The sequence below is a fragment of the Eumetopias jubatus genome, unplaced genomic scaffold, assembly GCF_037043125.1.
Source record: "Eumetopias jubatus isolate StellerSeaLion01/CBP00866 unplaced genomic scaffold, mEumJub1_p1.0 scaffold_1, whole genome shotgun sequence".
NCBI classification, from domain to species: domain Eukaryota; kingdom Metazoa; phylum Chordata; class Mammalia; order Carnivora; family Otariidae; genus Eumetopias; species Eumetopias jubatus.
Genome location: NW_028274807.1, coordinates 153,882,029 through 154,163,420, shown reverse-complemented (window position 1 = coordinate 154,163,420; position 281,392 = coordinate 153,882,029). Strand labels below are relative to the sequence as shown.

The window sequence follows — 281,392 nt, the reverse complement described above, 5'->3', positions numbered from 1 at the left end:
ATAGTCACAACACATGACCTAAGCTGTACAGTCACAAGGTGCTCAAGAGGTTACTTATGATTTCTTTCTCACTTCTGGACATAGACTATCAACATTAGAGTCTGCCTTTCTAGAATTTAACCCTAATTTAATAGAAAGAAATGCTTACAGGGTGTATAAGAGGTAAGGGTGGAGATTTTGGCTTCATATACAATTGTGTTCAAATCCCACTTTTGCCAAGCTAGCTGTGTGACCTGGGGCAATTTGCATAACCTATATAGAAAAAAGTTCCATTTTCTCATCTGCAACCTGACTATGGAGTTGTTGCAAGGATTAGAGGTAACACATGTATTAAAATGCCTGGTTATCATAGATGATCAATAAAAGGCAATTACTTCTTAGTGCACATTTAACATAGAGAATGGAATCTCCAGTACCAAAGTGATACGTTAAGTTTATTTAGGACAATCATTATTCATTACTTCACTGTTAAGAAAACTACAATCAGGGGCACCTGGGTGGCTCAGTCATTAAGCGTCTGCCTTCAGCTCAGGTCATGATCCCATCGTCCTTGGATCGAGTCCGGCATCGGGCTCCCTGCTTGGCGGGAAGCCTGCTTCTCCCTCTCCCACTCCCCCTGCTTGTGTTCCCTCTCTCGCTGTGTCTCTCTCTGTCAAATAAATAAATAAAACCTTAAAAAAAAATAAAACTACGATCAATATTTGGCCTTCTGACTCTATGCACCCAGGAGAAATCTGGACATAACAAGATAAATAAGGCCAGGTAAGCTAATTAAATTTTAAAATCTTTAGTGGTTATTCCAAGAGATCCTACTTAATGATCCAGGCCATTAGAGTCCTGGGTCAGATTTTTAGACAGAAAAACAACTTGCCCTACAACCAAGATAACAAGTTAGACAGTATAGACTAGTATATGGATTATCTAGGGCTTTGAGCATAGGCAGACATCTTTTTGAATGCATGAGCTCTGAAATATCATAACCGAAGCAAAATATTTTGAATATAAACAATGGGACTCTCGGGGGGGTTCTAAGCTCACTCCATTTCTCATATACAAATTTAATTACCACGGAATGTTTATGAGTGGTGTGTTTATATGTGATGATGGGAAACTAGGGGAGGCAGGGGATCTGAAAAGGGTATGGATTTGGGGGTAGAAGAGAGAGGAGGAGATGAGGGGTCGGGGAGACAACAAAAGAAGGTGGCCACAGAAAATGGCAGAGTGACCAATAGGACTGTTAAGAATAGGGAAGTCTAATACTCTGTTTTATGTTGTTTGCATTTATGCAAAAATATCCTTTCACTTTTCTAAATCCTTTAATAAAAGACTATTTCATAGGTAAAGCCTTAAGTAAATAGTTTTGGTAAAAATAAAGAAAAAGGTACTCCAACATGAATTCCACATTTGAATGGACACAAGGGTGAAAATCAAGGTGCAGCCACTTTCTATAGAACCAGAAGTGGGGGCAGGAATTCAAAACCCATGTCTCAGAAATTTTCAGAAACCTTTGGGTGGACTTTGGACTTTTCACAGAAACTTGTGACTTTGTTAAATTAACATGTGTTAAGTAAAGCCATAAAGAAGTTTATTACTTACAGTTCCTGGAATAGGTACTTGGCATGCCTCAAGGGACCATGTGGAAAGATCACAGCAGTGCAGGCGAAGGGAATTCTGGGTGTTACTTTTTCTTCCATATTTGCTATCTCTATCTTTCCGCTATACTTAACTGGAAGATTTCTCAACTTTATCTTCAAACCCATCTATGGAGTTTTCCATACTTTTTCCTAAGAAATCTTTTTTTTTCTCTAAATATTCCTTTTGTTGGGGGTGGAAGGGGTTGTTAAAAAGAAAATCTAGCTGAGTAAATGCATAAAGATCTAATTGGCTTTATTAAATGATTCATGAATGATTCATGAACTAGATGGGTAGCATCCCATCTAGTTGAGGAACTCTCAGGAGTTGTACAAAATGGAAGGTTTTTATAGGAAGGAGGGTGGAGCAAGAAGTTATTAGCAAAAGAAGAGAAAGGATTGTTTCAGGCAAGGTCACCTTTCCTTAGGGGAAAGGACAGCAGGTCTTATTAGGTGGATTACCTCATCTTCTTTTGGGGGGATGGAGAGAGTGCCTGTGATAGATTCCTCATAGATCCTGATCAGAAAATTCCTGACTGACGAATTAAGACTACATTTTGGGGGAGGTTAAAACTGCAATTAGGTATTAAGTGCAGATTGGGTGACTTGACTTAAGTGACACCATTTTGGGCCTGTGATTTTCTTTTTAACAGAGTACAACACTCTGTTCTACATTTTTGAATGCAGCATCTTATCTCTATGAGAGCACTAAGGTTATTGTGTTGAAGATTTCTTTTCCCTGCATTGTCTCTCTCTTTTTTTTTTCCACTACTCATTTTTTTAGTTAGGTCTCTATCTATCATCTTACAGGTTTTCCTCAGATACCTAGTGACCCTGCATTGTCCACCTTTCAGCAGATGAGGTCATCAAGGGATGTGTGCTGTAACAACACCTACATATAAGGAGCCATCTAAGTCACAATACAACTCCACTTTCTATGTAGATGGTTACATAACATACATGATATCTCCAGGCACCCAGGCCCCAGGAATCCATACATTACAGGTTTGTTTACCATAAGCAATCCTAGAAAACCAGGTACATCCTTCTAAAAGCATTCCAAGGATAAGACTCTCCCACTAGCAATACCATTAGTTTGTTTGCTAGGAGGTCTGCATTAAATGTTTATAAAAATATTTGACTGGCTTGCCCTTTTTCTTTCCTGGTGTGTCTCCCAAGTAATGAAGAGAATGAATTACAGACCTATTGCTTAGCCAATTACTTTGCTGCATTTACAGTGTGCTGGGATATCTTATTTAATCACAGCAAAAACTATAAGGCGTTGGTATTACTATCCCCATTTAACAAATAAGGATGTGATACCCAGCACCTAAATTGTTTCCCCAAGGTCATGATATCTGGTAAAATCAGGAGGCCCTCACAGGGCTAACCTCAAGTTCTTCTCCCCATTGTGATCCCAAGGATAAAGTCCCCTAGCCAAACAATCCTCCTTATCATGGGGACCAGGCATAGTTTCTGCTTTTCTCTGAGTAGCAGGTTCCAGTTTTTCACCAGCCTGAGGAAATTATTCAAAAGGACAGTCACAGCCTCCTAGAGGAACCAGAGGTCACCTGACCTTCTTGTTACTTCAAAGCCTATATCCCTTAGTCCCTCCTTGTTCACTCTGTTCCCAAGTGCCAACCCCTACGTGGCCCTGCATGGCATGCAGTGTCCTCTTCTCCTATGCTATAACTATTAAACTGTTGTCAATCTCATAAATAACTAAAGAGTTGTAGATTTACACCATACGATAAATGATCATTCTAAGTAGTAAGAGCATTCAAACTACACACTAAGTGCTCCAGGTCCAAATTCCTTAGTCCCTATTTGCTGCACATATTTCACATAAACCTAACCTATAATATCCCACTTTTCCTACTGACCTGCTGACTGGTGGCCTCATACATCTTTCAGGCCACTGCAAACTGCCTAATAAACTAAGTGGCTGGCAGGAGCTTTGAATACTTTTCCCACGATGACCATAGACTGTAAGGAGTGAGCTGTCCCTAGTTACTTGGGACTGAGCACACTTGATTATATAATTGATTAGTCTGCATACTGTCCTTGAAAGGGAGAAGTTGGTTACATGGCATCAGAAAAAGAACAGGGAAAATGAGATGGGTCACTGGTTAGCTTCCATGTTTAATCATGTTTCAAGTGAGAACTACACATGCATCTCACACACTATTAGATGAGAACATTCACAAACTAGAAATACAAGATGGAGGATTCCATTCTGGCTTATGTTAATCCTCCTAGTAATATTTCTTCAGAAAATGAAAAATCTGGGTCAAATATGAAATCAGATGGGATACTGGGACAATAGGTGTAAACAGGAGGTATGAACCAGGATGTTTGGTCATTCAGATTCCTGTTTGCCAGAGCAAAAAACAGAAGAGTCTGGAAAATATTAGTGGCTTATCTTCAAATATCAGGTGTTGATACCTGTTCTTCCCAGAATATCGTCATTACTAGAATAAATCAATATGGGCTTTGGTGCCTGTAGATAGTTATTAACCGAGCAAATGGTTTATTTTTAATTCCATCAGCAAATATAATCATGGGTGGAAACCCGTAAGGCTTACAATGTTGAAAGCAGTTCATAGCAATAGGGAACTCTGTAGCAACCAGGCTTCAGTACAAACTGCCTTGCCACTTTGGCCTCATGTCACAAAAGACACAATACTTGAAGTGTGTGTGGCAGATAGAGATGCCTTATGAAGCTTGGGCAGACCAGACAATAGAATAGCAATGCAAACCCCTAGAGTTTAAAAGTTGAATCCATTTGATAAGCAGTTTATGCCTTGGTGGAGATTGGCTGCTTGACCACGGATACCATGAAAGTATGAGACCTTAGCTGATCTTATAAAGGGGCTATTTTGAATTGTATAGCAGAATTCCACTCTTAAACGGAAATGGTTATATACATCAATATGTCTGGAAGGAACAAATTGATGAGCAGGTGGCTGTTTCCCATGGCACTTGGTTCTATTGCTTTGCTGCCTCTTCCTCAACCCACACCTAAGGACCATTGAGGAGTTCCACTTAACAGAAGAGGAAAAACCTTGGGCCTTCCCTGCATTTGAGTGTCCACAACATGGCATTAGCCATCTCCACTGTGGTACAGCACTGAAAAAACAGTGGGTACCTGGATGGCTCAGTGGTTAAGCGTCTGACTTCAGCTTAGGTCATGATCTCAGGGTCCTGGGATCGAGCCCTGCAACAGCTCCCCACTCAATAGGGAGTCTATTTGTCCCTCTGTGCTCCCCGACCCCACTTGTGTGAGCTCTTGCTCTCTCTTTAATAAATAAATAAAATATTTAAAAAATAGTAGCGACTCAAAAGGACAAACATTATACGATTCCATTCACGTGAGGTACCTAGAACAGTCAAATTTGGAGAGACTGAAAGTAGAACAGTGGTTACCAGGGCCTGGGAGGCTGAGGAAATGAGATTTATTGTTTAATGGGTACAAAGTTTCAGTTAGGGATGCTGAAAAATTTCTGGAGACAGATGGAGGGTGATGCTTGCACAACAATGTGGATGTACTTAATGTCACAGATTACCCTTAACAATGATTAAAGTGGTAGATTTTGTGTTAACCATATTTTTACCACAATGAAAAAAAAAAACAATAGCAGAAGAAAATTCTCCCAATGGGCAGAACTTTGGTTAATATGACCAATGGCCTTACTCATGAATCTGCACTGATCTATGGATAATGCCTAAAATAGTTGGTCAGAGACCTGAAAAATTTAAGACTAGAAGACTGATAATGAGGCTATCAGTATGGACCTCTTAGGATTAGAAGCCTGTGAATATATGTAGCCTATGCTCCCCAGAGGCATTCAGTGCAGAGGATGCCCTTAATAATCAGGTGGACACCTTGGAGAATTGGACCCATTCTCTAGTCATCAGGTGCCTCTTTCTACAGCCACATCTATGCTTCTATAATGGAACCATATATGTAGAGATGATGGTAGCAGAGATGGAGGCCATGCAGGAGTGGAAGAATACAAACATCTCTTCTCTTCTTAGATTTGATCTGATTACCACCACTGCTGATTGTCCTATGTGCCAAGAGCAGAGGACAGTCCCTAGCTGGTCCCTCCTATTGGCTACGTGGGGAAAAGTTGTTTGTATTGGATCCTTTTTTCCCAGTCACAGTTATTTGTTCTCATTGGAACAGATCCTTATTCTAGATATGATATTGTCTTCCTTGCCTACTTTGCTTCTACTACCATGACTACCATGGACTCCTAGAATGCCTCATCCTTTGCCATAGAATCATGCATTACATTATCTAGAACCAAGAAACTGATTTTGCAGCAAAGGCAGTAGGACAGTGTAGTTGTGCCCATGAGTTTTACTATATGCCTCTTTATCCAGAAGCAGGTGGCTTGATAAAAACGTGAGGTCACTAGCTGGTGACAACACCTTGAGAGGTTAGGGCATTTACCCAGGATACAGATGTGTCTTAAACCATCAGCCAATATATGGTGTCATTTCTCTTATAGACAGAATACACTGTCTAAAAACCAAGGAGTGGAAGTGGGAATGACCTCCTTTCCATTACACATAATAACCCACCTACCAAAGTTCTGCATACCATCCCCTCAACCTTTAGATCGGTGAACTGAGAGGTTTGGGTGGGCAAAGGACATACCTTGTCCAGTAAACACACAGGCATGTGCTAGTAACTTGGAAGAAAAGATTGCTCTCTAACAGACAGAGGAGAAGGTCACTGTACTGGCTGGTGATTGGTCCTGATTACCAAGGGAAAATTGGGTTGCTGCTACATAATAAGGCATGAATGATTATGTCCAGATCCCAGAGAACTCCCATGTCCAATGACAATAGTCAGTGAGAAACCTGGCAAACTAATTAAGATAGATCCTCAGTATGCATGAAAGTTTGGGCCCCTCCCACCAGTTAAAAAAAAAAAAGTCATCCAGGGCAAGATGCTCAGAGAATGGAAGGGGGGAGCACTGCCATGATTATCAAATAAGGCCTCATGACCAGTTATGGAAATGTGTCTCTAGCATCCATATTTTCTAATTACTTACTTCTCCCCTTTTCCTTTTATGTGAAACAGCACGTATGTGAAAATAACCATTGACGGTGGTTAATATTACAGTTTAGCTCCAAATGAGAATACCATTGAATCGACATACAAAAACTGATAGGACTTTGTGTTTCCCCTGTTTTGTTTTGAATTCTCTTCCTCCAAATGAAAGAAAAGAATAGATGGACTGTGTGGTCGTTTTCCACCTGTCTCTCCAGCTCCATTTTCTGCCCTTCTCTGACCAACTCTGTACCATGACAGGATGACCTCTAAGGACTCTGGCACCTGTTCTCCTTTGCCCTGCAGCTATCAAATGGTTCAGCCAATAGGAGGCATAATGAGGAATCTGAAGGGCCAAAGGAGAGATTTTGGGGTATTTCTTCCCCACTCCCTTCCTACCAGATAAGTGGCAGCGATTTTGTTCTTCTATGTATGGATGATGCTCCTTTCAGGCAACCTCTTTCATGGCCATGGCGCTTGCTGAGTTTTGGTAACACCTCAACCTCCACTCCTACCTTCAGTCCTCAGAGTTGTGATGGCTTCCTACTGTTGACAGTCCCAAGACTTCTACCATTTCTTATTGGTTCTCTCAACCCTACCCACATCTCTATACGTGGTCCTTTTATTAAACTTTCTTCAATTAAACCTACTTATTCTTTAGGGCAAATTTTGAAGTATTTGCTATTAAGCAAGAAAATGCACAGATTTTAAGTGTACAGTTTAGTGAGATTTAACAAATGTATACACTCATGTGACCACCATCCTCATCAAGATATAGACCATTCCCATTAGGTCAGAAGTTCCTTTGTGTTCCTGCCCTGTCAAACGCAACCACAGTATTTACTGTCACCACAGATTAGTTTTGCCCCTCTTAAGCTTCATATGAATGGAATCATAAACTCTTTTATGTAAGGCTTCTTTGACTCAGCAACCACATTATTGAGTATATCAGTATTTCATTCTTTTGATTGCTAAATAGCATTCCATTGTGTGACTACGACACAGTTTGTTTTTCTATTCATCTGTTGATGATGTTTGGGTTGCTTCCAACTTTATTGTGACTAAAGCTGCTGTGAAATTTGTGTACAAATCTTTTTGTGGATATAAATTTTATTTCTTTTGGATATACATCTAGAGGTGGAATTCTTTGTCACAGGAGAGCTATATATTTAACTGTATAGGAAAGTGCCAAACAGTTTCTAAATCAGGGGTACCAAAACTTTAGAGCATGCCATCTCCCCAAATTAGGATAGGCCAAGACAGATCTGAAAAAAGACAAATTTTAAAATTTGTCAGGATTAGACAGTAATGGTCAACTGACTATTCTAAACACATTAGTGGCACAGCTCCTGAGGGAGTCTGTCAGTAGCTCCTGCAGGTGCCTCCTGGCCCCTCCCCTCCATTCTCAGCAATAATCAGGCTTTAAAAGGTCCCCTCCAGCTCAGACATGTGAAGTCTCACTCCTTAGGTTACCAGCTAGCTGTTAGAAGAGAAGTAGCTAAGTAAATTGATTTACACTTACATGTGAATGATTGTCAGGCCTTACCGCATATAACGCCCCAGAGCATTTTTATTTTGAAAGCATAGTTTTGTGTTTTTTTTTTAAGGGAGAGGGTGGGGCAGGGGCAGAGAGAGACAGAGAGAGAGAGAGAGAGAGAGTATCTTAAGAAGGCTCCATGCTCAGCACAGAGCCCAAGGCAGGGCTCAATCTCACAACCCTAAGATCATAACCTGAACTGAAATGAGAAGTCTGACACTTAACAGATTGAGTCACCCAGGAGCCCCTAAAAGCAAAGTTTTATTTCACAAAGGAATTAATCACTAATAATAGCTTTGTTGTTGACATTTAGAACGAGAGGAGATATCTTTTCAGTACACTTCAAAAATTATATGAGCTGAAAAATGACACCTGTAGTAAATCAGATGTGGGTTCAAATTCCAGTTTTTACCTTAAAAAAGAAAGTAGGTAGTCTTTTGATGTCTGTGTCCTAGTTCGTTGTCTTGGGGACAAGCATCTGTTCCTTTTAGCACCAATTACTTGTTCATCTTCCTTAAATATCTGTCTTATTTAAGTTTGAGCTTTTTTTTGGACGGATTGGAGCCTCCCACAGGGTCAGGAACACTGTGGGCACTCCCTACATATCTGTTGACCAGTACATGAAGATGTAAGGGACTTGCACACTCTACAGTGTCACGGGTGCCCCAATTACAATACTGATCTTTATTACTCCACGGGCGAAAAATGCAAATCCTCCTTCCCTCACTGAATGATGCTAATGCTATGAAGAGGACAGGGGGTGAGCGGGGGAAAAAGGAACCAATCCAGAGGTGGCCACTTTATTTTTATTTTTTTTTTTAAAGATTTTGTTTATTTGACAGAGAGAGACACAGTGAGACCAGGAACACAAGCAGGGGGAGTGGGAGAGGGAGAAGCAGGCTCTCCGCTGAGCAGGGAGCCCGATGTAGGGCTCGATCCCAGGACCCTGGGATCATGACCTGAGCCGAAGGCAGACGCCCAACGTCTGAGCCACCCAGGCGCCCCAGACGTGGCCACTTTAGAATGTGGATTCCCAGCCCAGATCAACAGAATCCGAATTTTAGGCCCTCTCCTGGTCAAGGAAGCCTTGATTTGGAAGGTGTGAAAATGGTGACAACCACGCCCTCACTGTCGGTGCTGAGAAATGTTAGGGCGTACATTGAAAAGTCGTGAAGGAAGCGTCTCGAAGATGCTCCTTTCTGAGGGACTTTCAAGCTCCGCTTTTAGGAGTCGTCTCGCTGTTCCGTGGGTTTCACTCCTTAGAGTGAGGTTGGCAAGTTAGATTCTTCTTTTTCATAAACATGTTCTTGCTCTGTGGCAGGACGCCAACTGCAAAGTCAAGAGGCAGAGGACAGAATTAGGCATTCGGTTTTGAATGGTCCTCCCGGAGGGCCCGGCCTCTCAGACTGCGTCACCCTTTCGCCGAGGGCCCCCCAAGCAGGCGGGGGTTCCCTGCAGCCGGCTCTCCCCGCCTCCCCGCGCCCTCACCCTCCGCCCCGGCGGCGCCCCGGGAGCTCGGCGTCCGGCGCAGCCTCTTTTGGTACCGAGGCCTCCAGGTGCCCGGCGCGAAGGCGGAGCTGGGTCCAGCCGCCTCCCCGGCGCCTCGGACGAGACCCCCGGGAGCTCGGGGGCCCCAGCGCGGCGGCTCCGAGCGCCCGGCCTCCCAGAGCTGCGCGCGCTCCTCCCTGCGGCGCCGCGGGGCGCGAAGCCCACGGAGCAGAGCGCAGCGCGCACAACCGAGTGGCGCACGAGGGGCAGTGGCCGCGCAGCCGGGCCCGCCACCGGAGCCCGCACTCAAGCCCGCCGCGCGGGGACGCCTGGACCATGGCTGCCGAGGGACGCGGCCCCTGCGCCCAGCTCTGGGCGGCGGCGCTGTTCCTGCTCGGTCTGCCGTGCCTCTCCGTGCGGGCGGATGGTGAGTGTGCGCGGGGTGCCGGGGGTGGCGCGTGGGGTCCAGGTGGGGAAAGCGAGGCTCGCTGGGGTGCTCCCTCCCGCAAGCCTGAAGGGGAACGACGCGAGCGGCGCCCGGGCGACTCTGTGTCCCTCGCCTGACCCACCGGGTCTCCGCTCGCCCCAGCGCCCCCCACCCCAACCCCGGCCTGTGAACCCTTCCTCCAAGCACCGCAGAAAGCCTGTGCGATGGTCCGGGAGCCGGCCGCTAGCTTTCCGATCTTCATGAGAGGTCTTTACAATGAAGTCACGTCTAGGGTGCCCTAGAACCTCTTCTGCCGAGATACTCCACGTGTATTAAACGTACTCCTGGTGGCAAGGCGGAGAAGACTCCCTCGGTAGTTTGGCTTGGTCCAAGAATATTTGAAAGATGAGTGGAAATCAACTAGATAAAGGGGAGAGGAGAGTGTCTTGTGGGGGAGGAAATAGCATGTGTAAAGGCCCTGTGAGTGGCAGGGAAATTGGGATAAATGATAAACTGGCTGGAGCCGAGATTGCAAGGTGAGGATGTCGTTTGTCACAAAGCTGGAGAAGTAGATGAGGAAGAGATTATTGCAGGTTATAAGAATCGATCTGCTTTGTTTGTTTGTTTCTTGTTTCTCGAACCTCAATTCAGCTTTCAATACTTCTCTTAAATTGGCAGGATCAGAGCCTTATACCGGCTAAGTTTCGAAAAGCTAATACAGCTGTATTTTGATTTTGGAACAAAACCCCGTTGACTTGGTGAAGGAGGATCTGAAAGAAAAGAAGCCAGCAGTTCTCACATCCATGAGCAGTTTCTAGAAAATCCAAGCTTGGGACAAATTAAATTGATGAAGGAGAAAAACCCTTGCCTGATTTGGGATGCTTTGTGTATTTTTAAATGTCATTGATATTTAGTAAGCAATATTGGGTGAAATGAGAAGACCCCACAAAAAGAAGCATGGTGGTTAAGGAAAGGAGTAAAGTAAGAAAAAACTTCCAGATATTATCTTAGAATTTTTGGTACTTTTTGTCCTAAGTGCCAGTTTGAAAAACTCTTTGCTCCTAATTAAGGATGAATGCCTTATTTCTTCATATCCTCAGAGTGTTAGAGAGGAAAACAGTTTTAACTTTGAAGGTTCCTCATGATAACTGTTCATGTTTTAAAAATTGAGATGTAATTCACATAAAATTTACCATTTAAAAATTTACGATTCAGTGGTTTTTAGTATATTCACTATGTTGTTCAGCCATCACCATGATCTAATTCCTGAAAATGTCTGTCCCCTGAAACGAAATCCCATACCTATTAGCAGTCAATCCGCTGTTCATTTTTTACTGTAGCATTTTTTTTGCCTGACACTGAGTCATGAAAATTAGCTGATTTTAAGGAATGCAAGTAGAATAAATTGGAGCTAGTATTAACTTTTGGAACAATGTATACTATTGTACCACCTTAATTCCTTTTAAAGAAATATCTCTGCAAACCATGAGACTTTAGAGTTTCACCCTATTGTTACTGCTTAAATGGAATGCCAAGTGGATATGGATCAATATTTTGCGCTATCTGGCTTGAGGTGGGTCATAGAAAAATGGAGGCAGAAATATCACTGGAGAAGGAGAGAGTAACCGCAGCATGAGAGCTTATTTTCTTGTTGCCCCTTGCCAGAAATGCTTCCGTTTCTCCCTTCTCCTTTCTTTCCTTCTCCCCCCTTCCCCAATTATGGGTACACTTGCTTTCAAGAAACTCCATTTGCTGAGTTCCAACTTTTATAATAGAACCATTGAAGAATTAGAACCTATATTATGAAAGGATTCTTTTCTTTACCAAATATATGTTTAACTACTACCACTTTCCACATTTAGTTATTTGTGTTCTACAGTGATGGAAGGAAGAAGAAGAAATGTTCAGCTAAACTGTGATGTGTTATAGACATTTGAAGAGAGACTTGGAGTTCTTAACTCTATGGACCTATTAAAAATAAGCCAATGAGATAAAATAAAGAGCATTTAGTTTACATTTGACTAATAAGATATGCATCTCATATATAAAAGATATCTGTATTTTTCCCCTTTTTCTACTGTACTTTTAAAATACTTTTGAAATTGAAAAATTTTCACATTAACTGAACGCAAATTAACTGCATTACAGGAAAAGATTCGTTAATTCAACAGATAATTTATTGAGCATCTACTGTAGGCTAGGTACAGGCCTTGCTGTTGGGGATAGAATGGTGAGGAGAAATAGGTCCTTGCTATCAGGTAGCTTAAAATCCAATGGGTTAGAGAGTCAGTAGATAAATCATTACATGAATGAAATGTGAAGTTGTAATTTTGATAGATGATGAAATTAAAGGATAGAGGTACTATGAAAGCATATACTAGGAAGTTTGGATTTGGTGTGCGAGGGTCTGAGGGGGAAGAATGAGTGTCTGGGTAGAGAATAGCATGTACCAAAAAAACTGTGAGCCAGGAAAATGGGCCATGTGATAAGAGACAAAATGACTGGAGCCAAGAGTCCAAAGTGGAAGTGGTTTGAAATGATGCTAAGGAAATTGGAGTGGGTACAGTGAGGTGGGTCCTCATAGAAAAAGTTTTGTTTTAATCCAAAAAAGGGAAAGAAGCCACTGGATGATTTCCAGTAGTAGAGTGACTGATAAGATTTGCGTTTTGAAAAGATCACCCTGATTGTGATGTAGCAAGAATGGACGGGACCAGGGCAAGACTAGATATAGAGAGGCCATTTTATTTGTGCAGGTGAGAGAGGGTGGAGGTATAGAGGTGGATGGGGTGATTGGAAAGGGTCTGGACTGAAGAGAAAAATGTGAGTGATCTGTTTTAAGTATAGTCTTTGAAACCATGTGTGTGGATAGAATCCTAGGGAAAGGTTTCACAGTGAGAAGAGATGACCTACAACTGAGCCTGGAGCGAAGGAAACAGATTTAGGGTTATTGACTCTGTGTACATGAGATATATTGGCCTATAATTTTCATTTCTTAAAATATTCTTGTCAGGTATTGACATCAGGATTGTGATGATTTTCTTTTAAGATTTATTTATTTATTTTAGAGAGAGAGAGCATGGGAGAGGGGTACAGGGAGAGAGAGAGAGAGTGTGTCAAGTAGACTCCGCGCTGAGAGCAGAGTCCAATGTGGGGCTTGATCTCACGACCCTGAGATCATGACCTAAGCCAAAACCAAGAGTCGGATACTTAACCAACAGAGCCACCCAGGTGCCCCTAGGATTATGATGATTTCTAAAATAAGTTGGGAAGTTGTTCCCTCTTCTGTTCTTTGAAAAGATTGCCACAAGGTGAGCTGTTGTTTTGCTTTATTTAGTGTTTGGTAGTGAGGTCATATGTGTTTGAAGTTTTTCTCATGGGAAGAATTTATTATTTTTTAAAGATTTTGTTTATTTATTTGAGAGAGAGAGCAGAGTGGGAGAGAGACAGAGAGAGAGAAGGAGGGAGAGCACAAGCAGGGGTGAAGGGGCAGAGGGAGAAGGAGAAGCAGGCTCCCCACTGAGCAAGGAGCCTGACTCAGGGCTTGATTCCAGGACTCTGGGATAATGACCTGAGCTGAAGGCAGACGCCCAACCAACTGAGCCACCCAGGGGCCCCTAAATGATGAATTTAATTTCTTTAAGTAGATAAAGAGATATTCAGATTTTCTTATTCATTTTGGGTCAGTTTTGTTAAATCTGTTTTTTTTATGAAATTTGTCCATTCCATCTAAATTGTCATCCAGATGTACTGGCATATATAACATCATAATCTCCTTATCTTTTCACTGTCCATGGGATCTGTAGTGATGTCCCCTTTCATTCTTGATATTGCTAATTTGTATTTTCTCTCTTTTTGTCTTGATCAATTTTGCTAGGGATTTATCAATTTTGTCATTCTTTAGAAAGAAGCAGCTTTTGACTTTATTTTCTCTATTGTATGTCTGCTTTTCATTTCATTGATTTCTGTTCTGTCTTTGTTATTTCCTTCTACTTCTTTAGAAACTTTAATTTTATGTTCTTCTGTGTTTTTCAGATAGAAAACTAGATCATTGATTATCAACCATTCTACTTTTGTTTTGTTTTGTTTTGTTTTCAAGATTTTATTTATTTATTTGACAAGAGAGACACAATGAGAGAGGGAGCACAAGCAGGGCGAGTGGGAGAGGGAGAAGCAGGCTTCCCACAGAGCAGGGAGCCTGATGCAGGGCTCAATCCCAGGACCCTGGGATCATGACCTGAGCGGAAGGCAGACGCTTAACGACTGAGCCACCCAGGCACCCCAACCATCCTACTTTTGTAATATGAGCATTTGAGGCTATAAATGTCCCTTAAATACTACTTTAGTTTCTCTACCAGTTTTTGTCACTTACATAAAAATGTTTTATTTCAGTTGTGGTTTCTTCTTTGAACCATGGTTTATTTAAAAATATATTTTGTGATTTCCTTGCACAAGGGGATTTTCCTAGTTATTACTTTGCTATTGAGAGGCAGTATAATTCAGTGGTTAGGATCACTGATATAGAGCCTGGTTTTGTATCCCAGCTGTGTGATCTTGGACAAATCATTAATACTAAATCTTAACTATAAGATAGGGATTAATAGGGGTGCCTGGGTAGCTCAGTCAGTTAAGTGTCTGCCTTCAGCTCAGGTCATTATCCCAGGATCCTGGGATTGAGCCCTGCATAGGGCTCCCTGCTCAGTGGAGAGCCTACTTCTCCCTCTCTCTCTGCTGCTCCCTTTGCTTGTGTGCTCGCGTGCTATCAGATAAATAAATAAAATCTTTAAAAAAATAGGGATGGTGATAATAACACCTACATCATAGAGTTGTTATAAGAATTAATTTAATGAACATTTGTAAAGCAATTTGAATAACACCTGGACCATAGTAAACACTGTATAAGTGTTTGATAAGTAAAACAAATGATTTTAGGTTGTTTGTATTGTGGTTTAAAAATATGCTTTGTATGATTTGAGTGTTGAAAAGTTTTTCAATTTGTCTTGTAGCTCAGTATTTGATCAATTTTATAAATGTCCTGTGTGTGTCTAAAATGAATGTGTATTTTGTAGTATGCAGTATTGTGCATTGATCTTTACATCAAGTGTGTTAATTTTGTTGCTTAAATCTTCTATATCCGTTCCAATTTTTTCCTGTTTTATCAATTATTGAGGAGGATTGTGTTTAAAATTATAAATACTGTGAGGGACGCCTGGGTGGCTCAGTCATTAAGCATCTGCCTTCGGCTCAGGACATGATCCCAGGATCCTGGGATCGAACCCCGCATCGGGCTCCCTGCTCAGCAGGAAGCCTGCTTCTCCCTCTCCCACTCACCCTGCTCTTGTTCCCTCTCTCACTGTCTCTCTTTCTGTCAAATAAATATATAAAATCTTTTTAAAAAATTATAAGCACTGTGGATTTTTCCAAATCTCTGTGTAGTTTTGTTAATATTGCCTTCTTCCAGTCTAGAGTTGTTATTTATTTAAGTGTTTAAAATTATTTTATATTACTCATGAAATAACTATCATCATAACAGAACCTGTTCTTCTCTAGTGATGCCTTTTTCAATAACAGCTTTATTGAAATATGATTCATATGCCGTACAATTCACCCATTTAAAGTGTGTGATTCACTGGTCTTTAGTATACTCACAGAGTTATGAATCACTACACACAATTTTAGAACATTTTTTGGCCCCCAAATAAACCCTATACCCATTAGCATTTACTTCTTGTTTCTCCTCAACCTCCCAAGTCCTCAGCAACTACTTTCTGTCTCTGTGAATTTGCCTGTTTTGGACATTTCATGTAAATGGAATCATAAAATATGTGGGTTTTTGTGACTGGCTTCTTTCACTTAGCATAATGTTTTTATCCATTTGCAGCATGTATCAGCACTTCATTTCATTTTACTGCCAAATAACATTCCATTGTATGGATATTCATACCGTACTTTGTTGATCCATTCATCAGTTGATGGTCATTGGATGGATTCTACTTTTTGGCTATTAGACACAATTTTACAATTATGAACTTAATTTATTATTTACTACACATAATGCTGCTATGAACATTCATATAGAAGTTTTTATGTAAACATGTGTTTTTAGTTCTCTTGGGTATTCACCCAAGAGTGTGATCCCTGGGTCATATGGTAACTCTATGAGGAACTACTATTAACTGAGAAACTGCTAGGCTATCTTCCAAGGCAGCTACATTCTTTTACATTTCCACCAGCAGTGTTTGAAGGTTCTACTTTTTCCACATCCTCATCATCACTTATGTCAAAACATGTCTTTTTGATGATAGCCATCCTAGTGGATATGAAGCAATATCTCGTAGTTTTGATTTGCATTTTTCTGTTGGCTAACCATGTTGACCATCTTTTCATGTGCTGATTGACCATTTCTTTAAAAATGTCTATTCAGGGGCGCCTGGGTGGCTCAGTCGGTTGGGCATCTGCCTTCAGCTGAGGTCATGATCCCCAGGTCCTGGGATTGAGCCACATGCTTGGCAGGGAGTCTGGTCTCCCTCTCCCTTTGCTCCCTGCTGCTCGTGCTCTCTCTCTCGCTCTCTCTCTCAAACAAATAAAATCTTAAAAAAAAAGATGTCTATTCAGACCCTTTACCCATTTGTTAAATACCATTTTAGCCCTTCTTAAGTATACAATTCTGTGGCATTAAGTATATTCACATTGTTGGGCAACCATCACCAACCACTGTTCATCTCCAGAACTTTTTCGTCTTTGCCAGCTGAAACTCTGTCCCCATTAAGCATTAGTTCTCTTTCCTCCCCACCCCAGCCCTTGGTAACCCCCATTCTATTTTCTGTCTCTGTAATTTGACTGACTTATTTCACTTAATGTCTTCAAGATTTATCCATGTTGTAGCATGTGTCCAATTTTTCTTCTTTTTGAGGCTGATTATATATATACATACCACATTTTGTTTATCCATTCATCTGTTGATGGATGCTTTTGTTGCTTCCACCCTTGGGTGTTGTGAATAATACTGATATGAATTTGTACAAATATCATTCAAGTCCCTGCTTTTATTTCTTTGGGCATATACCCAGAATTAGAATTGCTGGATCACATGGTAATTTCATGTTTAGTTTTTTGAGAATCACTGTATTATTTTCCACAGCAGCTGCACTACTTTATAATCCCACCGGCAATGCATAAGGGTTCCAATTTTTCTCTACATTTCTGCCAACACTTGTTATTTTCTGTTGTTTCTTTTTTTATTAATAGCCATCGTAATGGGTATGAAGTGGTATTTAATTGTAGTTTTAATTTGCATTTCCCTAATGGTTAATGCTGTTGAGCATCTTTTCATGTTCTATTGGCCATTTGTAAAACTTCTTCAGAGAAACATGTTTTCAAGTCCTTTGCCCACTTCCAGTCAAGTTATTTGGTTTCTTTAATTGTTGTTGAGTTTTTGGAGTTCCTTACCCATTCTATATACAAGTTTCTTATTAGATGTGTATTTGCAGAAATTTTCTTTCATTCTATGGGTTGTCTTTTTGCTTTATTGATTTTGTCCCCTGAAGCAAAAAGTTTTTAATTTTGATGAAGTTCAATTTATGTATTTTCTCTTTGTTTGGGCTTTTGTTGTTATATCTAAGAAACCACTGCATAATCCAAGATGACAGAGATTTCCTATGTTTTCTTCGAGGTGTTACAGTTTTAGCTTTTCCTTTTAAGTCTGATTCACTTTGAGTTAATTATCGTGTAAGGGGTGAGGCAGGAGTCCAACTTCACTCTTTTACAGGTGCCCATACAATTGTCCCAGCATCATTTCTTGAAAAGACTCTTCTTTTCCCATTGGATAGTCTCGACACCCTTGTTGAAAATCAGTTGGCTGTAAATGTGAAGGTTTATTTCTGGAATCTTATTCTTTCCTCCATATCTCTTTATTATCTTATTATTTTCCAACTTTTTTGTCTCTTTACTAGATTTTGGATGCTTTCTTCTGATTTCTGTTTCAAGAATAAGTTCTTTGTTCAATCGTGTCTGATATGCAGCCAAAAATATCCATTGCATTTTTAATTTATCATTGTATCTAATTTCTAGAAATCCTATCTGGCTCTTTTTCTTATCAGCTAAGCCACTTTTTATAGTTTTCTATTCTTTGTAGGTATTTTCAGATGTGCCTTTTATTCCCTTATATGTAGTAATCATCACTGCTTTATAATCTATGCCGATTAATACCAGTATCAGATTTCTCTGTAAGTCAGTGTCTGCTGAATGTTTTATATGTTGCTTCTCACTAGTGGTGTCTTGTTTCCTACACACTTAGTTGTATTTTACTGTCATTGTCATTGCCTTTGAAAAAAATATTTGCATGGGATTTCCTGAAGCATAAGATGAAAATATTTTTTCTCCAGACAAGATTTATGTTTGTTCTTATCAGGTGTCTGGATAAATGTCGATCTCAAGCCACTTTAAGCTAAATTCATGGCTTAAAGTATCTCAGAGGCCAGTTTTTGCAATTCCCAATGAGGATCAGTGCGTGGGTTCCTAGCACCAAGACAACTCTTCCAACTGTGCCTTGAGAATGAGGGGAGGGAATATTGTTTATCCTTGTTCACTCTTATCCTGAGAGTTTAACCCTTCAGGGTCCAAGCTTTGTGTATTAATATGTGCATGAGATGGTGGTAGAGGTGGGTGGAGAGGTCTATCACATTACCTACCTTGTGAGCCCTGGGCTTTCACTTTTATCTCCCTTGCTCGGGGGCTTGGCCATCAACACTTTAGTTAAATTTCATAATATTTTTTTCCAGATAGGCAAATGCCATTAATACAAAAGTGTCTTGGGGCACACGCTTCTCCAGACCAAACCATCAAGTATAGCTGTTCAGGCTGTGTATTGCATACTGGTACCAAGTCTAAGGGAGGACCAGTCACCTATAGATATGTTTCTTGTGAAACATTTTTGCATTTTTCTCATAACTTTGGTTCCAAAGCTGAGGGATAGTTATATTTATTATAGTTATTTTGCAGTTGATAACAGTTAAAGTGTCTCATTCTAATAAAATCAGTATATTATGATAATTTTGCTAATAGACAGAAGTGAAGTGTCTCATTCTAACTGGGTGTTTTTCTCCCCTGCCTTTATCTTAAACTTGGTCAGGTTATCTAAGGCATTGCTTCATCTCTACAGGAAGCTCCTAGGGACTGCAGTGCTCCCCTCCTCCTCCATGGGTTTCTTGCCTAAAGCTCTCTTTTGCTTTCAGCCTCAGCTTCCACCTCTGCCTGAATTCATGTTTCCATTCCACTCATCTGCCACATGTTTTTTGAGGCCCTCTACATGCCCATGTGCTGCAGCGAGCCAAGGTGCACCAGATATGGCTTCTGCTATTTCGTCCAGTCTGGGAGAAATGGCAGCAAGCACAAGTGAACTCATTGCGGGAAGGGCCTGACAGTGTCCTGAGACAATAGGACAGAGAGAAGGGAGTGGGGAGAACTGTGTATGGGGTCACCCTAGGGCTGGGGCAGAAGGCAGAGCTGAGACCTAAATCAGTGCCCTGGACACCAGCTGACCCAACTCAGGGGAATGGAGAACACTGAGCCTTACCCCGTGGTGTTTGTAAAATAGCTTGTAGAAAGGAAGATTTGAAGGGTTTATCCAGATAAACATACCAGAGCAGATGGTTAAATTTTTTTTTTTTTTTTAAAGAAGACAGGAGCAAAAAACAGATGAAAACCCCAAAGTAATTGTCATCACCTAGTCCCGGGGATGAGTGCAATGGGGTAGTTGCTGCCCTCGGGTCTTCAGGTAAGCGGGAAACTCCAGTTTTGACAGGTGTCTGCCAGAGAGTAAGTTTGCTGAGGTTAAATTCCCATGGATCCTGGAGTAAGCCTGTGTTCGTGCTTGTCCCCACACAGGGAAGCTTTTTGTGCTGGAGTCTCAGAATGGCTCTCGGGGCCTAGAACTGGAGGTGGCTCGGCTTTCCTGCAAGAGCAGGGGTGCTCACCTGGTGTCTGCGGAAGAGCTGCGGAGGGTGGTCCAGGATTGTGCCTTTGCAGTGTGCACCACCGGCTGGTTGGCGGATGGCACCCTCGGGTAAGTCAGGTGTGCTGGGGAAAGCTCTCCTTCCCATTCACCCCCGCTACCCTACCAGGGCTTGTATGGGAGCTCAGTAATTGTTTTATTGAGGTGCCAGGATAGGCAACATGCAATGTGCAGTAGCTTCCAGCACATTCTTGTTTTGAGTTCTCAATAAGAACATTTTTGTGGCGTTCTGTCACAGTTTTTCCCCCCTTTGTTATTTTGAATTTCCTTTTTAAGTTACAAAAATAATACGTGCTTGTAAAGAATTTCAAATAATACAGATACATGTAAAAGTACCAAGTTTTTTCTCTTTTTTCTTTTTCCCCACCTCGCTTGTAGTGACTCTTAACTGGTATATATTCTTTATCTCTTTTTCTCTGTGAATATTCATCTACATACATATGAATAGGAGGATGGTAGGGCCACAAATTCTTTCACGTTACTCCCATTGATAAGTGGGGTCTGTGTCCTCTCCCTTTGAATCAGGAACGGTATAGGATTGCCTTGACCGATAGAATACAGCAGGAGTGATACCATGTGACTTCTGAGGTTAGGTCGGAAAAATCCATGCCCAGATTTCTGGGACAGTCACTTTTGAGATGTCAAGTAAGACGTCTGCCTATCCTGAGCAGGCCCTGATGTGAGGAAGCCCAGGCCACGGGGAGATGCCCCACATAGGTGCCTCCACCGACAGCCCCCATTGCTGTCCCAGCCCATAGCCAGCATTAATTGCCAGAAATGTGAGTGAAGGTGCCTCAGTGTGAGTCTCACCCCCAGCTGTTGAGTTCTTGCCAGGCTATGAGTCTTCCCACCTCAGGCCCTAGACTAGAGACTAGAGAGCAGAGACAAGCCATTTGCATCGTGCCCTCTCTGAGTTCCTGACCCAAGGGATCCTTGTGGAGAAATAATTCTTGTGGCTAGCTAGGAGAAAACTGCCCATTCGTTCTGCTAACTGCTTCTTTAGTCATACTCAGAAAAGGCAGGAGCCCTTCCACTGTCTCCTTCATGCCACAGGAATGTGAAAGAGCAAAGTGGGCTCCAGCAACTACTTTGGCTGATAATAACCTTGAAGATGGGCTGGCAGATGGCCATAGAAAACACACACAACCAGGCTGACTTACGTCTCTGGTTGTGTCATGTATGAAGAAGCAGTTGATTAAAGAGGACAGCTAGGCTACATCCAGAGCCTTCCAGTGACTCTGGACCCATGGCCCTCTCTGCCTGACATTTTACGTCCAGATTCCTGAACAGACAAAACAGGTCCTATACATGCATGTTTCCACAGTGTAGTCAAATGTGGATATTTTTCATAACTCTGTTATTATCATTGCATCAGATAACCAGGGTATTCAGGAATTCTGAAGAGCCAGCTTGGAACCAGACTTCCGTCTCCCAGGCATCGCAAATCAGGACTGGGTCTTTAGAAAGGTCCATCCTCTCTAGGTTTGCTCTAAAATGTTAGGACATATTAGTAGATCTCTACCTTGCTGAGATAATATTTCTTTGTAGCAAACATACTTACTTGATATATTTACTACATAACATATTAATTCTAAAAATAAAACTATTTTAATGTTTCTGGAACCAAGAAGCATCTGATCATCAGTATATGCATTTCACTGTGGGTCTTTCCTATACAGCCATCCCCCCTCCACACTGAAAACCAACTATTAAATGCACGGTGCATCTTGCAATTGATGGCATAGTAAATATATAGTAGATCTGATCTGTATGTCCGTGAATTTGTGTTGAGTGTACACATAAATCCAGAGGAGGATGGAGGCCTAGAGTGGTGAATACAGAATGGGGAACCACTTGCCTCCTGGAAGCTTTTGCAGATTCCATAAAGGATGGCTGAAAAACAGTAGCAATTTAGATGGCCCCATAGCACTAGGACAGAGATTTGAAGTCAGGTTTTTGTGTAGTCAGCGCCTGCAGAGTCTTTTGCTTTGGGCTGGGACTTTACAGGACCGTACCCCAGGAGTAAGAGTAAGTTGGAAGAAGCTTACAGGCCCTCATAGTAGCCACAGCATAGCTCAAAATCCTCTGGAGCCACGAATGTGGGTTGAGATGATACTGGAGTTCCAGTGTTCCCAATAGCTAGCAGAACTGATTTTAAAAATCCTCTCTAGAAGGAGATAACCTTATCCTAGGCAATTTATTTCCACAATTTTTAGAAAATATAGGATTTGTCCCACAATATAAAATAAACAGTCACATAGGAGATAAGGCAACCAGAATAAAGACAATGAATAGAAACTCTAAATATTTGCATTGGTAGATACAGACTTTAAATAACTTTCTCAAATGTTCAAAGATACAGAAGACAAGAAGGAGAATTTTGGCAAAAGACTGAAACTATGAAAATAACCAAATGGAAACTCTAGAAATGAAACATACAATAACTGAAATTAAGAGCATAATGGATGGATCTAACAGCTGATTTTAAAGGAGCCAAAGAAAAAATTAGTGAACTAGAAGATATTTCAGAGGACGTATCCAGAATAAAGAACAGAAGGGAAAAAAAGGATGAAAAATACAGAAGAAAGGGTCAAAGGAAGAGATGCATGTAATTGGAATTCTGAAAGAAGGAGCAAAAGCAATATGAGACTTATCTACGACTGAAGAAAAACACCCAGGAACAGATTTAAGAAGCCCTACAAAACCTGAGTAGGACAAATAAATTCAAACTTAGTACATCATGGTGAAACTGGTAAGAATCAAATATAAAGGAAAAATATTAAAAGTAATAACAAGTACCTTCCAAGGAGCAACAATAAATGGACAATAAAAGCCCCCAAAAAACTGAGTGGTACTTCAAAGAGCTGCAAGAAAATTATTGCCAACCTAGAATTTTATACCCAGAGAAAATATCTTCCAGGAATAAAAGTAAAATAAAGACATTTTCAGACAGACAGAAGGTGAGAAAATCCATTATATCGGACTTGCACTAAAAGAAACACTAAAGGCTAATCTTCGGGCGGGAGAAAAATAATTACAGGTGGAAGGCTGGAGATGCAAAAAAGAAATGAATGTCAAGAGTGAATACAGGGTAAATTGAAATTATGTAATTATATAAAGCAGTAATAATAATACCAAACACTAAAAAATGGCACATAGATCAGGTAGTGTTTTAAGTATGCTAATACATATTATTCTAAGTATTTTTAAGTTATATTGTTGGAGAAGAGAATAAAAGTATATTAAATATTAATAAGTCATAACCACTAAAAGGATAGTAAAAGGATATATAACTTCCAGACCAATATGAAAAAGAGAATGCCAAAAAAAGATTCAAACAATCAAAATAGGGGAAAGAAAAGAGAGAATGTGCAGAACTAATAGAAAGATGGCAGATTTCAATTCAAAGAGATCTGTGATTAAATTAGGTGATTAAAATAGATGAGATGCTCCATTTAGAAAACAAAGTTTTTTTAAAATTCTACTATTTGCTGTTTGCCAAAGATACTCCTAAATAAATCATGGGAGAAGAATAAATTATGGTTTGTTAATAGGTAGCATGTATGTAGAACAGAATGATACTAAAACCATAACGTACTCAAACTTATAAGATGCTACTAAAGCTATATCTAGAGGGAAATGTAAAACATTTAGATGCTTGTATAAGAACAGAGAAAAGGCTAAAGGTTTATGAGCTAAGTAATGATCCATTTTAAGAAATCTGAAAAAGAATAGAAACAAACCCCCTCAAAAAGAAAGAAACTGATAAGAAGAGCAGCATTTTAAAACACACATACACTAGAAAAGATCAACAACGTACTGGCATTGAAACTTGAACTGATACATGTGAGCTTCAACGGAGGCATCACCTGTGTCTTCCTGATTGCAGGGCTTTGTCTAGGAAGAGTACTTCCCTACTGATGCTTTCAGCCAAAGATTCTAACTCAGAAAAATCTCTGCTGATTGGGAACTGATGGCAGAAAAGAATTGTTCTTTCCTATTCTTAGTTAGTCCTCCTAACACAGTGTCTTCTTTGTCTATTTCAGGACAACCGTGTGTAGCAAAGGGAGCGATGAACAGCAAATCACGAGAGCTGTTGATGTGAGAATTGAAAGCAACCCAGTTCCTGGTGGCACGTACAGTGCCCTTTGTATTAAGGATGAAGGTCAGTGCCGGAGCCTTTGTCAAGTTTCTGGAGGGTGCGCATGGTGGTCGCCATCTTAGGTTGCATTCTCCAGAGGCAGACTTTGAGATGAGGAAGTCTTCCAAAGAAAAGCCAATAGGGCAATGGGGGCAGTGGGAAGAGAAAGGAAGTAGACCAAGCAGTGTGGCAATACTGAGCAAAGTCCACAGTGGCAGTGAGGTGGGGGTGACCTTGGCTCAGTCCTACAGGAGATCTCTGGAGACAGTGTAGGTCACCAGTTTTTCTGATCAGAGGTGAGAGCAGGGGTATTTATACCATTGTGCCTGTCAGTCGTTGGCTGCTTCAGAGGATGTAAACTTCCAAGCACTTGTGGTTTATGCTGTGTGCTGGCAAAGGGTTCCAGGAGCCTGGGAGCCACCTTCCAACAAAGATGCAGAGATGCCCACCAGGAACCCCTGTGCATGGAACTGGTAAAGGTATCTAGGCAATACGGGGCAGACCCCTGACAGCATCTGCTACAGTTGTTGATGTAGCTTGCCCTCCAGTCTCTCTTCAATGGTGGACAGCACACGAACAAGGAAAAAATCATTTTTCTCCAAAGGAAATTTCCTTCAGGCTGCATCCTAGAGGCACCAAATCCTAATCTCCAGGGAAGGGGTCGGAGGAGTTGGGAAATCAGAGAGCCAGGTGAACCCCAAGGCCCTGGTTGTTGCTTGTTAGATACTTATCAGTGACAAGCTTCCCTGCTCCTATGGGGTCTTCCTCCAGAAAGTCTTCATTTGCTCATTGCTATGGAAGAGTGTGTTGGGAGAGTCTTCTGATATCTGCCCAGTTGAGCTACTGAATGTTGTGGCCTTGCTCTGTAAAGCTTGGTGAGAACAATATCCCTGGTTTGTTTTTCAAAACCACGTAAATAAATTAAGATGATCCTTTGAATCCCAGACATAGGCAAAAGTTCAGATCCCTGAGAGAGACAGCACAGAGCCAGAAGAAAAAGAGCATGATCTTCTTTCTTCAGTGATCTCAATGAATATGTGGGGCTTCTGAATCTTCTCTTTCCCTGCTGAACAAGGGGTATCAGTTAAGCTTTTGCTATGTAACATACCACCCCAAAATGTAGTAGCTTAAAACAACTATTTATTTAGTTCACTAGTTTTTTGGATCAGCAGTTTGTGTCTTTCTGCTGGTCTTAGCTGGGCTCATTCCTGAGTCTACAGTCAGCTGATGGCTAGGTGGCCTTGCTTCTGGGAGTTGGTGGCTGTTGGCTAGGGTGCTGGGGGCCACTGAGCCATATGTTCATCATCATCCAACAGGATAATCTGGGCTTTCCACCTCACCGGCCTTCAGACAGGTTGTGTCTGTGCAAGTATGTGCTCCTTTTTGCCCACAATTGTAGTGCATGAAACCAGAGGTTGGAAACATCCATTCACATCCTGTAGGGCACCAAGCTCAAGCCATGACAGTGACTCCAGAACTGATTTTTTGCCAAACTGATATAATGTGCCTTCCGATACACAGCAATCAGAGGAACATTACTTCAATTCAGTGGCATTCCTGCCAAAAATGCATAACTTGGATCTACTCAGGAGGAAACATGAGCCAAACTCAAATTGAGAAACATTCCACAAAATGACTTTAAAAAATGTCTGGGATGAGAAAGGCGAAGCGACACTTCCACATTAAAACAGACTAAAAAGGCTTGACAATAAAATGCAAAATGTAATTTGTGATCGGGGATTGTATCCTGGACCAGAAAAAATAGCTATAATTGATAAAATCTGAGTATGGATTATGATTTAGGGACAGTTTAATAACTGTACTGCAGTCCTGTAAGAGAATATCTTTGTTCTTGGAAATGTGTGCCAAGGTTTTAGGAACAAGGAGACATCATATCTACAGCTTATTCTCGAATGGCTCAGAAAAGAATTACAGGTATAGATATACATATGTATTCATATATGTGTATATACGCATGCATATATTTGTTTCTGTATAAATAGATATCTATATCATCCATCTAGAGAGAGAGAGAAATGATAAAGCAAATGGGCAAAATAAAAACACATTGGTGAATCTGGATAAACGGTTTTATAGGAAATCCTTATTCATACAATTTTTCTGAAATTTTGAAATTATATAAGAATGAAAATTTCTGACCAAAAAATGGTCTACATACTTCCAAAAACAACAATAACAACAGGAAAAACAAACACAAAAACACTGAATTATGAGAACCAACAAGGGAAGACAATTCATGACAGCTGTCAACCTATGTGAGGAGCGATGCCCCTGTGTGTGGCTCATTAGCGTCAGGGTGCTCCAGAGCCCTGCCTCCCAGAGCAGTTTGCCGGAGCCTCGCCTGGCCTCCTCGCACCTCCAGGGCAATCCGGATGAGCTCATATGGGGAAGACTGGAGTCTTGGTCCTATGGGCCTGATTTAGGAGGAGGCTTCAGGTGGGCCACAAAGGGGACTCAGGAATGCATGCTGAGGGGAGATTAGTGTTGGAGGGCTGCTCCCTCTTGAGCATTCTAGAAAAGCAGGATGGATTCCCCAAAGTCACTCACAGAGAGCACTGTCCCTGTTGAGCGCTGCCTTTCCTCCTTTGGGAAGAGCCTGTAGAGCACTCCCTCCCGGCCTCCGCCCTACTCGGTGAGCCGTCACTTTTCCTCAGTAGAGCCTTTGTTGGCAGCACAGGCAACAAGGGAAATCTGTGTGCTGAAGGAAGGTGTAGAGCCTCAGCAGAAGCCGAGAACAGGCAGTTCCTTGAGGTTCTGCAGCAGGGGAGGGGCGGTCTGGTTCAGCGTTCGCGCGAGTGCCGTGTCATCTCCTAAGGTTGCCTTTTTCCTGATGATGCTCCACGGCACTTAGCTCCATGCTGCTGCTTCTCTCTGGCAAGATGGGAGGAATGAAGCGTGCTGACTCCCAGATTGGTAGACGAGTGCCTCATGAAAAGCCCAGAAGGAAAACAGAGCCTGTGGAATATCCAGGCAGCTTCCTTCCTGTGTTTCTTTTTTGAAATAAAGCTCATCATGAATGTAGACTTTTCTCATTTTCCTTCCAGTATTTTTGTTTCATTGACAGTGAATTTCCAACCCTGTGGTGATCTCACTTAAACTAATAAGTGAAGTTATTTTTAACCAGCTGGATGCTGATGAAATAAGCTGCCTCCACTTGGGTTCTCTGGCTTTGCTTCTCTTGGCGTCTTGTCTGTGGGGTCAACGGCATGGGGTCTGGAGGCTTCACGTGTCCTCTTGCCTTCTCCCTGTTGCACCCCCCCAAGGCTCCATGTCGGGTATGCTTTTGTTCCCCTGCATACTTTACTGTTGCCTGTATTTCCCTAAAAACAGAAAAAGAATTATTCCCTTCCTTTATGTCATCAAGTAGAGCTGGATGCTCACCTTTTTGAGAGCAATCAGGAATTTGTGAGAGTAGCCAGTTCCCAAGTCTGCCTAGAGGAGGCCCTGTGCCTCAGGATTGACTTTGGGGAAATTCTCCCACTGCTTTGAAGAGACTGGAATCCATTAATTGAAGGTTTTGAACAGCTGATAAAACTGATATAGTTTAGGTTCTCCCAAGGGAGTGTGGAAGACTCTGAGCTTATTAGCAATTAACCTGGTATTGGCCATTTGTTTATTTGTCCAGGGTAATGTGAAGTCTAGTGCCCAGACTTATGGGAGAGAGAGAGAGAAAGAGAGACAGGACTCATCCTCACCCTCAAGGAGTTGACAGTGTATAAAGATGGGTAAGAAATGAATGTGTCTAGGAGGGTAATTAGGGAGGTTCCTGTGGTGGTGGCCGTTGAGGTGGAGTTGGAAGGAGTTGGTTTCGTAGGGATAATGGTTAGGGAAGGGCACAGAGGACACTGCAGACAGAGCAGGTGGAGCAAAGCCTGGAAGCATAGATCCCAGGGGTTCGGCGGAGACTCACTCTGGGAGAGCCATTGTACCATTGCTTCAGGGAGTGAACTGGGGTCAGAACATCCCTGTGGGCCTGAGAAGCAGCTGGGCAGGACTGAGGTGTTTGCAGAAGGCAGCCCAGATAATCCCCACTGCAGGAAGCAGGGATGCCCCCTCCTCTGCCACCCCCACCCCCAGGCCTAGACAGCATCAGGTCTTGCTTTCCCAAGACTGAGGTCTTCCATTCCAAAAACTTGGGCTAGAATAGTCCTGATGCACAAACAGCCAGTTCCCAGAGATGCTAGATGTCTGGGCAGCTAGAGAAAAAGTGCCAGTGGGTCCTTAGCCCATGGGGCAGATAACGGTGATGTCTCTGTGACCTGGGGCTACAGGCACCAACAATCTGGGCGGACTTCTCCACTTCCCTGCTACTCAGAAGAACTGCGGCTGCCCTCTGAACCTGTTGGTGCATTTAGGGAGCCTGTGCTTGGCTTTCTTGTATGCGCTGGGAGGAGGAGCCCAAGGTCCTGCCTCACAGACACACATGTGAGCCCCCAGAGATGAGCACTCCAGTGGCAACTTTGTTCTCAAAGTTCTCGGAGGTCCTTGACGATGTACAGTCCCACAAGAGCCTCTGGATCAGTACGTCACCTCATGACCATCTGTCATTAGCTTTCCTAGAGAGTGTCCTCATGGGGCTCAGAGTTCTGCGGAAAGAGAACCTAGAGCCAGGTGTTCTCCAGGTAGAGCGGAGGCCACACAAACATTTAGAGGATATCATTAGAAGGGTTTATAACACCTCCCTGAATCCCGCAGCAGCTCATACAGGCTCAGAGAGTTAGAAGCTGCCCAGCCCATCGTCAGCAGTGATTAGAGTGTGGATCTTTCTTTACTCTAAAGCCCAGGTTTTCTGCTCCGTCACACAGTATGCCTCAGGAACTATTAGCTTCCTTGACCGTCCATGGGGGCAGATGCCACCCAGGCAGCCGGCACAGTGTCACAGAGTGGAGGGCAGCCCTCCTCCCAGAACCACACCCCTGTCTAGTGTCTGCCTGGGGCCTCCAGGCTTCAGTTGCACTTCTGTTTATGCTTTAAAAGGATTAATAATGTAGATTCCCTGCCCTTCATGTCTCATCTTTCATTGGTAAAAATGAGCTAAGAGAAACTTGGAGGTGTGGAGAGGATCGGAGTGCCAGAGGGCAGGTGGGCCGGAGCCACCCCTCAGTGAAGCCAGAATCCCATTGACCGTGATGGAGAGTTTTCGCTCACGCACACTCCCTCCTTGGGAGGCCGTAATCAAAGCCACCAGGATTTCTGACTCATATGCAATTCGGTTCCAGACCTGCTTCCTTCTTTCTCCTGGGCACCTCCCTATATCCATCAAGGCCTGACCTGCCTCAGTTTATTCAACAGTAAGATCGTTTAAAAGCCTGTCTTCCCAGATGTGGGGACTCAGATCCACACAGCTAGCTCTCCTATTGTGACTTTTGGGCAACTCATCAACTTACAGCAACATTTGGACTCTTAACATTTCCCTGCAGTAAACCACACATGAGCATTCCTCTCTGTTTGTAGGGGCCAAGAGTTTCAGGTATACTTTACAGATAAAAATGTTGTAGTTTTTAAATTTTTTTTAATAATCTCTATACCTAACGTGGGGCTTGAACTTACAGCCCCGAGATCAAGAGTTGCACACTCCACTGACAGAGCCAGCCAGATGCCCCTAGAGAAAAAAAGCATTTAACGGAAAGACCTGCACTCATGCATGATTTCACACCTCGGAGGGCCTGGTTTGATGCAGCTGTGGCGAGGGATGGGGTGGGTAGCTGGGGGCCATGCAGGCCTTGGGGCAGAGTCAGAACTGCCTGAACTACCTTTTACCCTCAAACTGTGAATGGGGTCACCTTGGGGCAGTGGAAAGGGCTGATCTAGGGGAAGAGATGTTTCCACTTTCTACTTTTAACACAACTCTACTGAGTGATCATAAAAGAGAGAGAGGAGGAAGGAAGGGAAAAAGTAGACGAGGTGGGCAGAAGGGAAGGAAGAAATAGCAAGTAGAATGAAGTGAGAGCTATGACATGGAAAATCTTCCACTACATATTATGCGGATCTCAGAATATGTATAGCATGACCTAATTTATGTCGTTAAAAAAATGTGCTTTGTACAGGAAAGCGCTTAGTGTGTTTGAGGAACAGTGTACCTGGATTGTTTAAGTGACAAAGGAGTAGCCCAAGATAGGGCTGGAGAGGTAGGGAAAAGAGCTAGCTATGCAGAGATGAGAACATTCGGCTGAGTTTTAAGGGGAAATGGGAAACCATTGCAAGGTTTTTAGCTGGCAGCTGATTTTTGAAAAATTTCTGAAGATCATTTTGGCTGCTAGTGTGCAGTCCGATAGATTGGAAACCTCCAAACTTTGTGCAAAGTGCTCTGAGCCCTCTGTTTATGACAAGAAGGTTAATCGGAACTAAACCATGTTGTGTTCAAGGGAAATAACACCTCAAACACAGTAGTGCACAGTGGGCTCTGTACCCAGAATCCCTGGGTTCAAATCTTGGCTCTATCACTTACCTTTTTTTTTAAAAAAGATTTTATTTATTTATTTGAGAGAGAGAGAATGAGAGATAGAAAGCACGAGAGGGAAGAGGGTCAGAGGGAGAAGCAGACTCCCTGCTGAGCAGGAAGCCCAATGTGGGACTCGATCCCAGGACTCCAGGATCATGACCTGAGCCGAAGGCAGTCGCTTAACCAACTGAGCCACCCAGGCGCCCTTATCACTTACCTTTATTAGTATTCATGATGTAGAGATGTTGAGAGGACAGAATAGGACAATGCAAGTAAATCACTTAGCCCAGTGCCTGGCACAGAGTAAGACCTAGCAAATACAAGCGGTGACTGATTAGTATCTAGCTGCATACAAACGCTAACAATACAGGGTGATAGTGGCATGGTTTCTTCACCTTGATTTCTAACTCTATTTCTAATAAAGCAACCCATAATTTCTTTTGAAAACATTGAGCAAAATTTAATATGCATATGCCATACAACCAAGCAATTCCATGCCAAGGTATTGACCCAAGAGAAACATAATGACCACACAAAAATGGGTGCACAAATGTTTGTAGCAACTTTATCCTAAAAGCCAAAAACCGGAAGCAACCCAAATGTCCATCAGCTGGTGAATGGATCATAAAATTACGGTACATCCATATCATGGGTTATTTGGCAATGAAAAGAATGAACTAGGGTACCTGGGTGGCTCAGTCAGTTAAGCATCTGCCTTCGGCTCAGGTCATGATCTCAGAGTCCTGAGATCAAGCTGCATTGGCCTCCCTGCTCAGCGGAGAGTCTGCTTCTCCCTCTCCCTCTGCCCTTCCCTGCCATTCATGCTCTCTCTCTCTTGCTTGTGCTCCCTCTCTCTCAAATAAATAAAATCTAAAAGAAAGAAATGAATGAACTATTAGTACATGTAAAACATGGATGAATAACATTATGCTAACCTAAAAAGTCAAACATAAAAGGTTACATACTATATTATTCCATTTGAATGAAATTCCAGAAAAGGCAAAACTACCTGTGACAGACAGTAAGAACAGTGGTTGCTTGGGTTGAGGTTTGGGAGGGCATCCAAGGCCAGGAGCAAGGAGGAGAGCTGTTCTATACCTCCATTGTGGTGGTGGTTATACAATTGTATATATTGACCAAAAACTATTAAGCTGTACACTTAAAATTGGTGAGTTTTATTAATATAAATAATATTTAATAAAACAAAAAAAACAAGAAAAAAATTTGAGCAGCTTTAGAATTCCAAAATTCTTTCCCTCCAGAGCTTTCTTGCATATATACTACCTCATTTAATTCTCAAAGCCACATTGCAGAAAGGGTATTATCATTCTTTCTATTCAGGTGATGCAACTGAAGAACAGAGAGGTTTGGGGCACTGTCTTTGGTCACACAGCTCCTGGAAGGTGCATATGGGAACTCTTACCCAAACACATTCCTGTCCCTGCTCTTCCAAGTTCTGTGCAGCAGGGCCTGAGAGCCAGTCAAGCCTGATGCATCTATCTCCACGACTCCTGTTGACCCTGAGACTGCAGCTCGAATAATCTGGACTTGGCACATGCTTCAAATTTTTTACTTCAGGAAGAGAATATGAAGAGCTAACACCTGCTGTAGCACCCACTGTGTTACCTGTGTTCACTTGTTTAGCACAGCAACCCCGCAGAAAGTTACTATTGTTATTTTACAGATGAGGAAACTGAGGCACAGCAAGGTTAAGTAACTTGCCAAAGTCACACAGTTAGCAGGTAGGGGAGCAAGGCGTCAAACCCAGACACTAAAGGATTTTGTTCTCTGAGGCATTCTTCTTTTTACCCTGGAACAGCTCATCTTCCCTGGGGACTGCTGTTCCAACGAGGAGGTTCGGTACTCATACTCGGGGGCCCTGCCTCCCAGTTTGCCTGGGACAGTTTGTGTTTGTTTATACTCGTCCCACTGTAATTATTAACAGGATTCCCTCTCATTTTTAATAAGTGCCTTAATATGGATAACAAATTATATGGTCACCCTAGCTATTATCAGTACAGGCTTGAATTAGAAGAAAATTCTCCCTGGGAACTCTCTTTACCAAAAGGGGAGTGTGTGTGAATGGCAGAGTAGCTCTGCATGGATCTGGGCTTTACCCTGCTCACCACAGAGGCTCATTGTTGTTGGAGCCCAGATAACCTGACAGAGCCAGAAATGCAGCCCATGCCTAGGGCCGGGCAGGGGATCCTTCGAACACATCCTCTGGTGTAACCATCTGAACTTAAACTGGTCATTTGCTACTCTCAACAGCCAAAGCCTGACCCCAAGAGTTTGAATCCCTCAGCAGTCCTTCTGTGCTTTTTCTCGCCTTGAACCTAGCCTCTGTCACTGACCACTGCTGCCGTATCAACAGTGGGAAACATGGGCCCATATCTGTTCTGATCTCCTTATGAACCATTTTGTTTTGCCCTTCTTGTGGCCATAGAGGGCATTCAGTTCCTGTTCAGCCATCGTGTGCTTGGCTATATTTGGCTAGAGGGAACTGGGCGTTCAATTACCATCGTGACTTGACAAATGATTCCAAAGACCATCAGTCTCTAACTGTTTGCTTGGGAAATGGAACTCATTTTTATTTATGTCCCCATTAAGTTCCAGGCATGTAGTGGGCATTTAATTCTGGTAAAAATTGTATGAAATTGGTGTCATTAGCTCCATGTTACATTTTTAATATATTTTTAAATTATAAACATGAATAGGTGGTCACTGTAGTAGAAAGTCTAAAAAAAATTAAAATCATTTATAATCAGTCTGCCTTGAGATAAGTACTTAAGCATCAGTCCTGTTTACCCTGCATTTCTAGTTCACCAAACTGGGATTTTATGGATAATATATAGGTCTGATTCTGTTTTTTTCACTCAGTAATATATATCTTCCCATGACACTGAATATGCTCCAAAGGATGATTTTTTTTTAAGATTTTATTTATTTATTTGACAGAGAGAGACACAGCGAGAGAGGGAACACAGGCAGGGGGAGTGGGAGAGAGAGAAGCAAGCTTCCCGCTGAGCAGGGAGCCCAATGCGGGGCTCGATCCCAGAACTCTGGGATCATGACCTAAACCGAAGGCAGGTGCTTAATGACGGAGCCAACCAGGCATCCCAAAGGATGATTTTTTAATGGCTATTGTGACAATCCATCACATGAATATATGTAAATTAGACATTCTTCTGTCATTAGACATTTTGGTAGTTCTGTGGTTTTCATTATAATAAATAATACCATGATTGAACATTCTCACACATGTATCTTTCTGCCCATCTTTAATTTTCAGGCTCTTTTCATAGTTACAATTTATTGAGAACTATGTGTCGGGAGTTGCACTAAGACCTCGTCGACTGTGTGCTGCATCAGACATGCTTAACTACCTACACAATGACAGTCCCCACCCCCTTCGTTCAACAGTACCATCCCTCAACCAAGAGCCTGTTGTTAGCATTCACCAGCATGCCACTTGTCAGTTGGGGGAATAAGCAAGCAGGGAAGAATTACAAGAAAAGCAAAAGGTGTCAACATTTCAAAAGAGAGGGAATCCCTTTAAGGAGTCAGAGCAAAGAAACTGTTTGAAACTGTTTAGAAAATAATTCATATTCTCACTGAGCAGCTACTCCATGTCCTTTTAGGTACCATCCCATCTCTCTCCTCCCCTTCATGGCCCTAAACCTCCTCTACATTCATGGCCTCCATGATCTCACTTCCTATTGCTCCTTCATCTCTCTGTCCACTGCTTTCTGGCTCCTGTCCTATCACAGAAGTGAAACTGTCCTCCGCAAGGTTTCTGGTAGCTTCCCTACTGTAGAGAACTGTAGAGGCCGCTTCTCAGCCTGCATTTTGCTTGCTGTTTGTGCAGCCTTAAGTACTTGACCATGCCTTCGTCCTTGAAACATGTTTTCCCTTGACTTCCTTTGGCTTTTCTTCGTATCTGTCTGGCTGTAGGGGTGACCTGTGTGAACTCTTCATTCTCTGCTCACCTCCTGGGGCTCTCACCTGGACCCTCCTCTCCCCTAACTCAGCACTTCAGTGGTTTCAGTTTTCATCTAAACGCTCATTAATCTGGGGCACCTGGGAGGCTCAGGTGGTTGGGCGTCTGCCTTTGGCTCAGGTCATGATCTCAGGGTCCTGGGATTGAATCCCATGTCAGGTTCCCTGCTCAGTGGGGAGCCTGCTTCTCCTTCTCCCTCTGCTGCTGCCCCTGCTTGTGCTCTCTCTCTCTCTCTGTGTCAAATAAATAAAATCTTAAAAAAAATAAATGCTCATTAATCTCAAATCATTTTCTTTTTTTTTTCTTTAAAGATTTTGTTTATTTATTTGACAGAGAGACAGCACAAGCAGGGGGAGTGGCAGACAGAGGCAGAGAGAGAAGCAGGCTCCCTGCAGAGCAAGGGAAGCCCGATGTGGGACGCCATCCCAGGACCTGGACCACGACCCGAGCCAAAGGCAGTCGCCCAACCAACTGAGCCACCCATGCGCTCCTAATCTCAAATCATTTTCTTAAGCCTTGGTTCCCCTACTAAGCCCCAGATGCCATACACACAGCTACTTATGGATGCTTCTTTTAGAACCTCAAACTCCACCAGTCCTGCACTATGCTCGTATCCCTTAACCGGCTTACCCCTTTTCTTGCCCCATCCTCTCATTTACTCCCACAACTTTTCAATTATAAGTTCTGCAAGAACCTTCCTTCTTAGTATCTCCCATATCCACCTGGTTCTTGGCATCTGCACCTCACTTCAGCCCCTGTCCTGCTCTCCTGGACATCTCAAATGGCCTCCTAACTGGTCCTTCAGTTTCCAGGGTGTTTCCTCAATCCGTTCTCTACCCTGCAATAGTGTTCTGTCTAAGGTGCCAAGGGGACTGTGTTATTTCCTGTTTTTAATTGTCCCCCCTTCTCCACCGGACAAATTCCAGATTTCCTCCCTGGCTTACAAGGGCCTTCCATAAACTCATGGCTGCCTACCTCCCTTGTACTTTATGCTTCAGTTTTACTAACTTCTTGCCATTCCTCAAATAATGAGAAAGGCTCAGATATCAAAACACATTTTTTAAAGGTTTTATTTATTTATTTGACAGAGAGAGAGCAGGAGAGCACAAGCAGTGGCAGAGGCAGAGGGAGAGGGAGAAGCAGGCCCCCCGCTGAGCAGGGATCCTGATGCGGGGCTTGATCCCAGAACCCTGGGATCATGACCTGAGCCAAAGGCAGTCACGTAACTGACTGAGCCACCCAGGTGCCCCTCAAAATACTATTTAAAGCTATAGTAAACAAAATCATTTGGCACGTGGAGAAACACAAGTAGATAAAAACTTTAATGCAAAAGTCTGGAAGCACCAAAACAGACCCAATGTGCCTAAGTATAAGTTTATTTTTTAAAAATATTTTATTTATTTACTTGACAGAGAGAAAGCACAGCAGGGGGAGTGGTAGGCAGAGGGAGAGGGAGAAGCAGGCTCCTGGCTGAGCAGGGAGCCCGATGCGGGGCTTGATCCCAGGGTCTCAGGACCATGACCCAAGCCAAAGGTAGCCACTCAACTGACTGAGCCACCCAGGTGCCCCTAAGTATAAGTTTATAGTGAAGTGGTTGGTGAGACTTCCAGGCAGTGGGAGAAGGATGGGTGGATTGATAGTACTAAGTTGATTGGTTAAGAATTTGGAAAGATAAGACAATGCATTATTGTACTGATACATGGAGATCTCTTAAAGATTGACAAGGTGAAGACCATAATAGAGAAATACTTTTAAGAAATACAACTGGTTAATAAATATTCAACTACTTTTTACCAATTCAAAGATATGCATGTTAGTATAAGAAATCACCTTTTTTGGCTCATGAAGTTGTCAAAGTTTACAAAGATGGTAGTCCCTAGTGTGCTGAGGAGAAAGAGGCAAGTTTATATACCACTGAGGGGTATAGACTCTTAAACACTCATATTCAACTTGGCACAAACTATCAGAAGCTTTAAAAATACATATGCCCTTTCACCCATCAATTTTACTTTAGGTATTTTATTCTAACTAGATTAATATGGATAAGTACAAAAGTATGTTACAAACATGTTCATTACTTAATAGGGAAAATTGGAAACAAAGTTAGTATCTAACAATAGGGGAGTCCTTTATGGTAAATCCCTAAAAATGGAATAATATATAGTCATTTACAAGTAAATTCAAATAATACAAGTATTTGGAGTGCCTGGCTGGCTCAGTCGTTTAAACATCTGACTCCTGATCTTGGCTCAGCTCATGATCTCAGGGTTGTGAGTTGGAGCTCCCGCATCAGGCTCTGTGCTGGGCATGGAGCCTGCTTAAGGTTCTCTCTTTCAACCACAGGGGAAGGGAGGGAAAACTGAATGGGAAGAAATCAGAGAGGGAGACAAACCATGAGAGTCTCTGGACTCCGGGAAACAAACTGAGGGTTACAGAAGGGATGGGGGTGGGGAAATGGGGTAACTGGGTGATGGGTGTTAAGGAGAGCATGTGTTGGGATGAGCACTGGATGTTATATGCAACTAATGAATTGTTGAACACTACAGCAAAAACTAATGATGTACTTACTATATGTTGGCTAACTGAAAATAATAAAAATAAATAAAAATTAAAAAATAAAAAATTTCTCTCTCTCCCTCTTCCTCTGCCCATCACCACCCACCCCTCTCTCCCTCTCTAAAAAATAACAGGGACACCTGGGTGGTTCAGTCAGTTAAGAGTCTGCCTTCGGCTCAGGTCATGATCCCAGAGTTCTGGGATTGAGTACCGCATCAGGCTCCTTGCTCAGTGAGAAGCCTGCTTCTCCCTCTGCCTGCTTCTCTCTCTCTCTCTCTTTTTCTCTCTCTCTCTGACAAATAAATAAAATCACTAAAAAACAAGAACAACAAATAATACAAATATTTGTTGATGGGGGAAAATATCACAACATAATGTTAAATTAAGCTACAAAACAAAGCAGTTACATCATCGTGTGGCAAAATATCGTATACGTGTGTGTGTGTGTGTGTGTGTGTGTAAAACTGAAAACAAAACCCACATTAACAATGGTTATCATTGTTGAAACTCAAGAAGAATTTTTATTTTTCCTGTGGTATTCTTTTCCCTGTGAGTTTTTTGAGTTTTCTGGCTTGTGTAAGAAATACCTATGTGGATAAATTTAAAGCTTTTTATCATGAAATTTTTCAAACAAACACAAAAATAGCAAGAATAGTTTCACAAATCCCCATGTGCCCTCACCCAGCTTCAGTAGTCAATATTTTGCCAATTTGATTTCATCTATTTTCCCCAGTGTTTTTCTCCCATTGAGATATATTTTTTCTCCTATTGAGATATTTTAAAGCAAATGCTGGGCATTATGTCATTTTTTTCTAGAACGTTTAAAAATTATTTTCTACGAGGGGAAACTCAGGAACTAGTCTCATGTGGGTTCCATGTGACAGTAATTGATTTCAATTTATTGATGGACACAGAATTTAACTGTGTATGAACTTGCCCACACACTTATCGTACGTCCAGGATAGAAAGTCTGCAAGTTGGAAACCACTGCCTTAAAGCATGGATCCTTGTCAAATGCAGTTTCCCTTGAGAGAGAGTATGAATAATTTTTGCCCATTTATACCTCATGCTGAATAAATTGCAGGTAAATTAACTTATTTCTTGGAGGTATAATTTATATCAGCAAAATGCACAGATCTTAAGTTTGATGAGTTTTGACAAACATATATACCAGTGTAACCAACACCCAGTCAAGATACAGAACATTTCCTTTATCCCAGAAAGTTCCCTGGAGCTCTTTTCCAAAGATCCTCTGCCCCTCCTCATCCCAGCAGAGCCAAGGCAATTTCTGTTCTGATTCCCACCACTGTATTTTAGTTTTGCCTCTTTTTGAGGGTAGGTTTTTATCTAGAGCACTAGTTCTCCAAGAATGGTCCCTGAACCAGTAGTATTAACATCACCTGGGAACTTGTTATAAATGCAAATTCTTGTACCCTAACTATGACCCATTTTTGAGTTAGAAACTCAAAAACGCAACAGTCTCTGAGAGGGTGTGTGTGTGTTACAAGACTTTGGGTAATTCTGATCATGTTCAAGTTTGAGGAGCACTGATACAGAGAGCTTGGGAACTCACAATAAAATTGGACAGAACAGGGAGAGCAGTGCCGGTTGTGTATGGGGTGAGTAGGGTGGGAGGGAGCTGGGCAGGTGGGCACAAAAGACAGCTTCTTCACATAGCTTAGATAACACCAAAAGGAAGGAGGAGAGGCCAAGCATTTGTGTCAGAATGTCTGCATCTTGGTTTTGCAAAGGAGTTATGAGGGTCTGTAGGCTTAAAATTTCTCAAAAGAAAAGCATCAACTTTCATATGAGTTCTAAGTTCTGTGGAAACTGACTATCAGAAGCTGTGATTGGCAAATGAGTTGTTTATTAATACTATTTTATAGACAAGATCTTTCATAAAATCTCTTTTCTTGGAAGGGAAAATAACAGAAATTGCTCTTTACGTTGAAATTGCTGAAACCCAGCTTTAGGGTCTGAGAAATTCACAAACCACCATCCCTAGCTGCAGAATAATTGAGAAGTAGTAGGGAAGGCTAAGGGAATAGGATCTAGGTCTATAGCCAGATGTTTTTCAGAGCTCCCTTGAGGTTTAGGATGGGAAGGTTAATGAAAGGAACTAATTCAAGTTGCGCCTGGGCATGAGTGGTGTTTTTGGCATGCTCTTGGTTGTGTTAACACATGGAACTGTTGTCCTGAAGTTTTTGAAATCACACCACCTAAGAAGCAGTGTGTTTCCTGTCTTGAACATTTGTGGGAAATTCAGAAATAATACGGTATGTGTATGTAGACTCTCAGGAGTATGATTGTGGTTTTCCCAAGCCAGATTCTAGCCTGTGCTGTTCTGGAAATTAACTGTGAGGGAGAAGATCCCGTGAGTCTGGTAGGGTGTGAATTTGGCCTGAAGTTCCCCCTTTATCTACTCTCAGAACAGTTACTCTGCTTCCGAATTTTCCTTCCAAGGAGTTGGTGTTGTGTCCCACAGATAGAGCTGCGTGAGACTGATCGTATTTACTGGTCCTTTGATAGTGTTTGACAAAGAGCCTCCAGTTTCCCAGAATGAGGTCCTGGTAAGAGGAGAGAAAATTGGGATGTCCAGCATGAGTCCTAACCCACTGAGGATGGTGGAGAGAGAGAGATGGAGGCTGTTGGCCTAGCTGGAATTCAGGCCAGCCTTGCATGACTGAGGCTTTGGTCCATTCCTCCCAGGATGCCCTCCCCAGACCGAGTGATGACGCCTCTCTGCCCAGTGCGGGCAGCCCTGGATTTGTGGCAACTCTCAGATGGCTGCCTGTCCCTACTTGCTCCATAGATGAAGAAAACACTTGATCTCCTGGGCTACACAGTCAGGATGGTTGGGGTTACCATCTTGACACGGCTGGCACTCTGTGCCAGCTTCCCTGAAAGGCAACCACACGATCTTTTCATTCAGAAACTCTTGTGTTAAAGAACATGCATAGCAATGACTCTCTTTGAAAAAGTGCTACCAAAATTACAAGCTGACAGGCCAATCAGGGTGGCTTAAGGCACAAGTTCTGTTTTCTATTTTCGTCTTTTCTTAGCATATTTTCTTTTTTTAAGCAGTGTGCTTCTTAGGTGATTTGACTGCATATGGACTAAAGGTTCTCCTTTCTAACATAAAACTAGAAGAAGAAATTCAAATTAAAAATTATTTCCTTTTTTTGAAAAAAAAATCACCACATCACTTGGATGCAGCAATTCCACTTCTAGAAGGTTATCCTAATAAAGTATGTACCAAAATGTACCTATGAGCCTGTTCATTTTGTAACACTATTTATAACAGTGAAAACTTGAAATCAACAAAATGTCTATGTAATGACTAAATAATGTGCTATAGTATAGCCTTTCAAAAGATTGAGGTAATTTATGGTACTTATGTAGAAACAGCTCTAGAACATTAGGGGAAAAAACAGACTTCTAGTTTCTAGCTCAGCATGTAAGGAAAGAAATTAAATCAATAATCAATAACCTTGCCAAACAGAGAACACCAGACCCAGATGAGTTCACTAGAGATTCTACCAAACATTTAAGGAAGAAATTATACCAATTGTTAAGACAATCTCTTCCAGAAGTTAGAAGCAGAGGGAATACTTCCTAACACATTCTGTGAGGCAGACATTTACCCCTCATACCAAAGTGAGACAAAGTCATCACAAGAAAGTAAAATACAGACCAATAACTAATGAACATAAATGTAAAAATCCTCAACAAAACATTAGGAATTTGAACCTAGCAATATATAAAAAAGAATTATACACAAGAACCAAGTGGGATTTATCCCAGGTGTGCAAGCCTGGGGCAACATTCAAAAATCAGTTAATACAACCCATGATATCAACAGGCTAAAGAAAAAGCATGGGATCATATTGATAGATACAGAAAAACATTTGAAAACACCAATACCCATTCATGATAAAACTTAGCAAACTAGGAATAGAGGAGAACTTCTTCAACTGTGTAAAGAGCATCTACGAAAACCCTACCTCTAACATCAAACTTAATGGTGGGAAATTTGAAGCTTTGCCACTAAGCTATTTCTGCTTTGAATGGAATTTATTCTTCTGTCACTACTTGAGAGGATGCAGTAGGGAGGCGCTTCCGACCACAGCAGGAGCACCCACTGCGCACCTTGAGACTCGAAGTCTGACCTTTGGTCCAGGCCCCAGTTCAGTGACCGTTAGCTAGTAGTGAAAGCGTTACTCCACATGACAGCTCTGTGTTTGGGTCTGCCCCACAGACCTCTGAATCCACGGGTCTCATGTGAGCTAGACCCCAGGGCTCCCACCGATGTGGAAACAGGAAAGCTTGATTCTCCCCTCCTCACCTTAGGGGCTCCCTTGCTGGCTGAAGTCTTGGGTTTTTCATAAGCAATTTGCAAGTTTTAACACAAGCCAGTCTACATTCATTCTTTTTTTTTAAGATTTTATTTATTTATTTGAGAGAGAGAGAATGAGAGATAGAGAGCATGAGAGGGAAGAGGGTCAGAGGGAGAAGCAGACTCCCCGCTGAGCAGGGAGCCCGATGTGGGTGGGACTCGATCCCGGGACTCCAGGATCATGACCTGCGCCGAAGGCAGTCGCTTAACCAACTGAGCCACCCAGGCGCCCCAAAAAACAGGTTTTTTAAAAAGCAGTTATCAATAATACATATGATATAACCTTTTTTATGTTAAAAGCCACACACACACACACACACACACACACACACACACACACACAACTACACCTACCTAGGGGCCCCTGGGTGGCTCAGTCGGTTAAGCATCTGCCTTCAGCTCAGGTCATGATCTCAGGGTCGTGGGATCGAGCCCTGTGTCAGGCTCCCTGCTCAGCGAGGAGCCTGCTTCTCCCTCTCCCTCTGCCTCTGTGCTTTCCCTCCCTCCCTCTCTCTCTCTCTCAAATAAATAAACTCTTTTAAAAAAAGAACACTACAGATCTGTACTTCTGAAACAAATAACGCAACATATTTTAAGAAAAAAGAAAAAGAAGAAGATAGCAGGAGAGGAAGAATGAAGGGGAGTAAGTCAGAGGGGGAGACGAACCAGGAGAGATGATGGACTCTGAAAAACAAACTGAGGGTTCTAGAGGGGAGGAGGGTAGGGGGATGGGTTAGCCTGGTGATGGGTATAAAAGAGGGCACGTTCTGCATGGAGCACTGGGTGTTATGAACAAACAATGAATCATGGAACACTACACCAAAACAAATGATGTAATATATGGTGATTAACATAACAATAAAAAATTTAAAAAAAGAACACTACATCATGATGTAATGTATGGTGATTAACATAACATAATAAAATTAAATTAAAAAAAAAAAAAACAACTTACAGCAGGTAGGACTGACCGAGGGATAGGGAGGGTGTGGATGAAGTCACAACAAACTCTGTGGCATAATTTTCTAACTTGTTTGGAATTTGGCTCACCTGGATGTCTCACTAGTTTTTGTAGAATACCATAAACTTGTGATATATTAAATTTTAATTTCAAATAAATAAATAAGAAATATACCTATCTATACCTACCTAAGTCTGTCTGTATGTTGGTGTATATTTATACCTCTGTCTGTATTTATTTGTATAGACCTAATGGGTAACAGTGACAGCATCAGAGTTGAGGCTGGGGGAAGCAAGAGGACCCTTCCGCTGCACTTGATAGTCTGTAGCCTCTTAGCTTTTTGACAGAAAGTACCTGCTCACTTATGTAAGACAAAAAGGAGCTTGCTGTCAGGCATATGTTTCTGAATCTTCCTTTCAAGGAGACGTGAGAAGGTAATGTTGCTTGGCAATTTCGAAATACAAAGTTGCAACAAGTATTTTGTTGAGTACCTCATTTGGGCGCCGGCATTTGTCCAGGCTCTGGGGATGCCGAGGGCGAAGGAGTTACTAGCCCCTGTGATCCCAGCTCCGGGTGCAGGCAGCACCCAGGGAGGGGGAGAGTTGTATTTAACCTGGTTTTCTCCCCGGCTGCACAAGGGCTGCGTACTTTGGGAAAGCTGACTGTGACTCCTTGTCCTCAGAGAAGCCGTGTGGAGACCCGCCTTCGTTCCCACACACCATCCTGCAGGGCCGCACGGGCCTGGAGATGGGGGACGAGCTGCTGTATATGTGCGCCCCGGGCCACATCACGGGCCACCGCGAAACCGCCTTCACCCTACTGTGTAACGGCTGTGGGGAGTGGTACGGCCTGGTGCAGGTCTGCGGGAAAGGTAAGCCGCCCCCACGGGGCAGAGCCACTCCACTTGTGCTGGATGGGCTCTTCTCCACAAGGGTCCCTTTCAGACCTTTCCCCTGGGTTCTGGAGCTGACAACATCTCCACTCTAACTTATTTAGAAAGTTTACCTGGAAATCTGATCAAGATGCGGTACCAGGAAAGAGCACTTGTGGGGAAAGGGACCCGGGATTGGTAAACTGGGCCGGGAGGGCTGTCATGAATGCAGGCTGCAAGCTGGGCTTCCCTGAGTGGTGACTCTTGTGCCCGGGCATAACCCTTGTGGGGACCTTGCGGGCTTTGCTGTGGCTTGTGACAGGAGCTTCTGGCTCTTTGGGGCACGGGGCTTGGAACCCAGGGTGGGTCCACAGCCGCACATGGAAGTCCTGCTCCCTTACCCAGGAGCAGTCCTGGGGAGGTTGAAGCAGGGAGGATACTCTAAGACAGCTGTGTGGCCTGGCCCCACTGACGAGAGCCACCTGTCGCTGCCCTGCAGCCTTGCTCTATTCCCTGGCCTGTAGCCTATGGCAGTCACGTGAGCCAACATATTTAGTTGAGACTGAAAAGATTCCTGGTGGGCCTCGACAGAAACCTGATGTGGTTCCCCTAGATGTCCTCACTCCATTATTGTCATATACCTGGGGGTCACAGGCTTCTGCATCCCACCTCTGCGCAGCCCCTTGGGGATTCTCCCAGCAGCAGAAATTACTGTCCCCAGCCACAACCTGACCTGGCCTCCCCACTCTTGACCTTATGGCTTCATGCCCAACTGAATTGTTCCCTGACCTCACAAGGCTCCTCTTACCCCAAGACTCCTTCAGGGACTGCTTCTTGACCCCCATGATATCTGGGTACCAAACGGAGGCTACCTCCATGGAGGGGAAATGACTCCAGCACCACAATGTGGATGAATTTATCAGACAGTCTGTCCTTAGAATGTCCTGCAGATCCCATGGGACCATGCTGAGACTAGGGCGCTGTCTCGTTGTCGAGATTCATCCACGTTGTTGCCTAAGCTGTGGTTTGTTGTCTTCACTGCTGTTTACTAAGTATGAATACAGCACTGTTTATTTCTCCAGTGTGCTGGAGGACATTTGGCTTGTTTTCATTTGGTGGCCATCACAAGCTATCTTGCGTGGTTGTGCTCATCCAGGTCATGTGGTTCACATGTGAACATATTTCTGCTGGTTCCTGGAGTGGAATTGCTGCCCATGGGGTAGGTGTGTCTTCGGCATTAGTGGATGCTGCCAGAGAGTTTGCTAAACTATACCTACCACTTTACTTTCTTGTTATTCAGCATCCTCACCAGCCTTCAGAATTGGGAGACTTTTACCTTTTTGCCAATCTGGTGACTACCCTGGGGTGACCCAGTTGTGGTATTCATTTGTCTGGTTGAGTACTTACTACATTTTAAACAGGCACTAGCATTTCCTCTGTAAAATGTCTACCCAAGTTTCTTGCCCATTTTTCTAATTGATTCGAATTATTTACATAATGTAGGATTTCTTTTTCACATAAAACTTTAATAATAAGTTGCAAACATTTTCTCTCATTCTGTGGCTTATCTTTCTCCTCTTGGAGGATCTTTTAATGAATAGGATTTTTTCCTTTTATTGTTTATTTCACTACTTCTCAAACTCTCTGTGGACCATTAAAATTGTTTTCTAGTATTGGCAGACTGATACCTTAGCGAAATACAGTAAAAATCAATTAATATAAAGCTAAAATAGGGACACCTGGGTGGCTCAGTCAGTTAAGTGTCTGCCTTCGGCTCTGGTCGTGATCTCGGGGTTCTGGGATTCAGCCCCACATCGGGCTCCCTGCTCAGCGGGGGGTCTGCTTCTCCCTCTCCTTGCTGCTCCCCCTGCTCATGCTTGCACGCACACTCTCTCTCTCTCTCTGACAAGTAAATAAAATCTTAAAAAAATATATGAAGCTAAAATAAAGATATTCCAAATACAAACACGATTTTTTGTTAAATTAAATGGACATAAAATTCCCCTGCCAAATTGTTATGAAAGCTTCTCAGAACATCTTCTCAGGTATCTATGTGCCTCGTTGCAGGCTAGCAACCAAAGTTACAGACTGGGACAAGCACTAGAAGCACTGTTTGAGCAATCTTCCGGCACTTCCCTCATCATTATAACATTGCTGTTGTTTTGTGGCAGGCAGGAGCTCCCTGCCAATCCTGATCATTCATCTGCCGCAGATGATCAGGCATAAGGCCCAAGCTTGCCACTTGTGGAGTGTGTCACTTCAAAGTAGACCCATACCCACCCTGAGATTGATAACGAGCTGGCTTTATTTCTGGTGAGGCTCAAGCCTGGCCATCTCAGGAGCCACACCCACCAGCCAAATGGGCTGTTTACAGGCCCCGGCCGAATGAGTACTAAATGCAGGTTTTGTGTGTCTGCAATGATGTTTATTTTCTCATGGCAAGGCAGAGTTTTTGGAGCTTTCAGCTGGTGGACAGGAATTCTGCTTTTTGTACTTGGCTGGGTATACAGACTGTTAAGAGTTTTTGTCGCCCTGTAGGTTTAACATTTAAACTAGCTGTGTCATTATAAGGTGTGTGTGTGTGTGTGTGTGTGTGTGTGTGTGTGTGTGTGTGTGTGTGTGTTACAAGACTGTCTTCACCAGGGATTTCACTCCCTCTTGCACATTTATTTTTATAGTGACATCCACTTTTTTGATGAGGGAACTGCTTCAAATTGGAGAACAGTCATCTTGGAAGAGTGGGCCACACAAGGGTTGGACCCAGGCAGGTTTGGATGAGAGCTCTTCCTTGTAGGGGCTGATTGGCCACTCACTGCACATCCCTTCCTATGGCAGGGCCCAGGTGCTGTGTGTACAAACTGAAGCAAAGCTGTCCCATCACTAAAGGCAACTCTATAAACCAGGCGCCTCAAAGGAGACAGAAGCAGTAGATGATGCAATGGAAGGGAGAGCTGGAAAGCAAGGTGAATTTTAAAGGAAGTGTGTTTCCAGATGGTGGAAGTGCTCAATGATGCGAAAGGCTGCAGACATCAAGTAAATGAAAGCTACAAATGTGTGCCTTGGCTTCACAGCATGAGAAGGTTCTGGTGGTCTTGTATTTTCAGTGTGAATGTGGGGAGTGGGATGCTGCTGGGCCACACTGCAGTGAGTGCAGGAATGAATTGAGATAAGAAGAAGGTGGGGGGCAGACAATTCATTCTTGAATCTCTGGGGCTCGAGAAGAGCACTTAGGCAGAGTGCTGAAAGAGGATCAGGGGACCAAAGAGATTGTGGGGGTTTGCATCGTTTGCTTGCTTCTGTTATTTTTATGTTGGAGAGATGGCAGTTAATGTAAATGACAGTGGAAAGGCTTGGAAGAGAAGGGAAAACTGAATTATTTTCTTGACTTCCCTGAGCCTTAATTTGCTCATATGAGAACATGGATACTAGTTTTCACATAGATTCCCCCATGGGCTTCTTGCAGGTGCCTCACTTAGAACAGGACCTGCGAGGTGAATGGGCTCAAGGAGTGTTCTTCTTTCCCTTTCACCTTCATGCTGATCCAGGAGAGCATTCAGGCCCCCTCACTTACGGGATCTAAGGGGCTCTGTGCATGACTCTGGCTCCCTCCCCACTTCCTTGTGGGTTATTGACTCTAGCCCCTATTACCACAAGTCACCAAAGGCATCCTCTGACTTAGAACTGTCTGCTCCTTGAGTGAGTCGTTAGCCTTTGCCAGCAGGTGTCTCAGGTCCTGGAGACCAGAAATTGGGGCCACAGCTGCCTCACTCCTCCCAGGAGTGCTTGTCCTCTCTGTACTGGGGCCTGGCTCCTCACCCTCCTCCCCTCAGGCCCTCCGGACACGGGACATCCCCCTACTCTTACCCCAGAGTATTTCCTTTTATTTCCTTGTGAGCTGCTGGTGCCCACTCCAAACCCTCTGGTAGAAGCTGCCTGTAGATGCTGCCTCAGGAGCAGCTCGTCCCTTGCTTCCGCTCTCGACCTCTCCAGGCCCAGAGAGCCTTCAGGCGTGGGTACCCTGGACACCAAGACTTAAAGAACTTGAGGGCTCCGATGAGTTTGGTATTGGAGATTCTGGAGGCTTAGGGGGTCAAGCTACCATGAAGACTACTCCATTCAAAGTTGGCATTGTGTAGACATTTGAAGACTGACTGGACGCTTGGGCCAGATTCTCTAAAAGCAGAGCCTGTTCAGAGGCATGTGGTTTACTGAGGGAGGGAAGCAGGATGGGGGAGGAGAGGAGAGGATGTGACCCCAGCGGCCTTCTCCCTTTGCCCGAGCTCATGAACTGTGCCACAGGGTTGGTCCCACTTGGAAGCACGGAGGCCAGCCCTGAGTTCCTCCATCTCCATCTGTCATTGGTTGCTGGGGCTAGGTGGCATGGTGCACGTGTGACACCCGAGCAGGGCTCCCATTCCCCCGAAGGCAGCTCTCCAGAGATGGGGAACAGCTGTGAACCATTAGCTGCCCGCACTCATAGTGGCGGGGGTGGGTACACTGGCCCGGGAAGGGGCCATGGATGGGGCATCAACAGCGCCCCCTCCTACAGTGCAGACCATCAGTCCTGGAGAGCAGCAGTTTGTTTGTTTGTTTGTTTGTTCTTCAGTCCATTAGTAAGGTGGGGACTTGCTGAATGAGCTTGCTGAAATTTAAAATTTGTAATGATGAGCATGAATGAACCCATAGGGGCATGCACACCTGGGTTGGTGGGGGGGGACTTGGGGGGGTACAGGAGGATACCTTGCTCACACACTGCCTAGGCTGTGTGTTCACTGCAGTTAAGATCCAGCCTCAAGTGGTGGTAGTGATGTCTCTCACCTAAGCATGGTGACTTTGTCCTTGACCATGAACTTAAATGGGTGAGGACTTACTTGACCACCATTTTTTCCTTCTGTGTGTTGGTATTTGTCTAGCTTTGGTTTCTAGAGACCAGGTCTGGATCTGGCCCTTTAGCTTTCCATTCTCCTGTCCAAATACACAAATCTTCTTGGTTTCTGTTCCCAGCTGGGCAGCAGGAAATGTCTGTCATAGATACCTCTCTAATGTTCTCAATATCTAACTATAATTGGTTGTTGCCCGAATTACAGAAACATCCTGATGTTTTGCTCCCTCCGTGTGTATGCAGTAGACATCCATGCTAGGTTTGCTTTCCTTTGAGCTTCTTATTATGCCAAGTCCCATGTCCATCTTCAAGACTCTGTTTTCTCTCTGGTCACCTGTACCCTAAAAAGAGTCTCGACCTCCCAGCCCTCCAAGAAGCCTCTCCTGGCCACATGACCCCAGTGATGGTGCCCATGCAGTCTCAACTGTGGCTTTCCCAAAGAGCCTCTGGTTCCCTGGCATGCTCACTGTCCTGGCTTCACGTTGCCTTCAACACCTCTGTTCTGTGCTGACTTCGACACTCAGTGGTCCTGTGGCGTCTGCCCCAGTTCCAGGTGAAGCTGTTTATCCTGTCTTTGTGGTTGGCTTGGGAGACAGCAGCTGCTGCAAAGTAGCATAGGGCCGATGACCCAGGAAGTGAAAGAACTCGTAGACTCCTGCTCTGTGATTTGCCCCTTGTTTCTCCTTTAAAACTTGCCCTTACAAAGGGCATCTGCCAAGTTAAGACAGGCTCAGAAAAGCCTTTAAGACTTTCCACCCCAAGCTCCATGGGTTCTGTTGATCCTTTCTGGTCTGTAATATCAGGAACGTGAGAGACACCCAGTTTGACCTCACCCTACCAGCCCCACCACCTCCGAGTCCAAAAACAAACAGACAGCTTCTCTCTTTCCCTTCCCTGGCCTGTCAGAGCTGTGGAAACAAGTTAGGCACAGAGACAGAGCTGTCATAAAACCAGACACTTGCTCCATGCCATCTCTGTCCTGAGAGTGACTTTTTTGTTTTGCTTCCCCTTTTAAAAAAAAAAAAGATTTTATTTATTTATTTGTCAGAGAGAGAGAGAGCAGGCACACAAGCAGGGGGAGGGGCAGTCAGAGGGAGAAGCGGCCTCCCTGCTGAGCAGGGAGCCCGATGCAGGACTCGATCCCAGGACCCCAGGATCATGACTTGAGCTGAAGACAGATGGTTAACCTATTGAGCCACCCAGGTGTCCCATGTTTTTGTTCCCTTTTTTCAACAACTTGATTGAGGATTAATTTGCCTACAATAAACTGTGCCCATTGCAACTACAAAAGTCTCTGAGTTGTCACAGGTTTAAACAACCACAAAACCACCACCACAACCAAAATAGAGAACATTTCAATGAGAGGTGTCTTACACATTTTATCTCATTTAATCTGCACAAATCTGAGGACAGAAATGGCTAGCTCCAATTTATAGATGGGAAAACTGAGGTACAGAAAAGTTCAGTGACTTACCTGCGTCACACAGCCAGAAAGCATTAGAGCCAGGATATAAAAGTAGGCAGGTCTCGTTCCAACATCTGTCTCATCTCTGTGCTTCCTCCAGGGGCCTATGATGCTCAAGGAGAGCAAAGCCCCAGGGCAGTGCAAGGCCCCACAAACTAGTTGTTCCCTCAGAATGTTCCTTTGCTCTTTTATCTCATTTCTAAAGCCTTCCTTTTGTTTTCTTAAATTAACTTCAATTTCTGTTTGTCTTCATTTTTTGGATTTAACTTCCTTCATAGAATAAAGCATGAGACTGCAACCAAATTTAGAATTTCCTTGTCAATATTGCCATATTTGTTCAGAGGTTCATTGAACCAGTGGTTATTTCTGGCTTGCCTGGTTGTCTTTTTAAGAATTACTATTTTTAAAGACTGTAGCCAAGACCAGAGGAAAAAGAAGGTATGTGTGGACTTCTGGAAATGCAATAGCATGACACCCTGGGACAGAGCCTCAGGGTTCTGGACTGTGACCTTGTGTCCTTCAGCCCTGTCACACCTGGATAGATGCGCGCAGGACACAAGCAAGGCTTCTGCTTTTACTCCCGAGTTCTCTCGATCTGTGCTCTTCTGTTTCCCTAAAATAACAATGAAATAGAAACACCTGGATGGCCTGGTTTTTCCCATGGAGTTTACATCTCCTGGACTTGTTGGTCTAATCAGAAGGCTCCATGCTGTGTTAGCACAGGTTTCAGGGAGAGAGGAGAGGGCAAGAAGGATGGCTGGATGATTACGGGGAGTGTAGACACATTCGAGGGGAGCTGAGAGAACTAGCGCCTCAGTAGGCACACAGCTGGGCTTTTCCCGCTTGTGGGCAGAATTTAATTTGGGGTTGTGATTCAGTGAATAACAAGCTTGACTCTTACTCATGAAGAGAAAAACAGGCTTGGGATACGTTGCCAGGGGTAGACTACTGGTAAACAGTTGGTGTCCTTATCTTCATTTGAGGTTTGGGAAAACTGTGACATGGTGAAAACCTGTTTCTAAGCCAGGACCTTGGCCTGAGAACCTGGGGAGACAGGAAGCAGCCTCAGGCTGCCATGCAGGAATGCTCTAGGCTCAGGGGGCTCTGGGGGTAGAGCCTTCACACACACGCACGCATGCGCGCGCACACACACACACACACACACACACACACACAGAACTCACACTATCACACTGACCGTTAAGGGTCCAGTCAAGGAAGGCACCCCCCCGCAGCCACAGTGCACTGATCTTTCCCAAACCCGTAGCTCTAACTCTGCATGAGGCCAGTTTCCTGCAAGACGGGGGGATGGGGGGGAAGAAAACATGGCTCGTGGACTACCCACATTCCAGGTGCTTTTGACTTCATGACATATTTAATGAAGCTCATGGGGTAGATTATACAGGAAAAGGGACTTAGCAGACATTGATTATGCCCAGTACTGGAACTAAGAGCTCCTTCACTCTTCTTTGCTACTGTCACAAATCAAATAATGCCCTGCTTGATGGACATCCAGACTGAATCAAGTTTTATCAAAACGGGCTTCTACCGCTCACTACTTCACCTCTTCACTCACTCGTTTGTTCCCTCAACAAACGTTTCTGGAGTGTCTACTGTGTGTCAAGCACTGCGCTGTGTGCAGGGTATGCAAAGGCAGAGTTCCTGTTCTTGGCGTTCCTGGGCTGGGAAGGGCTGGGCATGCTTTGCAGTGAGCAGGGTGGTTGTACCCTGTGCACAGATGGATGCTGCGCCCATCGTCCCCGTGTGTAACACGTGATTCCCGAATGAGACCATGTAAGGTTTAAGTCTCAAGCATCATCGAGGTCTATACTGGAGTTACCCTGTCCATATAAGGATGAGAAGTGTCTCCAAAATATCCTTAGCCAATCCCCGTTCATAAGTACCTTACATCTTACCAATGAGAGCCCATTTCTGATATGTATCGTCATAGTTCAGAGGCCACTGATTTCGCCAATAGCCATTTCAGATATTCAGGGCACTAATTAGCATAGCAGTGGTTTTGAGCAAGGTACAGATAATAGAAGTACTTGTATTAGGCACATCTAGAGGGTGAGTTTCCTGATGAGAAGGCTAACTGTCCACCCCTGGACTGTGAATTTTTAATTGGAATGTCAGCAGCACCTGGTTTACAGCTTAACGTAAGTGACGTATGCATAACATCAAACAATACTTTCTTGAAATATTTCAAAGTACAACCATCCTAGGAAGAATGAATGCCTACTGTATTTATGGTTTAGTGACAACTTAATGTGTAATATTGTTGAATTATATGGAAAACACTCCTAGTGTCACCTTCCCATCCTTGCCTTCCTAAGAATATCCAGACTTCCAAGACCATGAACTCTGTTTTCCCTGCTTAAATTTTATTTCAGTGGAAGCATAAAGGATGTACTCTTGGATATGGCTTCCTTTGTCCAACATCATGTCTGTGAGGCACATCCATGTTGTTCCATGAAGGTGCAGTTCATTCTTCTTCCTTGCTGTGGAATATTCCATTCCACTGTTGATGAATATTTTTGTTGTTTCAAGTTTGGGGCTATTATGACATTGTTGTGCAGGTCTTTTGGTGTCTGTGTGGCATGTGCTCCTCACAGGAGTTAAATTGCTGAGTCATAGGGTATGGATAGGTTCAACTTTAGTAGATAATGCCTAACCGGTTGTCAAAATGGTTGTAACAAGTTATGCTCCCAGCAGCAGTATATGAGGGCTCCAGGAGCCCCATATCCTCACCAATAGTTGGTATTGTTGTTCTTCTTGACTTTAAGCATTCCCATGTATAGGTCATAATACCACTTAATTTTAATTTCCCCTATTATGATGTTGAGTACCTTATCAATATGGTTATTGGCTATTTGAATATCTCATTTCTGAAGTGTCTATTCATTTCTCTCACTCATTTTTCTACCGGTTGTCCATTTATTTCATATTGATTTGTAGGAGTTCTTTATATGATTCTGGATACCAGAACTTTTGAGGTTATATATGTTGCAAATATTTTCTGCTAGGTAAGTTGTGTTTTCACTTTCTCCATAGTATCTTTGATGAAAAGAATTTTAACATAGTCCAATTTATTAATCCTTTCCTTTAAAAAAGTTGTGGTGAAAAATACATAACACAAAATTTACCATCTTAGCCACTTTTAAGTATACAGTTCAATAGCGTTAAATATATTCATCTTGTTGTGAAACAGACCTCCAGAACATTTTCCTCTTGCAAAACTGAAACTCTGTACCCATTAAATAAAAACCACCAGCTCCCAACCCCTGCAACCACCCTTTTCCTTTCCATTTCTGTGAATTTGACTACTCTAGGTCCCTCATATAAGTGCAGTCAGACAGTATTTGTCTTTTTGTGATGGGCTTATTTCACTTAGCACAATGTCCTCAAGGTTCATCCATGTTATAGGCTGTGATAGTCATCCTTTCCACATCAGTTTTAAAAATCAAGTTAAGGAAATTTCCTTATATGCCTAATTCCTAAGGGTTTTTACCTTGTTGACTTCTGTCAGATGCTTTTCTGAAACTCCTTTTTCCTTTTTTTCTTTTAGAGAACGAGAGAGAAAACATGTGAGCATGGTGGGGACAGGGAAGGGATGGGGGAAAGCAGAGGGAGAGGGAGAGAGAATCTTAAGCAGGCTCCACGCCCAGTGGGGAGCCCAACATGGGGCTCAATCTCACAACCCTAAGATCATGACCTGAGCCAAATTCAAGAGTCGGATGCTTAACCAACTGAGCACCTAGGTGCCCCTGAAACTCCTTTTTTCAAATAAACCAATCATGAGTTCCTAGGATAAACCTAGCTTGGTATAATAGATTATCTTTTTAAATGTAATGCTTAATTATTCAGCCTATCAATACTAATATATTACTGGTTTCCATTTGTCAATATTTTATTTATGATTTTTGTATCTATTTTTAGTGAGAATGGTCTGCAAATCTACTTTCTTATCATGTCCTTGCCAGGTTTTGGTACCAAGGTTACACTAGATGTATAAAATAAGTTGGGAAGTATTTCCTCTTTTTCTGTTCTCTGGAAGAATTTGTGTAACGTTGGAATTACACTCCTAAACATTTGATAGAATTCATTGACAAAGCCACCTGTGCTTAGTTTTCTCAACACCTGTGTAGTGAGATTCAATTTCATTAATACTTAATGGCATATAAAATTTTTGTATTTCTTCTTGTGGCACTTTTGATGAGGTTCTTCTAGGATTTTGTCTATTTCATCAGAATATTTTGCGGGGGGCGCGTCTGACTGGCTCAGTCAGAGGAGCCTACGACTCTTGATCGCAGAGTCGTGAGTACAAACCCCATGTTGGGTGTAGAGATTAGTAAAAAAAAATTAATAAACTTAAAAAAATAAAATAAGCTTAAAAAAAGAATTTTGGGGGGCATAAATTTATCATAATCTTGTTACTGTCTTTTCTGACAATATCTGAAAGATCTGTGGTGATGCTTCTTTCTATTCCTGATATTTTCATTTGTGTTCTCTCTAAATGTTTCTGAGGTAGTCTTTCTAGGGACTTATCAATATTTTGAGCTATAAATCAGTAATTCTTTTCCAAGAACGAACTTTTGGCTACATTGATCCTTTATTGTATGTTTGGTTTTTATTTTATTAATTTCTGCTCTTTTTTATCTCCTTCATTTCCTTTCTTTCTTTCTTTCTTTTTTTTTAAGTAGGCTCCACACCCAGTATAGAGCCCAACACAGGGCTTGAACTCACAACCCTGAGATCAAGACCTGAAGTGAGATCAAGAGTTGGGGCTTAACTGACTGAGCCATCTAGGCGCCCCTCCTTCCTTTACTTTCTTTGTGTTTAACTTACTCTTCCTTTCCCAGCTTCCTGAAATCAATGTGATTTTCAGCCTTTCTTCTTTTCTAACATAGGTATTTAAAGCTATAACTTCCTGTTACCACAGTGTTTGCTGCTTCCCACAACTTTTGATATGTCATTTTTCATTATAATTCAGTTAAAATATTTTCTAATTTCCATTGTAATTTCTCCTTTGACCCATGAGTTATTTAGAAATATTTTGTTTAGCTGGAGCCACCTCTGCCAGCAGCATGTTCAAGGTAATTCAGAGGTCTGTGGGGCCAGCCAGCCTGAGTCTGCTCACCTTCAGAGTCTATGCATCACCTAAAAAGGACTCACCTCACAAAACTTCTGTGAAGGTTAATGAGCTTTCACTCTACTCCGTCCCTGAGGGTCAATCTAAATATTTGGAGGAGCCAAGGACCCCACTTGAAGAAAGCATTTCACATCTCCGACGTTACTGCGAGCCATATACAAGTTGGTGTCAGGAAATGTACTCACAAACTAAGCCCAGGATGCAGAGCCTGGTTCAATGGGGGTTAGGCAGCTATGAATATCTCCAAAATGCACCTCCTGGATTTTTTCCAAGACTTCGTGTTATTGGTTTTGCTGGCATTGTTGGACTTCTTTTGGCTAGAGGTTCAAAAATAAAGAAGCTGGTGTATCCACCTGGATTCATGGGACTTGCTGCCTCTCTTTATTATCCACAACAAGCCATCGTATTTGTCCAGGTCAGTGGGGAGAAATTATATGACTGGGGTTTACGAGGATACATAGTCGTAGAAGATTTGTGGAAGAACTTTCAAAAGCCAGGAAATGTGAAGAATTCACCTGGAAATAAATAGAATGCTCCATGCTCTGCCCATTTTAATCAGTTATAGGTAAACATTGGAAACTCCATGCAGTAAACCAGTATTTCTACAGAAAAATGGCAGAGAAGCCAGTACTGAATATAGTAAATTGGCTTTCTTCTTCAGGACAAACTATACTAGGCTTCTTTGTTATCTTGGGTGATGCCATACTGCAAGTGGACTAATCGGAAATCCTTTTACCTAGAGATAATGTCTAGCCTTAGAACTCCTCATTCTCAAGTTGCTATTTATGCACATAATTAAAATTCCAAATAAAAAAAAAGAAATATTTTGTTTAATTTCTGTACAACACAGGAATTTCCTAGTAATCTTTTGCCTAGTTTCACTATGGCTGGAGAACTTAATCCTTTAAAGTTTGTTGACATTCCATTTATGGTCTACTTTGTAAAAGTATTCTATGCGTATTTGAAAAGAATGCTTATTCTATAGTTGTTGGATGTGATCTACATGTCAAGTAGATCGAATTTATTAGTTAAGCATGTTTTTCAGATACATATTCTTAGCTCTTTGTCTGCTTGCTCTGTTTGTTTTTTTTTTTAAAGATTTTATTTATTTATTTGACAGAGAGAGAGCCCAGATAGGCAGAGTGGTAGGCAGAGGGAGAAACAGGCTCTCCAGAGAGCCCAATGCGGGGCTCGATCCCAGGGCCCCGGGATCATGACCTGAGCCGAAGGCAGACGCTTAACTGACTGAGCCACTCAGGTGCCCCTGCTTGCTCTAACTGTTGATGATAAAGGTATTTAAAACACCTCTCTAGGATCATGGTTTTATGTGTTTCTTTTTTTTTAGTTCCCATATTTTAGATTCATATATTTTGAAGCTCTGTTAAGTACATACACATTTAAAAGTTAATATCTTCCTGGTAAATTGAAACATTTATCTTTATAAAATGACCTTCCTTATCTCTAGTATTATGTTTTTTTTGATGCAGCGTTCCATGATTCACTGTTTGCATATAACACCCAGTGCTCCATTCAATATGTGCCCTCTTTAATACCCATCACGAGGTTAACCCATCCCCCACTCCCCCCCCCAGAACCCTCAGTTTGTTTCTAAGAGTCCACAGATTCTCATGGTTCATCTCCACTTCCAATTTTCCTCCTTCATTTTTCCCTTCCTACTATATTTTTTTAACATATAATGTATTATTTGTTTCAGAGGTACAGGTCTGTGATTCAACAGTCTTACACAATTCACAGTGCCCACCATAGCCCATACCCTCCCCAATGTCCATCACCCAGCCACCCCATCCTTCCCACCCCCCACCACTCCAGCAACCCTCAGTTTGTTTCCTGAGATTAAGAATTCCTCATATCGGTGAGATCATATGATACATGTCTTTCTCTGATTGACTTATTTCACCCTCCAGTTCCAACCACGTCATTGCAAATGGCAAGATTTCATTCCTTTTGATGGCTGCGTAATATTCCATTGTATATATATATATATATATATATATATATATATATATATATATATACCACATCCTCTTTATCCATTCATCTGTCGATGGACATCTTGGCTCTTTCCATAGTTTGGCTATTGTGGATATTGCTGCTATAAATATTTGGGTGCACATACCCCTTTGGATCCCTACATTTGTATCCTTGGGGTAAATACCCAGTAGTGCAATTGCTGGGTTGTAGGGGAACTCTATTTTCAACTTTCTGAGGAACCTCCATACTGTTTTCCAGAGTGGCTGCACCAGCTTGCAGTCCCAACCAACAGTGTAGGAGAGTTCTCCTTTCTTCACATCCTTGCCAACATCTGGCATTTCCTGACTTGTTAACTTTAGCCATCCTGACTGGTGTGAGGTGGTATCTCATTGAGGTTTTGATTTGGATTTCCCTGATGCCAAGTGATGTTGAGCACTTTTTCATGTGTCTGTTGGCCATTTGGATGTCTTCTTTGGAAAACTGTCTGTTCATGTCTTCTGCCCATTTCTTGATTGGATTATTTGTTCTTGGGTGTTGAGTTTGATAAGTTCTTTATAGATTTTGGATACTAGCCCTTTATCTGATATGTCATTTGCAAATATCTTCTCCCATTCTCTCAGTCGTCTTTTGGTTTTGTTGACTGTTTTTTTTTTTTTTTTTTTGCTGTGCAAAAGTTCTTTATCCTGATGAAGTCCCAATAGTTCATTTTTGCCCTTGCTTCCCTTGCCTTTGGTGATGTTTCTAGGAAGAAGTTGTTGCCACCGAGGTGGAAGAGGTTGCTGCCTGTGTTCTCCTCTAGGATTTTGATGGACTCCTGTCTCACATTTAGGTCTTTCAACCATTTGGAGTCTATTTTTGTGTGTGGTGTAAGGAAATGGTCCAGTTTCATTCTTCTGCATGTGGCTGTCCAATTTTCCCAACACCATTTGTTGAAGAGACTGTCTTTTTTTCCATTGGACATTCTTTCCTGCTTTGTCAAAGATTAGTTGACCATAGAGTTGAGGGTCCATTTCTGGGCTCTCTATTCTGTTCCATTGATCTCAGTGTCTGTTTTTGTGCCAGTACCATACTGTCTTGATGATTACAGCTTTGTAATAGAGCTTGAAGTCTGGAATTGTGATGCCACCAGCTTTTCTTTTCTTTTTCAACATTCCTCTGGCTATTCGGGGTCTTTTCTGATTCCATACAAATTTTGGGATTATTTGTTCCATTTCTTTGAAAAAAGTGGATGGTATTTTGATAGGGATTGATTTAAATGTGTAGATTGCTCTATGTAGCATTGACATTTTCACAATATTTGTTCTTTCAGTCCATGAGCATGGAACATTTTTCCATTTCTTTGTGTCTTCCTCAATTTCTTTCATGAGTATTTTGTAGTTTTCTGAGTAAAGATTCTTTGCCTCTTTGGATAGATTTATTCCTAGGTATCTTACGGTATTCGATGCAACTGTAAATGGGATCAACTCCTTAATTTCTCTCTCTTCTGTCTTGTTGTTTGTGTATAGGAATGCCACTGATTTCTGTGCATAGATTTTATATCCTGCCACTTTACTGAATTCCTGTATGAGTTCTAGCAGTTTTGAGGTGGAGTCTTTTGGGTTTTCCACATAAAGTATCATATCATCTGCAGAGAGTGAGAGTTTGACTTCTTCTTTGCCGATTTCTTTTTGTTGTCTGATTGCTGTGGCTAGGACTTCTAGTACTATGTGGAATAGCAGTGGTGATAGTGGACATCCCTGCCATGTTCCTGACCTTAGGCGAAAAGCTCTCAGTTTTTCCCCATTGAGAATGATATTCGCCATGGGTTTTTCATAGATGGCTTTTATGATGTTGAAGTATGTACCCTCTATCCCTACACTCTGAAGAGTTTTAATCAAGAAAGGATGCTGTACTTTGTCAAATGCTTTTTCTGCATCTATTGAGAGGATCATATGGTTCTTGTTCTTTCTTTATTAATGTATTGTATCACACTGATTAATTTGCGGATGTTGAACCAACCTTGCAGCCCAGGAATAAATTGCACTTGGTCGTGATGAATAATCCTTTTAATGTACTGTTGGATCCTACTGGCTAGTATTTTGGTGAGAATTTTTGCACCCATGTTCATCAGGGATATTGGTCTGTAGTTCTCCTTTTTGATGGGGTCTTTGGTTTTGGGATCAAGGTAATGCTGACCTCATAAAATGAGTTTGGAAGTTTTCCTTCCATTTCTATTTTTTTTGGAACAGTTTCAGAAGCATAGGTGTTAATTCTTCTTTAAAGGTTTGGTAGAATTCCCCTGGGAAGCCATCTGGCCCTGGGCTCTTGTTTGTTGGGAGATTTTGGATGACTGCTTCCATTTCCTTAGTGGTTATGGGTCTGTTCAGGTTTTCTATTTCTTCCTGGTTCAGTTTTGGTAGTTTATAGTCTCTAGGAATGCATCCATTTCTTCCAGATTGTCTAATTTGTTGGTATATAGTTGCTCATGATATGTTCTTATAGTTGTTTATATTTCTTTGGTGTTGGTTGTGATCTCTCCTCTTTCATTCATGATTTTATTTATTTGGGTCGTTTCTCTTTTCTTTTTGGTAAGTCTGGCCAGGGGTTTATCAATATTATTAATTCTTTCAAAGAACCAACTCCTAGTTTCGTTGATCTGTTCTACTGTTCTTTTGGTATCTATTTCATTGATTTCTGCTCTGATCTTTATTATTTCTCTTCTCCTGCTGGGCTTAAGATTTATTTGCTGTTCTTTCTCCAGCTCCTTTAGGTGTAGGGTTAGGTTGTGTATTTGAGACCTTTCTTGGTTCTTAAGAAAGGCTTGTATTGCTATATACTTTCCGCTTAGGACCGCCTTTATTGCATCTCAAAGATTTTGAACAGTTGTGTTTTCATTTTCATTTGTTTCCATGAATTTTTTTAATTCTTCTTTAATTTCCTGGTTGACCCATTCATTCTTCAGTAGGATGCTCTTTAGCCTCCATGTATTTGCGTTCTTTCCGACTTTCCTCTTGTGATTGAGTTCTAGTTTCAAAGCATTGTGATCCAAAAATATGCAAGGAATGATCCCAATCTTGTGGTACCAGTTGAGACCTGATTTGTGACCTAGGATGTGATCTATATTGGAGAATGTTCCATGGGCACTAGAGAAGAATGTGTATTCTGTTGCTTTGGGATGGAATGTTCTGAATATGTCTGTAAAGTCCATTTGGTCCAGTGTGTCATTTAAAGTCTTTATTTCCTTATTGATCTTTTGCTTAGATGATCTGTCCATTTCAGTGGGGGTGGTGTTAAAATCCCCTACTATTATTGTATTGTTGTTGATTTGTTTCTTTGGTTTTGTTATTAATTGGCTTATATAATTGGCTGCTCCCATATTAGGGGCATAGTATTTACAATTGTTAGATCTTCTTGTTGGATAGACCCTTTAAGTAGGATATAGTGTCCTTCCTCATCTCTTATTACAGTCTTTGGTTTAAAATCTAATTTGTCTGATAGAAGGATTGCCACCCCAGCTTTTTTTTTGGTGTCCATTAGCATGGTAAATGGTTTTCCACCCCTCACTTTCAATCGAGGTATCTTTGGGTCTAAAATGAGTCTCTAGCAGACAGCATATTGATGGTCTTGTTTTTTATCCAATCTGATACCCCGTGTCTTTTGATTGGGGCATTTAGCCCATTTACATTCAGGGTCACTATTGAAAGATATGAATTTAGTGCCATTGTATTGCCTGTAAGGCAACTGTTACTGTATGTTATCTGTGTTCCTTTCTGGTCTATGTTACTTTTAGGCTCTCTCTTTGCTTAGAGGACCCCTTTCAATATTTCCTGTAGGGCTGGTTTTGTGTTTGCAAATTGCTTTAGTTTTTGTTTGTCCTGGAAGCTTTTTATCTCTCCTTCTATTTTCAATGACAGCTTAGCTGGATATAGTATTCTTGGCTGCATATTTTTCTCATTTAGTGCTCTGAATATATCATGCCAGTCCTTTCTGGCCTGCCAGGTCTCTGTGGATAGGTCTGTTGCCAATCTAATGTTTCTACCATTGTAGGTAGGTTACAGACTTCTTGTCCCAAGGTGCTTTCAGGATTTTCTCTTTGTCTCTGAGACTCGTAAGTTTTACTATTAGATGTCGGGGTGTTGACCTATTTTTAATGATTTTGAGAGGGGTTCTCTGTGCCTCCTGGATTTTGATGCCTGTTTACTTCCCCAAATTAGGGGAGTTCTCTGCTATAATTTGCTCCAATATACCTTCTGCCCCTCTCTCTCTTTCTTCTTCTTCTGGGATCCCAGTTATTCTAATATTGTTTCATCTTATGGTATCACTTATCTCTCAGATTCGGCCCTCGTGATCCAGTAGTTGTTTATCTCTCTTTTTCTCAGCTTCTTGATTTTCCATCATTTGGTCTTCTATATTACTAATTCTCTTTTCTGCCTCATTTATCCTAGCAGTTAGAGCCTCCATTTTTTATTGCACCTCATTAATAGCCTTTTTTATTTTGACTTGGTTAGATTTTAGTTCTTTTATTTCTCCAGAAAGGGATTCTCTAATATCTTCCATGCTTTTTTCAATCCCAGCTAGTATCTTTATAATCATCATTCTGGACTCTAGTTCCGACATCTTACTAATGTCCGTATTGATTAGGTCCCTGGCAGTCAGTACTGCCTCTTGTTCTTTTTTTTGAGGTGATTTTTTCCATCTTGTCATTTTGTCCAGAGGAGAATAGATGAATGAGAGAACAAAATGCTAAGAGGGTAACAACGACCCCAGAAAAATATACACTAAACAAATCAAAAGAGACCTGAAACCAGGGGAAAAGAAAGGGAGAGAGAGGAAAAAGAAAAAGGTTAAAAAAAAAGAAAAAGAATATGATCAAATATGATCAGGCTGGTGAATAGATCAGTGCCACACACTAGATTTTGGGCATATTTTGGCCTGTTAGAAGAAACTGCCTCCCAAAATTTTAAAGAAATAAAAGCTTATATATGTACAAAAATTAGGGTAAATACAATGAAGGGATGGAATATGACTATAAAGATGAAAATTATAAAAGATTTTATAAAAGGAATTGATAAGAATTTGGTTAAAAAAAGAAAAAAGATTTAAAAAAAAAAGAATGTGATCAGGCTGGAGACTAGAACAAAGCCATACACTAGAGATTTAGAGTATATTTTGGTCTGTTAGAAGAAACTGTATCCCAAAATTTTAAAGAGAGAACAACTTTATATATATATATGTATATATATATATATACACATATACATATATACCAAAAATAAGGTTAATTACTATGAAGGGATAGAATATGACTCTAAAAATGAAAAATAAAAAAAGATTTTTAAAAAGGGATTGATAAGATGTTGGTTGAAAAAGGGAAAAAGAAAAATTCAAAAAAAAGAAAATTAAAAAAATTAACTTTGAAAGACTAAAGAATCATGGGAAAAAAGCCATGAATTCTATGTGCAGTATTCCCCTAGTGCTGGAGTTCTGCTGTTCTCATTGATTGGTAAACTTGGTCTTGGCCGGAGGTTCTTGCTGATCTTCTGGGGGAGGGGCCTGTTGCCGTGGTTCCCAAATGTCTTTGCTGGAGGCGGAATTGCTCCACCCTTGCCAGGTCCAAGGCTAAGTAATCTGCTCGGGTTTGCTCTCAGGAGCTTTTGTTCCCTGCAAGCTTTCCCTACAGCGTTGGGAGGACGAGAGTGAAAATGGCGGCCTCCCAGTCTCCACCCCAGAGGAGCCGAGAACTTGGGGCCCCGCTCCTCAGTGCGCCCCCAGAGAAAAGCAGTCAATCACTCCCGTCTCCCTGGTGTCCGGCCGCATTCCGTGCTCACCCGGCCTGTGACGGAGCATTTCTATCTCTGGCACCCGACCCCATGTGGAGTCTCCAAACCCAGCAGATCCCTGCGGTGCGCTCCTGCGCCGCTTCTCCCAGGGGAGAAAGGGGAGTCTCCCGGGATCTAACACTTGTTGGGTCCCTGCTGGAGGAGCAGTGGCCCGAGTGGGCCACGGATCACAGTTTATGGCAACCCCGAGCTGAGAGCCCGCGCCTCGGCTCCATCTCTGCAGCTGGCTTCCCCACTCCGATACCTGGGAGCTCTGCCACACTCAGGCACCCCTGGTCTTTCTGTGACCCTGAGGGTCCTGAGACCACACTGTCCCGTGAGGGTTCCACCCCCCGCTTATCCACTGGAGCGACGTCCCTCAGCGCAGCTGACTTCTCAAAGTTCCGATTTTGTGCTCTGCTTCTCTAACACTTGCCAGAAGCGGTGGACAGGACAGAGGCCCCCTCCCCCGCCGTCTATCCTCCCAAATATCGCCTCGGATTCACTTCTCCGCAGGTCCTACCTTCCAGTAAGTGGTTGCTTCTCTGTTCAGAGAGTTGTTGCTACTCTCTTCTTCGATCTCCTGTTGAGTTCGTAGGTGTTCAGAATGGTTTGATCCCTATCTAGCTGAATTCCTGGGACCAGATGAAATTTAGGTTTCCTATTCCTCCCCCATCTTGCTCCTCCTCTAGTATTATTTTTTGACTGATAGTCTTCTCTGCTGGTTAGTCTTTCCATAGTATATATTTTTTTTCATTCTTCTACTTTCAACTTCTCTGTACAGTTCTATTTAAAGTATATCTTTTTCTTTTTATTAACATATAATGTATTATTTGTTTCAGGGGTACAGGTCTAAAGTATATCTCTTATAAGCAACATATAACCAATTGGAGCATTAATTCATATTTACATTTAATCATCAATAGGTTTAGCTTTAAAATTACTTTTTGTTTTCTCTTAGTCCTAGCTGTTCTTTGTTTTTTGTTCTTTTTTATTGCATTCTTTTGGAGTGATTAAGCATTTTAAAAATTATTATATTTACCCTCTCTATTACATTCTAACACATTCTCTCTCTCTTTTTTTTTTTTAAGTAAACTCTACCCCCAGCATGGGGTTTGAACTCACAACGCCAAGATCAGAGTGGCATGCTCTACAGACTGAGCCAGCTAGGTGCCCCTCTAATATATTCTTTTACTCTTCTTTCAGTTACTCTAGAAATTATAACAGACATCCTTGACTTATTGAAGGATGATACCTACCATTTTCTGGACAATTTAAATATCTTCAACTATTTTGACTCCAATTACCCCTTCCCAATTTCTATGCTGTTGTCATGTGTTTCAAATAATAATAGTGTGCATGCACGTGTGTGTGTGTGTGTGTGTGTGTACTTGTTTTATGCAGGCAGTATTATTCACTTAGATTTGTACCACACCCCATATTTACCTGCTTCATTGTTCTTTCCTTCCTACATCTTGGGGCTTTCAGCAAGGATGCTTTCAGCAAGGATATTTTCACAGAGTAACAATTCTAGGTTGGCAGTTCTTCTAACACTTTTTTGTCTTAAAGATTTATTTATTTGAGAGAGAGAGAGAGCACGCATGAGCAGGATGGGCAGAGGAAGGAGAGAATCCCAAGCAGACTCTGTGCTGAGTGCAGAACCCCATGCAGGGTTTGATCTCACAACCCTGAGGTCATGACCCTGAGATCATGACCTGAGCCGAAACCAAGAGTCAGTCACTCATCCCAACTGCGACACCCAGGTGCCCCTCTTCTAATATGTTAAAGGTATCACACAGTGTCTTCTGGCTTTCTTTCTTTTTTTTTTTTTAAGTTGCTCTCAGTCTATCTTGCTTTTTTGAAGGCTATATGACTGCTTTCACTGGTTACTTTTTTTTCTCTTTGGTTTTAAGCAGTTTTAATTTGATGTGCCTACATGTAATTTTCTATGAGTTTATTCTGCCTGAGGTTTGCATTGACTCTTGAATATGAGTCTTCATGTCTTTTTCTCAGTTTTGTAAAATTCTTAGTCTATTCTATTCCTTACAGTTTCTGTTTATTTTTTAGTTCTGTCATGATGTTACATCAGTCCTCAGTTTGATTCCTGAAGTTTAAAATCACCCTTTTCATGACATTCTGTTATCACCCCCACTTTGAACTTTTGTTCTATTGCACTCACTTTCTTCTTAAGTTCTGTAGTGTGAAACTGTTGTGAGGAATTCATTCTGTTCTGCAAATTCTTTCTTCTGAATTAGGTTCTTTGCCTTTTACATGCATCTTCCTTTCATCCAAGAGAGGGAATCGTAGCTAGAAGGGGACGACTCAGCAGAAGGGGTATGTAATTTTACTTTTGCTTGTTTATCTGTTTGCTTTAAAATATCTGGGCTCTGTTCTCTCTTCAGAAAGGTTAAGTGTCCTATGCCGAGATTTACTTCACCTTCACAAGGTGAAGTCCTGGCGTTTTGGATTCCATCAAGAACAGTCAGCCCTGCTGATTACCGGTCTGGTTCTCTCCACCTGCTTGGTTTCTGTCTGGGATTTGTTGACTCCTCGGTACAATTTTTGAAGGGTGAGGGTGGGTTAGGAGTGGAGCCATGCTGCCTTTCTCTACTCTGCTCCAGAATCTTCTGTTTCTCCTCTGATAACTATTTTTTGAAATTTGTTACAAAATATTATGTCCTTTTCCATGCATGGTGGTTGTTTGTAAAAACTTTTTCCTGATGCTTAATATAGTTTCTGCATTTTAAAAAATTCATATTCAACAAGCCTAGTTGTGTGTGCACATACACACATACTTTAAAAAAGGTGTTGTTTCCTCATTTTGAAAGGTATAGGGTAGAGAAAATATGTGATGCCGTTTTAGCTGCACCATTTGGATATTTTCAAACCTGGCATACAGCCCACCCTAATGATAAGGTCATCTGTGCTTCTGCCCCTGGTGATATACTCAAGGAGTCTGGAGTGTGAGCAGTGAAGTAGAAGAAGGAGAAGGCAGAGCAGAGGGAGGGGCCATCAGGAGAACAAGAAACACATGGAACTGCAGCTGAGGGAATGGAATCGGCGTTTGGGCAGAAGAGAAAGGAAGAAGTCCGAGCAGAGGTTACAAGGACGTGTCAAGGCAACAAATACTCTGAAGTACTGGAAGATCCTGAGTATCCCTCACTCACACTTTTTAGCTGTTGCCTGTTTGGGTAGAGTTCTATATACCCATGGACCACATCAGGGTTGGCACCTGCTGGGGTTATAAGGAGGTGGCTGCGAGGACCACAAGAGAACATGCCCACCCCATTACCTGCCTTTACGCGGGCCCCTGCCAGCTTTCACAATGGCAGAACTCTGCAAATATGGGCTCCTTTAGCCCTTATACCCAACGGTCGGTGAGCTCCTGTGGATGACCTGATAGAGAATAAATGCAGTGTCAGAATTTAACCAGAAATGACAGAATTTCCATGGAATGAAACAACCATTTGTGGGCTCTCGACGGGTTGGTGTCTTGGGGCTGCAATGAGGCAACCAAGAAATACTCCCTAGTAAAATAACGTGTGGTAGGAGGCCCTCCATTGCAGATCGTACATGAGGTAATAGCCTGCGATTTTAAGTGGGGGAAAACTTCTTGAGGAAAAATGGTCTTGGAGAGACCTGCTTCCTGCCTTTCCCTATCGTGAAAGGGGGCTGTGTTCTAGCTGAGAACACAGGCGTATTCATCCTCAACAGCAGAACCTCTGGGAGACAACTGGTATATGTATATTGTTTTGCAAACATTATTTTTTTCCACAATGCCCTAAAATACATTCTGTTTTTTTATTTATTTTTTTAAAGATTTTATTTATTTATTTGACAGAGACACAGTGAGAGAGGGAACACAAGCAGGGGAAGTGGGAAAGGGAGAAACAGGCTTCCCGCCGAGCAGGAAGCCCGATGCGGGGCTCAATCCCAGGATCCTGGGATCATGACCTGAGCCGAAGGCAGCTGCTTAACGACTGAGCCACCCAGGTGCTCCACATTCTGTTTTTTTAAAACAAAAAACAGGTTGGATACAGCAGATCTGAGGCAAAAATGACCTGTCAGATGTGTGAAATGCCAAGTTTCTTTGCATTAGGACTAAACTTGGGTTGATATGGCTCACTTCCCTGCCTCACGAAGATGAATCTGCTAGCAGTGGGGAGGGAGTTCTCCTGGGGCGTCCTTTTATGATGGTAGGTACAGGAGCACCAAGGAAAGGCTGGGAGGAGACTAGGTGTTCTCATGGGCCAGGCTGTGCACTGATTTGCTCACCTGTGTGTGAAAGGTGAGTGTGTATGTGTGTGTTGCACTCCCATGTATATGTCTGTATTCAAGTAGTACTTCAGTGGTGATATCTTTCAGAGGTGTTATAAGATACTATGGTTATATGTCATTAATTCCTCAGAGATAGGAAACAAGCCCAAAGTCGTCTTGTGTTCCTGGCACTAGATCTTAGCTTTGAGCCGTTATGAGGCAGGTATCAGGAGAAACTGGGGAGCTGAGTAGATATTCCTTCCTGTTTCTCCCAGTGCCAGTTATTTTTCACTCATTCAAGAATACCTATAAGAACACCTATAACAGGTTGGGCACCATTCTGCTCTAGGGATACAGTGACTTGGTCTCTGTCCTTGAGCCAACTCATGGCCAGTATGTCAGTTTTTTCTACATAATAAACCACCCCCCAAAATGTAATGGCTTGGGGCGTCTGGGTGACTCAGTCAGTTAAGCGTCTGCCTTTGGCTCAGGTCATGATCCCAGGGTCCTGGGATCGAGCCCCACATCAGGCTCCCTGCTCAACGGGAAGCCTACTTCTCCCTCTCCCACTCCCCCTGCTTGTGTTCCCACTCTCGCTGTGTCTCTGTCAAATAAATAAATAAAATTTTTTAAAAAAAAGGTAGTGGCTTAAAGAACACTCATTTATTTGGGTGCAATTTTCTGTGTAAGCAGTTTGGACTGGGCTTACCCAGCTCATTCTTCTTCTTCTGGGCTTGGCTGGGTCAGTCAGGTGAATGTGGTCAGCTCGCAGGTTGATGGAGCTGACTGGTTTAAGATGGCTTCAGCTGGAACAGTTGGCCTCTCCTCCACCTGGCCTCTCACCCCTCAGTAGGCTCTCTGAGGCTTGTTCTCAAGGCAGCTGGGGGTGCAGAGAGAGAGAGAGAGAGAGCATGCAAGGCTTTCACTGAATTCTGTGGGTCAGAGCAAGCAACAGGCCAGTCCCAATTTGAGAGCTGGAAAAAGAGACACCACTTCCTGAAGGGAAGAGTTACACAATCACATTGCAGGGAAGAGTGGAGAATCGTGGACATTTTTGTTATCACCCTACCGCAGTCAGTCAGGACACACACGTTCAAGCAAACAGTGTAACCGCATTAAGGTAAGAGATTTAAGTCATGGCCTTCTTAAAAGGCCAGCTGGATTCAGTATGACTTGTTTGGGTAAATTTTAGAGAAAAGTTGTGTCGTAGTGGCTTTTGTTTCATTTTGTTGTGTTTTTAAGAAAAGATGGTACTTGAATGCAAAACCTAGTCTTTATTCAGCAGGATGGGTGAGAATTTGTGCATACAAAAGCTTTGCGATTCAACCTGGTAGGTCTCAGGACCATGGAATTCCATCCCCTATGCTCCATGAGGGCTGGGACTGCTTGTCCTGTTCACCAGTGACCCAGAGCCTTCGCAGCGTCAGACAGTGGGCACTTGGAGAAGTTTGTTGAATGTCGGCGCAGGTGACTGCAATACTTGGAATGGAGGTACAGCGGAGCGTGAGGCATTATGACAGCAAAGAGCATGTAGGGGGCCAGCCTGCCCTGTGTTGGAATTCTGGGATGCTCCTAAGCATGGTCCCGCCATTGATGTGGCTTTTGTCTGGGGATTGTGAACAGGACATCATGGGGTAGAAGGGTCTCCTGAAATAATTACTAGACTGTCTTTTTCTTTCTTTCTTTTCTTTTCTTTTCTTTTCTTTACTTTTCCCTTCCTTCCTTCCTTCCTTCCTTCCTTCCTATTTTTAAGTAATCTCTATACCCAAAGTGGGGTTCGAACTCACAACCCTGAGATCAAGAGTCACGTGCTCTACCAACTGAGCCACCCAGGCGCCCCTTTGCATTTTTGGCTGAAGACACAAATGAAGTGAATGCACTTAAATTTTAGGAGCAGATCAGAAAGGACGTTTAAATTTATTTATAACTCGCATTAAGGAAGCAAAATAAGGAGTCTTGTAAGAAATAAGCCAAATGCCCTCTAATCCAGTTTCAGAGCCCAGGAATGCACCACATGACAGCTCAGCGCTCTCTCTATCTAGAACTTGGTTCTGGAGCTCTTTGCATTTATGCTTTCCGAGTTGCAAACTGAAGTGGGGGAACACTACTAAGATCTATTTCTTCCCACAGAACACTTCTCACACCAACAACCAATCACGCCAATCCTCCGTCCTGAGCCTCCTGTATTTCTGACCAACTAGCTATAAATTGGGGATTCTCATGATCATCCTCTCAGGCTCAGTAATTTGCTAGAAAGGCTCACAGAACTCAGGAAAGCTTACATTTACTTACATTTACTTACATTTACCATTTTAGAGGATATTTTAAAGAATACAGATGAACAACCAGATGTAGAGATATAAAAGGCAAGGTCTGGAAGGATCCTGAGTACAGGAGCTTCTGTCCCTGTGAAATTGGGGTGAGCTACCCTCCTAGCACGTGGATGCAATCACCAACCTAGAAGCTCTTTGCACCCTGTAGTTCAGGGGTTTTATGGAGGTTTCATTATTTAGGCATGATTGATTCAATCATGGCCATTGATGATGGACTCCATCTGCAGCCCCCTTCCCCCTCCTCACAGGTCAGGGGCTGGGGCTGCAAGTTCCAACCCTCTGATCACTTGACCAGAAGCCATCTAGGGGTCACCTCATTAGCATAAATTCAGGTAAGGCTGAAAGGAGCTTGTTATGAATAACAAAAGATGTTCTTATCACCCCCAGTGCTTAGGTAATTCCAAGAGTTTTAGGAGCTCTGTGCCAGGAACCAGGGGCAAAGACTAAACATATACTTCTTATTATATTGCAATGTCATAGGGAGCCTTTCTGTTTTAATAACTAAGTGTGACTTCCAGTGGGACTTGACTTCAAAGACCACTGAGAATGGGGAAAGCCCAGTAGGCTTCTGTCTTCTGAGGACGCAGCTCCTTGAGCCTTCCTGACCTGCTGTCCTTACATTCTGGTCTCCTAACTGTGGGGCCCTTTGTTCATTCTTACTTGGCTGGATTTAGAATATTTCACAGCATGGCCTCAAGCAGTCTTACAAAGAGCAAATCAGGATTTTAAAAGATACGTTTTTACTTAACATACATACACATTATAAGGGGACAGATCAATTAATTATCAGAAAAGAAACAAAGAAATTAGCCACCACACAGGCCAAGTAGAATGTTGTCAGGATCCCCAAAGCCATGCTTGTCCCCAGACTTAGTCATCACCCCTTCTCTCCAGCCACCCACCTGACTTTTAACATCATAGATTAGCTTTGCCTATTTTTGCACTTTATGTAAATAGAATCACACAAAGTGTGTTCTTTTGTGTCTGGCTTCTTTTCCTCAACATTATGGCTGTGAGATTCATCTATGTCCCTCAGAAGTAATAGTTGGCTCCTTTTCATTGATGTACAGATTTTCCTTGTACAAATATGCTGTGGTTTATATCAGCTCTGTGGTTTAGGGACATTTGAATCGTTTCCAGGTTTTGGCTGTTAAATGAACATTCATGTGCATGTCCTTTGGTGCCCAAACACTAGATATCATCGGTTTACACTAGATAATTGTCAGTCTGCTTACTTTTAGCCATTGTGGTGCTATGGAATGGCATATTTTTATGGCTGTAATTAGCATATCTCTATTACGAGTGAGGTTGAGCATCTGTACACATGTTTAATGACTACTTAGATGTCTTTTTTGTGATGTGCCAATTCAAGTATCTTTGCCAACTTTTCTATGGCTTGTCTGCCTATTTAGTATTGATTTGTAGGAGTTCCTTATGAATTCTGGATAGGACTCCTTTGGAGATTGTATGTGTCACAAATATCTTCAAGTCTGTGGCTTGCATTTTAACTCCCTTCATGGTGGCTTTTGATAAACACAAGTTCCTATAGTTAATGTAATCCAGTTATCTGTCCTTGTGCTAATACCACAGTCTTTTTTTTTTTTTTAAGATTTTATTTATTTATTTGACAGAGAGGGACACAGTGAGAGAGGGAACGCAAGCAGGGGGAGTGGGAGAGGGAGAAGCAGGCTTCCTGCCGAGCAGGGAGCCCGATGCGGGGCTCGATCCCAGGACCCTGGGATCATGACCTGAGCCGAAGGCAGACGCTTAACGACTGAGCCACCCAGGCGCCCCACCAATACCACAGTCTTAAAATGTACTCCAGTTTTAGAGTAAATCTTGAAATTTTGTAGATTTCAAGAAATCTTGGTTCTTTGCATTTCCATAAATTTTTGCATCAGCTTGTCAATGCCTGAGATTTTTATTAGGGTTGTATTAAATCTGTGTAGATCAATTTGGACAGAGTTGACAGCCTAACAATTCTGAGCCTTCCATTACATGATCATGGTATATCCCTTCATTTACTGAGGTCTTTAATTTTGCTTGGCAATATTCTGTACCACTCCATGTTCAAATCTTGCACACCTCTTGTAAGCTTTATTCCTAGGTGTTTGATTTTTTTTAATGCTATGGCAAATGGTGTCTTTTAAAATTTTTTTTCTGTGTATTGCTGGTATATAGAAATATAGTTGATATTTTACATTGATGTAGACCCAGTGTCCTTGATAAACCCATATATTAATTGTAACAGTTTATATGTACATTCTTTGAATTTGTCTGTGATGCGCAGTCATGTCATCTGTGAATGACAGCTTTACTTCGTCTGCTCCAGTCCTTATGCTTCTTACTTCCTTTTCTTGTGTTCTACGCTGCTGGCTCTGTGACTTTGGACCTAATGGGGTTTTTCTTTTTCCCCTTCCAGATGCAGCTGAGGCACATATTGACTATGAGGATAATTTCCCAGATGACAGATCCGTGTCATTCAGAGAGCTCATGGAGGACTCGCGGACAGGGGCAGAGGAGGACAGAGGTCCGGGAGAGGCCTCTGAGGAGGCTCCGAGACAGGACCATCTGGTCTCCATTTCTGCGGGGAGAGAAAACATAGCCCAGGATACAGCCTTTGTGCCAACTACAGGCTTGTCCATCACGGGAAGCAGTGTCCCCACAGACCTGCCAGGATCCCAGCTAAACCAGAAGTACTTGTTCTGGTTTCCTGCTGAGAACTTCCACAAGCCTGAGCTGGAGAAGGAGATGAATGATGGCACCAAAAAGCAGTTTCCGGCTAGAGACAACCATAGTAGCCCAACACCAGCTCCAGGTGAACCTGAAGCCGAGGTGATCTATAGCAGCACTCATGGTCCTTTGGGGCCATTCTTGGGCAGGACTGACAGCAAGACAGGGGACCCAATGGTGAGCAGCAGTGATGAGTCCTGGTTAGATGGCTACCCTGTGACTGATGGGGCTTGGAGGAAGACAGAGGCAGAAGAGGAGGAAGATGGGGACAAGGGAGATGGGTCAGTAGGGCTGGAAGAGAGGGTTCCCATTAGTCCTAATCAGCCCATTCCTGTAGAAGTTAAGCTCAGGAGTACCACCCTCACACCAAGTGACGACATGACCCGTAGTTCAGTTCTTCCCTCTCAAACACCAGACGTAGAAGCTTTGGCTCTCAGACCAGTGAATGTGTCTGAAACTGAGAGTCCCAGCAAGGGAGATGGTGACTCGACCAGGTACCAGTCAACTGTTCCCTGGAGCTTTGCCACAGAGTCATCTCCCATGGCCACCCTACCCTATGAACTCACCAGCTCTACCCTGGGGACAGTGACAACTGCTGTCCAGCAGATGCCGAATCGCATTCCCTCAACTATCATGGCGGCCAGCCAGACTCCAGGGGAAACCATTGCTACTGAGGTCCAGGATAGTTTCCCATACCTGCTGTCTGAGGAATTCTTGGGACGGGAAAGCCCTGGCCCAGGTGCAGGTAAAGAGCTTCTTCCAAGTGTGGAGCCGTGTATAGGGGATGGGTGTCCCGGCCTCAGCGGAGGCCCTATCATTGCCACCACTGTCACTGTCCTGTGTCTGCTGGTGCTCCTGGCAGGCGTGGGGGCAGTGTGGGGCCACCGCAAGTGCCAGCACAAGAGCTCCGTGTACAAGCTAAATGCTGGGCAGCGGCAGGCGCGGCACTACCACCAGCAGATTGAGATGGAGAAGGTCTAGCCACCCTCAGAGCTGGCTCTCCCGAAGCCACTTAGGAGGAGAAGAAACTGCCATGTCTCATTGATAAACACTGATAATTCACTAGAGCATGAAACAGGTGGAGTAGGGCTTGTCTCTTTTTCTCGGGTCTTTGTTCTATAGGCCGAGAAGTGGCTCTGGAGGCACCTGGTAGGACAAAAAGGCTTTGGTGGCATCATCACATGCATCAATATCTCCTTAACCAACTGCCCTAGAATGTACTGCGCTGATCCCAGACCTGTGCTCAGGCCCTAATTCCAGTATGAGGTCAAAACTCACCTCTCACTTCATCATGCTCTTGTCTCCATTCCCTTGTTTTAAGAAAAAAAAAATGAGTAACTCCATGACCTGAAATTTTTAGAAAAAGTATGATAAACTGAGCACTTGAGAGCAGTGTTATTTAGGATAGAGATATTTAATTGTTGGGGGTGGGACATAGAAAAGTAATGGGTTATTTCCTTTTAATGTAGTGACATTGTGAAGGCAAATGAGCCAAGAACCAGGACATAGTCTAGAAGCTTTTGGTTTCTTTTTAATTGTTGAAATTGGAGGGAGAAAAAAAAAAAAAGAAATCCGAGAGAGTTTAGGACTGATGCTTTGTTGGGTTGGGGAGGGAGGTGAGGAGTAGTAAGACACATCCACCTTTGTTCCCTCCATTTTGTAGGACAGACCATTGTTTTTTTAAAAAACATGCGATTAGTTTTGGGGACATCTGGGTGGCTCTGTCAGTTAAGCATCTGACTCTTGATTTCGGCTCAGGTCATGATCTCTAGATCCTGGGATCAAGCCCTACATCAGGTTCCATGCTCAGCAGGGGGTTTGCTTGATGATTTTTCTCTCTCTCCCTCTCACATGAATAAATAAACACATGCTCTCTCTATCTCCCAAATGAATAAATAAATGTTTAAAAAAGAAAAGAAAAAAATTAAAAAACGGTTAGTTTTGTACCAGCAAGCGTCATTTCTTCTTGGAAGCAGTGGCCTTGTTGTCCTTGACCAGCCTGTGCCTAGGAATGTCCTATAATTTTTCACTGAACTAACAAAACTCAGTTCTTGGTTTCCTCTCTCAGGATTAACCATTTCTCTGAACCCAAGTAAAAGGGAATGACATGGGAGGAAAACAATGTTTTAAGAGGACTAGGATATCAAGTATGGGTACCTATTCAATGGGAAAGCAGAGGAATTAAAAAGGAATACGAAATGCTCTGGGCTGACCTCCTCTGTACTCTTTTGTGGCAATTGGGAGCTCCGTGGAAACATCATGAGCCCAGGATGGACTCCTCCTGGCTACTGAGCAACCCATTTTCTAGTATCTGGATCATCTTAGGATGGCTCAGCACGTTTACAACAGTGGTTCTCAGAGCATGGTCCCCAGACGAGCTGTTTCAACTCGGCACGAAGCCGAAGCCTTGGGGGCGGGGCTGAGCCATCTGTGCTGTGAGGAGCCCTCCAGGTGATTCTGAAGCACACTCAAGTTTGAGAACCATTGCTCTGTCGTATGAATTGTGAGCTTTGAGCCGCGGAGGCTCTAGCGGCCCAGAAGGTGACACCCACGGCTTGCCTTGCCTGGAAGCCAGGCATTACCACGTGCCCCGGGGGCAGCATTTGACCCTGCCATCTCCGGTGGGCTCCTGCGCATCTGCACAGAAATGAAACACATTATATTTTTACAGTGTGAGTCACCTTCTTAGAAATAGTCTTCAGTGGTAAAAAGTGATGAGGCCTGGACATTGATTCTGGGACACTAAGTGTCTATGTGCTTTTATGGGGCATGAGAGAAATCCTGATCTTTACAATTGAAAAGTTGGTGGTGGTCCTTGACCTAAGGAAAAAGGAATTTGCATAACATGTTTTCCACCCTGCCATCTCTTTCCGGTGCAAGCTTTGGAAAAATAATCGGCTACGTAGCTCTAAAGGCAATGCAGCAAAATCAAAGACCCTAGTCCCCATTACTGGGTGAAATGAAGGCCTGAAGCTATGGGATGGAACACCTCTGTGTCAGATGAAATCTAGAATAGGACTGAAAGACTTTCTGCATGTAGCCAAAGCAAAACACGACAGAATAGACATCAGAGACTGTATATATTTATAAATTAGATTCTTTTCTAATCTATGACAAGATTACTTTTCTATTGTTAACTATATAAGATAACCCCCATCTCAACATTGGGATTGTGTTATTCGACTATTATTATGTAATAACCCAAGAACACTGACTTAATACCAACACAAAAATAGGTAATGGTAATATGAATATAGTAATAAATTCATTACAGATACATTAATACATGCAAATGTATTATTTTATAGATAATGAACTACATGAAAACAAACCCAACACATCAGTTTTTAAGTTTTTATTGATTTGCTGTCATCTAAATTAATGTTAGAGGGGCACCTGGGTGGCTTAGTCATTAGGCGTCTGCCTTTGGCTCAGATCATGGTCCTGGGATCTAGCCCCACGTCAGTCTCCTTGCTCCGCAGGGAGCCTGCTTCTCTCTCTCCCACTCCCCCTGCTTGTGTTCCTGCTCTCGCTATCTCTCTGTCAAATAAATAAAATCTTTAAAAAAAATAAATTAATGTTACAGGATCTAAAGATGCATATGGAAAGGGAATGATGAAAACATTTGTAAACCTAAATTATATGTCATCATGCATGTCTTGAGACATGTTCATGAAAATTGAGGGTCGGATGGTCCATCAACACAAAGCTTCTGAGATCTTTAAATATTTCCCCTAAATGGTTGCCAAATGTATTTTATATCTGGGTTACATCATGATGGTTTAAAACTTGAAAATTGTGTCTTCATATTTGCTCTAAGACCACCCTCTTGGAGTCTCCGCCTTGTTACCTCTTGCAGCAGGATTTCAGGGACATCTGCACAGCCCTGCCCCTCCTCCTGCCTCCCTTCCTCCTCCTCACCTCACCCAGAGACCCGGCCCTTCACTAGGATGAAGCCCAGGATCCGTGCTCAGTGTGGTTCCCGGGCCAGCAGCACAAGCACCACTTGGAAGCTTGCTAGAAATACAGAATCCCAGGCCCACCCCAGACGCGCTGATTCGGACTGTGCATTTAACAGGGTGCGTAGCTGATGGGTGTGCAGGAGTGTGCAGGGCTGAGAGCCCAGAGCTGATTGCCCTCCTTCTCCTGACTGGACACTCGGAGGGACGATTCAAGAGAGTTAGATGTAGAGACCAGTCATAAAAGCGTGGGCAGGGTTAAGAGAAACATCCAGGGGTGCTGGAGGCCTCTCAGGGGACCGGAGGAGAGCTCGGTGACAGGAATGGCTCTTCGGGACAAAACCTCTAGCCTCAAGGAGAGCACAGCCCCACTGTCCAACGGTGGCCTGAAGGAAGCAAGGTTCACCCTGCAAAATTTTGGCAGCGTGTCCCAGTGGCAACCCGAAGTCAGAGGGTGAGGGAGCCCAGGCAATGTCAACCATAAGGGTCAGGACCCTGGGGCACAGGGCAGGCTGAGAAAGAGATCTGGAGAGACAAATGGAGAGATGCAGCTCAGAGAACATCAGCACCAATCCCATCTGCCTTACGTCCCCTTTTACTTCTGCAACCTCCAGGAGGCCAGGCATGCCTCCCAGGTTCCTCAGTGTCACGGACACTGTTGTGCCTCGCCCAGATTCCCTTCACTCTCCAGGTGAACCCATCCTCCAGCTGCCCTGAATGTTGGCTGCTAAAATGCTCAAAAACGCCTTCTCCTCCAGAGGACTGCCTTCGGCCTGATGGGTGTTCCTCCCCAGGAGTCAGACCCACCGCATCACCCCCAGGGCAGCCTGCAGCTCGGACGGGCACGGGCATACCTGAGGCCTGCCTCCCTGCTTGCAGCAGGGCCAACCCTTGGTATCACTCGTGTTCCTGACCTCCCATGTGATCACCTAAGGCTGGTTTCCCTCACACCCCACTTCAGAGCCTTCCATCCCACACAAGGCTTCCCAAGCTCTGGTTCCCTGCATCTCTCCTCCTCCTCAATCCATACTTCTCCCCTGTATCTTGTGGATTCTTGGGCCAACTCCCAACAAAACGCCCATGTCCCCCCCAGCCGCCTTCACACGGCTACTGTTTGAACACTCCATGCCCTGTCTCCGCTACTGTCCCGGCTGGTCCCTCACTCTTTGCACCTGCTTCCTCCGCTCTTCGTCTCCTTTCTTGCCCTTTACTGACATGCACGGAGCGTGGAAGCTGTTAGCGGTCATACCTGAAGGTGTTTTGGTCCTTGTTTGAAATGGTACATATTGTATCACTTCTCCGATACTGACAGCAAGGGAGCAGCTCTTTAGATCAAAAGCAAGCCCTGGATCCCAAATGTTTAGATTTCCTCTAAAAGAGAACCTTTCTGGGAAGAGGAATGAGCCCCTGTCTCCTGAAAAGGCCCTCGGCCCGCGAGGCTAGCATGGATCCCCTCCGCTGAGTAAGATCCTAGAGTCCTTGGGGTAAGTGTTCTGCTTTGCTAGACGACCGTCAGAAATCTCAGGGACCAAAAAAAAAAAAAAAAAGAAAGAAAGAAAGGAAGAAATCTCAGGGACCTGAGGAAACAGAGCTCGTTACAACACGCATCCTCGAATGACGGGGTGTGGCTCAATCCCACCCAGTAGATAGACAGTAGAACATAAGCAAAATAAAACATTTAATGTGATTTTCCTAAAAAAAAAAAAATCTTTGTTTTCAATGACTTTCCAAGTCCTAATTTCCTGTAAGAATGGGATTGCAAGGAAGGCCCTGGCTAAGGGGAGGGAAGGGAGAGAGACACTGGCAACAATGTTTATAGTCTGGCCTCCTGATTGCCACCTTCAAGTAGGCCTGAAAACCCGTCCATCTTGTATCTGTTGGCCAAATTGCTTACTTCCTTCTTATTTTCTTATAAAATGAGATACCAGTATCTTACCCTGTCAGCTCCGAGAGAATAGTGAGCCAACCTGTTCATTCAACAAGCCACCAAAGCCAGGTATTTGGGGGGAGGCACCAGAGTAGGCAGTGAGAGGGGCTGGGGGTCAGGCTGCTCCCACGCTTGCCCCAGAGGGAGAAGGGCCCTACTGTGGGGCACAAACCACAGCGCTCCTGACTGGCTTCAGGGACAGGAGTGGGTCAGTCAAGGCGAAGCTGGGCTGTCCCGGTGTCTTCCCTGTCGGGGACACGCTATGGGGACTGACGGGGTGGGGAACGGCCCTAACCCTGGCTGCAGGCACAGGAAGTCCTATGCACAAAACCTTTGGCTGAGGCTTATTTGAGGTTCCTTTCCCTTTTTCCCCCCTTGTATATAGTTTAAACTCTCCACACTAGGTCATTCAAGCCTGCAGTCACCAGAAAAAAGAAGTCGCTGTTTGGGGGATGGCAGATGATCAAGAGCGCAGACAGCTGTGATGAAGGATTAGTTGTGGGTTTTTCTCAGGGCCTCGCTACAAACTGGGTTGCAGTTCCATGTGCAAACACTATTAAATGAGAATGTTTTCTCTGGCACCAACCCACCTTTCCCCCCCCAGTTTCAGTATTGAATTAAAAAAAAAAAAAAACTGAAGTAGCTTAGGTTTACAGCTCACATTCAAAACTTAAAAACATTATTTCCATAAATGTTGGCAGGAACCGGTGGCTGTTTATCCCACCAGCAGTCATAATAAACCCTTCCCCATTGACAATCTAACAGATCATTTTCTGTTTGCCACCGAGTTTGGTTCAATAAAATGTTTGTGCTCTTAAAATTCCCTTAGTAAGAACTCCTAACAGCAGCATTTCCCAAGGTGGCCTTCGTGGCCAACGGACCTCGTGGCTCTCCCAGGCCCCAGAGGTGTGCACAACAGGTTAGTGGCCGTCATTAGAAAGGCTCCAAATTCAGGGGTCCCGGCACACTGAACATGTTGGTATGTGAGACATTTCAATTAGTCCCTTTTAAGCCCGCGTCCACACAAGCTTCTCCTCGGCTCTCCACCGCTAGTGTAGAGACTGAACATTAACGGGGCCACAGTGGGTGCCCCCTCCCTGGGCTGCCCGGGGGACAAGGTGGCTGGACAGATCACCCCGTGCCCGTGCCTCCCAGCTGGGTTCCATGCAGATGGGTCAGAGGATAAGCAAGCCTGGGTCTGGGAACTCCCACAAAGCTTACAAATGTGTTTGTTTTTTCAAAAGACAGGCCCGACTCATGCTGAACCCATGCAGTCTCAATCCAGGAATCTCCCAGGCTCTTCCAAGAAACACGCTCAGCAAGGTGTTGGGTTGAGGTCGCTGAGTGCAGCCTGCGTACTGGGTTTCATAGTAGGTGTGGAGGAATCGGCCCACCTCTTTTTTTTTTTTTTTTTTTTTTTTAAAGATTGGCTTGGTTTCCTTTGGAATAAAAAGATCAGGAACCGGGTTCCACAGCCTTCAATCAAAGCAAAGTGCTGACAATGCCGACCAGCCTTCTCCCAGCGCTTCGTCCTCAGGGGTATCGCTAGGATGGGGGTGGAGGTGCTTTTCAACCCCCCATAAAGAGGCGCCAAGTTCAGAGAGTGAACGAGGACCCCTGTCACCACCACCACCACTCAACCCTGTGTGGAACAACATCGTCCACAAAGAGCTCAGCTCAGCCCAGGCTCAAGGAAGAGGGCAAAATGGAAGCCCTGCAGGGCACACAGAGGTGGAGTGGGTGAGACCACCCCACCCAGCTGGTCCCCGTGGTGGTGTCCTCGGCTGTTCTCGCACAACTGGGAAGGACAGCTGCAGCCACGAGCTCCCCGGGGAGTTGCCAGGTACAACCGGCTGCCAGGCATCCTGGGGTCCCCTCTACTTTGGAGTCCTGCCCCTATGACTCTCCTCCCCACTGGCTTCAAAAGGAAGTTTCTCTGGTGGAGTGGGGGGCAGGGTGAGGGAGGAAGGAGGACCCAGTGTTGCAGAAGGGGCGGAAGGCAGTAGCATCCAACTCGTTGCTGAGCTGGAGGGTGCCCTGACTGGGGGCCACTGGGGACACCAGCATGGCCATCACAATGGCAGTCACACGGACTCCTTGGCCACACAGCCCCGGGAGTGTAGGCTCTGTAGGCAGGCCAAGTCCAGCCAAAGAGAGTAAGCAGCAGCTTATTGTCTTGAGTTGAGTGCCCCAGGAGGAGGACCTGGCAGGAGGATTCTTGTGCAGGTAGAGGAGGAAGTGCTCTCAGGAGAAAGGGAGGAGGGAAGCAGAATAGTGCAGGAGGAACAGAAGGGCCCATCTGTGTTCCCAGAGCGTGGAGTAGCGAGATGGGGGGTGGGGGAAAACATAGGAGTTTCCCACCTCCAGTTATTCACCATTACATTAAAGACCCCAACTTCTAGCTCCCTTCACTCCACGCCACTGTAAGAAAAGTCCTGTCTCCCAAATGCTGAGCCAGCCTCCTCCAGCCTCCATCCCCAGAGTCCCAACTCGACTGAGCGGCTTATTGGAGGAGGGAATACGGTTGAAAAAAGAAAACTCAGATTCCAAAACACCACTTTCCTGGGTTTCTCCAACCTCAAAGGTGGCTCCTTCTCAGTCTCTTTGGCAGGTTTCTCATTTCCCAGAGAGCCTCAGAGCTCTGTCCTCGGCCCTTTTCTCGTTTTTCAATACATGCATGCAGTCTAGGCGACCCCATCCAGGCTCCTGGGTTTATATACCATGTACGTGCTGATGATCCAGCGGGGGGGAGGGTTGACGTTCCTCCCAGACACCCTTCACAGAGCCAAGACCCACATCCGCACCCCCGGCCCCCATCCACTCCCTGTGGTCACAGTCCTTCTTCCAGACAACAGCCCTCCGCTGACCGAGCTACTTGCCTTCAAAGGGACACCCCTGCCCCCTACAGGACAGTCAATAACTAACGGATTGATGGAGGCCTTCACAAGTTTCTTCTGAATGTACCCCCACAAGAAACCACATGCATCTGGATCCCTGTTTCAGGCTCTGTTGAAGGCCTGATCTGAGAACGCTCTCAAATTTTACTTGCAGCCTGAACCTCCCATCCCAGCCTGCTTTGCACCAAATTCCTTACTTACCACGCACAACCAACTTCCTGATATTCAGTAAATGGCAACTCCATCCTTCCTGCTACTCTGGCCAAAAACCTTTGAGGTCACCATTAACCCCTCTTTCTCTTATGCTCCACATCCAATCTGTCACCAAATCCTACGGGCCCTGATTTCAAAATAAGCCCACAGTCTGACCATTTCTTACCATCTCCATTGCGACGGCTCAGGTTCAAGCCAGCACTCCCTTTGCCTGGTATCCCTGCATCCACCGTTGCTCACAATATGGCAGCTGGAGGGCTCCAGACAGCCAAGGCACTCCTCTGCCCAAACCTTCCAATGGCTCCCATCCCACTCCGAGTAGGAGCCAAAGGCCTTACACTGGCCTAAGCCGTCTGTCCTCTCTCCCACCTCCCTCACTTTATCTCCTTCCTTTCTTACCCTTGCCCACTCTTCTTGGCCTCTTTGCTATTCGCTCACCACAGCGAGCATGTTCTCACTGTAAAGCATGGCATATGCTGTTCCCTCTGCCTGGAATGCTTTACCCTGAGACCTGCTTCTGATGTCACCTTCTCAGTGAAGTCTTTCTTCCCTGACCATCCTATTTAAAACTGTAGCCTCATCTCCAGACTTCCGTACCCACTTCGCTGCTTTATTTTTCTCCATAGCAATTATCACTATTGATAGTCTGTATATATTTATTCTTATTTATTTGCTGTCTGTCTCTCCTTATAGAATGTAGGCTCCAGAAGGCAGGGTTTTGTTTTTTGTTTTTTTTCTGTCATTCTGTGCAGTAGTTCCAGTGCCCAGGTCAATGTCTAGTATGTAGCAGGTTCTCAATAAATATTTATTGAAAGAATGAAATGAAACTAGACTCTCTCTGCTTTCTTCCATTCCCAACTTTGAGACTTATAACTGACTATTGTCCCCAAGGGGGGCCGACCAACCACTGTAAGACTTTGGAGATGCAGAAGTGTTGGGCAAAAGCCGTATTTCTGTAGCCTGCACTATCTACCCAACTTGTCTTTCAGTGGGTGCCGGAAATGGTTCAGGTCAGACCATGTGTAGGCTGTCGGGGGCATGGAGAAGTTTGGCCTTTGTCTTCCACTATCTTTCCTGGATCAGGGCATGGGGATAAAGGAGTCTAAAATCTGGAAGAGTGAAAACCCAAAGTAGGTTTTCACAATTACTTAATTTTAGGCGTATTTTTCTTATTTAAAAAATACTAGTGATTCTCTGGGGGGAAAAAAATGGAAGACTGTCCTTCCAACCAAAATGGTGAGAAAGGCAGGCGTGAACATGGAGAAGGCAGGTGTGAAGATGGGGAGGGAGACAGGTGTGAGCCTGGGCCGACCCTGGGAGGCAGGTGTGGTCACGGGGAAGGCAGGCTCACCCCTTATTGTATGTAGTGAGAGCTGAGGCTTCCCTTTCACGTCACAGAGTAAAGAGAAGGCTTTGAGGTATCAACAACGTGGGCTACTGGGGAAAGGAAGATGAAGAATCTTTGTCTCCTGAACATCGAGGGGCATCTCTCTGCTGCAGACTAGCCAGTCTCCTCCAGCTCCAAGAGGTCATCCACATATTCCAGAACCTCTCCCTGTAAGAGAAAAGAGGACACCTGCATTAGGTGGGCTACCTGACTTTAAAAGTGCCGGTAAGCAGAGACGGTCTCTAAGATGCCACTGCCGGTGGCCTGCGTCAGCTGGAGCAGCCCTTCCTCACTGCCCTTGGGCCCAGAGGACCTGACTTCCCTTCAGAGGGACCTGGCTTCCATGGGAATGTGGAGTCACGTGCTCTGGAATCCCCGCAGACGGCCCGTGGGAAGGGGGCAATCCAGCCACCCTCTGAAAGACCTGTTTAGTGCCCCCTTTTCTGGGCATCCCCCCCTACCCCTTAGCGCTTATTCCACAGAAACACTCTCTATCTGTCCTCCTTTTGCCCTGATCAGCAGACCAGGAGCTTTTCAAGGACCAGGACCTGGGTTGCTTTTCTTCCCCAGAACATGGCACGCAGAAGGTGGGAAACCTGCTAAAGGAAGAATGATTGAGAGTGTGCATGCATAGTGCTGGTGTGGCTCAAGCAGTCACTCCCTTTACGAGACAGTCTCCTGGGTACAGTGGGACCCACTTGCCCATTGTCAGGGCCAGGAGCCTACCTGCCCCCTCCTTCTACAATCGGCCTTAAGCCTCAACCTGAAATAGCCCGGCACACTTTCTGATTTCCTTCTCTGCATTGATTTCTCTCCCACAACACACCTGGGCCCAGCTGATGACAACATTCTCTTTACTGCCAAGAATGAGTGAATCGCCAAGGAGGCCAAGTCCTGCTCCCACAAGAGCATCAGCCCTACTGAGGCTAACCACCCCTACTAAAGCTTGGCCTCCTTCACACAGGCCAAGAGCCTATCTGCTCTTTTTGATATTTTAACACACTTCCTGTTATAAAATCTCAGCATCTGAGAATAGTTGGGAAATCTCCCAAGTACATGAGACACAGCAGGGGGTCTTACTATTTTCATCAAATACTTCTACCTTGTCATGCCTGAGATCAGAAACTAAAGTTACGGAAGTGGAAGACTACTGATTGAAAAAATGATATTCTGGGGCACCTGGGTGGCTCAGTCAGTTAAGTGTCTGCCTTCGGCTCAGGTCATGATCCCAGGGTCCTGGGATTGAGCCCTGCATCAGGTTTCCTGCTCGGCGGGGAGCCTGCTTCTCCTTCTCCCTCTGCCTGCCGCTCTCTCTTTCTCTTTCTCTCTCGCCCTATTCTCTCTCTCAAATAAATAAATAAAATCTTAAAAAAAGAAAAAACGATGTTCTTTGGTTGCTTTCTGGAAGCAACCCAAAAGGAAAACACCATAGAGGGACTCCATGTACAGCCGTGACAGCTCTTCCCAGAGTTACTGTTCCCTGCTGTGCGGCGGCTGCGACCTGGGATGATGGTACTGCCTGCTCTGAGCTCACTAATAAGCACCCAGGGCAATACAGATGAAAGAAAGACAACCCCCTCTGTGGCCTGTTATAGTGGAGGCACCAACAGCCTAGCTCAGATCTACTTTGGGAATGCACCCATGCCCCAGCTGCTGGGAGGGCCGATTGCTGATGGGCCGATAGCTGCCCCTTCTCTGGACAACTGATCTTGACTAAAAGGGGAGCCCCAACAGGGAGTTTACACACCAGCCCCTCTGGGCTGCCAACAACCAAGGAGAGAAGGATAAGCTGCCTAGAAATTGCAGGAAGACTCTGTGGTACAATTCATGCTCCAGAGCTCCCGTGGGATCAGGCTAAGCTTGACACCAGCTAAGACCATATCTTTTCATGGCTCCTTCCCTTGCCTCTCACCTCTTTCCTACCTGAGAGCACTCCCTCAATAAATCACTCCTGCAAATTATAATCTATTTCTTTTAGACCTTCCCAAAGCAAACAACCATCAGAACCCGAAACTTGAAGCATCTATTTCAGCCTGCTTTATAAAGTTTCTGAAACCATAATAAGCATCTGCAAAATTTTTAACCAGTGTGCAAACTTTCAGGAGCTCTTACAACACATTTCAACCCCAGAAAGATAATAAAGGAGAATGCCCCTAACTTCAATAGCTAAATCATATTGATGTTTTGTTCCAATATAGTATTTTGTCCTTTGGAAATTTTAAAGGTTAAACTAAGAATTTTATTGTATTGATTATACTTTGTTTCAAATAATTACTTGTCATACTTTGATATATAGAAAAGAAAATAGCTTGTTCTTTAGAGATGGATTAATTCTTTCAAAATTCTAAAGCTTTGATTAATAAGCTAATTACTTCCAGGACCTTCAACAGACTCCTTTTTTTTTTTATCTTGACAGTGTCAGGTCCAAGAACACTAGGAATTTTAAAGCCTAGAATAAGCCTGGTGTTCAATGGATGATTACAAACCAGCTGTGTAACTTTGAGCAAGTCACTCTACCTTTCTGAATTTTTCTCCTCATCTGTGACATGACAGAGCCTTACTGAATATCATAAAAGTTCTCTTGTTCTAATATCTATGATTTCTTCTAAACATATTGTCTTTGTACATCAAAAGCCCTCAAAATGTTCATAGCCCTGGACCCAGGAATTCCACCTATAGGAATTTATCCTAAGGAAATGACTAGAAAAAAAGTAACCAATTTAGTCTCAGCTATGTTATTTGTGAAAGCAAAAAGTTAGAAGCAACCTAAATGCCTAAAAAACCAAAAAGCTTTACTTTAAAAAATCCATACCATGGAATATTAGTCATCAAAAAGTCATGTTTATAACAAACATTAACTAACAAGGTTAACAAAAACCACATCATCTTCTCAATAGATGCAGAAAGCAAATGACAAAATTCAACACCACTTCATGATAAAAACATTAGACAAACTAGGAATAGAAGGGGAACTTTCTCAACCTGACAAAGGGCACCTACAAAAAAAAAAAAAAAAAACCGGGGCACATGGGTGGCTCAGTCGTTAATCGTCTGCCTTCGGCTCAGGTCATGATCCCAGGGTGCTGGGATCAAGCCCCGCATCAGGCTCCCTGCTCAGTGGGAAGCCTGCTTCTCCCTCTCCCACTCCCCCTGCTTGTGTTCCCTCTCTGGCTATCTCTCTCTCTGTGTCAAATAAATAAATAAAATCTTTAAAAAAAAACAAAAAACAAAAAACCTCACAGCTAGCAACTTTCTTAATGCTAACACAGAATGTTTTTCTTCGAAGACTGGGAACAAAACAAGGATGTTCACTCTCTCCATTTCTATTTGACATTTTACTGGAGATTTTAGTCAGGGCAATTAGCAAGGAAAAGTAAACAAAAGTCATCCAGAGTGGAAGAGAAGTAAAATCACCTCTATTCATAGATAACATGATCTTGCATATAAAAACTCCTAAGCAATAGACACACGCACACACACACACACACACACACACACAACTATTAGAATAAACAAGTTCAACAAATTTGCAGAATTGCAATATCATTATACAAAAATCAGTTGTATTTCTATATACTAGTAATGAACAATTGAAAATAAAAATGAGAAAAAATTCCACTTGCAAAAGCATCAAGAATAACAAAATTTAAGAAAACATTATTGAAGGAAATTAAAGAAGACCTCCAGAAGTGGAAAGATATCCCATGTTAATGGATCAGAAGACTTAATACTGTTAAGATGTCAATACTATCTAAAGGATCTTCAGATTTAGCACAATTCCTATCAAAAATCCCAACTGCCTTTTGCAGAAATTGGCAAGCTGAGGCGCCTGGGTGGCTCAGTCGGTTAAGCGTATGCCTTTGGCTCAGGTCATGATCCCAGGGTCCTGGGATCGACCCCCACATCGGGCTCCCTGCTCTACGGGGAGCCTGCTTCTCGCTCTCCCTTTGCCTGCCGCTCCCCCTGCTTGTGCGTGCTCTCTCTCTCTGTCAAATAAATAAATAAAATCTTTAAAAAAAAAACAAAGAAAAGAAATTGGCAAGCCGATCCTATAATTCATATGGAAATACAAGGGACCCAGAGTAGCCAAAACAACCTGGAAGAAGAATGAAGTTGGAAGACTCATACTTTCAATTTCAAGATGATGTAGTTTGAACCGGACACATTGGATCTCATCAAAATTTAAAACGTTTATGCTTCAAGTCACCATTAAGAAAATGAAAAGATAACCCACAGATTGCAAGAAAATATTTGCAATTCATGTATCTGATGGAGGACTTATAACCAGAATATATAAAGAACACTCACAACTCAACAATAAAAAGACAAGTAACCCAATTAAAAAATGGACAAAGAATTTGAATAGACTAGACATCTCTCTAAAGAAGATATACAAATGACTTAACAAGCATATGAAAAAAGGCTCAACATCATTAGTCATTAGGGAAATTAAAATCAAAACCGCAATGAAATACTATATCACACCCACTAGAATGACTGTAATAAAAAAGACAAACACCAGGAAGTGCTGACAAAGATGTGGCAAGTTGGAAACTTCATACATTGCTGGTGGGAATGTAAAATGGTGCAGCCACTTTGGAAAACAGTCTGGGAATTCCTCAAGTTAACCAGAGCTACCATCTGACCCAGCAATTCCACTTCTACATATATACTCCTGGTACATAAGAGAATTAAAAACTTTGGTCCAAACAAAAACATGTACACAAATGTTCATAGCATCATTATTCAAAATAGTCAAAAAGCAGAAACAACCCAGTTCAAATGTCCATCAACAGAGGAACAGGTGAACAAAATATGGTATATCCATGCAGTGCAATATTACTTAGCAATAAGAAGGAATTTTACATTGTAACATAATATATATGACAACATGGCTGAACCTTGAAAACATTATGCTCAGTGAAAGAAGCCAATCACAAAAGACCACCTACCATAAGATTCCATTTATATGAAATGTCCAAAACAAGTAAATCCATAGAGACAGAAAGTAGATTGATTAGTGGTTGCCAGGGGCTGGGGACAGAGGTGGGGGAGGGGTGGGCAGAGGAGAAGGAATGGGGAATGGCTACTAACAGGTTTGGGATTTCTTTTTGGGGTGATGAAAACACCCTAAAATTCTTAGGGATGGATGTACAACTTTGCACATATACTAAAAACCACTAGATTATGTACTTTAAAAAGGAGAATTTATGGTGTGTGAGTAATATTTCAATAAAGCTGTTCTAGGAAAACATCACAAGGGGAACTTCTCATATTACAATGCTAAATGAAAAGCCATGATACCTATTACAGTTGGGTTTATTATGAATATATATTAGAAATGTATAGAAAACATTGGAAGTATCTATATCAAAATATCAAGAGTGGCTTGCTCTGGACCATTAGGAACGCAACTCTTCCTTTTTCTAAATATATTCTTCTCCACTTTCCCAACTAGGGCAGCCAGCCTTGCTTGTATTCTAGCCAGCACTCCTTCCTTTGCAGCATCCTTGTGACCTTATGTCAGGCTCTGCTTCTTAACCCAACCTAAGACTCACAACACAGTGATCACTTCCTAGTCTATAAAGCATTTCCACGTGCAGCATAGTACTTCGTTTTCCCAACCCTGTGAAGTCACCATTATTAGTCCCATTTTATAGATGGAAAACCGGAGCTCTGGGGAATTCAGTGCCTGCTAGTGATGGGTCTACCCCCATTCAGTACCTGCTAGTGGGGGTCTACCCCCAAATTCCATGATCATATCTTATTTAGAAGTGCTTCACCAAAAACGAGGGCAGTGGAAAGAGAAGACCTGGAAGCTTGGGGCCTCTGGGTCTGGCATAGCAGCTCATCGAATTTTCCTGTCCTCCAGGCTCTTCATCAATGAAGTGAGGGGTCAGGCCAGAGCAAGCTCCAAAAGCTGACAAGTCCCCAGAGGCCATAGAAGCATGTTCTGGTTTGTTTCAAACACATCTCTCTAAATACCCCCATAATGAGGGCTTTTCTGTGACTAGGCTGCCCCACCCCAAAATGACTCATCCATCACCAGTAGAGTCTTTGTCAAAAAAAGGAGTCAGCTGAGGGGCACCCGGCTGGCTCGGTCAGAGGAGCATGTGACCCTTGATCTCGAGGGTCATGAGTTTAAACCCCACGCTGGGGGTAGAGATTACTTCAATAAAAACTTAAAAAAAAAAGAGACAGCTGAGTGAGAATCAGGAATTTCAAGCAATCTCAGAGAATGATAAAATGACTCACAGCAAGAACCGAATTTACAAAAAGAAAAAGAAGAAAAGAGATAATAATTATATCCCAGAAAAACTGGGATGAGGCTTTCCAAGTGTGTTCGGAGCGCTGAGTCATTGAAAATGCACTGCGTTTTTCTAAAGTTAAAAAATGATCACTGGATGGCTTCTATGGTGGGTTCCTCCATAGTCACTGTCAGGAAATGTGGTGCTATGACCTGGGTTTCCTAGAAAGCTGTGTTCCCCCCTCCAGTGCTCTTTCATTAAAACGCCCACAGAAACCATATTTCTCAAGGTTCCCTTCTGTTTCAGGGATGGCTTGGCCTTCCAGTGATTTCTGCAAAGATGTAATATTTTCTCTTAGCCAGACGTGTGCTTAACATGAAAACTTACCTCATCATCATCCATTATATTTTCCTTCGCAAAGTCATACAGCTCTTTCTGGAGTGTAGTCACGTTAAAGAACTGAACTGCTTCCTGTTCAGACACAAACACAGAACAGTTTCTATGACCAACCTTTGATGTCAGAACTGGGAGGAGGGGGAGACAGGGTATGATTTCTTTTGGGGGTGATGAAAATGTTTAAAATTGGACAGTGGTCATGGTTGTACAACTCTGTGAGTCTACTGGAAACCACTAAACTGTACATCTTAAAAGCATGAATTTTACTGTATATGAAACATACCTCAGTTAAAAAAGAGTGGCCAACCCCAAGTGAGTGAGAGAGACAGAGAGAGATTGTGTGTGTGTGTTTCTGTGAGTTGGCAGGGGAGTGAGGTGTGTATGGTAAATTGGGACAGCATAAAAAAATCTCAATGAAAATACAAGTTAAGGGCAAAGACCAACTAGAAAAGATCTTTTTAAAAGTAATATATAATCCCGGGCACCTGGGTGGCTCAGTCGGTTGGGCATCTGCCTTCGGCTCAGGTCATGATCCCGGAATCCCAGGATCGAGTCCCACATCGGGCTCCCTGCTCAGTGGGGAGTCTGCTTCTCCCTCTGCCCCTCACCCCACTCTTGTGCTCTCTCTCACTCTCTCTCTCTCAAATAAATAAATAAAATCTTTAAAAAAATAATAATATATAATCCCTAGAGTTCCCTGAAAACAAACACATGCAAAGCTGAGCTTGTCCATCAAGTGAATTAAATGATGGTCCATCCATAAACGAATCTATCTTGGAGGTGTTAAAAAATAAGTAGCTGTATGAGTGTGACATGGAAAACGTTCATGATGAATTGTTGGAAAGACAAAGCAAGTTGCACAACAGCAGGTAAAGTGTGACCCTGTTTCTGTAAAAATAAATACATGCTGTATATATGATATATATATATATGCAAATGCATAACTATAAGGCAGGGAGTAAAGAAAAGGTATGGGATTTTGAGGGAATTTCACTCTCTAAGTAAAACATTTTTGTAATGTTTGGTAGTTTTTACTGATTTAGGAATCAGAATAGAGCAGTAAAATGTTAAAAGACAAAAAAAAAAAAACACGGAAAAAGAGGAGTTCCCCTTCATTTCTGTAATAACTTTTTCCTGTAAGGCGCAAAGCAGTCCCCTAAAGTGAGAAGAGGAGGCCCGCAAACGTGATGTCCCGTGCCCCGCCACCTACTGGTCTGGGCTGGAAATGCTCGTCCGAGAGGCCCCACTTGTCCCTGTGGTACTGGTAATACACCAGGTTCTGCTGCATGACCTTGTCGTCGTGGTCAAAGAGCAGGTAGCTGACTGCGCACGGGGCTGCGTTCTTCAGGTCGTTCACTGAGGCCGGGGAGAAAAGAGGCACAGGAAATTGGCAAACCGTGCCCTGAAATCCCCCTCAGCAGCAACGGCTTCCTAAAGAAAATATCCACGGGCAAGCCCCTTCTCCACAGCCCCTCCTTGGCAAAGCCTGTGACCAGCCAGAATTATCCCTGGGTGGGCAGATCACAGACTGGGTCTCCACGGCAGCCTGGGGAGCGGTTTTGGAACATGCAAGTTCCTCATTAGGCAGAATCTGCCTTTCCAGAAATGTCTACTATATTCCACTTCAGGCTCCACAGACCTGAGCTGGGAAAGCTGGGTCCCCTGGACTGTCCTGGGGCTGAGGGAGGTAGGGAGGATGTGCCTGCGTCCCATCTGGATGGCACCACAACCCCCACATCCAGGCAGCCCTCCTACAGCTACCCGAAACCTAGAAGACCCAAAGGATGGTGGGCCTTCTGGCCTGGAAGGGATCTGAAGTCAGCTGGTGTTGACATCTCCTGGAAACTGGGGTTCCCACCTCTAGCATCCCTCCTCAGAGTTGCCCCGCCTATGACAGCCCCTTCAGCACAGGAGATCGGCAGGGGTTGGGATTTATTTGCGGGCTGGGGGGCGGGGTAAGGGGAAAGAGGTGATAAGCCACAAGCCCCTCGGTATTTATCCTGGCACACTATGCTCCAATTTTCAACCCACTGCCTTTGCTAAAGCGCTGGTGGGCGGAGTAACCAAAACGTGGGTATGAATAAATTGTGCCACCCAGTGGCTGTCTCCTGTAACAACAACCTTAAAAACCGAGTGCTTCAGGGCACAGATTATTCACAAAGTCTACAAGGTGGGGAAAGGTACTTATTTCAAGGCCTACGGGGCTGGGGTTCAAGCATAAATAACACCTTCCCTCAAAAAATTCAGTGTGGTAGATAATCTCAAAAAAGTTCGCAACAGGGCTGACTTTCAAGAAGCTAATTTCAAGAAGTACGTCTTATTCATACTGTTTACCTATAAACCCAGAAAGCAAAGATTCCCGTGAAGCAACCAGCAGAGCTAGAGGTTCTGGTCTACTGGTGTCTGTAAGTCACTGCCACAGTCTCTGATACGCACGGCGACTTTCAGAGCATGTGAGGATTCCAAGGACCAGTGCGCTGCCTGAGGAGCCTGCATGGATCATGAACACTTCTAAACTCCTAGTGTTCTGACTTTGTGCAAGCAGAGCCGAGCCCCGCTCAGAGGGCCGGAACACCTGATGGATTCTTCCCCGTGTTTCAGAGTCCAACTCGGGGCCTAGCTCAGGAAGGTGCCAACGCAGGTTTTTGTGAAAATGAAATAAAAAGAGTAGCTTATCAAAAAACAACAACAGCTTATGTTTTCATCCACAGAAAACTTTTATTTCCTTTTTTAAAAGATTCTGTTTATTTATTTGAGAGAAAGAGAGAGAATGAGCAGGGGGAGGGACAGTGGGAGAGGGAGAAGCAGGCTCCCCATTGAGCAAAGGGAGCCTGATGCGGGGCTCGATCCTAGGACCCTGGGATCATGACCTGAGCTGAAGGCAGTCGCTTAACCGACTGAGCCACTCAGGCGCCCCAGCAGAAAACTTTTAAACTGTGAATCCAAGATTGGCAAAGTGTTGATCAAAATTCAAGTGGGGTGATGGGCATACTACAGTTCATTATACCATCCTCTCTAATGTACACTTTTAAATTTCCAGAATAAGGTTGCTTTTTTTTCCAGAATAAGTTTTTTAAATGTACATAACTTGGGGCACCTGGGTGGCTCAGTTGATTAAGCATCTGCCTTCGGCTCAGGTCATGGTCCCGGAGTCCCAGGATCCAGCCCCACGTCAGGCTCCCTGCTCAGCAGGGAGTCTGCTTCTCCCTCTGACCCTCATCCTGCTCGTGCTCTCTCTCTCTCTCAAATAAATAAAATCTTAAAAAAAATAAAATGTACATAAGTTTCCATAATTCTCATTAAAACAGGGCTCTTCCAAGTGTGGATGAATACAAGCGAAGAGTTAACAGAGGGATTTGGGGGAGGAGGGGAGATGGGAATGGGTGGTTTGCTTTAGGTGTTTCTCTGTACATCTCTGAGATGTTTGGTTTGCTGTAAAAGCCTATACTACAAGTCTTTTTGTAACACAGCACTAACCAATCACTTACACTAAAAAAGAGGGCTCTTCATAAGCAAAAACACTGCCTAGTAGAATAACTGTCCCCCCGGCATTAGAACGCAGCCAAATAAATATTTGCTGGGGACCCACTGTGAGCTTGGTGGGTCTTATGTGAAAGCGTGTTCCTAGATTCTACAGAATAAGACTTGGGGCGCCTGGGTGGCTCAGTCAGTTGGGCATCTGACTCTTGATTTCAGCTCAGGTCATGATCTCGGGGTAGAAGAATTGAGCCCCATGTCAGGCTGCGTGCTGAGCATGGAGCCTGCTTGGGATTCTCTCTCCCTCTGCCCCACCCCCAGCTCACTCTCAATCTCTCTCTAGAAGAAAAAGAAAAAAAGAATAAGACTCCTGTCCTCTACACTAAATAATCCTTTACAAACAGCTAGTGCCAGGATTATAGTGGCAAATAAAATTTCATCCCTGCCCTCTGTGCACGGGGAAGGACACCTGTTGAAGACACACCTCACCCTCCTGTTGATCTCAGAAATGACCCAACCAAGGGACATTTCAGGATATCTCATCACATCCTTAGGTGAGATTCAGGCTGTCATAATAGCTGGTTCTCTGCTGAAAGAGGCAAGTTCCCTTACTCACAAAGCTCTGGTGTAAATGACTGCTCCAGAGCCTTCTCAGGAATAATCCTGATTAGCAAAATTAAAAATTTATGTATATACATATAGAAGAAAATTTTCTTCTTTTTTTCCCTTTTTTCTTTTTTCTTTTTTTGTCCCTTTTTCAACTTTCAGCAGACATCCTGCAGAGGACAGGAGGTGGTTGTTGCAAGCAGAGAGAACTCAACAAAGAACAAAACAGCCACAGTGGGGAAGGGGGGCTGTGGGAGCCAAGGTCACCGGTCACTCCAGACAGCAAGCACGTCCCTGATCGGGAAGGATCCTCCTGTGCGCGTCACCACCACAGTATCCCCACTCAGATGACATCAGTTACGGGGAGAGGAGGAAAAGGCAAAGAGACAGACTCTGAATCCTGAACTCCGAATCACTTTCTCTTTGTTTTCCTTCGACTCCTTGGAATGTTCTGATCGATTAACTCGAATTTCAGGCCCAAGGAGGACCAAGTGGGATAAAACTCAGTCTGGAAGGGAAGGTGGATGATAGGGAGGAGATAATGCCACATGCTAGTGTACGACTACCCTAAGCAGTCCACACGTAGCAACTGATGAGGTTAGTACAAATTATCTCCAATTTACAGATGAGGAAACTGAGGCACAGAGAAGTTAGGAAGTGATGAAGCTGAAATGTAAACCCAGGCAGTCCAGCTCCAGGTGCCGTGCCCGGAATCACCAGGCCTTGCTGCCTTTTCGTGCAAAGCACGCACCAGGGCTGTCAATGCGACCTTGACGGATTCTCTCAACAACCAGAGGTCAGGGTTATTACCCCGATTTTTTTACAGATGGGGAAGCTGAGTCTTAGGAGGATTAAGGACCTTGCCCAAGATCTGGTAGAAGATAATTACTTACATTTGTAATAAGCAAACTGCAAATAATGATACATGGTGGCCACAAATTTCTCCACCGGATAGCCTCCTATAACGGGGGTGAGGTTCTTTTCACATTGTAGTTTGCATTCCAACACCTCTACGTAATGATCTGAAAGAAGACAGACAAATTCTCAGAGCAGTGCATCCATCAGCTTCTCAGTACCGCTTCTGCCCCCCTCAACAATCCAGGTAAAATGTAAAGATGATAAAGGTAAAATACTTGCAACACTTACGATAAAAGGGCTAAAACCCTTAATATACAAAGTTCTTTAAAATCCGTAAGAAAGGGCGCCTGGGTGGCTCAATCATTAAGTGTCTGCCTTCGGCTCAGGTCATGATCCCAGGGTCCTGGGATCGAGCTCTGTATCGGGCTCCCTGCTCGCCAGGAAGCCTGCTTCTCCCTCTCCCACTTCCCCTGCTTGTGTTCCCTCTCTCGCTGTGTCTGTCTGTGTCAAATAAATAAATAAAATCTTAAAAAAAAATCCGTAAGAAAAAAACAAATACCCAATATAAAATGGCCAAAGGATGTTCACGGAAAAGAAACTGTAAAAATGGCTAATAAACACTGTGAAAAGATGTTAAGCCTCGGGCGCCTGGGTGGCTCAGTTGGTTAAGCGACTGCCTTCGGCTCAGGTCATGATCCTGGAGTCCCGGGATCGAGTCCCGCATCGGGCTTCCTGCTCAGCAGGGAGTCTGCTTCTCCCTCTGATCCTCTTCCCTCTCGTGCTTTCTATCTCTCATTCTCTCTCTCTCTCAAATAAATAAATAAAATCTTTAAAAAAAAAAAAGATGTTAAGCCTCATTTGTAATGAAGGAATGCAATCCCACCTAAAATATTTTAAACTGCTAGGGCGCCTGGGTGGCTCAGTTGGTTAAGTGACTGCCTTCGGCTCAGGTCATGATCCTGGAGTCCCGGGATCGAGTCCCACATCGGGCTCCCTGCTCGGCGGGGAGTCTGATTCTCCCTCTGACCCTCTTCCCTCTCGTGCTCTCTATCTCTCATTCTCTCTCTCTCAAATAAATAAATAAAATCTTTAAAAAAAAAAAAACTGCTAAATTGGCAAAAAAAAAAACTACAAAAAAAAAGTTTTGTTGAAGTAGGGTTGACACACACGTTACGTTAGTTTCAGGTGTACAACACAGTGATTCAACAAGTCTATACATTATGCTGTGCTCACTACAAGTGTAGCTCCCATCTGTCATTTAAATTGGGAAAATTAAAAAAATTTGCTAACAGGGGCACCTGGGTGGCTCAGTCGTTAAGCGTCTGCCTTCGGCTCAGGTCATGATCCCCACGCCCTGGGATCGAGCCCCGCATCGGGCTCCCTGCTCCGCGGGAAGCCTGCTTCTCCCTCTCCCGCTCCCCCTGCTTGTGTTCCCTCTTTCGCTGTGTCTCTCTCTGTCAGATAAATAAATAAAATCTTTAAAAAAAAAATTTGCTAACATCCACTGTTAGGGAGAAAATGGTGAAACTTACACTCTCATAGTCTGTTGGTAGAAGCAAAACAGGAACACATTTTTTGGAGAGCCATTTGGCAAAATGCATCAAAGGTTAAAATGCACATATCCTCTGGCCCAGCAGTCTACTTCTAGGAAATTTTCTTTAGACATGGGCACACATAAGCATTGTTTGCAACAACAAATAGACTTGGAAAGAACCTGAATGCCAATCAATAGGATAGTGATTAATCAATTATGGTATATACAAACAACAGAATCTATACCGCCTTTATTTATTTTTTTTAAAGATTTTATTTATTTATTCATGAGAGATGCGGGGGGCAGAGGGAGAAGCAGGCTCCCCAAGGAGCAGGGAGCCCAATGCGGAACTCGATCCCAGGACTCTGGGATCATGACCTGAGCCAAAGGCAGACACTTAACCGACTGAGCCACCCAGGTGCCCCTCTATACAGCCTTTAAAAGAGAATAGGTAGACCTAAATATGATAACAGAGAAAGACATCAAAGACTACATTTCTCAGCCTCCCTTGCAGTTGGGTTGGGGCCACATGACTGGTTGTGCCATTGAAATGTGGACCGCAACAACTAATGAATGCTACTTCTACCGCTTTAAGGACTGGTCCCTAAAATCCTCCACATGATCCTTGGCCCCCTCCCTTTTCTCCCTTCAGGTAGCTAGCGGCAAAAGACTCCATGATGATGGTACACGTTTTGTTGGCAAGACTGGGGAGGACAGGCACTCTCACACATTTTTGCTAGGAATACAAAATGGTAACTTAAAATATGAAATAATTTGCAGAAATATTTACTCTTTGAACTATTAATCCCACTTATGTTGATTCTGAAAACATACCTCCACACTTAACAAAAAGGAAAGAAAAGAAAAGAAAATGCCTAAAGTTCCCCATTGCAGTATTACATGTAATAGCAAAAGATTGGCACAAACCAAATGTCCATCAGATAGTTGAATAAACTGTGGTGCATCGTTCCCTGCACCCCTCAGTGGAGTAGTCAGCAACAACAAAAAAGAATGACTCTCTCTATGTGCTAGTTAGGGTATACTGCTAAGTGGAAAAAGCAAAGAACAGAACAGTGTATAAAATATGGTACCTATTCAGTGTGAAAAAAGCAAACAAAAAAATACAGGAAAACAAACGTACATATATATATATATGACCTTTATAGAAAACAAAGAATCAGGCAAGAATCTTCAATACACACTAAATTGGTATGTGTTTGGTAGTAGGGGAGAAGGTAGAGACAGTCTGATGAAGACCAAATTGTCCTCGTCTTGAAGTATCTTTTCCCAAATTATTTATTAATATCAAAAGGAAAAATAGTATTGCTGAGAAGCTGGAAACTGGAAATTACCTTAACCGAATGCTTAAAAGTGAACATCGCCAGTAAGGGGCAAACAGACACCACAAGCATCTGGATGGGATACCCTGAGAAGCATACTTCCATAGTGTTCCAGCCAAAAGTGCACAACCTGAATGTAATAGGAACCCAAATTGAGGAATATTCTATAAAGTGACTGGCCTGTATTCTTATATATTTTTTAAAGATTTTATTTATTTATTTATTTATTTGACAGAGATAGAGAGAGCAAGTGAGTGCAAGCATAAGCAGGGAGAGTGGCAGGCAGAGGGACAGGGAGAAGTAGACTCCCCGCTGAGCAGGAAGCCTGATGCAGGGCTCGATCCCAGGACCCTGGGATCACGACCTGAGCCAAAGGCAGACACTTAACGGACAGAGCCACCCAGGCGCCCCTAGCCTATATTCTTAAAAAAATATCAATAGCATAAAAAAAAAAAAACAATGGCATAAAAAGAAAGGCCAAGGAACTGTTCCAGATTAAAGAACACTGAAGAAAAATGACAAATAAATAGGAAACATGATATTGGACTGCACTTCACCAGGAAAGAAAAAGCTCCTAGAGGACATTATTGGAATAATGGAGAAAATTGGAATATAAACTATAGATTGTATAAAAGTACTGTCTCAATATTAAATTGCCTGAATTCAGTAACTGTATTGTGGAGTCTTGCAGAATATTGTTATTCTTAGGAAATATACTGAAGTATTATGGGGTAAAGGGTCATGATGTATGCAACGTACTCTCAAGTGGTTCTGAAATAAAAATAATTATACACACACATCCAGAGAGAATGATGAAGTAAATGTGACATAATCAGTGTGAAAAACTGGTGAATTTGGCTAAAGAGTTTATGAGAGTTCTTTGTACTACTCTTGCTACTTCTCTACAGGTTTGGAATTACTTAAAAATAAAAAATTAAAATAAAAACTAAAACTAAAAAATTATTTTAAAATAAAAATTTAAAACAAAAAAATTTTCTCAATTATCTATCTACATATAAAGATAGAGTTATAGAGATATATCTTAGGTAGATCAAAGAAAAAGTGATCTTTGCTTATTTTTGTAGGAAAAAAAAACCTTTTAGAGGTATAAGCCAGAAGCTAATAAAAATGGTTACCTTTGGGGCGCCTGGGTGGCTCAGTCGGTTAAGCGACTGCCTTTGGCTCAGGTCATGATCCCAGAGTCCCGGGATCGAGTCCCACACCGGGCTCCCTGCTCAGCGGGGAGCCTGCTTCTCCAATCTCTGACCTCCCCCCTCTCATGCTCTCCCTCACTCTCATTCTCTCTCTCAAATAAATAAATAAAATCTTTTAAAAAAATGGTTACCTTTGGGGTGAGTGGAATGGGTAGAAGAGATGTGGATAGAAGCAAGACTTCCTTCCAACTGCCTGTAACTCCTTCCTCCCCTTCAGCCTAGGAAATAATAACTCAGCTACTAGTAGCTCCAGGGTATCAGTTTGCCCCCCTGGGGTTCACCTTCACCCACACTTCTATAAATAAATCCATCTTGAGGTATCCTCATATATGTCTGCCATCTATCTCCAGTCAAGACCCTGACTATACAGAAGACTTATTTTCTACAGTATATCCTTTTGTGTCTTTCACAATTTATACTATGTGCATATATGTTACCTATTCAAAAATGAAATAAAGTTCAAGATTAAGTACAATGTAGGTGAGGTGAGACTATTTCACTGGGGTTAAGAGGTAAGACTCCAGTCAAAACTGCCTGGGTTCAAATCCCAGCCCTTCCCCTGAGGACAACAAGCAGAGTACTTAACCTCTCTAGGCCTCAGCTTTCCCAGCTGTAAAATGGGGAGAATGCTAGTACCTTTCTCATAGGGTTGCAAACTCGAGATAATACCCATAAAGAGCATAGAACAGGGCCTGGCATCTAGTTAGAGCATAGTAAATGTTACTTTTTCTAGTAACTGTCTTTTATCTATAGTCAAAACACTGCAGCTCCAAGTAAGCACCCTTTTTGTCCCCCTCCTTCAGTTTGAGTGTAAGGAATACTTCCTGACATTACAGGCCGGAAGGGATGCTGGAAGGAATGACCTCTCACCAGCAGAGGTACACTGGTTAACAGGTACTACATGAGGTCCAGCATGAGCACCAGCAGCTGCCAACATTACAGAGAAAGAGACACCCAGACATCCGGTGCCTCCTGACACAAGAACTGAGCACCAACTAGGAAGCCGTCTTGTGCCCCAACTTCCACAAAAAAAGAAAATCAAACCTGAGCCCGATCAAGCCTCTACATCCAGCTACAAAGTTATAAGAAATAAAGAGAACAGCGGACCAAGGGGATACAATTAGCAAAATCCAGACTATGGGAATCTCTACAGGGCGAATGATCTGGTTTTTTTCAATAGCCACGGGGGCAAAATAGACATAGAGGAAGAACCTACCAGTTAAAAGAGATTTAAAAGACAACCAATTTGCTACATTATTTCTGAGGCTGGAAGACGTTTTGCTGAGTGAAATAAGCCAGTCACAAAAGGACAAATGCTACAGGATTCTACGTATCCAAGGTACATGGGGTAGTCCAATTCACAGAGACAGAAAGCAGAGTGGTGGTTGTCAGGGGCTATGGGCAGAAGGATGGGGAGATGGTGTTTAGTGGGTGCAGAACATCCGTTTGGGAAGATGAAATGATGGGTGGTGGAGATGGACAGCAGAGGTGGCCGCACATCAATGCGCATGTATTATATGCCACTGGACTGCACTCTTAAGGGTGGCTAAACTAGTAACGTTTTATATAACGTGAGTCATGAGTTGCTCTTGGGCCCATTTTTATTTTTCCAAAAGCCTGTGGGGGATCTGTAACCAGGCAGGGCTGATCTGCTGGACCCCCTTTCCAGACCTGTGCTTGATTAAACACCATACTCAGGTGTTTTTCCAGAAACCCCTACTAAATCAAAGGCTGGACGTGTGGGTTACATATTACCTCCCCAGCCACCATTCACACTGAAGCTCAAAAGTTTCTTGGAGGGGCGCCTGGGTGGTTCAGTCCGTTGACCATCTGCCTTTGGCTCAGGTCATGATCCCAGGGTCCTGGGATTGAGCCCCCCATCGGGCTCCCCGCTCAGCGGGGAGTCTGCCTCTCCCTCTCCCTCTATCTACCACTCTGCCTACTTGTGCTCGCTCCCTTGCTCTCTCTGTGTGTCAAATATAGAAATAAAATCTTAAAAAAAAAAGTTCCTTGGAGTCACTCAAGCCACCAGGAAGGCATGCGGATGCCACAGGGCAGCTGTCCCATTCACATGTGTAATACTGCCCGCCACCAACCTGCGATGGAAAGATAGAAATCCTTGAAGTCCTTGATCTCCCTGGAGCCCTCGCAGGCTGCGAGACACTCGTAAAAGGCTTTGAAGAAATCGGGAAGGGCCAGCTCCATGTCCGTGACGGCCGTCCTCCAGTTCTCGCCGTTGTAGGCCCGCACCGCCCGGATGAACAGGCTCTGGAAAGCAAGAAGAGGTGGGTGAAGCTCCCAGACAGGAAGAAGGCAGGCCGTCCAACTGAAAGGAGTCAGACCACCGTGGAATTCCACTCTCATTGGTCCCAAGGAAACCACGCTGACCCTTACTTAAAGATGAGGCCAGCCAGGAACTGACTTATATCTAGCTTTTTCTATCCTATGTACAATGGCACACTTCTTATTTAATTTAATTCAAAAAGTAGGAGGTGCTTGATAATAAAATCAAATTCAAATCAAGAAAAAAAGAAAAGCTAGAGTGACAGAAATCAGGGCAGTGGCCTCCGAAGGTGAGGGGTTGGGACAAATGCTTGACTGGGAAGGGGAGATGAAAATATTCTATGTTGTGACTATGGTGGTGGTTACATACTCGCATACCTTTACCAAAACTCATTGAGTTATATACTTAAAACTGGTAAATAAATTTTAAATAAGTTCTACTTCAATAAAGCTGATCTTCAAAACTGAAGCAGAGAAAAGATATAAGCTTTAGAGCGGGTGCCAGATACACTTCCCCCAACAGTTAAGTATAAAATAGGAATGCCAAGCATTAGTACTAGTTACTAGGGGGGCGGCCATGGGCTGGATGGTGGAACTTCAAGAAATTTCTGCTACCTGTTGACTGGACCAGATAAAAGAGAGGTAACGAAGGCTGAGGAAGCTGCTTGGTCTCACAAGAAATAAGTAGAGATCTTGGGCACATGCACGACCCTGCTCACGTGGAGGGTCCAGAACAGACCTGGAAATAAGCGTGGCACACTCCATTTAGAGCTCCTTTTCAGCTGCTCCAGAATGGGGGTGTCTAAGGACCACCCCTCAGACCGGAACTCTTCACCAAGCTTAAGGTGTCAGGGAGAGAGGGTGATCTCCCCTAGACCTCCTGGGCAGGCAGCATCCCCTGGAAATCAGGCAGGCAGAGAACTGAACCACTTGCCTAGAGGCTGGGAAAACGAGCAGCAACGTCAGGCAGCTGGCTCTGCAGGGGCGGCAGGGTGGCGGCAGCAAGAAGAAAGCCATGCATGGCAGGGGGAGCCCTGGGCACACAGCCGGGCAGCCCCACCACACCTGGCAGGACTCCAAAGAGGGAAGGAGTTAGGCACAGTGCACTGACCATGAGCACTCAGCTCTGCTCCCCAGGCCCAGTGAAAACCACAGGCAGAAATCCTTTTCACGGGAGAATGGAAAAAGAGCCAGCAGCAGGCAAGACATTTCAACTTTTGGAAGGACAGAAAGCCAAATAATCACAGAGGAGGGTCTGGGGGGAAGCGACCTCCCCTCCCCCACTATGCACTCCACTACATCACACACCTGTCGGCATTTGCAGGCACTAGCGACCACAGAGACTGGTGCTAGGCCCAGAACAGAAGGCAGGGCTGAAAGTCTGAACAGGGCTGTTGGAGCCCCACCCATCTGTGCACCCAAGGGATCCCACCTCCCAAAGCTGCTCCTCACCAGAGACTGGTGATTTATTCTAGAGACTCTCTATCTAAAAAGGCTGTAGGGTCAGGGATCAGGCAGAGCAGAGCAAGAGTTGAGGCATGAGGCTAAGAACCAAGAAGCAGGTAAAGTCTCTGACTCAGCTATGAGGGCCCCACCCCTCTCCCCAGACTGGCTCTCGGACACAGGCAGACAAGCATGACACTTCACTAGTCCTGCAAAAGGCTGGAGAATTCTTCCCTGGAAAACTGAAGGGCCACCAGAATAGAGACCCTGCATCCTATATTTGAGGGTCACCACCAATGACAAAGTAAGTTTGCAGTCTGGTCACACGACTGGTAACCCTAAAGTCAGTCCTTGGATACTTTCAACACATCCCACTGTTTTCAACCCTGCCCTAACCCTTCCTTGGTACCCATGCCCCTGGCATCCAAACTCGATCGATCTGGACAACAGTAAGTGCTCAAAGGAGTTAGTCTTCCTCATTCAATCCCATCAGACTCCCCTTCACAGATGCTTAGATTTCAGTAGTAGCCTCTAATCTGTCAAGTCAGTCCTCCAAGATCCTCGATTCCCTTTCCACCTCAATACATACGGTGTGTGTGTGTGTGTGTGTGTGTGTGTGTGTGTGTAAAAAGATGTGTCTTCTAGTTTCATCAGAAATGGAAACTTATGCTCCTGTTTCTTGTATTCTTGGTCATTTTTGGATGATCTCCAAGACATGTATTTATTCCTCTATCTTAAAACTAAATGATCAAATGACCTTATTTCTTTAAAAAAAAGGTTTATTTATTTATTTTATAGAGGGAGGGAGAGCAGGAGTGGAGGGGGACAGAGGGAGAGAAAGAGAGAGCATCCCAAGCAGACTCCCCACTGAGCGAGGAGCCTGACATGGGGCTTGCTCTCACGACCCTGAGATCATGACCTGAGCAGAAATCAAGAGTCAGACACTTAACTGACTGAGCCACCCAGGCACCCCAAAATGACCTTATTTCTAAAATACAGCATTTAAAGGAAACGTGGCTTTAAGTGCATCATGGAACATAAAACCTCATTCTCAAATGGGTCAACTTTGTGCTAAAAAGTCAATCATTTCCATTGTCATAATATTCATCAATGCCATCAAAAACCATTAGAGGTCCTTAGATGTCAATAGCTATTCATCAAGATCCACTTCTTTAGCCACTCACACTGCAGCTACCTTGCTGTGTAAAAACCCAAATATACCTCGAATGACTTGGTTTCCAAGTCCTTAATGTAGTCCTCGGCATCAGGCAAGCTCTTGTAATACGCCATGTTTCTCTTCATCATTTCATCATCAGGATGCTTCAGTAGAAAGGTGTGAGCAGCAGCAATGGCTTTTGGAAGATTATTCGCCTGAGTACAACAAAGTAAGAGGAGCTCTACTCAATGGAGGACGAGCAGTGATTTTTGCAAAACAAGAAATGTTCAGTCCTTCATGTAACTCTGTGTTTCAACACAATGCTTCCAGTTGAGGGTTCAGTGACTTCCATGGCCCATCAAGCCTTGCACTCTCTTGCTCTCCAGCTTCCAATGGGGTTCACCAGTGAGGAGCCCCAGTGGGAGCCCGAAGGAAGGCAAGGGGGTAAGTTGGGTTACTTAATCTCCTGGCTCCCTCCTTTCAGTCACCTTGGGCCGCTATTGGCCCTTAACTGAAGGTCACAGCTCCTCTCGAGGTGGCCCTCTCTGGATAGTCTCGCTCCTTCCTGCTTCCTGGAACTTTCCTCTCCAGTGCCCTTTTTGGCCCAGGGGGAGTCACATCCACCATTACTAGCCTTTGTAAATAATCACCTTTCAACATCCCTCTAATTACCCAGTGGGACTACACCACACCTTTTCTGCTGGAAAAATATATTAATATTTTCCAATATATATATAGTGGAAATATATATATATGATATATCTCCAAATATATAACTATTTTCCCAAGTCTCTCACAGAACCTCCTGCTTTACCATTCTTGATGACCCCCACCACCATGCACTCATCTGTTCACTCAGCACACATTTGTCGAGAGCCTCCTACATGCCAGGTGCTATCCTAGAAAGTGGGTCTGTAACAATGAGCAAAAACAGGGGAAGAAAACCCTGCCTCCATGTGTGATACACTCCAGTATGCTTCCATGTATCTCTGAGCAACCTCGATTAAGGTCTCTGGCCCTGGAGCTTCAGGTCTGGCCCCCTTGTGGACAGTGCCCAGAGGGCAGAGGTCCTCTGGGGGGAACCGTGTGTTGGGGGGTATGGGCTAGAGCGATACGGACACCTCCCTGTGTGGACACTTGGCCAACAAGCAGTGGGCCCCCGCGCTAATGTGCTGTCTCTGGCTATCCCCTGGAATCATGGCATGACATGCTGTGGGAGAAGGGAAGGCACCCTACATGTGCACAGAGACTCCTCCAGCCAATCCAGAGCAACGCTCAGAGGTGGGAATTAGGGAATTAGAGAGAAAATAAAGGAATATCTGGTACATTCTGGATTTCTGAGAATCAGATGGTAGCAGATTATCTGTATGAAACAGGACTGGTGCTGAGTCACGTGGAGACAAGGCAGCGGCTGCACTGGAGAAGGGCTGGGTAGTGATGAGGGCAAACTCCCAGGTGTCAGTGCTGATGTTCTGGAAGTGCCAGTCAGTGGCCTATGTGGGAATGCCTTTCAAAGAGTTCTACAGAACGCCTTACACCCCTGGCCAGAAAAAGGCTAGTCTGCCAGCTACAAGGAGGGGAGGACGTACGAATGCAGCCCTCTAAAGCATTTGCCAATGAACTGCGATTGTCTAATTCTCAGAAGAGCACTTAGAAAAGGGGCACAGAAAGGGATTTTTAAGGCCTCTAACTTAGGACCTGAGTTTTAACAAAACAGAACCCCTTCCTGGAGAGGAAAGGGTGATTTATTCACTTCCGCTTGGGCCCTGCCAGCTGGAACATGGAGTCACATCTTGGCAGCTAACCTGCTGACAGAAAGCCAGGTAGGTTCTGGAGAAGCTGGTGGGAGCACTACCCTCCCAGGTACTCTGGAGAGACAGCCACCTGCATGAGAGGACCCCAGCTACCTACCAAACAAGCTACTCCTAAATCGACCTCAATGTGGTGGCAGGCCCTGTGGCTAGGGGTAGGGGTGGGGGTGGGGAGACAGAGTCCTTGTCCAGGCAAGGTGGGGGGTAGGAGTGCCTGGGAGGGGGCCAGCTCTACCCGCTCAGAGTTTAACAGTCATTAAAGATTTGATCAAGCGTGGGGGCACACTTTTTGCTCGGCCTACGGGGAAGATGGGCATTTCACAGAGATGCAGCCCCGGAGGGAACCCACAGCTGATGGTGTGGACCTAAGATGGGCTGATGACATAAACCCCTATGGTGGGCTTCAGGGCTACCCACCAGGAGCACCTTCTCTGCAAGACCACACATCCGTGCGTCTTTACCTCCCTCTGACAGGCCAAACCCACCATCCCCACCCGTGTGTTCAACTGAGACATCTGTCCTTAATCAGTGAAACGGAGGCCTGCAAACCAGGGCAGCACAAGAACACTGCTCAGCCCTGCCACAGCAGACAGCTTTGTCTCCGGCACCAGCCTCCAGCCTTCGGGTGCCCGGCACAGTGTATGTGCCTGCCACCAATCATGTCCTCATACCCACACACCGAGTTGGACAACAGAAACATCATTAAGGAAAAAAATAAACCATACAGTAACACAACCTCAAATCATTTCTTCAGTGACTTTCAGCTGAAGCAACTAACTGAAGATCCTGGCTTACTAACAAAATCCTAAACCTTTCCTGTCCTTTAAGAGATCTCAAAATACCAAGACAGATGGCATTTCACCTACTTTAAGTAAGTGATTGTTACAAGACCGGTGAGAGGTTTTGAAGAATAGCTGTGACCATCCTGACCTTTGAGGACACCATCATGAAGGAGAAAACCTTTGCCTTCTGGTCACATTAAGTAAAATACTCTTCCCCTCCTCCCTATATCACTTGTTTCAAATTCATCTGTAGATAAATCAGCTTCTACTATCCTCCAGTTTTAAAAAATAAAACATTTCCCCCTTGATTATAAAACAAATTTGGTTCAGACAGTATCTGGCAAAAGCTACACAAAAAAGAATTAAATGAGCCATTTTTAGCTTAAAACACAGTCCCTTAAGAGCCAACCATTTTTCAATGTCCTGGAGCTTTATTAATCTTATCTCCTGGTTCTATTTTAAAACCATTTTTTTTTATTGCCAGGACATTCACAAAACCGATACTTTATAAAATGTAAGCACAGAAATAACTCAGCTTTTCACCTATTTAGGGTTTTGTGCTTTTTTACTGCTCTTATGAATGCAACAACATAAGGTGGCTCTGTTTCAGAAATATGAAAAACAGACTTGCAGTCCAAAGACTCAAAGCAAAGTTTCAAAACAAAACAACTTCTACCTCCAGAGTCTGGAATATGCCATGAATCTATTTTTGTAGTCATTAAAATAAATGCAATATATTCCTTTAAAAATCGCTTTTAATTAGATAAAGTAGAAACTGGACTTTGAGAGGGCTTTCTTGGCAAAACCTGGTAAGGATCCGCCAAGATAAAGTCGCTTTATCCAGGAACAGGGCATTCAGCCCATTCTTAAAATTTGCGGGTCCCCAGAGAAAGGACTCCAAGGATCAAGAACTGCAATTTGTGGCTATTTTTAGCCAGCAATCACAGAATTTTTTTTAAAGATATTATTTATTTATTTGAGAGAGAGAGAATGAGAGATAGACAGCACGAGAGGGAAGAGGGTCAGAGGGAGAAGAAGACTCCCTGCTGAGCACGGAGCCCGACGTGGGACGCGATCCTCGGACTCCAGGATCATGACCTGAGCGGAAGGCAGTCGCTTAACCAACTGAGCCACCCAGGCACCCTAGCAATCACAGAATTTAAGCAGCCACAAAGAAGGAGGAAGACAACTGTGTTAAATCCTAGATGAAAGAGAGCCGGGACCAATCCTGATGAATCACAATGCACAGTTCTGCTCCTCTAGGCAGGGTGTGTGCTCCCGAAAAGCCCCTGCCCTGTCCTGGCCTCAACTTCCTCCTCTTTAAAGGGAACTAGCCGGCAACTCAGGTCCTCTTCCCCTCCATTACTGAAAGTCACCGCTTACTTGAGAAAAAGGGGTTTTAATGATATGTACAGAAAAGACGAGTCTGTCTTCAAATAACAGGTAACATTTATCAGGCACTGTTGGATGGCTAGACGCTCTGTGTACGTATTCTCTGCTCCAGAATAACCCTTCCAGAAAAGTATTTTCATCCCTATTTAAGATGAAGGGAGGGACAGAATTTGGAAGCTTCCTTGGGCAACGCCAGGTGGGAGTAGGCTGAATCGGGAAAGGCGGTGCGGGGCTGCCCCAGAGGGAGGGGCGGAGCCCGGGCCTGGGGGCGGAGCCCGGGCCTGGGGGCGGAGCGGGCCGACTTGCCTTGAAGTAGGCGAACTGCAGGAACTTGTAGGGCTCCCGGCGTTGGAAGTCGGCCAGCACTTCGCGGCTGGGCTGCGACTGGCGGAAGGCTGGCAGGCCCTGCTTGCAGCGCTTGAGGCAGTGCGCGCGGCGCAGCAGGCCCCCGAAGAGGCGCAGCTCGGGGTAGTGGGCGAGGCCGGCGGCGGGCTCGGGCTGGGGCACCGCGCTGCAGTTGCGGTGGCAGAAGGCCTCGCTGTCGCGTAGCAGGCGGTGCAGCCGCAGGCTGATCTCCAGGTAGCCCACGCTCTCCGCCCAGTGCTCGCCGCTGTATTGGTCCAGCGCGTGCCGGTAGGCCGACTCGAGCGGCATCAGCTCGTCCCGCGGGAAGCTGCGGAAGCTGTAGCGCTCGTACTGGGCGCGCCCGCAGCGCAGCACACAGCCCGCGCACAGCAGCGCCAGCAGCGCCGCGGCAGCCCCGCGCCCCGGCTCCATCGCGCCCGGCGGAAGGAAGGAAGGAAAGAAGGAAGGAGGGGGACGAGAAGTCAAGGAAGGCGGAGGACTGCGCAACGCGGCGAGCCCAAGGCTTGGGAGGCGGGGACAGCAGCCTCCGGCCCGCCCCGTCCTGCAGCCCTTCCCCACCCAGCCGGGGGGTCCGGGACAAGCTGCCGGCGCGGGGACGGTGCCCTGGGGATGGCGCGCTGCCCTCTGGTTCTGCGTCGTCTAACCCGGGCCCCCGGGCTCCCGGGCTCCACTGTTCATCTGTTTGGAGCTGGCGGCCTGCAAGCCAGGCGCGGCCCTAACGGATCACAGCGCGACTTAAACTTTCTCATCACTTAGAAGACTTGTGAAAACGCAGATTTCTAGGCCGTGCTCTCAGCGTTTTTGACTCAGCAAGTCTGGAGTGAGGGTCTGAGGATTTGCAGTTCTAACCAGCACCCTGGTGAGGCTGATGCTGAGGGCCCAAGACCTACACTTTGATAACACTGCCAACGACCTTACATTTCAGTGAGAGGAAGAATAAATAAAATTAATAAGGATGTCAGTGGCACTTTGTAAGCTATTTAGCTGATCAAGTTGAAGACGCACACACCTTGAGCCCGCGATTCCACTCTTCAGAATATTGATCGAGAAATGTGTGTGCATCAAAAGATATGGATGGAATGTTAAAGGCAGAACTATTATTTTTCTAATTCTTTAAACTTTTTATTTTTTAAGTAATTTGCAGAAAAGTTGCAAGGATAGTACAAACAACTCTTATGTATCCATGATCCACATTCCAAATTGCTAATATTATGCCACATTTCCTTTCTTTAAATTTATCTATATATTTTTTTCCTGAATCATTTGCAAGCAGGTTGCATACATTAAGCCTACCTGACCCTTAATCTTTCAGTTTGTAGGTCCTAAAAACAAAATTAGACAATAGTCAAATCCAGGAAATTTCATATTAATAGAATAATTTAATCTACATTCCCTATTCCAGTCTTGTCAATTGTCCTAATAATGTCTTTTATGTTTTTCCCCTCCATGAACAGAGTGTAGTCCAGAATTATGTATTGTATCTATTTGTCTCCACAATGTAGTGGTCTCTAATCTTTTAGCTTTTCTTTTCTTCAGCTTTTCTCATTATGCCATTGACATTTTTCAAGAATACAGGCCAAAACAACAATGCGAGCCGCAAACAACTATTAGAATGGCCAAAATCCAAAATACTGACAACACCAAATGCTGACAAGGATGTGGAGCAGCAGGAACTCTTGTCCATTGCTGTGAGAATGCAAAATGGCACAGCCACTTTGGAAGACAGTTTGGCAATTTCTTACCAAACTGAACATACTCTTACCACACCATCCAGCAATCAATTGCTCTTGTTAGTATTTACTGACATGAGTGAAAAATTTATGTGCACACAAAGACCTGTACACAAATGTTGACAGCAGTTTTATTCATAACCACCAAGACTTGGAAGCAAACAAGATGTCCTTCAATAAGTGAATGGATAAAGAAACTGTATAATTTATCCAGACAATGGAACATTATTCAGCATTAACAAGAAATGAGCTATCCTGCCACAGACAGACATGGAGGAAATGTAAACGCATTTTACTAAGTGAAAGAAGCCAATATGAAAAGGCTACATACTATATGATTACAACTGTATGACCTTCTGGAAAAGGCAAAACTATGAAGGCAGGCAGTGAAAGGATCAGTGGTTGCCAGGCATTGGGGGGACACGGATCAATGGGCACAGAACAATGTTTAGGGCAGCAAAACTATAATGGTGGATAAGTGTCATCATACAATTGTCAAAACATGCAATGTACGACACCAAGAGTGAGCCCTAATGTAAGCTGTGGACTTTGGGTGATGATGTGTTAATGTAGCTTCACTGATTGTAACAAATGTGCCACTCTGGTGCAGAATTTTGATATTGGAGAAGGCTGTGCATATGTGGAGGCAGGGGTGTTGGGGGAGGTCATCAAAAAGACATGACTGCCTATCAACCTGTGAGTTGAACATGGAAGGTGACTCACCCACTCCCTTCTTTGGAATGTGGGTTCCCCATGCCTTTCCTGCTCCCACAAGCTACTCCAAGGACACAGCCTTGGGATAGTGATGTGGTGTTGAGAACACCTGCACACTATACTTGACTAAGCCCATGTAAGTCCTCTTTATAAACTTCAGATGTGGTGGGCAGGTGCGGGGATCCAATGTTGATGCTGATGCTGCCGCCCAAGACAAGCCTTTGTGTGTAAGTTCCTTTTGCCATTAAAACTGCTATCCACCCACCTGGAGTGGCCCGCCTTTTTCTTCCATCTTTCCCTGCCCCCTCCCCTCGCATTCAGTGTCAGATTTCACCCAGGAAGCTCCCCAGCGGGTTGTGAACCACGGGGGGGCTGGGCAGTATATGGAAAATCTCTGTACCTTGTACTCAATCTTGCTGCAAATCTAAAATTGCTCTAACAAATAAAGTCTATTTTTAGAAGTCTATTTATTCATTGGTGTTTCTCTGGTATTTCCTCATGATTAGATACATATTAAGTGCTTTTGACTTGAACACCACAGAAGTGATATTGCATCCTTCTCAGGTGTCACATGGGAGGAACACAATGTCTGCCTTTATCAGCGATGTTCATTTTGATTACTTTGCTGGGGTTGTGTCCATTTTCTCCATTTCATTCTTTTTTATAAGTAATACGTGTTTTTGGCAAGATACAACAGCTGGCAGGAAGCAGAAATAACCTATCCAATAAGCAGAAGAGTGATTTTTTTTGAGTATGTGTGCATAGAAGAACATTTTACAGCAGGGAAAAAAATGAAAGAAACCCAGCCACACATAACAACAGTTCAATCTAAACAATCTCAAACAAACAAATGCAGAGTGATTGCATTTGTCTAGAATTTAAAAATATGCTGAAGTACACAAAATATTCTTTAGGAATGCAAACAATATGGTCTGGTTCATACAAACACACAGGGTAAAACCATAACGAGAAAGGAACTGTAAACCAAGACTTTGGAAAGTGGCTTCCTGTAAGGTAGAAGGAAGGGCATGGAATTGGGAGAGAGTCCATGGGGATGAGGGGGTGGGAATGACCACAAGGATGCCCACTGCAACATTTTTTTATGCTGTATATTTTTTCAAGATATTATTTTATAGTTACTTGTTATTTGAAAAAAAAAACTTTTTGAACTATCCCTTCTGAATGGAGGGAAGGAGGCTGTGGAGAGAGCTGAGTTGGGAGTGGAGTGTGCCCAGTCCGCTGGGGCCTCCCACTCCCATTAAGTCCAATGGAAGCTGTGACCTCTGCTGAAATCGTTTGGTCCTGGTTGGTCACCATGGAGGAGTCATTTCTCATTACCCTTGGCCAAGCCCTTCCAGGTCTGGCAGCTCTATGCCACTTCCAGGCCACTCTGCTTTGACAGTGGGGTTTGGGAAATCTTTGGGAGCTGCCTGGATCCCAGGCAACCTCCACATATTGCAGCCAACCTGCCAACCCCGCAGAAGGTAACCCTAGGGGATGAGACATGAAGGATACGAAAGACTGAAAGAAGGACACCGGGGCTTGAGTATGAAGAGTGGGGGGGTGGAGTATGGGACAGCAAAGATGCGATGTGTTGCCTTTGAGGAGTGAGGTTGTGGGTGGGCAGGTGGAGGTGGGGAGAACAATTGCTTCCCATTTTAATTCAACACAACTTGTAGAAGGAAGTGAAACCAAGCACTGTCTTGTGCGGCTGACCCCTGCTTATGGGGCTGTTCAGCCCCAACAGAGCTAGGTCTACCAGTGTCTCCTCATTATAGGAGCCAGTGTTCCCCCATGTGACTTTAATGACAAATTCTCTTTTGTATCACCAATTTATTCATTCTTTCAAAGCTCTGTTCAGCATCTACCTTATAGCAGGTCCTGCACTTGGTGCTGGAATGCAAAGTTGAATCAAACATACGTCCTTGACCATGAGGGACTGCAAGTTGAGTAGAGATAAGACATCATTGTTTTTTATTCGTTATGTAAACCTATAGTGAACTATTGTGTGCCAGGTACGTATTAGAGAAAAGATTATCAAATTTTCCCTCAGAGAACTCAAAGTCTGGAGAAGACAGAGAAGTAAGCCTTCAATGACCCTCCCATTAGAGCTGGATTGGAGACATGGACAGAGTCCTGTGTGGGCCCCAAAGAGGGCTGGGTAACCATCTTAAACTGCTCCGGCTGCCACAGAGTGGGTGGCTTCTAAAGGCAGGAATCGACTTCTCACAGTTCTAGGGGCTGAGAAGTCCAAGATTAAGGTGCTACCAGATTTGGTTCTGTGAGAGCCCACTTTCTGATTCATGGATAGCCGTCTTATCACTGCGTCCTCACATGGTGCAAGGGGCCAGGGAGCTTCCTGAAGTCTCTTCTATAAGGGCGTGAATCACATTCATGAGAGTCCTGTTCTCATGACCTAATCATGCAAATAACCCCCAAAGACTCCACCTTCCAATACCCTCACGTGGCGGATTAGCTTCCAACACAGGACTTTGGGGGTGGGGACACCAACATTCAGTTGACGGCACTAATCTAGTCTGGCGCAGGCAGCCTAAGGCTCGAGGGACAGGTGATTAGTGAATCTGTGATGTCACTGAGATGGGTTTGATACAGCAATTATATAGACTGTGATCACATTACCACTGATACTCTCTGACCTAGGAGTCACAAAATGAAATATCTCACGGGGATGTTCAGTTATGTCAAAAGTGAAGTGAACCAGATGGATAGAGAATGTTGCCTACTAGAGGGGCCAGCCCTGCCTAAAGAATGTCCCAGTGCAGATCTCTGACCACTGTTACCCTGAAGGGGCCAAGGATCTGGTGTCATGAGACCTTCTGATCTTTGAAGAGAAACTGGAAATCCATATTATATAAATCCCCCTGATTAAATGTTGACAACTCTAGCAATTGCACAGAATGTGAGACACTGATGGACCAACATGGTCGTTGTCAGAACAAATAGGCATTCTGGCCACAGCTGGTTGCAACCTCCAATGGAGCTAGCAAATGACTCTGATCTTTCAGAGAAGTGAGCCACAGCCACAGATGTGGCTGTGAAGACAGAGACGGTGGGCCAACTCCACAGGCCCCTGAAGAAGAAACAACACGCCTAGACCAAACATGAGAGGGAAAGAAACACTCCCAAAAAGTGCAGCTGAGATATCCTGGGGAAGCAGATGCTGTTGACAATAAGGTGACAGAATGAAGATAGGAGAACAAAGTGTCTAAAACAAAGTCATCAATTTTTCTCCCCAAAGTCAGGTCTCACTTGGGGCATTTTGTTTCTAGACATCTCAAACTCCTCAAAGGGAGACAAAGGACATGGGGACAAGGGACAAGAACACCCCAAACCTGAGGACATGGGGACAAGGGACAAGAACACCCCAAACCTGAGGACATGGGGACAGGGGACAAGAACACCCCAAACCTTATGACTGCCGTACGGCGTCATCCAGTGCCTGATACACAGTTGCGACTTTTATTGGAACTGTGGACAAACCATTGGCCAATTATCTCACAATTTTACCTTTTTATCATTTCATAACCATACCCATCAGTGGGCTGCACAACCTAACCCCAGGATACAAGTCTCAGGACTTTCTATGTCAGAAAACTTAAAGACAGGAGAAAGACAACGATTTGCTCCACAGCAGAGCTATCCACATCTGTAGGCTAGAGACTTTGTTTTTCTATTTTTAAATAGCTTTGTATTTTGACATAAGAATTCCTGGATGCCCTATTCCTAATTTATCAATAGTTAATATTTTGCCTTATTTGTTCCATAATTTGCTGTCTCATCATAGATGTAATCTATGTGTATACTATGTGTAATATATAATTATATATATAGATACATACTATTATTACCATTTGAGAGTAAATTATACCCCTTTACGCCTAAATGTTTCAGTGTATTTCCTAAGAACATAGCCACAGTATCATTATCAAAATTAGGAATTTTATTATTGATACAATATTATTTTTTAATCCATAGTCTATATTCAACTTTCGTTAATTATCCCAATAATGTCTTGTTTAGCTCTTTTCCCTCTCTGGTCTGAGATCGTGCACTGTATTTAGGTGTCATGTCTTTTTAGCGGAGGCTTTGTTTTTTTCCTTGCCTTTAACATATATCATTTAATACTCCTAAAAGCTATTCCAAATTACAAGTATTTTAATAGAATTTTCTAAATACTAGAAAAGTAAAGTTTGTTAACTTTTTATGCTGAAATACAGGTCAGAACTGACATAAGGACTTGAAATTTACTGAATAGCAAAGCTTTGTTAAGACCGTCAGGGGAACTAGATTGGTCAAAGGGGTTGAGATGCATTCTCCTGTGCACAAAGCCCTGTTAGCATAGAAAAATAGGATTTTCATCTGTTTTATTGGGCCACACATCTCTCTCTCCTTCATTGTTCTTAGGCTACAGATCTGGGCTCTGTGCTTCTCAAACTACCTTTGGTGAAGGATAAGTTTTGTTTCTGTGGTTTATCAGTGCTTTTCCCCATGTTTCAAGGACTGATCCTGCTGTAAAAATACAATAAAAGTCAATAACCAGGAAAGGAAATAAAAACAGACTTACAAAATTCACATCTTCTTTTTGCATTATTTGATTCACCTGACAAACTTTCTCAAATTGCTACAAGTTTCTAAAGACCTACTCTGAATTTCTGAACCTATTTCACGCCACTGGTACTCGGACCACACTGAGTATCACTGGTCTATATTAGAGCATGCACCATATTTGTTTTTTAAACATTTTATTTATTTATTTGTGACAGAGAGCGAGCACAAGCAGGGGGGCCGAGGGAGAAGCAGGCTCTCTGCTGAGTGAGGAGCCCAATGCAGGACTCGATCCCAGGACCCTGAGATCATGACCTGAGCCAAAGGCAGACACTTAACTGACTGAGCCACTCAGACGTCCCTATAGGTTTTTTTTTTTAAGATTTTATTTATTTATTTGAGAGAGAGTGAGAGAAAGAGAGACAGAGACAGAAAGAGATGAGCATGAGCGGGGGGGAGGGGCAGAGGGACAGAGAGAAGCAGACTCCCCGCTGAGCAGGGAGCTGGATAAGGGACTCAATCCCAGGACCCTGGGATCATGACCTGAGCCTAAGACAGACGCTTAACTGACTGAGCCACCCAGGCGTCCCTAGCATGCACCATATTTAATTGTGTATGTGAACATCTTTCTTGCAGGATATGAGTCCCTATCCCTACAGGGCAACAGACTTCTCGTGGTCATTTCATATCCCTCACAACCCAGAGCAGGAGGCTTTATATCCCAGGAAACTCTATGTGCACACTTGAACAGGAACTAAAAAATATAGCCAGAAGCCCAGCTTTGTAAAAATAACTCATGTTCTAAAGTCAGGCAATATGACTTTAGAGCCTCCATTACCTTCTAGCTCTGTGGCGAGTCATTTAACTCCTCTCTGTCTCAGTTTTCTCTTCCATGAAATGTGGATAACAACATGCAACTTGGATTGTGAGGCAGAAGTGACACACTGCTGATAAAGCAGTCAGCTCGGCTACAACACAAAAGCAAGTACTCAAATCTCAGAAACAAACTACAATCTATACTCCCTGGGCAAGCTTTTACTGTAAAGTGCCAGATAAAAAGCCTTGTAGGTTTCATGGGCCTTAAGGTCTCTGCTTTGATGACTCCCCTCTGCCAGTAGGCAAAAGCAGTTATACATAAAACGTGGAGGATGGGAAGTGGCTGTGTTCGAATACAATTTTATTTGTGGACACTGACACTGGAATCTCATATTGTTTTTGAATGTCACAAAATATCATTCTTCTTTTGATTTTTTTTCCCCCCAACCATTTAAAAATATAAACATAATTCTTAACAAACAGGCCATACAAAAATAGGCAGCAGGCCAGATCTGGGCAGCTGGCCTTTGTCAACCCCTGTGCCTCAATTCAGTTAAGAATGCCTGCTGTATATTATCACCTTGCGCCTATAAGCTGGGAGAGTGGGAAAAACTGAATCTGCCATGTGCTAAGGATTAAAAAAAATTTTTTTAACTTCATTTTGCAATAACTCAGACTTAGAAAAAAGTTGAAAAAACAGTACAAAGAATTCCTTGTTTGAGTCCCCAAATGTCAACGTTTTATATTTGCTTTACTCTTCCACATGTGGGTATACACTCATTTTTCCTGAACTGTTTGAAAGTTGCAAAGGTGATGCCCTTTTGTTTCCTAAAAACAAAGACATCCTCTTATATAACCACAGTGTGAGTATCCAAATCAATAAATTAATACAAAACTATTATTTAATCTTCAGACTTTGTACCCTTATCGAACTCAAGAAATTAACTTACAGGCCTAATTCTGACTTCATCAACTGTCCTACTAACACTCTGTATGTGCCAAATGTCTTGTAGTCATCACCTCTGCTCACTTCCCCAACTACCCTGTGAGTTTGATATTATTTTACCAATGAAGAAAATGATTTACCAATTTACCAATGAAGAATGATACTATTTTACCAATGAAGGAACTGAAGCTCAGAGAAGTTAAGTAACTTGCCCACAGTCACATAGATATTAAGTGGCATACTTGGAATTTTAATCCAGGTGTGTCAGCTTCCAAAGACCTTGCTTTTCAGTACTGGACCCAGGTTGCAGGGTTTGAAAAGGACTTCACCATACAAGGAGAAGCAGTCGGTGTTTCAGGCATGAGAAGAACCTGAGAAGGGAGAGCCAGTGACTATTTCTCAGTTTCTCAAGGAAATGCCCAGTGGGAAAAGAGAAAGGCATGAACAAATGGAATTTTAGCTATTTTGTTACATAATACAAAAGGTTTTTGAAACATTTTTAAAAGTAAAATATAACTTTTTAACTTATTTTAAAAACAGATACAGAAAGTGATACAAAACAAATACATGACTTAATGAGTTATATTATGGAGAAAACCCTTGTAACCACCTTTCAGTTCAAGAAACAAAACTCTCTTGCCTCCCAGCCCCCAAAAGCCCCTGCATGGGCTGGGTCCCAATCTCAGCTCCTCACCCCCATAAGTAACCACTATTCTTGACTTCCATAGTCATTTCTTCCAGCGTTTAAAAACCGAATTGAGGTTTTTTTAAGGATCCACAAGTTGTACAAAATAGTGTTAAAGAAAAAATTATTCTGACACTTGTTAAAATGGTAAGGAAGACTTCCTTCAAGATGTTGTAATGTGGGGTAGCTGGGTGGCTCAGTAAGTGAAGCGTCTGCCTTGGCTCAGGTCATGATCTCTGGGTCTTGGGATTGTGATGGAAACACATGTCATGCTCCCTGTTCAGCGGGGAATCTGCCTCGCCTTCTGCCCCTCCCCTCACTTGCGCTCTCTCTCTCATAAATAAATAAAACCTTAAAAAAAAGATGTTGTAATCGGGGAGAGAGAGAGCTTTCAATTCTTTCTTTCTATTTTTTAGGTTTCAATTCTAAGTAGAGCAAAAACAAAGACAGCTGGGGATTTATAGCTTACCAGCAGAGTGAGGGGGTTGTGGGTAGAAAATTACAACAGGGGATATCGGAAAATTCTTGCTAAGGGCAGGTCAAAGACTTAGAAGTCAAATTAGGGGATGAGGAACTTGATCAGGTATCAAGAGTCAGGGAATTTTCCCTAAACTGACTAAGCAGGATTCTTTGCTAAGACAAGGCAATGCAGGCCTGGAATGGACAGGAAGAGCCTAACTAAAGTTTAGTTCAGGAGGGAATCTGTTAATAGCATAATTTAACCTTACATTTTATTTTTCAAAATAAGGAGTTAACAAAATCTAATATTTAAAAGAATTTTGTGCTGTCAATTATAACAAATAAAGCTGGAAAGAATTAAATATATGTATATATTTAAAAGTTTTTTATACTGACACACACATACATATAGAAAAGCAAAATAGAACAACCTTATGATCCAGCAACTGGACTACTGGGTATTTACTCAAGAATACATGAACACTGATTCAAAGGGATACATGCACCCATATGTTTATAACTCCATTATTTACAATAGCCAAGATATGGAAACAGCCGAAGTGCCCATCGATTGATAGATAAAGAAGGTGTAGTGTATATATATATATAATGGAATGTTATTCAGCCATAATAAAGAATGAAATATTACCATTTGCAATGACATGGATAGAGCTAGAGAGTATAGTGCTAAGCAAAATAAGTCAGTCAGAAAGACAAATACCGTATGATTTCACTCATGTGGAATTTAAGAAACAAAACAAACAAGCAAAGGGAAAAAAATAAGAGAGACAAAGCAAGAAACAGACTTTCAATTCTAGAGAACAATTTGATGGTTACCAGAGCAGAGGTGGTGCGGGGGTAAGTTAACTAGGTGATGGGGATTAGGAGCTCACTTGTAGTGATGAGCACAGGGTGATGTATGGAAGTGTTGAATCACTATACTGTGCACCCAAACTAATATAACACTATGTTAACTAACCGGAATTAAAATTAAAACTTTAAATAAATAAATAAACTGAAGAAAAAAAATAGAAGTGAATTCCCTCTGAAACTCAGTTTCCATTAAAGCTGAGAATCTTGCAGTGTCAGTGAAGGGAAGTGGAATTTTCAGAGCTCCTGGGGAACCAGCCAGGAAAAGATTCTGTAATTGAGGCTGCAGAGACCTTTTCTTCCCAAGTGTAAAAAGATATAATACTATTTCACACCCATTTGACAGATTCCCTGCATTGCAAGGATGCTGGGAGACTCGTGCAAAATTGAAAGATGGGAGGTGTTGCTTCTCTTACCTCCAAAACCCAACCATGAAGTAGAAATTCTGCAAACCCGGGTGCTTTGCGGGTTGGTATTCAAATTTTGTCACGGTTGAACCATACCTCTAAAACTATCAGTAATCTAGCACAGTGGCTCTCAAATTCTCACTGGAATAACCTGGAACATTTGTAAAAATGCAGATTTCTGTACCCCATTCCTAGAGTTTCTGATTGAGCGTTTCTGGGTGACGCCCTGGAACTTTCATTTCTGACAAGTACCAGGTATGCAGTTGGTCCAGGGGCCACACTTTGCGGATCCCTGGATAAGTCTTGCGGAGAGCCCCGGACGCAGGGCTAACATTCTATCTCCTCCGCTTAGGTGTATCTGGTCTCAACTTCCCCTTCTGTCCTCTCAAGGCAGCAAGGGAGCAAGGAGACCCTTGTTAAAGTCCAACCCCGGGGCGCGTTATCAAGCTGCTGACAGTCAGGCCTCCTGATTGCCTGCCTAAAGGGTTCCTCCCCGCGGCAGCTGCCAGCAAAATCCAGATAACACTATCCAGGAGTCACGCGACCGCCCGCGGCCCCCGGGTTCGCCCAGGCCCCTCCTCGCCCCCGCCCACGGCTCCGCGGTCGCGGGGCGGAGCGAGGGGCGGAGCAGGCGTGGGGCCCACAGCAGGGCCGGTAAGGGGCGGTGCCAGGCCACGGGTCCTAAGTCAGGTGACGCGGAGCGGCTGGCCCGCGCGCCCACTGCGGAACAGAGAGGCTGGAGAATGGACTTGCTGGGGGTGGTTCGCATTCTCTCTCTACTGCTGGTGCCGCTGCTGCTGGGTTCTGCTCGCGGCCTGCGCGTAAGTCCACAGGACCCCGCGCGGGGGTGCACTGATAGGTGGCAGGCTGGTGGGGGACTGGGCGGGGGCTGCGGCCGCCCGGGGGCCCTGCAGGGCGTGGGCCTGGGACGCCGGAGCGCGCCCCGGCAGGCAGGCAGCTGGAGGAGCGCAGGCAGTGGACCGGCCCTCCCCTCGGGGGCGGGCCGGGCGGGGCGCGCGTCCTCCCCGGTAAGCTCTGTCGCTCGCGTGCTCAGCCCCGGTCGCCCCTTTCGCTTGGACCCCCTTCCCCGTTGGTGCAAGGACGGGGTGAGATAAGGTGCGCCCAAACCTTTCCAGCTTTGCAGGTTTCCGGGGGGGGGAATCCAAGGAACGCTCGGCATTGGAGGGCGCCTTGGGCTGTGACTTGAGGCGCCCTCCCTTGACCAGTTCTGGTGCTGCGGAGCGCTCCGGAAGGAGAAAAATGGGGTCAAGATGAGGCCCCCGCGATGGGAACGTTGGATTGATTCCTTCGAGGTGTTCTCCTTTCAGACATCTCGTCCCCTTCTCGCCACTCTCTGCTGCCTACTTTTTTGGCTTGGATTTTCCCGATCTTCAGGGTTTGGCGGTGCAGGCCAAGGGTGGGCAAGAGATAGGCTGCAAGTGGCACCCAGCGTTGCTGGAGGGAGGTCCGGCGGAGCAAGTAGGTGAGATGGTGGGGGAGTGCAAAATTGGCGGGAAGACAGTCTCAGTTAACTAGTCAGAGCTAAAGCATGGACCTGAGAGGCCTCCAGACCGCTGCCTGGGGAGGTCAGCATCCCAGTCGTGGACAGATTGGGGGGGGCGGGGAGGGGCGGGCAGGTAACTGAAATGGGCACCTGCCCCTCTGCACGTTTAGCGAACGGACTGTGGTTCCCCCAAAGTTTGGGTGGGCTGATGCTGGGCGTGTTTTCAGTAGAAGGAGGGGAGATTTGGGCCCGTTTACTTGTAAATTGCATCCCTTGATAAAAGGCTTTCAGCGAGTGCTTAGAGAAAAGTCATAGATTTATCTAAAATCAAAGTTGAAAATTTTAAGTAGTTGAAAAACAGCTGCTGAGAATAGCTTAATTTGGGGTTTTAGGGAAAGGTCATCTCAAATTGAGTGTTTGCTAACTTCTGTCTGCCTCCGTTTCTGGTTTCCCTTCCGTGTGTGTGTGTGTGTGTGTGTGTGTGTGTGTGTGTGTGCGCGTGTGTGTGTGTGTGCGTGTGCGCGCGCGCGCGCCCGCCCTCGGGGTGAGAGCTACCCAGCTGTGAGAACCACTGGCCAGGGTGGAGTTGGGGAACTGTTGCAGGGAACGGTGGCAGAGAAAATGGGGGGTGGTGGCAGATCTTAACCAATATCTGGGAGGGTTGTGGGAGGAGAGAGATCAGGGTTTATGGGTGAGGAGCTGGTGGGAAGGGTAGCCCCCTGGAAAACGGTTATGCAGTATCATCCAGCAGGGGGGTGCCCAGAGCCTACACGGGGAGGCCGGCTTCACCCCAGGAATTCTTATGTCAGGTGTCTAGGTGTCCTTCCTGGGCCCAGAGCTTCGGAGAGATGCAAGCAAACTAGCTTTCCACAATTTCCTTGTTTACATGTATATAGAACAGCGGTTCTCACACTTTGTCCTAGAAATTAAAATAGAAAATTTTAAAATATTTATTATTTAAGAAATAATCATTATATGTTAACAAACTATATCTTTTGAAAAATAACAGTATTTCTCCCCAAACTTGAGGGGGAAGAGTGGCACGGTTTTACATTTTTGCAAACGTCTTTCACACCTGTCCTAATAGATGATAGCCGGGTACATTCAGTCTTGCCACATCACATGTCACTGAGCCTCTGGAAAACCCCACTCTGCACTCATGAGAGAATGAGAATGCAAAAGACAGTTATAGCTTAGTATTATTATGAACATAATTTTGAATAAATGTGCCTCCTGAAAGGGTCTCCCCAGACCACACTTTGAGAACCGCTAATTTAAAATAACGTTTTTCTTATTATAAAAAAAAAGTTCATATGCTCTGTGGAAAAACTTTTAAACATTCAGAAAACTATCAGTAAGAAAACGAGAACTGCCCACCACATGACAATCCACTCTGTATTTTAATAATAAAGTGTAGCAACCGACTGGCATTTGAGTGACTTGGATTCAAGGAGGGTTGGGTAGATATGAGTGACCTTCAGGTTTTGAATGGGGACAAGGAAACTCTAATATCCCACAAAGCTGACGCCAGTTCCTGGTTGCAGGCGGAGCTGACCTGGAAACCTCTGCTTGGCCACTGTCCTTTCTAAGGAACTCGCCTTCCCGAGCCCGCCCGCACAGAACTGGCAGGGGACCCTTTTAGGAGCAGAGAACATGGCGATCTTCAGGCAGCTGTCCCTGGGTGCAAAGGCTGCCCTGGCTGCCAGCACTGTCTTCGTGTCCATGATTGTGTCCCGCTCCTATCTGGCGGGGAGCCTCGAGCTCAGGGCCTGGCGTTGGCTGTTGCGCCTGCAGCTCGCCCTGTTTGCCAACTCGCTCATGCTCATTGGCTCCCTCTACATCTGGCGTAGCACAGTCAGCAACCTCAGCCACTCCCCAGCCGCAGAGTCCACCTGTTTTCAGCTTTGGAAGATGGCTGTTGTGGCATTTCTGGCCCTGGCCCATTCCAGTTTCTTCACCATGCTCTTTTTAGTGGCCGAGGAGCCCTATCTCTTCTCCGTGGCGGCCTACTCCTGCCTCGGGGCATACATCATCATGCTCTTCTTCCTGTGTACCCTCAGTGGCATGGAGCAGGCCTCCCAGCTCTTGGCCTGGCGCAGTGGTCGGGCCGTGGGCAGCCTTGACAAGACAAGGAAGCTGGCTGTCAGGCCAGCCCTGGCAGTGGTAGTGACCGCCGTGCTCAGCGTGCTGGGGCTGCTGAATGCCGCCCAGCCCCCAGCTGTGAAAACTGTGGAGGTGCCCATCCAGCAGCTGCCTCCCTCGATGGACAGCCTCAAGATCGTGCTCCTCTCAGACATTCACTTGGGCCCCACAGTGGGCAGGACCAAGATGGAGATGTTCGTGAGGATGGTGAACATGCTGGACCCAGACGTCACAGTGATCGTGGGTGACCTCTGTGACGCCGAAGCCTCCATCCTCCGCACAGCTGTGGCTCCTTTGGGCCAGCTCCACTCACGCCTCGGCACCTACTTTGTCACGGGGAATCATGAATACTACACGTCGGACGTCAGCAACTGGTTTGCGCTGCTGGCATCCCTGAATGTCAAGCCCCTTCACAATGAGAACGTGAAGATTTCCGCCCTGGGGCCCCATCATGGGGGCGGAGAGGAGGAGGGCTGGATCTGCTTGGCTGGGGTGGACGATATCGAAGCAGACATCCTGCACTACTCCGGCCACGGCATGGATCTCGTCAAGGCCCTGGGGGGCTGCAGCCCAGACCACACCACCATCTTGCTAGCTCACCAGCCGCTGGCTGCCAAGAGAGCCCTGCAGGATCGGCCAGATATTAACCTGATTCTTTCTGGGCACACGCATGCTGGGCAAATCTTCCCCTTGAACGTGGCAGCCTATCTCTTGAACCCCTTCTTTGCTGGCCTCTACCAAGTGGCCCAGACTACGTTTGTATATGTCAGCCCAGGCACAGCCTACTATGGGATACCCATGAGGTTGGGTAGCAGGGCGGAGATTACGGAGCTCATCCTGCAGCGGGCTCCCTGAACCTGGCCCTGCCTCGTACGCCTCTTCAGTGCTCTTGCCCTTCACTAGCCATCCGTCCTTAGAGCGGGTTGCCTGCTTTGCCCCCTTCAGCCTCTCCTGCCCAGCCCCGCCAGTACACGCTTCGTCACAGGCCTGGCTTGAACAGTGATTTGTGCTGGGGCTGCCTGGCAATCCAGCCTGGTTTACTCTGTAGATGGCCAGTTACTTTTTTATATGAATCTGTGAGGCTGCTCAAGTCACATATGTAAGAACGAGCATCTGTTTTCCAGGTGATGTGGAGTAAGCTCTCTTCCTCTGCAGAGCTCACAAGGCTGAACTGAAACATGGGGTTGCTTAAAAGGATACCTCTAGAAAGCAGAACAGAGAGGAACACTGGCGTTTTTAAACCCTCTTTAGGACTTAGGCAGTTCCCAGGGTCACTGATCCAGAGCTTTCTGGGGGAAGGGGCAGTGTTGCTAGGTGATCTGGGAGGACAGGCAAGAGGGAAGCCCCTCTGGCTGCTGGAGAAGAATGTTTCCTTTTCCCTCGTGGTTCTGTCAGAGTCATCTTTATTGAGGGCATCAGGCAAACCTGCGGGGCAGAGGGCTCGGGCTGTTCTGGGCCTCCAGTGCCGCTATTTTATTGCCCGTGCTCCTGGGCCTTGGAGATTGGGGGTCGGGGGGCGGGGGTTGGAAAGAAACATGAGCACAGTGGTAGGCGTTGGTAATAGTACTACTGCTTAGGAATTCGGTGGGGGGGTTGCCTCCCTGGTCTCCATTTATCCAACACTTGGGTGAGGCAATTAGGGATAAGCTGCTTTTCCCTCCTCGAAGGTGAGCAAACTGAGGCAGAGAGAAGCAGGACACTGGCAACATGACAGGGTATGTAGGGGAACCTTGGCTGGAAGCCAGGTCTTCTGCCTCGCTGTCCATGGTCCGATGCTTAAGGAGCAGGATCTGTGACAAGTGAGGGCAGGACTCAAACACATGCAACTGTGCAAAGAGAATGAACAAGGCTCTAGAACCTGATGGTCTCTTGGCCTGGAAGGGGGTTGGCTCGTTTCAGCATAGGATGTCTGTAACGTTGGAAGAAGAGTCGAGAAGGTGGACTCCCCCCACCGCTGAGGTTTGGGTGTGTGTTTTGCGAGAAACCGAGGTTCGCTCTCTACCAGGGGAAGTTGAGGTTGCATGGGGAAATGGCAGGACTTTGTGCTCTAGCGGGGCGGCGAGACCTTCCTTCCCTCCCTCCCCCTGGGCCCTGGCTGTGGAATGCCAGGACTGTCTTCCCTGCTGGGTGACTTCCACACCAACACCTTCCTCTCCATCCCTCACCCCGTCCTGACCCCATCAGCGTTGTCCTAGGGCTCTGGCCATAGAACCATAGCGCCATGCTGCTGGGCTCTGGACCCTCTGGAGTGACCCCACCCTGCTGGCCCAGCCTCTTGTGCCAGAGGCAAGAGACCCTTCAGCCCTGAGGTAGCATTCAATAAGCTCTCCTGTTGGATAAGGCCTCACTGAGAAGCCTGGGGACCTCGGCTCAGCATTGACTTATTTGTAATTGAGAGTCTTTCTCCAATGGGGAACAAAAACACCACTCTGCCTGGAGAAGCTCGCCCTGCTGCTCATTGGTCAGGCAGTCTGGCAAATGACTTGCCCTCACCGAGCCTCAGTTTCCCTCACCCTAAAATGAGGATAATTCTCTCTACCTCAAGATTGTTTTGTGGGGCTGGTATTAAGACGTGGACTAAGGTACATGTGGCCCATGTTGGTGGTGTTAATATTTAAACATCACATGGGGCACGCTAGGGAGCTGTGTTGGGCACAGGTGCCCAGAGAATTTATGGAGTGGCCAAACCTGGGGAGTGTGAGTGGGTAGCATGCTGCCTGTGGCCAGGGTCCGGTGATCTGTCAAAGCAGCAACCGCTGGGGGTCTGCTTCCCTTGGCCTGTGCTACAGTATCCTTGTGCACACTGGGCCTGGCCACAGGGAATTTCTTCATTTTCCTCCTGTCTTCCTGGTGTATAATGGAATCCTAGGCGATCCTGGAGACCCCCTTTCTTGTCCGCAGGCAGTTGAGATACTGACAGCGAGCCTTCCAGGCAAATTTAAAATCCGTCTTTCAGTTGAGATGTCAGTAGTTTCTTTACTTTGTATCCCCTTGTGCTCAGTCGTCCTTGCAGCCAGGAGTGTTTGGAAAACAAACTCACTCAGAATTGAGGAAGGGACCCTGGCCTTTCTTTGAATAGATCTTGCAGATGGTGGGATTACAGAGAGGTGAAGTGCTTCACCCGGGGCTGCCGCCCAGCTCCTTGCTGGCCACCCTCCCGGCCTCAGGGTGACTGCTCTTCCAAACCCTCTCCCTTCCTTGGGACCTGACCCCATTTTCTGGATCATTCCAGTTGACTTTCTTGTTCCCTTTTGTTTAGATCTCACCAGACTCTGCTAGTTGATGCCATTTGTCGTCCAGCCTTAGGTGCTGCTGGTGGTTGACTTGCCTACCTGTTTGGATCTTTTTTCATCAGTGTTCTGAGCTTCATGAAATTAGCTTCCTTCCTTATTTTTTATATTGCATCTTTGTCTCTTCTTTCTCCTGAAGGCTATCGTTTTGCGGTCTTGTGTACCCTTCATCCTTGTTCTGAAGTCCTTGCTTGACTGATTTCTTTCTACTCCCGGAGTTAAGACAGGGCCATCCTGTGTGTCTTGGGAATACTGAGCAGCAAATCCCCGTGCGTAGTTTATTTATTTATTTTTTTAAGTTTTTTTTTTTAATTTATTTATTGAGAGAGAGAGAATGATAGAGAGCATGAGAGGGAGGAGGGTCAGAGGGAGAAGCACACTCCCTGCCGAGCAGGGAGCCCGACGCGGGACTCAATCCCGGGACTCCAGGATCATGACCTGAGCCGAAGGCAGTCGCTTAACCAACTGAGCCACCCAGGCGCCCCCGTGCGTGGTTTATATCCCATGATGAGGTGCAATTGTTCCCAGCAGAAATCCCTCCATTACTGTGCAGATGTGGCCCTGGCAGGCCACTCTCCATGCTACCCTTTGCACCTGTTCCCTGTTCCCCACTCACTTACCTTCTTTGTTTTGTTCATTTATGGCTGGGGGAGGTGGTGAGGAACATTTACTTGAAGCTTGAAAATCCTTTCAATTTCCTTTCAGTTTCTTTCTTTTTTTTTTAATTTATTAAACACAAGTTAAAATGAAATGTAATGCTTTTTAAAAAATTAGCAATAGCATGTGAAATATACTGTTGTTATAAAATCTCAATAAATTAATGCTGTGTCATCCTTTCCAAACATCCAGCCATCCTTTTCTCCCCCTATTTTATTTTGTTTTAAACTTTTTATTGTGAAAAAGTAAAAATATTCACAAAGCAGAGAGAATAGTATACTGAATCCCCAGGTTCATCATACAGCTTCAGTAATTATGACTATTTCGCTGTACTTTCTCATGTACCACTGCCTAGTACTCTTTTTTCTTTTTTGGCTGGAATATGTTAAAGCAAATCTTAGAAAACATAACTTCAGAGGCGCCTGGGTGGCTCAATCAGCTGAGCATCTGATTCTTGATTTCGGCTCAGGTCATGATCTCAGGGTCCTGCGCTCATGCTTGAGATTCTCTCTCCCTCTCTTTCTGCCCCTCCCCACCCATGCTCATTCTCTCTCTTTCTGTCTTTCAAATAAATAAATCTTTCTTTAAAAAAGGAAAACATAACTTCACCTAAATATACTTTTTAAAAAAGCACATCCATAATGTCATTGTATCCAATAAAGGTAATTCTTTAACATCATTTAATACCTAGTTAGGAGATCTGGGGCTGGAAGCCAGGTCTTCTACCTCTCAATACGTGTGTTTTTCTACCATTTCAGGGTTAAGTAGTTGTATCTGAGTACGGGATTAAATGAAAATAACTGTGTAGAGAATTCATGTTCTGTTTCTCCTGATTACGTCAATTGTCTTTTTATTGTGATAAAAAACATGTAGTGTAAAACTGATCATAATGATTTTTAGGTGTGCAATTCAATAATGTTAAGTATATTTACATTGTCATGAACCCCACCCATTAAACAATAACTCCTCTTTCCCCCTCCCCGCTGGCAACGGCCATTCTGCTTTCTGTTTCTATGAATTTGACTGCTCTGGGTACCTCATATAAGTGGAATCAAACATTATTTGTCTTTTTGCGACTGGCTTATTTCACTTTGTATCACATCCTCGATGTTCATCCATGTTGTAGTATGCGACAAGACTTTCTTTTTAAGGCTGACTAATATTCCATTGTATGTATAGCCTACATTTTGTTCCATTCATCCATCAGTGGACATTTGGGTGTTTCCACCTCTTGTCTATTGTGAATAGTGCTGCTACGAACATGGGTATGTATATATCTCTTCAAGGCCCTGATTTCTATTCTTTTGGATACATACACAGAAATGGGATTGTTGGAGCGTATGTTAGTTCCATTTCTCCTTTTTTGGAGAACCTCCTTACTATTTTCCATACCAGTTGCACCATTTTACACTCCCATCAGTGCGTAAGAGGTCCGGTTTCTCTACATTCCCACCAAAACTTGTTCTTTTTTTTTTTTTTTTGATAATGTGGTTTTGATTTGCATTTCTCTAGTGATTAGTGATATTGAGCATCTTTTCCTATGGTTATTAGCTATTAGCCTATCATTTTTGGAGAAATGGCCATTCAGGTCTTTGCCTATTTTAAAAATCACGTTATTTGATTTTTGTTGTTACCGAGTTATAGGAGGTCTTTATGTATTCTGGATATTAACCCCTTACCAGATAATATGATTTGCAAATATTTTCTCTCATAACAAAATTGACTTTTCACTCTATTGATTGTGTCCCTTCATGCACAAAAGTTTTTAAGTTTGATGTATTATTTGTCTGTTTTCATTTTTGTTGCCTGTGCTTTGGTGTCATATCCAAAAAAAAATTACCAAGTTCAGTGTTAAAGCTTTTCCCCTTTGTTTCCTTCTAAGAGTTTTATAGTATTGGGTCTTATGTTTAGGTCTTTGATCCATTTTGAGTTAATTTTTATATATGGTGTAAGGTAAGGGTCCAGCTTCACTCTTTTGCATGTGAATATCCAGTTTTCCCAACATTTCTTGAGAAGACTCTCCATTCCCTGTTCAGTTGTCCAAGAATCCTTGTTGAAGACCATTTGAGCATATATGTGAGGGTTTATCTCTGGCCTCTCTACTATATTCCATTGGTCTATTTGTTTTTATTTTTAAAGATTTTATTTATTTGAGAGAGAGAGAAAGAGCATGAGCAGGGTGGGGGAAGGGCAGAGGAAAAGGGAGAAGCAGACTCCCTGCTGAGCACGGACTCCCCCCCCCCCAACACAGGGCTCAGTCCCAGGACTCGAGATCATGACCTGAGCCAAACGCAGATGCTTAACTGACTGAGCCACCTAGGCACCCCTATTTGTCTGTTTTTATACCAATACCGTACTGTTTTGATTACTGTAGCTTTGTAATATTTTGGAATCAGGAAGTGTGAGTCTTCCAACTTTGTTCTTCTTCAAAATTGTTTGGGCTACTTGGGGTTCCTTGAAATCCCATATGAATTTTTCTATTTCTGCAAAAAAATGCAGTGGAGTTTTATAGAGATTGCATTGAATCTATAGGTCACATTGGGTAGAATGGACATCTTAATACTCAGCCTTCTAATCTATGAACACAGGATCTCTTTCCATTTATTTCTTTCAGCAGTGTTTTGTAGTTTTCAGTGTATGAGTCTCACCTCCTTGGTTAGGTTTATTGAGCATTTTATTCTTTTTGATGCTATTGTAAATGCAGCTGATTTTTATATGTTGATTTTGTATTCTGCAATTTTGCTGAATTTGTTTTAGTCATAATTTTTTTTTTTTTTGGTATATGGAATCTTTTCTTTTTCTTGCCTTGTTGCTCTGGCTAAGACTTCAATACTCCGTTGAATAGAAGTGGTAAGAGCAGGCATTCTTGCCTTGTTTCTGATCATAGAGGAAAAGCTTGTGGTCTTTCATCATTGAATATGATGTTAACTGGACTTTCATACATGGCCTTTATTATGTTGAGGTGATTTCCTTCTATTCCTAGTTTGTTGAGTGTTTTGTCATTGAAATGGTGTTGAATCTTGTCAAATCTGTTTCTGCCTCAATTAAGATGATCATGTGGTTTTTGTCCTTTATTCGGTTAATATGGTGTATTACATTGGGCGCCTGGGTGGCTCAGTCGGTTAAGCCACTGCCTTCAGCTCAGGTCATGATCCTGGAGTCCCGGGATCAAGTCCCGCATTGGGCTCCCTGCTCGGTGGGGAGTCTGCTTCTCCCTCTGACCCTCCCCCCTCTCATGTTCTCTCTCTCTATCTCATTCTCTCTCTCAAATAAATAAATAAATCTTTAAAAAATATATGGTGTATTACATTGATTTTCATATGTTGAACTATTCTTGTGTTACAGGAATAAATCTCACTTGGTCATGGTGTGCAGTCCCTTTAATGTGTTGTTGAATTCAGTTTGCTGGTACTTGGTTGAGGATATTTGCATCAATATTTATCAGAAATATTGGTCTGTAGTTTTCTTGTTATGTCTTGTCTTGCTTAGGTATTAAGGTAGTATTAGCCTCATTGAATGAGTTAGAAGCCTTTCTCCTCTTTGATTTTTTGGAAAGGTTTCAAGAAAATTGGTGTTAATTCTTTAAATGTTTGGTAGAATTCTCTAGTGAAGCCATCTGGTCCTGGGTTTTTCTTTGTGATTTTCAGTTTCTGATTCCATTTTCTTTCTAGTTTCTGGTCTCCTTGGATTTTCTGTTCCTTCATGATTCAGTCTTGGTAGGTTGTATGTTTCTAGAAATTTTTTCCATTTGTTCTAGATTACCCAATTTGTTGGCATACACTTGTTCATAGTAGTATCTTATAATCTTGTTTATTTCTGTGGCATCAGTTGTAATGTCTCCTCTTTCATTTCTGATTTTAGTTATTTGAATCTTCTCTCTTTCTTAGTTCATCTAGCTAAAGATTTGTCAGTTTGTTGATCTTTAAAAAAAAAAAAACCAACTCTCAGTTTCATTGATTTTTTTTTCCCTGTTTTTTGTTTGTTTGTTTGTTCTGTCTTTCATTTATCTCTGCTCTGATTTTTATTATTTCCTTCTTTCTGCTAGCTTTGGGTTTAGTTTGTTCTTTGGTTTCTTTTTTTTTTTTAAGATTTTATTTATTTGACAGAGAGAGACACAGCAAGAGAGGGAACACAAGCGGGGGGAGTGGGAGAAGGAGAAGCAGGCTTCCCGCTGAGCAGCGATCCCAATGTGGGACTCGATCCCAGGACCCTGGGACCATGACCTGAGCCAAAGGCAGACGCTTAACGACTGAGCCACCCAGGTGCCCTGCTCTTTGGTTACTTGGGGAATTATGTCTCTTTATAGTTCTTTTGTTTGAATCAGGATCTAAAAATAAAACCCATATACTGTATATGACATATTTCTTAAATCTAACTGTATAAAACATCCTCCCCTCTTTATGTCATTTATTTGTTTAAGTTATCTGGATATTATCTTAGTATTTCCTACATTTTGGAACTGTGGTGGTTAATGTGTTGTACTATCCCTCATATTGTCTGTGAACTGATAGAGCTAGAGATCTATAAAAGTTGCAGCTAGAGGCTGGGTAGATTCAGTTTCAACTTTTTTTCTTTTTTGGGCAGGATGACTTCATTGCTTTCAGTGAGGCTAAGACTGACCCACGGGTCCAGTGTTAATTTGATCCCTCCACTGGAAAGTTCCTCATCATCTTTTCATCTAAGGTTTCAGCAGTCATTGATGATTATTGCCTGACTATTCCACCAGGGATTCCAAAGTTGTGTTTTTTTTTTTTTAAAGTTTGCTACACTCATTATAGAATTTAGTGAGCCAGAGTACTAAGAAGGCTTTCCAGGAATAGTTGATTACTTAGCTTTTATATATTCAGGAGACAATGGAAACTTCTTTTACTTCTGTTCTGAATTCTGAAGGAGTTTTTGGAGCAATCAGAAATATCCTGCCATCAGTCCCCAAAATGGTGATTTTTAATTTCATCATCTGTGGTTCTTCTAAAAAGAACTCTCCTCATCAATTGGTTACTCTGAAAAAGGCTATAACAAAGGCAAGAGAGATGCTAGACTCTTCCCCTTTATTCATCAATTGTCAGAATAAAGAGTTGATGCCCCAGCAAACTCCAGGGATGTCCAATAAGCTCTTCTTTGGGGTGGGAGGGAATATCATGAATTTGGCTCTTTTCATATATCTGATGTGTTTCAGTCCATTGAAGTAATAAATCATTTTTTTTAATATTTTTTTATTAGAAAGAGAACAGAGGGAGAGTGAAAGGGAGAAGGAGAAGCAGACCCCCCACTGAACAGAGAGCCTGATGCCAGGCTTGATCCAAGGACCCTGAGATCATGACCTGAATTGAAGGCAGACGCTTAACTGACTGAGCCACCCAGGCACCCCTGAGTGATAAATCTTTTGCTGCTCAAAATCTTCCACCTTTGGCCAGTTGGAGCGAAATTGCTTCTGTATCATCCTGTAATGGTTTTTGATAGTTTTAGGCTTATTTTGTATGTATTCTGTCCTAGACTTGGACTAAGTAATTTCTTGAAGGAGTTCTGGTTCCTTTTAGTGGGAATTATTTAAAGGCCATAATTTAAGTGCTAGAGGAGTTAAGTGTTACTAGCTAGTGTCGTTTCTAAGCTGTTTCAGTGGCTGTTGCTAGGAAATAAGTATTTTTTAGAAAGAAAAAAATTATAAGTTATATTAGTATTTCCAATTTAAATAGCAAATTATGAGCTTTTTTAAAAATGATCTTTATTTTTTAGAGCAGTGTTAGTTTCACAGCAAAATTGAATGGAAGGTACAGAGATTTCTCACAGAACCCAGATTACAGGGTTTTTACTTAACTTTCTTTTATGTTTGTTTCTGTTTTACACTGAAAATTTTGGTTCCTAACAGCCAATGTAATTACTTATTTACTTTATTCTACATATATATATTATGGATTCAAAATAGCAATGAAATATTGCTAGGATGAAATCTACTGGATGCAGTTTTATTTGTTCATTTGTTTTACCTGAATGCAGTTTAAGATATATTTTTATCCTTAGGCTGAATACCATCAAAATACTATTTCAAATTCACTTGAAATGGTTCTTTCCTGTGTGGAAAGAAAGTTAGGTCTGATTTTAACTTTTAAGAACTGTTTTATAATTTTACAACTGATTTTTATTTTTTTTAAGACTATGGACTTAACTTTTCTCTGAGCTGAGAAGGCAGAATTAAATCTGTAACTGCCTGTGAGTCCTGGAGGATTGGGAGCTGGTCCCAAGCTGTGTTCATTTCTCCTCCATTCTGCCATTTTCCTTCCGCTTCCGTTGTAATTTATGCTCTTCATCCACCGTCTTTTTGGAATGCTGGACAAAAATCTTTTTGGAACAAGACAGGCATAAATAAATAACAACATTGATAAAAATAGAATGCATAAGCCATAGCAGGTCACCCACAACTTCCTCCCCATCCGTATTGATCATCACCCTTCCCTGTGGCTGTTTTGCTTCTTCAGCCTGTCTGATGTCTGGTACTTCCCTGACACTGGATGTTTGAAAGGCTCTTAGCTCCGGCACAGAGTTTGTTGTATAGTCATCTGAAATACCCCTCTGTCTTTCTATTTTGTGAGTTGAGGGATCTGGGAAGCCCATGTGTATAAACACCCTTCCATTCCTATCTTCTCCACTCCCCTCAATCCTTTGTCCCTCAACCCTAGGGCACTAGCAGCCTAGGAGGGTGGGTCTCTGCCACTCTGAAGCCGAGCAGCTCATGTGAGGAATTCTCCAGGCTCTTGGGCCTCTGGGGTGAGTGAAAGGGGATACAGGGTGCTGGGGATGCAGATCCATTGAATAGGTGCTTTACCAGAGTCATACTGAAGGGCTTGAAGATGTATTGTCTTCATATGGTCAGCATGACCCATAACTTGTGATGTCACTGAGCTCCTTTTATTTCTTTGTTCTGGTTGAGGAATGTACATAAAGTAATGCTAATACAATGATTTTTAGTCCTGAGTATTAGGAAACCTGGGGAATGGTCACCTTACCTGGTGACATAAATATTGGTATTATGTTTAGTTTTCTTAAAGAAATTGCTTATTTGCCACTGAAATCTACACGAAATAAATAATTTTATAAAAATGTTCTGTAGGACAGTATTAGGTCTCTGTTGTGTAATTGGTTTGAGGGTATTTTGTTTGTACTGCTGTCTTTTTTCTCCACTATTATATGCATTATGTACACAGGGGTCTTGGGAAGGTGTGTGCTTTGCCTTGCTTGCAGTTGCTTTTTCTTTTGTAAGTTTCTGTGATCTCATGCATTGTAAACACTGATGCTACCACACCCCTGCACATACGAAATAAAACCATGGCTCTTCAGTGTTCCGTTCCCGTGCCAATTAATTTAGAAGGCGTGGAATCTGCCCACAGGTCAAATTTTATGTTGTTTGTATTTTGGGGGAATAAGCTCTGAAGGCAGTTTCACTCTTTCCTTGTCTCCTGACATTTCTCGATTGCCTTACTTCTGTCAGAGGTACCACAGCTCAGACATACTAAGGAGGCTGGCCCTTTAAGCTGGATCCTCTCAGGTCCTTCAGTGTTGAGAGGGGTCACTTTGGAGCCACGAGGCAGATTTTCCCTATTGACCTTGGCCATGACAGCCACCATTTGGAAGCTGTCTCTTAGGTGATGCTGCTTCTGTGGCTGTCCCTATCAGTCAACTCTGTACTGCTTTTCTAAGCCTCAGTTTCAGAGACTTGTCACTGCTCCCTGGATCCAAATAACATGATGTTGTTTATCTATCAGACCAGCATGACAGCCCATGGGATGTGCTGATGACCAGGGTGTCTCATGAGAGAGAGTGGGGCAGTCAGGGGGGCCCTGGGACAAGAGAGAGAATGTGTACTGCTCTCCTGCCCGCTTACAAACAAACTGCTTTTGATCCTTTCTACTGATGGTTTTGAAAAGAATAGAACAGGGGTGCCTGGGTGGCTCAGTTGGTTAAGCGACTGCCTTCGGCTCAGGTCATGAGCCTGGAGTCCCGGGATTGAGTCCCACGTCGGGCTCCCTGCTCAGCGGGGAGTCTGCTTCTCCCTCTGACCCTCTTCCCTCTCGTGCTATCTCTCATTCTCTCTCTCTCTCAAATAAATAAATAAAATCTTAAAAAAAAAAGGAAAAAAAAGAAAAGAAGAGAACATTAGCCACAGACCAAACACTAGGGGCTGCATTGACTCTCCAGTAATAATACTACACCCACACGGCAGGGGCTGCTTGGGTTTCCCCTTAGCTCAGTTTGTAGCCCACCATCCTGCACCATGATCTGTCTGCTTTTTGCAGGGGCGCACATGTGATAGGAATAGGGATATGATGAGAATGTTCTGGGAGTCTTTGTGGAGGGGATATGAGGATCTGCCATCCCAAGAGGAATTGTGGGCTTGCCTCAGATTTATCTTGGATTGAGGTGGGGAGTGGGTACTTCCACGATTTCCACTTGGCTCTTCCCTCCATAATGCCTCTGACTTGCACTGTGGGTTCAGGGGGCTCTTAAGTAAAACCATCCCAATTTGTGCTCAGGACCAGGGAAATCACCGTAGGATAGGCCCTCTGGCTTGCTGGACCCACGTAGAAGGACTTGGGCCATGGTTCCCTTTCTCCCGGGTGTTCTAAAGAGCGGTAAATGCCATTACATTTCAGAATACCCTGGTATGTCAGCTCAGGTAGATCCAACCATCCCCAGATGGTCTGGGGGGCCCATTTTCCCCAGGTACCTGAGTTCTGTTGGGGAAGGATTAGGGGAATATTCATTGTGTATAATGGAGTGGAATCACAAGGTTCTTCCTCAAGGGATCCATCCAACCCTCCCTTCAGTCAGTTTTCCATTGCAGTGCTCGTGAGTTCTTGGGTTTTTTTTGTTTTGTTTTGTTTTTTCTTGCTAGACACGTCAGGCAGCACACTTGCTGGTTACCCAATCATCCCACCCACTGGAAATGCTGTGGGTTATGAGCCTTTGCCTGAGATCGCCACAGGTTGGCACACCCTGGTTGTACTCTGACCTAGCGGGTCGTTGTGGTGATTGTGTGGTCCCTCTCTGGTTATGCCAGTCTCGTCATCCTCGGTGCCACGGCAGCATTTTCTGTCATCCCTCGCCTACAGAGGACAGCCTCACTGGGTTTCTTGAGGATGCCAGGGCCCTCCTCAGTAGTGCATTCCTTCCTGAAGGGAGTGTTCTCTGGCCTGTCCTGGGGGATATAGTCAGATGGTGGGTTGTCTGGTCACCATTTTTACATTCCCATCTCTTTGAGACATCTCACACATTCCTCAGGATGCCAAGCCCATCCTGGCATCTCCACCTCATTTCCCATAGGCCGATATCATGCTCCTGCTCCAAGGAGCCAGCTCCCAACAGCATCGGAATTGGGTTAAGGTACCTTTGTCAAGATGGTAACTCACAGGGGCACCTGGGTGGCTCAGTCGTTTAGCATCTGCTTTCGGCTCAGGTCATGGTCCCGGGGATCCTGGGATTGAGCCCCGCATCGGGCTCCCTGCTCCGTGGGAAGCCTGCTTCTCTCTCTCCCACTCCCCCTGCTTGTGTTCCCTCTCTTGCTGTGTCTCTCTCTGTCAAATAAATAAAATCTTAAAAAAAAGAAAAAGATGGTAACTCACAGGTCATGGGAGAGTGCGCTGTCAGTAAACTTCCCTCTGGCCAGCCTTACATTCTGTCCCTCAAGGTCCTCTCCCAGAGTGCCCACATGGTTAAGTCCTGAGCCTTACCCTTCTAGCTGGAGATGTAGTCTCTTTAAAGATGGTCACAGAAGCCTCTGGCATCACAGAATGCCTGGAGTGGATGTTGATCCCATCAGGCAATCTTTCTTCAAAGCTTCCAAATCTGCTAATAAAAATCAGCCAACTTCACAATCTTTGTGAATTACCAGTACCCCTCCACACCCCCATTCCAGGGGTAGAGCTGATGTAGACGCCAACTCCTCTTCTGCCAGTACCTGCTGTCAGTCCGGCACAGGTGAGGACCATAGAATTCATATTTGCATAATGTGGGGTGTCACCACCCACTTAACACCAACTCTAGGGTCTTGTTGCTGTTGATAGATATGAGAAATCCAGGTATAGGTTCATAGCCTGAGGATCTGCTGTTTAGGCCAATCCTGGTACCCATTGTCTTAATTTGGGTTCTTTTAGAAGCCAAACATGAAACAAGGGCTTGAGTGCAGGTGATCTGAGAAGGGATCCAAGAATGCAGGCATGAAGCACAGGTGGAAAGAAGCAGAAGTCTGTATAAGGATGTATCATGGTTCTCGCGTGGGCAGTAGGGTCAGAATTCTGCCAGGATCTCCTGGAAGGTACACAGAACATCTCCAGTATTGTCTGCCTTAAAAGATGCAGCTATCCACCCCATTGGTTGAGGGTTGGCCCCGGAGGCATGGGCACCCCAGCACTACTGGACCCCTGGGAGAGAATCTTAAGCAGACTCCCACTGAGCGTGGAACCTGATGCAGGGCTCGGTCTCATGATTCTGAAATCACGACCTGAGCTGAAATGAAGAGTCCGTCACTCAACCCACTGTGCCACCCAGCTGCCCTTCATCAGTCCGCTTTTTAATTTTATTTATTTTTATTTATTTTTCCAGTTTTACTGACAAATGACTCTCATCACTGTATAAGTTTAAGGTGTACAGCATGGTATTGTGATTTACATATATTGTGAAATGATCACCACTGTATGTTCAGCTAATGCCAATCTTCTCATATAGATACAGTGGAAAGGAAAGAAAGAAAAAAAGAAGAAAGGAAAAAAGTTTTCTCCTTGCGATAAAGACTTGTAGGATTTACCCTCTTTTTTTTCTTTTTAAAGATTTTATTTATTTATGAGGGGTGCCTGGGTGGCTCAGTCAGTTAAGCAGCCTACTCTTGGTCATGATCTCAGGGTCCTGGGATCGAGCCCCGCATCAGGCTCCCTGCTCAGTGGGGAGTCTGCTTCTCCCTCTCCCCCTGCTCATGCACATGTTCTCTCTCTCTCAAATACATAAAATGTTTTTAAATTTTTATTTATTTATGAGAGGGGGGGAGGAGCAGACGGAGAGGGACAAGCAGACTCCGTGCCGAGTGCCGAACCTTACGGACCCCAATATCACGATCTGAGCCAAAACCAAGAGTCAGACACTTCAACCGACTGAGCCACCCAGGCTCCCCTGGGGTTTACCCTCTTAACAGCTTTCCTGTATATCACATAGCAGTGTTAACTATAGTCACTATGTTGTACATTTCATCTCTAGTGCTTATTTATCTTTTAGCTGGAAGTTGTACCTTTTGAACGCCTTTCCCCAATCCCCCTTTTTTTATTTTGTCAACATTTTATTAGGAAAATTGTTACACACAGAGTTGAAAGAATTTTATACTCACCGTCCAGATTCCACCGTTAACATATTACTATCACTCTATCCCTCCACCCATCCACCCATCAATCCATCTTTTTTGAATGTGTTCAAAAGTCAGTTGCAGGCGTCAGTGTACCTTCCCCTCCAAGCATGTCCTCCATCATTAATTAGAGGTGAATATTTGTTTATAACTCTTTTTCCCCCTTTAAGGTAGACTTTACATACAATGAGATAAACAAATCTCAAGGGTACCCTTTGATGAGTATTGAGAAATGCACACACCTGTATAATCCGAAACCCATTTTCAGCTAGAAGATTACCATTACCCCAGAAAGTTCCCTCATGTTCCTTACCAAGCAGTACCTGCCTTCCCCCTCCCAAAGACAACAACTACTCTGATTATTTCCCGCCATAGAGTAGATTTGCCTGTTCTAGAACTTCATATAAATGGGCTCATACAGTGTGAACCTTTTGGGTAGGGCTCAAACTCAGCATGACGGTTTTGAGATTTATCCGTATTATCAGCAGCACCGGTAGTTTTGCTTTATTGCTGAGAAGTATTCTATCGTATGAACACATAGAAGTTTGTGTATCCTTTCTCCTGTGATGGACACTTGCTTACTTCCAATTTTAGACAATTATGAATGAAGCTGCTGTGAACATTTGTTACTAGTCTTTTCATGAAAGTATGGTTTTGTTTTTCTTATAACCAAGAAAAAAGCTTTATTTTGGGGTGCAATTTGGTTTAAACAGTGTTGCAATTAAAACAAACACACAAACAAACAAAGAGAGAATACCATGTGTCCATCCCAGCTTTGTGCTGTGTGCCCTCTGCTCTTTTGTTTGCTCTTCTTCTTTTTCATCTGTAGTAACCCCAGAGGTTGTGTCATTCTCCCATAAAAACTTCTGTATGTATCTCTAACTGATGAGAACTTTTTTTTTCTTTTGTGTAATCAGCATGCCACTGTTTTAGCCAACAGAATGAACAGTAATTCTTTTAATTCCACCTAATGCCTGGTCTCTGTTCAGATTTTCCATCTCAACATTGGGTTTTCTTGCAGTTCCTTAGAATCAGGATCCAAACTAGGTTCCCATGCTGCATTAGGTCGTTACGCCTCTTAAGTTCTCTTTTATTTTCTAACAATACTCTTTATTTTGTTTGATTTTAATGCCATCAATCTGTTGGAGCAACTCTATCATTGGACTTCTAGAGTGTCCTACATTTTGGATTTGGCATATTTTGCTTCCTTGTGCTATGGGTAGATTAAGGTTCAGTTGAGGTTCAAGTTCGGTAATGAGGCCTGCTTCTAGGTGGGGCTGTACTTCCTGTTGAATCACAACATGAGGGACATAGTGTCTGCTTGTTCCATTTGCTGACATTGAGCAGAGGAATCATGTACATGTTAACTCCCAGATGTTAATATCCGTGCAGTCTTTAATTTCCCCCAGTTGATACCTCTTTTAAGTCTCTCTCTCTTTTTAAATGCCCCCAATTTTTCCACCTGAGACCAGTGGGAGCCTCTTCAGGTTAGCCCCTGTGTCCTACGTCTAACCGCCCCCTGGTCCTGGGGGTTCACCTCCTGTCCACTGCCCACCTCTTTGCTGCCGCCATGGTCCATGACTCTGTTTCTTTTTTGCCGCTTCAGGAAAAGTCCAGAGTGCCCGACATTTGAAAACACACATTTTCACGCAGTCTTCCATGTAAATTGCTCTCCACAGCTCTTGGCATAAAGCCCAGGCCCGTGAATGTGGGCGTCAGGGCTCATTTGGTCTGGTCCCTGTCCATCTTCAGCTCCCTGCCGTGCACTGTCTGTACTGAGGTTCTAGGGCTCCTTCTCCGCACCCTGCACACTGTCTTCTCTGCCTGTGTTCTTTCCCTTGCCCAGCTGCTCCTCATCCTGGGGCTTAGCTCAAGCCAATAGTTCCCAACCCTGGCTGTACATGACATCACCATCTGGGCAGTTTTAAGAAATGCCAATGCCTCCACCCAATATCAATTAAAATCTGAATGTCTGGGGTGAGGCCTGACTTTGCTATTTTTAAAAGTTTGCACAGGTGATTCTGATGCCTGGCCAAGGTTGTGAACCAGAGTTCCTCCCTCTGGGAAACTTGTCCGCACACCCCACTCCTGGGTCATGTGCCATTTATTACCACTGCAGCTTTCCACTCTACCCCTGACCCCAGCTTTATTGAGGTATAATTGATAGCTAATACTGTGTAAGTTAAGGTGTGTAGCATGATGATCTTATCCTTACTTTACCATCTGGGCCTCACGATGTTGACACCTAGTCTAGATGGAAGCTTCTCGTAGGCTGTTGCCACATCTGTGTGGCTCCCTCTGCTATTACTCAGCACATAGTAGCTGGTTGGTATATTTGTAAATGGACGGCAGGGAATACTTGGGCTGGATTCTGGGGTTGTTTGGATGCAGGGGTGATGCTCCGCTGAGTGGGATAAAGGCCTGAGTCCATTGTCTGCTAAGATCAGGCCTCAGCAACCTCATCCGCTCCTCTGAGCCCCTTCCCCTAGACAGGCGGGTACAAATGACCCTCTGTATTTCCCGTGGCTTACCCCGTTTCTACCTGTCCAAAGAATTTCTGCACCTCATGCATCACCTCTGAACTCACAGGATGTGTAGGAAACCCTTTTTTGGCACCTAATCATATATGTGCTGTGAAAATGTTTTTAAAATCATCCATTGGGGCACCTGGTATAAGAAGTAACTTTCATATTTTTCTTTTCTTCAGGAGTTTCTTGCCTTTGAATGACAGTCAAAGCCTTGTTTACTAGAAGAACAAAGTGATATGTGATTGATGCTCTGGCCCTTTCTTTAGAAATGATTCTTTTAAAAAAATTTTTTTTAAATTGTATTTATTTATTTGACAGAGAGAGTACAAGCGGGGGGAGCAGCAGGGAGAGGGAGAAGCAGGCTTCCCACGGAACAGGGAGCCCGATGCTGGGCTCAATCCTGGGACCCTGGGATCATGCCCTGAGCCGAAGGCAGACGCTTAACAGACTGAGCCAACCAGGCGCCCCAGAAATGATTCTTAAATTAGTTATTCATTTATTTTTGGTTAGCTTTATTGAGGTGAACTCACATACAGTATGGCTTTCCATTTGCCCCTGAGCGATCTACTCCGAGTTAACTTTCTTTCCATCACAGTGCTTTAACTCCCTAGTTGGATTTCAGGCCACATGTGATCTAGGACCTATGCTCTTACAGTTGTTTCCAGATATGGCTTCAAGGGAGGCCTCCAAAGCTGTCATAGACTGTGGTACTCTATGAAAAAAAGCTTTTTTAAAAAAAGCATAAAGCTGCACAGGGAATCTTACCAGCAATGGAGGAAAGCAATTAACTGGTTTCTTATGGCCCTGGTCCTGTTGGCACTTAGGACCCCTCGCTGCCTTTTTCCATCCACCAGAGGGCAGTGTTCTATTCGACCTAACCATTGGCTTCCCTTTCAAATCCTAGCATTTTAGCTTCTGAACCGATCCCCGTGTTTTTCGAAATTTGATTTGCCTAGATTTTGCTAGAAATACGCCTTTCATTGCAACCCAGTAGAGACATATATCAAATGCAACTCTGTATATGTATATATAACAAAAGTTTAATAAAATAATACTTGTCTTTACCATGTGCAGTACACTGATATTTTCTATCCTCTTTCATTTAAAAAGTGCCGATCAAAAAAAAAATTTTTTTAAGTGCCAATCATCACCCAGATTAGGTTCATGAATCACAAATTGGGTTGCAGCCTGTAATTTGAAATATACTGCCTTAAAGTTCATTTAGTCTGACATCCTGCATGTTTATGGAAGTGGAGGTGCAGGGTCAGAGAGGGTGTTTGCCTAGTCACTGCAAGACTTAGAGCCCCAGCCAGGACTTTAGACTTCTCATCTGTTGCTTTCAGCAAGGTGACAAGACTGTCGAGGTACATCTAGTGCTCCATCTGGTCACAGCCACAGGGATGGAGGGTGTCCACGTATGTGTTCTATTCCCAGCACACTGTGTTTTGCTATACCAAGGAGAGAGTCTCCTCCAGTGGGGTTTTCCCTTTGGGAATAAAACTTCTGTGTCTCAACTGCCTTGATTGTCACATTGGTGCTGGCCTCTGGAAGGTAAAACCTTTGGAGTCCTGCACATGGGTCCTCCCAGATGATTTCTGTTGCCTTGGTGCATTAGCCACTGGCTTAGCAGTGCTTTGTTTTATAGCCCAGAAGCCAGGCATTAACTCCATCAGCAAATTCCACAAATGAAAGAGGCAGGGAGCCACTTGCCATGGTCAGAGTGTCTGCTTCCAAAAATGTGGAAGGTGGAGGTTCTCATGTTGTCCCATCCTTGCTCTGTAGAATGCTTCCCAGAGGACGTTCAAGATCGACTATGGTCACAACCGCTTCCTGAAGGATGGCCAGCCTTTCCGCTACATCTCGGGAAGCATTCACTATTCCCGTGTGCCCCGCTTCTACTGGAAGGACCGGCTGCTGAAGATGAGGATGGCTGGGCTGAACACCATCCAAACGTAAGTAGGAGGGCACTGGGCTCTCACCTGGGCCTAGACACCCAAACCTAGACAGAGGGCACAGCTGCATTTCTCCGTGCAGCTAGCAGTTTTGTTCCTCAGAATGGGACACAACATAATCTGGAGTTCCGGGAGGGGCTTGGCATCAGCTCAATTGGCCCTTCTTCAGATAATTAACCACTTCTTCCTATCCTGAACTTGGTCTCTGGAAATCATATAATGAACCTCAGCTTAAAAAGGCAAAGGGGAGTAACAGTGACAGAGCATTTACCGTGTGCAAGGCACTTTTCATGAAAGATTCCATTTCTTCATTTCCATTTACAGCTGGTGACACTGAAGTTTACCCAAGTGCCTGTTTCTGGCCAGAGGTCTCCCTAGAATTTGGAGTATTTGTAGGCAGCCATGGCTTTCCTCGGCTCTAGGGGGTGTATGCCACGTCAGGTAGATTCCTGAAACCCAGTTTCTCCTTGTGGTTCTGCTGGGGTAATTCTATAGCCTAGACTTACAGAATTCCCCCAATAACTATCTCTCCTCATCTCTTCTGCTGTTGCAAGGTGACTAACTAGGGGGAAAGTTGGGGCGGCTGGCCACTCTGGTTTTCACACTACTGATGAGGATTGCCGATAGCCTCTTCAAGATAAAGGGTGAGGGAAATGCAGAGGCAGATTCCTGGGGTTCGGGGACCTACTTGCAGTTTAACACTTTGCTCTGGGGGACCAAGGCTATCTGTCCCAGGGAGCCCTGAAGCCATGGGATTGTGGGAAAAGGCCACGAGCCAGGGGTCATCCAAGAGACCTCTGTGATGGCAGTGGGTAGCTTCGTAATGTAGTCTGTGGTCTAGGCCGAAGGCAGCCAGGGGAAGTGGTAAAAGTTTTTGTCACTTTACTTCCTGCGTGCTGTTCTTGACAAAAATCTTTTGTAGGAGGACACGGGTCAGAGGTTTTTTTGTTTTTTATTTTTCTTAAAAAGCATTTTCAAAAAAATAAGTATGCCTCTTATTACCTTAGCATAGATATTTTCGTTTTCCCTGGGCCTCACACGGGCATACATAATTTTTACATAGTAGTAGTTCGTGTTCATATAATTCTGTGGTTTTTTTTAAAGTCATTACATAGGAATGGGCATTCTTTGTGGGTCATAAACTTAAGTGTCCCCCACCAAATTTGGTTCCCTTGGGTAACTGCTGAGAAAACTCGAAACAAGGCCTGGTTCCCAAGGGGCTGCCCGAGGGAGCCGTGTGAGTGTCTGAGGGTTTACACCCTGGATTTTTGAGCTCTTTCCAAGAAGGGGCTATGTGTGTCTCGGCAGGTACGTGCCCTGGAACTTTCACGAGCCCCAGCCAGGACAGTACCAGTTTTCTGGGGAACATGATGTGGAATATTTTATTAAGCTGGCCCAGGAGCTGGGACTGCTGGTCATCCTGAGGCCTGGACCCTACATCTGTGCAGAGTGGGACATGGTGAGTACATCTAGACTGGGCTCTACCTGGCTGGTGCGCCCGACAGGGGTGGGCTGGCAGGCAGGGATCTGGGAGAAAGTGAATTAAAGCGGTTTAGATAAGTCTCTAATTCCAGATCCCACTGAGCCTGTCACTGTAGCCAGCGCAGGTGTCCTTTACCTTAGGAGGTGCCTCGGCAGAGAGGGACCAGTAAGGGTCAGAAGGCAGGTGTCCTCCTCTTAGTGCGCATTCCTGTAGCTCAGTTTCCCCTTTGTAAAAAGCAGGTAGTGGGATGGGCTCTGTCTCCCTCACAAGGTAGTCATGAAGTTAAGTGGAATAATCTATACAAAGGCTTTGATTCTCCAAATACTTCATGCGTGTGAAATCATCTGACTTTCACTGTGTTACAATTTCTAGTTTCCTTGGAAGTTATAAACCGGAAAGCCCAGTTAATACCTTTTCTCCATGAAACTTTTCTTCTTTTCCCTCACTGCTAAGAGTCATTCCCTGATCCCCAGACCTTATAATGGCTTTTTTCTTTTCTCTCCCCTCCCCAACCCCCATCCTAGGGAGGATTACCTGCTTGGCTGTTATTAAAAGAGTCTATCATTCTCCGTTCTTCGGATCCAGGTAAGTTGTTACAGATGTCTTGAGAGAATTTATGATGTCTTTAAACATTCTATATCAGAAGCATCAGGTGTTTTGAAGGCTGGGGTACCTCTGTACCTCTGAAAGCATACTGGAAGTGTGAGGGTTAATCACTGTCCACTGCAGGCATCGAATGTGTAGGAAGTAAGGCTTGCTTGAACTATTTGACCAGATCTTGCTGATAAACTGGTAACTTTGAACCGGCATTGGGCTCTCTTGTGGTTTACCGACTCACTTTAATGCTTTCTCTTCCTACTTTCTCATTAAATTACATGGCCAGTGATAGCATCTAGCTAATCAAACTGACAGTTCATTTGTCTACAGTGATCTGAAATGAAGTCTTTTTCTTGTCTTTTAAACAACTAGAAATTATTTTAGCTGTAAACCCTGTTCCGTCAGAAGGTCCCATTTAGCTGCACTTCCGTCTTCCGAAGACTTCAGTTTTTCCTGGTGATGCTAGCGTTGGAAATGGTGATAAGAGCAGCTAACGTTGATTAAATTAAAACAAAATAAAAAGGAAAAACACCCAGTAGTGCAATTGCTGGGTTGTAGGGTAGCTCTATTTTTAACTTTTTGAGGAACCTCCGTACTGTTTTCCACAGTGGCTACAACCAGTTTGCACTCCCAGCAAGAGTATAAGAGGGTTCCCCTTTCTCCACATCCTCGCCAACATCTGTTGTTTCCTGACTTGTTAATTTTAGCCATTCTGACTGCTGTGAGGTGGTATCTCATTGTGGTTTTGATCTGTATTTCCCTGATGCTGAGTGATGTTGAGCATTTTTTCATGTGTTTTTGGCCATTTTTGTATGTCTTCTTTGGAGAAATGGTGATCTGAAGGGGCACCTGCACCCCAGTGTTTATAGCAGCAATGTCCATAGCAGCTAAATTATGGAAAGAGCCCAGATGTCCATTGACAGATGAATGGATAAAGAAGATGTGGTTCATAGAAACAATGGAATACTACTTAGCCATCAAAAAAAATGAAATCTTGCCATTTACAATGACATGGCTGGAATTAGAGGGTATTATGCTAAGCGAAATAAGTCCATCAGAGAAAGACAAATACCATATGATTTCACTCATATGTGGAATTTAAGAAACAAAACAGATGAACATGGGGAAGGGAAGGAAAAATAAAATAAGACAAAAACAGAGAGGGAGGCAAACCATAACGGACTCTTAACTCTAAATAATGAACAGCATTGCTAGAGGGGAGGTGGGTGGGGGGTTGGGGTAACTGGGTGATGGGCATCAAGGAGGGCACATGACGTGATGAGCACTGGGTGTTACACGCAACTGATGGATCTCTGAATTCTACCCCTGAAACTAATAATACACTATATGTTAACTAAATTGAATTTAAATAGAAAAATTGAAAATTAATAAATAAAAAGGAAAAACAACCCCCCCTACTCTGACAAAGAGAAAGACACACCATTCAGGTACTCTTTTCTTCATTCAACAAACATGGGCTGGATGCCTCCTGCGCTCCACACTTGGTGTGTAGTAGTGAGGACGGATACCGTGCATACCACTCGGAGAGCTCATTGAGGACATGGCTCCTTGCAAGACAACTTCTATTAGACTTTCAGTCTACGCAGCTACCCCATTTCACGTAGTCATTGAATCCAGCATGTCCTGGTCTCAGCTGCCAGCTCCAGGGTAAGGGGGCAGCCTTGTGTCTGTTTGCAGGAAGAGGTGTGGAATGGAGTTAAACCTGTCTTGTTTTCCAGATTACCTTGCAGCCGTAGACAAATGGTTGGGAGTCCTCCTGCCCAAGATGAAGCCTCTCCTCTATCAGAATGGAGGGCCGATCATAACCGTGCAGGTAACCTCAGAGATGAGCACGGGCGGGCGGTAGGGAAAGCTTTCATCCATCCACAGTATATGCAAGAGTGAGGCAGCTATGAGCCTCACAAGTCTGTTTCTTCACGAGGCAATGCCACAGCTGGTGATTTTCTTGAAGTTGCATTTTGGGGAGGCATTATGGTTTTGAATGCCTGCTGTATACCAGGCTCTCTGCTGGCTGCCCTATAGACCCTACTCAATTATTCCAACCACTGTCTCTTTTAAAAGAAGAATTTTGGGGCTCCTGGGTGGCTCAATCGTTAAGCGTCTGCCTTTGGCTCAGGTCATGATCCCAGGGTCCCGGGATCGAGCCCCGCATCGGGCTCCCTGCTCAGCGGGAAGCCTGCTTCTCCCTCTCCCACTCCCCCTGCTTGTGTTCCCTCTCTCGCTGTGTCTCTCTCTCTGTCAAATAAATAAATAAAATCTTTAAAAAAAAAAAAAAAAAGAACTTTGAAGAGGTTGAGTGACTTGGCCAAGTCACCCAGCTGGCAGATGGCCGAATCCGGATGGCAGCGTAGGTCCCCAGGTCCACTGATCCTGTGGCCTGTCTCTTTGTCTAGTGTGTCTGGCTGTGGGGATGCGGTACAGATGGAAATGCTCTGGTGTCTGCCCTGCTTAGGCTGTCAGTTCACACTGACGTGGAAAGAGGATGTGGTGAATTGGAGGCCATTATATTTTCCCTCCTGCTTCCTGCCCCCACCCTCCTTCTTTCATCTGTCCTTTGCTCTGCAAAGACTGCGATATTGTGGGGTAGATTGTGTGCCAAGTATGTTCCCTGCGGAAAATTCGGACCCTTGACCTGCAACAACTTGTGATGTTTGCAAAATTCCTTAGGTTAAAACATTAAAACATGTTCACTAGTCATTTGCCAAGGAATAAATGTAACACTGGCTGCATCCTGAAACAATGGGGTGCAGTGTGGTGCTCCCTACAGAAGTGTGGCCAAGATTTCCTTCTTAGGGACAATACTATGGACAGTTGTAGGGACGCTCACTGTGGGAAGGGAGCATGGCCACTCTCTTGGCCTGCAGGTGTATGTTGAATGAGGCAATGAGAAGGCGGATCTGGCCAGAGGGACCTTTCTGACACTGCGCGTTGAAGAGGGGCCAGGTTGCTGCTCCCAGAGGGATGTCCAGGGAGCGCCGAATGCCCCTCCACTGACTTGAGTCTGTACTGGTGAAGCATACAGGAGCCCATTTTTTGGTATGAAGACTTCAAGGCTGCAACTTGAGTGTGTCCTTGCATGGCTGGGTCTTCTTCCTTTCTCTTAATCTCAAGTTTCCTCTAGTCTTCCTCCTTTTTTAGTCTCTGCTTCTTTCCAAGTCACTTTTAATTTTTGCTCACAACTTTTCTGTACCTTTTGGTTATTGAAATGCCACAAAAAGCGTAATCAGATACGAACTCCGCAGAGGAGAGCAATGTTGGCTGCCCTGGGGGCAATTCTTGAGTGCATCCCTGGCGGCCTCGGATGGCCTGCACTTGACTGTGGGTCCTCCCCGGGGACTCCGCCTCCTCCGCCTTTCACACCACACCACTAGGTGGCTTGAATGCCACCTAGTCCATTTGCCCCTTGGCTACTAAATAAACAAGTAAGTGTGGGAGGTACAGAAGAATATAAGAAAACAGAAAAGCCATAATTTCACTTAAATGTCAGGGGCCAGAAGCAAAGCTCTTCATATTTCGGAGAGATTTCCTTGAATTTTTTTCCATGCCTTTAAAAAATTTCTTTTTACAGAATCAGTTTAAACTGTGTGACCAGTTTCTTATCTGACTTTTCTTACTTTAGTCTTATGTCATAAGCATTTTTTTCATATCATTAAAAAATCTTCGGGATGCCTGGGGGCTCAGTTGGTTGAGCGTCTGACTTCGGTTCAGGTCATGGTCCCACGGTCCTGAGATCGAGCCCCGCATCGGGCTCCCTGCCCAATGGGGAGCCTGCTTCTCCCTCTCCCTCTGCTGCTCCCCCTGCTTGTGCTCTCTCTCCCTCTGTCAAGTAAATAAATAAAATCTTATATATATATATATATATATATATATAAAAAAGCTGATTTCCTTCTCTGTCTGCATTCAGGCCATGGGGCAAAATGATGGCTTTACTCAGGTCACAGTGTTGCTGCTCTGTCTGGGTGCCTGCAGAGTTTGAAGAGGCCCTGGCTATGTGTCTGCAGGCAGGGCAAAAGTGAGGTACAGAGAACCCTGCTGGTCCTTCATTCATCCTTGTGACTCAGCCGTATAGCAAGTGTTCTCTTCTGGCGGGGTTAGCTAATCCAGCGCCACCTTAGCCACATAAGGTTTGCCTATGTGGATGTTTATCTCAGTTCGTAACAAGACCACACTTAAAATAAGTAAAGCCACAGATGTCTTTTAATAATATCCAAGGTGAAAATAATTAGGAGTGGGGACGTTTCACGCACAACTTTTCTTCATCCAGTTTATGGGGTATTCGTCCTAAGGTAACAGCCCTACTTCTACCTGATGTTGTGTAAGATCAACAACTTTAGAAGTCGCAGTGCCTTGTGGCTTCATTAAGGAGCTTACAGGATGAGACAGTTAAAACTCTCAGACAGGGACCCGCGGTGGCCTGTTTTTGTAAATAAAGGTACGTTGGCACCCAGCCGCGCCCAGTCGTTCACGTGTGAATGTGGCTGCTTTTGCATGTCAGGAGCAGAGTTCATCGGTGCAGAGACATGTGGCTACAGACCCTAAAATACTTACCCCGCGGGCCTTGATTGAAAATGTTGACTGACCCCTTGCTCTAGAAAACTCAAGCGTTCCTCTGAATCTCACTGTGACTTGTCTGTGTGTTTTTCCTCTCACCTTCCCTGTCTGGGCACCACCTCTGTGTCTCTCTGGTTGACTCTGGCGTCAAATGTGAGTGTACTCTGAGTAGTTTGGTGAGCCCTGACTGGGCACCAGGTACTCATGAGTTGACTCAGTTAATCCTCATAACAGCCCAGCGAGGGAGGTTCGTTGGCCTCTTGCAGATGGCAGTGCCTCATGGGCGGAGCCTCACGGACAAGAAATGGCAGAGGGGACATTTGCACGTGGACAGCTGGGCCTCCGATGCCCGTGCCCACAGCTCTGTACTGCCTTGCAAATGTGGACCTTTTTTCCTAATAACAGCCAAATTGTGTTCATGCATTTATTTCAAGCCTGTTTATTTTAACGTACAGTCATGATGATAATCATCATGATCATCGGTAGTTAAAGCTTGAAAAAATAAGTGACCCTAAGTGAGCCTTGGGTTGGGGTGTGGTGGTGAGCAGAAAGGAACACGAGGTGCAAAGGCTCCGGGCTCACTTAGTTGCTAGAGCTGATCCTGGAACTAGCTCTGAACTTGTGAATGGCCAAAGGACAAAGGAACACATAGCCATTTAAGTAGATCTTATTAAAAGAGGAGGGGGAAAGAAAATGAGGAGGAAAGTATCTCACCAGTATTTGCAAAGCTTTTCTTCGAGTTTCTCTCAGTTATTTCCAAAGGGACACCTGTGGGACTAATCAAAGTGTCAGGAGCAGTTGCCCTGGTGGGGGCAGGGGATGGGGGGGGTCTGCTCTGTGTAAGGGGCAAACTCCTCCTTTTTCAAGGTGGCTTCAGGACCAGTGAAGCTCTTGGTGCTGGGCATACTTGCTGCAATCTGAACCTGTAACATGAAAGTATCATCAAAGGGAAATAGTCATTCATTAAACCCTTTGGGAAGCAGCCCTGTGCAGAGAATGATGGTGGTATTTAGTTCATCTCCATCCTTCACTGTCCTGTGCCTACTCCCTGACTGTCTACAGGTCACATGAAGCTACTGGCATTTCTAGCAAACAGGGAATGCTCTCTACCTGTCCCCTTCCCTGGATGGTGCCTTTCCCCCTAGAGCTACCTTGGGTGGCCCCTCCAGAGAAGCTTCCTTACCCGTCTCTCCCAGTCACCCTCTTTTCGGAGGAATCAGTTTCTTGTGCTTATGTTTAATGACTATGGATTCCCCAGGATCACAAAAATTTATTTGCCTTATGTGCAGGTTGAGATTGGATGGCCGGGTATTTTTGTCATTTTTGTAAAATTGTGCACTCTAACACCAGGGTGTGGTATAATGAAGCATTAGGATGAGAACCGCCACCCGAGATGGGAAATAGCACATGGCCAGCACCGGAGAAGTTTCCCTGGTGTCTTTCATGACCAACCCACTCCTTCCCACTGCCCTGACCTTCACGGCTATTCGTTTCTTGGTGTCGTTTCTATTTCTGCCCCCTGTGTATGTACCCAGATTTATAGTTTGGTTAGGCCTGTTTTGAATTTTCTGTGGGGGGCATACTATCTGTATTGCTTCCCTCAATGTCGTAGCTCTAAGATTCTTTCATGTATTGGGTGGAGATGAAGGTCATTCATTTTATTGCTTTACAGCAATGTTTCTTCACCTTTTTTTCATTGTTGCCCCTAAAGAGTCTCTTTAGACATTTTTTTCTAATTGCCTCCCCCACGAAATTTTAACGCCTTCCACCTACTGTATAAGTGTATGTATGCGCTTTACAGATAAAAAAGAGTCAGGTGTTCTTTTCCCCTATAAGAATCAATTTTCACCTCTTTGGGGCTGCTGTCCTCCCCCATTGAGAATTCGCAAAAGTGGAAATGTGCCCTCAGCACTATTTGCACCTGATAATCCTTTGTTGTGGAGGCTGACAAGTAGGAGGTTTAGGAGCATCCCTTGGCCTCTACCCACTGGGGTACCAGCAGCACACTCCCCCCTCCCGCCACTTGTGACAACCCAAAATATCTGCAGATTTGTCATATGTTCCCTGGCGGGAAAAATAACTCCTGGTTGAAAACCACTGATGCTACTGAACACAGACTGAGTGTTGGTGATGGAGTACAAAAAGGAGAAGGACCACCTGAATGTTGGACAGCAGATCGAGGAAACGATGGTACATCCTTATCCAGCCAGCATTTGCCCCATTACTGCCGTGGACATTTTGTATAATGTATTAAGGTGCAAAACTAATGTTACAACTGGTGCAAGTAATGTGATACCAGTTTTGAGAACAGAGAACAATGTGTATTATCGTGTGTCTTCAGGGTGTGTGTACGTGTGTAAATCTGGAAAACTAAGCCAGAATGCTTACAGCACTTATCTCTGGTGAAAGGAATTAACACATGGTTTTTCTCTTTTCTTTGCATTTCCCCCCATTTTCTAATATTCTACCATGGGAAGATCTTATTTATGTAACATTTAAAGTACCTATTATTTAGTACCGGCTAGAACATCACCACAATCCAAAACCGACGTGGTGGTTTTTGTTTTTCTTACTTCGGTGGAGCGGGACGGGGTAGAAGGTAAGTTTTTACGCTGAATTGCTCTTTGGAAAATGAGTTTTTGAGGACCGAGGGTAGGAAATATTTTTGGCAATCATTGGGCCTTGTCATCTCTCATAGATGCTCAGGTATTGTCTACAAACAAAAGCTTGCCTTAGAATGAGGGTATTGGGCTCTCCTGCTTTCCCCGCCTCTTTTGTAATTTGTAGGTTGAAAATGAATATGGCAGCTACTTCACCTGTGATTATGACTACCTGCGGTTCCTGCAGAAGCTCTTCCGCTACCACCTGGGCACTGACGTGCTTCTGTTCACCACTGATGGGGCACATGAGACATTCCTGCAGTGCGGGGCACTGCAAGGGCTCTATGCCACAGTGGACTTCGGACCAGGTTGGTGTTTGTAATCACAGTAAAACCCAGCTAAGGCCATGCAGGCATGGGCAGTGAACTCCATCAGTCGCTCAGGGCAGCTGTGTGTTAAGTGGGTACATTGAATGAGATCTCTCAAATTTTCCTTTACAGAGGAGCAGGTGAAATGGAATAATGAATAAAGCACCCCTCCGGTGCGCAGATTTTATTTAAGCTGATTGGCCCTTTTGGGCAAGGGCTCCGTCTTTAGCCCTGGTGAGCGCACCTGGAGGGTCAGCCACTGGCAGGGTGTGGTGGGCTTGTCCGCCCTGGAGTGTGGGGAACTTCCCTGCGCTTCTGTTCTCTTTCTGCGGAACTCAACACTATGAACTGGGACGACCTGCAGGTGGTTAGCGGATGCCGTACAAATTGTCTTCCCTGACTGGTTCATGCTGCGTAAGCTGCAGAGGCTCCACACAGGCAGGTTCTGGGGGCGGCAGCGTGACCCGGAGGCTCCTGGCTGCCGTAAACATTAAGAGAGCAGCTTTCATGAAGGGCATGACGCCGACAGGCAGCGTGTGCGCCTGAAAAGGATCCCAGATTGGACTTGCCTGCTTGCTTTCTATCTTTCTATGCTATGAAGGACATTATTGGGACAATCGAATTTTTTGGATCAATTCTGTGGATTACATAATAGGATTGTATCCATGTTAATTTCCTGGTTGTTTATAATTGTATTGTGTTTATTTAAAGGATGCCCTTGCTCTTAGGGAACGTACACTGAAATATTTAGGGTAAAGGGCCATCATGTCTGCAACTTATTCATAAATGGTTCAGAAAAAAATAAGTGTATTGAGAGAGAGAGAAAATGATAAAGTAAATGTGGCAAAATATTAACAATTGGGGAATCTTGGTTCTTTGGGAGTATGAGTTCTTTGTTCTATTCTCACAACTCTAAGTTTGAAATTATTTCAGAATAAATGTTAACTCCCATCCCATCCCCCCCCCTAAAAAAAATAGCTGCTCTTCAAGTAGCATAGAGACCCTATTGCCTTCCTGGCTGAGGGGTAAGACAGCCCGCCCACAATACACACCCAGTGCTGGCTTTCTCTCGAGACAGATGTACGGAAGACTGAAGTTGCACTTTGCAAGACATGCCTCTATGTTAGCATAAAAGAAAGGACTGGCTTTAAGTGATCTAGATGCATGGTGCGTGGCTGCGAGCATTTGGTGCTGAAATAACCCATCTACAAAGAGCGGCTCAGGAAGTGGCCCGCTGGTTTCCTCCTGCCTTGGCACGCTTCCCATCACAGTGATGAAGAAGCGCATATCTTTTTGTTGGGAGCAACAACGGGAAGGTTATTCTGAGTTTGTTCTAAGCATTACGTGTGCGGGGGGTGATAGTGCACCGGCTGTGGCTCTGGGTTGAAGGACAGCCCACTGGAAGGCCCGTGGTCGCAGGGCAGGTGGGGCTCGGGGCAGGCTCGTTCATGTGTGTGGGACGGGGGGCAGCGCCCAGGGTCAGGTCACGGGAGGAAGCTCATGAGAACAGAACTGAGAGATCTGATTGCCACCGGATGCTTAATAGTGAGACATTAACAGCCAAGTAAATGAGATTGCACTCTGGCTGAGCATTTTCTCTCCTGAAACCTGGCCTTACAGAGAGCAAGGGGTTATTTGGAAGTCTTGGCTGCTGTCACTTCCACTGTGGGTGCTGTGGGAAGTAGGTCATGAAGTTTGGGGCCAGGGTGTCCCCTGCTCTGGCTAGACAGACACTCTTCGTTGTTGCTCGGTCACGGAAGGAGGGCAGCCCACTGCCTCTGTCAGGAGAGCTTCGTTCCCTTTAGAGGAGGAGGGAGAAAGAAGACACCAGGAGCAAGCTTGCATGTAGGCATCTTAATGGGATATTTTAGAAGGAAAACTTGAGAGCAAGTACCGTGCAGCCTGGGATGGGCAATGATGTACAAATTCAAAATCAGCGTATATGCCATGATTCAGGCAGAAAGACAGACCACATCCATCCCTTTGATTTGCTAAGTACTGGGCAGATATCTGTGGTACTATTATGTGTGTGGAGGCTGCAAGGAAGTATCTTTAAAGCAAGCCCGTCCTACAGGGAGCATCTAGGTCAGATGTCCATGTGAAGAGAGAAGAACACAAAACGCATGTCCAGGCCTTGGGAAACTCAGAGAAGACAAGCCTGTGATGTGATCTCCTGAGGCAGTGCAGTCAGGAGAGACCAAGGGGACTGCTCAGAGAGGAAGCAGCGTTGCGTGGTCCCCACACGTCCGTTGGGTGGATGGTCTGAGGCCAGCCTGCAGATGGTCAGGCGGTGTTCCAGGCCCATGGGCCTGTGGCGAAGGCTGGGGCCTCAGGCTGAAGGTCTGTGAAGGACTCTTTTTACTTAACTTCTTATCATTCCCATGATTCTCTTTGTAATTTTCAGGTGCAAACATCACCGCTGCTTTCGGAATCCAGAGAAAGAGTGAGCCCAGAGGGCCATTGGTAAGAATTGGGGGTGAGGTGTGGGTTTGCTTGCACTAAGGGAGTAGGGCCTTGCTTTCTCTGGCTGAGGGGTCAGCAGCTGATGGGACTGTGGGCACGTGGCCCTCTGGACACATGAACGACAGCAGCTGCACTTACTGGAAACCGCGGCCCTGCTCTTGAGTGGAACAAGATGGGAACAAATGTGACAGTCTGCCATGAATCAGGCTGTGCTCTTGCATGCTTCATCCCCTTTGGCCTTGCTCATAGGTAATATCATGGTCTCCCTTTTCATAAGGCTCAGAGAACAGGTCACTTACCAGGGTCGCAAAGCCCGTGAGTGGCAGTGCCAGGATCCAAGATCAGCGTGGTGCTTCCCGAGAGCTCTTTGTGACAGAGCTTCTCCATCTTCCCTGCGCTCCTGAATCATGTGGGAATCTTGGTGAAGATGCCAGCTTTGATCTGCTGGGCCCAGGGTGGGGCCTGAGGTTCTGTGTTTGTGACAAGCAGCCCGGCGAGCACACGTCGAGTTGCAGGGCGCTGTGGTGCGCGGGACAGGCAGCTGGGGGAGCTGATGGCAAGACCCGGGCAGGTCTGAACGGTCCTACAGCTCTTCACGCTTGGCTCTTCCCTGCTCATACTTGTTCCTGTTGTTTCTTGGCACAGTTTGAGGGCTAATGTCCCATGCGTGCTCTGCGGCAGGTGCACAGAGACTGTGCACACAGCCTTTGCTGCCTGGGGAGCTGTGGAGAACCTGCATTCACAGACCCGGGGGTGGGGGTTCAGGGAGGGGGTTCCTAGACCCTGACACAAGAAGGCCCCAGAACATGTCCAGACTCCTTTCTCCTTCTCGAGATGAAGGGCATGGCCGGGTAATGTTCAAGAGAAACATGAAGTGCTTGGGGCCTGCTTTTTGCAGAACCACCTGGACGAGTCCACCTCACTTGAAGTCAACCTGGGACCTAAAAATCTGGACTGACACAAAGGGTGAACTTGGATCGGATAATTTTATTAGAATATTTTGCCATCCAATTCTTTTGCCCAACAAACTTTCCTGCCTGTTTAAACTCAGGGTTGGTTAACAAAATTTTGTTGCAGGGACAACTTTTTAGGAATACCTCTATCTTTGGCGCCTAAACACTGAATTTGGGCAGTGCTGTCATTGGAACCCCCCAGAGGTTCCCCAGCTCTGGGTTAAGCACTACATGTAACACACAGCTCTCCACCCATCCTTTGGTGGAGTAGAAAGGGCGATGGGTCCAGGGAGGTGCCAGCATTTGAAGGTCCTAAGTCCATCCTAAGCTCCATGTCCTTTTCTCTTTCTAGGTGAATTCTGAATTCTATACTGGCTGGTTAGACCACTGGGGCCAACCTCACTCAACAGTGAAGACTGAAGTGGTGGCTTCCTCCCTCCATGATATACTTGCCCATGGGGCGAATGTGAACTTGTGAGTGTTAATTTCTGAAGGGCAGGGCACCCTCCACAGCTGTGGGCTCACAGTGAAGTATGTCTATTCTCTGTTTCCTTATAGGTACATGTTTGTAGGTGGAACCAATTTTGCCTATTGGAATGGTAAGAACAATCCTACAGGTTGTGGAAGCTTATGCTAGAATGTTTCTGGTGCTTGATTTGGGGGTGGGAAGTACCTACAGACAATTTTTATTTTCTATTTTTGTTTATTCCTAAATTTCCTGATATAAAAACTGCCTATATAACTTTTAAAATCATTTAAAAAAATTTTAAGGAACATGTGCACTTAGAAGCTTTATTGTTTTTTATTTTTTTTAAAGTTTACTTATAATTTCATGAAGTAATATCTACACCTAGTGTGGGGCTCAAACTCACAACCCCGAGACCAAGAGTCACATGCTCTTCTGCCTGAGCCAGCCAGGCGCCCCAGAAACCTTATTTCAAACCAAGTAGCTAGGCAGGTCCCATAGTCTCTGATGATGGCTTACTTGCTCATATATTCTGCTATGATCTTTTTCTTCTTCTTCTTTAAGTTTCTTTATTGTTATGTTAATCACCATACATTACATCATTAGTTTTTGATGTAGTGTTCCATGATTCATTGTTTGTGCATAACACCCAGTGCTCCACGCAGAACGTGCCTTCTTTAATACCCATCACCAGACTAACCCATCCCCCCACCCCCCTCCCCTCTAGAACCCTCAGTTTGTTTTTCAGAGTCCATCGTCTCTCATGGTTCGTCTCCCCCTCTGATTTCCCCCCCTTCATTCTTCCCCTCCTGCTATCTTTTTCTTTTTTTTTTCTTAACATATATTGCATTATTTGTTTCAGAGGTACAGATCTGTAATTCAACAGTCTTGCACAATTAACAGTGCTCACCATAGCACATACCCTCCCCAATGTCTATCACCCAGCCACCCCATCTCTCCCACCTCACCCCCACTCCAGCAACCCTCAGGTGTTTCCTGAGACTTGGAATTCCTCATATCAGTGAGGTCATATGATACACGTCTTTCTCTGATTGACTTATTTCACTCAGCATAACACCCTCCAGTTCCATCCACGTCTTGCAAATGGCAAGATCTCATTCCTTTTGATGGCTGCATAATATTCCATTGTATATATATACCACATCTTCTTTATCCATTCATCTGACGGTGGACATCTTGGCTCTTTCCACAGTTTGACTATTGTGGACATTGCTGCTACAAACATCGGGGTGCACGTACCTCGGATCCCTACATTTGTATCCTTGGGGTAAATACCCAGTAGTGCAATTGCTGGGTCATAGGGGAACTCTATTTTCAACTTTTTGAGGACCTCCATACTGTTTTCCAGAGTGGTTGCACCAGCTTGCATACCCACCAACAGTGTAGGAGGGTTCCCCTTTCTCCACATCCCCGCCAACATCTGTCGTTTCCTGACTTGTTAATTTTAGCCATTCTGACTGGTGTGAGGTGGTATCTCATTGAGGTTTTGATTTGGATTTTCCTGATGCCGAGTGATGTCGAGCACTTTTTCATGTGTCTGTTGGCCATTTGGATGTCTTCTTTGGAAAAATGTCTGTTCATGTCTTCTGCCCATTTCTTAATTAGATTATTCTTTGGGTGTTGAGTTTGATAAGTTCTTTATAGATTTTGGATACTAGCCCTTTATCTGATATGTCATTTGCAAATATCTTCTCCCATTCTGTTGGTTGTCTTTTGGTTTTGTTGACTGTTTCTTTTGCTGTGCAAAAGCTTTTTATCTTGATGAAATCCCAATAGTTCATTTTTGCCCTTGCTTCCCTTGCTTTTGGCAATGTTTCTAGGAAGAAGTTGCTGCGGCTGAGGTTGAAGAAGTTGCTGCCTGCATTCTCCTTTAGGATTTTGATGGACTCCTGTCTCCAGTTTAGGTCTTTCAACCATTTTGAGTCTATTTTTGTGTGTGGTGTAAGGAAATGGTCCAGTTTCATTCTTCTGCATGTGTCTGTCCAGTTTTCCCAACACCATTTGTTGAAGAGACTGTCTTTTTTCCATGGGACATTCTTTCCTGCTTTGTCAAAGATGAGTTGACCGTAGAGTTGAGGGTCCATTTCTGGGCTCTCTATTTTGTTCCATTGATCTATGTGTCTGTTTTTTTGCCAGTACCACACTGTCTCAATAATGACAGCTTTGTAATAGAGCTGGAAGTCGGAATTGTGATGCTGCCAGCTTTGCTTTTCTTTTTCAACATTCCTCTGGCTATTCAGGGTCTTTTCTGGTTCCATACAAATTTTAGGATTATTTGTTCCATTTCTTTGAAAAAAGTAGCTGGTATTTTGATGGGGATTGCATTGAATGTGTAGATTGCTCTAGGTAGCATTGACATCTTCACAATGTTTGTTCTTCCAATCCATGAGCATGGAACGTTTTTCCATTTCTTTGTGTCTTCCTCAATTTCTTTCATGAGTATTTTATAGTTTTCTGAGTAAAGATCCTTTGCCTCTTTGGTTAGATTTATTCCTAGGTGTCTTATGGTTTTGGGAGCAATTGTAAATGGGATCGACTCCCTAATTTCTCTCTCTTCTGTCTTGTTGTTGCTGTATGGGAATGCCATTGATTTCTGTGCATTGATTTTATATCCTGCCACTTTACTGAATTCCTGTATGAGTTCTAGCAGTTTTGGGGTGGAGTCTTTTGGGTTTCCCACATGAAGTGTCATATCATCTGCAAACAGTGAGAGTTTGACTTCTTCTTTGCCGATTTGGATGTCTTTGATTTCTTTTGTTGTCTGATTACTGTGGCTAGGACTTCTAATACTACGTTGAATAGCAGTGGTGATAGTGGACATCCCTGCTGCATTCCTGACGTCAGGGGGAAAGCTCTCAGTTTTTCCCCATTGAGAATGATATTCGCTGTAGGTTTTTCATAGAGGGCTTTTATGATATTGAGGTATGTACCCTCTAGCCCTATACTCTGAAGAGTTTTGATCAAGAAAGGATGCTTTACTTTGTCAAATGCTTCTTCTGCATCTGTTGAGAGGATCATATGATTCTTGTTCTTTCTTTTGTTAAAGTATTGTGTCACGTTGATTGATTTGTGGATGTTGAACCAACCTTGCAGCCCAGGGATAAATCCCACTTGGTCGTGGTGAATAATCCTTTTAATGTACTGTTTCATCCTATTGGCTAGTATTTTGGTGAGAATTTTTGCATCCATGTTCATCAAGGATATTGGTCTGTCATTCTCCTTTTTGATGGGGTCTTTGTCTGGTTTGGGGATCAAGGTAATGGTGGCCTCATAAAACGAGTTTGGAAGTTTTCCTTCCATTTCTATTTTTTGGAACAGTTTCAGGAGAATAGGTATTAATTCTTCTTTAAATGTTTGGTAGAATTCCCCTGGGAAGCCATCTGGCCCTGGGCTTTTGTTTGTTGGGAGATTTTTGATGACTGCTTCAATTTCCTTAGTGGTTATAGATCTGTTCAGGTTTTCTGTTTCTTCCTGATTCAGTTTTGGTAGTTGATACATCTCTAGGAATGCATCCATTTCTTCCAGGTTATCTAATTTGCTGGCATAGAGTTGCTCATATTATGTTCTTATAATTGTTTGTATTTCTTTGGTGTTGGTTGTGATCTCTTTCATTCATGATTTTGTTGATTTGGGTCATTTCTCTTTTCTTTTTGATAAGTCTGGTCAGGGGTTTATCAATCTTGTTAATTCCTTCAAAGAACCAGCTCCTAGTTTCGTTGATCTGTTCTACTGTTCTTTTGGTTTCTGTTTCATTGATTTCTGCTCTGATCTTTATTATTTCTCTTCTCCTGCTGGGTTTAGGCTTTATTTGCTGTTTTTTCTCTAGCTCCTTTAGGTGTAGGGTTAGGTTGTGTATTTGAGACCCTTCTTGTTTCTTGAGAAAGGCTTGTATTGCTATATACTTTCCTCTTAGGACTGCCTTTGCTGCATCCCAAATATTTTGAACAGTTGTGTTTTCATTTTCATTGGTTTCCATGAATTTTTTTAATTCTTCTTTAATTTTCTGGTTGATCCATTCATTCTTCAGTAGGATGCTCTTTAGCCTCCATGTATTTGAGTTCTTCCTGACTTTCCTCTTTTGATTGAGTTCTAGTTTCAAAGCATTGTGGTCTGAAAATGTGCAGGGAATAATCCCAATGTTTTGGTACCGGTTGAGACCTGATTTGTGACCTAGGATGTGATCTATTCTGGAGACTGTTCCGTGGGCACTAGAGAAGAATGTGTATTCCATTGCTTTGGGATGGAATGTTCTGAATATATCTGTGAAGTCCATTTGGTCCGGTGTGTCATTTAAAGTCTTTATTTCCTTGTTGATCTTTTGCTTAGATGATCTGTCCATTTCAGTGGGGGTGGTGTTAAAGTCCCCTACTATTATTGTATTGTTGTCGATGTGTTTCTTTGCCTTTGTTATTAATTGCCTTATATAATTGGCTGCTCCCATGTTAGGGGCATAGGTATTTACAATTGTTAGATCTTCTTATTGGATAGACCCTTTAAGTAGGATATAGTGTCCTTCTTCATCTCTTATTACAGTCTTTGGTTTAAAATCTAGTTTGTCTGATATAAGGATTGCCACCCCAGCTTTTTTTTGGTGTCCATTAGCATGGTAAATGGTTTTCCACTCCCTCACTTTCAGTCTAGGGGTGTCTTTGGGTCTAAAATGAGTCTCTTGCAGACAGCATTATCAGTGGGTCTTGTTTTTTAATCCAATCTGATAGCCTGTGTCTTTTGATTGGGGCATTTAGCCCATTTACATTCAGGGTCACTATTGAAAGATACGAATTTAGTGCCATTGTATTACCTGTAAGGTGACTGTTACCATATATTGTCTGTGTTCCTTTCTGGTCTATGCTGCTTTTAGGCTTTCTCTTTGCCTGGAGGACCCCTTTCAATATTTCTTATAGGGCTGGTTTCGTGTTTGCAAATTCCTTTAGTTTTTGTTTGTCCTGGAAGCTTTTTATCTCTCCTTCTATTTTCAATGACAGCCTAGCTGGATACAGTATTCTTGGCTGCATATTTTTCTTGTTTAGTGCTCTGAATATATCATGCCAGCCCTTTCTGGCCTGCCAGGTCTCTGTGGATAGGTCTGTTGCCAATCTAATATCTCTACCATTATAGGTTACAGATCTCTTCTCCCGAGCTGCTTTCAGGATTTTCTCTTTGTCTCTGAGACTTGTAAGTTTTACTATTAAATGTTGGGGTGTTGACCTATTTTTATTGATTTTGAGAGGGGTTCTCTGTGCCTCCTGGATTTTGATGCCTGTTTCCTTCCCCACATTAGGGAAGTTCTCTGTTATAATTTGCTCCAATATACCTTCTGCCCCTCTCTTTCTTCTTCTTCTGGGATCCCAATTATTCTAATGTTGTTTCATCTTATGGTATCGCTTATCTCTCGAATTCTGCCCTCATGATCCAGTAGTTGTTTATCTCTCTTTTTCTCAGCTTCTTTATTTTCCATCATTTGGTCTTCTATATTGCTGATTCTCTCTTCTGCCTCATTTATCCTAGCAGTTAGAGCCTCCATTTTTTATTGTACCTCATTAATAGCCTTTTTGATTTTGACTTGGTTAGATTTTAGTTCTTTTATTTCTCCAGAAAGGGTTTCTCTAATAACTTCCATGCTTTTTTCAAGCCCAGCTAGTATCTTTAAAATCATGATTCTGAACTCTAGGTCCGACATCGTACTAATGTCCGTATTGAGTAGGTCCCTGGCTGACGGTACTACCTCTTGTTCTTTTTGTTGAGGTGATTTTTTTCCGTCTTGTCATTTTGTCCAGAGGAGAGTAGATGAATCAGAGTACAAAATGCTAACAGGGTAACAACGTCCCCAGAAAATGTACTCTAAACAAATCAGAAAAGACCTGAAACCAGGGGAAAAGAAAGGGAAAGAAAGAAAAAAGAAAGAGAAAAAAAAAGAAAAAGAAAAAGATAAAAACAAACAAAAACAGAACAAAACAAAAAAAAAAAACAGAATATGATCAAATATGATCAGGCTGGTGCATAGATCAGTGCCACACACTAGATTTTGGGTGTATTTTGGTCTGTTAGAAGAAAATGCCTCCCAAAATTTTAAAGAAAGAAAGACTTATATATGTACAAAATAAGGGTTGATACGATGAAGGAATGGAATATGACTGTAAAGATGAAAATTACAAAAAATTTTATAAGAGGAATTGCTAAGAAGTTGTTTGAAAAAAGAAAGAAGAGGATTAAAAAAGAAAGAAAGAAAGAAAAAAAAGGGGGGGAGAGAATGTGATCAGGCAGGAGCCTAGAACAAAGCCATACACTAGAGATTTAGGGTATATTTTGATCCGTTAGAAGAAACTGTATCTCAAAATTTTAAAGAGAGATCAACTTATATATATATGCCAAAAATAAGGGTAACTACTATGAAGGGATAGAATATGACTCTAAAAATGAAAAATAAAAATTTTTTTAAAAAGGGATTGATAAGATGTTGGTTGAAAAAGGGAAAAAGAAAAATTAAAAAAAAAAAAGACAGTTAAAAAAAATTAACCTTGAAAGACTAAAGAATCATGGGGAAAAAAAGCCATGAATTCTATGTGCAGTATTCCCCTAGCGCTGGAGTTCTGCCGTTCTCATTGATTGGTAAACTTGGTCTTGGCTGGCAGTTGTTGCTGATCTTCTGGGGGAGGGGCCTATTGCTGTGGTTCCCAAATGTCTTTGCTGGAGGCGGAATTGCCCCGCCCCTGTCGGTCTGGGCTAAGTAATCTGCTCGGGTTTGCTCTTGGGAGCTTTTGTTCCCTGCAAGCTTTCCGTATAGCTTTGGAGGACCAGAGTGAAAATGGTGGCTTCCCAGTCTCTGCCCCAGAGGAGCCGAGAACTTGGGGCCCCACTCCTCAGTGAGTCCCCAGAGAAAAAGCAGTCAGTCACTCCCGTCTGCCTGGTCTGCCTGCTCATGCAGGTGTGTGCACCACACTGCCTGTGTGCATCCCCATCTGTGAGGCCCCCTGCGGGATCCAGGCCATCCAAGGCTTCTCACACGACACACAGAGTTGAGGAATGGTAAGCCCTGCCATTTCCCTTGCCTTCCCACCTCGCGGTCGCTACTTTGGACAGAAGACACTTAAGTTAGGACTGTTTCTCTATGATACTACCCGGTGATGGTCTGAGGACCAGAGAATCTTCCAGAGAAAGATTCTGCTGGTGGAACTAGACCAAGACTTTGTGTTTCAGTCCATCCTTTAACTCACTGGCCAGCTTTCCTGCCTGGCTTCCCTCAGCCTGTAATTTTGTTTCTGGGAGTTACATCGTTCAATTCAACTTGGTAACCACTGATTGAGCTTAGCTCAGGTAGATGAGGCCGCATCTACCTCCAAGGTGCAGGCAGCTAGTGTGGTGCCATGCATATAAATAGGAAGGGGGGTGTGGAGGCAAGGTAACTGCCACATTAGAGCTAGAGGAGGGGCCATGAAAGAGGTGAGCTCCTTGCAACAAGGGATGTGGTTTTATTTTCCTTTGCATCTCACAGCAAAGGAAAATATGCTTTAATGTATGTATCCCCACAGGCAAGTGGACCTGTTGATAGGCCGCTCCCTCTGATTAATACAAAAGACAGTAAAGGTAACAGGACTGGGTCAGTTCAATTGCCTGAGTGGTCCAGGTCCTTTGGAAATGTAGATTTTGCACAAAGAACAAATGAAACAGAGTACTGGGGTGGGGTGGGGGGTGAATTGATCCTCAGCCTGGCTCATCTGTCAGCTTCACCACCAGTAGGATCACCCAAGGTGGCTCCATCATTTGTGGGCTGGGGGATCAGTCGAGGGAACTTGTTACTAAATCAGAGGTGAACTATCAGATTTTATGCCTCATTTACTTAAAAATTAGGTTGGCTATAAGATAATCCGAAAGCAACTTTATTCTCATACCCCTGCGTTGTAAAACGCTCTCTGGAGTAGAAGAGAAAGGGCTGGCCCAGAGCCTGGCTGGTCCACAGAGGGCAGCATCAGCATCACCTGGGAGCCTGTTAGGAATGCAGAGTCTCAGATCCCACCACAGACTTGCCAACTCAGAATCTCAGGTGGGGTGGGGCTTAAGAATCTGGACAAGCTCTCCAGGTTGCATGGGTGAGTTTTCAAAGTAGCAGCATAGAATCACAGCCCACTGTTGCATCCGATCTCCTACCTGTGAACATCATCTGTGACAAGGGGAGGGGCCTCTGCTCTAGGTTGTGCCGCTTGAATGATAATTGCAAAGTCATCTACTTTTCTAGTCTTTTTTGGCATTATTTGTTGGTCTCTGTTGTGGGTTTCATTCCCTGGGAAACAGACTGAGATTGCCCAGCAGGAAGTTTATTGGGGTGCATTCCCAGGAGCAGCACCTTTAGAGAGTGTGGGTGGCAGCTCTGAGCAGAGGAAGAACTTGACCAATGAGGCAGCTCTGAAGGTGGCTCAGCTGATTCTAGAGGGAACCCTGCAGCTGGGACCGCCAAGGGTCTGGGTTTTTGAGCCCCCCTTGATCAGTCATTGGATATGGGCTCTCCCCGGAGGGCCATAACCTAGGCAAGGTCACCCAGCAGAGGCCCGTGAGCAGAGGGACACCTCTGAGAGCCAGCAGCAGCTAACCCTCCTGGCAGCTGGGGGCATGGGGGCATGACTTGTTCCTGAAGGGGATACGAGACGACACCACAGCACCCTGACTCTGCAGACGTTACAAAGACCTTAGGGTTCCACTTGACTCTGGGGACTGACGTGTGTCACAGTCATCTCCTGCTTTGTGTGTTCTGATAACCCCTCGGTTGTGTTTGGCTGGTCCTTGGTCCAAGGGCATGGAAAAGATCACAGACTTTGGGATTATCAGTCAGAGGTGTGGGTCATGCCAGAAGCCCTTCACTCCTGACTGTGAGACATTGAGCTGGCTTTGGGGGGAGCTTCAGCTTCCCTGCTGGTTCAGTGATGGTGACATCTGCTGGGGTCCCTGCTAAGAGCTCCTGCTGAGAGAATGGGTGGGGACAGAGCCTTATAGACTCTCAGGTACTTGGTGAGGGCCACCTGCAGGAAGAAACTCATTTCTCTAAACCTGGACTCCTCAGGGCCACCTCTGTATCACTTGACAATTGGTTCTTAATGTGTCCTTTATTTTCTTCCTCCACAACCTGAGCCCACAAATCCCAAAACCTTGTCCCGGGGAAAGGCCTTCGGTAGTAACTAGTGGTGTGTTTTTGTCTTCTAGGGGCCAACATGCCCTACCAAGCACAGCCCACCAGCTACGACTATGACGCCCCACTGAGCGAGGCAGGGGACCTCACTGAGAAGTATTTTGCTCTGAGAGACGTTATTCGGAAGGTGGGTGCTTGGTGCGGGCTGCAGTGGGCTGGTCTGGGACCAAGCCTGCTTTGGACACGTTGTGCTCTGTCAGTGATTCCCTGCTATTTCAAACGACGTATGAAGGGAGGCCTCAGATGGATTTGGCCTTGAGTCTCGGCCCCCACCTGATTCAGAGTGAACCTGTGAGCAAGTTCCTCCACTAGTCTGTTCACCGTAAAACCGGAGTGATAGCGCCTTGTTGCGTTATCAGGATTAAAAACACCAGTCAGGGGGCGCCTGGGTGGCTCAGTCGTTAAGCGTCTGCCTTTGGCTCAGATCATGGTCCCAGGGTCCTGGGATCGAGCCCTGCATCGGGCTCCCTGCTCCGCGGGAAGCCTGCTTCTCCCTCTCCCACTCCCCCTGCTTGTGTTCCCTCTCTCGCTGTGTCTCTCTCTGTCAAATAAATAAATAAAATCTTTAAAAAAAAAAAAACAAACCACCAGTCAGGCATCCAGGATAGGCCCGGCACATCTGTTGTGCACCGAGCGGTAGCCATTGCGGTTATTTATACTGAAAGTAAGAAAATGTGTGTCCACACACAGAGCTGAAGCGTGGATGAGAGCAAATCCGTGGGCTTTTGTGAAACACAGTACAAAGGTGAGCTGTCAGCAATACTTCATTTTTAAATTTGGGGCAAGTCATTGCTGTTTCCTTTTGGCCTGCAAGCTCAACTGCTCAGTCCCACTAACACTGTGACCTTTTGAGGCATCTAAAGCACCCAGGTGGGGTTTCCTGTCTCTGCTGTGGGTAAAAAAAAAAAGAAAGAAAAAAAAACCCACAATTTTTCTGCTCAGTCACCTGAGTTTTGAAGTTAAAAAAACAAAGGTTTTCTGCCTATAAATGGTATGGACCTTTGTTTTAAGTATGCCTTAGTCTCAATTTAAGACTAAGTGTTAAAACTTACATGATGAAATATTTAAGCATATTGAAAAATATGATCAATACTTAACTACTTAGAATTTGTCCATTTCATCTGGATTTTCAGATTTGTGGTTGAAATGTTGTGCACGCTAATTTTTACAGTGGGTTTCATCTCTGCACAATTTAGAGCAATGACTCCCAACTTCTCTCTTTTATGTTTGTTCTGTTTCAGAGCTCTCCGTTCCTATCTTTGGTGTTTCCTTCCTTTATCTGAAACTTTGTAATCTAGCCTTCTTTTTTTTTTTTAAAGATTTTTATTTATTTATTCGTGAGAGACAGAGACAGAGGCTGACAGAGAGGGGGCACCCCACGGAGCAGGGAGCCCGATGTGGGACTCGATCCCAGGATGCTGGGATCACGACCTGAGCCAAAGGAAGATGCTCAACAGACTGAGCCACCCAGGTGCCCCAACCTAGCCTTTCTTATGTATTTCTTGCAAGTACCTCTATAGCTCCAGCTCCTAAGTGTTGACATGTAATATATTTATTATCATTTGCTTCTAAAAATGCCTATTTGGGTTCTGTGCGCAATGGATAGTACATTGGACTTCTAAAAATGCCTATTTGGATTTCCTTTGGCCCTAGAAATGTTCAGAAGTAGTTCAAAAGTAGCAATTATTAAACATAAGTATTTTTTCTAGTTTGCTGGTTTCTAACATATTTGCATTCTGGGTAGAGAATATGGTCTATATGATACCAATCCCTTGAAATGTGTCGAACCCAGTCCTAGAGCCTGGCATGTATCAAAATGAATGAATGTTCCATGCCTTCTTGGAAAGACTGTATGTTTTATAATTGTTGGACATAATCTATATACCTGTTCCTTAGATTGAGCTTATTTGAGGTGCTGTTGATATCTTTGCTATCCTTCCTGGCTTTCTGTCCATTTATTCTATTACTTATTGAAAGAATTGTGTTTACATATTTCTCTTTATACTTGTGTCAGTTTTTTTTTAAAGATTTTATTTATTTGAGAGAGAGAGAGAAAGAGAGCACAAGCAGGTGGAAGGGCAGAGGGAGAAGCAGACTCCCCGCTGAGCAGGGATCCCAATGCGGGGCTCCACCCTGGGATCGTGACCTGAGCCGAAGGCAGACGCTTAACCGACTGAGCCACCCAGGTGTCCCTAGTTGTATCAGTTTTGAAGCCATGTTATTAGGTATGCAAACTGAGAATTAAATCCTTCAGTATCATTTATTTAGTATCATTATGTGGTAACCCTGTATCTCTAATAATGCTTTTTGTCTTCAAGTCTTTTTCATCTGATACTAATAAAGATTACCTGCATTCTTCTGGTTAATATTTACCTGGTGTACCTTTCACAGGCTTTAATTTCAATCTTTTTTTAAAAAAGATTTTATTTATTTATTTGTCAGAGAGAGAGCTCAAGTAGGGGGAGTGACAGACAGAGTGAGAAGCAGGCTCCCTACTGAGCAGGGAGCCTGATGTGGGGCTCGATCCCAGGACCCTGGGATCATGACTTGAGCCGAAGGTAGATGCTTAACCAACTGAGCCACCCAGGCGTCCTGAATTTCAGTCTTTCAGTATTTTTTTAACGTGTCCCTCATTAACAAGGTATGATTGGATTTTTGAAAAATCTAGTTTGAGTGGTTTTGTTTTCTAACTGGTGCATTTATTCATTCTCATTCATTATGATTCTTGATACACATTGATTATTTCCGACTGTCTCATTTTATAATAATCTTTTTATCCATGTCTTCCGCTTTGTCTTCCCTTGATTACTTTCTGAGTCAATTTTTTTCTTGTTTTTATCCCCCCCTTAGTCCCCCCACCCAGCATCCTCCCCCCAAGTTTGGAAGTTATTCACTATATTTCTGTTCTTTTAGTGGTTACCTACTGAAGTGTAAAATATGTAACCCCCCCCAAAGCACAACTCATAAGTATCCCATTCAGTGAACTTATACGAAGTGAACACACCCCTCTAACCAACACATAGCACCCCAGAACCCATGCTCATGCTCCTCTCTAGTCATGAACCTTCAGTCCCCAGAGCCAACCACTATCCTGACCTCTGTCGCCATAGGTTAGTTTTGCCTGTTTTTTTGACTTCATATAAATGGGTTCATACAGTATGCCTGCCTTTATGTCCGGCTCTCAAAAAAATTTAATGTTCAGTTTTAGCTTATAATAATTAAAAAATTAATCAATACAACCATCCAACCAAAACTTTATCTCACATTAACCCCAATTACATCCCTCTTGACTTATATGTTATTAATGTCATGTAGTTTAGTTCTCTTGGGTTAGAGTTCATGCATTTCAATTCTTTAAAAAAACCTTAGAAGGCATTATTATAATTGTTTCCGACACTATTTGACCTGACCTACGTTGTTTATTTATTCACAAGTAATTCCAAGTATTTAGCAAGTTCCCTCTACATGCCAGGTATGGTTTTAGCCACTCAGTATGTATAAGGCCTCCTTGAGAAGGTGAAGCTGGAGTGAAGACTTTAAGGTGGTAGGACAGCCATGTGGGACATCCAGGGCGAGAGCGTTCAAATAGAATGTCACCAGGGAAAGGGTAGGCATGGGCATGACATTTAAGAACTAGCAAGGAGGCCAGTGTGGCTGGAGCCTAGTGAGCCAAGGGGAGAGTGGTAGGAGGTGAGGTCAGAGAGATAATGGGAAACTGATCCCATAGGGCCTTTTTGGGGGCCATTGTAAGAAAGGGCTTTGACTCTCAGTACAATGGAGATCCTTTGTAGAGTTGAACAGAGCAGCTAAGGATTGCTCATGCTGCTATGTGGAGACTAGACTTTGGGAGGCAAGACAAGGATAGAACAGGAAAACCAATTCCAAGGCTTTTGCAACCATTTAGGTGAGATGGCATTGGACGAGTTCAAGGATAGCTGTAGAAAACTTTCTTGAAATGGAATTAGTGGGTCAATGTTGCTTGCCTCTGACATTCTGATGGATATTACCAAATGGCCCTTCAATGAAATTGTGCTTCCCCACAGTACCAATACTGTGAATTATCAGACTTTTTGACCTTGCCATTTGATAGGTATAAAGGATCGTTTTAAAAGAAAACACTGCATTTCTTTAGTGGTGAGTGCTAGCGTTGTACACCCTCTCATGCATAAATTGTCCATACGCATTTCTTTTTCTACTTTTGCTGGTTCTTTCATAATTTCTCTGTTTGCCTGTTTGTCTTCTCTGTAATTTGCAAGAGTTCTATTATTGTGGCATTTTTAACAGTTTGGGGGGATTCCTTCATTGTTTTTTTCTGTAAAAAACAATCCTGAATTTTTATGTAGTCAAATCTACCACTTCTCTCCTTCATGGCTGCTTCCCTAGTCTAGTAGTATAAATAAATTCCCATGGAGTGATTAAAATGTTTGTGATTTCATATTTTATATTGATGCACATGGAATTGCTGTTTTTGCTGTTGGGAATGAGGTAGGGATTTAGCTTTATTCATCTCTTAGATTACCAGAGACCTTTAACTGTCTCCAGGTCCCTTTTGCTCTCCGATCTCTTTCAACTGTAAACCGTCACTGCTATAATTCTCTCCTTAGTAGACAGGTGACATTATCACCAAGAACATTAATACTATTGCATACACCCTGTTGAGGAACGTGAAGAAAGTGATGTATTCAGATACGCATTTCAGAAAGGGTATTGGATAAAGCAACAAGAATGTGTATTTATTGTTTTTAGTAATCTCTACACCCAACGTGGGCCTCAAACTCACAACCCCAAGATCAAGACTCTCATGCTCCCCCAACTGAGCCAGCCGGGCACCCCAAATGTGTATTTAAATAAGTGAAAAATAAATCATTACAAATTTAAAAATGTTAAAGATTAAAATAATCACAAACATCACAAAACTTAAAAAGCATATTTTGGATTTATTAACTGTTTAAAATATATCTGCTATCCTTCTTTCCTTACAGTATTCTTTTGGCTGCATGCTTTTTTTTTCTTTGTCTCTGTTGTTTGTAATCTTTTTCTCCAGAGAGAACAGAAATCTTTCTCTTCAGCGTGGCTGATTGAACTTTGTCTTTTAGTATGTATTAAAAATTTAGAAAACAGAAAATTTCATGTTTTGTTACTGATAATGTTATATAAATGGTTAGAATTGTTAACAAAATTGGGGCAATCTCTCTCCAGTTCCTTCCTACATGAGCTGCAGTATTTGGAAGAAATTTCTCCAGACAGGTTCTGGCCCCATACATTTGAAACCCTGTGTCTCCTCTAGAACCCCCATACTTCTGAGGCTGGGTGCCTCAGGGCACTATCAAGTGATATGCAAGTGAGTCAGCGCATTGACTATGAAGTGACTATGAACTGTGTAGATACATTCTACACCCAAATCAAATAAATCTCCACCTCAGCTCTCCTTTGGTTGAATTCCAAAAATGCCTGTAGCAACTCCAAAGTCACCTGATGTAAAAGGGTTATGTGACACAGGGAAGCTGGAGCAGGAGACAAGGGTCTTAGCCTATTGTGGTTAAATTATATTACTTCTGCAGATTTTACAAACACCTGTGACCATGTGAACGCACTGCCAGGACCCTACCCTGGGACATTTCTGGATGCAGAAGATGAGCTAGGAGGCTGCTGCCATAACCTAGGAAGGAGATGATGTTAGGGACAGCAGGGAATGGAGAGGAAGTCAGAGATTTGAAGAATGTTGAAGTAAAATTGGTGGGATTTGGTAACTGACTGCCTACAGGTGTGAGGAAGTATGAGGGGTTGTTGATTTGTCCAGGTTACAGCTTCGGTTGGATAACTGGATGGGTATTGTGGGCAGCAACCACAATAGAGGATTACAGACAAGGCACAGGCTGGGAAGGTGCAAGGGAAGCAACTTCCATTCTGGGCTTATGCAGCTCCAGATGCTTCTGGGAACATCTGGGTGGAGGTGTCTATCCAGTAAGCACCTCACTTAAGGGGGAGAAACTCTAGAAGAAGTCAGTAGGACAGGGTCATCAGTAGATGTAGAGGCTGAAGTCCAGGAGAGGTTAAGATGGCCCATGGAGAGCTCAGGGAGAGGGGCAGTGGGCCAAGAAGAGACAAGCCCAGGGTATCCAGAGTGTTTAACCAGGTGGCACAGGAAGATGAACCCATGAAGGAGACAGTCTGCAGAAAGTTTTCCCTCTTCTCTTTTTTGATAATTTTAGGTTTGGAAGAGAGAAATGAACTACTTTCTTAGACTTTGTAGATGCTCAGTTGGGTGGTTTGTTAAATGATATTCAAAATATTTGCTTGCATTGAGGAAAAGAATGGGATCATAAACACCCCCATATATAGCTCTTCCTGTCTCTTCCATTAGCAGAGACTTAAAAAGTGAAATGGGTCTCTTTTTTTAATCTGATTCAAGAGTAAGTTGGGTGTCTGTGGACAACATCTTTCACATGGATGCCCGGGGATAATTTCCCATCAGGCTGCACAGACCTGTGCTCAGTGATAAAGGCTCCAGGTGGCCCTTTGCATATGATTCTTTAAGGTATGACAAAGCTCATGACATTTGCATTTTCTAAGGTAGTCTCTTTGGTGTGGGTAAAACTCAACCAGACATGGTTAACACTTTGACCTCGAGGATGAACCATAATACTGTGGGGCAGCGCCCTCCTCCTTCCTACCAGTCCCTGAGAGGGGCAGTGGTGAGTTTATTTTTGTATGCTTTTGAATGAATTTAAGACCATTTTTTAGGAGTTTTGTTACACTTTTTCATAGGGATTCTATCAAAGATAAAAGTCCAGATGGGTTTTTGGAGATGGGTCATTTTACAAAAATTAATCAATTTGTATGTTGAGGGTCTTGATCAGTGGAGCAGATCTTAGGATTCCCTAAGGTGGGCAATGGGGCTGAGTGGGGACTCAGAATGCGAAAATGGCCACAGTGACTCTTAGTACTTCAAAACTAAATGAAGGGGTGCCTGGGTGACTCAGCTGGTTAAGCATCCAACTCTTTTTTTTTTAATTTTTATTGTTATGTTAATCACCATACATTACATCATTAGTTTTTTGATGTAGTGTTCCATGATTCATTGTTTGTGTATAACACCCAGTGCTCCATGCAGAACATGCCCTCTTTAATACGCATCACCAGGCTAACCCATCCCCCCACACCCCTCACCTCTAGAATCCTCTGTTTGTTTTTCAGAGTCCATTGTCTCTCATGGTTCGTCTTCCCCTCCGATTTCCCCCTGTTCATTCTTCCCCTCCTGCTGTCTTCTTCTTATTTTTTTTAACATATACTGTATTATTTGTTTCAGAGGTACAGATCTGTAATTCAACAGTCTTGCACAATTCACAGCGCTCACCATAGCACATACCCTCCCCAAGGTCTATCACCCAGCCACCCCATCCCTCCCACCCCCCACCACTCCAGCAACCCTCAGTTTGTTTCCTGAGATTAAGAATTCCTCATATCAGTGAGGTCATATGATACATGTCTTTCTCTGATTGGTTTATTTTGCTCAGCATAACACCCTCCAGTTCCATCCACGTTGCTGCAAATGGCAAGCTCTCATTCCTTTTGATGGTTGCATAATATTCCATTGTGTGTGTGTGTGTATGTATATACACACCACATCTTCTTTATCCATTCATCTGTTGATGGACATCTTGGCTCTTTCCACAGTTTGGCTGTTGTGGACATTAAGCATCCAACTCTTGATCTCAGCTCAGGTCATGATCTCAGGGTTGTGAGATGGAGCCCCACACAGGCTCCGCGTGTTCAGTGTGGAGTCTGTTTAAGATTCTCTCTCTCCCTCTCCCTCTGCCCTCCCCCCCACCCATGCTATAAATAAATAAATAAATAAATAAATAAATATCTTCCAAAAAAAAAAAAAAGGCTTAATGAAGTTTGAAACTTGACTGAGGACAAGTCTACACTGGCTGATTGATTGTTCTTGGTTTGTGGATGGAATGACATTAGCTCAGTGAGTAGACACAAGCTATCTCTTGCTGATCCATGGTGCTGGTGGAAACAGTGTTTATGTCTGATAATTAAGGATGACAAAGTGAATATTACATAACAAATGTTAGGCTTTTAAAGCATTGCCTACACTCTTGTGGTACTAGTCTTTTCCTCTCCTATAGACTTGGCTTTTCTAGTCTGTCTTCCAGAGTGATTTCTCTAAATTGCTGATCTAATCAGGATGCTTCCCATGATTTGGCATCCTATTTTCCTCAAGCCTCATTTTTCAATTCTCCCCTTGTTGTATGTGACTCTCTGGCCTTAAAATGAAGGTACATAAAATTCCATGAATGGGACAGTACTGTTGATACCTCCTGCCCGCTGCACATAATGTTCCTTCTGCCCTAATCCATCTGGAAAATGAGAACACACCTCAGTTACTTTCTCTGGGGAGTTGTCTTTGATCTGTCTCTCTGCAGAGTTAGTCACACTTTGTTTTCTTCCACCACCTTACAGTGTGGAAATCTTGAACACTCTACTTCCCGTAGTGTGTTGATACAATTTGTTTACACATACATTTCTCATGATCTGGACTATTAACTCCTCATCTGGAGTTTTATTAAAAAGACTTTTTTTTAGGGGCACCTGGGTGGCTCAGTTGGTTGACGTCTGCCTTTGGCTCGGGTCATGATCCCAGGGTCCTGGGATCAAGCCCTGCGTTGGACTCCCTGCTCAGCGGGGAGCCTGCTTCTCCCTCTCCCTGTGCCGCTCCCCCTGCTTGTGCTCTCTCTCTCTCTATCAAATAAATAAATAAAATATTTAAGAAAAAGGATTTTTTGAAACCAAGATAATGCTATAAACATAAAGTTGTTCATTGCAGTGTTATTCATAATATCAAAAATTGGAAATGATCTAACTCCTAATATTGAAAGGATGGTCATATCCATTTGGATATAATATGCAATAAATAAAATTATTGTTGATATTTGGTCATACTAAAAGTACTTTTGGTAAGTAGCAGTAGCAAATTACAAAACTATCTCTAACTTTACATGGTGTATGTGCATAAGGGGATGGTCCAGGAGGAAAACTGGAAGAGAAAAGGTTTTGTGGGGGTGTTTTTGTCTTTGGAATTATGTTTAATTAATAGAAGACACTTTCTGTCGTATTATTGTTGTACAATAAAGGAGGTCAGATGGAGCTGTAGAAACAGCACTGGCTTAGAGTCAAGAGCCCAGCTCACTCCTTCGCCCTCTTGATAATCTTGAGCAAGTTCCTTAGTCTCACCTCTAAAAAGGGAGTACAATACAGCGATGAGGGTCTTTGTGAGTAGCAAATGAGATGACAAAACTGGCAGAGAAGCACTCCATCAGTGTCAGGTGAATGGAGCTTAAAGAAAGGTGTCTGTGCAGTGACTTTTTCTTCCAATGTGTGCAGTCCTAGTTACACTGGAATCCACTTTGACTTTCGGAGTTAGATATGACATGGTCACTACTATGTGCAGGTGAATGGGGGACCTCGGAAAACAGATCAGACTACTCTCAGGTCCCCTCTGTGAATTTGTTTTCTGATTTTCTTGGCCAGCTGAGGTGGAGAAGGAAGAGGTGGGTAAACTGCCAAAGGAGAATGAATGTGTTCTAGGACTGTAGGGAAAGCTGGAAGAGAGCTCACATTTTGTCTGAGATCAACAGTAATAACTCCTTGGCCTTACATTCATTTTAATACGAATCGTGAAGATCATTTTAATGTACTTTTTAAAAAATTTCATAGAAATATCGATTCATAGAATATTAGAAATATAAAGGACTTCCAGTTCAAGATGGCTGACTGACCACATACTCTGCCTTTCAAAATGTTATTAAATGATAAAAAAAGATTTTTTAAAAATGAAGCCTGGGTGGCTCAGTTGGTTAAGCGTCTGCCTTCGACTCGGGTCATGGTCCTGGGGTCCTGGGATCGAGTCCCCCATCGGGCTCCCTGCTCAGTGGGGAGCCTGCTTCTCCCTCTGACCTTCCCCCCCTGCTTGTGAGCTCTCTCTCTCTCTCTCTCTCTCTCTCTCTCAAATAAATAAAATATTTAAAAGGAAGCCAACGAGGGGCACCTGGGTGGGTCAGTCATTTCGTTAAGCATCTGCCTTCGGCTCAGGTCATGGTCCCAGGGTCCTGGGATCGAGCCCCGCATCGGGCTCCCCGCTCGGCGGGAAGCCTGCTTCTCCCTCTCCCACTCCCCCTGCTTGTGTTCCCGCTCTCGCTGTGTCTCTCTCTGTCAAATACATAAAATCTTAAAAAAAAAAATTCTAAAATTAAGCCAAAGAGAGGGAAGCTGTCCATGCCTGAGAGATTTCAAAAACTTTCTGGGAAACAAAAATGGGTGGAGGGGACTAAGGAAGCAGCATAAGGAACTCTAGGTCCCAGTGAGTGTGAAAGGGGTTATAGAAACAGGTACAGAGTGTAGATTGCCATTAAAGAATCTTGGAGAGCCAGGGTCCTGGAAGTGCAGGTGTGACAAGAGACAGAATGAAACAGAGCTAAAAATGAGAAGGCTGATGAAATTCTACATACTTCCCATCAAGTCCTCCACTCTTCCACCCCTCTTTCAAATAGACTATCAGGGAAGCATCTTTTTTAATAGGCAGACAATCAGAATTAAAAAAAGTGTGCAACCTGAGAGCAAAGACCCTACATATTATATCTGATTCCCTCCCAGATCACCTTAAAACAAAGTTCTCCACTGGACAAGCCTTGCTCCTATACACAGAACAGGACTGGCATAGAGAGGATGGTTATGCAAATGCGGGTGTATTCATTTGCATTGCCATTAAATGTGAATGAATGGCCAGGGGTGGCCAGATGTTTGAGGACATCCATAAAACCTGTAAAGGAAAAGAGAAAGTCCAAAATGAAAGAAACAGAAAAATAACCTAAGGGCAACAGAAAAGTCAGGGACAGGAACGGAAGATCTTAAGCAAAACAAAACAGACCCTCTCAAATTTATATCTTTCAGAAACATTTGAAAAGATGTTGCTTCCACAATATAAGAATGGGATGCTTTGAAAAAGGAACCACTAAAAAACAAAAAAGAGTTCCCCAAAAGAAAAAATAATCTAGAAATTAGAACTAGAGGACAGAGATGGAAATAGAGAAAAGATGAGAGATATAGAGGGACAATCTAGAATGTTTAATTTACCATAAAGTAGAGTAAGTAGTAGTAGATGGAGAAAAAGAAAATATCAAAGAATTTTTTTTCCAAAACAGAAAAGGATATTTGAGTTGCTCAGAATAGTAAATGTAAAAAACATACATATCCAAACACATCCTTGGAAAAATTTAAAACAGAGAGAATAAAGCACTTACAAGCTTCTAGAGAGAAAAAGCCAATCACCTTTGAAAGAACAACAAACTTGGTATCAGTCATACTGGATGACACAGGGAGGACATATCTTCCCTTCTGAGGGAAGATGATTTTCAACATAGAACTCTATAGTCATTCAAATTATCAGCTAACTGTGCCATTTTCAGACATTCAAAGATTCAAAAAATTTTCCTTCCACATACTAGTACTTGGGAAGTTATTTAAGATTGCTCCAGTGAAATGAGGTAGTTATAAGATCCTAGAAACAGAAGCTAAAACAAGGAGAATAATGAAGAGAAGTCCCAGAATATCAAGCCTAGAGGAGAGTCAGTTCCTTGGAGCAAGAAGGCTTAAGAGTTCCAATAGGGAGTTCCCTAGGGGGGGAAACGGATGTTTGGAGAAACTTGATACCATCTTTGGAAATTTGGAACAAACTATAGAGGTGTTAACCTAAAGGCAGACAGGAAAAAAGAAAGGCAATTAGAAACCCCAGGGGAGGGAAAAAAAAAAAAACACAAAAAGCTAAACAAGACAGAACATGACATCATGGTATATACTACTTAACCTTTCAGGGAGTAATGTTATATAACTATAATCATGTGAGCACAAGCACTATTGATTTGTTTTGAATTTAGAGTCAATATACAGGTGAAGGGAAGATGTATGGGTACAGGATAGATTGTTTTAACCTTGACAATGTAAAAGTATAGCTGATGGTTTGGGGGTGGGAGTAGGGAAGAGAGCTCAGGGAATGATGCAAATAGCCTTATCTTAAAAGGTATGGATACAAAGGATAATCTTAATTGATGGAACTAAGAAATAAAGGTATATTATTTCAAGCTACAAAGGTAACCAGTAGAGAAACCGAAAATGCTGATATAACCATGTTAGTAAGAAAGAGAGATATTTAGAATAGTACAACGGAGCTAAATTCTCATGTATTAAGGAAATCAATGATAATGTTTTAATCAAATAAGAAATCGCAGATAAGTACATTATTTAGAGACCAAAATTGCAAAAATGGAACGATTAAATGAATTTAAAATGGTTTCTTCTGAAGAATAGAACTAAGAGAATAGTGAGTCAGGAGACTATTGTTTTTCATTATAGCAGTCTGTTATCTTCCTTCTTAAATTATTTTTAAAAAGGGAAACTGAAGGGAAGGAAGGGAGAAAGGGAGGAAGAGAATAAGGGAGGAGGAAGGAAATGTAAGGAGACTGAGAGATCATAATGCAACCTACTTGGAGATGGACATAGACTTTTGAGACCTGGCACGTACATCTTCTGACTCTAAAGTGTGTGTGTGTGTGTGTGTGTGTGTGTGTGTGTGTGTGTATTTAATAAGGTTTTATTTTATATTAGTTTTTAACTTTTGTTTAAGAATAATTTCAAAGTTACAGAAGAGTTTCAAGAATAAAAGTAGTACAAAGAGCACTTGAGTATCCCACACCCAGATTCACCCATGTCAACATTACACTCTGTGCATCATCATTTGCCCCTCACCACCCCCTTGGGTTTCCTAAACCACTGGAGTGTTGCATACGTCATGAGCCTTTACCCCTAAATACTTCGGTGTGTGTTTCATAATAGGTAGGAATATGCTCTTATATAACCACAAGAGATTTGACACTGATACAAAACTTTAATCTACCAGTAAGATTTAACCAGCAAGCAACACTTCTCCCTACTAGGGCTACCTCCCTTCAGGTTCTGTGGGCCTTCTTCCTTTTCTCCCCCCACCCCACCTCATTCTCTCTCCTTGTTTATGCTGTTTCGAAGCCTTGTGTTCTATAATTATCTGAATGATTCCTGGAGCTTAAAATGCAGAGCTAATACACAAGCACACACTTAGAAGTAAAAACTTCACCAGACCCTGTCATGGAAAAAGTCTTTTGTTCCTTTGCCTTTCCAAGGATCACTGGCACTATTGTTTGAATCTTTGAGCCTCCTTTTGAAAAATGAATTGTATAACTGTGTTTCTGAGGATTTAACAGCTTTTTATCTTCTCTTTTTCCCCTCCGGTTTATAGTTTGCAAAAGTACCAGAAGGTTTTATCCCTCCATCTACACCCAAGTTTGCATATGGAAAAGTTGCTCTGAAGAAGGTAGGAGAGCATGTAAACAGAGCTGTTGAGAGTGGGGAGTGGAACTCAGCAGTTGTGAGTGAAAGTGTTACACTGGGGCATTGGTTCTGTTTTTCTGTGAATTTGTTTTCTGTGAGACTGCTGGGGTAGGTGATGTTTCTGGGAACATGGGGACGTGAGAGGCGAGAGGGTTGTGTGTGCAGGTTGACAGGGTGAGAACACGGGGCATGAGCAGGAGTAGGTGGGCATTCTTAGATCACTCAGGTCATTTTGCTTCGATGATCAGTCATCCAAAGCAGCTTCAGGAGCCTTTGTGGGAATAACATGGCACCTTGTTGTGTCCAGTGAGGCTCTTTTCCATGATTCACAGGCATTTTCATAGATCTTTGCACAATTCAGTATACTCTCCTCCATCTCAAAATCATGTTCTAATTTTTGTGCTCTGTGGTTTATATGGTAAATGGGACATCAAGGGGAAAAGCTAGAAATTAATCATAAATAAGAGAGACATTTTATTCTAGGAAAGAAAAAGAGGGGAGATTTCATTTCCTTGTCAGGGGTGACATAAGCCAAAATCAATTTGTTTTGACCGTCTTTGTCTTCAGGATTTCCCCTTTTATAATCCCTAACTCCTACATCTGTTAACTCACAAGAAAAAAAAAATAACACAAGCAGTTACATATTTCTTAAGAATCTTGATATTCTAAAATAGCGTAAGTTTTTATCTTTAACCCAAATGCCAAACATGATTGTATAATTTTTCCATTCCTGAAGCCCTTTGATATTATGGTTGCTTGAGCTCTTGTAACATTTTCCACCTAGTGTCAGATACGTGTGTTACATTCTACAAAGAATGTGGTCTGTCTGCCTGATAGGAATCTTTATTTAGTTTAATCAGATTTTAATCACACTTGTAAAGGGAGCACCTTCTACTTTTTCATTGCTGCTGCTACTTAAGATAAAGGTTGATTTGTTTTGGAGCTGTGAGAAATTTATTTTTATGCAACAGAAAATAACTGCAAATATTTAATACGGCAACATTGCAAAACCAAACAAAACCAATCTTAGTACCAAAAATACATTCTGTTTACAATGAAGGAAAATTGTGTAAGCAGAAATAGCTTTTCATTATTAACTAAATGTGTACAACTTAAGGTAGCAAGTTAGCATATAACTGAATTAAATTTATATTGGACATGGTCATATAGAATAAAACCTTTTACCGTGAGTTGAATTTCTTTAGCTGTCCAAATAGAAAGACATCCATGTGAGTAGCTGAATTGATGGAATTGTAGTTAAGATTTTGTTTTCCTTGATGCCACACATCAGCAAGGTAAGGTAACCCTGGCAAGTGTTTATAAAATTCCCAACCGGTATCATGCCATGGGAAGTCCTGGGTTTGGAGCCAAACCTAACTGCAGATCTTGGCTCTGCCGTTGCTGCAGTGAGCCTCTCTGAGAACCTGTTTCCTCGTCCCTAACATGGGGACAACGAGGGCAGCCTCCCTGGGTGGTGTGAGGATTTAGTGAGGTGTGCGTGTAAGATGCTCTCACCTGGAGTTGGGTAGGCACTCAGTGATCAGTAGCTGTTACCATCCTTGTTACTGCATCAGAATATGCTTCCTGGGCTGCAAGAATACACAGTCATTTAGACTGAATATAATAAGTATTTATTGAGTGTCTACTATGTGCTGGGTATTGGGTGACACCGTACTGTACAGACCCTGCCCTAAGGAGCTGACAGTCTGGCAAGGACAGCAAAGGCAAGCAGGTGTGGAAAATATGCCCCAGACAAGTTCAGAGGAAGGCACAGTCATGGTTACTTCCCTCAGGGATGCTGGGGAAGGCTTTACAGAGGAGGCAGCCTCTGAGCCTTGGTTTTCATTCATTTTAAGGACCTTTAATACAAAGGAGGTTGTATTTGCGAATAGGTACGTTTGAAACCTTACGATTACCATCAGTTATTTTTCATCAGGAGTTCCCTAACTCATGGATAGACATGATTGAAGGTGCCCGGGCGGTGCAGCATTGAGCGGGATTTGAACTACTTAGGTCTATTTAGGGATTTGGGGGAAATCCACTAATGTCTGATAATTTGCAAATGGCATTACCCTCCACCCAGGGGTGACAGTGAGTGAATGCTGCTTTTGTTTCTTTTCAGTTAAAGACAGTGGAGGATGCACTGAACATTCTGTGTCCATCTGGGCCCGTAAAAAGCCTTTATCCCTTGACGTTTATCCAGGTGAAACAGGTAGGCCTCCTTCAGCCTTTCTCTGCTTACAAAAATGTGCTTTCTGCACTGCCTTGCAGGGCCTGTCCTGAGCGCAGGGACCAGAACGGTAGGCAGATAAATCAGATCCCAGGTAAATTCACTACAGATTTCCAGGCTCTCTTCGGCTTTAAGTACCGCATGGTGGGCTGATCTTTCTTACCTTCCCACCTCCCCATTTCTTATTATCATTCAAACAAGGTAGTAACTCAGCCTGATTCAACGTAATTCTTTAGTGCAAGCTATAGACAGTGCATTTCTGATCTAATCTGTATTACTAAAGGAAAATCACATTTTAATATGCAAAAAAGACAGCTTAATTATTTGTCCTTGTTTGCTCAAAGGTATAGGGACTGTGTTCGTAATAGATTAGGTTCTCAGAGATTCTCTTTCCTGCTTTTGAAGAGAACAGAGAGCAGGGCGTGTGTGTGTGTGTGTGTGTGTGCGTGCGCGCGCGCGTGTGTGTGTGTGTCAGTGTGTGCACACATTCATGTGTGTGGTGAACCCAGGCACTGCCTCATATTTTTTCTTTTTTTTTTTTTTTTACTCATTTGAGACACAGAGATAGAGAGAGAGCAGAGAGCATGAGCAGGGGGAGAGGCAGAGGGAGAGGGAGAAGCAGGCTCCCCGCTGAGCCGGGAGCCCGACGTGGGGCTCGATCCCAGGACCCTGGGATCATGACCTGAGCTGAAGGCAGCATCTCAACCAACTGAGCCACCCAGGCGCCCCATTTCTTTTTTTTAGTAGGCTCCGTGCCCAACATGGGGCTCAAACTCATGACCCTGAGATCAAGAATTTCATGTTCTATCAACTGAGCCAGTCAGGCACCCCTCATATTTATTTAAAATATTTTTCCCAACTTTTTGTTTTAGAAATTTTCAAATCTAAAAACGTTGCGAGAGAAGTATAATTACACCCATATCGCTTTCATTTGGATTCATTAAGTGTTAACAGTTGCCTCTGAGTGTGTGTATGCAGTCAACTGCCTTTTTTTTTTAACCCTTTGAGTTTGTGGTCAATATCCTGATACTTCACCCCTAAATATTACAGCATATATCTTTTTTTTTTAAGATTTTATTTATTTGACAGAGAGAGAGAGAGACAGCGAGAGAGGGAACACAAGCAGGGGGAGTGGGAGAGGGAGAAGCAGGCTTCCCGCCGAGCAGGGAGCCCGATGCAGGAATTGATCCCGGGACCCTGGGATCATGACCTGAGCCGAAGGCAGACACTTAACGATTGAGCCACCCAGGCGCCCCTACAGCATATATCTTTTAAGAAAAAGGACATTCTCCTACATAATCACAATATAATGATCACACTTAAGAAATTTAACATTGCTATAATCCTATTATTTAATATGCATTCTATAGTCAAGTATCCAATGATGTCCTTGATATCTAACTTTTTTCAATCCAGTTTCCACTCTATGATCACACATTGCATTAAGCTACAATGTCCCTCTAGTCTTCTTTCATGTGTAACTATTCCTAAGTCTTGTTTTTCCTCTCTCTCTTTCTCGCTACATGGACATTTCTGAAGAGTTTGGGCCAGTTGTTTTGTAGACTGCCCCTCACTGATTAGATTCAGTAACATGTTTTTGGCGTGAACACGACAAAGGTGATGTGTCCTTCTCAGAGCGCCGTGTCAGGATGCCCGTGAGGTCAGTTTGTCCCTTTGTTATGATGTTAAGTTTGAACACTTCGTTAGGAATTCAGCCCCATTTTTTGAAGTGGAAACTTATCTGGAACCCCCTTCACTGACTGTCTGTGGAGATCCCCTTCTGGAAGGTGATAAAACAATGGCATATCTAATCTTAGTTTAGTGTATTTTGCCCCTAGTGACTCTTTTTACACTTGTGATTTTTATTCCAGCAACTCTGTGATCAATAAAATGAGCAATGAACCCCCCTCTCGTTAACACTGGATAGAATTCTTGCTCTAGTTCCAGCCAACACAGGCTGTGTGTCCATATCTTCATCTAGAAAATGCACCCCGCCTTCTCCACCTAGTAGGGGAGCACTTTGGACAAGACATGGTCACTAGAGCAGTTGGAACCTGGGAAGTGAGTTCCAGGTTAGTGTGTAGACACTTGTACTCATTGTTCTTGGCCAGACCCTCCTGCTTTGTGATCTCTGGCCAAGGCAGTGCTCAAGGACTGGGGGGACTCCCTGGGCCCTGGCTGTTTCAGGTCTGGGGCAAGCCCGCTGAATGTTTATTTCCAGCGAAACCCATCGAGGGCCCAGCTGCAGGGAGTAGGGTGCAGCCCTGTTACCTCTGCAGCTGCCCGCCCCCCCACCCCCCACTTCGGTGGCCTCAGCCACCTTCCCAGGGAGGACTGCAGCTTCCGCTCCCCTCGCTGAAGCCCTGCACAAAGTGTTCCTCAGCCTTTGAGTTAGGACTTACCACTTTGGTTACTTTGAAAAGAAGAAAAACAAAAAACAAGAGCTGGAGATTTGGGGTCTGGGAGGGGAGGCATCCTTGTGCCTGAAGTCTTGGGTGGTGGCCCCAGGGACATTTCTTGAGTTCAGCCCTTTCCTGCAACACAGGAACGTGGGTTAACGTTGGGGTTTTTTCAGCTCCTCCAAATCACCTTTGCATTTGCCGAGATGCACTTCTTTGCTTTCTGGGCCCTAGACGTGAAGAACTGTTTCTCTGCCCCATGCTGGATGTCTGTTGGATGCTCCGTCTGTATGACGGGGTCTGATCCAGCTCACCCTGGCCAACATCCACAGCAAGAGTGTCACCAGCTGAGGCTGAGGGTGCTGTTGCTGCTGGGGCTGATAGTCTGGCGCCTTCCTCTCAGACCAGGGACACCAGCATCTACACAACTGTTTTCTGACTTAGCAACAGGCTACACCCCCATCTCTCACTATCTCTATCCCCGCCACCCTCGGCCCTCCACTTTAAAGTTTCTGATTGACTCTTGTTTTGTATGTTAGAGCACATGTAGCCCAAGAACCTGGAAAATGTTTTACTGAACATTCTTGGCTTTGTTGTTGTTTGTTTTTATTTTTATTTTTTAAGATTTTATTTTTAAGTCATCTCTATACCCCATGTTGGGCTTGACATTACGACCCCGAGATCAAGAATCACATGCTCTACCTGCTGAGCCAGCCAGGCGCCCCTGTTTGTCTTTTTTGTTGTTGTGTTGTGTCATGTTTTTGAGATACCAGAAATAACCTTTCGACATACATGATAGGATCCCCCCGAGTGATTCCGGGCAAACCATCGAACATGCCCCAGAGTCCAGTTTCCTCATGTGGGAAAGGGCTGTCTGATAAAATGTGGGTTCTTGCTATTACTGCTGTGCTGGTGTGTGATCTAAAAATGTAAGCCAGGTCCCTTCATTCACACTGAATTTTTGTGGGAGGCTGGGAAACCTCTTAGAAACGTCACTTTCCCACAGATTGAGGTGACCAGGGTATCTTTAAAAGAGTGATGTGTTTTTCTTATGTCTTTTTCTAACCAGTATTTTGGGTTTGTGCTGTACCGAACAATGCTTCCTCAAGACTGCAGTGACCCCACACCCCTGTCCTCACCCCTCAGTGGAGTCCACGACCGGGCCTATGTCGCCGTGGATGGGGTAAGAGCTGTCTCTGAGCCGTGTGCTTGTTTGCCCCAGCAGGGTGACGTGTGGTCTGCACTTGGTAATGTGGCATTCCAGGCCATTGCCCACCTTTCCAAACTCGGGCTCTGCGCCTCCTCTTGATGTCCCTTTGCTGTGCCCCCTTGCTTGCCGACGTGCCCTCACCCATGCTCCCTCTGCCTGGAATACACCCCCTCACCCATCTAAACCTGGAGGGGAGTGCTCAAGGCTCCGCTCTTCTCAGAGACCTCCCTGGTCTCCCCAGTCCATGCCACCCTCTCTGCCCCATCACAGAATGTTGCCTATGTCTCCTTCGCTCCTTGGGGACAGGGTCCATGTTGTACATGCCGGAGCGCTAATTCATTTAACCCTGCTCCTTCATCCTGCCTGAGAAATCCCATTCTAGAGCACTGTTCATGATAACAATCGCTACAGTACACAGAGATCGTCTCCTAACACAGCAAAGACACGCTGAAATAATCATGTGAAAGAACACATGAAGAGATTGTTCGAACCGAGGCAATTTGTTCAGAAAATTTTAAATTAAAATGTTTCCATTCTCTTGTGATCAAAGGCTTTCATTTCAGCGGGAGCAAGTTTCTAGGACATTATGTGTATATTGCCCATGTGTATACTGATGGCAGTTTCTTGAATTCCATTTTAGGGGTTGTCTTAGTGAATTATAGTCAGTGTAGCTTCATTTAAAAAAAAAAAAAAAAAACTTCCCCTTTCAAAAAGTTAGGAATATGTTGCTGCTAAAATACCTGTTGTTTTTTTCTCACTCTCTTACATAATTCACGTGGTTAATGCACCATATCAGGTATTTTGAGGTGAGACTACTCCACCTAACTCTCTGATTTTATCTCATTTATCTGATTTTGTCTCATTTCTCCTCGCTGTTTAGAAGCTGCTTTTCATGACTGCTTTTTGTGCTGTGAGAACACAAAGCAGTTCCTGTGGCAGGGACCCCCTCCTGGAATTTTTGCCTCCATTCCCTTCCTATTAAAAATAGATGTGCAGCAAAACACCCCAGAGCAAAGGAAGCTAGCCTAGAGCTTCCCTTGCTCAGAGCTGCATCTGCTGAGTTGCCTGGTTCAGAAGCAGTGTGGGGGACACTTGACTACCCAGCCGGTGACTTGGGCAAAGGGGCCATCAGAGCATTCCCTCCCGAGTCCGGTGACCCTTCGAGACAAGAAAATGAGTGTGATGACTGAGCAAGCCCTGCTCTGCTGACCTTCTCACCCCAGCTAATTCCCACTGGACTCTGACCCCTCAGGTGCCCCAGGGAGTCCTGGATCGAAGTGAGGTGATCACTCTGAACATCACTGGGAAAGCTGGAGCCTTTCTGGACCTTCTGGTGGAGAACATGGGACGTGTGAACTATGGCAGATATATCAATGATTTTAAGGTAGGACCAACCTCACTGTCAGGAGTGAGGTTCAAAGGTTGACAGAACTGTGCCTGTGCCACCCGAGGAAGGTTCTGTAAAGCCATTTAAAAACTCATATATACCTTATTTTCCTCCAGCCCTGTTCACACACAGAAGTGATTTTTAAAAGCTTGCACACTTTGCCAAGTTTGGCGAGTGAACCTACTGTGATTTGTTTTGCAACTTCAGAGTTAGGTTATTTTGAAGACCTATTTTCCTCTGCAGGTGATGAGAAAACTGTGCTTTGCAAAGAGAACCCTTGCTTTTTGTTCAGGTTCAGTCACCCGGTAGAAAGAAACAGAAGGAGGAAGCGACTCCACCGTGCTGCTTCTTTGCTTAACAAACCCAGCTCACTTTCAAAAGGCACTTGGTCGCCGACAAAGCCAGCCTAGCATTTGGTCTGCTCTGTTTTCTGGGTGTGGACAATCCATGACAAAGTCTTGAATCGTAGAAAGCCTTTCCCTTGATGCACGGCCTCTCACCCCTGCTGGTTACTCTGTGTCCAGGTGTCTAGCCCTAGCCCGAATGTTGTTCCTTGGAAAACATTTCTCGAGCATTATTCAGCAAATTTGTTAAGCTCATACTCTGCAAGATGCTTCGTAAGGTGCTTTGGGGCATGCAAAGATGTTGAGATACAGGCTTCCCCACAGGTGGCTCACCATCTGCTAGAGAAGAGAAGACCTGCATCGAAGGATTGATGGTACCACCCGCTCTAGGACAGAACTGGTGTATGGGGCTATTTCCTGACCCTCTTGGTGCAGCTCAGAGGCAAGGCGATTACCCTCTTAGAGAATGGCTGTGAGAGGCAACCTTTACCTCCAGTAGAAATGTCCCTGTTAAAGTCCTTGTGCTCAGGCTGTAGTTAGTGGCCTTCCTGCTTGGCTGTCAACAGGCCATGTTGACACACGGAGTGGCAGGGATTCTTGTGTAGTCTCTGGGTCCCAGTACCCAGCAAGGGACCCGCACATAGCTGCCTGGTTCATGTTTATTGAATTACTAAGTGGGCAGTTGAGACTTGGTACTGAGAGTTGTCCTGGGATGAATTTGGGATATCCTGGGGAATGAAGAAGTTCACCGTGTAAAAGGCAGGAGAGCGGAAGCTAGGTGAGCCGTGAGCATAGGCTTCAGTGTGGTGGCCGGCGCCGTGGACACCCCTGCCTACTGACCCCACTGGACGAATAGAGCAACTGTTCACCTTCCCCTTTCTATCCTTCCACAGATATCAAAGTATCCTCGTTTTTATGGTACCTCACTGAGTCCCACAGTGGGTGAATGGGCTCAGGCGTCATCATCCCATGAGTGCTGCTGAGGGGCTTATGCCAAGACTTGCTCTTGGTCATATGAGGGGGCAGAGTCTGTCCCCCCCAGCCCCCATTACAGTGGCTAAATGTTCTGCTGCATTCCTGACTCCATTCATTCTCCCATGCCTCAGAGGCCATCTTTCCTTCCATTCAGCAGTGACTCTGAACCAAACACTGTGAAGATCGGGGGTCATGGGGTCAAAAGCTCTGGCCTCAAGCCAGATGTCACTTTGACGTATGCACAGTTTGAGTCTCACTTACTGTTGGTGTTTCATATCCTAATTTGTTCTCCCCACGAATTCAGGGAGGGACACAGAGACACTCGAAGCCTTTTGCTTCCCACCCCAGCTCATTGCTCTGTTTCTCCTTTACAGGGTCTTATTTCTAACCTGACCCTTGGTTCCAAAATCCTCACGGACTGGATGATCTTCCCACTGGACACTGAGGATGCGGTGCGCAGACACCTGGGAGACTGGCATGGCTGTAACAGTGGCTGCCATGATAAAGCCTTGGCCCACAGCTCATCTAACTACACACTGCCGGCTTTTTATATGGGGAACTTCTCTATTCCCAGTGGGATCCCAGACTTGCCCCAGGACACCTTTATCCAATTTCCTGGATGGACCAAGGTACGTGTCTTCGTGGAAAGTGATACAGAATCAAAAAGAGCTGCTAATGAGATGCTGTGTGACAGTTCGGGAGTGGAGGGCTTTCCGTGTTAGTTTATCCATTCCTCAGTAGTGGGACCTTGGCCGATCTTCAGAGACTCGATGGCCAGCTTGAATATGTACCTTCTGCCCCATTTTCACTGACTGACAACTTCCTTGAGCAAATGATGGCTTTCTTGCTTCCTCTAAGAAAAACTCTAGCTCCTTTGGATACTGCTTATGAGGGACACTTTCTCTTTCTCTTGAAGAAGATTTGGTCCAGGCAAAGGGGTGAATCACTGGGAGAATTTGTTTTTCTTTCATCCGGGCCTACCTCTGTACCCCCACAACACCCCACCAGCCCTACACCCTGGGGACATCCACCACTGTCTGCATGATCTTCAGCTCTTCCTTGCCCATTTTACTTCCTGGTCACCCTCCCCCCTCTTTATTCTTTGAAGATGTTTGCATGTCTTCCTTCACTGTTATCTTCTTTACTTCAGTCCTGTTTTCATCTTGGGTGAAAATATTCATTCAACAAGTATTTTTCACTGGCCACTATGTGCCCAAGCTTTGTGCCAGGTGCTAAGGATACAACGATGAACACTAAGGATACAATGACTTGCCCTCATGGAACTTACATGCTAGTTGGGGAGACGGACCCAAATCATATAATCACCCAAATTAAATGGCGAGACTGCAGCTGCAGTGAGTGCTAAGAAGAAATATGGGAGTTGATAGTAATTGGGGCATTTGACCTTGTCAGGAAGGTCAGTGAAGCCTTCCCTGTGGGAGTGATGCTTGACAGAGATACGAAGGATAAGAAGGAATTAATGTGGCAAAAGGGGGAGGGAAACATATTCCAGGCAGAGGAGATAGCATGTGTGAAGTCCATGTGGTCATAGGGGAAATGAGGAGCTTGAGGACCTGGTAAAGGACCCGAATGTGGGGTTTAGGTGTGGAGTGTGGTTCAGAGAGAAGACTAGAAAGTGGGTAGAGATGAGATTGGAATAGGCCAATTAAACCACATTAAAGTTTTGTCTTTGTGTTGAGAGCCTTTGAAGCAGAAGGGTGCCATCACATGATTGTGATGGGACAAACCTGTCTGACCCCAGGGTACAGAGAGGGCTGGGGGAGGGCACCTGTGGATTTGGGGAAGCTATCTAGGTGACTGGACCATAGTCTCAGGGAGAGACTAGGATGGTGGGAGCCAAGATGGAGATGATACCAACTATCTGAGAGATGTGTGACGTTAAATCATTGAGATGTAATGATGGATTGGTTATTGGGGTTTAAAGAGAAGGACATATCCTGGATGACTCTTAGGTCCCAGGCTGGTAGCTGGGCAGATGGTACCATTTATTGAAAGAAGAGTTTTCAGAGGAAAACATGGGCTAGGAGGGGGAGATCATGAGTTGGATTTGGACAGATTGAGTTTGAGAGGCCTTTGAGAACAGCTGAGAGAAGATACTGGAGGAGGGCTGTGGGATCTGTGGATGGAGAAGTCAGAGGAGGGATCTGGGCTGGGAATATATGTATCAGATCATCTGTGTGTGGATGGTCATTGAAGACATGGGATGGTGGAGATCCTCTAAGGAGAAAGGATGCAGAAGGAAGAAAAGAGGCACAAACATGGCCGGCAGAGAGTGAGGAGGAAAACTGGCATTTGTGCTGCTGAGGGGATGAGTGAAAGACAGGAGCTCTTCTACTGGATGTAGTAACACGGAGCTCCCTGGGACCCTCAGCAAGTGTATGGGAGTGGGGCATCCACAGGCTGCATTGCACGCTACTGAGGAGTGTCAGATAAAGGAACAAACTTGGGAATGTAAATGTGTGTGTGGTTTTTTTTAAAGATTTTATTTATTTATTTGACAGAGAGACAGCGAGAGAGGGAACACAGGCAGGGGGAGTGGGAGAGGGAGAAGCAGGCTTCCCGCTGAGCAGGGAGCCCGATGAGGGACTCAATCCCAGGACCCTGGGATCATGACCTGAGCCAAAGGCAGACGCTTAACGACTGAGCCACCCAGGCCCCCCTGGAGCATAAATTTGGATACTTGAATATAAACATTGTTTTTGAGAATTTTGACTCTGAAGAAGAAGAGGAGAAAAGTATATAAATCGCTTTTAAGAGGGAAAAAGATGCGCACAACATTTGTTTAAGAAATGTCCTTTTGGGGCTCCTGGGTGGCTCAGTCAGTTAAGTGTCCAACTCTTGATTTTGGCTCAGGTCATGATCTCAGGGTTGTGAGATTGAGCCCCATGTCAGGCTCTGCACTGAACGTGCAGTCTGCTTAAGATTCTCTCTCTCCCTCTCCCTCCCCACTCCCGCATCCTCTCTCTCTCTCAAAAAAATAATCTCATAGATTATTTACAAATGTGTTATTTAATTTCCATATATTTGTAAGGGTTTTTATAGCATCTTATTTTTATTGATTTCTAATTTAATTTCTCTATAAAACTCCTCTAGAAGGGGCGCCTGAGTGGCTCAGTCGTTAAGCGTCTGCCTTCGGCTCAGGTCACGATCCCAGGGTCCTGGGATCGAGCCCCACATCGGGCTCCCTGCTCTGTGGGAGGCCTGCTTCTCCCTCTCCCACTCCCCCTGCTTGTGTTCCCTCTCTCGCTGTGTCTCTCTCTGTCAAATAAATAAATAAAATCTTAAAAAAAATAAACTTAAAAATTAAAAAAAAAAAAAAAAAAACTCCTCTAGAAGAAGGAAGAAAGTCTATGACCTTCAATTAGGCAAAGACTTTTTTTTTTTTAAAGATTTTATTTATTTATTTGTTTGACAGAGAGAGAGAGAGACAGCGAGAGAGAGAACACAGGCAGGGGGAGTGGGAGAGGGAGAAGCAGACTTCCCACTGAGCAGGGAGCCCGATGTGGGGCTTGATCCCAGGACCCTGGGATCTTGACCTGAGCCGAAGGCAGATGCTTAACAACTGAGCCACCCAAGCACCCCTAGGGAAAAACTTTTTAGATTTGACACCTAAAGCATGATCCTTAAAGGAAAAAGTGATAAATTGGAGTTCATCAAAATTAAAAATGTTTGCTGTTCAAAAGAAATCATTAAGAAAATGAAAATCCAAGCCACAGACTGGGAGAAAATCATATGTCTAGCAAAGGATTTATTTCTAGAATACATCGAGAATTCTTATAACTCAATAATAGGAAGGTAAACAACCCAGTCAAAAAATGTGCAAATTTCACCAAAGGAGATATACAAATGGCTGATAAGTGCATGTATAATGCTCTCAACATCATTAATCATTAGAAAAGTACAAATCATAACCACAGTGAAATACTACTTCATACCCACTAGAATGGCTATACTAATAAAAGATAGACAATAACAAATTTTGGCAAGGATAGAGAGAAATGAGAACCTTCCTATGTCACTTGTGGGAATGTAAAATGATACAAACACTTGGGGAACACGGTTTGGAGGTTTCTTCAAAGGTTCAACATGGAATTACCATAGGACTGAGGAGTTCCACTTCTGGGTGTATACCCGAGAGAAATGAAAACCTGTGTCTACCCAAAGACTTATACGCAAATATTCAGAGCAGCATAATTCATAATAACCCCAAACTGGATGTAATTCAAATGTCCATCAACTGATTAATGGGTAAATAAAATGCGGTATATCCATACAAAGGAATAGTGTCCCACAGTAAAACGGAACAAACTACTGATGCACACTACAATGTGGATGAATCTGAAAAACATGCTAAGCGAAAGAAGCCAGACATAAAAGACCACATGCTGTAGGATTCGATTTATATGGAATGTTCAGAAAAGGCAAATCTGTAGAGGAGAAAAAGTAGGTTGATAGTTGTCTGGGGCTGATGGTGGGAATGGAGAGTGACTGCAAGTAGATAGGGGGTTTCTTTTGGGGATGATGGAAATGTTCCAAAATTAAGTTGTGGTGATGGTTCCATGGTCTTCTTAAATTTATTGAAACTTGTTTCATGACCGAGCACATGGTATATCTTGGTGAACGTACCTCCAGAATTTTAAGCTGTGATATCCTCTCTCTTGCCAGGTGTTTCAATCCCCCAGGCTCTCATGCCCTCCAGCCTGCTCTTGGATCTTACTGATGACCTGAAACTCTCCCCCATTAAGGCCACAGTTCTTCCCTATCCAGTCTAGACGTCACCACTAATCTTTTTTAAAAGCCATCAATCCACTGGGCCCCTTGACCTTCCACTCTGTCTCCTTGTTCATCCTCTATTTTGAGTGGGTCCACAGTCGGCCTTTGCTCCTTCACCAGTGACTGAGCACTGCCAGGGGGCCTCTCCCGCATGTTCAGCAGGGCCCCTATCCCTTCACTCTCTCCAGCCTCTGGAGGCCCCCTACTTGCCCAGCAGTCTTTGGTCTCTTCCCCCTTCTCCAGCTGGTCTTTCTAACCTTCACCTCTCCCCTTAGCCACCGTACTCCTCCCCCACCCACTCACCCTCCTTGACTGCTGTCAAGTGTAACTCCTTTGTTCCCCCAGCTTCCTGTCAGACTTCTCTCGGCCTCTGCCCTCACTTCCTGCCCAGTGGCCCTAGGAGGAAGTCTAACCTCTGAATCCCCTCCCCACCTTCTTCCTCCAGGCCAGGATCCTGCTCTGGAACCGCCTGTCCTGCATTGTGTCAGCCTTTTGGTCTCCTCTGCCAACTTCCGGGTTGCAGCCAAGAAGTGACATCTGGGGGCTCTAAGACCCCAAAACAAACTAAAGCCCTCTTTGGATCTTCCCACTTTAGCCAGCAGGCTTCTTCTTCCTCCCTTGCTCCCTCCTTTCCTCCCCTCCCTCCTGGTCGCCTTTTCCCTCTCAGTGTCCTGCTGTGTCGTAGATCTCCCTTGTTCGTGCTTTTTCACTCCCTCACTCTGCCCACCCAGCGTCACACATTCATCTGTCAAGACCAGCCTTAACTCCTCTAAGAAGCCTTCCTAGACCCTTAGTCCAGCCCTCCCTTGAGCACCCCCCGTGCCCCACCTGGGCTCATCACACTTCGGCTGGCACCTCCGTTTCACCCACTGGGTCATAAGCTGCAGAAGGGGCATTTTTTTAAAAGTGCTCAGCTTTTTCACCATCCTGCTCACCTCCCGGGGCCTGGCTGCTCTGTAAATGCTCTAGGTGGAAGGGTGCCCAGGTGTCTGTGTTGCTGAGCTCCCCCACCCCTGGGTGCCACCACCCCCCACCCTGGGGAAGAAGGCAGGTGGGAGGAGTGGAAGCCCTCAGGCAGCTCTGGAGGTGATGTGGGGCTTTGCAGGGTGCTGTGGGTACAGGGCCGAGGCGGACGAGAAGACAAACCATTGCTCCGCAGGTGGTATCAGTTTCGTGCTTTAAGAGAAAGAACTTTCAGGAGATGTGAAGCAGAAAGAGAAGCTGTGCATGACAGGAACGATGAGAAGAGCGGGGTGACTCAGGTGGAAGCAGACCTGACAGACGGACAGCCCTTCCCCGGGGGAATCAGAGGGAGTTTTGTCAAGGAGGGAATTTTTAAGTGGGCGAATGGTAGATGCAAAGGTGCAGACGTGGAAAAGCACGAGACATCTTTGGAAGTCAGAGGGGCTTCACCTTGGCCAGGTCATAAAGGTGTCACACCCGAGAGTGCCTGACCCAGGCGTTGTGCTCAGCACTTTGGAGACATGACCTCTGTAATCACCAAAAGAGCAGGAGGAGTGCGATATCCTGTCATTAGCTCTAGTTTGCAGAGGAGCGGCTCAAGGGAGCTAAGGAACTTGCATGAGAAGCAGAAGTAGGTGGGAGTACAGCTCCCTGACCCTCAAGTCCATCCGACTTGCGGGCCCTCGGGGAAAGGCAGGCAGCAACGTACAGGGCCTGGAAGGCCAATGAGGAGCTATGCTAAGTATGTAGACAGGGGCTCTGCACTAATCTTGTCAATCTGATGGATGCACCTTCATGTTTGGAAGGTACATAGACACGTGATATTTCCAAATGTGTCAGAATGTTTGGAACCCCAAAAGCCCATGGAATGCATATGTCCCCTCAAACATTAGCACACAAATGGTCAAGTTGGCATTATCCAGAATTACCCAGAATCAACCAGAAGGTGGAAAAGTTCAAATGTCCATCCACTGGAATGAATAAACAAAATGTTTATTATATATATAGTAATGGAAAATAAATTTGCCATAAAAAGAAATGAAGTAATCATATATGTTACAACATGGATGAACCTTGAAAGCATGTTAAATGGAAGGACCCAATCACAAGCCACACATGTGGAAGGTTCCATTTATATGAAATGTTCAGAATAGGCAAATCTACAGACACAGAAAAATCAGTGGTAGCCTAGAGCAAGGAAGGAGCGGTGTGGGGAGGGAGATTGGGGAGTGCAGCGTTTCCGTTTGGAGTGATGAAAATATTCTAAAATTGTTTGTGGTGATGGTTGCATAGCTCTGTAGTGTTCTCACAGCCGCTGAATTGTATACTCGAGATGAGTGAATTGTATGAGGTGTGAAGTATATCTTAATAAAGCAGACAAGAAGGCCCATCTATAGGATTTGTGGACCTGGGTTACGTGGGTCCAAAGGTCGGACATACATGTAAGACAGTGCATGCTGTTCATACTGTTTTCTGTTCTTTTTTTTTTTTTTTTTTTAAGATTTTATTTGAGAGAGAGAGAGAACACAAGCAGGGGGAGCGGCAGAGGGAGAGGGAGACGCAGACTCCCCACTGAGCAGGGAACCCAATGATGATGCAGGGCTCCATCCCAGGACCCCGGGATCATGACCTGAGCTGAAGGCAGACGCTTAAACAACTGAGCCACTAGGTGTCCCTCTGTTTTCTGTTATTTTCTGGTGAACAGTTGTCCCTCTTACTGAGGACAGCCCCAGGCCAGCTTCTGAGGTTCTAAAAGATCAGCAGATGCAGAACAAACAGAACCCACCCCACAGAGCACTGAGTTCTGGCTTTTGGGAGAATGAGCACTTTGGCAGGTGTGGGGGTGGGTGTAGGGGTGGACCAAATGACACGTGAAGCTGGAGCCATTCCTAGGACCCTGCCTCTGGACACGCTAACCCTCTGCTGCCCTCCTCCATCAGGGAGGACCTGTCCCAGCCTCTGGGCTTGTGCTCTTCAGTTGATGTAAAGAAACTGCCTTGATTTCGTGAACAAAGTCGCTGATAAGGGCGATTAAAAAAAAATCACTTCTGGTTAGGATGTGGCTTTCTGATTAAATGCCCAACCATCAAACTGGGATTACAGTGGGAAGTGGTCAGGCATGTTTTGCTCTTTCCAGGAGACACAGGCCAGTGTTTCGGCTGCACAGAACTCTTACCTGACCACAAGCTCCCTAAGATAGGCGGTGTGCTGGCTGGGTCACGTGTACTATACTTTAGGTGTCCTGTTCGGCCACTGCCGTGCATCTGTGCTCTTTGTCTCTCCTCCATATGCTGTGCCCAAGTTCCATAGCCATATCCGCCACAGCCTTCCTGCATTTATTATCCTCTCGGGGTAGGTTTGGGTGCAGAACAGAGCATGATGATGAGAGTGGGGGAGTCATGTCCCACTTTCCTCGACCAGAATTATGCTTTGAAAGCTAAGAATCCAAATAGAATACTGACTAAAAGTAATTTTATTTTTTAAAGGCAAGTATTCCCTCTTTCAAGATGTAAAAAATCATGAAATAAAAGAATTTCTAACAAAGGGCTGACAGGGTTCCTGGGTGGCTCAGTCAGTTAAGCGTCTGCCTTCGGCTCAGGTCATGATCCCAGGGTCCCAGGATCAAGCCCCACATTGGGCTCCCTGCTCACTAGGGAGTCTGCATCTCCCTCTCCCTCTGCCATTCCCCCTGCTTGTGCTCTCTCTCTCTCAAATAAAATCTTTAAAAAAAAAAAAAAAGGCTGACAAAAATCCCTTCATATATTTAAATTATTTCTGCATCTTGCTTTTTTTGAAATTTCTAATAGCTTCCTCATTTGGTCTTTCTGGTGCCAGTGGGACCTGATCACCAGAAAAACCAAGTGATCAAAGGATTGGAACTTTCAGCTCCACCGCCTAACCTCTGACTTCTTGGGGTAGGGATTGGGGGCTGGAGATGGAGCTCTGTAAAAACTCTAGAACTTTTGGTGAGTGAACACATCCAGGTGCTGGAAGGTACACCTGGTGAGGGCATTTGTAAGTAAAATGTTTCCTGTGTTCTGTGCACCATTCTAGGAAATTATGAGCCTGAGGAGGAGCTTATAAGAACCCCTAATTTGTGGCTGGTAGTTCAGAAGTGTGGGTCAGAGCCCTTTTAACTTATGGGATCTGACCTCAGCTCCAGGTAGGTGATGTCATAATTGAATTGTTGGACATGAAGCTGGTGTCCAGAGAATTGGAGAATTGGTTGGTGTCACAGAAAACATCCTAGAAGGAGCCAGGAAGGGAGTGCTAGAAAGTACAGTTGGAAAGGTGATTTCATGGCCTCATATATCAAGGAATTTGGATATTACCTTGAGACCTTTGTAGAACTAGGGGCAATTTTAAGCATCAAAGTGTTATGATCAAATATGGCAACAGTGCGTAGGAAGTACAAGAAACTATGAAGTACTTGGTGACTGGTATTCAGCATATGAGCAGGATAGGCAAGGGCACTGCTACTGGGGAAGATATCATAATTAAATGCTATAATTTCAGACAGTGATAACAATTAGAAAGAAATTAAATGTGATGATGTGATCTAAAGTGAGGTATAGGGGTGAACATGTTGCTATCTTATATGGCATAATAGTTATCTATTGCTCTGTAATAAATTTTACCCTAAAATTTAGTGGCTTAAAACTATGATAAGCATTTATTAGGCTCACAGTTTCTGTGGGTCTGGAATTTGAGACCAGCTTGGCCTGGTGGTTTTGGATCAGGGTCTCTCATGAAGTCAAGCTATCAGCCAGGGCTACATCTGAAGGCGTGACTGGCTCAGGACAACCCACTTCCAAGGTGGCTCACTCCCATGGCTGCCAGGTTGGGGCTGGCTGTTGGCAGGAGGTCTCAGTTCTTCCCCATACAGGCCTCTCCATAGGTTGCTTGAGTGTCCTCATGACATGGTGACTGGCTTTCCCCAGAGGGAGAGATCTAGGAAAGAGAGAGCCAGGCTGAAACTAGCCTTGGAAGTCACATGGCCTTCATCACATTCAGTTAGTTAAAAGAGAGTCATTGAGTCCAGTCCCTGTTCTTGGGATAGGAATTAGATTCTGCCTTTTGAAGGGAAAAGTGTGAAGAATGTATGAACATATTTTGAAGCCACCACATAAGGAGTGATCAAGGGTGCCTCTAGAAGAAGGTAGCCATTGAGACCTGAAGGATGAGACCGAGTCATCCATGTGAGGAGCCAGAGGAGGAACGTTCTGGAGCCAGGAAGCAGCGAGTGGGAAGGCCCAGAGAGAAAGATCCTGTGAGCAAGGGGGAGAGTGTGGGAGATGAGGGGTTGGCATGGGGGTTGGCCAAGTCAGGGGGTGGAGATTTTGGCTTTTCCTCACTCCGGTGGTGGTAGTAAGCAGAGAGTCAAAGAGCTGACTGGCTTTGAAAGCTCACTCCTCAGTGGGAATGGATTATAGGAGGGCAAAGCTTGATGCAGGAATTCCTGATGGGAAGCTAGTATAGCAATCCTACAAGAAGCTGTGGGCTTGGGTACCGGTGAAGGAAAGTGCAAGATTCATACTGAAAAGAAAAGGCAAGGTTTGCTGAAGGAGCCTGTATGGTGTTCAAGAGAATGTAGTCAAGGACGACACCAGAGTTTGGGGCCCGTGTAATGGGAGGGGTGGGTGTGGTTAGTTTCTGAGGTGGGAAGGCTGGAGCAGGGCAGGCAGGGTGCTGGCGGGGATCAGAAGCTCTGTTTTAGACATGTTCAGCTTCAAGTATTTACTAATCATCTAATCTCCAAGAGGAAGTGGCCATCAAGTCTGGAACATAGCAAAAATAAATAAATAAGTAAAGCTACATTCAGTACAATGAAATCATGTTCTCTCCGTTACCAGACCTAATAGCCATCCTATAGAAGACCTGTGGGTCTTGAGTCTCTACATAGAAGTCTGTACAAATCGGGAGGTGGGCTGCAAGCAAAGGTATATATTCAGGGGCGCCTGGGTGACTCATTTGGTTAAGCATCAGACTCTTGATTTGGGCTCAGGTCATGATCCAGGGTCATGAGTTCAAGCCCCACGCTCAGCACAGAGTCTGCTTGCGATTCTTTCTCTCCCTCTACCCCTACCCCCCAGCCCATGCTCTCTCTAAATAAATAGATACAATCTCTAAAACAAAAGGTATCTATTCATATATTCAGTGCTTGTAATGAGAATGCAGAGGTGGGGTACCTGTCCCACATTTGGAGCTTCTGGGAAAGGACTCAGTCAGTAGAACTAACTCTGGAGGGCCATGGGGAGGAACTCCCTTCTGCCCCCACACTCCTCTGAAGCTGTTGTTGCCAACACCACCTGTTGACATGGCCCCCGGATATTTCTCAGGCTGTGTCTTACTTGACATCTTGGCAAGTAACGTCTGATACGAGGAACCGCTTCCTCCCTGGAAACTCTTCTCCTGACTTCTGTGCGAAATTCCTCCAGGGTTTCCTTCCTCCTCTTTCTTCCTTCTCAGGCTTCTCTTTCAGCTCTCATGCTGCAGTCCTCAGGACTTGATCCTCAGCCCCTTTCTAACACTTCCAGGGGATGTCGTCCTCCCAGATGTGCCAGCAACACCCCAATTCCCAGCTCCAGCCCAGCATTTTTGAGGACCCGGTTTATGAGAACCATATCCAACCACCAGTGTTGGCCACCGTTGGAACTCTCCCAGGCACCTCCAGCCTGCTATGAGTAAAACCCACCTCTTCTTCCTCATTAGCCCTGACATCTGCTCTTCTGCTGCAGAAGCGGTCCAGGGAGAAGGAATGAAGCTGGGACGTCAGTGTAGCAGTGGGGGTGGGGCCAAGGGTCCCACTGTGGGAAGTTCCCCTACCGGCTACATTTATTGAGCGCTTACTGCATGCCACTGGGCTGAGTGCTTATGTATGTCCTCCCACTTAGTCATTTACAACAACCCCGAGAGGGGCACAAATACTGCTGGGCAGCCCTGACGGGATCTGGTGACTGATTAGTAAAAGAGGAACTGAATACTAGAAAATGACTCTGTTTTTAAATTGGGTTTATAAACATTATTTCCTTTACTGAAAAGTAGCATGCTAATGCACCTTGATGTGTATCGGTTAGCTTTTGCCATATAACAAACCATCAGACCTTAGTGGTTTAAATGAATGACAATTCATTCAGCTTGTCATTTTGAGTGTTGGCAAACTGGGCAGTTCTTCTGCTGGTCTCAGCCGGCCATGCCCTTCTGGTCAGCGAGGAGGCTGTGTTCCCAGATGTTAGCTGTCTGTCCACCGAGGTGACCGAGGAGATTGGGCCATGTCTCTCTCATCATCCAGCAAGCTATCCCAGACTCGTTCACGTGGTGACCGGCAGTGTTCAGAGGAAGAATGCCGAGGTACAAGGCTCCTTAAGGCCCAAGTCAGAAATCACAAGTCATTTCTGCCATGTTCTTTGGCCAGAGCAAGGCACTAGACCAGCCAGACTCACAGGAGGGAGGAACAGATTCTGTCTCTTGATAGGGGGAGCTGCAGAGAACTGGGACCATTTCTGCAACCTGCCCCAAGTCTTAGCCCTGTTGACCCTACTTTCATTCTGAATCTGATAATGCTCTTTAAGCTTTTTGGGCCTGATTTATAGTTATTTTTACCCCCTACAAAGTCTACTATTTCCATCTAATTCAAGTCCTGTGAGCTTGGAAACTAAATAATCAAACTTCTTTCCACGAATAGATATTAATTTGGCATCCAAGCGGGGTGCCTGGCTGGCTCAGTCCATAGAGCATGCAACTCTTGATCTCGGGGTCATGAGTTCAAGCCCCACATTGGGCTTAGAGCTTACTTTAAAAAAAACAAATTTAAATATGTTTAAAATTTTAGTAACAAACTTGTGAGAATTACGTGTAAACAGGAGTAAAGAGGCTCTGAGTTGAAGGGGGGGTCTCCTGCAATTTTGGGTGTATGTTATTTTGTAACAAATATACAGCATTTTTTTTTTAAGATTTTATTTATTTGACAGAGAGAGAGCACAAGTAGGCAGAGTGGCAGGCAGAGGGAGAGGGAGAAGCAGGCTCCCTGCTCAGCAGGGAGCCCGATGTGGGACTCGATCCCAGAACCCTGGGATCATGACCTGAGCCGAAGGCAGATGTTTAACTGACTGAGCCAGTCAGGTGCCCAATATACAGCAGTTTTTACTCAGCAGTTCGCAGCTTTGTTCCAGATATGTGAGGCAGCATGATGCCCATTGTTAGGTGAGCTGCTCTTAAAAGGGTCAAGCAGTGCTGGACCTTTGGGGGCTGAGAAGGAAAGGAATTTATGTGTGGGGTTTGTAAAAAAAGGAAAAAGTGATTCATCTTTTATGCTAATATTTTTTCGTGGCTTTAATTCTAGTTGCGTCTGTCATAAAATACAGGGAGATCATAGAGTTCTGTAATGCTCCAAGACCAAGGAGGAAGCAGGGAGTGTGGTTTGCATCAGCTGCAGACCCTTTTGGGTCTAAAGGAAGCGGAGAATTCATTTTCTCCCGTGCACTGCTGTGCAGTGGAATCTCTTTACCATCTTCTCTAAGCAAGCCCCTCACTATTTTACCTTTTTTTAAAAAAATTCTTTTTCTTTTCTTTCTCCCAAGGTAACATCACAATTACTCATTAATTGTATGTGGTGAGAGCCTTTTAACCTTGAGAAATGGACCTTGGTCTGTTCCACTTTTAAGTCCTCTAGGTGTCTCCATGACTTCTTTCAGAGTTTGACCGAGTCAGTGTGTTCAACCGGAGTTTGTTGTCTTTGAAGGAACACTGAAGCACATTTGAAAATTTTTAAATTGTGACTTAAAGCAGCATTGAAATTTTTGCTTTAAGTTCGAGGATTGTGCTTATCTAGAGAATTTAGAACAGACACACTTTTGTCTGATTAACAAAGAAGGTCACATATTTCCCGGAACCTAACATTTATCGGAACTATTATCACCTTGGTGATAATAGCAGAGTGGGGAGTCTGCCAGGGGTCAAGCCATGGTCAGAGAAAGTCAGACTTTGTCATGGAACTATTTTAGCTGGGACAGCCCCCACGAAGCCCCAGAAGCCATTGGTGTTCACTCTAGAAATGCTGGGCCCCAGTAGGGCTCACTGTATTAAGAGTGAGTCTACTTTTACTAACATGTACATACTTTCCTCCTGCCCCCAATAACTTCAGCATAACTTTTTAAAGAGAAACAATAGTCAGTGTGTGTATTTTTAAATAGAATTTTTAAAAATTTGACTTTTTTTAAAAAAAAGATTCTATTCATTTGACAGAGAGAGAGAGCGCACAAGCAGGGGGGAGGGGCAGAGAGAGAGGGAGAAGCAGGCTCCCTGTGGAGCAGGGAGCCAGATGCCGGGCTTGATCCCAGGGTCCTGGAATCATGACCTGAGCCAAAGGCAGATGTTTAACCAACTGAGCCACCCAGGTTTTCTTAAAATTTGGGTCTTTTCAAAGTAATTTTTTATAACTAAAAAAATCACAGCACTAATCAAGGAGCAATGGAAATATTTTATTTTTCTTCCCAGAGAGCAGGATTCTCTAAAACTGTTAAGCTGGGAGCAGAGGAGCCTGGAATATTCTTTCAGTTGGACTTCATGTCACCCCTTCGTAGAATCTGTCCTCAGGCAGAATTTTCAGCCAGTCTTCCCTAACGGGTGCTGCTAGGTATAAACTGTCACTGTGCTGAGCGCTGAGAGTCTCATTGTGAGCAAGATGGACCAAGTTTTTTCCTTCATAGAATCTGTGCTTGAAATAGCTGATAAACCAATGACCAAACAAATGATACAAAAATCAAACAATGACAATAAACTAGAAGAAAAGAAGAGCCTGAGGGGGTAGTGTGTGACCTGGACTGGAACACCCAGGATTGAGGATGTCCACGGCTCCTGTCCCTGAGGTGCTGGTGGGGTTGAGATCTCTGCCATCAGAAGGCTCGGGATCTGGGAGAACAGCCCTCAGGTGGCGGGAACAGTTACTACACAGGGGAGACGAGCTTGGTGTGTCCAGGTGACGAGGAAAAGTCCAGTGGGGATCTGAGTGGGCAGGTGGGGAGAGAGTGGTGCAGACTGGGTGGGGAGGAAGCAGGCACCAGTCGCCTGGGGCCCTTGGGGAGGAGGTCGGAGGCAAGAACGCCCCCAAATCATCTGATTTTCATTTTGCTGCTGGGTGAGCCTCAGTTCTAGAGTTAATGAAGGGAGTCGGGGGACCTGTGAGGAGGCTGCAGGAGTCTGAGACAGCATTGATTATGACTTTCTCTAGAAGATGGCTGTGAGGGCTGAGAGAAGCAGAGACATTGTGGTCTGACAATGAAATGCCAGGCACCTCACCATTCCACCGCTGTGCTAGCCACACATGGCTGTTTAGGTTTAAATGCGAATTAATGAAAAGCAAAAATTCAGTTCCTCCTCACAGTAGCCACATTTCGAGCCCTCAATAGCCATTGCCAAATTGCTGCTGTGTTGGGGCAGTGTGGAACATTCCATCATTGCAGAGAGTTCCGTTCAGCCGGGTGCTTCAGAGCTATGGGCCTGTGACCCATTCTTTCCAAATTCCTTGTTTGTTCTTTCCAAATGCTTTATTCCTGTCCTGGAAGGGCATCTAGGCCACCTTAAACTTCATTTAATGCCCATTCTGTTAGGAGCTGAGAGTGGAGGGACATTTTGTCCTGGAGAAGTTCACAGCTTTCCAGAATTAACCAAGGCCACCGAAGGTATAACCCTGGGTTCGGGGAAAGTTAGAGGGGATATGCAAGGCACGATGCCCACATCCTGGGACATCATCTGGGTGGGCCAGGAGGCAGAGTTCGTATGGGAGTGGAAGGCCCACATGGGCCACAGGTGATCATTTGGGGGAGAAAAGAATAACTGGACTAGATCATGCTGTGTCCAGAATTAAGGTAGCAATTAGGAGAAAAATCCTATCAACTTTGATCAGCAACTAGGAGCGACAGTTTGGGATCTTGTCTGTCTGTCACAGTGCAGTGTGTGGAGATATGAGTATTCCCTAGTAGGAGTGAGACCTCACACGAATGTAGGATGAGCCAGGAAAGTGAAAGTTGGAGAGGGGCCAGGGAATCAAAGGCAGACGCACTAAGATCCCTGCCAAGCTGGTCAAGCCGGCCCTGGGGCCCCTCAGAAGCAAGTCTAGCTGCCAGAGTAGTACTTTGGGGAGCTCACAAGGAGGTCTTTGGGACTGTTGCCCAGGGAGGCTACTGCACAACTGGTTGGCAGGGCAGCATTTAGGAAGATGAGCCGGACATGAAGCAGAGGAGCGAGAACAGGCTGAACCTGCAGGTTCCCCTGGTTCTGTCAGCCATGTGTCTGAGATAACCCCCCAAGAGCAGTGGCCTCCGCTTCCCTTCCACATGCCCAGTCTGAAACAGGGTCCTCTTTTGAGGAGAGCTCATCCAACCCGAAACCCTCTGGCGAAGGGGATTCAGGGAAATGGTTCCCGGCTTTCCAGATGGACGTGCCCGATTCAGTACAAGGGATGTGAGGGACGGTCCCTTGGATCCTCATGAAAGGGAATTTCAGGCGAGAGGGAATCAGGCCTGCACTTAGTCTACCTGGTCATTGGGTCGGGAGTGGGTGTGGCTTTGGTCAGGACACCTGTGAAGCCTGCGGGCCGCTCATAGCCCTCACGCTGCTCTCCCTCTGAACCTGTCTCCCCCTCAGCTTCGAAAGTGAAGTGCTGCTCTTCTCTACTATTGCAAAAACAAGGCCCCCCGGCAGATCTTCAGCTGATAAGGACCTGGTAAAGCTGTCATTGCCCATGCCCGGGAGGAAGGATTGAGAGAGCATATCCCGTGGTAAAAACAAGAGTAAAATAGTTCTGAGAACCGTGAAACTGTCATCCTTTCTCTAAATGACTTAATTCAACAGACAGATGGTTTTCAATCACTGGCCTCCTTTGTAGGCATGTGAGTGCCAAGATCTTTTTATGTTAGTGTGAGAAGCCTGATGCTCCCTGGGCTCTGTCCCCAGCACCAGCCACCATGCTGACTGCCAGACAGCGCTGCTTTCTCCGCTGTCCCCAGTCACCTGCCTGACGTCCGGCAGCCAGGAAGTAGCAGGACTAAGATGGGAACCCAGGGAGGAAATCCAGAGGCAGGGAGAATAAAGGGGACACCTGGAGGCTGAAAAATACCCAAAGTGAGCAGCTGAGTCGCTCTAGGTGAGCGGCAGCAGCTGGGTCATGAAGTGTGCAGGAGTCAGGGCTCAGCAGGTGACCCCACGGCTGAGGTGTCCAGGGTGTCCATATCCAGGGCGGCCACTGTGGATAGCAATTTCTTTACTTCTCCCTCCTTCCCTTCTCCCTTTATTCCTTCCTTCCTTCATCTCCCATATATTCATTCTGTGTGTGTGTGTGTGTGTGTGTGTGTGTGTGTGTGTGTGAGATCTTCCCTCCTCCCCCCCTTTCTTTGTAATAGAATGTTCCACTTACTCAGCCACGTGTTAAGTCCTCCCCTGTGAGCAACCCCTAGGCCAGGCAGGGGAGCTGTGTAGACACACCCAAATGTAGTCCCTATTCTTTAGGCGTTTCTCTCCTCTCAGTTTTATAGGGGAGGGAACTTCTACTCACAGAAATGGTCTTTGCAGCATGTGGGATCATGTCTGCTCCTAGGAGCAAGCGTGGCCTTCCCGCCATGTTTGAGGATGGCTCCTGGGGCCTGGGTTCCCGAGCTGCTGCAGACCTTGTGTTCATCCCGTGCATGCAGACGACATGGTTGAGCCCTGCCTTTGGGAGGGGGAGCAAAGAACTAGAGCTCATCTCCTTGGGGGACAGCTCAGCAGTTCTTCTCTGTGGACAGAGAAGTCAGGGAGGGCCTGGCATACGGAGGCAGCAATCCCCCAGCACCCGGGACAACATTCCGAAACCCGGTGAAACTGCCACAGTGCTGTCTGGTACTGTCCAATACCGACCAGGCAGAAGCACCAAACGTGTATTGTCCTGAAGCAGGAACGGGTGTCTGGGGCAACATTTTGTTTTTCCTGCCCTCCAGCCCCGGCCCGACTCAGCCAGTCATCTCAGCAGGGTGTGGGAGCCGAGGCTGGTCTGGGCGCTGAGGCTGGTGTGGGCCTGGGTCTCGAGAACATCTTTGTGAGGGTGCTTCCTGTCCCTGCCATTGCTGGCCCCGAGCGTCAGACACCCCCAGGGCTGTCGGTGCAGCTGGGCTTGATGGTTTTCTCTCTCTCTCTCTCTCTCTCTCCAGGGTCAGGTGTGGATTAATGGCTTTAACCTGGGGCGATACTGGCCAGCGCGGGGCCCCCAGATGACTCTGTTTGTGCCACGGCACATCCTGGTGACCTCGGCCCCAAACACCGTCATGGTGCTAGAACTGGAGCACGCGCCCTGTGGCGACAATGGCCCGGAGCTGTGCACTGTGGAGTTTGTGGACCGGCCGGTTATCAGTGCCACCCCGACCTCTGGTCGGTCATCCCCTCCAGACCTGCCTTATCAACACTGGGGACTGGACTATGTCTGATGGCTAACCACTGTGACCCTTTGGAGTTTTGGCCTTACACATACCTCACATATCCCCCCGGGTAATGCCAACATTCACTGGAAAGTTTGATTGGAAAATAGATCTAGCATGTGCATTTTCTCTGGAGGTTTCCGGGCAGCCTCGTGGTGCACAGCCCTCCACCGGCGGGGACCACCGTGAATGCGTGATGAGCGTCGTGGCACAAGAAGGCACGATGCATCTGCCCGGTTGGAATGAAAGCTTTAAAGGTGTTCCTGATTTTTATTTTGGAGGAATCATGTTGTCTTTTTGTGAAATAAAATTTGTATTCAAGTGATGTTACTGTTTTTCATGTTGAAAATTATAAGTTCTGATTTAAATCATAACTAGACTTGAGTGGGTCGAATAAGCCACTTCACTAACTTGCGGTTCAAAGGAATGGAAAATCGTCTTGGTTTGATCTAGTGGACTACTGCTTATCTGATCCTCATTTGACTTCCTTTTGTGTTTCTGTGATGTCTACTAGGTGGCCCATAAATAGAATTCAAAACTATTATGCAAACCACCTAAATGATCAGCCATGGAGAGTGTACATAACGTGGCACCTCTGCATGGTGGGATGCCATGTAACCACGAAAATGCTGATCTGTAAATGAAAACACTCTCATGATCTGCTATGTGAAAAAAGCAGATTACCTTAAATTTGGTCCCATTTGGTGTGTTTAGACATCAGAACTGCACATATCCATGCAACACAGGCCTGAACGCATGTCAGTAGACACACATACACGTGGGTGTGTGTGCATACACGGATACCCGGGGACATGGCATTGCAGAATATGCATGTCCTGCCATGGGGCAGTAGCTCTCATTTGTTGAGCACTTTTCCTACACCATGCCCAGTTCCAAGCATATTCATAGATGTCATTCACTAGTCCCTCGAGAGAACTGAGGAAGGTACTAGCGTCTTCCCCGATTTACCCAGCCACACAGCTGTAAATGGTAGAGACAGCATTGGAAGCCAAGCCACTTTGGTGCGAGTGTCCAGGCACACACTGTACACATAATATATCAATATATGCTTATGTCCCCACGGGAAAGGATTGGAACGACATAAACCAAAATGTTACTTGACCATATCTGGGTGGTAAGGATTTGAGAGTTTACTTTTTCATTATTGCTCACCCAAGTTTTAAATCCTTTACAGAAAAGATGTAAAAGATTTTAAAGAAGGAAGAAAGGAGACATTTTTGATGCTAATCTACAACATGTTTTCACGATAGAGTCGTTTTCCCTGTCTCGTAGACATCAATAACAAATATGTGAGACTCACCAGGGAGTACCAGAGCTCTGGCTGAGCCAGCTGCAGGAGACATCTCTGGGTTGAGACAAACTGAGACTAGAACTTTATTTAGGACCGTTTTCCGTAGCATCTTTGTCTAGATGTCCTGCACTTGATGTTTGAGGCTTACTGCAGGGCGAAAGAGGTGCTGCGTGGACTCATGTTCTCACTACTTTACTCCTCCTTTCACTGCTGGTTACCAACAACTTACAGAATGATACCCCAGAACTGTCCCCAGTTATAAGCTTTAGAAAGAAATGTGAGACAGTTCCTTGCAAAACGTTATGTGTTTGGTAATTGCACCTGCACTGTTCCAGACACTCCCTGTCAAGGCTCCAGAAGACTCAGGCAGTGGAGCGGGGTCTCCTCGAGAGAGCGTGTGCTTGCATTCTCTCCGCCCCAACTTTAGAACCACTCAGGTAGGCAGCAAGCCCGTCTGACAGATGAAAAGACTGAAAGCTCCAGTGAGAAGCAGGGTTGGACAGCAATCTGGTCTGTCTCTGTCCAGAGCCAGTGTTTGGTCAGTGTGAGGGAATCCCTCCTAGAGCACCCCACATCCCCTGTCCAGGGTGTTGTGTTCGGGAAACTAGATACATAGATTTTACCACCGTGGACTCCACATCCCATCCAGCTCTCCATACCGCTTCAGAAGGGCATATATTTCACCTATGATGCCATTCTTAAAATACAATGCACCTTTGGGCACCTGGGTGGCTCAGTTGGTTAAGCTGCTGATTCTTGGTTTCAGCTCAGGTTATGATCTCAGGGTCCTGGGATTGAGCTCCGTGTTAGGTTTTGCACTCAGCAGGGAATCTGTTTGAGATTCTCTCTCCCTCTGCCCCTCCCCCTGCTTGCACTTGCACAGGTACTCTCTTTCTCAAATAAATAAATATTTAAAAAATATGTGAGGGTGCCTGTCGGTTAAGTGTCTGACTCTGGATTTCAGCTCAAGTCATGATCTCAGAGTCCTGGGATTGAGCCCCACGTCGGGCTCCCCACTCAGCAGGGAGTCTGCTTATCTCCCTCTGCCCCACCCCCTGCTCTCTCTCTCTCTCAATAATAAATACAAATAAATCTTTAAAAATTTGATGCGCCTTCAGGCTCTCCTGATTTCTCAACTCTGTGTACAGATTCTGCCTCTGAAAATAATAGTAGCACCTTTATTGCCTGCTATGTAAACCTTTTATATTAAATCTATCTTTAAGCTGATTTTAATATTCTGGGACTTTCTGAGCAGACCATAACACCAGTGGTCTTGGAATATTAGCACATTCTCAGTCATCCTTGTGATAAACATTGTGACCTTTTCCTTTGTGCCCTTGTTTAGATGTACCCCAGTTTTGTATGCCCTACAGAACATCTTGTTTTAAATAGCTTTAAATGGCTTGGGCAGGGCAGGGGGAGCGTGGGCACCTGGGTGACTCGGTCAGTTAAATGTCTGCCTTCCACCCAGGTCATGATCTCAGGGTCCTGGGATAGAGCCCTGTGGCGGCCTCCCTGCTCAGCAGGGAGTCTGCTTCTCCCTCTCCCCCTCTGCCTCTTCCCCCACCCTGCCCCTGCTTGTGCTCGCAAGCTCTCTCTCTCAAAAAAAAAAAAAAATCTTAAAAAAAAATAATAAATAGCTTTATTGGGGGCACCTGGGTGGCTCAGTCAGTTAAGCCTCTGACTTCAGCTCAGGTCATGATCCCAGGGTCCTGGGATCGAGCCCTGTGTCCAACTCCCTGCTTAGCGTGAAGTCTGCTTCTCCCTCTGCCCCCACCCCCGTGCATGCATGCGTGCTCTCTCTCTCATTCAAATAAAATCTTAAAAAAAATAAATAAAAAATAACAGATGGCTTTATTGAAAAGTAATTTACATACCATAAAATCTACCATATGAAGGTAAGTCTTCGTGAGTTTTACTAAATTTATGCAGCTATGCAGCCATCACCACAATCCAGTTTTAGAACGCCCCAGAAAGTTCTCTGTGCATGAAGTCTTCATCCCCACCCCCACACCAGGCAACCGCTGATCTGTTTGCTGCCTCCATGTTGTGCCTTTATAGGAATTTGCTGTCACTGGGATCACAACATGCAACCTTCCGTGTCTGACTTCTCTCACGTAGCATCAAGAGTGTGAGGTTCATCCATACTGTAAAGTGTTCAGGAATCTGTTCCTTTTTATTGCTGAGGAGTATTCCATTGTGCAGACACAGCACCTTTTGTTTATCCGTTTGTCGATTGATGAGCATTTAAATTGTTCCAGGTGTGGGGCTATTCTGAATAATGATGGTGTGAACATCCATATACAATTCTTGGTGTGGTCATATGTTTGATTGTTTAGTCATATGGTAAATGTGTGTTTAACTTTTTAAGAAACTGCCAGACAATCTCAGAACATTGTTTTTGAGGCTAGCGAGGACCAAAGAAGTGGCAGAGTGCATTTGGCACCATCCGGAGTTGTTCCCTGTCCCCTCTTCTCCCTGCTCCACCCCTGTGAGCGTCTCTCTTTTTGTCTGTGTTAACCTGTCAGTCTTTGTTTCTCAGCAAACTCAGTTTATTCAGAATGAGATTGTTTAGTGCTCATCTGAGTTTGGGTTTTTTTCATTGTTTCCCTAACAAGCAATGTTATCTTCTGTCAAATGACACAAATAGGAAATGATCTTGTGTGGTCTTTGTTTCTTGCCTTAGGAGAAAAAAGTCATTTTCTGAAATCGCTTTTTCAGTCACTGTGAAGGATTCTGTCTGGTCTGTGGTAGACTAGCTGGCTGATGTGAACCACTATCTCGTGGGCTGTGAGGAAAGTCCAGCCAGTGTCCAGACAACAAAAGGGGGTGGCTCTGGGTTTGAGCCCTGGCCCTGCTCTTGGTCTGACTGAGCACTACATTCTGGGTTGTCCCTGGCCCGCCAGCCTTCTGGCAGTGATATTTGTTAACTGGACACCCAGCAGCAGTGTAAATGCCCTATGAGGATTCTGAACAGATTCCACACCACACAGTTGCTCTGCTTGCATCCCAAGGGGCTTTCCCACGTGAGGAAGCCTCCCACGAGCTTCATTCCCCCTGAACTCCCCCAAGCAGAAGCCCTGTGTCCCCAGCTGAAACAGGACAGGCTCTGGGACAGAAATGCAGTTTCCTCTTCCCACTCCAACACCTACCACTGGCATGGTCTCAAGCAAGTGATTCACTTATAAGCTTCAATTTCCTCATCTCTTCCGTGTGGGTCCCCACCTCATGGGGTTTTAAATCCAATGCAGTAATCCCAAATGCACCTCAGATGGCACTTGCCATGTAGTAGGTGCTTATTGAATGCTAGTTGGATTCTTCCCTGTGACATTCCCCCACAGAAGCTCGTAAGCCATCATCTGGAAGTCTGAGGGACAAGGGGAGAAGAAATGCCACCTAGGACCCACCGTCCCTACCCTGTATCCCTTTGTGTTCAGTTCAACAAGCTGGTTCTCCTGACCAGGCACTGTGCTTGGCTGAAGAATGCAAAGGGGAAGGAGACAGTCTAGTATGAAACATGGACACAGACTGGCGGCGGAAGAGGAGGTTCCACAAAGAGTGAAGGTGTGTCATCTGTCAAGACCCTCCAGCACTGGGATGCCTGGGTGGCTCAGTCGTTAAGCATCTGCCTTCGGCTCAGGTCATGATCCCAGGGTCCTAGGATCGAGCCCCGCATCGGGCTCCCTGCTCCACGGGAAGCCTGCTTCTCCCTCTCCCACTCCCCCTGCTTGTGTTCCCTCTCTCGATGTCTCTCTCTGTCAAATAAATAAATAAAATCTAAAAAAAAAAAAAAAAAAGACCCTCCAGCGTTAACATGACGCTGAGGGGGGAGAGGGTGGTGGGCAGCAATTGGAGGGTAGCCCCAGCCTATGGAAAAGACTCCTGTTCTCAAAACCTAAGTAGGGCCCTTCTGCCACAGCAGCCATTGAAGAGAAGCTGCCATGGCTCTGCGCTACCCCATGGCCATGGGCCTTAACAGGGGCCACAGGACAACCAAGAACGTGAGCAAGCTGACGCACCACGACCACCCACAGCACCTCACCAAGCACGCCAAGTTCATGCAGGACATGATTCAGTGGGTATGCAGCTTTGCCCTCTATGAGCAATGCACCAAGGAGCTGCTCAAGGTCTCCAAGGACAAGTGGGCCCTCAAGTTCATCAAGAAAAGGGCCAGACTCACATCCACACCAGGAAGTGCGAGGAGCCGAGTAATGTCCCAGCCACCATAGGAAGGCTTCCAAGGCTGCCAAGAAGGACTCAGCCCCTCCTCCAGCTCTGTGCACAATAAAACTTTTACAGAAGAAGAAGGGGGGAAAAAAAAGCTTTCCAGTGCCAATGTATTGAATTCCTCGCCCAAAGGGCTTTCTCATCATTGTGTACTGTTTTGGTTGTTGTCTGTTTATTGTATATAAAGCAATTCAATTAAGTTTGTATAAGTGGTACAAAACAATTATTTTGTGATGCCCATGATGCTATGGATCAGGAATCTGGACAGGGGCGGGTAGGAAGGATGGCCTGTCTCTGTTCTGTGACAGCTGGGGCCTCTGCAGGATCCTGGAATCATACGGAGTTTCCTTCACTCCAGTCTAGCATTGGGGATGGGGTGACTTGACGCCTGAGCTCCAGTGGGACTGTCACTGAAGCAACTCCGTGGGGCCGTTCTGTGAGGCTCTGGCTCTCCGGTGCGGCGGCCAGGTCCTGAGAGAGTGAGCAAGCTTGCCAGTAGAGCCAGGCGGAACCTGCATGGCCCTGTGAGACGCAGACTCGGAACCACACAATTCCGCCGGACTCTGCTGCACACCCAGATTCAAGGGGAGGGCCCAGAGATCCCACCACTTGATAGGAGGAAGAACAAAGAATAATAACCCTCTCACAGGTACATAGAGTGCTGGGGGGTAGCACAGCCAGTTTTGTGTATTTCTGTCCATCCCACGAAAAGTCTAAGAAGCCCCAGAGCATGAACTGAGTCCTAGTCACCCTTGGCCCAAGCCCCCCGCCGGCAAAGCAGTGTGCTTGGTCCGAAATACGTACATTTCGCCTGTGTTTAATGAATTGAATTCCTCTTTTTGCAGGTTAGCTGGCCCCTGGTGATCCCGTGAGGTATTAATGAAAGGAGAATTGTGACTCTGAACCCAGACTAGAAATGCACTGTGTAAACCAGCCGCCAGCCCTAGTCATGCTGGTGTGAGAGGGTGGGCACTGCCCTTAAAGCTCAGTCTGGTTTCCCCTTTATTATCTTTGGGGATATCTTTCACGATTTAGATTTCTGAGCAGGTGGTGCAGTCTGTCCAACTTGCTTCACCTTTAATTCTTACTGAGCAATGGGGTCTTTTTCCCAGTGCGCTCGGGCCGCTGTGCGCACCCTTGCTCTTTTCCATGGCCTTTGAAATCATGAAGTGTCCCGAGAAGTGCAGGTGAGGAAGCTCTAGGGTTTTGGGTCTGATCACTGTCAGGGGTGAGTGGGCTCCTCAGCTTTAACAGTTAGAGTGGGCTTTTTTTTTTTTCATTTACTCACTCAGTGTTCATTCAGTACTTACTCCAAACCCCACGCTACTGAGTAGGACACGTTCTTGCCTCTCTTACACAGACATGTGTAAATGGACAGCACGACATTGTGCTGGGGATACGGGGCTGGGGGGCAAGACCAGAGCGCTGTGATATCTGGATCTATTCTAGATCTAGACTTGACGTGGAGGCGGGGTTGCTCAGGGCTAGCTTCCAGGAGCTGAGCCAGGTGGGGAGTCAGAGGAGAAGAAGAGGTAGAAGTGAAGACAGCACAAGGTGCTTGGGGAGGGAAGCAGCACCTGCAGAGATCCAGGGTCTGGAGAGATGATGGAGAATTCCAGAAACTGATGCCATGCAGCTCAGTCTGACTGGAGTTTGGAGTGGAGAGAGATGCGGGGATTGGAGCTCCCCGCATTGAATTTAGTGTCCACACACCTGTTCTCCTCTGAAGTTTCTAGGCTCCTGCCCTAAACTCTGATGGCGCTTTAATAATAGTGATAAAACAATGACAATAATAACAAATATTTGTAAAGTACTTTTAAGGTTTTATTTTGCATACAGTATCTCACTGAATCTTTAAAAGAACCTTTTGAAAAAATAAGCCAGGTGATAGGAAGCCCAGTTTGTACTGAGAAGTAGGAAACCTTGTGATTTACCCCAAATTATGGGGGCTGAAACTAAAAGTCAAGTCTCTTGCCTACAAATCCCCCACTCTCTCCCCCTCTAGAGACAGGTTGCCTTGATTGATTAGGCTGCAAGGAGACAGTTTTGTAGTCCCTTTGAGAAAACTCAACACACAAAACACCATTTCAGCCTGGTTGCCATCGGGCCAGGTGTGAGCTATGACCCCAGGTTTTGGTGAACGACCCAGAGTCGTTCGCGCATTTGCGGAGAGCAGAACAGACCAAATATGTGGGATCCCAGTGGACACAGGTCAGGAAGTGAGGAATCCTCCACACCAGGCCTCCCTCCCCAATAAAACCCACTGTTGTAGAGCCCGACTTTAATCTGTTCTTTGACACTCAGCAAATCCCCCCAGGGAACTGAGCGGAAGGTTCCGTGAGCAGCAGGTTTCTCTGAAAGGAGTGAGCAGAGAGAGATGCGGCATGGGATTGTAGCTGAGCCGTCAGATGGCGACTGTCGCTTCCTCGAGCTGAGACTGGCTGAGGAGACCGGGCCAGATGGAGGAGCACTGCTCACTGACGTCCACTGGAGCCCTTGGGATGATAAGAACCTCAGAACTTTCTATGTGGGTGACTGGCCTCACTGGTCCACATTCTGCCATCCTCAGTAAACACCAGCACACACATTTGCAAAGAACAAATATAATAAAGCACTCAAGCAAACACACTGAGGAGATCATTTTAGTGGACCACAGGTTGTCGGGCTGCTCCCAGAGCCCTCAGGGACCTTGATGAACCTTCCACGGTCTTGCACTTGGAAATCAAGATGGCCTAGAAGCTACATACCAAATCTTTTCACTAGATGGGATTTTTGCAGTCCTAAGGATCTATAGCAAGAAAGCCAGATGGGAAAAAGCTAGGTAGAGGACTGGCTTTGTCTTTCTATTAAAAGATTCTGTGATTTCCTGATCAGTTGATATTAGGCAGGTATTTATTGGAATCCATTCATCTGTCCTGAGGTTTGCAAATTCGTCAGTCTCATTACAAACTCTACAGAAACCAACCTCATTGATTGGAAGGTGGAATTCTGATTGTTCAGGAGGACGGAGGTGGAGGATGGAGAAAGGAGATTGAGATAATCATCTGATTTTTTTCCACTCTGAACAACACTGGAATTTTGCCTCTTACCAGCTAGGAAGGAGCCTCCTATCTTAGGTATTCAAACAGAGTGGTGCTTTTGAGAATAACCACCTCCTCACACTAGTATAAAAGCTTAGTATGGGGCGGACGCCTAGCCTTCGGCTCAGGTCATGATCCCAGAGTCCTGGGATCAAGTCCCCTGCTCAGCGGGGAGTCTGCTTCTCCCCTGCTCATGCTCTCTTAAATAAATAAAATCTTAAAAAAAAGAAAAGAGCTCAGTATGCATGGTGACTGTGTGGTAACAGATAACATATGTTATCTGGGAGTAAACCAGACTTTGAGCCCCTCCTCACTGAGAAGGATCTGTCAACATCATCTTGGTCTCAAATGTCCTCTTTCTCTTGGTAACAAAATTCTGCCATTTTCTGCTCCTATGTTTCTCTACCCTGATTTGTCCCTTCTTTTCAGAAATTCTATCACTGAAGTCCTTGGTCTCTGCACCTCAAAAGTCCCCAAGATCCATTCTCTATGGAAATGTTATTCATCTGCAATGTGCTCTACAAAAGTGCTTACAGCCTGCATCTCTTTGCTCAATCCAGGACAGTCATTCATTCATTCCTTCAACTCTCAGTGAGGACCTCGTGCATGCTCGGCATTGAGGATAATATGGTAACCGCTTTACCACCCCCTCTCTCAATCTTTTTTTAAGAGATGGAGCTACTATCAATAGCAATAATAATAAAAACAAGGCCCGGGCCTTCAAGAGGTTTATAGTTAGTACGAGAGGTAAGTAAACAACAGACTCCATGGATGGCGATTGAATGTGTGAAACAGGCACCACATCTGGGACAGTACCGTGGCAGAGCGGCACAGGTGGACTCATAGTCCAGGGACAGGCAGTTGGGGACCCTGTCATACTGCAGGACCTCAGATAAGGGCTCTGGTGCATGCAGTTTAGAGAGGGGATGCTCCCAGGAGAGAGGGAGTGAGGGAAGAACAAGGGCAGGGAAATAAAGATAAGCCAGGAGACTAACTTCAGCCAAAAACAACCACTATTTACTTAGTTCACAATTCTGTTGGGCAGGTCCGGTCTGGACTAGGCTCTGCTGATGTTGGCTGGGCTCACTCCCATGTCTGAGGTCAGGCAGTAAGTCAGCTTAGGCACCTTGTTCCAGAGAAACACACATATTCATCGTACCACAAAGTTGGTCTCACCTTGAGTCGGGGGGGCCAGACTTATTACCCAAAGCCGTGTCAGCCAGCCATTGGCTGCAGGCTGCCATGGGCAGGGAGAGGGGCTAGCTATGCTCCAAGGGACTTGTGGAGGAGAGCCAAAAACAAGGGAAGAGGGATGTCTGCAAGGTTGCAACCAGTGCTCACAGACGCTGGAGACTGGGGACACCACTCCCTGATGGAGATTAGGGCAGGCATCATCTGCATCTGCTATAGGTCTCTAAACTGAGGACTGAAGGATAAGATTTGGCCCCCTGAAGGGTGGGGAAAGTGTCCTGGGTGAAGCTGACCATATTTGCAGATGGCCAGAGACACAAGAGAGCAAGGGCAGCCCAGACATGTGGGTGATGCGGATGGACAGCATTGAGAATATAGGGGGTGCAGAGGTGTCTGGGAACCTGATGTGAAGTGTCTCATATGATTGCATATAATGAGGGTAACATTTTTGAGGCATTAGCCCAATATTTCTGTATCAGTCAGTATAGGCTAAGTTACATCACATAACAAAAAACACCCAAACCTTTGTAGTTTAAAGCAAGACTATTTCTCATTCTTGCTACATCCTTTGCCATCTGTCGGGGGTCTCGGTTGTTTTCACACAAGGCCCCAGGCTCACAGAACAGCCACCACCCAAAGCACTCCTCCCATAGTTGCCAAAGTGCAGTGATAGCCCACCCCCCAAACAACAACAATAAAAGCCAGACTTTAATTGTGAAAGCATCTTTAGGAATAGAAAGTCACGACAAAAATGTTGAAATTACTCTTCATCAAAGAGATAGATCAGTCCTAAACATATATGCATATAAATAAAATATATAAAGAGAAAAATGATAGAATGATAAAGAGAAATGGACAACCCTTTATCAGAGAGCCCTGAAAAGCTGATGGGATAGTAAAAAAGAGATAAATCGTTAGAGACATGTTTGCATTTGGCGATCCAAAGTAAACCGACAGGGAAACTAGAAACTGTCTTGGGGTGGCTTCATGAGGCATGGGGCCAGGGGTCTTCAAGGTTGGGAGGTCCAATAGGAGCCAGACCCACATTACGGTGGGGGGCTCTGATCCTTAGGGTACGAGTGGAACAAATGGAAATCACCTTCCTTTGTCTGAATCCCAGGGGATGTAAGGACAAGTGCCTGGATGTGCAGCAAGACAGGAATAAGTGATAGGAACCCCTCCCTGAGGTTGTGAGCACAAGCCAGCCCTTGTGTAGGTAGATCTGTGGTCTAAACTTGCATTACTGAGCTAGTCCACTAAACATCAGGCTGTGAGCTGAAGTATTGTGCAAAACTGGTAATGCTCCTTTGTGTCTGACAGAAACAAACTCAGAATCATCTTTGGAATAAGGGCAGCTTCATCCCACATCTTGGGAAATCCCCCCAAATAATATTCAGGGTCAAAGAGCAGTCACAGTCAAATATAAGCAAATACACACACAAAAACAAAGCAATATAAACTTGAACCAGCAGAAACAGACCCACACAGGCTTCAGATATTGAAATTATGAGACATATTTTAAAATAAATACAATATTTAAAAACCAATAAACAATGTCTGCAGGGGATAGGAAGCTATGATGAGACCTCACAGATTTGTGAAAGAACTAAACAGAACTTTGGGAACTACAAAATAAAGTAGCTAAATTTTCATCTGTACCATGAAGGCAGAGCATTTTGAGTGCAGAGAGGGGAAACGCAGACTCAAAGCCACACAGTCAGTTAGTTGGCAGCACGGACAAAGCCAGGGCTCAGGCCCAGCTCACCCATAGCCTCCCTGCCCCCAACCCCGTCCTGCCCTCCCCTACCTTCTCCAGTTATTCCAGCAGGTAAGCAAGGCCTCCACTGGGGAGAGCTGCCTCTCTCTGCTGAGTCGTCTTGAAGAGTATTTTGCCTTGGATTTGTTCATCCATTAAAAAGAAAGGGAAGTAGAAGCTTAGATTTTTTGCAGGAATTTTTGTTACAAAATTCCTTTTGTGTCAGAATCCCACGAATTCCTCTGTTGCAGGAACCTACAATACATGAGCTTATTTCCTTCCTCAACTCTTGAAACTTACAACCTTTGTTTTATTTTGATTGCTGTTATGGAAAATGGTGGGGGAGAGCTGTTCTTTCCAACCCCCACCTGGAGAAAACATGTCCCTGAAAATTCCCGCATCTTCACACTAACTGTACCAAGAATCTCGGTCTCCTTGGGAGAGAGGCCCCTCTCCAGAAAGAGTCTGTCTTTCTTGGTCCTAACTCTGGACACTAAGGCAATTATCTCACCCAAGGGTTTTTGAGATAAGGGGCAATTTCCTGTTTTGGTGACACCGTTGGTAACACTTCGCCTGTACTCTCCCGATGTCAGAAAGTGGCCATCGTGGAGCTTCTGCAGTGTGGCCCTGGTCTCCCAAAGCAGTCATTCCTGATGATCACAATACCCAACAAAGAAGAGAAATGTCCCACTTTTAATTAGGCAGAGGACACAAGTAAATATCCGCGGCGTGGTGTCAGAAATGCAGACTTGCAGATTGGGACCACGTTGGCAAAACATTCTGTGAGTCTTGGGGGCAGAAGAGGAAATGCGTAGGGGAGGTAGTAAGCACCCACAGGTGCCCAAAGAGCAAGGTTGCCCTGAAGGTGATTTGTGCAGGGGCTGCTAATTCTTTCTGCAGTTACATCCCTCTCTATGGCCCGTAGCTCGGAAGAGTCTACCTACTTGTTTCCCACTGACCGAGAGAGCCTGTGTGCAAGTTCCATGTGATTTTCATTCTTGTATCCTCAGTACCCAGGCCTGTGCATCTAGCCCCTAGGAGGTTCTCAATCGATGCTTTGTGGGTGAAAGAGTGCTTCTGTGACTATGCCCACAGATTAAGAGGGTGTCCACGTGTCTCCAGCATTCCTTCCGGCATGTCTGACGCAGATGTGAGGGCAGGTGTCCTTCTCTTGAAGAATCTAGATAAGATCTGTCTTTAAAACCTTCCCAAGTTTCTGTGAACCCCTGGAGGCCTCACTTTCTCACAGTTTCCTCTGGCTAGACATTCTGCCTCGGCTTCCACTGAATTAGTTCAGTTCGTGAACCATCTCACCATCCCACACGCCCTGTTGCAGTATCTTGACTCAAATGTGGAGCTGAGTCCCTTGAGTTTCACAAAAACCTCACCCACATTGGGCCTTTTTATCTTTAAAACTTTATAGAAGCTTTGAAGAGATTATGGGCTGGGGCGGTCCATATTGCAACAGCATAAGCTCAGTAGTTTTGAATATTAGATATTCCAGGGTTTTTTTAAAGATCTTTTTTTAAAGTAATCTCTTCACCCAATGTGAGGCTTGAACTCACAACCCCGAGATCAAGAGCCACATGCTCTTCCAACTGAGCCAGCCAGGCGCCCCTAGATATTCTAGTTTTCACAAGACGTTTTCCCATCATCCATATTGCTTACACATCCTTTTATCTTCTCTCCTTTTCTTTGTCTACTCCCACCTCTGAATTTCTCTCTTTTTTTTAAGATTTTATTTATTTGACAGAGACAGAGCACACAAGCAGGGGGAGCAGCAGCAGAGGGAGAGGGAGAAGCAGGCTGCCCGCTGAGCAGGGACCCTGATGCAGGACTCGATCCCAGGACCCTGGGATCATGACCTGAGCCAAAGGCAGACGCTTAACCCACTGAGCCACCCAGGTGCACCCCACCTCTGAATTTCTAATAATTTTTAACATGAACATATCCTGTCTGTATTCCTGAAATGACACATGCTCACAGGTTCAACTTCTTTGGAAGAGGCCCTAGAGGCAAGTGGCTTCAACAGACTGAGAAAGAGGAGGAGAGGAGTCAGAAGGAAAGCAAAACAGGCAGATTGTGTGAACATCCCTGAGTCCTGAGAAGAGTTCTAGCACTGCTACCTCCCACGATCCAGTCCTTGGGGTTAGGCAGCATAATAGCATCCCACCAAGGTTTTGGTATCTCAGCAAATGGGGCTTTTTGAGCCATCATTCCCAAGGCCAAGCTTGGGGAAGCAGCAAGATCCCTGAGGTCCCCCTCACGATGCAGGTGGAGAGGCAGCATAGCATGGGTGTCTACACGTGGGCCGATGCATCCTTGAAGGGTTCACAGGAGCCAGACCTGGAGGGGAGAGCAGTAGGAAGGTCTCCTATACCAGCTAGTGCAGCATGAAGTAGCGAAGATCTAGACAGCCTCACTAAGCCTCCTGAGGCCACAGAGGAACACAGGAGAAAATGGAGTGTCTCCTGTGTCACAAGAGGAGTGCCAAAAGATCTGACAAGTAGCCTGGGGGAGTCCTGGATGCAAGGGCGGGTCAACTCAGCCGGTCACTTCATGGATTGATGCTTGAGGCCCAGACAGGCTGAGGTGCGTCTCAGCAGGTACTGACATGAACAGATAACAAAGGCCAGAGTGCCTTGTAACACCACTGAGGAGAGCGGGGGTACGTGAGACACTGAATTGACTGAGATTATGTCTTTGCCTCTGGGAGAACTGGGGTCTCAAAATAGAAATGAAGTTCAGTTCTAGAAGGAAGTTTACTGTTGACACCCATGTGTATCTCGTTTAACACCTCTGGTAAGATCAGCCCTTCCTGGTGTCAGTAAATGTTTTAGAATCTTTTGTTATTTTAGTGGATGTTATTACTTCCTCAAAAATAGGTCAACATATTGTATTTAAAAGTATTTTCTACACTATTCTATTATATTGAGTTCATCTCAAGTGAGCTCTTGTTTTGATTATTGATCTTGTTCATTGTTTTAGAATTATATTTTTTTCCTTAAACTATGGAATTTTGGTTTACATGCTCATTTTCACTGGGAAATTTTATGTTAGTTTGTCGTAAAGATTTGTCTGTCTGTCTGTCTCTCTCTCTCTCTCTGTGCTCCTCCATCCCTATATAGGAATTTTGAGGTTACTTCTGTATAGGACGTTGTTGGTGCCCTACCCAGAAGCCTTTGCCTGCTGGTGCACCCTTCCTCTATCTGCTGTGAGCATTGGACACTCTTTTCCCCGCAGAACTAGTCTGGGCTTAATTAGGAAGATGCCTCACTGACATGGGGACACAGAAGACCAGACCCTGGGCACCTGGGTGGCTCAGTTGGTTAAGCATCTGCCTTCGGCTTGGGTCGTGATCCCAGGATCCTGAGCAAGTCCCACATCGGGCTCCCTACTCTGCGGGGAGTCTGCTTCTCCCTCTCCCTCTGCCCCCTCCCTACTTGTGCTCTCTCTCTCTCTCTCTAAAAAACAAATAAATAAATAAAATCCTTAAAAATAAAAAAAAGACCAGACCCTTTGTCTCAAAGTGGGATTAATTCTGTAGTACAATTCATGCCCAAGAGGCCCTGTGGGGGCAAGCCCATCAGGGAGCTTGTGATGGTTCATTCTATGTGCCAACTTGACTAGGCCATGGAGAGTCCAGACATTTGGTCAAACATGATTCTGGTGAAGGTTTCTGGGTGAGATTAACATCTGAATCTCTAGTTTGAGAAAAACAGATTGCTCTCCCTAGTGTGGGTGAGCCTCATCCCATCAGTTGAAGACCTGAATAGAACAAAACGGCTGACCCTCCCACGAATAAAAGAGGCAAAATTTCTTCTGCTTGAGTGCCTTCAAACTAGGACATTGGTTGTTTCCCTACCTTTGGACTCAAACTGAAACACTGGCTCTTCCTGGGTTTCAAGGCTACAGGCCTTCAGCCTGGAATTATACCATCAGTTTTTCTGGTCTCCAGCTTGCAAACTCACCCTGCAGATCTTGGGTCTTGTCCACCTCCATAAGCACATGAACCAATTCCTTAGAAAAGTCTCCAAATAAATGATGGATGGATGGATGGATGGATAGATAGGTAGATAAACAGATAGTTAAATAACCTCCTATTTGTTCTGTTTCTCTGGAGAATCCTAATACAGAACACATCTTTGCTTACCTTCTTCCCCTTTCCTACCCTACATCCTTCCTCCCTTCTCCACAGAGCAGCCCCCAGTAAACCACTTGCAAGGGAATCCCTGTCCAGGCTCTACTTCTAGAGAATTCAATTTACGACTCCTTCCAGTGAGCAGGTTAGAGTTAAAGTCTACAACCAAGTCTTATGTTAGTGGCTTGAATCTCAAGTCCTACAGTTCTGGGGGTATCACAGATCTGACCACTGAGCCCTGTGCTTGGGGCTTAGTTCCAATCTTAGCTGTAAGTTTGTGTTTATCCTACAGCCTACAAGGCCTACAGCTGCCAACCAGCAGTTCTTCCCTCTTCTTTCAGAGGTGAGATAGCCCTGCCCCGATCCAACCTCTGGCTTCAACTCCCTCCCCCACCCCACACCCCACCCCATATCATATGGAGCAGAGTTACCCCACAGGATCAGAACTCCTGACAGCTACTACCAGCCTCAGGTCCCAGGACCCAGCAGCCTTGAGGTCTCAGCTTTCCTCACCACTTTGCTTTCATTTCCCAATTCCAGTCCTCATATACTGATATACTTAATCCGTAATTTTTCTGTAATATTTTTTATTGATGTATAATTTGCATGCCATAAAATATGCATATTGTTAAGTGTATAGTACAATAAATTTTGGTAAGTGTATCTCTCCAGGTCACCCACACCCAATAAGATATAGGAAGTCTTCCTCACCAGTTTATTGCCCTGTATTCTTTTGCAGCTGATACTCTACCACATGTCAAAGGCAACCGTTGTTGTAATTTTTTTCTCCATAGATTAGTTTTGCCTGTTCCAAAGCTTCATATACGTAGAATACTACAATATGTGCCACTTTGTATCTGGTTTCTTTTGCTCAACATAATGTTTCTAGGCATATCAATGTTTTAAGTGACTTATTCCTTGATTTACATTACTGAGTAGTATACCATTGCATGAATATACCAAGTTTGTTTATCCATTCTCTTGCCAATGGACTTATCCATTCTCTTGCTAATAATGGGTTATTTCCAATGTTTGGCTATTATGAATAAAGCTATTATACACATTCTTTTATTAAATATTTTTATTGAGATATAATTCACATACCATAAAATTTACTCATTGAAAATGCACAATTCAATGATGTTTAGTATATTCACAGAGTTGTGCAACCATCACTACAATCTACATTGTGAAGCTTTTCATCACCCCAAAAGAAACCCATACCCGTTAGTGCTCACTCCCCATCTCCCTCTTCTCCTAGCCCTGGGTAACCACTCATCAACTTTTGTCTCTATAGATTTGCCTGACCCAAGGTCATAAAGATTTATAACTATGTTTTCTTCCAAGAACTTTACAGTTTTAGCTCTTACATTTAGATCTGGGATCTATTTTAATTTTTTTTGTATGGGGTAGGTAGTGTGGTCCAACTTCATTCTTTTGCCTGTGGATATCCAGTTGTTCTAACACCAGTTGTTGAAAGAAACCATTCTTTCCCCCCATCGAATTATCTTGACACCCATGTCAAACAATCAATGAACCATAAACATGATGGTTTATTTCTCCACTCTCAACTCTAATCCTTTGATTTATATGTCTATCCTTATGCTGTACCACATTGTCTTACTCAGAGTAGCTTGGTAATAAGTTTTGAAATCAGGGAGTGTGAGTGCTCCAATTTTATTTCCTTTCAAAGTTGTTTTAGCTCTTTTGGATCCCCTTCATTGCTATATAGAATCAGCTTGTCAATTTCTACCCTCCAAAATTTTTAAAAGTCAGCTGGGGGTGTGATAGGGATTTTATCAAATCTAGAAATCAATTTAGAAATTATTGACATTTTTGAAAGATCTTTATTTTTTATTTTTTTTTTTAGATTTTATTTATTTATTTGACAGAGAGAGAGACAGCGAGAGAGGGAACACAAGCAGGGGGAGTGGGAGAGGGAGAAGCAGGCTTCCCGCCAAGCAGGGAGCCCAGTGCGGGGCTCGATCCCAGGACCCCAGGATCATGACCTGAGCCGAAGGCAAACGCTTAACGACTGAGCCACCCAGGTACCCCTGAAAGATCTTTAAAATACCAAATCTTCTAATCAGTGAGCACAGAATGTCCTTGTATTGATTTAGGGCTCCTCTAGCTTTCAGTACACGTATCTTGCACTTTTTTTGGTTAAATTTATCTATGTTCTTGTACATGGAATTGTTTTCTGATTTCATGTTTGATTATTCATTGCCAGTATATAGAAATGGAATTGATTTTTGTATTTTGATGCTGTATCCCATAATTTGCTGAACTTATCTGTTCTAATACTTTTTTTTACGGATTCCTTAGATTATGTCATCTTATAGATACAGTTTTACTTGTTCCTTTCCAATTTGGATGCATTTTATTTCTTTTTCTTGCCTTTTTTTTCTACCAAGAACCTCCCGTACAATGAATGGAAGGGGCAAGAGCAGATGTACTTGTCTTGTTCCTGATCTTATGAAGGGGAAGGCACTCAGTCTTTCACCATTAAGTATGGGGGCGCCTGGGTGGCTCAGATGGTTAAGCGTCTGCCTTTGGCTCAGGTCATGATCCCAGGGTCCTGGGATCGAGTCCACATCGGGCTCCCTGCTAGGCGGGGAGCCTGCTTCTCCCTCTGCCTCTGCCTCTCTCTCTCTTTCTGACTTTCATGAATAAATAAATAAAATATTTTTTAAAATCACCATTAAGTATGATGTTATGAACATTCTTGAATAAGTCTTTAAGACTTTAAGACTGAGGTCTTCATTTCACTTGAGTAAATACCTGGGTATAGAATCCCTGGATCACAGAGTAGGTATACGTTCAACTTTACAAAGAACTGTTAATCTATTTCCCAAAGTGGCTTTTGTACAGAAACATCTTTTAAATTTATTACATGTTATCCGTCATCTCAGTAAGTTTCAGAAGGCAGGAAGACCCCCCCAAACTGTGAACTTTTGCTGCACCTCAATTAGAAGTCTTCCCAGGGAATAACTCAGCAATTCTGTGACCCTCAATAAGTTTTCAAGGCACACTGAAATGTGCCCTAATGTGCCCATTCCCTCATAAGTTCACTCTTTGTCCACTGGACAAACCCTCTCTAACTCCTCCTCAGTTACTCCCCCAAGAGGAGCCCAGCTGGAGCACAAAATGCATCACCTGACCCACTGTTCACTTTGTTTACATGTGATATTTTCATGGTGATGTCATCGAAATTACGAGGAATCCCTCTAACCAAGGCCACCATGGAGAGGAAGCTGTACAGTGCACGATGATGGAGACGTTTTTCCTGCCTAGTTGGGTTCCAATTATAGTCTCATTTATCTCCTATGAGATCAAAAAAAGCAAACATTCTGTAGGCTCCTAATGCTATCTTGTACACCTCTCCCACCACGAACTCGGCTACACGCTGATCTCTCTGAAGGCCAGCGTCATATCAGGATGAGCAACCACCTGCTCACCTCACCTCTCAGCCCCCTTTTTTAGACTATCTCTCTGTGGTTCATTAGTCAGTTTTCCATAATCACGAAGATCTCCTTTTTTTTCTTTTCTAAAATGGAAATATTTCTACTGTTTTGGCAGATTATGAAAGTAATCCATGTTTGTTTAAAGAAATAAAGAAGCCTGGAATGTATAAAGCATCATTCTTCCTCATATGAAATGGCTAACATCAGTAATAGTTCGATAAATCCAGAAAAGATTTTTTTAATGACTAACATTTTGGGGGTTAAGTTTAAGGTTTATCCTTCCAGGTTTCTAAAATGCTGTTAATAGTTCTCATTGAGTGTCTAATGCTACCATCACCTGATCCCCCAATGCGTCCACCGCCGTGGCCAAGGAGCTCTCCACAGCCACATCCCACACCGAAGATGATTTTTACTACCCTGTCAGGAGATGCTCAAAACGCCCATGAGGACCCAGCCTGACTGCAATGAGAGAAAGCGGAATACATTGTCCCCTCTGTCGTGGAAGTGTGACTAGAAGAGAGAGAGGGGCCTTAGACCTTGAAATTATCGTGAGGAAGTTTTCCGGTAGTTGCAGATGCTGTGTAAAACAGATTAAATTCTACCACATGAGGGGCGCCTGGGTGGCTCAGTCGCTAAGCGTCTGCCTTCGGCTCAGGTCATTATCCCAGGACCCTGGGATAATGACCTGAGCATCGGGCTCCCTGCTCCGCGGGAAGCCTGCTTCTCCCTCTCCCACTCCCCCTGCTTGTGTTCCCTCTCTCACCATGTCTCTCTCTCTCTCTGTCAAATAAATAAATACAATCTTAAAAAAAAATTTCTACCACGAGACATCATTACAAATCTTGTAAGAAGTATCAAGATGAATATGGTGTTTCCTCTATCATTCCAAAATTTTAAATCTCTCAAGATTCAGTAGGGAACAGTAATAGGAGTGAAAGATCTACATCTGATAACACAAAAACTTAACAAAAGAATTCAAGTTCTTTTTTTTCTTTTAAGTAGGCTCCATGTCCAACATGGGCCTTGAACTCGTGACTCCTGAGATCAAGAGTTGCATGATCAAATGACTGAGTCAGTCAGGCACCCCTAATGAGTTTTTTTTGTTTGTTTTTTTAAGCAGGCTCTACATGGCGCCCAACACAGGGCTTGAACTCAACCCTGAGATCAAGACCTGAGCCAAGATCAAGAGTCCAATGCTTAACCAACTGAGCCACCCAGGCGCCCCAAGAATACAAGTTCCGGGCATCCCACCTTTAAGGGTCCCTTTTGTCAAGAATCACACTTTACCAGACAGCTTTTACTGGATCACTGTAACTAATCACCTATTCCAGATCACTCCTGTAATGGGTCCTATTTGTGTGTCTCTTCCTTGGGGAGGTCCTAGCCAGATTACTAAAAATTTCGTTAGCTGGGGCGCCCAGGTGGCTCAGTCAGTTAAGCATCCAACCCTTGATTTCGGCTCAGGTCATGATCTCGGGGTCCTGGGATAGACACCTGCCTCGGGCTCTGGGCTCAGCGAGGAATCTGCTTATTCCCCTCCCTCTGCTCCTCCCCCTGCTCGCATTCTTTCTCTCTCTCTCTCTCTCTCTCTCTCTCTCTCAAATAAATAAATGAATAAAATCTTTTTCAAAAATTCACTAAAAATTTTGTTAGTCATCTATCAAAGATGTCAGTTTGATTATGGAGAATTTGTGAATCCTCAGCTAGATAAGGAAAGCTAATACCAAACTTTTCAAGTTAACATCTGAAGGCTATAGACATCTCAACGTCTTTGTGCCTGCAAGTACTGTCTTTAAGGGGAAAACCACATGAAGTCACCTTTCAATAACACAATGTGTCTATTAGTAATTCAGTTTAAAAAATAAAATAAAATGCTGTTAATACATCATGGACATTTCTGCATGATAATAGGTATCTAGCTGGAAAGCATTCTTTTTAATAGCATCACATTCTGTAGTATGGATACACAGTAATTAATTTTTTATTATTAAATATTTCAACCATATAGAAAAGTACTGAGAATAATGGCATAAACATGTGTGTGCCACTTAGTTATTAGAGAAAATGTTCAATTGCATATAAACATTTTCCCCAGTTTGTTATTTGTCTTCTGATTTCTCTTTTGGTGATGTTTGTGTTATGCATATTTTTATATTCACATAGTTGAATTTATTAATCTTTTCTTTAAGGCTTCTGAATTTGAGAAAGGCCTTGCCCATGCTGAAATTATGAGGAAATTCTCCTGTTTTTTTCTATTAGAACTTTTATTGTTCCAACTTTTACATTTAAATATATTTTTGAAGTTTATGTATGGTGTGCTGTAAGAATCAAACTTAACTTTTTTCCTCAGATGATAGTCCATTTGGCTCACTCCTTAAATAAGAAATTTATTGTATCCCCCATTTGATTTAAAATGCCATCTTTAATATATGCTAAATTCCCATGTATGTTTTGATCTAATACTAGATTTCCCATTCTGTTCCACTCAATTGTCTGGTCCATTGCCATACTATTTCAATTAACTAATTAATTTAATATACATAGTAATTTATAATATAGACATCCTTATTGCTCTTCGTTTCAGAGTGTTCATTTTTTGTTCATTTTTCACAAGAGCTTTTAAATCAGTGTATGTAGTTCTTTTTAAAGAACCACTGATGTGTCTTGAAGAATAACGTTGGATTTAATCATTTAATTTAGGAAGATCTGACATTTTTATAACATTGAGTCTTCTTGCAAAAGAGCATCTAGGCCTTTTCATCCACATCATTTTGGTGTTCAGCAATAGTGCTTTAAAGTGGGGGTTTTTCATATATTTATATCTATTTCCTATATATTTCATATATATCATATGTATCTTTTTTTTAAGATTTTGTTTATTTATTTGACAGAGAGAGAGACAGTGAGAGAGGGGACACAAGCAGGGGGAGTGGGAGAGGGAGAAGCAGGCTTCCCTCCGAGCAGGGAGCCCGATGTGGGACTCGATCCCAAGACCCTGGGACCGTGACCTGAGCCAAAGGCAAACGCTTAACGACTGAGCCACCCAGGCGCCCCTATAATATGTATCTTAATTAGGATTTTTTTTTCTATTCTCTTTCAAAATGCAGGTCTGGTTTTCCATCACATCTTCTAACTAGTAGTTATTTGTAAATATAAATATAATTGAGTTTTATGTATTAGCATTTTCCCCTATTAACTCACTTAATTATCTTGTTATTCATAATAGTTCTTTCCGGTGATTCTCTTGAGTTTTCCAGTTATTCAATACTATCATTACAACTGGAGATACTTTGTCTTTTCTTTTCCAATTTAAAAATACATTTTATATCTTAGAACAGTGTTAAGTTTACAAAAAATCATGAAGAAAGTACAAACAGTTCCCATACACTCCACATGCAATTTCCCTGTGTTATATTTAATGAACCAATATTGATACATTATTATTAACTAATGCCCATACTTTATTCAGATTTCCTTAGTTTTTAGCTAATGTCCTTTTCTGTTCCAGAACTAATTCATTTAGTTGTCTTCTCTCTTTAGGCTCCTCTTGCCTGTGACAATTTCTTAGACTTCCCTTGTTTTTGATGACATTCAGTTTTGAAAGGTACTGTGCAGGTATTTTGTCAAATTTCCCCCTTTACCACTTTTTATATGACTGGTTTCTTTCTCTTAGAGCATGGAGCTGGCATATTCAGTGTGATGTTTGGTAGAAGTGAGAGCAGGCTTTCTTTCCTTCCGTTTTTAGCTGGACTACCTCTGGAGTGCCCCAGGAAGCATTTTGAACTGAGGTCGATATATTGGGTCATGGTAATAAAATAGTATATTCCTACACTTCTATCCTATCCTGATGATAGTATTATTTTTCTCAGTGACTAGCTGTGGGTTGTCAGCAGCTCCTGATCTTCATGGTGCGCCCCTCCCTCAGGAAACAGGTGTTTGCAGGCTGTATGAAGTCTGTCCCGCCGCCCCTTGGACTGCCCTTCTCTTCACCTTCTCCCCCATAATTCTTGCCTGAGAGTGGCTGCTTTTAGTCGCCCTTACAAATATTTTGAAGTCTGAAAAATCTCTCTCCAAGTTTCACTGAAAATGGAATTTGTGGGGCACCTGGCTGGCTCAGTCGGTAGAACATGTGACTCTTGATCTCAGGGTCATGAGTTCGAGCCCCACCCTGGGTGTGGAGCCTACTTAAAAAGAATTTTTAAAAATGGAGTTTGTGGGCTTTTTAATTCATTCTTCTTGCTGTTATTTTATAGGTCTTAGAGAAGGCGAAAATGCAGACTTCTGCAACTGTGCTCATAGCAAAAGTTTAAATGAAGTAATTTTTGACCCAAAGAACACCCACTGATTTCTGGAACTAGGAGGCAATTCAATCAATCTTTGAACTCTATCACACAAAGTTTTATTAGAAACATAGTGGGGATTTTGGAGAGAGGACTGCTGAACTTTGTGTAGTGAAATGGAAACTTGAATTGCCAGTATAGAGGGCTTAATTAAAAGATAAGGAAATTCACTCATTCACTAGAAAATAATTGAACAACTGCTTTGTGCTAGGCATTTTGCTAGGCAGTTAGGTAGTGGTTACTGTTGGAGTTAGTTTAATTCATGATTAGAATATTATTTCCCCTGAACCTCAGTTTCTTGGGGTAAGCCCAACCTTATCTACTTTACAATGAAGCTCAGTTGAGTTTCAGTATATGAAAGCACTTGGTGGATTTCTGTTTTTCTGAAAGGGGAATTTGGAGCCATTATAAGCTTTTAAGGAGTAAAGTATCGTGACCACAAAAAATGGGTGGAGCTTGTGTCTGGTTCATTTGAGTGCAGGAAGTCACCGATGGGTACAGAATATAGGATGTCGGAGGCTATAGCACAAGCAAAGGTAGAAATGGTCCATGACCACTACAGTAGTGGAAAGAGAGATGCCTCTGGGAATGAGGCAGGCAAATTATGGGAGCAAAAGTACAATGGACAAATGGAAGCGTAGGAACCAAGAGTCAGACGGGGTTGATGGCCAGGCAGCAATGAATGAAGGACATCCCCGGGGCAGAGATTATGCCTTTTCATTTCCCCACACCTAGGGATCAATTTCCATTTGTATTAGGGGATCCCTTGCCCCTGTGTGATCCTGAAGTCCTCGTTTTAGACTGGGGTTCCTGAAAACAGCCTCTGAGACTCTGAGATTAGCATACAGGAAATTGAATGGGGAGTCGTCCTGGGAATACCTATGAGGGCGTGAAGGAGGCAAGACTGGAACAACAGGAAAAATTGCATTAGCGTGTGGCCGCAACAGATGCCCCAGCTAATTGTACGGGGCGGGGCGCTTGGAATTGGAAGGGCCTGTCAAAGTTGTCCCAAATTAAGGCAAGAGGGCAAGTATTTATTTTGCTGCTGCCCACCCCTCCACATATTCTCTTTTAACTACCCAAACCACTCCGCACCCCACCCCCACCCCTCCACCCCGACCACACAGTATGCTCTTAACACCACTTGCCTTTCCATCAGCCTCGAATGTCCTTCCCCCTTTCCGTTCATCAAAATCACAGTCTTTTTAAAAGCTATTGTGTGCTGGGGCGCCTAGGTGGCTCAGTTGGTTAAGCGACTGCCTTCGGCTCAGGTCATGATCCTGGAGTCCCGGGATCGAGTCCCGCATCGGGCTCCCTGCTCAGCGGGGAGTCTGCTTCTCCCTCTGACCCTCTTCCCTCTCGTGCTCTCTATCTCCCATTCTCTCTCTCTCTCTCTCTCTCAAATAAATAAATAAATAAAATCTTAAAAAAAAAAGCTATTGTATGCTGAAATTGGAAATTGAATTCATTTCTCCTTCCTCGGAAGTCCCAAAGCATTGTGTTTGTTGCTCTGTTGTCCTATCTGTCCTGCTTGCATTCGAGTTGATCTCGTGTTTGTGTTTTCCCTTTAGCAGGTTGTAAATTCCACAAGCTTCCTCCTTTATCTTGTTAGTCTCCCCATAACCGGCATCCTGCTTAGCACAAAACAGACATTCAACCAATTGGAACTAATTGCAGCCAATGTTCCAAACTGTGAAGAGAGTTTCTCAAGGAAATCCTCCCGAAGGGTATGAGGACCATTTGCCAACACCCTGTATTTTTTTCTTCTTCCAGAAAGATGACATGAATTTGAGTGCCTACTATGGGACAGATACACACAGGGCTATTGCCCAGCGTTCTTGTTGAGGTAAACTTCACAGGCTATCAAACTAATCATTTAAAAACGTGCAATTCAGCGGCACGTAGTACGTTCACCATGTTGCGTAACCACCACGACGGTTGTTCTTAAACAAACTGCACTGAGTCCGTGTTCCCCAGAAGCTGGGCACATTGCCACGAGGAAGGGATGGGTCCAGCGTCTCAGAACGGAGAGTTAACCTCACCTTTGCAGTACTACCTTTGTGTAGAAATCGCGCTGGCTTTTCATGTTTCTGGTGCTGAATGGGAAGAAACTTTCTTGTCAGTGTTCTGAGAGGGTCATGTTGGGGTGTCACTGGAGCTTCCAAATTCCCCATCCTGAGGGAATTCGCCTGAGCTTTGGGACAAGGGAAGGCCTGAGGGTCTTGAGGTGATGGATGACGCCCCCCTCAGGACGAGGGATGGCAGCGGGCAGACTGCACCCCACCCTGTCTACGGCTGTGTGCTCAGAGGGACAAAGGGACAGTGAAACCCCTTCAGCCCATCTGTCTCTCGGGGCCCTAAAATTTCCCTCTTGCTGTGATTAAATGAATACCATTACAAGCTCTATCAGGGAATAATCATCTTTCTTTCCATCACCCTGGAATATATTCCACGTTACAGATGAGGGGAAACTGAGGCTGAAAGTAATGTGTTCAGGCTCACACGGGAGTGCAGAGCTAGGATTTGCAGGCCGGGCGGGGCGGGCCCCACAAAGGGAGGTTTTCTAGGGAAACTGCCCGTGAACCCAGCCTAGCCCTCCCTGCCAGGCACCCCAGCCTCCTGGCCACTGCTGCCCATGGCGCCACCCCCCCACCCCACGTGGCCGCCTTGACAGGTTGCCCTCTGGTTCCTCTTGCTGCCAGCCCAGGGCGCCACAGCCACATCAGCTGGTATCGCAGCCCATCAGGAAACGGAACACAGGGCGCCTGGGTGGCTCAGTTTGTTAAGCGTTTGCCTTGGGCTCCCCGTGGTGATCCTGGGTAGTGAGATCAAGTCCCACGACCAGCTCCCTGCTCCACAGGGAATCTGTTTCTCCCTCTCCCTCTGCTCATGCTATCTCTCACAAATAAATAAATTAAATTAAAAAAAAAAGGAAACCAAATACGAACAGGATCAGGAAAAAAAGGCTCTGTGAGGCTATATACAAGTTTATTTTTGTCTATAAAGGCAACACCCACTTACCCTTCTAAAATCACTTCTCTGAAAACCAACTTTTTGGAAATGCATCCTTTATAAATGTAGAGCATGTAATAATGTGTAAACTTACAGAAGCATTTGAAACAGATAACTCAGTTAATAGTTTGCAAGACAAGTTTTTTGGGGAGAGGGATTACAGGTCTCTCCCGACTTGATTAAAGTCTCTACTTAATTCTGATTAATTAAGGCTGTAAGAACAGAGATTTATTTTAATGGTGTCAAACAATTAATGATTATGACCTGTAAGAAATGACTGAAATTTTGAGTCATCCAACAGTTAAAAAGGAGGCCAATATTTTAAAAGACAGGATGACATTTTTCACAACTTCATAATTTTTTGACGGTCCAGTTTATGCCACATCAGTAATAACTGTTAGTTGATTATTCTTGCCTTGCTTGATGGCAGGTACTTCAAACTTATTAAGGAAGCATTGTCATACTTCATTAGACCTTGTTATTTTTAGTTTTGAAGGCTCTGTACATGAATAAGAGACCCTAAATAAATGTATCTGCACCTACATATTATTTGTGAAATTTGAATATTCATCTGTTATAATAAAAACAAAACATTCTCACAAGCATATGAAAGTGTGTTTGAATCTCCACAAATGTGTTTGGATCTTTTAATGCCTTGTATTTCACGTTTGGAAATCAGACAATGCTAATGCCTTCACATCCTTACACTTGTAATCAGCATCAAAAGTTTGGCTTCCATTAACAGATCATCCTTTAAAATGAAAGACTCAAGATCCAGGTTCATTACTTCGCTATTTGTTTCTGAGTACACCCGGCTTCCGGGAATACACCATGCTTCAGATATATTATTAGAAAAGCCCTAGGACGGCATGCCAAAGTTTTCTGTATTGTTCCACAAAAGCTAGAAGTTCATTAAAAGGGCCCATTTTTCACAGCGAGCAGCAAGGAGTAGCAATTGATTGCACCAGTCAATCCTCCACAGTTCCTCCTGGAGAACGCAATCAGTTCGAGTTAGAAGGGAATGAATGGTCCTTCCCTTACAGGATTATGGATAGCCTCACTGAAATGCTGCTTAGCGCTCTCCTTCGGTTTACTCATCCCTGCGGGCAGGCCAGGAGACAGGAGGGCTGCCGCAGCCCCCTTGAGCTCTTGCTGCACTGAACTTGCCTGTGGCAAGAGGAAAAGCTGACTGCGGGGTGAAAAGCCCGCGCTCGGCTGTGGATGTAAGTCTTCTTCCTGCCACTTGCTCAGGAACTCTTACTATAATACAATTTTAAGCTCTTGACGCGGGACGCTTGACTCCATCTTTTGCCTCTTCATTTTCTACAGAGCATCATGGAGATCGTGATCCCCCGTGGACTGCGTGTAGGATGAGCTGGGAGTGTCTGGCGGGTAGAGTTGGAGGACCCTGCAGTATTGGCAGAGCATGAATGGCCCCCTGCAGGTTTTGAAGAGCTGTACGATGTACTTGCGGAATTTCTCCCCTAGGAAAAAGTAGATGACTGGATTGAGGCAGCAGTGGACAAAAGCCAGGGTCTCTGTGGCCTGAAGGGCGTAGTCCAAGTGCCTTTCAAAGTTGCAGTCCTGAAGGACCTCCAGTTCCACCAGTGTCTCCAGGAAGAGCACCACATTGTAAGGTGCCCAGAACCCCAGGAAGAGGGCCACCACAGCAAAGACCATCCTCACCGCTTTGCTCTTCTTCTCGTTTTTGCAGTGCTGCAATGTCCTGATGATCATGGAGTAGCAGAACAGCATGGTGCCCAAGGGAACCACCAGTCCAAGAATGTTGATCTCCAGGGAGCTCAGCACCTTCCACCTCGTAGAGTTGAGAGAGTACTCGGTTTTGCAGTAGGTATGGTTGTGCTCAGTATAACAGGTGCTGAATAAAAGGCCTGGAAGGGAGGCCAGGACAGCCACGGACCACGTGGCCAAGCTGGTGATAACCCCATAAGTCAGGGTCCTCGCTCTCAAGGAAAACACCGCATGCACAATCGCCAGGTATCTGTCGATGCTCATGAGCATGATGAAGAAGATGCCACTGTAAAAGCCCACCAAGTACATCCAGGAAATAATCTTGCAGAGACCTAGTCCAAAAACCCACTGGTCTGCAGCATAGTAGCCCCAGAAAGGGAGGGAGAGCACGAAGAGCAGGTCCGAGATGGCAAGGTTGAGCAGGTACACATCCGTCATGGACTTGAGCCTCTTGTACTTGAACAGGACGACAACCACCACAGAATTTCCAAAGAGACCAAACAGAAAGACCAGGGAGTAGAGAGGGGGCAAGAAGAGCTCCCCAAACGCCTTGATGCCTTCTTTGGTGCAAGGCTTGGGGATGTTTTCGTAGAGATAGTAATTGCTATAGATGCTTTCATCCAGGGTGGTGTCTGCTATATCCGTGGGGTTCATTTTCAAATCTACCAGCACCTTGACTCAGGTCTGAGCCCAACCAGAAGCTAATGAGGGGAAGAGCAAACAAGATTTCTGTAAGAACAAAACCAAATCAAAGTGGTGCTGAATACAGAGCATAGTTGCTTAATATTTTGCCCTGGATCATCACACACCCTTCTCAACTTTCCCAAGTTGAAGGGCTCCATTCCCCACAGGGCAGTGCAGCCAAATAGAAGAACCCTGCCCTTGGGAGTTTAGCAGATTCCACGTTCCAGCCCTGCCCCTTTCCTATCCCTCTGAGGGGAGCTTCCGTTCTCTCATTTGTAACTGGGGACAGAAAAACCTCCTTCTTGAGGAGGCGTTTTCAAGGATGCATTTCTAAACAGTAGTCTGCGGTTACTGAATCATTTGCAAGCCAGTTGAGATTTCCAACAGTCCTACACCCAGAACCACCTTTGTGACATAAAAGCAAAAGAAAAAACAAAAAGATGAAAAATCTACGCATGTTTCCCCTTCAGATTATAGCTCCCAGAACTCAGTAATTGCTTAGATAATCATTGGGCTAGAAGATTGGTCACCTGCCTTTATATAAAAATTCTAATTCCTCCTGCAACCTTGACACATAGATTTCAAAGTATGCTCCCTGGTACTGTGCATTTAATCCTACCCCCATGCTCCTCTCCCCCACCACCCTCCCAACAAAAATTGGGCGCTCTAAGCCAAACAAGCATACTGAACCGTGGTGCAGATGACTCATAAAAGCTTCCAAGAGGTTAAATGAGGCCACACGGCTATACGCAGAACTTTTCTTTGGGCCCCAAGTCCCGGTAGGAGCTTATGGGGTGGTAGGGGGCTCTGATCTATGGTGTTTGCTGGTTTCTGTGGTGCAGATATTTGCACCACAGCAAAATTCCAGCTACCAACCAACCTCACAAAATTCCTGAATCTTAGCAGTCTTGAGTTGGTGCAAGTTGTCTCTGGCACACACCGCCAGGTCCCCTGTTCATTCTAGAACACCATCTTAGATGGGAACATGCCTGGCCTTCCAGGCTCCTTCTGGGCCAGTCTGATGCTAAGGCCCTTCTGAAGGTGGCAGCACTCAGATCATTTCGCAGTACTCGGATAGTAACTTGAGGGAACTTTTTGGTCCTTTCATCAAAACTGCCTGCAAAAATCAGTCCTGTGTACGGAATCCTATCACAGAGGGAATGAGGCTGACAGACCTCAAAAAGGCACCTCACGGCCAGAAATGAAATCCCTCTATCTCCCAACCGCCCTTATTTCCTATCTAAATGGGCAAGTGAAGAGGTTAAAACCTTCTTAAAGTTAAAACCTTCTTAAACCTTCACATGTTCACGTGTGAATCAGAGCAATTCAGGGATGAAGGGCTTTGTGACTCAAAGCTACTTCCTCTTGCTTCCTTCTTAATGCCTGTGTTCCTTATTACAACACTGTTTGGTAATTCACATCTCCCCCCTGCCACCCTCACCACCACAAGCCCAAACACTCAAACGACAAACTACATTTGGTTTCGCAAGATAGAGATTTGTGTTTCCTCCTGCAAACAGATACTGAAGACGTGGGGCATCGCAGAGCCCCTGAAACAATGTTGTAAAATGATTATCAATTCTAATTAAATAAATAGCAATCCTGGTCTCTCTCCACCATTTTGCCAGTGAAAAATTAAGGAACAGACGAAGCTGAGGAGTTAGGAAATTATCAGGAGAACAAAAAAAGGAAACACAGCTGGCAAATGGTGGGAATCAGCCTTATTTGCTTTCTTGACCTGGGAGTCTTGATAGAAGCAAGAAACAGAAAAATGTGGATGTTTGATAAAAATTATGTGTGTATTCTGAGCATGTGGACTTGGGCCAGAGGTGCACAGGGAGAGAGCCCTGCATCTACGAATGCCCCTCAGATGAGGGCTCGGAGGATGTGAGTAGTAGATGGTGTGTGAGCTCCAAGATAAGAGCCAGCTGGGAGCCCCAGAGTGCTCGAGATGCCTGAGTGTTGGGACTAGGTGGGTGGTGGGCCAGCTTACAGCATTTCCAAAGTCCACACACCTGTCCAGTGTCTAGAGAGCAGTGTGTGGTCTGAGGCCCTGGGAATGGCCCCGTCCCCACTTACCTTGCTTTTCTGACAGTGGTTCTGAGGAAGGTCCGTGAGCCAGTGCCAGGCTTGCTCGAGAAGCACAGCGCTAAGAAAGGTGCCTTTGAAGGGCGCGTGGCTTCCTGTGAGCACCAGCTCTATCCCTCACCCATCTATGCTGAGTTCAAGTGGGTTTTTTTGACAGAAGTAAGAAGCAGAAAACGAGTGACTAAGAGTCACTCATTTCCCCAAACTGAAAGCTAGGAAGGTTTGCTCTCTCCTAGATTAAAGAGGAAAATGAAGTAAGTTTTCTTTTAAAAGAGAAACTTCTTGATTTTTAAACATTTATTTGCTGGATTTCTAATTTAAAAAATTGCCTTTGGCCGGCTACCTGCAGTAGAAATGATCTTTATGTTCTGGATCAGCGGGCTGTCTGTTGTTTGCCTCCGGAGGTCGTGCGGTGGTGGGCAACCACGATGTGCCATATCCTCCAACAAGTGGGATCTGAGGAGGCCAGAGGAGGAGGCCAGACACATGCAGGAGAAAGGGTAACCAGAGGGGAGAAACACGGAGTGTCCAGGAGGGAATCGGAGGGCTTTAGTCAACCACATTCAATAACTGGGTGTAACGTGGCATCCGACAACCTAGCTTCAAGCCCCCTTTGCAACAGGAAGACCCCTCCCCACAGCCCTCTCCCTGGAAATCGTGGGGCTCCCACTGACGGTGATTGTGGCTGAGTCCCTCTGAGTTCACGTGGCGGTCACAGCCAAGGGGCGGCCGGCAGTCCTGTCTTCTGTCTATTGCCGCCTCAGCTTCTGCAGCTTCCAGATGTCTTCCCTCTACTGTCCACAGTTGCTTAGCTCTTCTGTTCGGCTTAAAAGAGCCACAGAGGGCATTTTCCCTATGGAGTTTGCATGAAAAGGAACTAAAAAACTGAGCCAGAGCCACGTTTATCACCCTTTGCTCATTATTACCTCTCTCAAAGAGTCTTTTCAGTTATTTTTTTTTCTTAAATCACCTCCCCATGAAATCTTAACACTGTTTATGATGTGGTATGTGTATATCAGCGCTTTATACATAAAAAGAGGAGGGGTTTTTGTTCACCCCCCAAAACCAATTTTTGCCTCCTTGAGGGCAATGCTGCCTTTAGTAAGAAGGCATGAGTTAGAGTGGTGGGTCCCCAGGGGCTCTTTGGCCCCAGGGCTCATGGATGAAATCTGAAGACACTTTCTCTGGGGATGGGAGGAGCTGCTTTTGGCTTCTAACAGGAAGAGGCCAGGAATGCTGCTAAAATCCTACAAGGCAGTGGACAGCCCTCCATGACAAAGAGTGCTCCTGCCCAGAATGTCAACAGGGCTGAGGCTGAGAGACCTGAGCTGGGGCAGTCATCCCCAGCGTGTAGCTGGGGAACCAGATTCACAGATACCCTGAGAAAAAGAAATGAAGATCTGCGGTCAAATCAGTATGGGGAACTCTGGGCTTGGGTTCAGGTTAAACACCGCTCCAGACTGCAGCAGTCTTGGGGCTTTCCGATGCCAATATCACTGTGAACTCTGGAAGCAGATATAGAATAAAAAAGTCCCTAACATATTTGGCCAGTGAATCTATGCCCATTATACAGAGTAATTTATAGAATTAACATATTTTTAGGTTCTGCCACCCTCTTTCTCTTCAGTGGAGTGGCCAGGTAAGGTTTGGTGAAGGCAGCCTTGCAGCAGAAGCAGAGATGCAGATCCTCGTGAAGACCCCGATGGGCAAGACCATCACCCTTCAGGTCGAGCCCAGTGACATCATCAAGAACGGAAAGCCAAAATCCAAGACAAGGAGGGCATCCTGCCTGACCAGCAGCATCTATTTTTGCAAGCCAATGGCTGGACTACAATATCCAGAAAGAGTGAACCCTGCCCTTGGTTCTTCACCTGCGAGGTGGCCTCATTGAGCCTCCCCTCCGTAAGCTGGCCCAGAAATACAACGGCGACAAGATGATCTGCCATAATGCTCCCTGCACCCCCACTTGGTCACCTGCCATGAGAAGTGCGGCCACACCAACAAACTGTGCCCCAAAAAGGCCAAACAGGGCCCATTTGACCAGAGGGCGGCCTCCTGTCCAAGCCCCTAGGCTTCAATAAATTTTCCCTTTCGTTGACCGGAGCAGTAAAAAAAAAAAAAAAAACTCCCTATTTTTAGAAATGCGGAGCTTGAGGAAGCTTCTATCATGGAATACCAGGCCTTGAGGGACAAGTTAGAGAGCTGGGGGCACAGCTGGGAGCTGGGAAAGCCCTGGTCCAGCCCATCTGAGCACAGTGCCTAAGCCTCCGTGGACCTGGCCTTGGGGGAGAGTGTTTGGGTGTTAGGGTTCTAGAACATGTGATAGCCAGAGGCCCCAATGATCATGTGTTATCATTGGTCATTGTGGGTCTGGAGAAGTCCCTTGAAAGGCAGTTAATGCTCCCTCGACCGAAGCTGCCTGCATGAGAAGCATCCCTGAGTCCGAGTGAGGGAGTACATAGAACATGAGTTCCAGCATCTATGTTGGTTGTCAGCACCGGCTTTGAGGCCTGCTCCGTCTGGCTGTGGATCCCAGTGACACCACTTCACAGCTATGTGAACCTCAGTCTTCTCATCTGCAAAAGGGGTGCTACTGCATGAGGACGTTGAGAGGACCAGTGAGCTAATGTTGGTGCCCGATATAGACAGGCGCTCCACAAGATCACTAGTGTTGAAAATCAGTAGCATCGACAACATGCACAGTACTAGCTTTCTCTCATGAAGTAGCTGGGCTTGGCAGGTGGTCGGTAGCCACAGCGAGGAATCTGGGAGATACCTGGATGCAGACTCAGTGGGCCACATTCCACTTCTGAGTTAGTGTTAAAGTGAAGAGCACATTTCAGGTTCAATGGTTATTGCCCTGGAGAAAATCAGTCTTCAGGTTTGCAAAGTCATAACGTTAACTGTCCTGGAGAAACACTAAATACGTTCTCCCTTCAGTAGGGGTTTCAAAACTAAACAATACTCCCCACCCCCCAAAAAAGGTCACATATTTACTAATGTCTATTTCATAGATGGGGAAATAGAACCTAGAGGGGGACAGGGTATGCTCAGGGCAGCACAGCCTGAGACGCAGTCAGGCCTAACACATACACTCTGACATTTTCAGACACTATCTTCCACTGGGCTGAGAAACTCAAACCAGACCAGAGAGGAGCAAGCAGACCAGCAAAATGCACTCAGGGCAAACCCTCCCCGAGGCAAGGTGGTGTGCTGCCCAGCCAGGGCGGCCAACAGGAAGGAAAGCCATAACATAAGCCTACAGCGCCCTCTGGTGTACCAAACCTTATATCAACACCAAAAACGCTAAAGTATATTCCCCAGGCCACGCATGCCACACCAACCCACGGGAACCAGCCTGTGTGGCCCTGGAAGCCACTCCCAACGCCTTCAGGAGGAGCTCCATGGGACTCAGCTGCAGAGCAGTGGTAGTAAAGCATCAAAGATTTTGGGGCACCTGGGTGGCTCAGTTAAGTATCTGACTTCGGCTCAGGTCATGATTTCGGGTCCTGGGATGGAGCCCCATGTCTGGGCTCCCTGCTCAGCGGGGAGTCTGCTTCTTCTCCCTCTTCCTCTCCCTCTGCCCCTCCACTTCCCACTCATTCTCTCTCTCTCTCTGATAAATAAATAAAATCTTAAAAAAAAAAAGCATCAAAGATCTGGAGTTCAGACCTGTTTACTTTCATTTAAAATGAGAGAAGGCTGCCAGGCAGGGCTACCCAGGGCATCGTATCCAGGGACCAAGCAACAGCAAGCTGGAGCTAGAGGGGGCAGCTTATGTTTGACAAGCAGGGAGAGGTTAGTTAGTTTTCATGGGTTCTCTGTTGGTTGCTAATTTGGATAATTTGAGGTCTTGGGGCACAGGAACTGTCCCTAGCTCCCTGGTATCTGGTCCCAGGGTGATTAGGTCTGGTAGACAGTAGCCCCAGAGCAGAGATGCTGATAAGGAAGTGACTGCTCAAAAAGGGGAACTGATCGGCCTCTAGCCAGGGCCTCAAAATTGGATCAAGAAAGCACTTAAACAAATAAGCCATTTTACAGGGGAGGTTTGAATACACAGACAAAACTTTGGTAAGGAAATAGAAAATTGCAAACAATTAAATTAGAAATTGATTTTTAAAGAGATAAATAAAACTCCCTGTACATTTAAAAATTAGAAAACACATTTTCATGTAACCTGGACAAAGAAAATATCATAATGGAAAATAGAAAACACTTGTAACTAAATGATAATAAACTATCACTTATTCAAAATTGTGGTAGGCAGCTGATGTGGTCCTGAGAGGGTAATTTAGCCCTTAAATGTTTATATCAGAAGAGAAGAAAGGATGAGAACTGTTCAACTAGAAAAAGAAACAGTAGAAAAGGAATTGTAGAATAAACTCAAAAATGGTATAAGGAAATAAATGATAAATATAAGCAGAAACTAAAAACAAAATTTGACAGTAAAATAGACCCATTACAGTATCTGAAAACACAAAACTGACAAATCTCTAGGAAGATAGGTAAAGGGAAAAAAAAGGAAACAATCTTGGAACATAAAGGGAGTTATAAATACAGAGCAGAGATTTGAAAGATAAGAAACAGGAGCACCTGGGTGGCTCAGTGGGTTGAGCAGCCAACTCTTGATTCCAGCTCAGGTCCTGATCCCAGGGTCCTGGGATCGAGACCTGCGTCAGGCTCAGTGCTCAGTGCAGAGTCTGCTTAAGATTCTCTTTCTCCCTCTGCCCTTCCCTCTCCCTCTACTCCTACTGCTACTCACTCTCTCTCTCTAAAATAAATTAATTGAATAAAAATTTAAAAAGAAGGATAAGAAGGGCACCTGGGTGGTTCAGTGGGTTAAGCGTCTGCCTTCAGCTCACATCATGATCTCACATCGTGTCCTGGGATTGAGCCTCACATCAGGGAGCCTGCTTCTCCCTCTCCCTCTGCCTGCCGCTCCCCTTGCTTGTACTCTCTCTCTCTGTGTCAAATAAGTAAATACAATCTTTTTTAAAAAAAGATAAGAAACATTATGAATGATTGCATCACAATGAATTTGAAAACTTAGATAAAATGGATCAATTACTAGAAAGCGTATTTGCCTAAATTGACTCAAAAATAAATACAAAATCTGACTTATAATCTTTTTAAAAATTGAATCAGTACTTTAAATGCTTTGCACAAAAACAAAGTAAAAAAAATTCAGGACAGATGGACTTACAGGAAAATCCTACCAAACCTGCAATATACATATAGTTCTAATCTCATACATCTTTTTTCCCCAGAATTACAAAAAAAGAATACTCCTAAACTCATTTTATGAAGTTAATATAAACAAACTGTATGAAAAAATAAAATTATTCAATTTCACTCATGAATATATTGATGCAAATATGCTATATAAAATACTAACAAACCAAACACTAAAACTGGCCAAATTAGTTCATTTCAGAAATGCAAAGTTGGTTTGATATTGTAGAATATATTAATGCAAATCACCACACTAACAAAATAAAAGAGAAAAGCCACTGACATAGAAAGAGTGTTGAATAAGTAGAACAATATTCATGATTTGGGGGAAAAAAAAACACACCATAGGACATTAAGAACAGAAGGGACCTTTTTAAAATCGATAAAGGTATCTGCATAGAAAATCTCTGAAAAACAATGTTTAACTGTAAATAGCAAAAGCCATTCCTTTCAAAATCAGGACCATGACTAGAAATGCCCACCAGCACCAGTTCTATCAGAGCTGGTAGAAAAAGACAAGATTTTTAAATAAAAGATATAATGAATTCAACAAAGTTGCAGGATACAAAGTCAATACACAAAAATCAGTTGCATTTCTACATACTAACTATGAATAATCTAAAAAAATTTAAGAAAACTTCCATTTACAATAACATCAGGAAGAATAAAATGCTGAGAATAAACTTAATCTAGCAGGTCAAAGACTTGTATTCTAAAAACTATAAAATGTTACTGAAAGTAATTAAAGAAGACACAAATAAATGGAAAGCATCCCATGTTCATGGATTGAAAGACTAAATAATAAGATAATGAATTACCCAATCAATCTACACATTTAATGTTATCCCTATCAAAAATCCAAAAGTGTATTTTGCAGAAATAGAAAAAAAAAAACCATCCTGGGGCACCTGGGTGGCTCAGTCCGTTAAGCGTCCGACTCTTGATTTCAGCTCAGGTCATGATCTCAGGATTGTGAGATCAAGCCCTGCATCACACTCTGTGCTGGGTGTGAAGCCCGCTTAAGATTCTCTCTCTCTCTGCCCCTCCCTCCTCTAATAAGTAAATAGATAGATGGATAATTAATAATTTTTAAAAATCCCCCATCCTAAAACTCATATGGAATCTAAGGAACCCTGAAATGGTCAATCTTGAAAAAGAAGAACAAAGTTGGAGGTCTCACACTTCCTGATTTTAAAACTTATTATAAAGCTACAGTAATCAAAACAGTGTGATACCGGCATAAAGGCAGACATATAGACCAATGAACTAGAATAGAGAGCCCAGAAATAAATCCTCACATATATAGTCAAATAATTTTCAAAAAGGGTGCAAGATCATTCAATAAGGAAAGGACAAGTCTTTTCAACAAATGGTTCTAGGAAAACTGGATATCCTGGTGCAGAAGAATAAAGCTGGATCCTTAGCTTCACCATATACAAAAATTGACTCAAAATAGGTCAAAGACCTAAATATAAAAGCTAAAACTATAAAATTCATACAAGAAAACATAGTGGAAAGGCTTCATGACAATGGATTTGACAGTGATTTCTTAAAGATGACACCAAAGATACAGGTAACAAAAATAAAAATAGATTAAAGGACTATACCAAAATATAAAACTTCTGTGCATTAAAGGACACAATCAACAGAGGGAAAAAGCAATCTACAGAATGGGAGAAGCTATTTGCAAGTTATACATCTGATAAGAAGTAATATCCAAAACATATAAAGAACTACTACAACTCAACAACAGAAAAAACAATCTTATTGGTGGTACTGGTACAAGGATAGAAAATAGAAACAGAATAAAGTATCCAGAAATGAACTTCACTGACTGTTCCAGAGACAGACTAAATATGTTTTTTATTATTTAAAAAATCTCCAATAATGTCCTACTCCCCAGAAACCTTATGTGTGAAACCCCATGTGTGAAATCAACCACCCTCCCCCCAAAGACACTAACATAACAATATAACTAGAGATACTGCTAATAGGTTAAAACCCAGAGGAGAGCTATCACCTCCAAATGCCCCCAAGAGATACTTCATCACCCAAGAGTACAATTCTTCAGGGTTGGAGGTGCCTGGGTGGCTCAGTCAGTTAGAGTGCCCAACTCTTGGTTTGGGCTCAGGTCATGATTTCAGGGTTGTGGGATCGAGCCCCACATCAAGCCCTGTATCGGGCTTCACCTTGGGTATGGAGCCTGCTTAAGATTCTCTTTCTCTCCCTCTTCACCTCCACTGCACTCAAAAAAAATTTTTTAATTTAAAAATAAAAAATTAAACCATTCTTCAGGGCATATTCTCTGTACCACCTCCCACCCCACGCAACCAACACACACACAAACCACCAAATCCTGTCTCCAGAATAACCAATTCCCTTCTTCTACCTTTCAGTCAGTCCTGGCTGAGATTCTTCCTCCTGAACTCAATGTTCTATCCCTTCTTTGTTATACACAATTGTAGACACAAAATATATAAACACAGGTTTGTATATTTTTAAAGTATAAACAATGTTAATGTCTCATTTTACATATGAGGGGGACGGTAAGTGAAAGAGAGTAACAGAGACACAGTTACCATGGCCTTGGAGAAGTTGACAGGATGAGTTACCATGAGGAAGGAAGAGGGGAAAAAAATCATTCCTGCAGCCCTGAGAATCCTTAGGTGAGACCTGGGGAGGCAGGACGTGGCTGTGGAGACTGGGAAACAGGCTGCTGAGGGGCACCATGCTCTGTCGCTGCCATCTTTTTTTTTTTGGTCTAGGGGAAAAAGAAAAACAAACAAAAAAACTGTCAGAAAATAATGGCACCACAATGACCCAAATAATGGGGCCTCAAAGTGCAAACCCCAGGCTTGCAACAAAGGAAAATGAGACTACTGGGAAGCAGTGGGAGAAACCCTGGGCCATATTCCTTTAGGGTTACTCCCTCCTCACTGCTCCCAGGTGTCAAACACTATCTCTCCCATCCCTGAGAAATAGATATCCCTTCCTCACTCTCCCCCAGCCTCCTCCAGCCCTGCCACTTCCCTGACACTCCCACATCAACACTCAGGCCCAGAATCTGCTCCAGTGTTAGCCCCACAGGGCTCAGGGTTGGGATGTACTAAGCCTCCCTGAGTGCCAGAGGTCAATGTGGAGAGGCAGGTGAAATAGGAACGGCTGAGCATTTACCTTACATCCACGTGGCCACCGTGGTTCTCTTGTGCCATAACATTTAAGAAGATTTCAAGATAAGAATTGATACCTAATATAAAACAAAATGCATTTTTAATCAAAAAACATCTTTCATACATTATCAAAGATACTTTAAAACAGAATGTAGAGGGGTGCCTGGCTGGCTCAGTTGGTACAGCACATGACTTTTGATCTTGGGGTTGTAGTTTTGAGCCCCATGTTGGGTGTAGAAATTACTTTAAAAAAATAAAATCTTTAAAAAAAGTTATGTAGAAAACATTAACTTTCACTCTTTTCTGAAAATATTTAAACTTTATATATTAACACGATATGATAGTGAAGATATTATCAAGCAAAAATGTGTGTGTGTGTGTTAGCTTATGTGTGTGTGTGCCTGTATAAATATACTTTTGGGTACAAAAATTATTACATGGGTGATACTCACACCTACACAATGGCCTGAACTAATAATAAGCAAATGTAATAAGAGTTATCCAAGGTACAACGATACGTCTTGATCATAAAAGCCCTGGCTCCTTCATATGTTTTTTGAACCTGGGCTCATTTTACTTTATGAGACAAGAGCACGGTGTTAGCAGTTCTAAGATGTATTTGAATTGAACTTGGTTTATTGAAGGAGGAAATGAGGAGGGGCTGTAATCAGTTACTGACTGCTGGAAAAGAATCACTCCTGCATATAATTGAGAAGTGGAACCGATTTGGTCAAAAGTGTCAGTCAAGCTACATTAAGCATATTTTAACATACAAAACTAATTTTAGAATCATGAAACAGGGGCACCTGGGTGGCTGAGTCAGTTAAGTGTCCAACTCTTGATTTCGGCTCAGGTCATGATCTCAGGGTTGTGAGATCAAGCCCTGCATCAGGCTCAGCGCTGGGCGTGGAGTTTGCTTGGGATTCTCTCTCCCCCTCTCCTTCTGCCCCTCCCCCACCTCTCTCTCCCTCTCTAAAAAAATTTAAAAATAAAAATAGAATCATGAAACAAAGAAATGCATTTTCCACTTTATGGGCAAATCTGATAATCAACTAAGTTTTGCAAATAAGGGAATAACCATATTAGAATTATACTATTAAAACTCACCCATTTAGAAGGGGGGGAATTGGAGGGAGAGATGAACCATGAGAGACTATGGACTCTGAGAAACAAACTGAGGGTTCTAGAGGGGAGGGGGGTGGGGGCATGGGTTAGCCTGGTGATGGGTAGAGGGCACGTATTGAATGGGGCACTGGGTGTTATATACAAACAATGAATCATGGAACACTACATCAAAAACTAATGATGTAATGTATGGTGATTAACATGATAAAATAAAATTAAAAAAAAAAACTCACCCATTTAGTATGTTTTAAAATGCTTTAGCTTCTTTCAGCTTCTCTAAGAATTTCTGTTTGGCACTTCTATTGCCTCCAGAATTGACTCTCACTCCATACTCACTGTCACATCCTCATCTGCATACTAGGACCTCTCATGGGTTGTAATGTAAGCAGTTGTAATGTAAGTAATGTAAGCAGTTTTTAGTTCAATCTTATTTTATATCTAACTTTTTTTGATGTTAAATACCTGTTTATTTTTTTTCCTTTAAAATTTTTTATTGTTATGTTAATCACCATACATTACATCATTAGTTTTTGAGGTAGTGTTCCATGCTTCCTTGTTTGTGCATAACACCCAGTGCTCCACGCAGAATGTGCCCTCTTTAATACCCATCACCAGGCTAACCCATCCCCCCACCCCCCTCCCCTCTAGAACCCTCAGTTTGTTTTTCAGAGTCCATCATCTCTCATGGTTCGTCTCCCCCTCCGATTTACTCCCCTTCATTCTTCCCCTCCTGCTATCTTCTTCTTTTTTTTTTTTTAACATATATTGCATTATTTGTTTCAGAGGTACAGATCTGTGATTCAACAGTCTTGCACAATTCATAGCGCTCACCATAGCACATACCCTCCCCACTGTCTATCACCCAGCCACCCCATCCCTCCCACCCCCCACCATATATCTAACATTTAGATTCAGAAGTTCAAAATGAATTTGGAGGGTCCAAAGAATATTATCATTCTTAGATGTGTGGAAAATTTATATATGAAAATATATTCCTTCTCATGAAATTGAGATCTAAGTTTCAGAATTCTTACATATGATCACCAACAATATCAAGATGATCACCAACACACCCACACACCTTATGGTTTAGCAGTCATAGTTTATTATGATAGAGCTTGGAATATTTGGGGAGAAAATCTTACTGTAACCTAAAACCTAGAAAAATTCACATAATTAATTTCATGATAAAGATATTACCCCAGCTGTTACATCATATTGTAGATCTTTATTACTGTTCTTGCCCCCAAACTAAAATGTAATGCTTCATTTTGGCAGTTATTTTAAGGGCCACAGCCTGATTGATTATATGCATGTGTAGCCCTGTCATTACAGAGTTCAGAATTAAAAAGTTAAAAATAGAATGTACTCATTTAAAATAAACTGAAAGTTGGGATGCCCAGGGGGCTTAGTCAGTTAAGCATCCAACTCTTGATTTCAGCTCAGGTCACCATCTCAGGGTTGTGAGACTGAGCCCCACGTTGGGCTCTGTGTTAGGCGTGGAGACTGCTTAAGATTCTCTCTCTCTCTCTCCCTCTGCCCCTCCCGCCTCCGCTTGTGTGTGTGTGTGCACATGTGCTTTCTCTCTCTTTAAAAATAAAGGAGGGCACTTGATGTAATGAGCACTGGGTGATATATACAACTGATGAATCACAAAATTCTACTTCTGAAAATAAATAAATAAAATAAACTCAAAGTCATATATGAAAACTAAATACTGATATTGAGTTGGATCAAAAATTTGTGTGTGTATATATATAGCATAGTGGTTCCCAAAGTATGGTTCTAGGATCCCTAACGGGCTCCAACATTCTTTCAAGCTGTCCGGTATTTTTTGTAATACTATTAAGCTAAATAATTTTACCTTTTCTCTCTCTATAAAGTGTATGGTGAGAGACGCCTGGCTGGCTCAGTTGGAGGAGCATGCGACTCTTATTCTTGGTGTCTTGAGTTTGAGCCCCACATGGGGTGTAGAGATTACTTAATTAAAAATTTTTTTAAAAGGATACCACCATAAAAGTAAAAAGAGAAGCCACAGAATGGAAAAAAAATATTTGTAATTCATCTATCTGATATGGGACTTGTATCCAGAATATATAAAAATGCTTATGACTCAGTAGGAAGACAAATAACCAAATATAGTATTGGAGAAAGGAGCTAATACACATTTCTCCAAAGATGAGTTACAGACAGCTAATAAGCACATGAAAAGACGGTCAACATCATTAACCATCAGGGAAATGTAAATCAAAACTCCAATGATTTACAACTTCACATCCTCTAGGATGGTTATAAACAAAAAAACAAATAGTAAGAAGTGTTGGCAAGGATTGATGAGATTGGAACCCTCATATATTACTAGTGGGAATGAAAAATGGTGTTGCCACTTTGGAAAACAGTTTGGCAATTCCCCAGTTAAAATGAGTTACCATATGACCCAGCAATTCCACTCCTAGGTATACATCCAAAAGAAATAAAAACATATATCCATATAAAAACTTGCACATGAAGGTTCATAGAAACATTATTCATAATAGCCAAAAAGGGGTAAACAATCTAAATGCCTATCAAATGATGAATAGATTAAAATGTAGTATATCCATACCATGGAATATTATTCAACTATAAAAAGGAATAAAATACTAGTACAGTTACATCATGGATGAGCCTTTAAAACATGGTAAGTGAAAAAAGCCAGTCACAAAAAAACAGATATTATTCCATTTATATATATATATATATATATCCAGAAGAGGCAAATCTATAAAGGCAGAAAGATGAATGGTTACATAGGATTGGGGCAGAAAAGAGTGAGAGAATAGTGAGTGACTGCTAATAGGGTATGGGGTTTCTTCTGGGGGTGATGACAATGTTTCTAAAATTGTAATAATGGGGGGAGGTGGGTGGGGGGATGGGTTAAATGGGTGATATTAAAGAGGGCACTTGTGATGAGCACTGGGTGCTGTATGTAAGTGTTGAACCACTAAATTCTACTCCTTAAACTAAAAAAAATAAAATAAAATGTGATAATCATTGCACAACTCTTTCAATATATAAGAAACCACAGAATTGTACATTTTAAAAAGGTGAATTTAGTAGTATGTGAATTATATCTAAATGAAACTGTTAAATATGCACAAAAGTCAGCACCCCTATTTTGACTACATGATCTACCCTTAATATTCTAACTTCATTTCCCACTATCTCCCCTTTCTCTCTCTGGTCTACCTTTGCTTCAAAGATGCCAAGCATGTTGCTACCTCAGGTCTTTTGCATTTGCTGTTTCCTGCTTCAAATACTTGTCTTTCAGATATGTACAGTAAACTGTCTCATTTGCTTCAAGTTTTTACCAAAAAATTACTTTCCCATTTTTAAAATTTCAACCCCCTTATATGTTCTCTCAATCTCCACTCTGCTTTTCTTTTTCTTCTTCACATTTCTTAATATTTAAATACTATTCTATTTTCTTACTTATTTTCTCATACTTTTGAAATTAGCTAAATGAGTCCAAAAAATTTTGCCTGATTGCTAAATACTATACATTCAGCCCATAGAACAGCATTATACATACAGAATCTCAAGATTGTATGTTAAGTGAGTATCTTTACAATATAAATGGTTTATATATAAAGGTATAAGAAAAACACTAAGACTTCAATATTAGGCAAAATGAAAAAAGATAACTCACAGAAGAGGAAATGCAATTAGTAATAAATCATGATGGAATAATTTCAATATTATATCCAGTGGAAAATGTAAAAAGTGATCTGAGATACCACTTAGCCTATCATATTCACCATATTTTAAACGGTAATAAAATCATGCTAATGCTATGTATCAAATGTCCTAAAATGATCCAGTAATCCCATTTCCAGTTATCTTTTCTTAGAAAACAATCCAGGGGCACCTGGGTAACTAAGACGGTTAAGTGTCCGACTCTTGATTTCGGCTCAGGTCATGATCTCTGGCTCAGGAGATTGAGCCCTGTGACAGCCTCCGTGGTCAGCAGGGAGTCGGCTTGAGGATACTCTCTCTCCTCTCCCTCTGCCCCTCTTCTGCCCTGCCCCCATCACTCTCTCTTGAAAATGAATCTTAAAAAAAAGGGGGGGGCACTTGGGTGGCTCAGTTAAGCGTCCACCTTCAGCTCAGGTCATGACCCCAGGGTCCTGGGATCAAGCCCTGCATCGGGCTCCCTGCTCAATGGGGAGCCTACTTCTCCCTCTCCCTCTGCCCCTCCCCTGCCCCCCTCATGCTTTATCTCATGCGTGCTGTAATAAATAAAAAATCTTAAAAAAAAAAAGGAAAAGAAACAAAAGAAAACAATCCAAAGACAGAAACGATTTTATGTACAGATGATCACTGCAGTTTTATGTGGTATGCCAAAAGAGAGAAAACAAATGAAATCCCCAAAATAGTGAAACATTTAAACTGAGGAACAACAACTATATTTAGTTACTAAAATTATGTTTCTAAGGCACCTGGCTGGTTCTGTTGGAAGAGCATGCAACTCTTGATCTTGGGGTTCTAAATTCAAGTCCCATGTTGGGTATAAAACTTAAAAATACAAAATCTTTTAAAAAAATGTTTCTGAAAATTATGAATAAATGAAAATTCTTACATATGTAATGAAACAAAACACACCATAAAGCTCTACAAAGTGATACTATATAATTAAACTATAATGACTTGATGGAATATCACAGAGCCACAAAGAAATTATGATATTGTTATAGGGCAATTTGCCAATTTAAAATATGCATATACTTTCAAATATAAATCTTTTCCTAGAAATTCAAGGTGTGACCAATTCTCCTTCATAAGAATTAATATTCATTCATTGATTCAACAATTTAGACTGAGCATAACTTATACTGAGCATCTCCTATATGATGGGCAGTGTGCTGGACAATGGGGATTTAAAGATGAATATTAATTATCTCAGGGTAAAAGATCATAGATCAGTGGGGGAGATAAAGATATGATAATACAGTATTTGAAATAGAGTTGGATAGAATTTTGTTCTACAGTAGAAAAGTAACTGTTTGTTGGAATGAACAAAGGCTTCTGAGAAAGCTGATATTTGCTAGCTATATTGCTCAAATGAAGAATGCATGAGCTAAAGACTATTTCCCAAGGTAAAGAAAACTGTGAGGCCAGAAGCAAGGAGTGGAGAAAGGACAGACATCTTTTTTTATTAAGATTTTATTTATTCATTTGAGAGAGAGAAAGAGAGAGCACAAGGAGGGGGAGGGGGAGAGGGAGAAGCCGACTCCATGAGGGAGGGAGCCGGACTTGGGGCTCAATCCCAGGACCTGGAGATCACAACCTGAGCCAAAGGCAGACGCTTCATGGATTGAGCCACCCAGGCGCCCCCAAGGACGGACATCTTGTTTGAAGATGGTAAAAAGTTTAGTGTGGCAGAGCATAATAATGGTAATTGAGAGGCTGAAGTTACTGCTGGCCATCAGTATCCTTTTCAAATATGAAAAGCCATAATCTAATCAATCTTGTTCTCACATTGACATGAATAACACGGACAAAAACAGAATCCTTATAGATGAACTACTGAGTGTTTACTTTGTGATAAACATTCTACTGAGCATATATCTACTGTCTGTTTCAATTCTCACAATAACTCGGTGAGGTAGGTTGTTTCATCATCTTTCATTATGTTGATAGGGAAACAGATACACACAGATTAGCAGCCATGCCAACATCATAAAGCTGCTAAGTGATGGAGTCTAGATTAATACTCAGTGCCTGAGTGATCTTTTCTTCCCCTCAGATCTGGCTAAGAAGAGTCAACCCACATCACTTCAGGATATACCATGGGTCCACAAAGAACCCCAACCTCTCCTGAAAACAAGTATTGATACATGCAAGAATTTGGCTGGACTGCAAAGTAATTATACCAAATGAAAAACGTGGGTCTCAAAAGGTTACAAACTGTAGGGTTCCATTTTTATAACATGCTCGAAATGACAAAATTACAGAGACTAAGAACAGGTTAGTATTGGGGCGCCTGGGTGGCTCAGTCATTAAACGTCTGCCTTTGGCTCAGGTCATGATCCCAGGATCCTAGGATCAGCCCCACATCAAGCTCCCTGCTCCGCGGGAAGCCTGCTTCTCCCTCTCCCGCTCCCCCTGCTTGTGCTCCCTCTCTCACGGCGTCTCTCTCTATCAAATAAATAAATAAAATCTTAAAAAAAAAAAAAAGAACAGGTTAGTGGTTGTCAGGTGTTATCTCATAGGTAGCCCTTAGAAACATTCTATGAGGTGGTCAACTCCCGTTTCCTTGTTATCTTTTGAGTTCCTGATGGTTTTCTTCTACCTCAAAATCAGTCTTCTTTTTCTTCCAAGAATGCTGCTATAGCTCCTTCTTGGAGCTTAATCCTAACCATTCTTCCTTCCAATCAAGTGAGGAGACACCAGCCAATTTTCTCTTTGCACCCAAGGGGTGCAAAGGGGACCTTATATAGGCTAATGCACAATTTCTCAAACTCAGAAGAACCAAATATGCATTAATTTCTAATTATGAACAAATGTATCATGTGAAGTCAAGAAGAGGCCAAAATGGGGCGCCTGGGTGGCTCAGTCAGTCTGACTTGGGCTCAGGTCATGATCCCAGGATCCTGGGATCAAGCCCAGCATCAGGCTCCTTGCTCAGCAGGAGGCCTGCTTCTCCCTCTGTCTGCTGCTCCCCCTGCTTGTGCTCTCTCTGTCTCTCTCTCTCTGACAAATAAATAATAAAATCTTAAAAAAAAAAAAGCCAAATGTTCATCAAAGGGCAAACCCTATTACTACAAAGGGGATCTATGGCTGATTACTGATCTTAATCCTCCCAGGCCCTTGGTAAACCTTAGAAGCCAGGTAAGACCTGGGCTCCAACAGCCCCAACCACACCTCTCAGCCCGCCCCAGGAGGAGAACCAGCTCAGGGTCGCTGGCCAGGAGATTTCTATTACCTGAGGCAGATTTGGGGGTGGGGGAAATGAGGTCAGGTCACCTGCCAGTTGACCCTCAGCACAGCCTCCCCTTCCCCGCAACCTGGAAACTGGTTACCTGCTGCTCCCCAGCCCAGTTATCTGTCAGTACCCAACGAGTCTGAAAAGGAACATGGTGGTGGTTGGCGGTTAAAGGCCACCCCAGTTCTCAGGTCACAACTAGGGGCGCATCTGAGCACTAAGGGAGAACTGATGGCCGCCTCCGAGTGGCTGGCCTGGAGGCGTGAGTCTCACAGCCAATCAGAGCCAAATGAGCTCTGAAGCCCGCCTCCAGGGGGCATGTCCTTCGACGGCCTGCCCAGACAGCTAGCTGCAGGAGCAGCATTGGGGTGATGTGTCTGGGGGTGCCGGCCTTGTGGCTAGTGAAGGGCAAGAAAAGGAGGCAAGTCTTAGGGGCTTATCTGGGGTGAGAGCCACAGGAATATCTATAGGTCTCACCCTTGTGCTCTATCAGGGCTCAGCGCCATGAAGAAATAATAGGATGCTGAGAACTACGGAAGAGCCCAGCCTGATTCACACTGTTCCTTTTGCCATAAATGCCCTCTTGCGTTCCTTCGCAGTTTACTTCAGTTCTTCATTCAAAAATTCAATGCCACCTTCTCCTCTAAGTCTCCACCAGCCTGGGAGGATCTGACCTGTAGTCACCCTGTGCTGAGACTGCCCTGCCTTGGGAGTTTGTTGCACAGCCAGGAAGTGGAGGTGAAATGCACAGAAACTACTTACAAGGGCTTTGGAGTCGGGCGGCACTTCATTCACAGCCAGGTTCTACAACCTCCATGCTGCGTGACCTCAGGGAAGAGAATGAACCCCTCTGTGATCAGCTTTCTCATCAGTAGAAGGGAGGAAGATGGAAAAGACTTCAGTAGAGTTGTTGGACAAATTGAACTTTAAGTAGAGGCAGATAAACCTAGCAAAGGGTCTTATCACTTACCTAACCTGAAGAATGGGAGAAGTTCAGGGTCTGAGGAGTGGCAGGGGGGTTGACGGCACGATCTGTTACCTAAAGGCTTCTTTAGGAATAGGCACTTCCAGATTTGGGGCAGCTCAAGGTGGCATTGGCAGAACTGGACCCAGCAAATCGAAGCCCCGGAAAGTGTCCTGTAGCATGAAGAAAATGGCTTGGGACAGAGTGAGGTCGCCATACCAGGACGAACAGGAAGGAGGGCCCTCCCTCAGGTGGAACTGAACAAGAATACCCCTCAGACTTTATCCTGGACTCAGGACTTGTGAGTGAGAAGGGAGCAACTTCTGCAGCAGTTTCCCCTCTGGATCCAGAGCCTTCTTGTCTCTGAAATGAGAGGACTGGGCTAGATAGCTCACAGGGGGCAACTGGGTTACAGAGGGCAGCTCAACCTTGGAAGCCCAACATTCCCAAACCCTTCCACTGTACATCCTTGACCTCATGACCTTTCATCAGGAACACCTCCACCCCACTCCTATGTCTTCTACCATTTTTCTCAGTGTTTCCTTCCCTTTCAACGTACTAAGTACTAAAATCTCGCCATCCCCTAAGGACGCTAAGCGGCTGTTCTTTCTCAGACACTCATGGTTCTAAACGATTTGGAGGAGAAAATGATGACCTCCTTGCTGCTCATTTCCCCTTCCCAATCATGTCTCTGTCCTCCTCCCTCAAATGCCCATCTCCTCTGAAATGCAAGCCATCAGACTCTGCCACCTCTATATTGCAGTCATATCTACCCACAATCTGCCAATTCCTTCATTCACTGAAGATTCTTCACCTGGCTTACCATCTTGCCCTTTGCCTTTTCCAGCTGGGCAGTGTGAGCCACTGACTTAGGACCCAGAATGTTGCTTCCCCAGTGACAGCAGATCTCACCATATCTATCATTGTAATTGGTCCTCATAGCTTCCACCAGCTTAGCCAAAGCTCCTTTGTCTTCCAAGTTAACCTGTGTGACGGCAACAGTGGTGCAGGTCTTCCTGTGGACCAGATGCCCCAGCCTGGCCTTCCCCTTGATAATGCAGTAGCAAGCCCCCATCTTACGACACAGAGCAGGCAGGAAGACAACCCCAGCTCAATGCGATCCACATCATGTGCAATCACTACCAGCTGAGCCTTCTTGTTTTCCACTCAGTTGGTAACAGTATTAACCCCAGCTCGAAAGACAGGCGACATCCCTTTTGATGGCAGCTTTCTTTTCAGCCTGGGCCAACAATCTCTGCTTCTTCTCTTGCTGTCTCTGGTCTGTATTTGGGCCAGCTTAAGCAGTTGAGTGGCTGTTTGCAGGTCCAAGGCCTGGGTGAACTGGTTAATCACGGGAGGCACTTTTAGACGTTTATAGAGAATAGCTCTTTACCACTACAGCCGGATGTAACAGGGCCATTTGACGAAGTGGTTGAGGTCCCTTTTGGGCTGAATGTCCTGTCCAATGCTAAAATTCCTGGTCCTTTTCTCAAACAGGGAATTGACCACCTTCTTGGCCTCCGCTTCTTCACAACAGCAGAGGCCGGGGCCAGCTTCTTCCCCTTCGCCTTCTTTCCTTTTGGGATCTTGGATTGCTGGAGGAGAGAGTGGTTTGCCACTCTTGCTGCCCATAACCCACTTTGTTTCTTTGCCTCCCTTCCACCTAGTTACAATGCTGTGGCCCCATCATTCTACCAATTCACTTCAGTCATCATCAACTCCCTTTCCTTTCTGTTCCTAAATCCTCTTACCTTGGAGAACCCCAACCCTAGTTAATTTAACTCTACTTATTTGTCACCCAAATCTGAGCAGCTTCATGTGGTGGGAGAAAAAAAAATAGATGTGTATAGACTCATCTCACATCTAGTTTCTAATCGTGAATCTTATATGGGCCCTTGCCATTATCTAGCAGTCTTACTAGATTTCTCCCATAAGTTTACTCCTCCATTCTCTGAAACACCATTTCCTACCTCCTTTTACATCAGAATTCCAGCATTCCTCCTTTTACAGCTTTGACCATTTTTTGATTCCCTGAAAAATAGAAGAACCACCTCACTTTCCAAATCTTCCAACCTACTTGCACTGCGTCACGTCCTGCAAAAATGCATGGCCCTCCTCTGTTCTTACTAAGGTCAACAACTGCTCAGTCTCTCTTCTCTGCTAAGTCACTCCCATATATAAAAATCAACTTCTCCTTGACCCCATGTTCCACTTCCACTGCAGCCAGTTTCTCTGCTTTCCTTTAGAGCAAAATTCTTCAGAAGAGCTGTCTGTGCATGTGGTCCTCGCCTGCCATTCTCTCTTTATCCAGTTCAGTCTGGTTTTATCTCCACAACGCCATGGATTCTGTTCTTGTGTAAATCACCAACGACCACCATTTTCCCCGATACAAAACCAATTTCCAAATAAGTGAGAACATGGTTAGCAAAATTGGAAAGCACAGGAAATCTTAGCTTATGGGAAGAGTGAAAGAAAAACTTATGGTAAATGTGCCATCAAACATACCAACAAAGTGCAACATCTGCCTAACAAATTGGCAAATATTCTTAAAATATGAAAATTCTCATTGATAAGGGAGATATAAGCGAACAGTCACTCATACACTTGTGAAAGGCCTGGGTCAGCCTATTTATAGGAAAATTTGAGAATATTTATTAAAGGCCAGAAAAGTTTGACCCAAGAATTCTACTTCAAAGTAATTTTTCTTTTGGAATGAATTAGAACTAATCATTAAGATTAATGTAAAGGAGAGACTCCTGGGTGGCTCAGTTGGTTGAGCTTCAGACTTTTGGTTTCAGCTCAGGTCATGATCTCAAGCATGGAGTCTGCTTGAGATTCCCTCCCTCTCCCTCTGTACCTCCCTGCACCCTGCTCTCTCTCTTTCTAAAATAAACACATAAAATCTTTTTTTTCAAAAAAGATTAATGTAAAATCATGGCAGCAGTGTTGAAACAGTGAAAAATTGTTAATAATCTAAAGGTCAGGCCAAATAATAAAGAATGAATCAACTGATTATGAACACTCACAAGGTAGAATATTATACAGTCTTTAAGCTCTGGAAGGCTCTTAAATGAGAACATTCTCCCAGGTGTGACAGGGTAATGAGTATATTCTTATGCTATATATACTATATATATAGTATGATTCTAATTTTGTATCATGTTTACGTATATACAAAACTTGGGCTCATTATCATCTATTATACACATTTACCTATTATATGTAGAAACTAAATGATGATAATCTCCTTGTGAATTATAGCTTGTTTTCCTCCTTTAAAACTTCTTTTTAGGGGCGTCTGGGTGGCTCAGTCCATTAGGCGTCTGCCTTTGGCTTAGGTCATGATCCCGGGATCCTGGAATCGAGCCCCATGTCGGGGTCCCTGCTTGGCAGGGAGCCTGTTTCTTCCTCTCCCTCTGCCTCTCCCCTGCTTGTGCTCACTCGCTCTCTCTCAAATAAATAGATAAATAAAATCTTTTAAAAATCATTTAAAACTTCTTTTTAGATGGTCTTAGATACCTGGAAGAGTCAGTGTGATATGAAATGTCACCGGGGAAAGCTCCCTCTGAGCTCCATGTGTCTACTCGTATCTCCTGGGGTATCTCAGTCCTTCCTTTCATTGCCAAGTTATTAGAAATAGGAGGCCATGCTCACTGTACTCACTTGGTCCACCTCCCTTCACTCCCCATGCCGTAGCTGTTTCCTCACTCTTGTCCTAATATTGCTATTAAGGAGAGCCTTGGTCTCCTAATTTTCAAATCAAAGTGCCACCTCTAGGTTCTTCCTTGAACCCGTGGCATTTTATACTGTTTTCCATATTTAATTCTCTGAAATCTGTGCTCCTTTGCTTTCCAGGGCACTGACTGCTCCTGGCTTTCTTCCAACACAGTGTTTGCTTCTTCAGTCCATCCCACTTACGTGGGTCCATCCATGCTTCTTTTTTCTTCTCATGTTGCACACATTACCTGAATTTTTAATTCCAGTGAAAGCTTTACCATGAAACCTGTAAAGTTCATCCTTTATGGCCTCTCATTCACAATTTGCATGGGTTCCTTTGAAGGCCCTGGGGAGGACCCTACTATTAAAGAATATATATATTTTTTAAGTAAAAGTATGACTTTCATACAAATATGAAATAAACACGTTAAAGATTTTATTTTAAGCATAGTGAGGGAAACAGGCAGATGTTATATCTAGTTCAAAGGAGAAAACAAAGGACAGACGCATTTATAGATCAGGAATATTGAAATGAATGTACAAATGGAGACAAAGCTCCCTCCACTGGGCAGAATTCATTTGCATTTCAACATATAAAAATTATCTTGTGGGGCACCTGGGTGGCTCAGTCTGTTGGGCATCTGTCTTCGGCTCAGGTCATGATCCCAGGACCCCGGGATTGAGCTCCACGTCAGGCTCCCCGTTCAGTGGGGAGTCTGCTTCTCCCTCTCTCTCTGTCCCTTCCCCTGCTCATGCTCTCCTTCTCCCACACTCTCTCTCTCAAATAAATAAAATCTTTAAAAAATAAAAGTAAATTAAAATAAATTAAAATTATCTTGCATTGCTATCAGTTGTCTACAATTTAGAGTTGTTAAATAGCTCCCATACAGTCAGAATCAGCTAATGCAGAAGACTTGTTTTAGGTAATAGTTTTCTATGAAGCACAGATTTTTCTCTACAAGTGAGCAGTGTACACACAATTATGTCTTATATTTAATAAAACAGACAAAAGTAAGATAGCTTGACTGCACTTGGTTAAGGCAGCTCTCTTTCCACTTGGAGTTTGCACAACTCTGTCAGAGGCTCAGGGGTGGCCATTGACATTTTGGGGGACCCAACTAAGGGAATATTCAGCTGGGAATCCAACTTAGATTGGATTTAACAGGATATATTTATGTGGTTCCTCAACACCTCTGAGTATAATTAAGTCATTGCTAACTGTCATGGTACAGGAATGGCTTCCAGCAATAGTCTTACCTACCTAACATGAAGCAAAGGTGCAGGGCCTTTGAGGAAGTGAGGAAACCCAAAATTCAGGCTATTCCATGGCAGCATCTAACAATTTGCCACCGAGTATCACCAACTTAAAGAATATTTAAGATTAATTACTGGATCCTCAGATCTTACCCTTAAATGAAAGAAGCATGATATAGGTTTTCTCATATTTGACAACAATTTGACAAATCTCAAGAATCTGCAGACACATTATAAGGCATAATGAGCTGTGGTGCTGAAAGAAATTTTTCTGAACTATAAGTAATGAAAAAGTTTTGATCAACCATGCTAGAAGGAAGATTGAACTACTTCTCTATTCTCTCTGTAGAAAACACCTTTTTAAAGATTTTTATTTATTTGAGAGAGGGAAGAGTGTACACACAGGAGCGGGGGTGGTAGGCAGGGGCAGAGGGAGAGGAAGAAGGGGACTCCCTGCTGAGCAGGGAGCCCGATGTGGGGCTCGATCCCAGGACCCCGGGATCATGGCCTGAGATGAAGGCAGAGGCTTAACGATTGAGCCACCCAGGCGCTCCTGTAGAAAACACCTTAAACATTGTTATATGAAGAAGTAATCAGAGTATATGCAGCAGAAAATGTGGGGGGTATGTTTTTATAAAAATGCTGTGGACAATACAAATTATGTATTATTTTTGAAGATCTTGTGATGTTTGTGGTATTTTTCAGGTTTTTCAAATTTATAGTTTATTATAATTTCTTGTAACATGCTAAAGAAATATTACTTTTTAACATAATTTTGTATTTGTTGTTCTGTATCTTTTTTCTCTTAAAGAGGGCCCCCAAATGGAATAAACTTCAGACCCACACATCTACATCCAACACTGACTTCCAACTGGAATCATATAGTATGTAGCTTTTCAAACTGGCTTCTTTCACTTCATACACATTAAAGGTTTATCCATGTCTTTTTGTGCCTTGATAGCTCATTTCTTTTTATTGCTGAGTAATATTCCATTGTCTGGATGTCCCACAGTTTGTTTATCCATTCGCCTGTTGAAGGACATCCTGTTTTGGCAGTTAAGAAAAGGGCTGCTATAAACATTGGCATGCAGGTTTTTGTATGGACATTTGAGTGAGTGCCAAGGAGCACAACTGCAGGATCATAAGTTAGAGTATGGTTAGTTTTGTAAGAAACTACCGAACTGTCTTCCGGGGTGTCTGTACTGGTTTGCATTCCCACTAACAATGAACAAGAGTTCCTGTTGCTCCACATCCTTGCCAGCCTTGGACGTTATCACTGTTTTGGTTTTAGTCATTCTAATAGGTGTATGGTGGTATCTCATTGCTGTTTTAATCTGCATTTCCTTAATGACATATGATGCTGAGCATATCTTTATATGCTTACTTGCCACCTGTATATCTTCTTTGGTGACTGGATGACCACCATGTACGGGCTGTCAACTCCAAGCCTATAGGAGTCTAACTATTGTCACATCTCAAGTGACCAGTGAGTGGGTCCTTGTGAACAATGCTGCAGCCACGAGGGGTCAGGGATGAAATGGGTCTCCAGTCTATCAAACCAACACCATCCTTAAGAGATGCCTCCTGAATGTGAGTAAATTACAAACCTACTACTGGTCAAGTGGTTGTCCCATTGCCAACACCTAGAGTGGGACAATGTCTGTCCCTAAAATAAGAAGGGTGGCTCCCAACCACCAAGGGTCTAAACGCTCAGTAAAGCCCTTTCCATTCGCTATTTTCTTTATATCTCACAGCAGCTACTATAGTTTCCACTTTGCAGGTGAGGACCCTGAGTTTGAGAGAGGTGAAATAACCCACCCAAGTTCATGGTGATGCCAGGACTTTGTAACCAGGTGCTAGACGGGGACCCCCCTTCCTCTTGTTACCAATGTGGTTCACTGTGCTGCAGAACTAACAACAACACTGGGCTCCCAGCATGTGGCCACTTTCGGGCATGCCCCACACACCGCACTGTTTGAGCCCCGTGGTGGTCCCGGGAGGTAAGGCAGGGCAGGGCTCAGGGCCTTGGTTTGCTCGGAAGTGGCAAACCCAGAAGCCAGGGGGACCCAGGAGAGGAGATGGTTTTCAGGGATGTCAGGGAGGCGCAGCGTCCTGGCACACAGTAGATGAGAAATGGGAGCCCGGAGGAGAGACAGCTTCACTTGGTGAGGAGGTGGCAGGGTCTGAATTAGGGCCTCTGAGAGCTGGGATTTCTGGGCCTCAGCCCACAGAGTTCTTTCCTGAAGCCTAGATGGCAAGATCTGGGAGAAAAGAGGAGAAAAGCTCTCCCTGGATTCACCAACGCCAAAATAGAGAAAGGTCTTGAGCACAGGTTGAATCAGACCTCCCTGGGTTTTGGGCTCCTTTCTGGCCTCAGGCAAGTTGCTGATTCTAAGTGAGATGCAGAACCTCCCAATTCCTCTCCAGCTCCAGTTCCACCAGCAAGCCTTCCAGATCCCCACTGGCATATTTTCCTTTCTGGATTTCTTAGCTCGAGCTATTGCCACCTATCCCTGTCTCCCTCTGGACATGTCTCTTGCTTCTCACCCTCACCCTGGCTTCCTGCACCTGCCATGGAACCAGTCTCCCAACCTTTGGCCATCCCTGCTCCCTTATCACCCACCCACCCACCAGGAGGTCCCTGTGGGCAGGATGAATGGGCTCTGAGGGAGGGGGAGGGCCTTGGAGTTCAGCCCAGTGGCTTGGCTTTGGTGGGTGGGTGATGAGGGAGCATGTCCCCACGTCCATGTTGCTCATTGCAGTATACCTTGCACCTTGAACAGTGCCTGGCTCATAGAGGCATTCGAGAAAGATTTGTTCTAGGGCACAGAATGCATAGAGTGAACTGATGGCAGATGAAAGCAAAACCGTCATTAGTTGAAATTTATCTTGCTTATAAAATTCTAAATACCTTACATAGATTTATTTGTTCATTTTCAACTATGTATTGTTTGTTTCATGCTGGACACTTCAGGCACTGCGAATGGGACAGTGAATGAGCCCAAAAGGGGAGGAGATTAAAAAACAACAACTAAATAAACAAGATAAGTTAAGCTAGTGATAAATGCTAATAAAAAATAAGAAAACAAAGAAAAATTCAACAAATATTTGGATATTTGACCACTGAATAAACTAACGAATAACTAAAATGGCATTGCCAAAGACTCGAGTCTGAGAGGGTAACGATGGAAGCATCCCTGGCGGGCATGAGGAGGCTGCTAAGGGAGGCCACCCAGCAGGGAAAAAAGACAAGATGGGTTCAGTTTTACAGCATGTTAAGTTTGGTGGTGGCAGGGATTCCTGGAGCACTGATAAATAGGAAAATGAACTTCTAGGTCCATGGTCATATATACAGACACATGTATATCCGGCATGATCAAGAATAAAAATACTTAAAGCCAGAGAGAAAAGAACCCAAACAAGTAGGGAGTGGCTCTTCACAACCAGAGGGTGCTACGTGGCCTGTGTGCCAACCAGGCAAACCGCCCCACCTACCAAAGGCACACACCGGGCCATTCCTCTGTCTCTCCCGCACTCTCTCCTCTTCTGAGGTTGGCTTCTGCCCGCCTGTTAGCCGGCCTTGCTTTAGGAAAAATGTCCTGGAGGGAGATCTTTTCAGGGGAGTTGACGTTGTTGTTTCGTGGAAGGTGTAGCAATAGCAAACAGTGCTGGAATCCCGACGCGGCCTGTTTCTCCGGGATTCTGCTGGACCTGGCTGAGAACCTTGACGTGCTGGCACCTGCCCAGCCCTCCTCGCACGAGGGGCGTGGGACAGTGTGTTCTGGGTGGATCCCGCACCCTTTCGCTCCTCATTCCCACGACAAACCTGAACACGGTGGGCACATTCCTAAACTGAGTTCCCAAACTTGCTGAGCAGATCTCAGTCCAGACCAGAGGCCCCCTCCTACCCCATTCTTACCAAGCACTCGTCCCTGGGCCAGCCCCTTACAGATAACCAGTGACTCATCTGGCAGAAGGTGGTCCGTGCTGCTGTGAAATCCCAGGCAGTATGGTCTCTCCCTGCCCAGAACACAGTGCGAGAAATAAAAAATTTCAGGCTCAGTGACAGCACAGCCCAGAGAAAATACTCTGTCTCTAGCCACCTGTAGCAAGGATATCACATATTACTATCAATAGAACTCTGGATGTTATCTATGGTAGCCATTTTAAAACATGTTGGGAATGCGGACTGTAAAAGTTGCCAAGATAAGCCTCGGTCACTAAAATCAAAGTTGACGTCTTTTGAGTGAAACACCAGGAAGTTACCCCACCCAAGAAAACAAAGTTGTTGTCAGGCCACCTGTCCTAGCAGGACCCAAAAGGGCTTGGTTGAGCAGAAAGTGCATTCGCATCACAGAACCCACCAGGCATAAATGTGTGACTACCCAGCCAAAACTATGCGTCTGGATGACTTTGGACTGAAGAGCTCACGTTCACATTTCTCAATGTTGCTGGAAGTATTTGTCCTTAAACCCAGCTCCAAACTGCATACATCATCCTCTTAAAGGGCTACCTTCTCATTGTCCTTAAACCCAGCTCCAAACTGCATACATCATCTTCTTAAAGGGCTACCTTCTCAATCTGCTCATTCCTTCCAGAAGTACCTTCATTCTAGTACTAGGCTGGGCACAGAGGATCAAGAGTAAATGTAAGTCATAACCCTGCCTTAAAAAAATAAATCACAGTCTTGTGAGGGGGAAAAAAGATCAGCACTGGAAATGGTGAGTTAATTGGGAAGACTATAACTGGTTTTAAACTGTCCGAGACAATGCCTAAATGAAACTACCACTTCCTGAATATGAAGAATTAGAGAGAATGAGCCAACATACCCACATCCTCTGCAGGTGGGAACATGGCCCCCACTCCACTGAAGAATGCTACAGGTCAGGCATGAAGTTAGTCCCCAGATGGACTTGACTTATGTCCCTGAACATAGCACACCTCCACACCGTCTACTATTCATTCCTCACTCTGAATGCATACAGTGTTTGTGCGGAGGAGAGGGCACTATGAAAGAATATAGGAAGTCCATCCCTATCAAAATGCCAACAGCATTTTTTATAGAACTAGAACAAACAATTCCAAAATTTGTATGGAACTACAAAGGATGCCAAATAGCCAAAACAATCTTGAAAAAGAAAACAGGGGCCCCTGGGTGGCTCAGTTAAGCATCTGCCTTTGGCTCAGGTCATGATCCCAGGGTCCTGGGATCGAGCCCCGCATCGGGCTCCCTGCTCAGTGGGGAGTCTGCTTCTCCTTCTTCCTCTCCCCCCTTCCCCCCTGGCTTGTGCTTGCTCTCTCTCTCTCACTCATTCTCTCTCTTTCTCAAATAAATAAAAAAACAAAAACAAAACTGGAGATTTCACAATTCCAGATTTCAAGTTATACTACAAAGCTGCAGGGGCGCCTGGGTGGCTCAGTCATTAAGCATCTGCCTTCAGCTCAGGTCATGATCCCAGGGTCACGGGATCGAGCCCTGCGTCAGGCTCCCTGCTCCGCAGGAAGCCTGCTGCTCCCCCTGCTTGTGCTCTCTCTCTCTCTGTCAAATAAATAAATAAAAATCTTAAAAAAAAAAACATTCAAAGCTGTAGGAATCAGAAAAGTATGGTACTGGCACAAAAACAGACACACAGATCAATAGAACAGAATAGAGAGCCCAGAAATAAACAAACAATTATATGGTCTAATTTTTGACAAAGGAGGCAAGAATATGCAATGGGAAAAGGACAGTCTCTTCAACAAATGGTGTTGGGAAAACTGGACAGCTACATGCAAAAGAATGAAACTGGACCACTTTCTTACAACATCTACAAAAATAAACTCAAAGTGGATTAAAGTTAGGAGCATCTGGGTGGCTCAGTCAGTTAAGCGTCTGACTCTTGATTTCAGCTCAGGTCATATCAGGTTGTGAGATCAAGCCCCGTGTTGGGCTCCATGCTGAGTGGAGATTCTCTCTCTCCTTCTCCCTCTCTCCCTCTCTTTAAAAAAAAAAAAGATTAAGGACCTAAATCTCAAACCATAAAAATCCTAGGAGAGAGCACAGGGAGTAATTTCTCTGATATCAGCCACAACAACATCTTTCTAGATATGTCTCCTGAAGCAAGGGAAACAAAAGCAAAAATAAAAATAAACTATTGGGACTACATCAAAATAAAAAGTTTCTGCACAGCAAAGGAAACAATCAATAAAACCTAGTAAATGGGAGAAGATATTTGCAAATGACACATCTGATTAAGAGTTAGTATCCAGGGGAGCCTGGGTGGCTCAGTTGTTAAGCATCTGCCTTCAGCTCAGGTCATGACCCCAGGGTCCTGGGATCGAGCCCCACATCAGGCTCCCTGCTCGGTGGGAAGCCTGCTTCTCCCTCTCCCACTCCCCCTGCTTGTGTTCCTGCTCTCACTCTCTCTCTGTCGAATAAATAAATAAATAAAATCTTAAAAAAAAAAAAGAACCACTTAAAAAAAAAGTTAGTATCCAAAATATATAAAAAACTTACAAAACATAAAAAAAAATAATCCAGTTAAAAACTGGAGAAGACATGATCAGACATTTCTCCAAAGAAGACATGCAGATGGCCAACAGACACATGAAAACACGCTCACTATCACTCATAAACAGGAAATGCAAATCAAAAACCACCATGAGGGGACACGTGGCTGGCTCAATGGAGCATGTGACTCTTGATTTCCGGGTTGTGGGTTTGAACCCCATGTTGGGTATAAAGATTACTTAAAAAAAATAAAATCTTAAAAAAACAAACAACGACATCTGTCAGAATGGCTAAAATCAACAACACAAGAAACAACAAGTGTTGGCAAGGATGTGGAGAAAGGGGGACCCTCTTGCACTGTTGGTGGGAATGCAAACTGGTGTGCAGCCACTCTAGTAAACAATACGGAGGTTCCTCAAACAATTAAAAATAGGGGGCGCCTGGGTGGCTCAGTTGGTTGAGTGTCTGACTCTTGATTTTGGCTCAGGTCATGATCTCAGGATTCTGGGATCGAGCCCTGCATTAGGCTCTGTGCTAAGTGTGGAGTCTGTTTACCCCCCTCCCTCTGCTGCTCCCCCTGCACTCACACACTCTCTCTCTCTCTCTCAAATAAATAATCTTGTTACAAAAATTAAACACAGAACTACCATATGATCCAGTAATCACACTACTAGGTATTTACCCAAAGAAAACACTAATTCGAAAGGATACATGCCCCCTATGTTTATTTGTATTTATTTATTTATTTTTAAAGATTTTATTTTTAAGTAAGCCCCACACCCAACATGGGACTCAAACCCACAATCTCGAGATCAAGAGTCACACACTCCACAGGCTGGCACCCCCACCCCATGTTTATTACAGCATTATTACAATAGTCAAATCATGGAATCAGCCCAAGTGTCCATTGACAGATGAATGGATAAGAAGATGTGGTGTATATACAATGGAATATTACTCAGTCATCAAAAAGAATAAAATCTTGCCATTTGCAACAACTTGGATGGATCTAGAGAGTATAATGCTAAGGGAAATAAGTCAGTCAGAGAAAGAGAAATACTGTATGATCTCACTCATATGTGAATTTTAAGAAACAAAATAGACAAAGGGGAAGAAAGAGACAAACCAAAACCAGACTCTTCTTTGTAGAGAACAAACAGATGGTTACCAGAGGAGGGGTGGGTGGGGGATGGGTGAAATAGATGATGGGGATTAAGAGTGCACTTGTCATGATGAGCACTGGGTGTTGTATGGAAGTGTTGAATCACTACGCCGTACACCTGAAACTAATATAACACTGTATGTTAACTACCCTGGAATTAAAAAAAAAAAAAAAAAAAAAGGATATAGAAAGTCCATAAGGAGAAAATAAAGCCCACAAATTCATATACAAAAAGACAATAGTAGATTATTTTTATAGGAGGCACAACTACGGAGGAGGTCCCTCTGTGGAAAGGGCCCAGAGAAGGCCTCAGGAAAATGGTAATTCAATGAACACACAAAATTAAGCTTGAAGAAAGATAATCTTATTTAATGGTTCTTTACAATCAAGAAAATAACATACTTTTATTTTACTAATATCTATAATAAAGGAGTTTGAGGGGCGCCAGTCAGAGCATGTGGCTCTTGATCTTGGGGTTATGAGTTCGAGCCCCACATTTGGCGTAGAGATTACCTAAAAATAAAATCTTTAGGGGCACCTGGGTGGCTCAGTCGTTAAGCGTCTGCCTTCGGCTCAGGTCATGATCCCAGGGTCCTGCGATCGAGCCCCACATCGGGCTCCCTGCTCAGTGGGAAGCCTGCTTCTCCCTCTCCCACTCCCCCTGCTTGTGTTCACTCTCTCGCTGTGTCTCTCTGTCACATAAATAAATAAAATCTTTAAAAAAAATAAAAATAGGAGACGAGCTTCGGGTACTCAGAGCGCCCAGACCTTGCGGCTTAACGCTCGTCCTCCGTGCCTGCAGCACCCTCTGCTTCTTTCCCGGGCAGCGCTATCCGGCAGCCAGAAAGTCACCATGTCTATTCTCAAGATCCACACCAGAGAGATTTTTGACTCTCGTGGGAATCCCACCGTTGAAGTTGACCTCTACACCTCCAAAGGTCTCTTCAGAGCTGCTGTGCCCAGTGGTGCCTCAACTGGTATCTACGAGGCCCTCGAGCTCCGGGACAATGACAAGACCCGCTACATGGGGAAAGGTGTCTCAAAGGCTGTTGAGCACATCAATAAAACTATTGCACCTGCCCTGATTAGCAAGAAACTGAACGTCATGGAGCAGGAGAAGATTGGTAGACTGATGATCGAGATGGATGGGACAGAAAATAAATCTAAATTTGGTGCAAACGCCATCCTGGGTGTGTCCCTGGCTGTCTGCAAGGCGGGGGCCGTGGAAAAGGGGGTGCCCCTGTACCGGCACATTGCTGACTTGGCTGGCAATGCTGAAGTCATCCTGCCGGTTCCGGCTTTCAACGTCAGCGGTGGTTCTCATGCTGGCAACAAGCTGGCCATGCAGGAGTTCATGATCCTGCCCGTTGGTGCGGCCAACTTCAGGGAAGCCATGCGCATCGGAGCCAAGGTTTACCACAACCTGAAGAATGTCATCAAGGAGAAATACGGAAAAGATGCCACCAATGTGGGGGATGAAGGCGGCTTTGCGTCTAACATCCTGGAGAACAAAGAAGCTCTGGCGCTCCTAAAGAACGCCATTGGGAAAGCCGGCTACACCGACAAGGTGGTCATCGGCATGGACGTAGCTGCTTCTGAGTTCTTCAGGTCGGGCAAGTATGACCTGGACTTCAAGTCCCCCGATGACCCGAGCAGGTACATCACGCCTGATGAGCTGGCCAACCTGTACAAGTCCTTCATCAAGGACTACCCAGTGGTGTCTATCGAGGACCCCTTCGACCAGGATGACTGGGAAGCTTGGCAGAAGTTCACTGCCACCGCCGGCATCCAGGTGGTGGGGGATGATCTCACCGTGACCAACCCGAAACGGATCTCCAAGGCTGTGGGCGAGAAATCGTGCAACTGCCTCCTGCTGAAAGTGAACCAGATCGGCTCCGTGACCGAGTCTCTCCAGGCGTGCAAGCTGGCCCAGTCCAATGGCTGGGGCGTCATGGTGTCGCATCGCTCTGGGGAGACCGAAGATACCTTCATCGCTGACCTGGTGGTGGGACTTTGCACTGGGCAGATCAAGACAGGGGCACCTTGCCGATCTGAGCGCTTGGCCAAGTACAACCAGATCCTCAGAATTGAAGAGGAACTGGGTAGCAAGGCTAAGTTCGCCGGCAGAAACTTCAGAAACCCCCTGGCCAAGTAAGCTCCAGGCGGCGCACCCCGAGTCCTGCGGTCCTGAGTCGGCTCATTAGACCTCTGCTCCCCCCGGGCAGCTCGAGGCCCCCAGCCAAAACTGGCCGGGGACCCTGCGAGTTAACTGCCCCCTCCCCTCCCTGTGATGTTCTCACTGCTTCCTTAGAACTGCCGCAGAAGCCAAACCTCACCATCTGGAACCCTGCTGGAAACCCTAACTCTGTAATGGTGCGATTGGCCCAAGTCATTGTTTTCTCACCTCACTTCCACCCAGTGTCCAGAGTAGTCACGTCTGTCTACTTTATGATCTTGGGGTGTCCACAGGCGAAATCCCCAGTGGTTTTGTGTGCAGAATAAAAAGGCCTCAGTGACCCATAGGAAAAAAAAAATAATAATAATAAAATAAAATCTTTAAAAAAAAAAGAAGGGGCGCCTGCATGGCTCAGTCAGTTAAGCACCTGCCTTCAACTCAGGTCATGATCTCAGGGTTCTGGGATCGAGCCCCGTGTCAGGCTCCCTGCTCAGCGGGAATCTGCTTCTCCCTCTCCCGCTGCTCCTCCCCCCACTCATGATCTCTCTCTCTCTCTAAGTAAATAAAATAAAAAAAAATTTATTTGGAAAAGAGGTCCTAAGCTTCACCAGCCTGCTAAGACAGCCCTGGTTTAAAAAAAAAAAAAAAAAAAAAAAAAAAATTTAAATAAATTAAATTAAAAAAAAGAAGTTTGATTTTTTACAATTAATGACATTGCATTTTGTGCATTTTAGGGGGAGCAAATGGTTGATGTTGAGGAGTGAGACAATGAGGAGAGACCACTTTTCTGAGCTGCACAGGCCAAACCTGAGGCCATCCCATACCTGGCCACTGTACTGTCTACTTCAATCACTGGGGGCCCTGGCATCTCTCCCTGTGTTGTTCTTGCATTTATTTTGGTCCATGTGATATAAAGGGGAAAACTTAGACATTTTTTCTTTCTTTATTTTGTACTCAAGATTTTGCAGATACTTGTTTGGTGATCAGAGTGCAAACACCATGAATAATTTGTATATAGTTCTTAATATAAAATTCTTCTCTAAAAAATTATTCTAACCACCTTCCAAGTTAATATTTAGAAGACATTTTCCCCCAAAAATGAAAATTTCACATCCTACATTAAAATATTGGTAAGTTTTTGGGTCTTTTATGGAGAAGTTCAGGATTTAATGACAGCCAGTAAGAAAGTTAATAGGGAAAACAGGACTGCCCACTATCAAAGAGAATCTCATTGGTTCACAATTCCTATGGGTAAAGCCAAGACCAAATAAGAGTTTTACTTAGGAAAACATTTATTATACTTAAAATAGAAATAATAATCTAACAAATAAATTATGGAAGGAAAAATAGTAACTGTAGAGACGCCATCTTGACCAAGGGGTCAGGGTCAGTTGATAAATCATGGTAACATGAGGCTCCTGTTAGCAGTGAGAAGCAACAATAGCAATGGCAATGAGAAGAGCACATGACTTCTGGGATACGCTTCCTCAAGACTTCAAAACACCAGTTTACTCATGAGAAAACCAGACAAATCCCAAGTGAGGAAATATCTAAAGATACTCCTCAGTGTCAAAGTCATGAAAAACAAGGAAAAATTGATAAAATGCCACAGATTGGAGCAGATTAGGGAGACAACATGACTAATAATAGAACTAGTCCCAGGACAGAAAAAGTACATTAGTGGGTAAACTAATGAAATCCAAAAAGAGTCTATAGTTTAGTTAATGGTACTGTATCAACGTTAACATTAGCAGACTTTGGGTGAAGGGTATATAGGAACCCTCTGTGCAAGCTTTGCAATTTTTCTGTAAAGATAAAATTATTTCAAAATAAGTTAAGAAATAGAAGGAACAAGAAAAGGAGGAGAAAAGCAAAGGTTAGGAGGAAAACACTGTTGGTAGGATTGTAAAAATGGTCCAACTGCTATGGAAAACAGTATAGCAGTCCCTCAAAAAATAAAGACTAGAATTACTGTATGATCTAGCAATCCCACTTCTGTGTATATACCCAAAGAATTCAAAGGAGGATCTCAAAGATATATTTGCACACTCATGCTTCTTTCAGCATTATTCCTAATAGCCAAGAGGTAGCAATCCAAATGTTCACCAGTGGTTGAATGAATAAAGAAAATGTGGCATAGACATACAGTGAAATATTATGCAGCCATAAAAAAGAAGGAAATCCTGTCACATGCTACATGTGAGCCTCCAGGGCATTACGCTAAATGAAATAAGCCAGTCACAAAAAGGCAAATACTATATGATCTCACTCATATGAAATGCCTTAAGTAGTCAAAATCATAGAAACAGAAAGTGGAAATTTCAGTTGCCAAGGGGTGCGGGAGGGAAGATTTTAATGTTCAATGGATATAGAGTTTCAGTTTTACAGATGAAAAAGTTCTAGAGATCAGTTGTACAATAATGTGAATATTACTGAACTGTACACTTAAAAATGGTTAACGGGGCGCCTCGGTGGCTCAGTCATTAAGCGTCTGCCTTCGGCTCGGGTCATGATCCCAGGGTCCTAGGATCGAGCCCCACATCAGGCTCCCTGCTCGGCAGGAAGCCTGCTTCTCCCTCTCCCACTCCCCCTCCTTGTGTTCCTGCTCTCGCTGTGTGTCTGTCAAATAGATAAATAAAATCTTAAAAAAAAAAAAAAAGGTTAAGATGGGGCGCCTGGGTGGCTCAGTAGGTTAAGCATCCTACACTTGATTTCAGCTCAGGTCATGATCTCAGGGTCTTGGGATCAAGCCTCATGTCAGGCCCTGTGCTCAGCAGGGACTCTGCTTGAGGATTTCTCTCCCTCTCCCTCTGTGCCTCCCCATGCTTGTACTCTCTCTCTCTCCAAAATAAATAAATCTTTTAAAAAATGGTTAAGATGGTAAGTTGAATGTTTTTTTTTACCACAGTTGAATAAAAAAAAGATATAGCAGATTAAAGTTCAACAACTGAAAAATAAAAAAACTAAAAATTAAGAACTTAATAGATGAGTTTAAGAACAGGGTAGACACAACTTAAGATTTTTGTGAACTGGAAGATAGGTTTAAAAAAATCCAAAAATGAAGCTCAGAAAGACAAAAGATGGAAATGTAGAAGCAAAGGTAGGAGATATATAGATGATACATGAGAAGATCTAGCTTACACTTAATAAGACTCCTAAGAAGAGAGGGGCAGAAGCAAAATTTTAAAAGATAGTGACTGGGGTGCCTGGCTCATTCAGTCCATAGAGCATTTGACTTTTGATCGTGGGGTTGTGAGTTCAAGCCCCACACTGGGTGTAGTACTCACTTGGAAAAAAAAAAAAAAGATAGTGAAATTTTTCCAAAATTTTTGGAAAATGACCAGAGGCAGTTTTACCGGGAAGCCAATGAGGGCTATCTTCTGTCTCCTTCAGGAAGGGAGTCAGCCTCGCCCTGGTGGTGGTCCTGAAGCTGCAGGTGGGGCAGGCAGTTGGCCAGCACGTTCACGGTGTCCGGTCAGCAGCAAACAACCCACCACGGGTCTCACTGAGCAAGCACACCATGTATTTACCCTTGCTTCCCACTCAAAGACCACTTTCCTAGTTCCTGCCCCTCATCCAAGACAGGGAGGGAGGATGCAGCCGGGAGAGGAATCCCAGAGGCGGGGGGACCGGGACTACCTGCTGGGCCACTGTGCGTGCCCTGTGCAGCAGGACCAGGGCTGTTTTTCCCTCAAGGCTCAGCTCTCTCCTGCTCCCCACCCCCAACATGCTGAACAAGTTAGATGAGACATTCATAAGCATGAGCTCTGAAACTGAAAGAAATGTTCCTAAATGACCAAGAATAAAAAACAAATCAACTCTGCCAGAGGGTTTTTCTTTTCCCTCTGAATAACATGAGATTATATTATTGCTCTGTGAAGAGACAGTTAAAGGTTTTGGGGCCAAAAATATATGGGGGGGAAGTATTATAGAGATGTGTTGATAGTTAATAATAAATGTTTCCCTTTAATTTTGTGATAATTGTGGTATTCATCAGCATTTTAGAAGTTATAATTAGTTGTGACTTTTCTCACTCTACATATTCTTTTTTACCTGTTTTTGTATTCATAATTTTGTGTTTATATTTTTATAAAAAGAGCCTTGGAAGTTGTATAGGCTTCAGGCTCCACAAGTTATAGATTTTTCACTAGTAGCCACTACAAGAATAAGAAAACAAATGTAAATGTATAGCTTCAAAGGTAATAGGACAAAAAAGAATAATTTTTAAAATCCTTAATCAAATCAAAAGAAGTATGAGAGGAAGGAAAGGAAAAGGAGCACGGAAGAGCTAGAGCAGCAACAAAACACACAGTAAGGAAGACTGAAACTCACTCAGCCACCCCACTTCTAGGAATCAACACTGAAGATGTATCTCCACCAATAAACAGTAGGTATGCACAAGGTTCTTCACTGCCGCCTTGTTAGTCTCTGCAAAATATTGCAAACCATCTAAATGCTGTACACGCAGGACTAATTGCAGGGACCATGGTAACCACACCATGGAGTATTCCATAGCTCTACAAAAGAATGAGGTTAATCTCTATTTTTCTCAGAAGAGAAAAAATAGCAAATGAATCTAACTGTATTATAAATAGTCTAAATACATTGATGGGCTTGGGGAAGAAAAGAACATAAGAAGTTTTGGAAGATAATTATGAGGCTCATTGATTTAAAAAATGGTACACAAACATGGTATTTCTGTTAATAAAATTTTTTTTAATATATTTGTTTTCATAAGAGAATGGGTTAGTGTTTCTGAAACTACTGTATGTGTATTCTAGGACTGGGCAAATGAGTAAATCTATTGTGGATAATGGGTCCTGGACTTCTCTTCCTGTGAAGAAACTGAGTTACAAATAATGAAAGGGAATGGGATGCTGGTTGGCTCAGGGGGTTAAGTGTCTGCCTTTGGCTCAGGTCATGATCCTGGAGTCCTGGGACCGAGTCCCGCATCAGGCTTCTTGCTTGGCGGGGGAGGGGAGGGGCTTGCTTCTCCCCCTGTTTGTGCTGTCTCTCTCTCTCTGACAAATAAATAAATAAAATCTTTAAACACACACACACACACACACACACACACACACACAATGAAAGGGAAAAGGCTAGCATGAAGCCTATGGGGTTAGATTAGAATCCTTACCATCACTATGAACTCGTGGTTTTTAGTCTATGACAGATAGACGTAGAAACATGCAGATGGGTACATATATGCATTTATATGTCCTAGCCCTGTCTGCTAAGAGAACCTAAAAACAGTGACGCTTCAGCAGAAATGAGGATACCCAGCACATGGAGCTTTGTTTCTCAAGGCCAGTCTATAATACAAGGAACCGGGCCCTTGCAGAAATGGCTGTGATGGGTCATATTCTCACAATATATGGATGCTTCAGCCCACATCCAACCCCCCAGCTCCCACCCCTGCAAACAGCCACCCCTTGGCCACTCCTGAGCTCCATTTGCCCTAAGAAGGTAGTTCCAGTGAAGGGGACTGCGCAGGCCTCGAGGTAATTTGAGCAGAGAATTTTGGGGTCCCTGGTACCTGCTGCATGGTCTGGAAGGGAGAGCTCTTGGCCACAGGGATTCCTTGCCCAGTGGTAGAGAACATGGAGAGAGGAGGACTGGAGTGGAGACCTCTGTAAAGTGTGAGATCCGGAGCAGAGACCCCTTTGGTGAGAATAACAAATGAATTTAGAATTTAGGAGGATTTCAATGATATCTTCCTTAATTTTTAGGCCTGCTTCTTATCCTTAGGCCTAAGAGGCCTCCCTGCCTTTCAGGGTTCCCAGTGATACTCGTTTTAATATTTGGTCTTCTAAAGGAAATTAGTCAAGGGCTTACCATGTTACTTCTAGCATCCACTCAAAAGTAGGATCTTGCCAACTGGCAACAATACAGCAGATGCACTGGGACAGAATACTGGACATGTGGTTTGTTAATAAAAATTATCCAAAACTTGGAAATAAGGTTAAAAAAACCAAGATCACTGAGGGCCCTCCCAAGGTCATAGGAGAGCCATCTAACAATGACCCCTGAGGGGCATGTGACACTCTAGAGGGAAATATAACTTCTTTGACTCCCTGTTGACTGTCGGGTAGGCCCGTGCTCTCCCTGCGAAGTTAAAGGTTAGCTTGAGGAAGACTGCAAGGGATCCCTGTCTGGGACCAAAGGTAACCCAAGGACCGCGCTGCCCCGAAGACAAGTAAGTGGACTTATGAGTGACTATGATCTTACACCAGCATTCCTCTCCCTACTGACCAGTATTCCCCACCTTGTCTGTCCTCTTTTGAACTGGCTTTTAACATTCTTCCATTCCTTCATTATGGGCTGAGCAAATCTGCGACACGGGCATGCTCCATACTGTCTGAGTTATTTCACTTTGTCAGGCTTATCCTGAAAGAATACAGAAACCAAAGGTCATCATTGCCTGAACTATTATTTCTCTGGCAGACCTACTGTCACTTAGAAAAAGCTAGTCCTGAAGCCAGTGATTCTATTCAGGTGAAATTCTGGAGGAAGAAAAGGAGGGAAAAAAACAAAAGAGAGGGAAAACAGCAAGGGAAGAACCCAGAGCAGTGACTGTCTGGGCTGAGATTGGTGTAGAGATTGACAGAGCACCAGAGGAATTTGGGCGGGATGGAGCCGTTCTCTGTCTTGATCAGGATGTTGGTTACATGTGTGTATACACTGGTCAAAACTCACAGAAATGTGCACCAAAAGCAGTTCAATCCAGTGTATGTAAATCATACCTAACTTTCCCAAATGAAAAGTGCTAGTCTCTTAAAGTTGAATTCCGTCTAAATAATCCACCAGGTGATATCCTTACAGTGATTTATTCTGGTGTACACCAGTAATGTTAAAGACTGGCATTGTTTGTCGTCTAGGATACATAAAACTCCTTTTCAAGCAAGCATAAGTCTAGCACCATACACTTACAGAGTTGTCCCATGTAAGCGAAAACAACTTTCAACCTGAGGAAGAAGACGCGGCAGAGCGGTGAGGTGGAGGAAATCACATGGATAGGTCTCTCAGGGGAAGGACATTTCTTGCAGTTATATACCCCATTTTATATCACTCTATGTTTTCTAGAAATGCGAAGTTCTGTCATTGTTCCTATCTTTCAGTCTTTCTGTTGTCATGTTTTATGAGCAAGTCAGAATCTTTACTGGAGGAAAGGGGAACACAGAAGTTCTGAGATTTTCTGCGTCTTCTTGGTCACCCCCATTTTTTGGTAACCGTAAGGGGATTGGTTGCTTTCAATTTTACAACTACCTCTAGCAAGGAATCCACCCTGCAACCCACCAAGGCACTTAATGCTCCTTGAACAAAAATGAAATCGGTAACAAATATTGAGGATTGTTCCATGCTTTTTTCAACTATTATGTAAAATGTATGCTATAAAGTCATATTCTAGAATTTGCTCTTTTCACTCAACATAGCATTTTCAGATGTACCCACACGGCTCCCGGTCATTCATTCTGACTTCCATTAGATAAAATTTATTCCTCTCTCCCTCTGTTGACAATATCCTTGGTGTGTCCTTTGTCACTGAGTATGTCCTATTGTGCTAGAGTTTCTCCACAGCGTATTCTTGAAGGTGAAATGACTGGCTCCAAGTGGACAGCCTCATCTTCAGTTTTATCAGATACCGACAAATTCTCCGGGAAAGGGGCTATCTCTTTATACTCCCACTAGCTATGGATACTTCCTATTTCCCACCAGCACATGCTAATTAGACCTTTATATTTTTATCAAGTTGATGGCATTGTTGCTTTAGTTTATTTCCCAGACTTCTAGTGTAGGTCAGCCCTGTAAATTTTTTTTAAAGACTCTTTTTATTTATTTGAGAGACAGAGAGAGTGAGCAAGAGAGAGCACAAGCCAGGGGGTGAGGCAGAGGGAGGAGCAGAATCTCCACTGAGTAGGGAGCCCGATGTGGGGCCTGATCATGACCCAAGCCAAAGGCAGACCCTAACCGACTGAGCCACCCAGGTGCCCCGAGCCCTGTAAATTTTTAAACCACATCTTTTACCTGCTTTTAAAAATTAGGTTATGTTGGGGCACCTGGCTGGCTCAGTCAGAAAAGCATGTGATCCTTAAATAATATAAATAAATAAAACTTAAAAAATAAAAATTAAAAATTAGGTTGTTTCGTTATTGTAGTTCTTTATTCTGGATATCAATTCTTTGTTAGTTATACCTTCCCCCTGAGGTTTTGTTTTCACTATTTAATATTGTTCACTGGACAGATTTTTTAAACATTAAAAAGAAATAGCCTCTTTTCCGGCTGGAACCATGGGGGGTGCAGAAGAGAAGAAAGAGAAGTTTCCTGCTGTGCAGAAACCCTTAAGAGGTGAAGGAATTTCGCAGAGTTGAAGATCAAGTGTCTAAGAAAGAAGTTTGCTCAAAAGATGCTTCAAAAGGCAAGGAGGAAGCTTATCTATGAAAAAGCTAAGCATTCCCACAAGGAATATAGGCAGAGGTACAGAAATGAGATTCCAATGGCAACTTCCACGTACCTGCAGAACCCCACATTGACGTTTGTCATCGGGATCAGAGGAGGCAGTGGTGTGAGCCCAAAGGTTCAAAAGATGTTGCAGCTTCTTCACCTTCGCCAGATCTTCAATGGCACCTTTGTTAAGTTCAACAAGGCTTCAGTTAACATACTAAGGTTTGTGGAATCATGTAGAGCCTGGGGGGACCCAACCCTTAAGTCGGTGAATGAACTGATCTCCAAGCATGGTTATGACAAAAATCAACAAGAAGTGCATTCTCCTGACAGAGAACACATTGACTGTCCGATCTCTTGGTAAACATGGCAGTATCTGCATGGAAGATCTGATGCACCAGATCTATACTGTTGGAAAACGTTTCAAAGAAGCAAACAACTTCTTAGGGCTCTTCAAATTATCTTCTCCATGAGGGGGAATAAAGAAAAAGACCACCCAGAGATGCTGGTAACAGGGAAGACCAGATCAATAGGCTTATTAGAGGGAGGAATTAAGGTATCTACGATGATTATTTTTGTAATCTGGTCAGTTAATAAAGGACTACTCTCAAATGGAAAAAATAACATTAACAAAGTAACTGCGTACATTTTGATCATATGTACATCCTGGTTGGTTGCGAGTGCTGCCTGGTCCACCTCACTCCCAGATCCTGCCTGCCCTCCATTGGAGTACTGCCTGGGGCCGCGGGGAGGGGCCGGAGCTCTGCAATGAAGTACTCTGGCTAGGAAAGGGCACTGGATCACTGCCGCTCCCAACCTGCCAGGGAGAACTAGTCACACAGTCCTCTCAACACAAGGAGGGTGCCCCTCATCAGCACCCTCCTTGTGCCCTCTCAAATAAATACAATCTTTTTATTTTTATTAATATTTTTAAAGTTTTATTTATTTGAGATAGAGCATAAGGGGGGGCAGAGAGAGTGGGATAAGCAGACTCCCCACTGAGCAGGGAGCTTGATCCCAGGACTTGATCCCAGGACCTCGGGATCAAGACCTGAGCTGAAGGCAGACACTTAACAGGACTGAGACACCCAGGTGTCCTACTTAAATAAAACCTTAAAAAAAAAAAAAAAACCCATAGCAGTTCCTGCCACTTGACAGCAAACTCCTAGCACCCAGCAAATAGTAATCTACTTTGTCTTTATGTCTGTCTACTTTGGCTATTTCATGGAGGTGAAATCATGCCTGGTCGGCTTCTCTCACATCTTACTGGTTCGTCCATATAACATGTATCGTCCATATAACATGTTATCAGGACTTCATTCCTTTTTATCGCTGAATTATATTCTATGGTAAGGACATACATTTTACTTTTTGGCTATTATGAATAATGTTACTATGAACATTCACATACTAGTTTTTGTGTGGACAGATCTTCGATTCTCTGATATACACCTAGGAGGGCATTGGGGGTCCTGCTCAACAGGACCAGATGGATCCCAAAGTGTTTGTACCATTTTACAATCTCACCAGCAATGTATGTGGGTTCCAATGACCTCCTATGTCAGGTGATAACTGGCTGTTCACTTTACAGAAGGGCTGCCCCAGTGGCCAGCTGCAAAGGAGCATAGTTACCCTCAAGAGGTCTGGGTCTTTCCAGGCCCACCTCATTCACTGGAAGAGACTGAGGGCCCTGGGGGTAGGGGTGGGAGCTAAAGATGAGGTGTCGATTTTTCTAGAGCTTTCCTTCTCTGCATTTCCCTCAGAAATGGGTCCTACCTCATTTTATTAGCAGCTTTACCTGGGTCTTTGAAAGGATTGATTCCTTTCCCTTAAGAAAAAAAGTACACCCATCCAACTGTTGACATTGGAGAATGTCTCCCATTGTGTTCAGTTAGGGGCAAGAGGGAAAGAAATGAGGGACCGGGCAAAGGAAACAGAGAACAGGGCCCGGGGCTCAGGGTCCATGAAGTTACATTCCCAGCTTGAGTCTTCAGGAAACTGCTACTCACGATGTGTCACGATTTCAAAGCTAAAGGTATCGACGGAGCTAAAAAAAACAAAAACAAAAACAAAAACAACCCACTTTAAATGCTCACTACCGACATGGGATCAAGTACAGGAAGTGCAGAGATTCCCTCCACTAGGCACTGATGTTTGCCACTTAAACAAGTGGTTCCGGGACCGGAGGGTAAGACCCCGGTGAACATTCATCACAGCTGGAAAGGGACATGGGACAGGAGAAAGCCACGGACCATGGCGCACTGATTACCTCTGCCCACAGGTCAAACGAGGTTGTCTGAGGAGACACAGACAACAGGTGAGCTAATCTGGGGGACACTTTGTTCCAATGAAAAATGATGTCTCCCAGTTGAGCTGTGTACACACTAGGCTCAAAAGAAGTCTTTTTGTTTTAAGATTTTATTTATGTGGGGCGCCTGGGTGGCTCAGTTGGTTAAGCGACTGCGTCGGCTCAGGTCATGATCCTGGAGTCCCGGGATCGAGTCCCACATCGGGCTCCCTGCTCGGCAGGGAGTCTGCTTCTCCCTCTGACTCTCCCTCTCTCATGGTCTCTCTCTATCACCCTCTCTCTCAATAAACAAATAAAAAATAAAAATCTTAAAAAAAAAAAAAGATTTTATTTATGTGATGAGAGAGAGAGCACAAGTAGGGGGAGCGGCAGGCAGAGGGAGAGAGGAGCAGGGAGCCCAATGCGGGGCTCCATCCCAGGACCCTGGGATCATGACCTGAGCCGGAGGCAGACGCTTAATGACTGAGCCACCCAGGCGCCCGTCAAAAGATGTCTTGATCCACCTGGCTTCTACAGTATTCTGCCAAAGAGTGGCCATGGGAGTAAGCTGCTCACTTTTTCCCCAGGGCCAAGTTTAGACCCCAAAGTTGGTCCCCTCCATCCCAGGCAGAGGCTGCCCCAGCAGAGCAGGGGCATCTGTGGAGAAGGGAACTGCGGGTGAGTGAGATAGGAACACTCATCCCTCTACAGGGACATCTGCTCCTCAGGTCCTCAGAAGGTGGTAGACCTGGGGCTGCCAGATCCCTAATTCCCCCAGAATCCACAAGTACAGATATGAAAACATTTAAGGCTACTTAACATTTCCTCTATTTTAAAAAAAATGCCAGCATCCACCTTTTTGGAAAACCCTGCATGGACCCAAGGTGGCCCATCCACCAGAGCGCAACCTCTGGGCCACCCTCCTCACAGATTTCCTTTCCATGGAGCACAATACACACACCCTTGTTCATTCTGTATTAAAGGATCACACAGACACATATTTCCATGGAAAAACCCTCTTGTTTATTTGATTAAACAAAAATAAAATAAGCTGCATAGGAACAATTTTAAAGTCCAAAGAGACACCAACTTTGTTTTAAGGCTGCAGTAGCTGATACAGCATCTCCTTGCTACCTTCTCCAGCCTTCTCTGTGGACCACAGCGATACATTCAGAAGCCTTGTTAGCTAACACACGAGTTTTCAAACACTTTCCCATTGGTTCTTCACCTGCTCATTGCCTGTCATGCCTGCAGCCCGCAGGATAACATCTAAGATTTAAAAGTAAAAATTCAAGAGGGTGGAAAAACACACCCCAAACAAAAATCCACTTTAAAGGTTTGGGGGGAAATCTTTGATCCCCCATTCTTCATTTAATTGATGGGATCTGCACCACCACTGCAGTGCCCATTTTTAAAAAGTGTCAAAAGGCAGTCAGCACCCCAGAAGGGCTTGCAGGAGCTTCTGTGGCCCGGAGAGTTATTCTGGTGGTGCATATTCCTTACATCAGGTCTGCCTTAGACAAATTAAAAAAAAATTTTTTTAAGGTTTAGTCATTCTAACATCTGGGAATATGCCCATGTTAGTTTCTCCAATTCTGCATTAACCTTTCCCACAAAACAAAAACAAAAACAAAAAACAAGTCATGTGTTCTACACTTAAAAATATTATTTTGCTGACCGGGCATGACAGCTAATGGACAGTATTAAACAAGATTCATTAAAAAAAAAAAAATACTACCCTCCCACCCACCCAATTATAACTAACATGCTAGTTAAAAACAACATCCCTTACCCACCACCCACCCTCTCACCTGCATTGAGTTTAGGGGAAAAGAATGGGGGGAAAAAAGGAAAGAAACCATACCACCCTAAAAACAAGAACACCCCAGAAACGTGAAAAATCTTCCTCTGAAGAAAAACTACACAGACTGCTAGAAACATAAAGAACTATTCCAGAGCTGGTTATTTAAAGAAAGTAAACACTTTGCTACACACGTTAACATTCAGTCAGTGTGCTCTGAGATTAGAGCCTTAAGAAAAATACTACCTGAGCTTGTAAGTTAATACAATCATTAAAAGGAGGTCTAAGACCATGTGGATACACAAAACTTTTAGAACCATTACTGGTTAAATGATGGATGGAAAACATCCCACCAGGCTGGCTTGTTAACCCGTAAGATCAGTTTTAAAAATAGACATCACTGAGGTACTGCTTCACCATGACATTTTTCACCCAATCCGCAATCATTACAGTGGTCTCAGGACCCTCTCTTCCAACCAGAACAAAAAATATCTAGGGGAGCAAGAGAGGTGGAGAGGCAATACAGTATACCATGGTAATGTGCTTCAGCTTCATCAAGTATTTAATTAAAAACAACAACAACAACAAAGGA

General features: G+C 44.2%; 5 protein-coding genes and 5 pseudogenes across 7 annotated transcripts; 7 read left to right on the top strand and 3 right to left on the bottom strand.

Annotated features, from left to right (window-relative positions):
- The first annotated feature begins 10,057 nt into the window (after window positions 1–10,057).
- On the top strand, window positions 10,058–73,138 carry SUSD5 (sushi domain containing 5). Its single transcript, XM_028107038.1, has 5 exons — window positions 10,058–10,148; window positions 20,031–20,208; window positions 24,204–24,322; window positions 43,357–43,545; window positions 71,847–73,138. Exons 1-5 carry the CDS (start codon window positions 10,058–10,060, stop codon window positions 73,136–73,138), a joined length of 1,869 nt encoding a protein of 622 aa, XP_027962839.1.
- Window positions 54,968–55,804, top strand: LOC114212313 (MICOS complex subunit MIC26 pseudogene; annotated as a pseudogene).
- Window positions 73,139–81,804: 8,666 nt separating the features above from the next.
- CRTAP (cartilage associated protein) lies at window positions 81,805–107,921 on the bottom strand. The gene is made up of 7 exons (XM_028107158.2): window positions 107,387–107,921; window positions 103,161–103,310; window positions 100,310–100,481; window positions 94,161–94,289; window positions 90,395–90,540; window positions 89,176–89,259; window positions 81,805–82,708 (listed from the first exon to the last, which is right to left on the bottom strand). The coding sequence occupies exons 1-7, from the start codon at window positions 107,855–107,857 to the stop codon at window positions 82,655–82,657; spliced, it is 1,206 nt and encodes a 401-aa protein (XP_027962959.1). The 5' UTR covers window positions 107,858–107,921; the 3' UTR covers window positions 81,805–82,654.
- An 11,384-nt stretch (window positions 107,922–119,305) lies between these two features.
- GLB1 (galactosidase beta 1) lies at window positions 119,306–205,294 on the top strand. Of its 3 annotated transcripts, XM_028106985.2 has the most exons (16): window positions 119,306–119,460; window positions 141,923–142,092; window positions 143,401–143,551; window positions 144,100–144,160; window positions 145,912–146,006; window positions 151,532–151,712; window positions 154,117–154,175; window positions 155,481–155,602; window positions 155,687–155,727; window positions 164,808–164,920; window positions 178,130–178,204; window positions 180,344–180,433; window positions 183,920–184,033; window positions 185,313–185,444; window positions 187,141–187,395; window positions 204,706–205,294. In XM_028106985.2, exons 1-16 carry the CDS (start codon window positions 119,383–119,385, stop codon window positions 204,976–204,978), a joined length of 2,010 nt encoding a protein of 669 aa, XP_027962786.2. In that variant the 5' UTR covers window positions 119,306–119,382; the 3' UTR covers window positions 204,979–205,294. The 3 variants fall into 3 exon arrangements, with proteins under 3 accessions (XP_027962786.2, XP_027962787.2, XP_027962788.2); XM_028106986.2 differs by lacking the exon at window positions 178,130–178,204; XM_028106987.2 differs by lacking the exons at window positions 178,130–178,204; window positions 180,344–180,433.
- TMPPE (transmembrane protein with metallophosphoesterase domain) lies at window positions 119,673–123,157 on the top strand. Its single transcript, XM_028106990.2, has 2 exons — window positions 119,673–119,755; window positions 121,688–123,157. The coding sequence occupies exon 2, from the start codon at window positions 121,797–121,799 to the stop codon at window positions 123,138–123,140; it is 1,344 nt and encodes a 447-aa protein (XP_027962791.1). The 5' UTR covers window positions 119,673–119,755; window positions 121,688–121,796; the 3' UTR covers window positions 123,141–123,157.
- Window positions 205,295–210,222: 4,928 nt separating the features above from the next.
- LOC114212255 (large ribosomal subunit protein eL36 pseudogene) lies at window positions 210,223–210,625 on the top strand (annotated as a pseudogene).
- A 13,859-nt stretch (window positions 210,626–224,484) lies between these two features.
- Window positions 224,485–225,888, top strand: LOC114212254 (E3 ubiquitin-protein ligase RNF138-like; annotated as a pseudogene).
- A 5,563-nt stretch (window positions 225,889–231,451) lies between these two features.
- On the bottom strand, window positions 231,452–236,145 carry CCR4 (C-C motif chemokine receptor 4). The gene is made up of 2 exons (XM_028107220.1): window positions 236,008–236,145; window positions 231,452–233,945 (listed from the first exon to the last, which is right to left on the bottom strand). Exon 2 carries the CDS (start codon window positions 233,896–233,898, stop codon window positions 232,816–232,818), a length of 1,083 nt encoding a protein of 360 aa, XP_027963021.1. The 5' UTR covers window positions 233,899–233,945; window positions 236,008–236,145; the 3' UTR covers window positions 231,452–232,815.
- A 16,579-nt stretch (window positions 236,146–252,724) lies between these two features.
- LOC114212253 (large ribosomal subunit protein eL8-like) lies at window positions 252,725–259,868 on the bottom strand (annotated as a pseudogene).
- A 6,966-nt stretch (window positions 259,869–266,834) lies between these two features.
- On the top strand, window positions 266,835–268,464 carry LOC114212310 (alpha-enolase pseudogene; annotated as a pseudogene).
- The last annotated feature ends 12,928 nt before the right edge of the window (window positions 268,465–281,392 follow it).

Excerpts from the sequence above, each read along its gene's own strand:
- CRTAP (XM_028107158.2), bottom strand. The coding sequence starts at position 107,857 with ATGGAGCCGGGGCGCGGGGCTGCCGCGGCGCTGCTGGCGCTGCTGTGC. Across the intron at positions 100,482-103,160 it reads TGGAAACCAAGTCATTCGAG|AGCCTGTTCATCCGGGCGGT; the intron begins GTATATTTGGGT and ends CTTGCTTTCCAG. Across the intron at positions 89,260-90,394 it reads AGCATTTCCAGCCCAGACCA|GAAGCAGTTCAGTTCTTTAA; the intron begins GTAGGTGGCGGG and ends GTGTCTGAACAG.
- TMPPE (XM_028106990.2), top strand. The coding sequence starts at position 121,797 with ATGGCGATCTTCAGGCAGCTGTCCCTGGGTGCAAAGGCTGCCCTGGCT.
- SUSD5 (XM_028107038.1), top strand. The coding sequence starts at position 10,058 with ATGGCTGCCGAGGGACGCGGCCCCTGCGCCCAGCTCTGGGCGGCGGCG. Across the intron at positions 20,209-24,203 it reads TTGGCGGATGGCACCCTCGG|GACAACCGTGTGTAGCAAAG; the intron begins GTAAGTCAGGTG and ends TGTCTATTTCAG. Across the intron at positions 24,323-43,356 it reads CCTTTGTATTAAGGATGAAG|AGAAGCCGTGTGGAGACCCG; the intron begins GTCAGTGCCGGA and ends CCTTGTCCTCAG.
- GLB1 (XM_028106985.2), top strand. The coding sequence starts at position 119,383 with ATGGACTTGCTGGGGGTGGTTCGCATTCTCTCTCTACTGCTGGTGCCG. Across the intron at positions 151,713-154,116 it reads CACAGTGGACTTCGGACCAG|GTGCAAACATCACCGCTGCT; the intron begins GTTGGTGTTTGT and ends TGTAATTTTCAG. Across the intron at positions 178,205-180,343 it reads GAAAAGTTGCTCTGAAGAAG|TTAAAGACAGTGGAGGATGC; the intron begins GTAGGAGAGCAT and ends GTTTCTTTTCAG.
- CCR4 (XM_028107220.1), bottom strand. The coding sequence starts at position 233,898 with ATGAACCCCACGGATATAGCAGACACCACCCTGGATGAAAGCATCTAT.